This window comes from Anabas testudineus, chromosome 5, assembly GCF_900324465.2.
Source record: "Anabas testudineus chromosome 5, fAnaTes1.2, whole genome shotgun sequence".
Lineage (NCBI taxonomy): Eukaryota > Metazoa > Chordata > Actinopteri > Anabantiformes > Anabantidae > Anabas > Anabas testudineus.
This window is the reverse complement of record NC_046614.1, coordinates 6,946,569-7,199,594: the sequence shown is the minus strand read 5'-3', so window position 1 is coordinate 7,199,594 and position 253,026 is coordinate 6,946,569. Positions and strand designations below refer to the sequence as shown.

At 41.5% G+C, this 253,026-nt stretch overlaps 10 protein-coding genes, 1 long non-coding RNA gene, 6 other non-coding genes and 1 pseudogene across 25 annotated transcripts; 10 read left to right on the top strand and 8 right to left on the bottom strand.

Moving 5' to 3' along the window:
* Window positions 1-24,450: 24,450 nt before the first annotated feature.
* On the bottom strand, window positions 24,451-59,143 carry tafa4b (TAFA chemokine like family member 4b). The gene is given in 8 exon segments (XM_033325971.1): window positions 24,451-24,511; window positions 24,662-24,812; window positions 35,248-35,403; window positions 42,563-42,733; window positions 43,270-43,333; window positions 58,398-58,476; window positions 58,682-58,806; window positions 59,099-59,143. Coding segments are annotated over 8 exon segments (852 nt in total).
* Window positions 59,144-59,718: 575 nt separating this feature from the next.
* eogt (EGF domain-specific O-linked N-acetylglucosamine (GlcNAc) transferase) lies at window positions 59,719-75,367 on the bottom strand. Of its 2 annotated transcripts, none has more exons than XM_026349562.1 (16): window positions 75,309-75,367; window positions 73,926-74,175; window positions 73,290-73,390; window positions 73,016-73,124; window positions 71,969-72,063; window positions 71,779-71,883; window positions 70,801-70,907; window positions 69,946-70,049; window positions 68,848-68,940; window positions 67,750-67,821; window positions 66,854-66,940; window positions 62,714-62,782; window positions 62,328-62,389; window positions 62,034-62,153; window positions 61,169-61,271; window positions 59,719-60,920 (listed from the first exon to the last, which is right to left on the bottom strand). In XM_026349562.1, exons 2-16 carry the CDS (start codon window positions 74,124-74,126, stop codon window positions 60,774-60,776), a joined length of 1,575 nt encoding a protein of 524 aa, XP_026205347.1. In that variant the 5' UTR covers window positions 74,127-74,175; window positions 75,309-75,367; the 3' UTR covers window positions 59,719-60,773. The 2 variants fall into 2 exon arrangements, with proteins under 2 accessions (XP_026205347.1, XP_026205348.1); XM_026349563.1 differs by lacking the exon at window positions 75,309-75,367 and adding an exon at window positions 74,352-75,274.
* On the bottom strand, window positions 65,747-65,818 carry trnae-cuc. Its single transcript has one exon. It is a non-coding gene; the product is annotated as a tRNA-Glu (tRNA).
* trnae-cuc lies at window positions 71,605-71,676 on the top strand. Its single transcript has one exon. It is a non-coding gene; the product is annotated as a tRNA-Glu (tRNA).
* A 376-nt stretch (window positions 75,368-75,743) lies between the features above and the next one.
* On the bottom strand, window positions 75,744-84,374 carry tmf1 (TATA element modulatory factor 1). The gene is made up of 17 exons (XM_026348881.1): window positions 83,751-84,374; window positions 82,282-83,651; window positions 81,428-81,531; window positions 80,876-81,002; window positions 80,570-80,675; window positions 80,151-80,293; window positions 79,755-79,921; window positions 79,248-79,404; window positions 78,842-78,934; window positions 78,587-78,743; window positions 78,301-78,493; window positions 77,635-77,704; window positions 77,457-77,549; window positions 77,175-77,297; window positions 76,912-77,070; window positions 76,587-76,712; window positions 75,744-76,482 (listed from the first exon to the last, which is right to left on the bottom strand). Exons 1-17 carry the CDS (start codon window positions 83,884-83,886, stop codon window positions 76,342-76,344), a joined length of 3,465 nt encoding a protein of 1,154 aa, XP_026204666.1. The 5' UTR covers window positions 83,887-84,374; the 3' UTR covers window positions 75,744-76,341.
* On the bottom strand, window positions 77,931-78,003 carry trnar-acg. The gene has a single exon. It is a non-coding gene; the product is annotated as a tRNA-Arg (tRNA).
* Window positions 84,375-86,105: 1,731 nt separating the features above from the next.
* uba3 (ubiquitin-like modifier activating enzyme 3) lies at window positions 86,106-91,373 on the bottom strand. Of its 3 annotated transcripts, XM_026350145.1 has the most exons (18): window positions 91,343-91,362; window positions 91,183-91,221; window positions 90,460-90,580; window positions 90,273-90,353; window positions 90,095-90,177; window positions 89,915-89,995; window positions 89,590-89,633; window positions 89,142-89,206; window positions 88,838-88,993; window positions 88,626-88,728; window positions 88,211-88,324; window positions 87,909-87,962; window positions 87,505-87,541; window positions 87,321-87,402; window positions 87,127-87,227; window positions 86,913-86,976; window positions 86,709-86,763; window positions 86,106-86,611 (listed from the first exon to the last, which is right to left on the bottom strand). In XM_026350145.1, exons 1-18 carry the CDS (start codon window positions 91,360-91,362, stop codon window positions 86,523-86,525), a joined length of 1,389 nt encoding a protein of 462 aa, XP_026205930.1. In that variant the 3' UTR covers window positions 86,106-86,522. The 3 variants fall into 3 exon arrangements, with proteins under 3 accessions (XP_026205930.1, XP_026205931.1, XP_026205929.1); XM_026350146.1 differs by lacking the exon at window positions 91,183-91,221 and having other exon boundaries at window positions 91,343-91,373; XM_026350144.1 differs by lacking the exon at window positions 91,343-91,362 and having other exon boundaries at window positions 91,183-91,335.
* Window positions 91,374-109,140: 17,767 nt separating this feature from the next.
* fgd5a (FYVE, RhoGEF and PH domain containing 5a) lies at window positions 109,141-137,016 on the top strand. 2 transcript variants are annotated; one of them, XM_026347875.1, is made up of 21 exons: window positions 109,141-109,416; window positions 110,905-113,677; window positions 119,726-119,843; window positions 120,651-120,709; window positions 121,077-121,107; window positions 123,726-123,877; window positions 124,254-124,410; window positions 128,308-128,398; window positions 128,596-128,646; window positions 128,797-128,855; window positions 129,581-129,652; window positions 129,849-129,917; window positions 132,114-132,197; window positions 132,281-132,360; window positions 132,494-132,590; window positions 132,877-133,014; window positions 133,243-133,345; window positions 133,449-133,585; window positions 133,947-134,075; window positions 134,407-134,561; window positions 134,907-137,016. In XM_026347875.1, the coding sequence occupies exons 1-21, from the start codon at window positions 109,407-109,409 to the stop codon at window positions 134,941-134,943; spliced, it is 4,602 nt and encodes a 1,533-aa protein (XP_026203660.1). In that variant the 5' UTR covers window positions 109,141-109,406; the 3' UTR covers window positions 134,944-137,016. The 2 variants fall into 2 exon arrangements, with proteins under 2 accessions (XP_026203660.1, XP_026203662.1); XM_026347877.1 differs by having other exon boundaries at window positions 133,947-134,048; window positions 134,907-137,015.
* A 4,082-nt stretch (window positions 137,017-141,098) lies between these two features.
* Window positions 141,099-157,399, top strand: prkcdb (protein kinase C, delta b). Of its 2 annotated transcripts, none has more exons than XM_026347871.1 (17): window positions 141,099-141,317; window positions 148,435-148,565; window positions 148,752-149,027; window positions 151,047-151,227; window positions 152,213-152,244; window positions 152,342-152,427; window positions 152,762-152,891; window positions 153,050-153,150; window positions 153,247-153,331; window positions 153,494-153,609; window positions 154,187-154,360; window positions 154,530-154,621; window positions 154,766-154,828; window positions 154,952-155,090; window positions 155,364-155,552; window positions 155,738-155,866; window positions 156,022-157,399. In XM_026347871.1, exons 2-17 carry the CDS (start codon window positions 148,457-148,459, stop codon window positions 156,178-156,180), a joined length of 2,061 nt encoding a protein of 686 aa, XP_026203656.1. In that variant the 5' UTR covers window positions 141,099-141,317; window positions 148,435-148,456; the 3' UTR covers window positions 156,181-157,399. The 2 variants fall into 2 exon arrangements, with proteins under 2 accessions (XP_026203656.1, XP_026203655.1); XM_026347870.1 differs by having other exon boundaries at window positions 153,491-153,609; window positions 156,022-157,395.
* A 1,979-nt stretch (window positions 157,400-159,378) lies between these two features.
* On the top strand, window positions 159,379-174,584 carry sfmbt1 (Scm like with four mbt domains 1). Of its 2 annotated transcripts, none has more exons than XM_026347312.1 (21): window positions 159,379-159,464; window positions 162,493-162,548; window positions 162,652-162,746; window positions 163,218-163,461; window positions 164,103-164,191; window positions 164,939-165,191; window positions 166,250-166,347; window positions 166,528-166,629; window positions 166,910-167,069; window positions 167,279-167,361; window positions 168,000-168,126; window positions 169,127-169,240; window positions 169,402-169,444; window positions 169,547-169,611; window positions 169,714-169,853; window positions 170,237-170,346; window positions 170,681-170,856; window positions 171,476-171,654; window positions 171,783-172,007; window positions 172,479-172,607; window positions 172,797-174,584. In XM_026347312.1, exons 2-21 carry the CDS (start codon window positions 162,524-162,526, stop codon window positions 172,935-172,937), a joined length of 2,598 nt encoding a protein of 865 aa, XP_026203097.1. In that variant the 5' UTR covers window positions 159,379-159,464; window positions 162,493-162,523; the 3' UTR covers window positions 172,938-174,584. The 2 variants fall into 2 exon arrangements, with proteins under 2 accessions (XP_026203097.1, XP_026203096.1); XM_026347311.1 differs by having other exon boundaries at window positions 169,544-169,611.
* A 79-nt stretch (window positions 174,585-174,663) lies between these two features.
* Window positions 174,664-188,557, top strand: stimate (STIM activating enhance). Its single transcript, XM_026347313.1, is given in 10 exon segments — window positions 174,664-175,699; window positions 177,722-177,770; window positions 177,863-177,958; window positions 178,143-178,264; window positions 178,975-179,087; window positions 180,785-180,862; window positions 181,017-181,160; window positions 183,022-183,138; window positions 186,599-186,725; window positions 188,099-188,557. Coding segments are annotated over 10 exon segments (1,182 nt in total). The 5' UTR covers window positions 174,664-175,479; the 3' UTR covers window positions 188,215-188,557.
* Window positions 182,412-182,484, top strand: trnar-acg. Its single transcript has one exon. It is a non-coding gene; the product is annotated as a tRNA-Arg (tRNA).
* On the bottom strand, window positions 184,945-185,016 carry trnae-cuc. Its single transcript has one exon. It is a non-coding gene; the product is annotated as a tRNA-Glu (tRNA).
* On the bottom strand, window positions 187,414-187,485 carry trnae-cuc. Its single transcript has one exon. It is a non-coding gene; the product is annotated as a tRNA-Glu (tRNA).
* Window positions 188,558-189,477: 920 nt separating the features above from the next.
* Window positions 189,478-196,712, top strand: LOC113154414 (inter-alpha-trypsin inhibitor heavy chain H3). Of its 2 annotated transcripts, none has more exons than XM_026348610.1 (22): window positions 189,478-189,650; window positions 189,904-189,933; window positions 190,154-190,177; window positions 191,143-191,297; window positions 191,432-191,536; window positions 191,681-191,843; window positions 191,955-192,065; window positions 192,197-192,325; window positions 192,496-192,612; window positions 192,697-192,865; window positions 192,977-193,102; window positions 193,217-193,398; window positions 193,574-193,759; window positions 193,898-194,037; window positions 194,190-194,350; window positions 194,471-194,506; window positions 194,605-194,655; window positions 194,891-195,004; window positions 195,122-195,323; window positions 195,458-195,630; window positions 196,171-196,282; window positions 196,406-196,712. In XM_026348610.1, the coding sequence occupies exons 1-22, from the start codon at window positions 189,537-189,539 to the stop codon at window positions 196,542-196,544; spliced, it is 2,739 nt and encodes a 912-aa protein (XP_026204395.1). In that variant the 5' UTR covers window positions 189,478-189,536; the 3' UTR covers window positions 196,545-196,712. The 2 variants fall into 2 exon arrangements, with proteins under 2 accessions (XP_026204395.1, XP_026204393.1); XM_026348608.1 differs by having other exon boundaries at window positions 194,602-194,655.
* A 182-nt stretch (window positions 196,713-196,894) lies between these two features.
* Window positions 196,895-209,341, top strand: LOC113154416 (inter-alpha-trypsin inhibitor heavy chain H3-like). 2 transcript variants are annotated; one of them, XR_003298029.1, is made up of 18 exons: window positions 196,895-197,607; window positions 198,524-198,556; window positions 198,648-198,671; window positions 201,562-201,719; window positions 201,801-201,905; window positions 201,999-202,161; window positions 204,430-204,540; window positions 204,655-204,744; window positions 204,826-204,942; window positions 205,027-205,195; window positions 205,725-205,850; window positions 205,975-206,156; window positions 206,258-206,443; window positions 207,087-207,226; window positions 207,376-207,536; window positions 207,647-207,676; window positions 208,155-208,726; window positions 208,775-209,341. XR_003298029.1 is itself a non-coding variant. In XM_026348611.1 (17 exons), exons 1-17 carry the CDS (start codon window positions 197,500-197,502, stop codon window positions 208,325-208,327), a joined length of 2,076 nt encoding a protein of 691 aa, XP_026204396.1. In that variant the 5' UTR covers window positions 196,895-197,499; the 3' UTR covers window positions 208,328-209,341. The 2 variants fall into 2 exon arrangements, 1 of the variants encoding a protein (XP_026204396.1); XM_026348611.1 differs by having other exon boundaries at window positions 208,155-209,341.
* Window positions 209,342-215,806: 6,465 nt separating this feature from the next.
* On the top strand, window positions 215,807-225,207 carry LOC113154415 (annotated as a pseudogene).
* Window positions 225,208-228,647: 3,440 nt separating this feature from the next.
* LOC113155319 lies at window positions 228,648-251,182 on the top strand. The gene is made up of 4 exons (XR_003298120.1): window positions 228,648-228,746; window positions 228,831-228,907; window positions 248,863-248,953; window positions 250,893-251,182. It is a non-coding gene; the product is annotated as an uncharacterized LOC113155319 (long non-coding RNA).
* The last annotated feature ends 1,844 nt before the right edge of the window (window positions 251,183-253,026 follow it).

Genomic DNA, 253,026 nt, shown 5'->3' with positions numbered 1-253,026 from the left:
GGTATTATTAGAAGAGGCTCATTTACCACGAAAAGTAATGATATCAAACAGGGCCTAGGTTAAAGTAGATTATTAATTAGTCACTGGACATAATAAATATGAAATGTACATGTCATTATACACAGTATCAGAACCACCACAGCTAACAAGTTAATGAGAAATCGTGATGATTGGAAAGTTGACGCAAAGTAGCCCCGAGCTACACCTGTGCTTCATTGTAGGTTTGTAGAACTGAACAAGTGCAACACAGCAAAGGATATAGTGTAAAGTGAAACACACTAGTTTACTGCTGCAGTGCCATCGTCAGTAACAAATGAACACATATTCTGATGGGTACACAATACATCACTGTCCTAGTCCCATGACACTGCACCAGGGCCTGCCAACCACCAATCCACTCGTCAGCCAAATGACCTGCCAGTCCGTGATTGTCAGCAGCTGCCATAATGATAATGTATTTCTCCACTGCTTTACCGCTTTTCTCACCTTATTTCCTGTTTCAACCCAAAACGCAGCAAAGGGTAAAACAATGAGATCTGTCATGTTCTATGTGAGCAGCCAAGCGCTAACCAGGGCAGGTCCCGTCCCAGCACAGGCAGTGCCTCCTCACCGTCCGACCGACGTCAAAACACGCGTTCAATTGTTGGCCACTTGAGAACAAATGTCCACGAGCGGGATTGTACAAGAGAGGGACCAGATAGAGGGAGGATCACCCAATACTGTACATTATTCCAAGCCTTAGAGGGGCATTTAACCACACAGTGTATGGTTCTTTGAGTTTATATGCAAGAGTCATATTCTAATTCTGGTCAAAGTTGCATTGCGTTACCTTATATGCATGTTTTCTGAGTTTTCTGGTCAGTGAGTTTGATTCTCCAACACCATCTACCTAATTATCTATTTACCAGCTGGAAACGACCTCACCTTTTTATATGGTAGAAAATATTCCCCTGTGTTAATACATTAAGTACAGTAGCACAGATGTGTTCACATTTATGTCCAAAAATAGGAAAAGAAAAAAGAAATTATAACCAGGAACAGGGTGTTTTTTTTTTTTTTTTTTTTTTAGTCAAGGTCGGGTGAAATTTCATGTTGTCAGTCCAAGTTTGCATGGAGAGTTCACTACAGCAGCTTGGCCTTCAGGCTGCCTGCCAGAGACAAAGCACTGTGCCGTCAGTCCAAACCTGCCCACACAGTATGCTACAGTGAACTTACCTAAAAGTTTGGACGATGGAAAGGAAAACTAGAAAATTAGTCTTGCCTACACACTGACCAAAAAGTTTTGCCGTGTCTCTGGATTTATCCAGTTGATAATCCACCCTCTGTTGAGCTACCTGTGTTTCTTATTCACTTTTGTTCTGCGAATGCAAGAATATTTGAAGATATTATAATAGGTTTCATTGCTCTAACCAACAGTTCACCACAAACACTTTTACTCCAATGACTGGGATGGGTTCAGTTTGAACCCTGGCAATCTATAAGACAGCAGTAGTAAACATTAAGTGGACATTAGAGCCAATAATTGATACTGGATTAATGCACAAGTAAGAAGGCATAAAGAATTTGAAGAATGTGTGAACCAAATTTAGTACTTTTGGTCTTTCTTCATTACAGTAAACATATTTGGGTTTATGTACAGTATAAATGAAATGCTAAAGACATTTTGAGGTAAATATAGGCTCTTTTTATTACAACATATATTTTAAATAACTACAAGTGCTAATGGAATTTAAAAAGACCAAACAGAAAACTAAATACACAACAAAAATATAAAACTGGAAAATAAGCTCTGTGACAACATAGACCAATCAGTTTGAATCATAATACTGTGAAATTTGGCAAATTAATTTGAAACAAATATAATGTTTTCCACTTGAAAGAGTTTAGGGATCGACATTGATAATTCATAATGACAGAATAATTAGATGCTAAACATGGCGTTGGAGAGTTTCTTACAATTTGCTTCGCAAAAAGGATGTTTTTCATCAAAAATTCCAATTGCTACACTGGATCTGGAGCTATAAATTGTAATAACTGCCTACATTGCAGTGTTTAATGTATTGTTTGTTTCTCTTATTTATTTAATTTATGTGTAAATTCATTAACAGTGAAATAGAGAAAAATTGCTCTTAGCTGAATCCCTAATCTAGGTTAATGGTAAAGGTGATTATCTAATGGGTCTAGGATGGAACTGCTTTTACCAATTTCACCCTCAGCCAATGAGATGCCTCGTTCTCATAAATGCAAATTAGAGGCAGAAGGGCAAGCAGGGATTGTGAAGGACACAGTCTTTGGACCAGGAGGAGACAGAGCCACCCTAGAGAGCCAAGCATGCCTCATTTAGATTCCACACTATCATTTCACTTAGGCAAGTGAAATCTAAGTGCCATGCTTACAGTCTATACAGTGCCAAGAAACCAAGCAGGCGTTCCTTGTGTAAGCTTTATAGACAATTGTGTGTGACCTGTAGTAATTTTGCAAGTGTTGTTGAGAGTATCAAACCTGAATTTAAAGTGAATTACCATAATGTGCTATTCCAGCACAAACACATATAACTCACAGCAGCCTACACTGTTTAGTTGTCGTGTTTATCACTATAACCTAGCAACAACCACACACTCATACACAGATGCAAAAGGGCTGAATGGCTTCCTTTATCTTAGTAGCCAGTATAGCAAACCTAGCTGCTAGAATGCAATGTTAACATGGGCATGGTGCAGAAATCAATTTAGATGTTATTCCCGTGACAGTGCCTCGCTCTGACTGTCCAGAGTATTTCTATTTTGTATTACCTTCCTCACCTTGTTTTTCCCCAAGCTATCATCCCAAATAGAATGGTGTCTGTGTCTCAAGGCGATAGCCATTGATCCACATTGGAAGGGAGATACTACTGCCGGAGCCATCAACACAATGTATTTTATTTGAGAGGTACACATGAGCACAACAAAACAGGCAGACCATGCAAAAAAAAAAAAAGGTGCTGTAACTGTGTTAAAACCAAGTGCCTTGCATCAAAAATTACCCATGTCATCCAGTCATATTGCAGCACCTCTAAACACAACCTGCTACTCATTGAAATATGTCCACATGTATTAAAAACTAGTAGACCCTGCATAAAAATAATATATAGTCATAGTTTTGTAATACTACATGATGATTACAGAAAATGAAAAATAGCCCTGAAAACACACTGATGCATAAGAATATGCTGAACATCCAGGATGTCGACCAGGAGTACCCTTATGACTCTTCATCCCTGTATTAAGGAGAAGTAGCTGACGGTCCTCTGGGAAGATGTAGTCAACAAAGACCTCTCATTATTATCACCTGTAGTGCTGTTTTCTTTTCCAATAAACTCCGAGAAAACATTCAGTTCCTATTATTCAACTGCCTACAACAGCTTCTCTACTTATTTCAATCTACCGGCAGGGGTTAAAAAGTGTCTTTGGCAACCAAGTGACTTGTGTAGCTTGAGTGTTTTTCTGTGATAGCTTTTCTGTGAGCTGTCACAAAGTTCACTTTTCACTGTATATTTCCCTTCCTGGCAAACAGCAGATACAAGACAAATAGGCCTGTGTATACATAAGACCTGTAGGTGACATGATGCTGTCTTAATGCAAACTGACAGAGACACTGCAGCGTACAGGCAAGGTATTTCTTTCCCCACACCATTCATCACGAGTCACTGTCTCCACTATTAATCAGTGCTTAACACTGTTTCATTTAAACTGGAGTGGTTTAAACTGGAGTGGGAAATGCTTTTATTTACTTGCATAGTGTATAGTAGTATAGCATGTAAGTAATAGTAAAATAAACAATGCCCCATCTCACTGTGACCTAGTGATTGTGAGTGGAGTGCAGCTGGTGTAAGTGGTCAACTCTTACATTAGCAGCAATGTTGTTGAGGCGTTCTAGTACCTGTTTGTTTGAATGCAGCTCTTTGTGTTATGTGACACATTTTTCAGGAGGCTACAGCAGAGCTTTAATGCGTACAATCCAACCAGACAGAAACTGTGATCCTCCAGCACAGTAAACTACAAGCCCTAATGTGGATGTCCCCTGCCACCACTCTCATTTCATGTTACACTGGCAGTGCATTTTCCTTAAGCGCACAGAGCAAAACTATTTAAACTCTCTCCCCATATGAACAACTTAGTAAATTAATGCCTGGACTGCGTCATCGATTAAACAGCACAGTCCTTCTCCTGTGATTCATAGGCAGGGTGTGTGCACTCAGCCACATAATCTCTCTTTTTCATTTCAGCACCTCCAGAATTGCCTTCTAAACACAAATAATGACAGTGACAGCAAAGCTCTGCGAGCCTATCCACAAGCTCATATGAAATGTTTTGATCATTTGGCTGATTCGTAATTTTTTTTTTGCTGGCCAGAAGCTCAGTCAGATGCTGTATTTGTTTTACTGCATGCTAAATAGCAATATCTCATTATTGCCCTACAGTATGAGAGATAATGAAACTATACCCTTATGATAGTGTTGTACATTTAAGAACATAATATTTTATAATAGAACATAACCTGAAAGCCCAAAATAGATTTTAGTCTTTTTTACAACCAGCTACATGGCCTTTCACAACACACATTCAAGACATCACCTTGACTGCTTTTATCACCTATATATAACATAGGTAAAATATAATAATTCCTGTCCATAGCAAATGCAGAGACGTCACTTCCACCTAACTGTAATCCTAGATCAGATACCTGTCGTGCTCAGTTTCCTGGCCTCTCATGAGTTAGTTCCTAAAACCTCTAAAACTACCAACCATAAGATTATTGTACTTTTCTGTGTGCGTCTCCCTCTCTCTCCTGTGCAGTCTGTCCTTTTCCTACACGTTCATGGTGGATGGGAGGTCATATGGGTCAGGTCCTGTGTGTTGGCAGCACCTGAAAGTTACTCCACGTCCTCCCTGATCATATTCTGTTTGGTTCTTGTTGCTCTTCTGTCTGCTTTCCACTCACCTCAACTGGTCAAGGCAGATGGCCAGTTCTGCCTGTTGTTCTGTTATTGTCCCTATACTGTATTTAGTATATATATGAGTGTGTGTGTGTGTGTGTGTGTGTGTGTGTTGAATTATTTCAATTATTTCTCCCTATTCACGTCACTTCATACAAAAACAAATAACTCATGAATAATAAAACTTCACATGATGATGCAACAAAACCTTCATTTACATTTAGTTTTGGCTGACGCACATTTCTAAACTGACTTGCAAGGTACAAGGCAGAGGCAGGGTAAGCATAAGGAGGTCTTGTCTAAGGGACCCCACAGGAGGTAGTTTACAGCCATGATTATAACCGAGCTGCATGGAGGGTGGTGATGTTACCACTTTGCTATCTTTCAAGCCTGTTCCTGTTGCTTAACAAATCAAAGAACTGAATTTGAAGCCGTTTGAAAACCTTCCACCTGAACTTCTCCCTGTCTTTATTACATTAATCACACCCACCTACATTCAATGAAATCCTTTTAAATACCCATGGTTGCACAAATAATTTGTGTAGCCAGGTTGAAAGAGTTGGGAGTCAAAGGGGACATAATTAGATGGGATGATTCTGAAACCTAATACAAGATGTAATTAAGGAAATTAATAAGGTGTCAGCCCCCTTTCACTGGGTGCTCCGCCTGATGATTAATCACAGCCTGGGCTAATTTGATTTGTGACAAGGAAAGGGATGACTTGGTAAGTCAGTTAGGAGAGCCCAGCTCAACAGCATATGACATTAATAAAACATGAATAGTCGGTCGCTCAGAGAGAAACGAAAATCCACTTGTGATCCACATGAAGCGATCAGATTAAAGAAGTCTTTGGATAGATAGGCTTGTGACAAAGTCACTGACAGAGGAGTGACTGGAATTTAATCAGAGCCTCTGATGTTACATTACTGTTATCACTTCATAATTGGACTTTGCACATTTATAAAGCAATACGTCTTGACCAGAATACGCTCTTGTGGTGACAAGTTAAAAGCAAAACTACAATCCAAACATAACAAGACGATGAGAACCCCAATGTGTCAGATCGAAGCAGCGGAAGAGTGAAAGACGAGGACAGGGCATTAATCACTGAGACACTAGAGCCGAGGATGGGCGGTGCCGTCCTCTTTCAGGGACACCCAAAGCCTGCCCAGTGACTCAAGAGGTCACAAATCATGGCACATTCACAAGCATTGAGATTAAGTTTTTATAAAGGAGGGCTGGCCCCAGTCTATTGCTATGCTGTCATTGTAATATAACAGAGCTCAGCTCCTGCTCTCTCCAGGTGATGCTGAATGAAAAGCTGAGTGGAAGCAAGCAAACGGTATGTAATTCATTTCTCACATTGATTGGAAGTGAAGGGACAGCTAGGGGGAGTGAAAGTGTATATCGTTTGTTACTTTGTTTGCCCCTCCAGAGGTAGACAAAATAATAGAAAAATATGTATAATATAATGCAGTCCTACAGCTTTACATTAAATTCTATCTTGGTAATCTTGGTGTGCAGTATGTGTTCAATTTTGAGCTGCAGCTCCTCTTCCTTACAAATGTACACTGACAGATATTGAATCAATTTCCCCTTATCACAAATAGAGGCTTTCAAGTCTTAAACCCACCTTATCGTAATATTTGAGTTCATATTGAAGGGCCTGATGGTGTTAGATATAGCGTTACTCTAAATATTGTATATAGAAGAGCCTGTTTGTGTCCATCACCTGCATGCGCACGTGCAACTCCATTCACAGGTGCTGCATTAAGGCACGTAAATGTCATGAAGTGAACATGCGATAGCAGCACATGTATGGATGCGACTGCAACTGGAAAAAAAAATCAGTTTGCGGATAAATGCACATGTGCACACACACACACACACAAACATACACACACAAACAGACTCACACAAACACATTAATTCACTCTCTTCTCGAGGCCTTCAGAGTCCTCCCATTGTTTCCAAACAACTAGTCCTCCTCTCTGTTTAATCCCCCAGGTGGGTAGGCTTGACAGGGTCATGGCCTGACCTGGGAGTGTGCACATGGCAAACCAACCCTCCAAGGACTGAAGTGAGACCAGCCGCAGAATGAGAAATAGTCAACAGCCATTAGAAGTGAGTCCCACTAGACTCCGGTGACTTGACACTCTGTGCTCCGAATAAGCCCGGATGCTGCTAATTAACATATCATAAGGAGAAAGCATTATGTACAGCAACACCAGCTCTTTATCCATTTCATATATAGCATGTCATATATGTGTGGAGACGAGTCTAAGGTGCATTGAAATTGCATATTTAAAGGTATTCATTGAGAGGACATTTCTCAAGGTTGAATCGAAGCCTTTTTGTTAATCAGAGAATCAGAGAGTGTTCAAATAGAAACCTTTTTACCAAGTCACTGAGAAAGGAAATATTGACAAAAAACAAAAGATCATATAGGCACTGTGAGATGGAATTGGCATTTTACTCGATGTCTTACTTACTGGTGGCTTTAATAAATAGTAGAAGCTTTTCATCAGTTTATTTCAAGATAGAACATCAATTCTTCTCTCCTCTGGTTTTACAATATTATTATTTTCCCATAAAGCATTGCCACTATTAATGAATTTATTAGGTTTGATGAAGAACATACTCAAGTCTACTTTTACTCAGCAGGTTAATTGGGAACACAACACCACTGCATGGAGGATGTTCAATGGAACCAGGCAGATTAATTTATGGTTGCCTTGTCCTGTCAGTCAAAGAACTGTGTCTACAAGTGTCTTTGCATATTTTAAGAGTTAAGCTGCCGAGGAAAATGTTATTGTACAGTTAAATGTTGTGGCCTTGCAAAGCCAGACCACTTGTGTGAGTTCAGTTTCCACTAGAATGTGTAAGTCTGGAAAACATACTGTACCACTTAAGAGTGTTAAAGGATGTTTTGCTGGTGATTTACTATATTTTGCCACACTTTGGAAATCAAAAGCTTCATTTGCATCAACTGAAGCCTCAGTAGATGACTCCATAGCCCATTTCCTGTTTCAGTTTATTCATAAACTAACTTAATAGACGCTTGAGACGTGACGTCACAGTTATTTGTATATGATGTATTCCTAGCTTGAACACCGAATGCAAGGACTGATGCGCACTTATAATGCGGGATCTGTTTGTGTTAACGACTGTCTGAAAACAGTGTCATTCACCATTATGCACATAAATCCATGGCCTTCGCAGACCTCAGTGACAGAGGCAAAGGTGTGGGCTGGCTTTGACAGGCTAGAAATGACGGCAAGCGCAATGAAAAGTGAGATCGAGGCTATGAGAAAATGATGGGCATAATTAACTGTATTGACCAGACATGATGGTACATACAAGTCTGTATACACATTCTGCCCAAGAAATGGATGAAGCTGGAGGTGGAACAGGCCAAGCTGTCAGAAATACAACACACTGGATGTGAGTAGGTGTAAATAGCAGTCAGGCTATCTGGCTGAGTTGTGTCGTGCCCTGCCAGGTGTAATAGAGATGTGTATGCCCCACTGACAGTCAGTAGCTACCCAGCCAGGGTTGCTCATGAGGGGAATATTTACTTTAGTCTGAGGGAGATCTGCAGCATCAGTCAAGCATAGTCATACCTCCTAACATTTACCCTGAGCAAACGGCGAGATATGTCCCGTGAATGAAAGTCAATATATCTGTCGGCTGGGCAGACGGACTGGCAGACACATGGTCCGATCAGCGCAGTGTAATGGAGCACAAGATGTGCTGGCAGATCCTGAGACGTCAACATAAATAATGACCTCTAGTCGTTTTAGCAGTGAAGAGCTCTAACAGTTTAAATGAGGATGTAAGGGAGTGAAAATACACTTTACATTAGGATACATCTGCTTTACTTCAGTCACCGTGGGCAGCAGAGAAGCCTCATCATCAGAGGAGCCATAATTCAAAAAGAAAGCACCAAGTTTGAACCCTTTTGACAGTAAGCATCTTCCCTGCTGCTGCATTTCTACATCCATTGACTGTCTGCCGTCTGTGAGTGTGTTAAGGGTTTGAACGTGTCCGCCTGTGTCTATTTTTCCACTCTCCCAGATGTCAGACACCGGGGCTGCTTCTTGGCAGTCAATGCAGATGATGCCATTGACTCTTTGGTCACTGCCGCCAGCTGAAGCCCTTCACCAACACAGTGCTCTTCCTGGCAGCGGTTCCAGGTGTTGCCCTTTCTAACGTGTGCAAAAAAGTTCTCTCTCCAGCCAGATTGTGGATCATTACGCTGGTGATGTTGTCCAGGACAACGTTGTGCTGTGACCCTGCGAAGGACTGTGTTTGTTCCTCTCTGATCTGACATTGCCAGTAGTACACGTTGTATAGTAGAGTTTTCTTTTGCTTTTTTGGTTGTATTCCTCCCACAGTACAAGTTTTTTTGGGCTTGAAGTGGGGTCCTATTTTATTGTCATGCCTGTCTTCAGGCTATTTTAGATCCTTGTCTTGCCCGGCAATGTGTACAACCCAGACCGAAAGACAGGGAAAGGCCATCAGAGCACTCCCTGAATCCAAACAACACATTCTTAGCCAGAAAATGTTGCTTTATACTACAACCTGTATAATGTAACAGACCAAAGTAGTCTTATCCTCCTCTCACTATCAATGTTTGCCCATGATTTAACCACTGCAGTGTGTTTCTATCACAATGTGCACTTCTCTCAATCATTCTACAATGTGTAAAACTGTTAGATATACAGTAAGAATATTGCAGTTTGTATCCTTTCCAATACTACATCCTGCTGCTTATTGTTTTTTAAAGAGCTGTCTCAGACGTCTTGGCAACAGCAGTCTGTTTGACATTTCTTTAGAGGACTAAAAGGTAAACTTACATTGACATTTGAGTCTAATAATGCTTTCACTGCTTAGTTACTGTTTAGTGATAGTGTCACATACAGAAATAAATCACTGAAACAGCTTTGACAATCCAAAAGACAAATACAACACGCTGTGGCCCACATGTGAACACACAAAATACGAAATCAAATCTTGAAAGTAGGATAAACATAATAATTATAATTGAAACCACTAGTGTGTTACATACACGTTAAGGGCACGTCCTTTTTGTCTCTTTAATCCTTTTCACAGATGCCTGTATATTTAAGATGTTCATGCTGTTATTTCATGAATGTACATCATTCCTGATTGCAAGCAAATATGATCTTTTTTGTTTTTCAAATAAAGCCTCAAACTCTCTCAAGGACTCTTTATTTCCTACAGCTTACATCATATACAGTCACATGTCCCCCAACCCGCTGGAGGTTTACCCAAGGACAGTTGTGCACATGTTGACACCTGTCAGGGAAGCTGAGAACAGGGCAGACAGTCTGATCTCGTGGGATTTTCGCGCATTCACACTGCTGTGGATTACAATATTTCACCCAAGCAAAGGTGTGCAGGAGTAATAATGAGGAGATGGTTTATGACTTTCCCTGTGGACATCTTAAGCTATTACACCATCTAATGAGCAGTTGTAGTTCCCTTGATCATGGCCCAGGGTTTCCTGCACACTACATGCCAACCATAAAACAATCAATTAAAAAGGACCCTCCTCTCGTGGGTTTAAACTACACTAAGCTGGCTGCTGTGTGGTGGCAGAAACTTTAGTACTATTGTACTTACTTGAAATGATGTAAAACCAGTCTGTAAGGATTAGACGCTAAAATGTTTCCCTGTCGATGTTTCTTTGATTTCCTTTGATTTCCTTTTTTCTCTGTCTCTCTTCCAATTCACGACCCCTTTACATCTCCCATTTTACTTTGCATTGAAGCTAAACTTGATCAATATTGGGGCCACATTACTGAAGCACAAGTGTGTTATCTTTATTGTTACAGTCTACACCATGGAGTGGAGTGGGGCAAACAGCTAAATGAAACATTTCACAGATAATTTATTAAAGAATATTTTAGATATTTAAAATAAAAAAATAGCTAGATTACTGACCATTTTGATTTACTGTGTGCTGGAGTGAAACCAGAAACCATTGTGGAAGTGCTATTTAAAGAAGGGGAAAAATAAATATTTAATTAGTAAAATGTATACAGCCCATGTGATGCTCAAGGAACAACTGGACCATTGTTCACTGTGCAATTTGTGAGATAAATGGAATACGGAAATCAATTTCAAAGAAAGCAGCACAAAACGGAGAAAAATATTAGATCCCAAGAACAGCATAATCATGAAAATGCGTGGTTAATACAATACAAAATAATCATGTATATAAAAAATATACTACACTAGAGATAAAATCATAAGTCGTAAGCAAAGTTTAATCACAGTTTATCTTGTAAAGAATGACTCGCATCCCCGTGTACTGCATAGTGAAGAAAACATGGAATTAAACCTGAGAAAGGATATCAGATGTAACAGAGCTCTGTATCTTTGGAACAAAGTTGGATTCCACAACTTTCATGCAAAACAGGAAAGTTCTTAGTAGCAGACCCGAGTTTTCTAACTCTTTTGTCTCTCATTACAGAATTGCTGATGGTATCAACTCAGTAATAAGCTATTAGCTGATGATTGCGTACTCAACATTCCTTTTGTTAGAATAAGTGTATTAATTATTACAGATGTAATTATCAGCCCATTGTTGCTCTGTAATTAGGCTGTCACTAATGAATTTTACGAGCCTCACCACATCCAAAGCTAATTGATTCCTCTGATTTTCACTAACCTTTTTAACTGAAAACTTTGCCATTACCGTGACTGTGCAGACAATCGCTGTTCCCCATCTCTTGTGTGACTACGTAGTGGCAACAGTCTCCATTTTATTAGGAGCTCGGCTCCTGCATTCAGTGACCTAGAAACCATGCCAGGTAGCTCAACAGCCTGTTAGGCAGCTTTGTTTGAGCTGGCCTTGCAGCTCAATGTCACCATGACAAAGGTCACTGAAGGCTGTTTTTACCCCATTGGAAACACAAATCATCGTCGATGTCTGGAACAACACTCCCTTTGTATCACGCACGGCGCCTGCGACTTAATGTTACTGGTTGTGTTTAATCTGTTGTCTGCTGTGTGAGATTCTCATTCAGATTCTGCAACTCCACAATGGAGGTGATACAGACTTTACAGTCTGCTACGTGCTCCACTTTGTTGAGTGTGTGTGTGTGCAGGTTTCGGTGAGGATACTAGCTTCGATGGAGCCTCTCTGGATGAGCATAGTTCTTGTTAATGAGCCTGGCTATGGCCAGTTAGGGAAATGAAGCAGATGCTTAATTTTCTCTTTCTCCTCTCCTCGGTGGATTGGCTGACTTTGGGATATTACACCCAAATTAGCACTGTGAAGTGACAGTTTTTTTTTTTCTCTCATTAGCACAGTGTCAAGTGAGAATCAAAGCCTCTTCAAAATCCCCTCTCAGTTTTATCCACACATGAACAGCCTACTGAAACCAACAGTCATGTGACCTGTGCCATGAGGTGCGATTTATTCTGGAGCCTCTCCTTGCACATTTCTTCTACCTAGTTAACCTCTGTGTGTGCTGAATCTACAGCTCTAGCAGCCCTGCAGGGCCATGGCTCAGATATCCTTGTCATGTAACACCTAAAGACAGTCAAAGGTCAGGTAGTGGAGGAACAGAAGGGCCACAGATGGAGCTGCACCAACTGGCCCTGTTCTGCCCCAGTGCTGTCACATCAACACGTGCCAAGCCCCAACCATCCCACCACCTCACCCCCTGGGGGACCAGGCCACCATATTTGCACACTTGCACACCAGCAAGGACACACGCACTCCTGGCTACACATATGTAGATGCCTACTTTGCCACACACATGATGAGTAGAGTAATAAGGCAAAATGTGCATTTCAATCAGATTCTAAAACGTTTAAGAGCAGGTCTGCTGAGCGTGTCCACAATGACCCCCGACCAGTATGGTGAGCAAGAAGGGAGAGCAGGTGGTTGGGGTTGTTGAAAGCACAGCATCCTTGTCCTTCTTTCATATGTCAAGCCCCTGGCTTTCTGCCAGTCTTCAATAGACTCCATTACTACACCTGCATGAGGGCATTTCTGTGTGAGAAAAGGAAACACATTTATTTTAATTTGAGCCAACAACTTAAAGAGCTTTAGCATCAACACTGGACAAGTACAGTAGTGGAGAATGAACTGAAATAGATCTGGTAAGCTGATTTATTACTTTACACATACTTACCTGACGGGTGTATCATCAAATAAAGTCACATGATTGTAAAAAAAGTCCAAGAAATGTCCTTTTCTATGTAGCTGAATGAGGATAATTTGGTGAATTATGAATTAATAAATTACTTTGACTCCGGTCTATTCATTTGTTCATTCTTGAGTTCTGCTTTTGCATCACTTGCTCCTATTTTCTGTACCCTCACCATAAAGTGCTGCCAGAATAACACATCAACTGTTTCCACCATAACAAAAAGCATTAGCTGTAAAACACATTTGTTATAGCTGTGCGATTTAGAAATGGTTCCTCACTAGCTTGGAGGTTTCTGCTGTTTGCCTAATTCGAGCATAATTAGTCAGCTGTCAAAATGGTGGTCAGTCCAAAACATCTCTGAGGACATGGGGTCTCTGTACACAAGGTCCAGGATGTGACTGAATGATACATTACCGCTGGCCAGCTAACTGACATGGAGAGTGTCCCACACCCTCGTTTTGAAGTGTAGTGTGGTCTACATACGTCAAGTATATTTATCATTAGCCAAGGGCTTAAGCTGTACACAGGCCACATCATTGCCAAGTCTAATTACATTTGGGTCTAAGGTCTCAGTGCAGACAGACAAAGACACAAATACACACACTTGTCTAGTGCTAGAAACAGGGTGAGAGGAGGTAAACAAAGACTGCCTGGATTACACACAAAACTATGGTCAAAGTGGGTATTGGAGAATAGGAAAGTACACCACAAAGCAACTGATGCAAGTATTAAGTAATCCTAATTTTACTGTGAGCATGCAGATCTATGGTGTGTGTGTGTGTGTGTGTGTGTGTCAAGCTAGAGACTGTAGTGAAGTAGTGTGAAGTCAGTCAGGGAAACTGCTGAACACCTCAATTTGAAGCTCTCACATCACAGTGGCAGCGCTGACTGGAACCATCGACGATCTACTGTTTTAGCAGGTGATGCCAACCAAGAACCAGCAACGGGTTTGACAGGACCATGCTGTATAACGCCTTGGACTTTATCAGAGTGAAAGGTCTGGATAATGATCTGATGCACACTGATCAGCAGCGCCGTGCCCTGATTAACACTGACAGGTTGATGACAACAGCGTTGTGACAGCCAAAGCTGTGGCGAGAGAATATGTGAAAGAAAGGGCCCAAGGAGGGAGGTAGACACACAAAGACAGCGATGAGACAGAGAGAGGGGCAGGTCTGTAACGAGTAACGAGAATAGGTTCCACCCAAATCTGATATAGAAAAAAACTTAATCAATGAGAAGAAGTGATTGAGGGAGATGTTTATGTGGCAAACACAAATGTCTATTACAGCAGAAAACATAATCAATATGGCCTTTTAACAAGCCAGCTATCAAACAGTGAGACATTCCCCGGTGCTTGATAATGCCACCAAAATTATTTTTCCCCTCCATCGTCTCCGTTCTTTTTTTTTTTTTTCAGGCCCCTCTTCCCCTTTCTGTAACGCATACACCCTCGCTGCGACAATTTGTCATGCAATGGATATAATTGCAATAATGCAATTTGGTTTGGAGGCAGATTGAGAGAATAATTGGACTCAACCCCAACGAAGTGACAGGCTAATGATTTAGCATGGCCACTGGCTATTGTGAGAAGCGAGCGCTTTCAACACTACTGAGCTAATTTCCTCTGATGATGGTCTTAGTGCATTGTCTTTGTGTCAGCACAGAGGAGCGCATGGCCATGAGGCGGACAGCTATGTAGATGATGTAACCCACCCACCCAATGCCAAACAAACACATGTCTCTTGTCTGGGAGAAGCCACCCACTGTTCTCAGTAACTTCATGCACAAAATGAACCTCATTTGAAGTAAAGATAAAGCAAATCCCAGAGCCAGACAGAGTGCAAAAATATTCAGTCTCCCCAGACTCGTGAGCTCTGTAAGGGACCAAAGAGAGTTGGCAAAAGGAGGGGAATCATTAGCATGGCCATCATGGTTAATTGCAAAGTGTTACATTAAGGCCAGAGCAGGAGTTTGAATTACAGAAGCAGCTGCATGAAGAATGTGAATGTGTCTCACTTTGATATAGACATTATTCTGATGTCCTACTGTAAAATACTCCAGTAACAACGTCTGTGATGTATTCTGGTAAAAACAGACAACATACAGTCAAAGGACGTGACGGTACAGCTGCGCGGGTTTGTTCAAAGAGAAATTTGCATTTGAATAGAACAAGCGCCCAAGCACTCGCACAACAACAATAAGGCAGCATCTCCCGTTACCAGTGACCAATATTGAGAAATGTCACATCTTGATACCTCATCTCATCTGTTTGATGACGAGAATAATACTTCAAAATGTTTTTTTATGTTTCTGCAAAGTACAGCTCGGCCGAAACTAACCACAGATCAACGTGTTTCTCAGTCTGCGGACACGACGTGAATGTGAAGTGTGCAAAGTCAAAAGGAGGCTGAGAAACAGTGCGTGTCTGTGTCTGCGCGTATTTGCCCATTTGGCCGCGTACGCCTGAGTGTTTTTGTGTGTTGGCTAAGACGAAGAGCAGAGCTTAAAACCAAGCTGGTGAATTTATTGATATCAGCTCACTTTATGAGCCCCACAGCTGGCGAGATGAAAGGGTTACCACAGTATAGATAGTGTGTGTGTAAGAAAGAGGGAGGAGGAGGAGGAGGAGGAGGGTTACTGATGATTTTCATTCAGGTAAAGTGGGAAATCTCAAACACTTATATTAGTTGTTTACTGACATTTTGTGCCAGAAGCAGTGAAATGTTATTTTGCTATGACAGTGTTCTTCTCCCTACTTTTTCTGCTCCCTCAACAGTATCTCTCTATCCTCTTCCTGCTTGTCTGTTTTGTTTCTCTTCCCTCTTCTTGTGTAATTTGTCCTGCGTCTTTATTCTAGCATTTTCTTTCTTTCTTTCCTTTTTTCCTTCCTTTCTTTCTTTCTTGTTTTCTACATCCATCTGTTCTTTTATTTCTCTCTGGCTATGTTGTTATCATCCTCTGGCATGATGGCTTACCCACCATTTCACACAGAAAATCATTACAAAGGGAGAACATAAAGAGAAACTGGAAAGCAGTGGAGGCATACGGGAAGAAAATATACCTGCTGCACAAAGACTCACCGGGGCTGAGCGATGCAAGGGCTAAAGGAAAGAGAAAAGCATTTGTAAAGGTTAGCATCAGGAAAACCTTTCTCTCTCCCCCTGTTCACTCCCTCTCACTGAGAATCAATGCTCCAAAATCCCCCAAAGCCAGATCCTCTTACATGCTATCAATTATTCAACCTGCCTCTTTTCTATAACCACTCCTGTTTACAAGGACTAGCTGGCCAATTGTAAATGTTTGTGTGCCCACTGAGGCCCCATCACCTTCCAACCACACACGTTGATTACACAGTGATTTAGCTCCATCCTGCCATTCCCTGTCACCCCCATACTACTCACATCTGCGCTGACGGGGCATCTGTCAGGCTGGCATGGCCCTGAACATGCAGGGTAGCAAAGGATGAAAGATGCAAGTCACTGCCTGTGGAGTCGTCTGGTCTGAGGTCTGGCCGAGGGTACGGCATCTGGCTGCAAGTCCCAGCAGATGCGCAGCCACGTTCAGAGTGCCCAAAAAATCAGTGTCTGAATATCTGCCTACAGCACCACAAGGATAGGTGATGGACAGAAAATGTGAGTGCAGTTTCACAACTCGTGCATTTAGTACACAGTGGCAAGAAGTTGGGAAACACCTACACGGTTTGTTACACTGTCTGTCTTGTTGGTTTCATTAAAACGAATAGTTGTAAATTCATCAAAAACACAAAAATAAAAATCTCAGCATGTAAGAGGGCTTGTGCCACCTCTGGCCACCCTTCTGGCTCCGCCTCTAGCAGTGTGGCTTCAGTAGAAATATGAACAGACACCTACAGAAGGATGATATGTGAAAGATACAAAGGAAATACCAGTGGAACAGAGGTTTGCAAACAGATTGGGCAAGGATTTGACTCATGTGTTTTCTACAAGTACAACAACGTTGTAGAACTTGTGGGGTCAGCGTATGCGGTGATCTAACAGCTTCTGAAAGTTGCAGTGGAACTAATGGTTTCTGTGTGTTTGATCCTCCCTTGTTCTGTCTCATCACTCTCTCCATACCTCACCTGTCAGGGAAATTTATGAGGATGCTGTTTCTCCGCCCAAAGTAGCAGACAGGAGACACTTCCCCGGAAAACAAACCATTAATTTGGTAAATAAGGAAGGAGTTAGCACATTTAGATAATTAATTATGAATAATGCATGCATAATTCTTTGTTGTTGTCAATGACTTAAACATTAAAATACTAGTAGGCTGGCTACAGCTACTAGTGTTAGTTACTAGTATAGCTATAAATAATTGCTGTTTGTGTGGCAGTTAATACTGTAATGTCTAAGCCATTAATCTGCTGTTATATTCTGACATGTCAGAGAGCTCAATATATGATTGACACTAATACACTGTTACGACAAAGTACTGCAATTTCATCTAATTAGAAACAGGCTTTTAATAGCACTGTTTCCATATCATATTTTTTTAGCTAACCGCTACAGGCCAAGCACCGCACCATACATGTAATTATATACGAAGCAGTGACAGCACATACCACTTTCGTCCTGCATGCAGTGCAGCTCAACATGTCACATATAAGTTATATTGTACATATATGTGAGTCATCTGTAGCAAAAATTCAATGTCAGTTTTGTCGCACATGTGCACTGCATGCCACATAATACAATGGATATATTGTTTATTGAAATGTTTACTGCAGGACTCAATAGCTGTTGTGTATGTTATCTATCTACTGTGCATTCAGTCTTTGATTTTTTGCATGCCACAGCATAAGGGCAGACAAAATAAAATTTACACACAGATATGAATTGCTTACATTGCATCTAGGACTACAGCAAACACATACGTATGGTATCATACACATTTTTAAGTGTATAGTAAAGGTGCTCAATGCAATCTAGGGGCCACTTAATGTGCACGTCCTGGATCCTCGCACACATACACACACGCATGCACATGCACACCAGGAGCTCTTCTTTATCAGCGTTGCCCACATTGGCACCATCACATGCATTGGCAAGGCTGCCGGGCCGCAGCCATGCTAATGTAACTCGATAGTCTAACAAAGGCTCAGGTCAGTGGAGCCTCCAGTGGCTAATTGCTTCCGAGAGATAAGTGAGTTTGACGACGCAGCAAGGAACAGCTCAGCAAGAGAAAGCAGTGAGGGAAAAGCAGTTAATGAATCCCCCATTCACTCCACAGTCAATATCGGCCCGTCGCAGGCCTGCTGCAAAATGAATATTAAAAACACTTTGGATTGTTTGTCGCCTTTTCTCGCTTGTTTTCATTGACTTTTAAATGGCTATGTTGTGGTGTTTTACTCACATATTATACGCTAAGGTAAGAGAGTGGAGCTAATGCAATTAATCCCCATAGCATCACACGACAGCTAGCCAGCCAGTAAAACCATGTGACCATGTTGAACTATTCTAACACCCCACAACAGAACACTGAATAAAAGGCCACAGGCTGCATTGTGCTCTTGAGTGAGCTGAGTGATGATAAAAGACCAGAATACAATTATATGGGGTTTGAATAATGTATTTTTGAGAGCTTTTGTGCACACATCTGAGCACATTTGAGTAATTATGTCACACTTATTGGGCTTAAAGGATTTGATCTTTTGAAGGAGACATTTTGGTGTAGGTTGATTTGTTCCCACTGAAGTCATGGTGAGAAGACCAGTGATTGCCATCTGGCACTGATAACGCTGATCAGATCTTCTTCATCAGTTAATCTCTCTCTGACTTATATTAAATTTTAAATGGTTTAAAATGCTGAAGCACTCTTTTTTCCGCAGCTTACTCAAGTTGTCACACATCCCTCTCCCTCTGTCAGACTCACTTCATCTGAAGATTACCATTCTCACTGTACATGAATTCTGAATCTATATTTCCTGGATATGACTGGAGGCTAATACAAATTGGACTTGACAAAAGATGATGCATAAGCCAAGACAACGGTGTTTCATCCCTATATTTCTCTCTCTAGGTACTGATTGTGTAAATTGCCGACAAGTGTGATGATGGACTATTGGAGGCGTTTGGTTTGACGATGCAAGTAGCCTCTCGGGAGCCACCCAGGCTTGGCGCATAAACAAAGACATACTTAAAATACTCTTCACACACTCCTCCTCTCTCAAATACTATAGGTATACATCTTTATCATTGTTTTTTTCTTTTAGATAGATAGATCATTCTCCTGATTTCCATTCTCCCTCAAACTGCCTATTCTCTCTCATTAGCATGTTACAATGCATTCATTTCCTCCATGCTGTTTGTTTGCCATGGTTCTTGCCCTCTGTGCCTCACCAGTTGCTAACCCATGGAGAAGAGAGCAGCCAGTCTCTGTGGGATGTTTGAGAGGTTAGGCCCCTACTGACATGCGTCAGACACATTCCCTTCTAGTAAAAAAAAAAACAAGATTATTATTATTTTCTTCACTAAAGAATGCATCTGTAAGCAGAATTCATCCAGTGACAAATTTATTGCATTATTTTGAATCCAGCTGGTAACAAGAATGTTGGAAATGCTTGAGGTTTTTAAACAAAAAACAGACAATGTATGGCTCCATGGAAAGGTGCCTGCTAAATTTGCAAACTATGTACCATCTCATTAAAGGTGAATATGGTAATATAAAATCCCTCCAAGATACCTTGAGGCTGGGTTCAGTCATCTTCCTTCTCATATTGGCAAAGTCAAAAATGTGTGCATCTATTCTCCTGCAGGGCTGACTACATGTAAATGCATGTAGGGTGCACTTTGCAGATTTTATAGTAAAACAGCAATGACCTGAGAAGATCTGTGAATCTGTTTCTGGCAGGTCTGAGCAAAAGCTTAAACTGAAGGTAGAGCTGCAGCATTAAACCCCAGCCACCAGGGAGCAGCGTGGCACAAATTGTCCTCAAATATTGATTCTGCTGCAGAGAGCCATGTAGGACAGTGGGAGCAAGGCGCCAGGCTCATCTACAGAACACCAATCTCTGAGGGAGAGAAGGGAAGGGAGGGTAGGAAGGATGGCAAACAGATCCCTCACATGGTTTGTTGTTGCACAGCCCTAGAGACATTTTGTATTATATTGGCTGTAATCAAGGTTTCTTACTCCAAAGCACTCACATCAGTGTACGTGGATGGATGTGACTGGGTGGATGACTTGTACAAATTCTAAAAAATGTTTATGTGAAGATACAGTAGGTGTATTTGCTTGTCTGCACCATGTCCTCACTGTAACTGGACTATTGTGGCTGAGATGCTGCTCAAGGAAAGAGGGCATTGTGGTATGACTGGCCTAACTGCAGTGATGCACCGTAAGCCTAAAAATATTCCATGTCAGTGGTCCCGAGAGAAGCCCAGTGCTATCCAGGCCTCTCAGTAATGAGAGAATGGAGCTGCCTGCCACTGGTAGCCCTGCTGTCCCCCAGCTCCCTGTGGCTCAGAGCTCAGCACTGGAGCTGGAGAGGCAGCAGCTCAGCTCCCACAGATTTATCATAGCTCACCAAGCAGCATGTCTGAAAGCAGAGGCTCTCATTTGCAGAGGAGCAGCCCCCTGCGGGCTAACCCCTGGGCACACTGACCCAACACATTCACATATCAGAGAAGCAGAGAGATACAGTTTGAGAAAGACTTGCACTTGGGTGTGTGTCTATGAAAGAAAAAAATGGATTTGGAAATCATAAGAGCAAAAGGCTGCACAGAAGTACACACAGCCGAGAAATAAAGATATACTGTGTGAGACAGAGTGTGCAAAAACTATTTTAACTGTGCCATCTTTTTTATGCAATGTGACAGAAAAGAGAGGGAGGGGGGGGCACAAGAGAGGGACAGAGAGATTCAAGCAAAAGGGGAGTGTGAGGGAGAGAATGGACAGAGATAATTGAGAGATTTAAGATGGTTGTTTGTGGCGCTACGCTATTGTACTCAGTGCAGTAATGATTGAGCCCTGTAGGGACAAAAACATGTTTGCAAAGGGTTGTACTGCCATTATCTGTAGCAATTATTTCAGTATGTCTCACTGAAGCGTTGATGTGTGTGTGAGTTCGTGTGTCTGAGCACCGCATGTGTGTATGTGTGTGAGGCAATCAGCGGGCAAATATGCATACAAAAGAATACTGTTTCTCCCGGTAAAAGTAGTTAAAAAGACCTCTATTCATATAATTGTTTTGTATTTGCAGTGCTTTTAAACTTTAAGGACTTGAACATATATCAAGAGCGAAAGAACAAAGCATTTTCGATGAAGTGAAATAACAACGTAAAGACAACTCATCGTCCTTGTTTAAACATTTTATCGGCCTCCTCTTTAACAGTTAACATAAGAGATGTTACAGACTGAATATAACAGATCAAAGGCTTTGAAGGCTGCGCTTGGAAATGTGTCTGGGCAAAAATGAGACAGATGAATCACACTTTGCTAGTTCATATTGTACTAAGCTGCATGTAAGCAATGCTCAATAGTCGGAGCCATTTTTAACCAATAACTACCTTGAAATAATGGGGCGTGATACATATATATTCATCTACTTCAAGTGTCAGACATTTTACAAAATGCTCTCCTTCAATTCCATGTGACATCCACAGCGAAAGATGGAAGATATCTAGAAAAACAAAACATTCCCAAACGGTTTTCGACTAGTGCAAATATCTTACATGAATTTTTAATAAGTTGTTATGATCCTACGCTGCAATTCCTAATTGGAACTGCAAAATGACTCCAGCAAAACAGTTGTCGTGGTGGTGGCTTGACCCACAAGAGCAATTCGAAGCTAATTTGCTATTCACTAGTTACGAGCTTCTATCACTTCCATTACTCCAAAATTCATCTCCACTGTTTCTGGTATAAGCTCTACATATTGACAGCAGGTCTGGACTGTATCCAGCAGCACTCTAAGCACAGCTTTTAGTTCACGTCTCACATTCATCCACAAATGCTTTATTGAAATATATACTTTGAAATGCTTAATGAGTGTTTAAAGTCATCTATTTCTGAACAATCCGCACCTTCCATTTTTGGAAAACAAGGGTCCGCTTGTGTCCTGGGTGTCCATGACTACAGTCCATTGGTCTTAACAGCCAGCATAGTGCATATGCTGTGTGTACAGCTCCGTGTAGCCAAGTGTACATCGTTTGTGATGAGTACATTTTATCCCATTGTTTTGTGATGGATAGCCTGACAGCAGTCCTGTCCTTGATATTTTTTTCTCCGTCGTACAGTAAATATGTGTGAGTCATCCATCCTTTCCACAGGGAGAGTTTCAGGTTTCCTCGTGGCTCAGTGGCTCTCTTGCTATCGTGTGACCTAAAAAGGAAACAATACCACAGATAAGAGAATCAGTGTCACAGAGACATGTAATTACACGGAGTGACTCCGTGTCACGCTTCACACTCGCTGAATGAAAGTTTCCATTAGAAAGAGCCAATCAGGGTTCAGAGGAGAATATTCTAAATGAAACAATCTCCTCGATATTTCTGGGTGTACGTCCTTTCCGTTGGACTGAAAACATTTTGTTTGCAGTCAAGCTAACTGGCTGATTGCGGGGACTAACAGTGTCTTAACTGCTAGAGCTGGCTTTCACATGTCTCAAAGCTATAATGGTTTGTTTACACTTGGATGGTAAGTTGAAGGCATATAATTGGCTATGTAAAGAGCTGGTTTTCCATCAACAAGCCCATTCCCATATGTTAATACATACATTAGTGTAGACAATTACTTTTAGCTGTTATAATCCTGCAAATGTAATAAATCCTTTAACACAAAGCCGCATGTATGAAGTGGTACATGTGGAAATCTGTATCTCATGCTGCAGTGCCTTTGCTGCTCCTTGTTAAACACTGTTCTGCTGCAATCTATGCATCTTTCTACAGCACACCTACGCTGCGTGGGAGTGAAAGAGTGATGGACAGATGCAGATCGTCGTGGTGAAGTTGCTGAGATGGTGAAAGGAGGTCATGGGTAGAAAGAAAGATGCAGGATAAAAAAAAAAAAAGAGAGAAACGCAGAGAATGAGACAGAGTAAAGCTGTACAAGCAGTTGCCAGGGAATGGATGTCTCATTGCAACTATCTTTAGTGATATCTGCCATCAAGTCTCTAAGTAACTGCTCCCTGCTCCCAAAACACCTTGCAAATGCACAATTAATGTCCACTGATGCAGTGAGCCATTGCTTCCCCATCCCTCTCTCAGCTGATCAGGTGGTCAGATGGGTGGGAGAGATAAAACAGAGAGAAAGGGAGAGAACAAGAAGTAGAGAGATGGCAACATGCAACAGAATGGGGATAATTGCACCTATCAGTCCCAGAGTTGGTGTTAGGCCCAGGGTCATTAATTCCACTGCCTGTGACTGAGCCCATCGGTGCCTCTGTTCTCAGTCTATCCCACTCACCAATTTAATTATGACTCTTAATTGTAAAGCCTCTGTGGAAGGCCCCAGCCATAATGCATTCTAATGAATGCGACAGATGTTGTGCTGTTATGCCATCTCTCGAGCAATTACTCTTATGGCGCCTGCGCTGCTTCCCGCACAACTGTTTCTCTTTTTATATTTCACCTGTAAATAAACTGCACCTGCTCCTTCCCACGACACACACTCTGCCACATATAAGCACACAACCCAGTTGTCAGTCCTGCAAATTAACTTTCACACTTCAGCAGCTTACAAAGGCCCATAAAGGACCATCATTTAAATCAATTTATCTAATCTGAATAGCATTTACGTGTAGGATGTGTGGAGTACACCGTGTACTGAAGTCTTGTGTTGCCTCCATCATTTTCATTCTTGCCTGAGGAGATACAGTTAATTCTCACTGGGCAGTTTAATTGTTGATGTCATCTAGATTGTCGTTTTTTAACTCTTATTGATGATTGAAATTAGTGTTCAGATTTGATTACATTCATTTGTGGGCATGGACGTCCATACAACTTTTCTACACAAAATTATCTTTAATTAGCTTGGTAAATACAGTACTTCAGAGTTCTTAGTTTTCCTATGCCTACAGTCATATATAGTCATATACAGTAAGAAGGACAGCAATGTTTATCTAGACACTGAGTTCAAAGTTTATTTGTGAGACCATAATGGATGCATGATATCTCAGATTAACTTAATTAAATTAAAAGTCAGGTGTAGCTACATGAAATGTTAGTCAGGCTTAAAGATAGTCAACAATCATTCATTCTCTCTGTACATATTGGGCTTCTCAAGGGATCTCTTTTATGTAAACACATGCTTTATTATTGTTGTAAATTAGAAGATATCAAAGGCTCTGTCATAATTGGAGTTGCCTACATATGCATGTAGGTGACATCTGCATGCACAGAAGATAACACAGGCAAGAAATAGAAGGAAAAGAGCAGCTTGCACAAGGCAATATACTATAAAACAAACACACAGTGGATCAGTCACTAATTAAACTGATAGATGCTGAAGAGAAAGAAAGACAGGCTGGCACATGTACGTAAAGCACACAGGGATTCTTCTCACCTTGGTGGTTTTGACTTTGTTGCCCGTGCTGCAGGACCAACCAGTTAGGTCAGGCAGGACCTTACACTCCTCTCCGTCCATGCACGGATGCATGTGACACCACCACTTCTGAGCTACAATGGAGGCTGTGGTAGCAAATGGAAATGCAGGAGGAAAGAACAACAGTAGGTAACTGAGATTAAAATTTGATTAAGCATTGAATGAATGAGAAAAGAACAGAATAAACATATAAAGCACACTAACGTTATCAACTCTCTCAAACATGGTAACTATTAAAATTAACATTATACACACATAAATACCTATACTAAAACTTTAGTGCTATAAACTATTCTTTCATCATGACCAGAATGGGTTTAACACCATTTTTACGAGGTTAATGTCATGAACACTGTCCGTGGTGCTGATCCTGCTGCAGTCCCCACTGCAGGATCAGCACCACGGATAGCGCTTGTAAGAAACGCTGCAGCACTGTTCAAACCTACAGCGTCTGTGAGCACACGGGTGTTTTTCATCTGTAATGTGATTACTTTTTCACAGGAGCTAAAACGTATAGCTGTTACCTTTTTTTTTTTTTCATTTTAATCAGATTAATGTAATCCCTCAACATGGGATCTTACACCCTGTGTGGAATGGATAATTCTGGCATCCACCAGAGGAAAAAAAACTGGAGTAGAAAGAACAGAGGAAACACTGTGTGACACAAGATTTCACAGTCATGCTAAGACAGGAACAACTAAGAAAAGTCTGTGCTGTATATAACCAGTGTGATGTGGCCAACCTTTAATGCTACTGATATTCTAACAAGGCAGAGCTCGTTAAAAAAGATACTAATATCACCACTCCACAAAAAGAGTTTGTGTGTATTTTTACATTTATGCGGATGTGTCAGGCAATTTAGATTAATTTTAATGTTCTATTGTCTCTAGTATAATCAGCAAAACAAAAGGCACAGCTACAGGTAGTGGGCCAATAAGTATTATTCCTATTGCCTCATCCAAAGAGTAAGAACGGGATTATGATGAAGAATTGCTTTCAATTAAAACAGTCTGAGCTTGTGTATTTGAGAGAAGAGATGCTAATGTTTATGAGCTATTGTATGATTGTTGCTGCACTTAAATCCCTCTTTCAGACTCATGTCTCTTTTATTGCGTGCAATGTTATGAAATAACCGAGCATAAAAGGAGCATTGGAAATAGATTTTTAAAGGCTTGAATAAATCTCTCTAATTGTATCTTAATAAAAAAAACTACTTGCTGTATGTCTAGGGGAAATAAATGGTTAATCATCTTCAGAAGCCAGCCAAAGATCTACTGTACAGTCAATCTGATGTTAAAACCCAAAGTTTTCTAATGTCTTAGCAGCTGACACTCAAATCTTCTAGATCATCTGACCCACTGTCTAGACAGAAGACAGCTCAACAGCTGAGAATAACTCAATTCCCATTCTCCAGGCCCATCATCCATCCATCTTCCTGTCTCAAATGTGGATGCAGAGAGGGATAAAAGAGTGTAACCATTCCTCCAACTTCATTAAGTGTCCGGATTGATGGTGTTTAGAAAGAAATCTTGATCTCTGGTGACTACTGTTTCCAACAAAGGAAGGAGATGAGGTGGTATTGGCAGGAAAAATGGGCTTTCAACTGCATAATGCAAAAGAACATAAGAACATGAACAAATCCTCTCAAGCATCATGTAAGGAGAAAACACTGTGACTGAGAGGAAGAGAGGGAGGTAGACAGGGCTAAATAATAGGCGTTCACTAAGAAAACATCTTTGTAGTGAGGAAATGAGCAGCAAGGGGAATTGAGAGAGGCAGAGAAAGAAGGGTGTGGGAAGGAAAGAGGCCATTTGAGGCTGACTATCACTGAGTCCAACAGAGAAAAGAGCAGATTAAACAAAGAGAACAGACAGAAAGAGAGTAACGAACTGAAGCAGAGTGGAAAATAGGCAGCACAAATGGAACAACAGGGACAGGAAGACGTATACCGAGAAAAAGTAAGCCAATGCCAAGTTGCCAAGTCACCACAAAAAAATAAAAATAAAATAAAATAAAATTCTCACAGCCATCGCGGGACGTAATGTTGAACACACTGTTATGATGCATGAGCTCAGTGGCAGTAAGCGTTTCTAAAAACCAATGGCTGTGTAATGCTCGTTAATGTGGCCATTATGGTGTCGACAACGGTGCTTTGCACTGCGAGAGTGTTATTTAGAGCTAATGGGCATGGCCTGTGAGTACTATTATGGAGTTAGCGTTCCCTGCAGCTTATCTCACGCTTTACTCAGCGAGGGCGGGGCGGGCGTGACACGCGAGCCTGAATGTCAAGTCCCAAAATGAGCCGTGGTGGTGGGGGGGGGGGGCAGAGCGTGGCCTGTGATGTAACGGATGGTTGGGATGCACAGCACTTAAGAGACAGATCAACAGGTCAATGATGAAGAAGATTACAGAAGTACTTAGTGTGTGTGTGTGTGTGTGTGTGCGTGTGTGTGCGCAGTAGTTAACACTGAAATCATCACCTCCTCTGGGATCATATTTTTCCGTGCCCTGTGAGGCGGCCACAGCCAGCTTCCCTAGAGGTGCCGTGTTTTCTTTCTGCACGACTGCGTGTGAAAACGTAACATCCTGATTTTCCCACTGGATGAACCTACCTCGAGTTCATCATTAAAAAAGGAACAGTTCAACACTTAATATACTTGTTTCCCTCCCCGTCTAGAGCAACATTACTCTTAAGGATCACTAGAGCTTACTAATTAGCACACAATGCCATGCTATCTCGGTTTAATCTGTGTGAATACAACACCGTGTGCAAACAGCACATTATTGTATTATGGGGGATTAGTGTGTGATAGCCTATTTCTTGTGGTAACAGCTGGGACAGACAGAGCTATGCTACTGTAGCTATTTCTTCCAGTTGCTAGTCACCATCCCAAGCTAAGCTAACAAGCTACTGGCTCTAGCTTCATTCTGATTGTGCAGGCCAACATCCAACATCTCAGCTACATCCTTAGTTCATTAATTATACAAATAATTCAACACAAAGTCACACTGACCAAGTTTTGATGAGCAACAACTACTTGGAGTTATTAGGGGTATTATTACCCTTATCATTACCCTTAAAGTGATCAACCTAATTAGCTCTGGCCTCCCTTTTAAAGTTACACTGCAATATTCAATGAAAAGAGCAAATGTGAAAATGAACCAACGTCACGTTTTCAAAACAGAAGGAAGATGCATGTTCTCCAGGAAAAACCTCTCAGCCTACCTACTGTTGTTGTTACGTCAGTTCCATCAAGAGTCTAAATTTAAATTCATTAAAGGTGCACATGCTAATTAAAAAGGTTCACGGCGCATGCATACATTTCATCACTGTTACTGTGAGCTCATTACAATGAAATCTGCACTCAGGTCGCTTCCCCTTTTAAGTCCTGCCTGAAACTTTCAGCACGGGATCAGCTGAGGGCAAACGTCTAGACGGCGCTTTGCTCAAGGTGCAGGTGATTAGGCAGCACGAGGGACTGAGGCTATGCTATTCCCCAGGATCTCTGCCAGTCTCTGGGGTTTTTCTAAATAGGGTCTGCAGAGACCCGTGCTTTCGTGCTACGAGGCTGCTCCCAGCTCTGTCTCCCACTGATCAAAACACGTCAATCTAGCGCACATCTGACGAATGTCACTCATCGTTACGCCCGGCGCGGTTGTAGCGTTTCATTTTTGTTTGTGTGCAAGTATGTCAGCTGTATGAGCATTCCTACCAATCCAGCCTCTGTGTGTTTCCTTTTCCTCCTCCTGCACCGCCACCTGCATTGTCATTGTAATGTTTGTGACATCAAGTGGACAAATCTGAAACTGCAGCGTCTCTCCCCCACACGTTTACTCACTGATATGTAATTGTTCAGCACAAATAGAAGCATGTATTTTCAATTACTCCGCACCTTTTGTGAGCGCTGTGGCTGTATTTCTGGCCAATTAACAGTTCAGTTCCACCAGTTCCAGTCCCACATCTGTGGGCATTTAACAAGTGCTTCTTAGCAACCCCCCAAAGGATCAAATTCAATATTCAGTGTAGAATATACACGCTGTTCACCGAGGAAAGCTAAAACCAACTTAAATGAAAGTGGTATATATTATACTATATTAATGAGTACATTTGATCATTGAATGTACAGTGTACAATCTATTTTTAACACACTAAGGCAAGAGATGGGAGATCAGATGAGCCAACCTACTCTACCATCCAACAATGACATGAAAAATGTATTCCATGACATCAAATTTAACAAGTTACCAAGATCAAAGGGATTTCCTTCACCCTCTAACTCTTTTATCTAAAGTTATTCGAGTCACATGATAAAGAATAAAAGATGAGTCTTTGGTGTAAAAAATATTCAGTGACTACACGTCCCATTGTATCACTCAAACGTAGCCTGTTTGATGTGAAGCACAGCGTTAAATGCTATATGTGCACTCAGGCATGTGCCTGTCGGGAGTGTTTCCCCATTAATACTTTACAAAGGTGCACAGAATGTGTGTGTGTGTGTGTGTATGTGTGTGTGTATGTGTGTGTGTTTGCATGTGTGTGCATTTACATGTGTGCACATATAGATGCCTTTGTGTGTTTTGTGGGTGCAGTCACCACCATGCAGTGGATGTTCTGTAAAAGCTGTTGTGTGATCTTACTCCCAGGTCATTAATATTTAAAGGGAATATGATGCAGCTTCACACACACACACACACACAGACACATACACACATACACACACAAATGGACCCAAGAACCATGGACACCCTGAGGCATTGTAACTGTTCCACTCAGTGATCCTGGAGTGCAGAACTAGTTGGAGAGAGGCATCCATCTCTTTCTACAATGATTTACTAACACACTGTATCTGTGTTGCCCCAGCTCACACACCCATGCCAGCACACGCAGGTATGCATGACGAGAAAACACAAGTGGAAAGTGTGGTGGAAAAAGTGTGAAAAAAAAGATTATATACGGTGAACAGCTCCACACAAGCGCACAGACAGACAGACAGACACACACACACACACAAAGCATGACATTATTGAGCAGATATTATAGTAAAAAAAAAGCAGCAGGTTGATGTGTGCTGAAACTAAACTAGATTGCTTTCCGCAGTAATGAAACACAAAGTTTGTCTGTCACCATACCACACAGCAAACTAAATCCACTCAGCCACTGTTTTTATCAGATCTCTGTGCTCGCTATCTTTCTCCATGCCACCAAACACGCTTTAATGAGAGTGTCTGCAGAAAAGTCCTAGTTTACCGGGAACCCAGAGCATCCCAAGACACGCGCATACACAAAACATACAGAAGTGGAAAGTTTTAAAAAATGCTCATTGAGTAACTCAAGTATGCGTAAAATTCTAATTTGATCCCATTACTGTACTGTACATTTGTACTTTTTAGCCTTTAGTACATGTATCTTATGGTTAAAGACAAAGGCATGTAGTTTCAGTTAATATGACTTTAAAGGTTGAACCACCCAGCAGCACGTTGATGCTGTCATAATGAAAATCTCTACATTTTACACTCTGCTGCATTTTCATGCTAATAGATGCATAATATTTATGGAACATTTCAATACATGTTTTTCCACTGAGTATTTTATACACTGTTGAAAAGGGCATTTACATATGAGTGTGAGTAATTTGTAACTATTGCACAAATACACAATGACGAAGGAAGAATAACCCTGATGCAAGTTTGGTTTCTTTTTAGACACTGTTCATGGTTAGATTCATGTCTGAGAGTAGCACACAAGCCCATGCTACAACCAACTCTCTTCTAAGCATGAGCTTAACTAACCTTGGCAGAACCCCAACAGAGATTTTAAAAAACATCTTATTAATACTGACTGCTGCAGCAGTAAAACAAAAGGCTGGACACACATTTTGTCTTCACTAAGATGAGCTTGTTTGTCTCCAAATGTGAAATCTGTGGGACACAGACACTCAGGGCATTTCTCCAGGACAGAAGTCCTACAAATAGATTTCCATCTTTACCTGTATTTATTGACTTATACTATTTTACCTCTGAGAATGTGCATTCTAATTTAAACTTTTCCAAATTAATTGACTACTTAATATGTAATGTTAAATATATATATAATTCTAATAAAAAAAATGGTTTCATGACTATAATGAAAACACAATCCAGGTAAAATGTGTGAGTTTGCTTGAGAAGGGTTGTCTTGCCGCTAGTAATGGGACCTACTACTCTTCTTTCAGGCAGCATCAATAATGTAACTCCATTTACACTATGGCTTTTCTACAAAGGCTGGCTACTGAGAGGGGTTTGTCTCCTTCCATCAGTGCTCAATACTAAGAAGGTGAGAGGAGTGTGCAAAGAGGCGTGTGCGCGGTTGTGTGGTGGCATATGTGAGACATTGTTGGCTGAGATGAGATCTTTTGTAACTGTGAACTCAGGGGTCAAGCATGACTCATGAGATAAGTGCTACTGAGCGCTGGATTTGGAAGTGAGAGGTGGTGAAGCTCGGAGGAGAGATCTGAATAGGAAATTAGAAAAGCTCAGAACTGAGCTGTTTGTGTGTGTGTACGTGTGAGTGTGTATGTATGTGTGTGTATGTGTGTGTGTGTGTGTGTGTGTGCACTCTTAAAAAGAACGTCTCATTCAATGACTCAGTTATGCAGTCATTCTTAACAGTTTCTTAGCTTCTCATCAGCATCATTCCTTTCTTTGGCAAACTGTGGCAGGTTTTTGAAGTGAACAAACAAAAGCAAAGTATCAAGGCAATGAAACTGTTTGCAAGCTTTTTACGATTCCTTATTTATCCCTGCTTTCATTACAAAGTCATTCATCTTTGCTATGGTTGCCTGATTTTATCATTACCAAGTGATTGTTCCCATCTAGAAACTCATCAGAGAGGTTAAACAACAAATCTGCTATTTGTTGGGTGAAAACAGTGCTGAAATGAACTAGCAGGTAGGTTTGTGGCCACGAGTGAGTCATTTGAATGGGAAAAGCACCGTCTACTGGCCACATGCGGGAATAGCAAAGTTCTGGATGAAGGGTGACTGATGGGTGATGGGTGTTTGGACATACATATGTCACTAATCAAGCTAATACCTATGAAAATAAGCACAAATGAAAGCATGTGCATTACAGTGCAAATGAGACAGAAAAATCTATAATGGTTAATTAAGCCCAGTTTGCTGTTAAGGGCCCTGGAGACCCCAGAAAACATACTTAACACTGCTTAATCAGTTTGATACTTAAAGGCATTTCCTAATTATGCTTATAACCCTCATTTTTAACTGATTACATGTCTCAAAGTAATGATACATTACATTTCACTGCATGTTACACTGGTGCTCAGTACTGTTTACACAGTACTACCCTCCTAAATCCCAAATAAGTCTGTTGAGATTTCAGTTTACTCCTTTTTGAATTCTGTTTATTGAAGAGGGCTGAGCAGGTTAACCTCTTACTGACATTTTGTCAGATATAAAGAATATGTTCTTGTTCATGCATTCATTTGTATATTGCATTAAACATGCAACATGTGCTTTTTTTCTAAAATAATATTAGATAATAATTTGCAAATAATTTAAATAACTAAAATTTCCTTATGGCTAAGACTGTATTTTTTCACCTTTCAAGCTAAGTGAAGGATTACCACATCAGCATTTGTCTACTAATAATTAATAATAGGAATAAAAGATGCAAAATCAAATTGTAAAAATCTTGCATATGTTGTTTCTACACACAGCTGCGAGATGCATGAAAAAAAGCTGATGCCAACAGTAACACCAGTTAAATGTCTTAAGAGTAAAATTGGTCTGTATTTAACATATTCTTAAATATCTATTAAATATAATCGATATTGAGCATTTATTGCACTAGGAGGATGATTTCCAAATATTCTATTTTACAAGGGCATAAACAACCAAAAACTATGAAGAAAGTCCAAGTCAGAGAAAATGCAAGAATGTGCTTGCATGTGTGTGTGTGTGTGTGTGTGTGTGTGTGTGTGTGTGTGTGTGTGTGTGTACCAGTGGTGTGTTAGTGTGGAATCAGTTTGCACCCATCAGCTGACCCTAACAGTTTGAATAACCCGTGTGCTTCAAAAGTTCACTGTCTCTACTCATGTATGCCACAACTATGTGTTTTGCTCGGGTAGGGGGCTAATGCAGCGTGATTGGATCGAGTTGGCTGACACAGCGCGTGTGTTTGTGATCTCAGGAGACCATCTGCAGATGATAGGGGTCAGCGACACTGCTTGTTTCTTGCTGGGAAGGAGCTCTCGGAGCGGACAAACAGGTGGAACAAAGGTCTATGAAAGCCTGCAGCTTTCATCTGTTTATCATCCACACACACACACACACACACGCATGTTCACAGCACGGATAACCAGGGACAAACACATTTACGCATACATGTACAGCACATAACAGCTGTGTGTGTGGTCAAAAATCTTTGGAAAATGAATCTGCTCTATTTCTTTCTCTATCAAATATATTTTATGTGTATTACCGACTCAACATCCTGCCAGACTTAATGAGAGGATTTTATGATTTGATCATTTCCTCTCAAAAAGAAAATACTTTCTTTTCACCATCTGTTGGATATATATATATATATATATATATATATATGATGTGTGTGTGTGTGTGTGTGTCTGGATAGATATTAAGTGGAAAGCTGTACCAAATAAAATCAGGCAGTTACAACTGTACTTTAAATTTCCAGTCTTGAGGCTGAAGCAGTCCTGGCCCGACAGCTGTCATATATTTCTCCTTTTTTCATTCACAGGGGAATAAGGAAGGCAAGGAGACGCCGGTGGCTGAGCTTCTATTACCTGTATTAGTGGCTTTAACCTCTCATGTTACATGATCTCCTCAGGATATGATTGACCACTAGTGCTGGTGTAGCGGGGCAGAGACATACCGCTTGACTATTTACCTTCTCTTCAAGGGTGCTCTAGTGTACGTGTGGCATTTTGAAACATTAGTATTTGTTCATATTCACTCTGTCTCGCCCTTTGTGTGTTTCTTTTTTCTTTGGTTTGGCTAAGTAGGTTAGAAAGGCCAGGTGTCAGCATCGGCATTTCGTGCTCTCAGGTATTTGTCCTAGTAGATGGATCATCCCATTTGGATAATTTTAAAAATTCTACCTAGTAGCAACTGAAACTCTTTTACTTATGTTATTAACATTTCTAAATTAAATGTTTGTTTTAGGTGACATCTCGCCGTAGCAACCTTAATGATTCAGGATTATTAAAAACATTTTTAGCCTCTCTGGTTCTGACAAATTTCAGCAGTGTGTCATTCAGTCTTAAAACATTTTGTGCAAGCCAAGTGCTGTATAAAAATACTAAACCTCATCTTGATGTGTAGTCATGTTCCCCAACCTTTCCAAAGAGGTCCCACAAAATTGAACAGGCCCTACTGCAGAGATGTGTGAACTGCGAGTCAAGTGATGAATGTTTATTTCGAATTTGATGGGGCGGCTTTGGAAACACAGCATTTTGGTTTTGAACATCTTCTTGACTGTCGGTGCTGTGTAGTTTTAATGACGTGGTAGAACATGTTGGTATAGAACAAACAGTATATGTTAATGTGTAATCTAATTATCTTGTTAATTTATTACCCAGTATAATAAAGACTTACACTGGTGATCAACGAGCAGCTCCACTACAACCACTGGTGCAGCATAATTCCCTCACCTAAATACAAATTCATAGTTTTGTCTATAATTAATTTACAGTAAATACACTGCACGTCCAAAAAAAAAGCCATCACCTAGATTTAACTAAACAAATAGGTAAGAGCCTCTCATTGGATAATTACTGCAGGGATGATTATGTTTCAGCTGGCAACAAGTTATTTAACTGATGCAGTGAGTAGCTTCTAATTTCTTAAACAACCATGTCTGAAGACACATCCTGTGGTCGTGGAAAAGATGTTCATCTGTTTCAGAAGGATCAAATTATTGGCATGAATCAAGCAAAGAAAACATCTAAGGAGTTTGATGAAAATACTAAAACTGAAGATTTACCCTGTTTCAGAATAAAAGCACCCATCATACCTAGTGCCTACCGTAAAAGCCTGTGGGGGCAGTGTTATGATCGGGGTTTCTGCAGTTGCAAGTCTAAGTTCAGCAATGTTGTCCAAAGAATGAGGTCAGCTGACTACCTGAAAATACTGAATGACCAGGTTATTCCATCAAAGGACTTTTTCAAGATGTGCTGGAGAAGACTTTGCACAGTGGTCCGACTCTCCCATCATCAATTCAAGATCTTGGCAAAAAGTAATGCAACTCTGGACGAGAATAAATGTTGTGACAATACAGAACCTTATTAAAACGAAGCTACAGTGAATGTGTGATGTTGTCAAGGCTAAAGGAGGTCCAAAGAAATATTGGAGTGTGTGTAATTTAAGGGCAGTGTAATTTGCCTTTTACTGATTGTGTCTTTGAACACACTTCTTGTTGTATCTGTGTACACTGTGTACACAGATACATGAATATACTGTATAGATTCACACACACAAACACACAGGCCTGTGGCGTTTTTACCTTCCACACAGGAGGGTCTGGCTCTAGTGGTGCCCGCGACCTGCCCTGGGAAACAGGAACACTTGACGGTTTGAGAGCGCTCCTCAATCTTATTCTTATTACAGCAGCGATGGACGGCCACAACCTCACATGTCCCCTGCTTCACCTGGTATGAGACTGAGAGAGAGAGAGAGAGGAAGAGAGCGAGAGAAAGGAGAGGGGGGATTATTTGCTAGAAATTTGCAGCATTTAAACGTTGGCTTGTTTGTATTTCGAATGCACACACAAAAAAAAAAAATAGCTGAAATTCGAATAAATGTGTTGTGGAAATAATCAAATATACACCACAACAGCTTCTCTGTGGATTAAACAAATCTGCTGAATTATTTACTTTTGTAAAAACTCCTCAGTTTATTCCCGCCTCATACCCTTTGATTCACAAGTAAACACTCTTTTAGTGATACTTTTCTTTTATTCTCAGCCGAATGCCCTCATTAACTTCGTCACAGAGGCGGCTCTGTTGTTGTCACACAAAAAAAAAAAAAAAAATTAAAAAAAGGAAAAAGAAAAATAATAATTTATTCTGACTCCTTTCAGACAAAGTAAACCACTTGATCTGAGTAAACAAAGAACAGGCACACACATTTCATGAGTCTTGTGGTGGAGTGATACACTAATAGGATGCATTTAATTTACTATGGTGTCCTGGCCACATTGCTCCATCGTTGTGTGCGCGCCTGCAGATGGCTGTCCATGCGAACCTGTGCTCACATATACACGCCTTGTCGTGTTTTTTGTGTCCGTGCGTGTGTGTGTTTGCGTTGGCCTCCCTGCGTCTGTGTGTTTCCTGAAAGTCATTATTTATATGAGGATAATTGCTTCTTGCCTGACACCTCCAACACACAAACAGTGTCTAATCTCCCTTGATTATCTCCACACTTCCCTGGGGACCTTGGCGTGGTTAATTATAACATTCTCGTGACAGTAATGGAACAGAAGGGCACGCTATACTTAACGTCATTTTTAACCTAAAGCTTTGTGCCCTGAGGCAAAATATGTTGTTATGTGCGTGATGCTACGGGAAACAAAGCACTTGTTCGGTTTCTTCTGCTGAATTGAATCGTTTTGAAATTTCCCCCCGAAATGATCTACGCTCCTCTTGAGAGAATTGTGTTTAGCTAAGCAGATCAGCACCGTGTGCTAAAAGGAGCGTTCGTGTAGGTAGCAGTTTAATATCACTACACATCTGCCGCATGTACATGAGCAAGCTGTGAGGATTACATGTGAGTGGGCTTATGTTGTATGTTAAAGCTTAGAAGTGTGTTCTGCATACTGTCTCTGCTTATGTTAAACACACAAATCTCTCCGGAGGAAGGCTTTTAGTGGGGAAACTCGAGGAAGAAGGCGCCAACCGTAAGTGTTGGGTAAAATGTTTAGTAAATCTAATCTTTGCTTATGGCTTCTGAATGGATTCCAGCAGCCTTATCTTCACTCTCAAAGCTTGTTGTGCACTCCTGAGAGTCTCTGGCGCCGCTTCCTGAGCACAGCAAACCCTGCTGGTGACATTGCTACCTATAAGCCTCTTTACAGCCCTGAGAAAACCTTGGTTATACTGTACCATAAGCCCAGATTTCATTTATGTACGTGACTTTACCCAGACTCCAAAACTTTTCATGCTCAGCTGAATGAGCTTTGCAGGGAGACACAAAAGACACACACGGCCGCAAGACACACACACACACACACACACACACTCTGTAGAGGGTTCCATTTCTGCAGGCCATGGCCCCTCTCATCCTTTCTGATTTAAAGTTTGTTTGTTCTCTTCTCCAGAGAGCCCCATCAATGATCCCTGGCTCTCTGAGGGCGCCCCTCCGCTATCATCCCTCCACTTTCATTTCCCTCACTCCTCTGTCTCTGGCTCTCCTGAGGCTGGAGCAGCTGCCGAATTACCCCCACACACACACACACACACACACACACACACATATACAGATTATATCTACTGGGAGAAATCTTGAATAGAATGAAACCGAGCTGAACTCAATTGGAAAATGACTCTTAGTGCGGCTTTTATTAATAATCATAATTTAAACACTGAGACGGGGGGGGAAAAAAGTGGTGAATTTGTTTTACGCGTGCTCTCATTATAAATAGACGGCTCTGAAAATTAATTCCACTGTTAGCGTGGAGTGGTGGCCGGTCAAACGGCTCCCCCCCGTCGCAGAAACAGGCGGCTTGTTATTGAGAAAGAGAGCGAGAGGGTGCAAGTCATTCTGGAGAAGGAGAAGTGGTGTCACGGGCAGCAGAGCGAACAAAGAGAAACTCAACTCATCCTGGCATAATGAGGTCAGGAGGTTCACAGGTCTCCTCTCTTTATTGCTTACATCAGACCTGGACCGAAGCTGTATTTTAAAGTGTGATGCTTGGAAATAAGTGTGTGTGCATGTGTGTGAGAGCATTGTAGGATAAGCCCAATTTATATATGCACCCTTCTTGGGTGTGTCGTCATCTGATTAAAATCTTAATTAAGACTTTATTAAAATCTATCTATGTAAGAAGAGTCTACATTTGCACATTTGCTTTTACTGTTATTTAAAGAAGACACTTCAGGAGGTCCGCTGGTTTTTCTTGAGGCTGACAGTTGTAGTTTTAAGCGCTCCGTGTTATAAATATTTTAAAAGCTTTTTCTTTACAGCCAGGTCACAAGGACACTCAAAAACAACTTGAGTGTGTTTCTGACGCAGTTCTTTTGGAAGTGAACAAAATGTTTCTGAACTGTCATTGCATCCTTTCCATTAGCCTGATAAACTGGTGAAGGATTTTTACTTCAACTTGATTTATATCGTCCTAAAAAGATTTTGTAAATCATCTCCTGTAGATAAAGGAGACGGGGAAAAAAAAGTTTACCATCATTTTATTTTCTACTTTCCTGTGTCTGAGGCCAATTACCTTTGTGAGCGTGAGTGTTGGGAAGACCGCTTCTTTAGATCTGCGCAAACAAGTTTCTTTCAACATACTGTATATGTCACATCATATCTCAAAATATCGATTTCTTTCATCTCGGTGTTTACAAAAAATCTAATTTGTTACAGTGTCAGAATACACAAAGGTCTGTTTGCAGGTCTGTGCTCAGAAAAACTGTCTCCAGCCCAGTGGTGAGATGCCAACATTTCTAAGAGCTGTCAAAGGAATATGGGTGAAGAACAAACCAGGGTATGAGCTGTGATATTAATCTAATGGTTACGCTGGTGTTACATCAGTGTCACGTTGACCTTCACTGTGTTGTCTTTTTACTTGCTTTACTAATAGAATACGGTTTATCGTGCACTGTGGATAATGCTCTGAAATAGGTCAAAATATATGAATTAGGTGATGAATATGCACATTAATTGATACACACGTTTGTGAGCTTGTTAGATCCATGTACCCTTATTCATAGCAAACATAGATACTGTATCTCTAAAGGGGCAGTTACTGCTAATACTACTAATAACCAGGCGTTAGGAGTTTACTGTGAAAATCTGTTTAACATAAACAGAGAGAAATTAACTTAAAACCCAGCAAACCCCAGCTGCCCAGCAACAGGTGTTGTAATGTATGTTGTGATGATGTCAGTAACTGTAGTGCATCAAAACATCTCAACATTTTACAAGTTTTCAAATTGCAACAGAAATTAGTTGAGTATATATATCTTATAGAACGAACTGTTCAGAAACATTTGCTCAACTAAATAAGACATAGTCAACCTAAAACCCTTGATGATTTTCTGTGGGGTGAATTTTCAGTTCCAGGAGTAAAAAGAGTTAAGTCAATGTCTACAGTAGCTCAGTGTGGCCAAAACCCCTTGAGCCCTAAGGTCTCCCCAATTGAAGTCTGAGTCAAAGTCTCAGACTTCAGAAAATGGTCTAGCAAGCAGAAGCAACCTACTGTGGCTCAGAACCTCTCAATTTTGTCTTCTCTCCACTCGGCCCTGTTCAGAGCACTGCTGCTTAAAATTCATGTGTTGAGCAGCCGGCCTCCAGCCATATACACATAATAACAGTGTATCTAATGTCTCAGTGTTGGCTTTAAACCATTCTGTTATGGCCATCTTAATGTAATAGAGTCCATGCTGAGATGAAAAGACTTCTCAAGCATGGCTAAATGTTTCTATTCCCATGGCAGGCAAAAGGGGAGGTAGGCCGGTGAGGAGTGGCAACAGTAGCTGGGCAGCCAACAAACCGAGCTACCTTGAACTGATGGGTTAGCCAGGCGATTGATGTATTCTGACAGACACAGGCAAGCAGGAGCACTGTGCAATTCATCAAAAAGCTGTGTCTTTCCCCTGTCAATACCTGACAAGCATGTCCATCGCTATGAAAGGCCAGATACCTAGCAAATCTGTCGGAGGTGGCAAAGTCAGCGTCGAGAGGACATGCTGTACCTCAGTGTAAGAACACACTGGCACGTTTCAAAAGTGCACGATCAGTAGCGTGGAACAAGGTGAAACAGCGACATCAAACATTTTCCCCAAGTCCTCTCACTTGTTACGCCTTTTTTTTTTAATTATAACGCTTTCTGTGTTCTTTCTTCGTTTGTGATTTAAGCCCTGAGATCTCTCATTACTCTTCCTTCCCCTCTCCTGCTCTCCTCACTCGCTTCATCTCCTCCTCACCTTGGTTCATCAATTCTCTCCATGTGATTAACTGGTCCACATCTGGCTTTATGCTAATTATCGCATAAGGTCACTGATACAGCTGAGCAATAAATCTATTCCCACTAAAACTAGCTCACTGAGACTTTGCCAGCGCTGTTTTTTTTTTTTGAGGCGACATCTTGTAAACAGCCTTAGACAAGGACACACTGACACAGAGCCTTAGACAATGAGCACTGACACACAGATACACACAGATGTAGCGTGAGATGCGCCTATAACGAACTTGCTTACATTTAAAGAATATATATGACTGGTTCTGGTCTCATTTTATTTTAAGAAGTCAAAACATAATAAGTACTAAAGAAAAGGAGCACATGAGAAGAGAACACAGTCAGCGATTTTACCAACAAGTAAGTCTGATGTTTCAATAAGAAACAACAAAAATGATTGGAGTGTATAATTATTTTCGCCGGACGACGACAGCTCCTGGATTGCAATTTTCTACTGCGTGACCTAGTTATGGATAGCTCCTTGTAATTGTTACCACAGTACATGACTAAATGAATAACAATAAAGATCTAATGGATGTGTTAATGTGTTTGTTGCCACATTGTGCAGTAGGTTTAATCATTTTGTGTGCAGCTTTGTTCTGCCTCTGAAAATGGCTGTAACGAACACGTTAGATGATCATTTTAGTGTTGGATGTTTAATTTGTTAATTATTAACCTGTAAAAAGGGAAGATCTTCCTACACACGCTAAATAAATTATACTGTATTTATTTATTTCAGTTTGTTAGCTACCCTTAGCACAATGCCATGATCTGTAGGTTTGTGCTTTGCTCTCAGCTATATGTTCATCTATTGATCCTGGTGGGTCAAAATCGTATTTAAGCAACTGGGCTCACCTGGCCGGGCCATCCAGGATAAGCTTGTGTTATAAAGCAAATCAGAACCCGACATCAGGTATAGAAGATGTATAGACATAGTATATACATGTGGCATATAAGAAAAAACTTATCCTACAGTGCCTCACTGATACCTGTCAGTATATGACAAATCAATTCAGAACAGTATGAGCGCAGAGGGAGGATTTTTCCAGGACTGTTGTCATAGATTGTTGTTGTTCTCGCTTGGTGTGCCTGATAAGCTGCCAGTGTGCCAAATGTATTGTACATGTGCACTGTGACATAAATTGACATAAACTGGACGTAAACAGCGACACATGCCAGGTGGCTGCGCTGAGATTATATAGGCACAGCATCTGTTAGTGAGGAAAACATTTGGTGGCTCATGCTACATATTATATTCGCTTTATGGGAATGCTGCCAGATATTAAAAATAAACCACGTTTGTTTAAAGCGTCAGACGTGTCATGCCTGTCATTTACTCCATCTATTCCCTTTATAGACATGCTCATCATGGATTGCCTCTATGAGTTACGTAAGAGCACACTATGGGAGAGTAAGGTGTAGGATGCTCTGTATGTGTGGTTGAGCATTTTTTGACCTCTAGAGCCACCATGTGGTAGCAAATGGGACATCACCAGCAACAAATCCCACGTCTTGCCAACTAAAGAGCACTTAAGTAGAAAACACAGAGAACATATCTAGCAGTCATACAGCCAATTATTTTTCAGCTTCAAACCGCTGTGCGTGCGTCGTGTTGGTATTCACAGCCTACGAGGCCTAAGCTTCTACCAATTAGAGTAAACCCTCTAATGAAAAGCCCCAGTCAGTTTGGGAGCGAGTCATCTCGTTTCACGGCAGCAGTGAAGTAAGAAGGGGGCAGGTGACCATGCCGACCTTCACAATACACTGGGCCTGCAATTAGTAGTGTCCCTGCCGTAAGCAGGCTGCCTCCTCTACGTCAAAAAGAAAACTAATACCATCACTCACTGCACAGACTGGGTGCTGATAGCATTCCTGTGGCACATAAAGGTCACCTTGCAATACACAAGCAGTGAGAGCGAAGGAACCAAGAGATAATTAAGGAAATTGTCATAATTAGGTACAAGGAAGAGGTGACCTGAGAGGCTGTCGCCAACAAGCCCAGGCTCAAGATGCTGCGACTCAGCACAACTGTCCCTGTGGTCATACGCAGTGAAATACTAATAAGGTTGTGTTAGTCATTTTTTGGTTGGCGGGCGCCTGTCGACTTTTGAAAATTAAGGACAGAGAATAGATTGAGCTCATGGGTCTGAACGAAGTCGGCACTGACTGTGGTTTTCTTTTTAAGGAATGAGTGAAGTGGTGTTTTTGGTGAGGTGACTGCAGAGCTCTGCATATGAAAACAGACGCTGTCAATTATGTGCATGAGGATTAGAAGTCACGAGCAGACCTGGCATCTTTCACATGGGACATTTTTAAAGCGAAACCACTGAGAATCAGGCAGCTTGAGAGGAACAGCAGCCGCCCTGCAACCAATCTGAATAGATCAGATCACACCCACGCTGATCTATTTGTGTTGACAGCGGCTGACAGCTTAAGTGCCATTTGTATCTGTTCGGGCTTGATCATTCACACAGGGGTGTGTTTGCATCCCAGCCTAAAACGAGGCCTCGTCTAGATTACATTCTGTCATACTGAGGGACAGAGCAAATAGTCCCCACTCAGCCCCCTCCTCCAGAGCGGGGATGGCTCAGTCGGTGACAAGCTCGGAGAACATGTGTTGTACCTCTGTGGTGACAGTGTAATTAACCTCTCATGATGTTGGAAAGGGGGTTCAGTGCAAGACCTGGTGTACCTGTCGGTCCCCGATGGTTACGGTTGCCAGCAGACACTGGGTCAGCGCAGAGCATCACCAAGGCAACAAGGAAGGCCACCTGCAACGGCCAAGCTGACCTCCCCCACAGTTTCATCCTGAGGCACAGAGGAGAGAACGGGGCAAAGAGGGGTCAAAGGGGTAGAAGAAGGAGGGAGAGAGCATGAGAAGAGGTTTGAAGCCTCCTCGGTAAGAACAGCAGGAGACAGAACAGCTCAGCAAACAAAAATACAGCTTTATGAACAAGCCGAAACAACGAGACATGTGCCCTAGCCAAGGTCAAAGGTAAAAACAACAAGCATGAGAACAGAGTAGACCTGAGGAAAACTTTCTGCCAGCTCACACACACACACACAGATACTGTAGGCAGAGGAGTGGGTATAGCTAATTCCCCGGCTGTATCACTATTAAAGTATTACATTAGGATTAAGTCTTCCAATTTTCTTCTGGCAGAAGGCAATTATGAAAAAGTTGACTTTATGAGTCATGACAGGTTACAATAAGAGAAACTCAGCCCAGAAATAATGTGTGGTTTAAGACTACGTCTAAACATGATTAGAATAACCATTAGGTGCAACCTTAGATGTTTTATTTTTTCAGTTCACCATGTGCATGTATGTAGGACGTCATCTCACCCGTTCATCTCTTTCTTCTTTGATCTCACGTCCACTGAGTAGCTCCTCTATGGACAGGGGGTACAGGCCATGTCTCCACTCACTCACCCCTCAGCTCTCGGTCGCCCCCTCCGCCCCTGCTTCCTCTTTCTCCTGCTTCTCCTCTTCCTCGCCTCAAACACACGAAGGCCCTGGAGAGAGGAGGTACAAAGACGTTCGGTCAGAGAGGCCTGTCTGCCCTGGAGTTCCTCAGTGGCCTCCAATGGCATTGTATGAAGGACTAGCCACGCGCACAAACACACACACACACACACACAGACACATGCACCTATGCACACACGAAGAAGTAAAGATGTGAAGGCCTAGATTCTGTCAGATCCATTGTTTACAATAGGTTCACCTACCCCCAGGCTGAATGTGATCCCCATTCTAGACATCACACACACAGCTCTCCCCCTGTCTCTCTCACAAACTCTCAAAACACACACACACACACACACACACTCACTCTGTCATATACATACACACACACAATCAGTGTACACAACAAAGAAAAACTTAAACTGATTCCAAAATGGGTATACAGAAGGGAAAAAATGGCTGAATAGCCACGTAGCTAAAACATTCAAAAGCAATAAATCAGATGATCAAACAAACCACAAACACAAGTTGATGGCACTCACACATACAGACACACACACACACACATTACATTTGCACAGTGTTTGCAAGGTAAATTCAAACAGTGTCGGAGGACAGCGGGAGAGACTCTCCCTAATTACAGCTGAGTGACAGCCTCTGATGCGTGTGCACTTCTGCACACTCACACACTCAGAGTAAATTACCATCCCACCATAAGAGTGTGTCAACACACCTCTCTTTGCGAAGGGACTAACTCTGCAATCTAAATGAAAGACAACAGATTCACATTAATAACAAAATGTTCTCCCCTCCTCAAACCTTCATTATTCATCACGACTCATTGATATGCAGCTCAGTTTGCTGATATGCTCAGAAACTCCTTGGGAAGGTGTCAGCTCCAACCAAGCCTGATGCCTCCACTGAACAATTAGCATAGTGCCACTGCCCCCTAGTGGGGGAAAAACCACAACAACAGGCACAAATCAGTCAAAGAGCAAGAAGAGACACCACATGAAGAACAACTGCTAAGTTCTACGCACGAGTCAATGACAGTGAGGCAGAATTGATGGCTACTGTTTGTGACTGTTACACTACTAACAAGTTCAAGTAATGGTAAAAGACAGAGATGGGATCACACAGTGCAACAAGAGATGGTTAGATGACGAGGCAGCAGCAAATAAAAGACAAGATTATGGTCAGTAAATCTTAAGAGCAGTGGAGACATGAAAAATCAACAAATTAAACATGAAGTGGATAATTTTCTACAGTATGTTAGCAGGAGGAGAAGGAGGGGGTGTGTTTGAATGTGTGAGGGCCTCCTAACTCTGTGCACTGTTGTGCCCACACTGGCATGTACAGTATTTATACTGTGTATTTTAGATTTTAATTAGTGTATATATACTGTATATGTGTGTGTGTTTCATTCCAGTACAGTATGCAAGATGCTTGTGCTTTGTGTGTGTGTGTGTGTGTGTGTGTGTGTGGAGTGATTAGACATGCTGCATGGCAGCACAGTAGCCCATTTCTTATTCTCTTTTTAAAGGCTTGGGCCACGGCACACATTTTTTATCAGCTTTGTTCTCTGATACACTCATTAAAAGAGCACAATAGTGCACGAGCGCGTCTGTGTGTGTGCATATCTCCAGATGCAGCTCGGTCTCATTGGGACTTCGAGGACAAAACGTCCCATCAGTCAAAGCAATGCTGTCACCTCTGCTGGGTCTCACACACAGATTGTGGTATTATAACAGGATAATAAATAGGTAACAAAAAAAATAAAAAAAATACACAGCAATCTGCACTAATGCTCATGAAGACACAATCTCATACATTTTTATAAAGAACGTGCAGGTCACCGAAAAGTCGCAGGGGTCCCTGGGGGTATTATGTTGTAGGAAGCTGCAGGTGTGTGTGGGGCTCAGCTGGTTATTGAATTTAGCAGCAGGAAAGACACTCGCGTGTGCAAATAGTGCACAGACATGCTCGAGATGATCTAAGAACATCAAGTCTTGCTCTGATTACTCCTTCTACATTACCTTCTCCACTTTCCTCGCTCCCTCTCTGTGTCTCTGAAGGCTGAGGGGCTGATTTGTGTCATTTCTTGCAGTAATCACACAGGAGTGACACGGGGGCTCATTGACATGCAATGAGACAATCCCACCTCGGCCTCAAATATATCTGTGTGCCCTGCATCCAAACAGCATCATCTGGCAGCCGTCTCCGAACACACTTGCACCACCACCAACATACAAATAGACACGCCTCATCTGCAAAATTATGCTTGTACGTCTGGCACATACATGCACGCACGGTAGGAATAAAAAAGAAAACCATTTCTTTCCGACTGTTTGGCAGTCACACAGACTCTATACTGTAATTTGTCAGGACAGCGCCAGAGATTCCCGTTCAATAGAACTGAGCTTCTGTAAAGATTAGAAACCGCATCGTTACTTGATAACCTCAGTGTCACCTATTTAGTATGGAGCGGTGTTTGTCCCTGGGCTTTGTCTCTGGTTTATCTCTTCTTAAATGGATGTGTTATCACTCATTAGAATTAATTGCATTTCCTAAAGAGCCGTTTATCAGACTAGATTACAAAAACAGCAATGAGATATGGATCTGTAGAAGAGTTACATTAGATAGTCTCTACATCAAAATATGATTTATTTGGTCTTCCTAGCCACCTGAATGATGTCGGTCATTAGCTTGATTCATCCACTACTTAGGTCTACACCAAGGTTACTCAATAATATCGACCCAGTTATTATTGTATTTCTTATGGACATTCATGATGATCACAGCGATGATCTCAATGACCCATGACCTTTAAAACAGCATATGAACACGTCAAATAGTCCCCTTTACTAATATTTTGGTCGTTGTCATGGAAATCAATAGTATTTTGAATTTGGGTTTATTGGGTTTTTACTGCTGTGAAAGAAGAAAGAACAAAGTGAACAGGAGCATAATTCAATTAATATAAAAATGAAATGGGCACATTTGTACTCATGTTAGAATAAACTGTTTATATTAACCACAAGTCCCTCGTTCTTTTGTTTTTTATGAGGCATCAATATGCTGTTTGTCTGACCAACACTCCCACTGACACTGTAGGATGTGCTCACCGCTGTAAGTCTTTTGTCACTCGTGCCTGCTCTCACCCTGTAAATCTGTACGAAACTGATTTATTGGTTTGCAAATTAATTAGACCAGCAGTGGCCTTTATTCAAATATCAGACATTTAAGATTGTTACATTCTAGCAACCTGGTTATTTACTGACAATGACGCTTCTTCTAAACCTGTACATGTATTTGTAATTGGTCTATTTGCTTTTTTAGTTGAGCAATGCCTTTTACCATATATTTCTTCAAAACGAGTGTTGTGTTTAAACTGCAGCTGGGTCTAATAGTTAATACACTGGAAACTAGTGTGTTTATTTAGAATTTAAAAAACTTTTTACACAAATTCTGGAAAAGCGAGAGAACGAATTAGGGAAAGTAATTGTATCGATCAGGAATACAGGAAAATTAATGTCAGTACGAACATGGTTGGAAAACTAGAAAAGCAGAAAGGCTGAAGACCACATAAGAATCACTCCAGTATCAGTATCTCAGTATGCTGATTACTGAGCCCAGACACAGACAAAGCAGACAAAAAGCAAATCAGTGTAAAACAAAGTGTATCTCCCTAAGGCAGAAAGATATTGAAAATGAAACGGGCAAAAGCACAAAGCCCAATAGAATCTTATGTGAAGCGTTTCAGATTTCTGCCGATAAGCACAGTATTAACATTCAGTTAGGGTGTGTAATATTCTGCTTCTACGTATTTGTCTGCCTCTGAATCTAAACCATTACAGCGAGCTGCTCCTTGCCATTTCCTTTGGGTTCGCTGGGCAGATAGAAAGGCTGTGTGCCCCCACACAAAGGCACATTCTCACACCCAGTGACGCACAACAACTTAAATTAACACACCAGAGTATATTCAGAAGCCAGAGCTCCTCACGTTTTTATCCCCTCATGTTCAGCACGCTACCTTTTTTCTTGTTATTCCTTCTTTGACTGTTGCCCCTTATCGTACCCATGTCTCCAAACACGTGCGTGTCTTCTAATCATATCTCACCTGTGTTTCTGTTTTTTTTTCTTCACCTTGTAAATGAACACAGCACCACACACACGGTGGTGTATGACATTGTGCCTGTGTGTGTGTGATCTCCAGCGGGTGCTGGGTGTGTGTGTGTGTGTGAGAAATAGAATAGAACAGGAAGTGAGACTGAAGATTGCGACTGTGGTACTGGTTGGAGGCAGTGAGGTGGAAATTTAGGACAAAGTTAGTTAGACACATGACAGATGAACACATTTCATCAATGTGGAGTCAGACTATTGTAAAAACTATATGTAGGTTGTGAAATGTATTGTGTGATACGCACTGAACACATATTACTCATATACTGTCATATACATTTTATTAACACATGTACACACACTTGCTTATGGTTGTTTGGTTGCATCACAATGTTTAAAACGGTTTGACTAAAACTACACTGTGTTCCTGTGTGAAGTAATATTACTGCATATACAGCAAACAAAAGGTCAGAAGCCAAACTGAGAGACATATTGCTTCTATTACCTGACACACCTCCCTCCCAGTATCGTTCCTCCAATAAACCAACAACCAAATAAGTGGAGGATCCTCTGTTTGGTGAAACGACCAGGTGGGGAGAAAAAGAGAAGAGAGTGAAAGTCTGAATTCAGGACCATTACCTGGTGCTGGTATTGACTGCAGAGTTCAGAGAACGGCCTTGGCACTAAGGTACCATTACAGCTCAATTGATCGGCCTGCACTTAAATCCAAATCCCACCTTGTTGCACAAGCCATCGTCTCAGGATCCGGTGACCATGAAATATATGTGTGTGTGTGGAGCATGTGTGTGTGCGTGCGCGCATGTGTAAGAGGCTACAAAATGAATCTATTTTTGTGTCTTTGGTGTTTTCCAAGGTTGCTCTTTGTCTCCTCTCTCCTCCTTTTTTCTCCCCTTGTTTCCTTTTCCCCTCCACCATTTCTGTGGATAAAGGTCGGCAGCGATTCCATCGCACGTTTCATGTTTTGCAGCAGGTGATCGCTCACTCCAGGAACTCTGACCCACCTCTGCCGGTATCCACATACAGGTTATCTTTGATGGCCTGGTTTTGCTGACGGGACCTGTTACATTCACATATTGCTAGGAAGCTCTCATTAAAGTCTTTTAACAACCTCTCCCACTAAAGCGGAGGAGGGGAGAGCCAGATGTAGGCTGTTACTCTTTTTATGGAAGAGAAAAGCACAGACACTAACAGGCTAATAAACATTAGCTCACTATCACAACAAGTCTGTGGTCACGGCCCAGTCCCTGGTTTCCTCTATACAAGTTGGTCGTTTAAAACCCAGACAGCAGGCTGGGGCTGACATCAGAGCAACCCTCCTCAGAGCCACAGACAGACAGAGGCAAGGCCTCGGCAGTAAATCTGACACACTCTAATAAAGCAATAAAAGGCCATTAAAAGTCAGTGTCCCTCTGCACTGGAAGATGGATGGAAAGGCGGAAAGAAAAGGAGACACTTTGAGATGACTGTACACACCTACACACATTTCTTTGGATACTTCTCCTCCCCTCTCTGCTCGAGTCACACTAGGTATCTGCAATATCGATGCCTTTCGCCCGTTGTTGCTCCTCTTTTATTCTTTCTGGCTGCATCTCCCTTTGTGATAAAAACGTAAACGCTGTGATTTAGAGCGGTGAAACACAATCTTTGTGTACTTTTCTACTCACTCAATCAACTCTCGGTCTCCACTCCCTTCCAGCTCTAACATTTCCTGCTACAATGACTTCATACATGTAAAATACATAAACACACTTAGACCTTTAGTCACACTGTTATGCACAAATGCAAATGTGTCACCTGTAACATGGTACTAATAGCAATCTTAGTATTAGAATTGGAAGATTGCTAAATTTAATTTTTTTCATTACCTGCATTCTTGTAACAAGAGGAAACTATTTCCAGGTGATGGGAAGCTCTTCATTCCTTCCTTTCTTTATTTCTCATCTCTTAATTTTTTTCGCTGCAAACACATTTTCTTTTTCAACACTTCTTGTACTGTGCTTTTTTTCTTTTCTTTCCAGCCCACAGAAATGAAAGCTCAAGACAAGGACATGTATAGAGGGAAGAACCTGCGCATGGTAGGAGGGAGACAACACAACTCAGCCTAGTAATAAAACATTTAGTTTCTAGACAGCCAGTCACTGATCCTTGCTCCTCTCTGTACAAAGGCAAAGAAACAGACAGCGTGAGACGCAGCATATTGCCAAACCTGAGCAAACCCTTCCACTGTTGCCGCTGGTATCAATGGCGGACCAGAGCCAAAAAAAAAGCAGGCTAAGGCCCATACAGTAAGTCGCTCAGCAGCAGCAGCCATTCATTGTGCTTTGTGCCCAAATTATGAAAAATAAAAAAGCCTTGATGTGGTGACTGCTTTGATTTTCTTCGAGCTTCTGCATGTCTCTGGTTCTAGCTTCTCCTGTGGCACAGAGAAATGCTCCAGACAACTCTGCTCCTCATGACATTTTCAAACAATAGCTTTAAAGCCATGGATACACTGGTAAAGAAGCAGCTCTCCAATCTCTTTTGTTGTCTCTAAACATCCATATATGCACAGAAAGTCATATATGCAGACAAACCAACACCTTGATTATATCAGTCCTCTCTGCAGCTAATGACCAGCTTGCACGTAATTATATTAATTACCGTACGTGATATGCCTGCTAATTGGCCAGCCAGGGGAAAAAAGAGAGAGCTTGAGAGAAGTGCAAAAGAGACGAGGGGCAAACGGAAGAGAAAAGAAAAAGCCTACAGATGAAGGAGTTAGAGAGAGGGGGGCGACGGCAGAGAAGGAGGAAGAGAGGTTGGGAAAATAGAGTGAGTGAGAGTAGGGGAGAGAGACAAAGGCAAAGAGCGAGGAGAGAGAGAGGAAGGCTGATCAATTGTTCATTTTACAAAGTCACTGAGACGTGTCAGCAGTGTCAATAAGTGAATTAATTTGTCTGTGGGTCTCCAGAGCATGACACCATATCACTCTGTTCCCCCGAGACAAGCGCGGCCTCTAACCCTCTCACAGACAAACTGGCACACACACACTGTTCCACAGACGCATCATACATGGATCTCACAAATGAATATCCCGGCAAGAAAACATTTTCATACCCATGTACTCCTGCTTGTAGATTCATGGAATTTGACTTTCCATAATACCTCTCTTCCACACACACACACACACACACACACTCTAGAGCCTAATCATTACATCACTACAAGCCTGACCACAACTCCAACCATACACAAACATCTAGCCCAAATGTAATAGCTTTCATTGTGGGTGGCGCCTTATTTTTACCAGCAACGTGGTGAATCAGTGTGATCAGTACAAAACCACATATACAGTAAATGCACTGCATTCAACTGTTTCTGAAGGTTTCGTTTCACAGTTATTCAACATAGATTTGGTTAAATTGCCAAAAGCTTGTGTAAAATTTTCAAAACAATATTGACATGCCCCACAAAATGTAACAACACGGGAGCTTTTTCACAATCTCTTCCTGGAAATAAACTCACTAATTGTTTAAGTGAAATTTGAGAGAGACAGTTGTCCACATGGTCACAACATCGTTTGCGCAATAGCTCATGCAGAAGTTAAAATATGTCAGGCCTTAATGATATATTATATGTATTATAATGTGCGATTGAATAAATGCTGCATGTGACGACATCATAAGAGATATATGCAAGGGATGGCGACAGCACACATTGCCAGGGTGCCTTATGACAGGTATCCTGCGATTTCGTGCTGCTGTGCCGTACACACTTGTTGGCTATTTTGTTTCCACGATACATTTTGCTGAAACATTACCGTTCAAGAGGCTTTATTGTCCCACTGACATAACAAGTAAACATTTGGAGAAGCCTGATTTCATTTTGACAGTGTTGACGTGTTCATTGATGTGAGGACTTGTAAAACCTGGGCTAAAAGTTCTGGATTCATTTCTTGAAACAACACTTGCTTCGAGAAATGAGTCAAAGCTACTGGGAAAAACTGCAGCACAAATGGAAGATAATGCCATAAGATACGTGTAAATATGCTGACTGCAAATTGCAGTTAATGTGGAGTGACTACACACACACACACACACACACACACACACACAATAATGATTCATCCTCATTAGAGCAGCCATCCCCAAAGGAGGATCCTGTCCACTGGTGACGGTCATCAGTCAGCCACCAGGAGGAACCTTCAATCGCTGGCTGCCTGCTGCTTTCATTACAAAGCCATCACCTCCAGCACACACATATAAACTATGTGCACGGACGGAGATGTGCACAGTCACACTCGCTCCACTGACAGATTTCTCCTCAACCCTGACTACCCACACTCCTCTCTGCTGATGTCTTTTTATCACTCGTCCGTGAGTGCAGCCCTGGCTTCCTCTTCTTCACCTCTGTGTTGTGTTCTGCCTCCTCCTCCTCCTCTCCTGTCCCATCTTTTCACCACTGCTCCCTTACATTCTCTGCATCCCACGGGGTTAAACCCTCTCTCCCCCCCCCCGCCCCTCATGTGGCGCACTGTTATTCGAGGGCTGCTATGATGACCGCCCCGGGCTCAGCTCCAACCCCGCCGCTTCCTTGTCGTGGCTTCACATCAGACCCATGCTGCAGAGCATGCTGGGAGCTTTTCATAATCCCACAGACACACTAACACTCCCACACCCTCACACTGTCGCTCACAGTTACCAGCACATCTGCCAGCTGCCAGGGAGGAGCGAACAGGGGCTGTCTCTCATGGAGACGCACACACAGACAGACAGACACACAGACAAATACGTACACACACACACACACACACACACAAATGGAAGCAGCAGATTGCATCCAAGGTGATAGATAGCACACTGTGGGAAGGAACTGTGCCTGTTCAATTACAATCATTACTATCACTTAGGGAGATTTGTCATGGTCAAAGTGAGACTGAGCTGTGGAGAAAATCACCTTGAGGCCTGTGAATGGTCTTATTGGTTAGTGGTTTTTACAAAAAGGTTACTGTGTCCTCCCAACTCTGTCCACATTCGCTACAACTGATATTAAATAAAATTAATTACTCCAACCAGATGTTTAATAAAAAACAACAACAACAATCGCTAACTCTCAATCTGTTCTACTACCGCGTGGCTCCTGCGTCTTTCACAGAAGGAGGCCATGTGCCAGTGTGCTCTGCCAGTCAAAGCAGATCCTGTTAGATGGAATTAGAGAGAGTCTGGATGGTGTGATGGCGCCACACAGGAGACCAAGGCCTTGCTGTCACTGATTGACTGACAGAGGGGAGAATAGAGGACAAAGAACACACACAGCTGTGGAGCTCCAACAAGAGACCTCTACTGTCTGGACCAGCTGGTACCTACTTTTAAAAAATGATTGCCGTGTGCATGGACGTAAAGCCCGAAGTTACAATCATCATCCCATCTTCCACATGTTTGCTTAGACTCTGATTAAAATCTGCATAAAATATGGTGGAGAATTGTCTATTTTTTACATAAACAATCAACTTCTCAGTATTCTCTGGAGGGAAACCTACTAAACTACTGACAAATACTGCAACTACTCTATTCTGGTGTTAGTAAGCTCAGGTAAAGCTAAGCAAAGAAATAATATGTTTGAGTGAGTAAGCTGCAGCAAGTGAGACGAGCGATCTACTCTGAGCCACCGCACACCTTAAAGGAGGTATCACATTATAAATCTGGTTTGTTAGAACATCCGAACTCCACCTTTTCTCACCAGAGGTCATGACCTCTGTCCAGTTGTGGTTTTGTGGTCAAAACAAGAAAGAGATACACACCACGCACACTCTCATTGATCTAATATCCCTCCTTCCTCCGTAAGAGTCATGGATCTCCTGCTTGAGAGAAGACATCAGTCCCTGAGTGGATTTTCTCTGAGCCCGATTTCATGAGGAGAGAATTGGCGTTACAGTCGACTGCTTCTGCGTGACACCTATTCATGTTCTCTGACTCAATACGGACACAAACTGCCTGAGATGAAAAGTCCAGCACAGTGTCATTTACAAATGAGAGGCCTTCCTCCATCTTTCTGCCCATGACATGAAAGAATGCCTCTCCTCTCTTCTCCGCTCGTCTCTTTTCTCCTCACTTCCTCCTCCTCCTCCTCCTCCTCTCGGTTTGGGAAGTAGACATTCATCACAGTCAATCTGTTAATGCCAGTGTGTGTGTGGAGGTCATCTTTCGCGCTGCTGTCACCTCACCAGTCATACGTGCCTGATCCCCGCTTATTCATCAAGCACATCACCCGGAACGCCTTTTTCACACACACGCGCTGTCATCATGTTCATCATGTGAAAAGTTTTCTCTGTCTCACACGTGAACAAGCTCAAACAGATTTAAAAGATGCAGAGTTGCTTCTATTACACACACACACACACACACACACACACACACACACAATCTCTTCCCCTCACATCCACTCAGAAATATTTTCCTGTTTCTCCAGCTCATTTCTCTCGCCTCCCCTGCTCTCCCTGCTCTCCCTCGCTGTCGTCTGTCTCGTCTGCTTGGCTGTGTCCTCATGCACAATCCCAAATGTACACAGTCCATTCCCCCTCATTCCCAGTCAGTCATTCTGAACCCTCTGTGGGGTAAGCAGATAGGAAGCTATTGAAACATGCAGAGTCGGGCGGCCCTCCGAGGATATTGGTTATCCAACCACTGGCAGCTGCTAAAAGAGCACAGGGCTAAAGAGAGAGGGGTCCAGATAAGAAAAAAAAAAACTGTGGCGAGAAAGGGAGAAATGATCTGTTGTGTTAATTTGTGTGTGTATATGTGCATGTGTCTGTATCTGTGAAAAGTGCAGTGGGAGGGAGGTTGGCTGCGAATTCATAGAAGAGGGTGGGAGAAGGCAGCCGCTGCAGACAGGAAAAGCAGCACAACCAGGTGTGTGTGTGTGTGTGTGTGTGTGTGTGTGTGTGAGTGGAGAACAGCTGGGTGACAGAGGGTCAGGTTGAAGAGAGTAATCTCCACAGGATTAAGAGCGCTGCTCCTGTGTTAATGTGACTGTCAATGAGAATTAAGTCCCTGGACTCTCCAGCAGGCTCTCCTCTCCTCTCCCCTCTTCTCTCTCCTCTCCTGTCCACCCTGTCACACTAATGACACCACTTTCTGGGGAGTGCCAGTGCCACGCGCTAAAAAACAATGGGGAAATAATTACACTCTCTCAATACAGTACAAATTGCAGCGGCGAGCAGCGGGACAGCGAGAGATACAAGCAAAGAGGAAGGAGGGGGAGAGAGGAGACGGGCGAGGGAGGGATGGAGACAAGGATGACTAACAATTACAACACGATATGGGTTGGGTCTCATTACTTCGCCCATTAACATGCACCAAGTAATTTTCCCTTCTGAGTTTGTGTGTGCGCATGAGAGAGAGAGAGAGAGAGAGAGAGAGAGAACGGAAGATAGAGCGAGGAGGGAGAGAGTGTGTCCGTGCGTGTTGATGGCGTGCGTGTGCGCCCAATGGAGTGTGCCCATTAGGTTCTGCAACACACCTCCCTGCCTCTGTGCGCAATCTGAGAGCCCGGCGGCACCTCAATTTCCTTTCCCATATGCCTGAGCTCCGCGCGCGCTCTCCTCTCCATTCCCCGCCGATCACGATCCATGCAAAGCGATTAGAAGGCGCGTGGAAAGAGCGCGGTCAGCGGATCAGCCCCACAGATCACTCAATAGGTGCTACAGTAAGTGTGGAGCGCCGCATCAGTCTTACCTCAATCTCCCCTGCCCTCACGCACTACACGCACGGTCAGCCTGAATTGGCTCATCGCGAGTTCCATTTTTACGCATGGAAAATGACGCGCGGAGTTCATTTGGAGCTGAGGGAGCTGTTCGCTGCAAATCCCGCCGTCGTTTTTAGAAATCGTTCCAAAAGTGTGCGCGCCGCGCTCCGAGCCAACAACATTTAAGTTGCTTTTTCAGCTCGCCAGTCCTTCAGTGAGTCAGTCAGTCGCCACCCCTTCTCTCCGAGCTGCCCGATGTTACACATCACCACAGCAAACAGTCCACCCCTCTGACCCCATCCTCGTTTTATCAGCCTATTGACAGTGCGCCATGAAAAGACACAAGCAAACAAAACGAGAGTCGAATTGAATTTAAAAAAAGCACCTTACCCAAACCTAGAACCTGGACAGCATGATCACGGGGAGCAGTAAAGCATCCAGGTGAGACAGTGGAGCACTTGGAGCCACTTTCTGCTTCAACTCCACTGATTTTGTTTCCCACTAAACGGGGCAATCCTTTTCAGCCTTCTGTCCAGGTCCCGGGCACCCGCACATACACACACACACACACACACACTGGAGGAGGACTACTGCCACGACGGAGAACCGGCTCTCCGGAGCCGGGTTAGAAAACAGAGCTCGCGCAATAGCGACGTGGTCCAGTCTGCCATGTTCCCGCCGCGTCCCCTTGTCAAAGCCAGGTTGAGGAAGAAAGTCATCAAAAGTGCATAAATCCTGCAGAGAGACGCCGGGATGATGCTTTAGGTGAACACTCCACACAAGTTCATCTCCCTCTGCGCGCAACTATCACACAGAGGCGTTCCAGTCGCCGGAGAGATGCTGATGAAAGTGATGGTGTAGTGATGCAGGAGTGATAGTTGCGCTCCCGTCGCTCCTCCCGAGCACGGATCGATTGGACACGAGAAATGCGAAGCGAGCCCGTCTTCCCCATTCAGAACACGTGCAACAGCGCCCGCCCAGTTCACCAGCTCCCGAGTACCCCCCCCCCCCCCCCCCCCCGCCCTCTTCCTCACTGATGTCATGTAGTTTACAAGTAGCCTGTACTGTGTGGGTGGAGGGGACGAGGCGGCCAGTTCTGTACCTGTGTGTCCAAGGAGAGAGGAGAGACGTGCCAGCCATTCTTAAACTTAAGTCATTCGGTTTCACTTTGGTTGAACGTGTAATGCTAATAGTTATTATTAATAATGCTCAATGGTTGGTTGTAATTAATATTTGATTCCTAACATGTGATGTACAAATCTTAACGGGAACGTCTGAATGATGTGCAGCAGGGTAACATGCGCTTTGAGCCAACAGGTGGAGGGAGACGACGCACTGGTTAAGGTCCTGAATGTCTGCTTATTGACGTTTCTGATTGAAGCAGTCATACCGTGCTCCCTACTTCGTCAAGTCTTGAGTGTATGTTGAGTTGGGGGGAGTCTGACCACCGTCAGTGTTCTTGACTGACAGGTGCTACACTGCGCAGAGGCTGATGACCCTCCTCCTCCTCCTCCTCAGATAATAGACCACCTACAATTCGATCATGTTACAGGTGGTATCTGGTTATCAATACACGCTCCTCTATACGTGCTGATGGTGTAAATGTACTCCCCCCCCCCACGCCGAGATGTTAAACAGAAGTTAATCACCGCCGCTTCTCCGTTACGCATCAGGAGACAGCCTATCAATTATTCCATCCCTGGAATATTCTAGCGTGTTGATGGCTATTGATTGTCCTGCGCTGTATTTGCAGTCGTTAAGACTTAGAGGAGTTTGATGTCTGCTAACGACCCAGAGTGAGCTGCATCCGATACATTCACGTGTCTTCCTTGCTGGGCCACACGACGGGGCCGTGGTGTTTCTGCCTTCGAGTAGTTTAACTTATCTAAGCGCAAAAGGCGCCCAAGCACCGCGAAGCGTAATGAGTTTCAGGATGCCTGAGATGGAGCAATCTCAAGCATCTTAGTGTGGCGTTCATGGCCATTTTGACCGTTCTGCTACCCGAGTGAGAACAGTGCTGTGTGTTATTTTCAACCGATTAATCTAGGCTTGAATCTATTACAAATCGATCCGTCTGACTTTGAACTGAGAACAGATTAGACACTGATGTGGGTTTGCCAGGACTGAGATACATGCAGCTATTTAGTTGTAAGAGTCTGATAAAAACATTAAACCAAAGTAAAAAACATATATTGATATATATCCTAAATATCAGCACCATGGACAGGTCCAGACTGCCTTGTCACTGGGCTTTAGTTTGCTGCGCGCACTTTGTTGTCAAGCAGCTCATCCAGTTGCAGACAAACCAGATAAAAAGGGAGTTAGGCTGTGAAGAAACGCACGCAAGTTGATAAAAAAACAAAACAAAACATAATAAACAGCATCCAGTCTGCACTAGCTGTGTCTGCAGCACCGAACCTGTGTGCCACAGTGGGGATCAGAGGCCTTTTATCTTAAAGTGAAGCAGCTAATGGATGCAACAGCCCATAGCACTTATCTCATTTATCCTTCCTCGGAGAGGCCAGATAGCATCCGAGGAAAACCACATCATGTGACATAAACACTTGCTGGACTTTAATGTGTGGGGCTGAACTGGGCGAAATTTAATTTACTTCCCTTTTACTTCCCATTAAACTTCTAGCTGTTGTTAAAGAGCCATCCGTTCTCTCAGCATGCTTCACTGTATATATCCGCTTCAGCTTTCCTGTGTAAAGCAGACATGGCATGTTAAAGGCTGCAGATTTGCTCTTAAACTTTGCGGCATTGTGGGGAAAAAAAAGTAGGAATAGAAGCAGAGGGGCCTCCTGGAGTGTCATGTATCAGAGAGGATGGGTCATAGGATCTCCTTTGGGTTACTCCCCCAATAATCACTGCCCATTGGAGAAAAAAAAAAAAAACATGTGGACATAGCTTCAGGAATATTTCTTTCTCCTAAATCGATATTTCTGCATTAATCTCTCAAAAAAAAGGCGCCGTATTCCACTTTTCCTGTGGACGCCAGGAAAAGTGGTCAACGTAAGATGATCAGTCTGCGTTCAGGGGTGAGAAATGTTTTGTCTTTTGAGCTGAATCAGATCATGTTAATTTTCACCTTGCAAAAGCCCAGTGAGGAAAAAAAAAAAAAAAAAAAAGACTGTAAGAAAAAGCACTACCTGGTGTGAGACCACTGTGAGAACTGAGGACCAGCGAGGCTGCTCCAGAGCAGCTGGTAGCTGGAGGGGCACCTCACACCTGAAAAGCAAAGTGGTAAAAAAAAAACAGAAACGTGTGAATCAAAGCTCAGACGTCCATCTAATAACTTCACTCCAGTGATGAAGCATCAGCCTTTTTTCCGGCAGTGAACTCGAACCTTTTCTCTTTACAGCCTATAACCAGCATCAAGGGCGGCGGAGAGAAGCGATTCAACGTGTCTCAGGGAAAACACATCATTACTTACCGCAAGACGAAATAAGGCCACCCAAGGCCTGTGGCGGCGAATGCGGGGCCCTGTTTGTGGATGAGACCGTGCGCCTGCCGCACATGACGCTGCGCCCCCGCCGACAAGTGAAGCAAGTTTTGCGTCTGCAAACAGTCACAGCGCACAAAAAAAAAAAAAAAACCACAAGGTGCAGGTTTCACATTTATGGCTTCATGCATTTTGTTTTCCTCAAGCCACATGTGTGGTTCACCAGTGTGTTCTCCTCTGCTCAAATATCCAATTTTTGGATGCATCCAGGAGGCAGGCATTGCACAAAAAAACAAAAAAAAACAGGGCTCGGTCATCGATTTGGAGCAGCCATGAAGGTTAATGAGAACAGACATCTTGGTTCCTCTGCTTTTGATCCCCCTGCATAGAGATTCTTCATTTCTTTACGAGGTCACTGGCAGTAACCCGAGCAGGGCCATAAATAGTGTCCATCCCAGACAGGCCCGGTGTCTGTCAATACTCAGAAAGTTCAGACACGACATCCGCAAAGAGCGAGCTGGAGCACGATTGCTGACATGTAATTTTAACAAACACTGTCTTATGACCCAGTGGATATATTTGTGAATAAATTATCCTCATCCTCTACACTGTTGGAAGAAGTCTGTCAGGAGCGATCACACGTCGCAGGGTGAAGACCAGGCTTCATTTGTGGTGTTATACTGCCCCCGTGTGGTTAAGTCGGACCCCGTTAACTCAAGCGGTTTTTGAGGTCATGCAGATTTATTATGGTGACAGCAAAAAACTGAACTTGTGACCTCTTGCAAAGAGGCCTTTCCCTCCTTAGACCTGAACTCCCTAAAATAATGAAACCTACAGCAAAGAGCTGTCTGGCATCAGCAAGAACTGGCAAGACAGAGGCTTCAGTGTTTTCCCTCCAAGGTCAGACTTCAAAAGATGATTGATTAAATTAAGATGAATTAAATCTCTGTTGCCTAATATGACCAGCAAAGACAGGAAGACATGCTTCAGCAATTTTTAGAATTTTTTTTTTTTATTCAAAATATCACACAGCTTTTGAATATGAAATCATGTACAAGACTAGCAAAGCCCTGACAAAAAAGGTCTGAGTCAGTTCAACATGGTTTCATAGATAAATAAGACATCAAGCTCACGGAGGAGCTGAGAAACAAAAATGATCTTATGATCTCTCAAAATACTCATTTGCACTGAATCAATCTGCATGCAAAATACAAAAATAACCCAGTTCAAAAGGCTTTAGGAAAGGTAAGCAGCAGTCTCGTCATTTGAATATTTTGACAATTTCCTTTGGCAAAATTCAAATGAATTTAAATAAGAGAGGCGTCAGTATCAAAAAGATATCAAACCAACAAATCGAAGACAACCATGAAAGCTTAAAGGAAGGCGCAAATGTAAAACTTTAAAAAGTCTGTTAGTGTCGACATTCTTTATGTTTTGTGAAACAACGGAGTGTAGTGAAGGGAAACCTTCAGTCTTTTCATTCCTAGACTACTGTTTCCCTTATGGGCATAGCTTAAAACCACAAGTTCAAAATGTCAAACAAAATGCAAAAAGGTCTAAATCTGCAACTTTATGTGCAAATGATATTAGACTGGAGTGTGTGGGATGTGCTCACCAACTCTGCTGTGATTGTCAACAGCTCTGAAGAGGCTTGCATCAAGATGACGCTGATCAAACATGACAGGATGTCACATGTGAAGGGATGCCGTAACAGCTGCTCATTAGCTAACTCTGTTGCTGTGGAATGAAGTAGGAGCAACTGAGGTAATGAAGAAACATAGGACAGATCTTATCGCTCCATAGATGCTTAGACTGCGCACATCCTTTAACTTATTTGACGCTAATAGAGCTGGCAGAAGCTACTCGAACCTAAGTTGCCTGTCATAATGCTTTCACTCATCCAGACCTATAAATGCAACCGACAGGAGGTGACATACTATGTCACAGCCCTGGTGAATGAGGTAACCTATGAGGTAAAAAAAAAAAAACATCACTAAAAGTAACCTGCCTTGTCTTATGGTCACAACAAAAGGCAGGTGTGAGATCCCAGATGTTTGCCTCTGCCCCTCCACTCACGGAGACTCTAGAGTTCATCGTGAAGGGCTCGGCGCTGCCACTTGGGATGGTGCGTGACATAACTGGCTGCTTCCAGCACAAGCCGCATGAATTCCCTCACATCAAAAGAGTAGTTGGTAAACTTTGGATGGTCCCCAAGAGTGGGATGGTGACCCTAAAGAAAGTATCAGAGTAAAGTGCATACATTAAATAGAATAATAAATAAAAGTCATGGGGAAAAATAACCTAAAAGAATGTGTGTGTGTGTTGGAAGGTGGAGTCCATACATCCGGTGTGCTTTGTTTTGCACACATTTAATTGCACATAATTAAACGTGTGTGTGTATTTGTCTGAGACAGGCGAGAAGAATGGAAAAAACTTGTGTTGTGGGGAGTTAATGTTTGGTACGGGAGTTTCCCCTACCTTGTCCTGTGGGAACACTTTGTCCATTTTCTGCCAAGTCACGTATCGAATGCCCCGCAGCCGAGCCAAATCTCGATAGCAGCTCTCATCCTGACAATTATATCTGGGAGGGACAGATGCAGACACTTTATCTCTCGCTATTCTCTGTCTGCCTCACTTTCACTCTTTCTTGCTCCATTTCTCTCTCTCTCTCTCTCTACATACACTACATACACACTGTTGTTCTCGCTTTGTGTTACTAACCAAAATGCACACCAAACTCTCCTGCACATCCTTCTACACACACACACACACACACACACACACACACACACACACACACACACACACACACACACACACACACACACACACACACACACACACACACACTCTACAATCAATTGCTCTATCCAGGGTAGCCAGGTGTGATGAATGCCTGGTTAATTAGGCAGTATTTCACACTCATACACCAAGTGGCTCAGGGGCACTTTGGGCACAGCTCACTGCCAAGCCCACCTCTCTCTCTTTTTTCTTTCTGTCTACACACACACATTTTTGCATGGCAATCAGTGAGGACACTCATTGACATAATGTATTCCCTAGCCCCCTACTGTCACGTAGTCCATGCTAATCTAATTTTTAATTTATCACGTGCACAGCCTTACCCTAACCCTAACTTTAAACAAACCAAAACCTAATTCTAACCCTAACGCTAAAACCTAGCGTTAACCCCAAAAAACCCTTATTATTGTGAGAACCAGCTAAAATATCCACACTTTGTAAAAATGTCCTCAGTCCAATGGTTAAAAATTCAGGCTGGTCTCACAATGATAGCCATACAAACACACACACACGCACAAGCAGATAAAAAGGTGTCACTCACAGCTCAAAGATGACAGCCCAGTCAGGGAGGAAGAGAAGGTGTGTGAGACCTGCCCCGTGCATCCCTATAAAGATGTCAGAGTTGTGGGTGATCCTCAACTGCTCCAGGAAGGGAACATCCCTGAAAGACAGACAGGGAGTCACACATCACTCTTATTCATTGTGTGAACACTGTCATATTATGCAAAACACTGAACACTTTCTTTATTCTTCTACAGCCCTGTTACACCCCTGACTAGTGCTAAGCAGCTCCTCATAGCTCCTGCAGTAATGTGACGAGCACTCTATAACTCACTTGTATTTGTAGTCCACCACATTGACCTCCAGTAAAGGCACAGTCTTGAGGGCATTTACAAGCTGTAACAACAACAGAGGGACGTGTCCTCTGATCAATGAGAGAGCAAACAAATATGGGCAGTGGCCATATAAATCACAAGCCTTTTTTACACATACTGTTTATAGCAAATAAGATTTTAAATAGGCACTTAACAACAGCAGGCAGTAAATCAATGATGGAAAGGAGGGGCCGAGGGAGTGGGAAAGAGAAATAGACAAAAGAGAGAAAGATAAAAAGAGAAGAAAAGCAGCACAAGTAGCAGAACAGGGGTGGAGGGAGTATAACAAATGCAAGGAAGAAAGAGAGAGGCAATAAGGAGGGTGGGAAGGTGGAGCTGCACTTACCTCCACTTGGTTTAATATCTTTCTGTATTCTGTGCTGCGTGCCAGCAGGGTGACGCGAACACGCCCTTCCTGAAAACAGCAATGCATTTAATAATCAATCAGCCAAGCACAGAAAAGACTGGCCTGGGAAAACCTGATGCTCATGTAAATTATCTAAAGAGTTATATAGCACGGATGAGAGAATAAAGACGTTGAAATCACATTAAAAGTGTTTAGTTTTTACCTGGAAAAGAAGGTTTTCTTTTCTGATATGCTGTGATTAGTTTGTACAGTCCCTACAAATATGCTTGATTTTTCTATGTTCTACTACTGCCACCATGTGTTCTGAAAGAGTATTTACACCTAATTAAGACATCAACATTTGTAACTATATAGGAATAAATAATAACGCTACTGTTCTTAAATCAAAATACATTAAAATCTGCGTCATCTTCTGTACACACAAAATCCACCCAGACTACAAGCAGTAGGAATATATGTCTTCTGGACAGATTTAATTGACCATTTTCTTCTTAAAAACAATCTCACAAAGCGACAAAGTGCCATTCTGTCCAAGATCAGGCCAGATCAAAATTATGACGACGAGGAGCTAGTAGGAGAGGAGCGGTAGAGGCAGATGAATAGGACACAAAAGAGGAGAGCAGCAGTGCGAGTCTCTGGCTGTGCCATTAATCTAAGGATGAAAGGAGGAGCTGTGGAGAGGGTCAGGGCCGAGAAGACCTCTTATTCAGTAACCGGTCTGCTATCGCCAACAATGTCTCTCTGAAAAGCCTTTTAGCATATTTCCAGTGAAGGCCATGAATACCCAATGAGCTGCTCCACAGGAAGGGAGAAGTTATCGGCTTTGCTGGTCATAAAGATACAGTCAAGTACTTCAAACCCGGGATCATTAAACTTCTGTGAGGAGTTATAGATGTAGGAAATCAGTAAGGAGGTGAGCGCAGGGCTGTGTAAGTCTCAGTGTGTATGCATGTATTCTTTGAAGATAGCAGAGGGCTATACATACTGTGACAGGGATGAGCTCTTTCCCTGAATTTAACATAATGAGGAGATCGTGTGCAGTGAATTCTAGGTGTTGTGTCTGTCCATTATAGTACAGTAGAGTACTTTCTTTCTGATTCCATTCAGTAAACAATGTATTGTAATAATGTGATATTCACTTAGAAATGGCAAGGTAAGCCTGGTTACTGAAAGAAGTAAGCATGTTTTCACACTTCTCATCCAAAAAACGGGGTTTGACAGTAATTTTTGTTATGTATTTGGCTCACAAATCATTACAAAACCAGTCAGTAAAACTCAGTGATTGACTTTTGGAGGCCACAGCGTTATAGTATTAAACGTAGTCGGCTATAGTCTGCTGGCTGATTCAAAATAAACCATGTCGCTTCTTGTTGGTTGGCTGAGTTCGCTGACCTTGCTCCTCTTTTTGTCTCTAATGCCCTAACAGATATTCTATACATTTACTACTGAATTGATAATGGCAGTAGTATTATTTACACATAAAGATTAAATTCTGAATGTCAGCTACTTCTGTTGTATGTTTTGTATAATCACACTCAGAAAGTAAACAACAGGTTTGGAAAGTCTTGCACTTTAATGGTAATAATATTTATACAGCATAAATACGTGATGTATGATTAATAATGAATGATAATAATAATGACATACTTTATAGATCCATTTGGGGAAATAGTTGTTTGGACAGCTGCAGTAAATGACGGCACTAATAAATATGATCTCTCAGCATTGGCAAGTACCGTAGGTGATCCTAATAGGTTAAAAAAAGCTTTTTATTGAACCCCAATACAAAATACATAGTCCCTGACTGGGAACCAAAGCAGGCTGGTTAGAGCACTGAACCCTAACCACTAGACCACCAGGGATCTGGTCCCAAAACTCTTGTAATGACAACAGAAGCCTCACGCTTGTCTAAAAGCATAACAAGTTACACATTCAAATAAAGATCAGCATCGCTCATTATTTACAAGTACCATAAAGAGATTTTCATACTCAGAATTCAGTCCTGGCCAAATGGAGCTGTACAATACTAAAATACTGTAGTAAAACTAGAGCCGCAGAAACAGACAATGTAACCTGAGAAAAAAAATCATATTAAAAACACGTCACACAATATGCAAGCAGCCGAGCAACACCCTATGAAAATTAATGACTCTGGGCTATCATTCTCCTCACATGATCTCATTTAAGCCAGTTTCTCAAGGAACATAAATGCCTTTAGTAGTTTGAGCAGTTTTAATTATCTTAATACCGATACGATAAAAAAAACACAACTTATAGGGTGCAAGCTCATAGCCAATGGGTTTAATGCTCCAATCAGAAACCCCAGTGTTAGTCCAGTGACCATGGACGTTTGTTGTATGTCATCTTTTACCCTAACCCTAACTATGGGGCCACCAGGAAGCTGATTAGCTGTTAAAAATGCTTATAGGTATGTTTTTGATAAATTTTAAAGGTAATTATCTTGAACCAACATGGAACTATGTTACTGCTGACCATTTTCCACTGCAGTCACTTCAACTTGCAAGAACTGGTAACTTGAGATGGGTGATCTATTGCAGCAACAGGCAACAACCCGACCTTGATTTGTTTGTCAAATCTCTGTTGCCAGCTGCTTCTTTCACTCATGCTATTTTTGCACATACGGATTATAGGATAACAAGTCAACAAATGTGCAAGCAGTCTCTACTGATGTAATGCTCAGGTGTTGCTTTCACATAATATGTGTAATACTGTGTTATAATTCTCAGTATGTTAAACAATACATCTTATTGTCTATTGTGCTTCTTGTCTAGTACCATTACTTACTCATACCAGAGTCTTTTGTGGATAAACTGGACTTGAATGTAAACTACAATATCTGCTGCTTGGAATGGTACAGCAATGTAATCAAGCAAAGCAAAGTGCATTCAAAGTCAAAAAATTTGCTGAGTTTGTTAAAACTGCAAAGCGCTCATAACCTCAGTTGCATTTCTGAGTTGAGATTCAAAACCAACCTGGCCAAGTTAAAATATATTCCCTGACCGGGAATCGAACCCGGGCCGCGGCGGTGAGAGCGCCGAATCCTAACCACTAGACCACCAGGGATGTGGTAGATGCTTATTTTAGCCTTCTGGTGAAGATTATATGACTTATACTGTACAGAAACAGTTAACTTCTGTGGTGGCGGCAAAAATTGATCTCCAGCATTCTGTGATTTTGCTTTCTTGTCTATCTGATACCAATCATATCCCATTTACTTTGTCTGCCAGCAGGTCCCATTGCTCAGTGTGCTTGGGCTGGCAATCTCTTTCTCTTCCATGTCAAAGCTTGTCTGGTGGTGTTTGACAATGTTTTTTTTAATAGTAGACAACCAATTTATTTCTATCTTTTTCCAGTTTCCTCATCAGCTGGTATCAGATCAGATCAGTACTTTTGTTGTAAAAATATATAAAATAAAAATATATAAAATAAAAAATAAATAATAAATTCAATTCACATTTTATAGTTACCAGGTTTCTGGCCATGTCTGCCTAAAATCTGTGTTAATTTTTATTGACAGGAGAAGGAAAAAAAAACAAGAATAACCTGGCTGCAGGGACTTAATTTGCACTTATTGAAGCTTTAGGTTTGTTCTAAGAAGGAGGTCAAGTGATGTCTATGAATGACCATAGTACATTATGTAGCTGCTATATGAACATGTCATACAGACATGAGCTTATGTAAAGAACAATCCCAATAGTTTTACATGTTTAACCTATCTTACAGCAAGTGGATACACTTGATGAATTTCAAATGCAGTGATATCATTTCTTGCAAGTAGGCTGTGACAACTAACTTGCAGTTGCTTAAACATGAGATCTGTCACACCAAAATATTTGTGGTCTTGATTTGTTTGTCTGTGCAAGTTCCTCTGTTCAACCCTGCTATATGGGTACAACCATTAAAGAGTTTTTGCAGCTATATTACTTTTAGCATTCTGCACTTCAACACAGCTGACTGGGTTTGAATCGAAATTCAGGTTGGTTCCTATAGCCAAAACCAATACTAAATTGTATTGGATTAAGGTGTTTATGATGACATGTGTGACAAATGCAAAAATAACAGATGTTAATAGAATTTCTTAACAGACATTCTTCCTACCTTTGGCCCATCTTGACGGATGTTCAGCCGATGTAGGACATGTTGCGAGAATGCCCGAAAAATCCCTTCACTGTAGCAGTCTGATATCTACAAACACACCATAGAAGAACTGTCCATTTCACTCATGTGCAATTCAGTCCTTTAATTCAAAATACTGTATTGAAATCATCCCTTTGTTACTAGTTGTATATAATCATGCAATATTAACAATACTTTCTAGAATTCAGTATTTTTTTTTTCAGATTGCAAAACAATCGAAAGTAAACTGAATTTGGTCACACTAGTGCATTGCACTGGATTGGAATGAAGACTATGTGTAATGTAACACACTGCCCAAAACATCATTGGAGATCTGATGGCTGTAAACATAACCTTCTTATCAACCTGGAATGAATATCATATGAGCCTATGCATTTCTCAAGTCAGAGAATTTCTCATATACGCTGGCACTCCAGCTGTGAGTACATGAATATAAACATGACGTGTGCTGGAGGGGTAATCAAAAGAACTTGACGCTGACCTATCAATATTTCACACCTCAAGGCTGAAACCACAGGACACCAGCTATTTACACCGTATCATCTTTATAGTAATCTCCGGGGAATTATCATTTAAATAGCATAAGAATAAGCTGAGCTTCTGGATACAATGCATAAACATTTGACCTGAACTGAATGTTTATGAATAAACCGTGCATCACTGTGGGTGGTGTGAGTGGGGGTTGCAGTTAATAATTTCAAAAAAACAAAAAAACATTGAAAATTAAAACATATAAATGAAGTCAAGAACAACAACACAGTCTGCAATTTGTTTAGAGCAAATACATTTGTAAAGTAAATCTGGTTACAGGCTACACAAACAAAAACACACGCACACATACATGAACTGTAACTTACAAGGGGTGTGTTGTAGAAGAGGCCATATCTCATTCTTGGGAGAAGAGAGAAGAAGGCATCTTTGAAACACACCTATGGACACGTGAATAAAGTGTGAGTACAGCATGGTGCAAATACATTTGTCCATGTATAAAGTGCACAATGGTTTACATATGCACTGTAGATGCACGCATACTTATTTGACATATTTCAAAATAACTATGCAAATTGCTCAGTGCTGTGGTAGTTTTTAAACACTCACATCTTAGAGATCACTCAGGTGCTTAGGTGGGACATCAATTTACTTTAAATTGACTTCAACTATGTTACTGCTGATCATTTTCCACTGCAGTCACTTCAACTTGCAAGAACTGGTGACTTGAGATGGGTGATCTATTGCAGCAACAGGCAACAACCCGACCTTGATTTGTTTGTCAAATCTCTGTTGCCAGCTGCTTCTTTCACTCATGCTTTTTTTGCACATATGGATTATAGGATAATAAGTCAACAAATGTGCAAGCAGTCTCTACTGATGTAATGCTCAGGTGTCGCTTTCACATAATATGTGTAACACTGTGTTATAATTCTCAGTATGTTAAACAATACATCTTATTGTCTATTGTGCTTCTTGTCTAGTACCATTACTTACTCATACCAGAGTCTTTTGTGGATAAACTGGACTTGAATATAAACTAAAGTATCTGCTGCTTGGAATGGTACAGCAATGTAATCAAGAAAAAAGCAAAGTGTATTCAAAACCAGAATAGTAGCTGAGTTTGTTAAAACTGCAAAGCGCTCATAACCTCAGCTGCATTTCTGAGTTGAGATTCAAAACCAACCTGACCAAGTTAAAAGATATTCCCTGACTGGGAATCGAACACAGGCTGCAGCAGGGAGAGCGCCGAATCCTAACCACTAGACCACCAGGGATGTGATAGATGCTTATTTTAGCCTTCTGGTCAAGATCACATGACTTATACTGTATAGCAGCAGTTCACTTCTGTTGTGGCCGTCAATAATTGATCTCCAGCATTCTGTAATTTTGCTTTCTTGTCATTATGATGATCATCATCTATTCTAACCTAAATAGTCAGCAGAGCACACAGATGACATACTTACTCTTTTTGAGTCATAGTTCTTCAGGTGGATGATGTCATAATCTGAGAAGGCCCTCCATGTTTCACTGAACAGATCCCCATAACCATAAAAACTCTGGGGAAAAGACATAAAAAGAAGGGAACAACTGTTGGTTAAATTAATGTTACACTGAAATGAAAAACAATTAAAATCAACTATGGCCTGTAGCACTGCTGAAGTGAGTCATCTGTTTTCAGACTCTGCTGGGTGTATTTTCCTGAAGTTCAGGTTTCATACAAAAATCTGTTATCACAGTTATCTAAACAGCCTGTCCTTGTTGGTACTGCAGTGCACGGTTTGTGATGAAAGGTCACTGCTTTCCTTCTCCCTGGCAGTTTTCTCTCCCTCCCTTTTCTCTTTCTCTCTTTCCTCTTTCCCTCTGTGCACAGTAAAGAAACAATGGGCCGGATGAAGCTGTCTGTAAATCATTCTGTTTTTCAACTGTGTTGTCCCTTTATAGTCTTCATCGGGCACTCATGTCATTGATGTGTTGACAAAAAATGTGCAATAGCAACAGTGTAGTACATTAATACACAGCAGACAGACTACTGTTTTTGCTAGGGTTGTATTTAAAATAAAAAAACAAGGTTCATGTTTTTATTTTTTTGTTTCTCGTGGATATAAAAAGCTAAATATTTGTTCGATTCTTGTGTTTTATTGTTTTTTGTAGATTTATGTAGTGTCTCATGCATCAGCATTTTGTAAAACAAATGTGAAACTCTCACCATCTGAGCACAAATAAAGGATTTCATAAATGTGAATTTTTTTTCTTACGGAACTGGAAGAGAAAGTGACCAGTTCACTAGAGGCAGGCTACGCTGACAATCCTGTCTTATGTTTTAAGGTGTGACACAAGCACCTAAACATTTATCTTCTTTTGCTATACTCTGATATGAATTGTTGTGATTTATAAAGGTGATCAGTCTTAATATGAACAGCTTTGTTTCACTAACTGTACAGTATTTGATTTTGGCAGAATCAATTAATTAAGAAATGTCTAGTTTAGACGTTTAGACCCCCCCCCCCCAAAAAAAGAAATATTTAGATGCCACTATAGCATCAGATATATCAGATACCCACCGTGTCCCACATGATGATGTTGATATCTGAGCTGAAGGAGTTGTTAATGTGCTGGGAGATGTAAAGGTTGACAAAGTCACAGAAATGGTGGTACATGTTCACCCCTGTTAAGAAAAGCACACTTTGTCACAAATGATAAATGGAGGTTGTAACTTCTTGTATGGCATACATTTTTTACTGCATCACCAGAACATGACATTGCTTCAGTAAGCTGTATACTCTAGCAGTTAACAATATTTCACAACACTACATGACCATTAAGTATGAGTGGGGGTGAGAATTCTATTGCCTGTGCCTACCCTCTTTACTCAAAGTTATTATTAGCACTTATTTACCCACAACTTACAATATTTTCAACAGGTTCACCATGGCACACAACTATTTGTGACACATAAACAGATTATAATACTAATACGTGTAAATTAAAAAAAATGACACCTTCAAATGCCATGCTGGGTGAGATGGTTAGCTGACTAGGTAGCATAACAGTCTGGGAGAGGTGAACAGGAAACAGATAGAGGATGGCATAAGAGTGAAGATGCACCAGAAGAACTTCTCACCAAGACAACAGCTGTGTCTGCAGTTTGTAATTTTGTTGTTGTTGTTGTTGTTGTTGTTGTTTTGTTTTGCTTTGTTTTAAAAAAAATCAGAAGAAGATTATGAATACCTTGGTTTAAAGGATAACATTTTGTGTAATGATATTAAACTTGTTTCTTACTAGTGTAGCATACCGTCTGTGTACTTGCATAGAATAAGCTGAAAACTTATATAAAGGCCCAAAAATGCATAAAAAAGAATTATGGTGAACCACCAGAACCATACCGCCCCAAACTAAGTCATATAAATCTTAGTTACCTGCATCCAGCTTCATGAAAACAGTGGGTTTTTCAACGATGATGTCACAGTATCCATCCTCTATGGGATTGAAGTCCAGCTCTGTGTATGTCTGCAGCTCAGCATACCTAAAAAAACAGCACATCACATCATCTTCATTAAGGGGTGGTAGAGGCAACATACTGTATCGTGGAAACAACAAGCACTTTGATTTTTGATTGAGCAGTGAATTGATTTTTTTGAAATCTTCTGTAGGTAAGACTGGGTCATTTCTGACAGCTATAACATCAGTATGTTTTTTTTTTTCAGTTTTGTATATTACTGTAATTCAGTATACAGATTGATTGGTTAAAACAGTCAAATTAAAATAAACAATGGTTCAGTGTAAAAAAACAAAAAAAAAAACCAAAAGGGAAAACTTCCAAGCAAATACTTTTTACAGTCACAATAGATTACTCTACATGCCTTTGTGTCTTGTAATGACTGTCTGCAAGCTTTGCATCTTCCAGTATTTACATTGTTCTCCCTACAATGGAGGGGTAGCCAGTCTTAAAATAAACATGACAAATTCTGTAACTGCTACTTCTCCAGGCAGGCAATGACGACACTGAGCCGTACAAGACATTACTACAAACAGATGCAAATTATGTTCAGCTAAATTTGGGCCATGCAGTGCACAGTAAAGATTTTTGGTCTGGGAAGAATGCACAGCCTAGTGACGATCTGTGTTACTGCACCTATAACATCGGACAGCTGTCAGCCGAGCGTCAGCTGTGACACATGCTTTACAATACTGGGATTCAGTTTTCAGAAGGTACCAACAACTCCCTGGTGGTCTAGTGGTTAGGATTCGGCGCTCTCACCGCCGCGGCCCGGGTTCGATTCCCGGTCAGGGAACATATTTTTGGCCTCTTTAAAATGATAAACTGAATTTTCAAGTGAAAATAGTAAAGTTATGGACAAAAGCACTGAGTAAGCAAGTGTCATGTCATGTCTCACCAAGATTGCAAGGGGCTCTTGTGCTCTCCCTCTGCAGCAAGTGCTTGCTTGTTCAGCCTGCAGCAGCCACCAATCTCACCCCTCTGAATGAAATCCTCCTTATATCTGCAGCATAAACAAGTCTTTAGGCACTATCATTAGAGGAAATGTAATGATTTTCCACGTATATGTCACTTTCAACTTTACTAACCTCTCATGACTTCTCCGTGGCTCCCGCAAGTCCAGGTAAAGATTAGTTGCCTTACAAAATCTAGTGTGGCTACTGCATTTTAATGATGAGTCCCCCTGGAAAAGATTAAGATTAGAAATATTAAGTATACAACTACATTAATGACATTAATGATATGAGAGTAGGGCTGGGTGATGAAACAATAAAGACAACTATCACAAAATAACTCGATAGAACTTAAGGAAAGACATTCTCGATACAATGTCAATAAAACTCATTTCATTGCCGTTTTGACAGACAGCACAAAAAGTGAATGGTAATAAGAATAGTGCCATAAACCCTCAGGGGTCTGGAACAGAGTTACAGCCACATTCATTTATGTCAATTCACACAGCACAGAGCAGAGGAGTACAGTAGCAGCAGCAGCACACATGCTAATGTATGGGCTACTGCAGCCGTGCACACTGGTGAGAGGTGGGAGAGAGACAAATGTTAACAAAAACTTGAGGGACAGTGTTACTGAAGAAGCACCAACTGAAGCAGTGCCATTCTTAAGACTTTATAGCCCCAGACCCATGCATGTGCTGCTGGTCCCCCTAAAACAACCAGTGTGATACTTGCTTAACAACAGACTCTAGTGTGCACTTCACTTTCTCCAGCGATATGCAGTACAAAAAGTGATATCACAAAAACAATAGTTTTATTGCAAAAAACATAATATCAGTAAGTATGGTCGAAAAGTTGGATTTAAGTGGCTGATTTAATCTTATGATATTGTCACTGAAGAGAAAAGCGACTGAAATAGTGATTTAAATTATACTGGAAAGTATATAGACATCGACTGATGTGAAAAAGGTTAATAATACATAATTTTTCCATATCACCCGGCCCAGTGTGAGAGTGGTCTGCATACTATACTCTCTCTATACAACTGCGTTTGAACTGCAAATCATGTTCCGGCCTATTGTACGTGCACTCTGTTTAACATTGTGCCTGTGTCTACCTTTTGTTTCTTCCTGTTTACTCAGTAGGCCTGTGGGAACTGAGGAAATGAGTGAGAGAACTTACTGGCTTGCTGGCTTTGCACAGCGTTTTGAGTTCAGACAGGCGCTCCTTGACATAGCCAAAATCCGCCTGCTTCCAGAAAAGCTCCTGGGCTGCCTCCAGTGAATGAGCCCTGACAGATCAGAAATTTAGACAGAGCAGCAAAGCCAAAACTAGTAGTAGCATTTTGTAATCATTAGGAGCAGTTGACTGTTACTGGCTGGCTGCAGCAAGAATGTGAAAAGTAAATTGTGCAAACTGGATTGCAGTAAACTGCTAAAAAAGACAAAAGTAGTACCATCCAGAGTCCACCTTGTTACAGATTGGGTAGCTAAAACGTTTCCCTGGATCACAGTTCTTCTCATAACCCCAACAGGCAGATAGGTCCAGCAGTGCATCCTGTTTTAAAAACAAGTGTGAATACATATGTGTGTTGAGAGATATAGACAAGAAGAAGTATTGTGCAGAAGTTTGGCAGAGGTTTACCATCAAATTTCAAACTTTTTAAGACTATGATTGGAAAAACAAAAAAAATGACAAAGCGTGTGCTAAGACATATGAATTAATTAACAGGTTTTTTATTGCAATTATAAACTCCATACATCCATTGCTCTAATAGAACAAAACAGAATTTATAAAATAAATGTTGCTTACAGTTATATATCTAATATTCAGAAATATAAACATATAAATATGTGATATATAAACATCACTCAAAACTGAACTCAAATAAACAATGTGATGAAAACATCCTACCCCATGCTAAAACAATTGTGATGTTATTAATTATCATCTAATTTCAGGGATACTTGACAGTTAATTTCAAAGAGTTCTTTTCCTCATAGTACAAGGAAACTCAACTCTAAGAAACTAAGTACCATGCTGCAATGAAAAATGTTCAAACTGTGAAAATCTGACAGCATGCATAGCTTACTTTAAACGGGCAGAGTGGGTCCAGGCGGCATTGCTTGGCGACCCTCTTGTTGTTGTTGAGGAAATAGGGTACGTGCTGTGGTGGCAGGGAGATCCTGCTGTAGTTGAGCGGTGTTGGTGGTTTGTGGCTAGTGTTCGCAGCCTTCTCAGTGGTGACCACACTGGATGAAAACACTACGCCCAGCGCTACCAAGAGCAGCATAGTCAGAATTACACAGACATGTGAGATAGCTGCCTCTCTTCACAGCACTCTGTGAGAACAGGAGAGACAGAGGCACAGACTCAGACTTGAACACGGTACGCTTGGTTGAAAGCCTAACACCAAAGTATACAAGCATGTGTGCACAAGCAAGTTTGTGGGAATGTAGCTCCTGGCGGATATGAGCTCCTCTTAAGGAAAGGTCCTGTTGCAGGAAGTATAACTGACCTTTTTCCGTCTGTTGACTGAGAAATCATACTTGAGTCTGAAGAGGCGATGAAAACCTCTGGCTGGGGACCAAACAGTATTTACACACAGTCTATGTCCATGATCAGAACTTAGTTGTTAAAAAAAGTAAACATGGACAAAGTTTCCCAACTCATTTCACATATATAGGAAGTGTGAGTGATGTGGCTGGATAGGAACTAATACAACATAAAAAAAAAGAATGAAAACCTCAAGTAATTATCAGTTAAAAGGTAGTTAAAAGGTAACAAAGGGTGGTAACAGATCGCCAACTTCCAAAGGAGCAAAGTGAACCAGAGTTTGCTGTAGTGTTAGGCGAGGTGCCATCCTCTATTGTGCTGCGTTCAAACCACAGCTCGCTCCACAGCAAGTTTAATTTGGCGACATGCTCCACATCTCCTGGTGTTTGTCGCAGCTAATTGTCGTTAGGTTTGTTTTAACTGTTTATACAACGCTAAACCAAATGGGTGTTTCTCTCTGCAAGCCCTGATGAAGCTGTGTTAACGCTTTACCTCCCTGAGAGCTCCCAGCTAACCATCCTTTTAGCTAGCCGAGCGTCACTTCACATCGTTACTCTGACGTTGAGTTAACGTCGCAGCTCGACACAGCGGCGACTCGAACCGAGACACAAACTGGGAGATAAAGCTCTCCACCGAGGAGACGCAGGAGTAATAACGCATGTCTTACGGTTTTCTTTTACAGGAGGTAACTTATCATACATATTTAATGGCAGGCTAATGTTTGGAAAGTGCTGGCTAACATGTGACGACAGTTCGTAACAAAGCTAAGACCCTCGTTAATTGAACGTGTACTGATTTAGCGTTAGCACTGGAACAAATGTTCCACATGTCCGCGACAACAAAACTTACAACAGACACTAGGGTCGCCACCACTGGTGTGGACTACGTGGGGTTGCTGTGAGGGTGAGAGAGGTTTTACCTTTATGCACAGCCTGCTTTCCTCCAGATGGAAGCGATGATGCCGGTGGTCGCCATAACACCGGAAACCTTATACCGGCGTGTAATGGGCAGTGACGGCCGCCAGGTGGCGCCACGCCCCCTCGCTTTCTCTTAAGATGACTCATTTCAGGGATGAGTGTTGAAATCACAGCAACCTGTCTTTCAACCTTTTTTATATCCAAATGCAATGAGATGTGCTTAATAAAATGCCACAGCTGGTGAAATTCAGATATGTATGACATTTTCTTTAATAGTTCTTTATTTCCTTCAATAGATGATAATCCTGTGCACAGCTCATCCATTTATCAGGGTACTCAGCTGCATCAGTTTTGTTTATTTGAAGAGTTTTCTAAATGACATGTAGTGATAATGAGTGTGCAACGACAACTCTGACTTGAAATAAGAACTACAATAATTTTCACCACCCAAATAATCGTTTATTCATTTACATATTTATAGAGTTTAAAATCCACTTTTCAGGATTTCAATCACAGACTACTCTCAGGTCTACACCACATATTGTGATTTGTAAGGAGTTTAGAACAATACATACATTTCTCTGTACAATATTTTAATATATTTCATAACCCATTCTGAATATGCATACAGAAATAAACTAGGTTGGATTTGTATAGTGCAAGAAACCTTCACCATCTCTTACAGTTCTGTCTATACAATACGACGTTGGAAGTTCAATCATGAGAAATCATGTCTAAAGAAAAGTTTGTACTAGATCCCAAAGATTTCAAATGGACACGTGAATCACAAACTGTAGAAATCCTTCATCCTGATGAATAATTCACTGTATGCTACTAATAATCCCAACATTCCATTTAAATAAGGTTTATGGTAATTACTTAAAAGAAAATATTGGAAACAGACTTTTAAATCTTCTTGCGACACAGTGATTTAACTTAAATCCTCCTTTTTCTTTGTGAACACATGTGCGGCTAAGATGGTCGACTGATTTGTTTGTGAGTGTTTCAGAAGTAACACAGTGCAGTGAAAGCTGTTCATTTCTGGTTCTGCAGCAGTTCATCAATTTGGGTTTTGTACATGTTCTTCACATCTTCAAGGTCCAGTCTCAGTTCCTCTGCCTCTTCAGCCTTTTCTCCATACATCTGCAGGATGGTGTTGTGCCTTTGCTCCAAATCCTGAAATGCACAGTCACTCAAATTAGGACAACCTCTGCTGACAGCCGCAAGTTACAATTACACTGTTTATCTTAGAGTCTATTCTTAAGATTTATAGGCCTCACCTTTAGCTGAACTTTCAGCTTGGGGATCTCTTTTACTTTCTCCTCCATCTCATCGTTTTGATTGGTGAGTCGAACCAGCTCTTCTGCCATCACTGAGCGACTCCTCTCCAGACTTGAGATCTCAAGCTGCAATGCCAGAAGCAAAGACAGAGGGAATTTAAACCACTGGAAAAACTGTAGTCATTATTTGGTGGTGGACCCGACTCATTTGTCATACTTCTTTTAAACCCTTTTAGTCAATACTTTAGCGAGGTGCTGCTGACATTTAGCAGAACCATTGTATTAATAAATGAAGCTTTATGTGGATTTGTTCTGCTATGCTCACCTGGAGCTGCACTATCTCTCCTTCTCTGAGTTTGAGCTGAGACTGGAGGTTCTCTATGATGCTGGAACCTCCAGTCAGTCTGGCAGCTTCGTACAGGTTGGTCCCGCTCATCGACACAGACATCGTCATGGTGCCCAGCGAGTGGTCTAAAGAGTCATCCTAGAGAAGAATAAAGCAAGCTATGAAATCACTGATGCTACACAAATGTACAAGCTGAGCTTCATTTCTAGACATGACATTTTAACATTTATCACAGTATCCACCTGGGAAAGAATAGAGGTGTGCAGGCCAGCGTTATCCACCCCACTGATGGAACTGGAGCGGGACAGGGAGGGTGTAGAAGAAGCTGGGGGCTCTCCCACAGAGTAGGTCATAGCTTTGCGCTCCTGATTGTGTACAAAAATTTCAGATTATTAGAGGACAGAGTTAGTTAGTTACTGTAGCAGATAAAGTGAAAAAAATTATTTGTAATTCTTACTGACGAAATAGAGAATAAAAAAGTAATAAATAAAGTTTCATCGACAGTCTTCTAAATTATCTTAAACCTTTTCCTTGAGTGCCTCTTGTGCCAAGTAGCATTTCTTCTTCTCTTGCTCCACTTTCATCTTCTCCATCTCCAGTTGATTCGTCAGCAGCAGCTGATAAAAGCAGGAGAAAGATGCACAGATGAGGACGTTGTTTTATAGAGCCCGACAACAACAGTAGGAAAGTGCATTAGATTACCTTTTCCTTCTTGGCCTCCTCTAACATTCGGCTGTGTTCTCCTCTCAGATTTTCCAATTCGACGTGCTCCCTATATTGACAAACATATGAATAATAATAATCATCATTATTAAGGAATCACTGCAAACAATCAACAGTATTGAAGATTTTGATTTATTTGAATACATCTCCAAAGAGCTCATAATGACTAACTATAAGTGTGAAATACAATGACAGTTCTCTATGAGCGTTACCACTAAAGAAGGTTACACAAACAGCCACGAGATTTATAAATCAAGTTAAATTGAAAAAAATTTCGAGCCAGCCAGGAGTCGAACCTAGAATCTTCTGATCCGTAGTCAGACGCGTTATCCATTGCGCCACTGGCCCAGTTCAATGAAGGGGCCTTCTCACAAAAGATGATCCTGTGGCACAAAGGCTGTGTGCATATGCATGACTGGTCCCTTCAGGAGCGACACCCCTCCCCCCCCACCCTCTTCATTCTTTCCAACAACTAACTTTTTGATGGTCTAGCTCTAGCTCTTATCATGAGTTCAGTCAGAGAAACATGCTACTTAATGTTTCTGAAAAATAGTAACCATGCACATCTGTTTAGACATACGCATTACCTGATCTATCCAACCTGACAAATCTAAAAGACTCACTCAACTCTGTGTAATGTGTTACCTGCTGCTCTCATCCTCAAGTTTCTCTTTTTTGCTCTTCTCAGCCTCCAGTTGTGCCAGACATCTGGCTTTTTCCTGGCGGAGCAAGGAATTCTGGGACTCCAGAGATACCAGCTGGGATTTGATGGACAGTAGTTCTTCTGTTGCCGCACGCTCCTTCTCCACAGCAACAGCCAGCTGGGCCTGTGCGTCGGCTGTACAAAAGCAGTGCAAAAAGAACATTTACCAACACTGTACAGAGCAGTGGTTTGCTGATTGTTTCACACACACATAACTTTGCCTCTTACCAAGCCTGTCAGAGATGTTCTTCTCCAGTTTTTCCCAGGTTGCCGTTTGTCCACCCAGTGAGGCCTGTAAGTTTTCGATCTGTCGCAGAAGGGGCCTGGATGCTGAGGTGACACTCTGACTGAGCTCCTGGTTTCTAGTCTCTGCCTCTTGAAGCCTCTGCAAAAGGAAAAACATTGTGGTATTTGAACAATTTCTGCATTTGACTCTCATCAAAAAGAATTAGCTTCGTTGAAGAATCAAGAATATCATGTCACCTGTTGCAGCTCACTGATCTCCTCTCTCAAATAATCTTCTTTCCTTGCCTGCTGTTGCTCAGCTCGTTGCAGAGCCAGCCTTAGGTCAGCAACCTGTACACAACATTTGAAAGAGTTAATAGATGATGTCCTTTGTGAAAGAGTAATTTATTGATTTAGCATGTCCTACTGTTTGACACTGTCAAACTCATGACATATAGGATCACAATTGATGCAGTGGAAATGCAGACATGATCTTTTTTTCCACATTTTTTTCTCTCTTTCTTTCTTTATTCATGTCTCACAAGGCAGCAGTCACATTATACCCAGAGTTTGTTCAGCTGCCAGGAGGTGCAGCTGTACAGAGTCTGGACACCGTGAAAAAATTAACTAATGCAAACTGCTGCAACTACAGAAGCAGATTTACCTGGTTGGCTAGGGCCTCCTGTTGCATCCTGGACTCTTCCTGGACTTTCTCAAGTGCTAAGCTCAGCTGCTCCTTGGCTTGTGTTTCCCTGCTTAGAGCTGCTTCTTCAACCTCACTGGCTCTGCTGGCATTCACCTTGTGGAGTTCTGCTATTTCTCTGACAACAGATATGTCAAAGAAGCATTAACATCATACCCATATTACAGTGTATTTGAAATAAAACCATGTATAGCAGCTACTTATATACTTAATCAGTTCATTTCTCAAATTACTTTCTATTCACGTAAAACTAGGGGCATTTTAGAAGCCCTCAATTTCACTGCTTTATTTTTAAATCCAATAATTTGTAGGATCACAAAATAAATATGTACCCTTCCAAATTCTGTGCTGTATATTTGTTAACCATGATATACAATAATAAACTGTTGAGAACAATATAATACAACAAGCTTGCGAGGTTATATTTAGAAACGTGTTGTATTAACAGTAGGGTGTGTCAGCATTTACTTATAAGAGTTGTCCAAAGCAGCCTGGAGGCTTCTGTTTTTCTCCTGCAGCTCGTCAAAGTCTGACTGTAGCCTGCTCAATTCCTTCTCCTGCCGCTCAACCACAGTGTTCAGCTTCTTGATATTTTCCCGGTGCTGTTTCTCAACCTCCTCTTTCCCATCTAGTACCTAACAGATAAAACATGAACACTTATAAGTTGTCTAGTCAGAATATTAAGTCTTTAACAAATAAAGGGATTACATTAAAGAATGAAGGCAAACCAATAATATATGCATGGATACACAATATGTAAAGACCTTAAACTCTACTCTTGCTCTGAAGCAGCTGAGCAACATGACATCAGGGCCATTTCCTTTTTTAACAGGAAAACCCATTAACACTGTACTGGATCCAGACCTGCTGCAGGTGCCTGAGCTCCTCTTCCTGTTCCTTGATTTTCTTCTGTTGCTTGATGATCTTTGCATCACTGTCCTTCTCCTTCACCCGCAGCTTCTTGATTATGTTGCTGTGCTGCAGCTGCTGCTTGGACAACTTTTCACCTAGTGAAGTAATATAAATGAATACCTACTTACATAAAGTATATAAAATGTGATTCTGAAACAACTCAGTATGTCTGAGCAGTGTTTTAAATAACAAGGTATTAAAGCTAGGCAGGAACATGCGCTTAGTACTTGAGCCACTGTTTTGTGAAGACAAATTGTGCTGTAGTAGAAGCCGGCTTTTAAGAAGGAGCTTCTTAAATATATGGCGTATTTCAAGAGCGACTATGAGGATTGGTGGAGGTGGAGAAGAATCATCTACTACGCAAATCTCACCTTCTTCCAGCAGACCTCTGATCTGCTCCTCTTTCTCTTTGATGATCTCCATTGTATCACTCGAATTAAGTCTTGTAGAAAGCTCTTCCCTCAAACCTTTTATTTCCTGAAGCCAAAAAAAAACAATGTCAAACATTTGACACAGACCATTTGTACATGTTTGATTTTGGATTTGAGAATCAACTTCAGTATAACTTTAAAAACTGCTTTTGTAGCTCTTGGAGATCTTTACTTATGTGTATATTCCAACGTTACTTTTTTAAGAGATGGGAGGATGCGTAGAGAGATACTTAATATGTGAGTTACCTTCTTGGCTATGTCTCTTTCTTTGCAGGCCAGCTGGGCCTTCCTCTCTGCATCAGCTATGCGCTGAGTGAACTCATCCTTTAGGGACTGAACAGTTGAGCTCTCCTCCTTCAGGCCTATCACCTCACTAAAAGATGAACAGACTCATTAGAATAAGAGCTAATTATCCAAATCTATATAGCCTCAAGGCCAATCTTTTATAAGATTTGCACAAAATATCTCCTGCTTCTTATTTTAAGTATCAAGGAGACTTAATGAAAATGTCTTTAGATTTTAGTAGTATTTCTGTGTTGTAGCTTTAATAATTACAAGTCCATAAAGGTAAACATATGTCTACTTAAAGCTTTTAGTAGTAAAGCTTTAAGTTTTAGTCTTTACTGTCCGTTTTTCATAATAATCGTAATCCTATTTTTAAAAATATACTAGTTAAATATGTAGTGTGTTTCATGACCCATATTACAATGAAAACTTTAGCCTTTTTATCAACACAACTTCCCTATCAAGATTATTTACAGTGCCTTTGTGAAAATAATTCATGCGTCATCTACTCACTCTCTGAGATTGTCACACTCTTCTTCCAGCCTGGCCTTGTCTTTGCTGACTGCAAGAAGCTGAGACTCTCTCTTCTCAAGGCGGCCTGACAGTTCATCAATAACCTACAACAAGTCCACAACATTTTTTGTGTTTGCAACAGCAGTTACACGGAAAGAAACAATACACTGTGTGAATTTTACAATTGCTAAATTCTCATAACAAAATACTAGGACTGACAGGGGAAATACTGATATATCCATGAAAGACACTGCTCTGACTATACCATATGCTGAGCGGTAAAAAACTAAATATTCTAATGGCATGATAAAAGCTATGGAAATCATGTGTTTAAATTATAACATTACAGCAAAGTTATGTACTTCTGTTTTGCATTCTAATGCTATGTAAATGTGAGGATGTGGAAAATTGATATTTTTTTAAATGTGGCTTTATAATTACTGCAGAGTTAGTTGCGAACATATTTTCCACGCAATTGCTTCTGTTACTCATATTTACTTGAACTACTGGGAATAGGGTGGGTACTCTGTAAACACACACAGTGATGTCTCCCTATACTTGTGAGGACACTCACAGACATAATGCATTCCATGGCCTCTAACCATAATCCCAAAAATTTCATCTAAATGCCTAAATCTAACCCTTCCTATCCAATCATATCCAAAATATAAATCTAACCTTAATCCTAATTCTACACCCTAGTCTAAACCCTCAAAATGCTAAAATGTCCTCACAAAATGTCCTTTCGAGAATTTGAACAAAATTTGCAATTTATAACATCTACTACCCATATTTGTTTACCAAAGTGTGGTGGCAACAATATACACTGCAGACAGAGCATTTTCAGCTGTTACCTTTTGAAGCTCCAATATCTGAACTGTTGAGACACTTTTCATCTCTTCTGTGATTGGTGGAGTGATCTGGTCTTCAGCATTGCAGGGATCAGACAGTGTGACATTAACCTCAGATTCCTGTCCCTGTTCTGTCAACTCCTCTGGCTGCTCGCTATTCACAGGTGTTGCACTCCGACCACTCTCCTCCATCTCATCCAGCGACTGCTCCCTCATTATTTCAGGAAATCCCTCTTCCTCCTCTCCTGCCTTCTCCACTACTTCCTCTTCTTGTTTTTGACACACAGCTGATGATACTGTCAGGGGAGCAGGACCTGCAGTGACAGAAGCTAATGTCCGACTGCCAGGTATCTCATCATCTGAATTAACCTCACTGACACTCCGGCTATCCAGTGACTGCACACTGAATGAATCAATGCGTTCAAATGCATCCGAGGAAGAGCCACAGCTCTCTGTAAGCTTGGGGTAGTCCTCTAGTCGGGGGAAATCCCCACAAGTGGAGGCGGTGAGAAGCTGGAAGGAGCCCTGCATTAAGTGAAGGCCAGATTTTCCCTCCCCAGTTTCTTGTCTTGAGCTGGCTGAGCTCTCACTCAACACACTTTCATGGTCAAGCACTTCAATGTCACTGGTCGTAGAGGTTCCTGAAGAGAAAGCACTGACTGGAGGAGAGGGGGTATCATTTTGACGGTCCTCAACCTTAGAGTCTTTATGCTCTAGTAGAATGTCCTTAGAGGACGGGGAGAGTAAAGGATCAGGAGTAGAGCTCTTAGGTTCAGAAGTGAGAGCACAAGGTTTAGAGGAATCTGTAGTATCATGCTCAGTCTGGTGTTCTGATGGAGCATGTGACTGCTCTGTTTTTGAGTCTACTGTAACTGTTAAGCCAACATCTGTTTTTACACTGCTCATTTTGCCATCAGGATCACAAGGAAGATCAGTGGAAGAAGAAACAGGTGAAACTGGCTGCAGGAGTATAGTGTCTGCATAAGGTGCTGATTGTGAGGAATCAGAGTTAACAAGTTGGCCATCAGAAGCTGGCTGATCCTCATGATTCATATCAGAAGGTGCCAATATTTGAGTATCCGCATCCTTTTGGGTTACAGCTTCTTTGTTATTCTGCTCCTTCTCCTGCTGCCGCCTCTGGGATTTGGTAGGGGGTACAGAGACTACCTGGGTTTTAGTGACTCCTTGTACATCTCCAGATGATAGAAAGGCACTGAAAAAGCTTTCCGATTCATCTACAACTGTGCGAGTGACAGGAGTAGTTATGGCCTCAGAGGAAGGAGAAGGAGCTGTCACCTTTTCCTCAGGGGGTGCTTCCCACTGCGTCATCCCCCACCCTCCACTTAATGACAACTTTCCAGGTAATGTAACATCTGAAAAGAAATATTCAGTCAGTTTTTTTTCGTATTTGTTGCAGTGATCAAAATGTTGCATATGGCAACAACAGCTGTAACCACCCTAGCACTACTTACCATTGTAGGGCATTACAGTTGTGTCACCCCACTGGTCCTCTTCCTTGATGTCCAGAACTCGGTCGATTGACTTTTGAGCTGTTGTCAGAGCTTGTTTAGCGAAGGTGGACAGATGAGATGCATTAAACCAACTCATTTTGACTATTAAGCTAGCTAGCTATCACCAAGTTCAGAAAATATCACACGGATATTACAGCGTGTTTGGCGTTCGTACACAATGCATAGTCACTTTATCTGCATTTTCGTTGTCAACTGTAACTTGGGAGAAACAGTATTTCGCAATTTAAAAAGTAGTTTTGTCCTGAACAGCCTTGTTGACAGCTAGCTACCACCTAGCTAGTTAGCAGGGTTGTTAGTTAGCGCATAACGCTGGTCAGAAGGCAGAGCACTGAGCCCAGATACAGTTAAAGCTCGCAAACTGGCCAGTTGCCACTCAAAATCATATAATCTCTACAGGTTATTCATGTAAAAATACAGATATCTATAGCACCACATCAGGAACGCTCCAACTATTGTCAAAGCCAATTATTTCCAGTAGATAATCCAATGTTATTTCGAGTCCGTTCCTCGGCCGTCATCGTTTGTTTTGGTAGCTCTCAACTTCTAGCCCAGCTAGCATTAGCCTGCTCGCTACTTCCTTTCCACGTAGCACAATGACGTCATGATCCGGTCTGACAAAGGCCTACAGTATAAGGAAGTCCCTGACTCTGTTGGTCCAGCAGAGCAAAATCCTCCAAAACCTGCACTCACTACCGCTCAAAGGTTTAGGATCACTTAGATTTTTATTGCTTTCCAAGGAAACATGAATTTAGCCTGAATAGCAAATATAGCAAAAGAACAGGACATGTGAGAATGAGTTAGAAATAATGATTTTCATGGAAATGATGAATATGTTCTTCTAACCTTTCCTTTATCAAAAAAACACATTTTGCACCAATTACAGTCTACCAGACCTTAGGTATATAGCTGTCCATTTTGATAGCTTTCCTTCCTCGAGGTCTCCCATCTCCTATTTTACCTCCTCCAAAGCACCCCCAGACCATCACACTGCCTCCACCAGGCTTGGCTAAAGGTATTACACAGTTGGAGCGTCTTATCATTTGTTCTGCGTCTTACAAATGTTCTTCTGTTTGATCCGAAGACCTCAAACGTGGACTCATTTGTAGACAACACTTTCTTCCAGTCTTCCAGTGTCCAATGTCTGTGCTCTTTTGCCCATCCCAGTCTTATGTTTATTTTTTTGGCCAGTCAGAGATATGGCTTTTTCTTGGAAACTCTGGCATGAAGTCCAACATCCTGAAGTCTCCTCTACACTTGTGTTTGACATGTACTATTTAGTGCATCTGCCAGTTGAAGTCCTCTGAGGCGTCTTTGTCTTAAACTACATACCCTCAGATATTTATCTTCTTGCACAGTTTTGCGTCAGGGCCTTCCACTTCTTTTTCTGTCCCTGTTAGAGCCAGTTTGTGAGTAGTTAACAGTTAACAATGATTTACGTTTCCTCACAATCTCTAGCATTAAGTAGCCTTCCTTTCTAAGGACAACAAAAGACTGACAGATCTCTAATAAAGTTCTTTCTTTCTTGCTATTGGTACCTATCTGAACCTGTAAACAAACAATTACTGAGGATCAGATACTAAACTAACCTAAAGAATGCCATCCTCTCTTGTTTGCAGTACAACTGCTCTCAGCTGAGCAACACAATTGCAAAATGGTTTTCTCATAATCAGTTAGCATTATAAAATGATTAACTGGAATTAGCAGCCATACCAGGAGATTGATGCAGAGGACTGATAATTGCTAATAATAGGACTCTATGCAAAAATGTAGAAATCCCATTGATGTTGTGAAATGGATAAAATTGTTTGTGAATTGCATAAAATGTGTTTTTCTTTGGAAAACAAAGACATTTGCAAGTGACCCCAAACTTTTGAGCAGTAGTGTATGTGCATGCTTTATTTTAACTAACCATTTAGTTAAAAGCTCTGTTGCTTCACATCAAGTCTCTAGGACCCTGACCTTATTTTATGTTGCCATAATTTTCCATGTTTGAAAGGTTGTAGAGCCAATCGGGGCATTTAGAGCATTTAAATTGTACTTCAACTTCAATAAAGAATTTAAGGTGGTGGTTTGTATTGAAAATAACTTCTACATTCTCTGGAAATAAGTATCCTCTGAAAATATTTTGACACTAGTCTGAACACTGAAACGTGTAGACAAACAGCTTCCGAATCAAAATTAAACAGATATCAATCCTACATATTAAACTTGCTGAATAATATTTAATTCCCTCAATCTCACTGTACATAAAGAAAACACAAACTGTGCTTTGTAAAAAAAAAACCCAAAACAATATTTTATTCCAGTTCACTTCATTATCAGTGTCTGTTAATTACCACTTCAGTGGTTACTGCAACTATAAAAAACAGTTGGAATAAATATAAATCCAAATTATTGAAAACCAGAACAAATACAGAACAATCTTTTTCAAAGTAACGATTCTTTGTCTCTTTTTCGTAGTGCAGATAGCATATTAATGCAGAAATCTTTACAATATATCACCAAAACATGACAAGGATTTAGCTATGATTTGGCTTTTCAGTGCAAAACATCAACTTTAGTCAATTTGTACATTAAAAATGAAATTACTAGTTATTTATACTTTGAGTGGAAACACTGTAAACGTCTAGTTTTTAGGCCATTTAAAATGTGTCATAGTTGGCCAAGAAACAACAATGACATCAACTGGTTGTGAGAGTGCTTGGGTTTGTCCTATGAGGTAAAGCAAAGTCTGAACAACATGGTCTGGGGTGTGGTGACATCAGCGACGGCCAGCTCTTGTCTGTCAGTTAGGCCTAGCTCTGGAAAACACATGTTCACAACAAAACTGAGTCAGCATATTGGATGAATACACTGTATTCATACATATACATGTTTAATACAAAAAAAGCACCTCACCCTTCAGAGTTTTGGACAGATTTGGCCGTGTCCTCTGTTCAATTGATGCAACAGACTGTAAAACAAAACACCACTGAAAGCTCAAACTAAAACTGCGCCAAATTACTTCAGGGCACACCTCATATTACCACAAAAACATCAGACTTACATTACCATGTGAGTAAACTGAAAATACAGAACAGTATGAAACCAGGGGTTAACTACCTGCAAATATAATGTCTTGTTCTTTCCTTCTACTGCTGCTGTTATAGCAGGTGATTTCATTTGTCTGAAAAAACAAGTCAGAGTTGAAAACAATACATAGTGTGTACACCTGCAAATGAACCATGAGAACACAGTATGATTGTAAGTAGAACGTAAGTGTGTTAGTTAAAGTGTAGTAACTAATAATAAATTCTAATGAGAAACACAAACTTACAGAGAGGCACTCTCAGTCAGGTAGTCCAACACCTCCTGGAGTTTGGAAGATGGAGAAAAGTGCAAGTCCACAGGTACCTGGCTGCAGGCTGAACAGTTTTCCTGTGACAGTGGTGACCATAACTATGCGTTATTCAAAATGCGTAGTGATCACTTTAGTAAACATGAACCAGAAGATTAAATCTGGGGACAAACCTTCCTTTCTGCCTCAAAAGTGTAAGTGTAGAGGCCGTCGACATCATTGAAGACCATGTAGTTATTTAGAGGTATATAGGCACTGAAGATGGAAAACGTATCATGATACATCGTGAAAGGCATGTGCAGTTTATACAGAAAAAGATCACTGTGCATATGGCTAGACCAGAGCCTGCAAACTTACCTTGATGCTATTTTGAAAACTTCAGTTGCACAAGCAGCTGGTTCAAATAAAACATAGAAAAACAGTTAAGTCCATGTCCATGTTTCAGTTTACGGGAAGTCAGTACAGCAATGTAATATTTGGCATGAAATACACACGCCTCTATTAAAAAACAACTCCAATTCCAAAAAGGTCGGGACACTGTTGTGTAAAATCTACATAAATACAAAATGCAATCATTTGCTAATCTCATAAAACATACTCTTCATAATAGTACTTAGACATATCATATTAAATGTTTCGTCTGAGAAAATGTACCGTACCATTTTAAGAAAAAAATAAGGTAATTTGTAATTGATAGCAGCCACACAGGCACATAGAGGCAACAAAAGGCTGAAAAAGTAGGTGGTACTAATGTTACTTACCAGCGATGACAGCATTTGTAGAAGCTACAGCTGGGATTATCCTCTTAACAACACCTGCAGCATTTACATAGCATACAAACAAGGTGTGTTTAAAGCTATAGAAATCTGATGAGCAGTGTTCACATCAATATTGTACGTAAGCCTGCATTCTTCACTCTATTTCAAACATGCTTCCCAAATAATTCAGAAAGCAGCAGCCTGATGAGTTTTATGGGTTTTGCTTGGGTTGTTCTCCAAGCTGAGCTGCATACTGTAAGTGGTAGCATTGCTCTGCTAATGACAAGTGTGCTTTTCATACTCACCCTGGGTTAATCTGTATGTGACTCCTCTTATGTTGAACTCTGCTGCCCTCTCCAGAGACTTCTGGTAAACCCACTGGATGTGCTCTGGGTCATCTCCATCCAAGGCAACACAGTCTAATCCACACACACACACACACAAACATAAAAAATAACGTTTTTAAAGTCGCACTGTAAGGTTTTTATGGTTGTTCGCAATAAATACATGAAAGATCAGAATTTCTTTTGTGTTATTACTTTAAGCACATTATATTTGTTAATACCCTTGACTCTGATGAAGCTTAGATCACATTTTATTACAAATTAATGCAGAAAACCATAAAAACAAAAGGGTATAGCTTCATACTTTTACTCTCACTTTACTTTATGATGATTCAAAATGTCAGGGACTGTTAACAGAAAAAGTTGGATTTCCTACCTCCAAATGGTGACACTTTGGGCCACAGCAGCACCCGGACATACTCAATACAATGTTCTGGCAAACGAGGCATAGAGGCTATTGTGCACATGGGGAAGTTGATCTTCAAAGACAAGAATTTTAGAAAAATCACCAACTCATCATTAAATGTTTCTGTTTGAACGGGGTCGTGCCTTTAGAGAAAATTATTATTAGAAAAAATGCCACCTTACCTGAGGAGGATAAAGCTCAAGGGTACAGTCAATGCAGGCGCTCATGCCAGGGAGAATGACTCTAGCATTGCCTTTAAAGCCTTCTGTCCCACCATCAATTAAGGGAATGATAGAGCCTGTGTCCAAGACACCATCCTCATACACCAGCAAAGACAGCTGCAAAAAAAAACAACACACAGGTGTAGCAAAAGAAATGCACAACAAGTAATAGTTTACTCAAAGAATAATTTAGTCCAGACAGCTGACAAATGTAAGGAGAAATGAAAACTGCAACAAAGAATACAGAGAAAGAGGATTAACTTACCAGCATACCATTCATCCACCTCCTAGCAACAACAGAGTCCAGTCCACAGACAATTATATGGAATTCTAGATGAAAACACAGAGATCAATACATTCAATTGTAATTTTACTCTGTTTACAACACAGTCAAACAGGTAGTAGTGTAACAAAAGCTGGAAATGTAGAGCTAAAAAATGTATCCCAATGTAATTTAACAGATATTATCTGTAAGCACTGCTGAGCAGGAATCTATCATTTTGACGGAGCTCTGTATTCGGTATTTTGCAAAATAACAAGCAGTTTTTAGAATTTATTGCCTCCGGTACCCTCTACAATGTTTTTCAGTCTTCTGTTCCCAAGTAGTTTATTCTCAGCATAAGAAACTGTGAGTACCTGGCTATTGAGCCTCACTTCTACCAACCATTGGCAGCATTAGGGAGTGGGGAATTAAAAGTCATAAGCATACTTACGTTTGTAGAATGTTTCATCTAAATCCTGAATTTTCTTAAAATGTCTGCACAAAGCATTCAGGAGAAGTTAATGAAGAACTCACTTTCAGAAATGACATCCACTGTTTATCTACACATTGTATTATGTTGAGATGAGGTGCATGCATTTGCATTTTTGTTGTCAAACCTTTACAGTGTAAATAATTAACTTATATAATATGGCAGGACAATATTGTTGTTCAAAAACATTTATGAATGTTTAACAACTGCATTATTACCTAGCACACAGCATCTTTCAACAACTTTTGAATCACCAATACGCAATGTCTTACTTTCAAAAGGATACGGGACTACACGGCATCCAGGTATTCGGCTGTTTATAAAATCAGCTGCAACGTCTGCCTTGGGTCGACCTACATCTTTTGGCCTGGTCAACAGAATTTAATACAAATAAATAATCACTCGATTCATACAATACATTGCCCAATAATACTGATCAATAGGATGACAAAGAATGCACACTGACCTGAAGAGGAACTGTCGATTCAGGTTAGAAACATCAATGGTGTCCATGTCAACTACATGTATACTGCGAAAGCCTGATAAAGCCTGAGCCAAGAACAAAACCAAGAAAACTAAGTGTTAACCAATAATTGAAACTTTAATTATACCGTTAAAATAGTCATAATAAAAAGGGATTATACCAGGTCTTTCAGCAGCTCACATCCCAGACCACCAGCACCGATGACCAGGATTTTGCAGGTTTCTAACATAAACTGAATTGACTGTGATAAGAAACGAAAAACATGTAACGCACCCATATAGCAAGCTATGGCAAGATCACCCATCAAGCGATTGATTAATTGTGGTGTGAGTGTAGCTGATTGTTACCTCTGTGCTAGGCTCAAAATCAGGGTGCGTGAATGGCCCTGATCTTTCCAGAAACTTTTTAATATGGTTCCATCGTCCCTCCCACTCACAGGTGCTTCCATCGCCTCCATCCACCACCATCCTGAAGACAATAATATGTCACTTAAGATTTATGAGCAGCAGTATCTCTGACAGTCTCAGAGTAAATCAGATCTAATGGCAAGCATGATAGTGTACAGTTTGATATCACACAAAACGGCTAAGCCTTCTGAGATCATGCGTAAGCTTTCATTAGTTACGACCTAAACTCGTTAATGTGACTAAGTGTAGTATTTACAGTTCCCAGCATGTCATGCAATAATAAACCACGTGTCTGTTGTAACGTTTGTTGTTTAACCCTGTCCAAGAAAATACAAAGGTGTTTTTTCAGACCCTGTGTTATTTAGTGTGATCAACTCTTTTGCCTGGACAGCTCCTGGTAGCTAGACGAGGTGAGCAGCGAACATGTCAACAGTAACAAGATACCGCACAGACCTCAGACTTTGCTTAGAGGTCAGTGAGACCATAAATATGTACTGTATATACTTGTTAGCTACTCACGCTTGGCTAGCCAGTATTTTGTCCTTAGATTAACTATTACTATATCGTTGTTTACAGAGTACTGAGTTAGCTTCCTCAGCTAGCTAACGTTAACCTTCTTCCTGTCCTCAAACCTTCCGCCAGTTCTACCAATTCATTACTAACTTCTCAGCCAGCTCCACTACTCTCCTTCTTTTCTTCTCCCTAAAAAGAGAGAACAAAAGAAGGTTCATTCATGCTGTACTGTCGTAGGTTAAAGGGATCTGAAAGCATCTATCGGGCAGTTAATGACTGTCTCTTGCTTGTTTCTTCGGCAGCTACTTACGGCTCATCCATATCCGCCATGTTTAGATACTTATCTAACTCCCTTCAAGTGCCCAGTCTGGCAGTAGTAAAAACAAGTATCCCAGCCAACAATACCAAATACTGCGTAGGTCAAAGGTAGGTTCAGACACAGTTGGAATTAGAGACATATTGAGCTACTGTGCTGTGCACGTAGGCCCCAACATGTAAAAGGCTGATGAGTTACAGTATATTGGCGTTAGCGACACTGTTTTCACTTAGTTTCTAAATTTCCAGTTGTTCTGAAGGCAACACTGGTAAACGTGCGACGCAAAGAAAGACAAAACCCCTGCGATCACTCCACAGCTCCAACAGGGGGCAGCGTTTTATTTCTGTAGGGCTTCAGACGCACAGCAGGCCACAGGCTCCTGTGTGCACAACCAGTGTGGACCACATCAAACTGTATTTCTGTCACAAATATTCATGGCCCCGGAGAGTATTTAGTGCAGCTGTAAAGAGAGTTAAATGAATAATTCACTCTCTTCGTGGAGTAATGACTTGATAATTGCACTGCGGTGCATGGATCAGCATTACACTGTAGTATTTATCTGTAAAACTAGTTAAGAGTCGAGGATAGACAGCAAGAGAGAAAATGGCTCGTTTGAGTCAAATGAACCTGTTGCAAGAGGAGAAATGAATCAAACCTGCCTGGGACTGGACCATCTATGCATCAAATGGCATAAAAACAGATGATGTTACAGATGTACCTGCTTTCGCTGTGAATCACTGCATAAGACGCTTAGCGTGAATAAGACATGAAATTGAGATCACGTTATTAAGTTTAACGACTACACGGAGGGCACCTCCTGCAAGTCTCTGATTTTCTACATTGTGCTAATGAATCTCAGTGTTTAATCTCTCATTACAGAATGATTAATAATCCTTTGATAGGCTCCTAAGCATTTTAATAGACATGCCTGTGGGCATAAGAACATAATAAATCCATCTGTCCACACCGCGTCTTTGCAGAGGTCACCAAAGATCTAGCTAATGTAAGCACTGATAGCCTGATACTCTCAAATTATTTCATGTTGATATTGTGTGTGTGTGTGTGTGTGTGTGTGTGTGTGTAGTAGGACCTAGAGCTTTTTTTTTCCTAGAGTTTCAGTGATTTGAATGGTTTGATGAAGCTTCAAGACATTTTTTCAGGTTTTTAATGAGATGTTCCAAATGACAGCCCCTGAAAACTGATAACTAAAAATAACTGCTGCGTCCATGTCCTTCATAGCTGACTGCCTGCCACCTCAGTCCCTCCTCTCTCTCTCTCTCTCTCTTTCTATTGGTTCGGTCAGTCTCGTCTTCCTCGTGCATTTAACCTCAGCTCTGCTCTCGTGTTAAACAGCAGAGTGATTTGTTGAAAACAAAATGGTCATGGGCACTTCAGCAGGTATCATTTTACCCAGATCTCTATGTTGAATCAGTGTCTTCTTTACTGGTTTTTGCCTCATTTTAATGATCTTTTAAGGCATCACATGAAGTTGAATGTGCACTGGATCTTAAGTAGGGCAGCAAAGGACTAGAAGTCAAACATCTTCGAGTGCTGACACATTTTTATAGATTTCAGTGAAATGCCATCTGTCATTCCCCCACCTTAAGCAGGGACTTTCTGAATGTCACTACCGTGTTTTTGAGGTGACCCAGCTCCGTGCCATCCATCACAGCCGACTACAGTAAACGCATCCAAGCAGAGATTGAGGAGTACAGAGTGGAATGGACCATTGCTTGAAAAACTTGGTCATATCAGGCCATCATTCATGTGACAGAAGAACAATTTTAATTATTTCAAGTCAATTAAATTTTATTTATGTAGCGCCAATTTACAACAGAAGCCATCTCAAGGCACTTTACAGTGTAAGGGTTTAAACCTTACAAATAATAACAGAATTACACACTGAATTATATAGAAAACCCAACAACTCCACCTGAGCAGCACTGGGCAACAGTGGAGAGGAAAATCTCCATTTAACGGAAGAAGCTCAGTGTATTTCAGTGTATGACCTCTCTTGCTTATTCCAGTCAGAACTCTGGCTGCAGCATTTTGGATTAACTGGAGGCTTTTTAAGGAGTTATTGAGACATCCTATTAATGATGAATCACAATAGTCCAGTCTGGAAATAATGAATGCATGGGCTAGTTTTTCAGCATCTCTATCAAAAAGGATGCTTCTAATTTTAGAAATATTCCTCAGGTGGAAGAAGACAGTTCTAGACATTTCTTTCATGTATGATGTAAAGGAGATATCCTGGTCAAAGATAACTCAGAGATCCCTCACAATATTACTTGAGTCTTCTAGGGTAACAGTGTAATTAGATAGTATTTATAGAGATCAGCATAGATTTTAGCATCAAACAAAATAACTTCTGTCTTCTGAATTAGAGGACATCCAGGCCTTTCTGTCTTTTAAGCATGCAACTTCTTTTTCATGGATTTTAGGAATAAAAAGCAGACTGGATATTGGTTAGTTTCACTGCGGCAACCTCAAAAGCCTGTGGTACGTAGCCTGTCAGCATGATCTGTGGGAAAGAAGCAGTCTAAGTACAAGTGAGGTCTTACAAATGAATTTAGAACATGCTGTCTGATAATTTTTTTCTCTAACAGTTATCCAGAAGTTCTTGTTGTCTCCTTGCACGTTTCCTTTATACACATTGACATGGGAATGAGGGTTTGTCAGCTTTATTGCGCCATAAATCTCCCTATCCATTTGCAATTTGATGGCTTTCTGTCAGGACGTCCAAAGTGGTGCTGATTGTGCTAATGATAATGTGTCACAGCGATGTGTCCCATGTTAAGCCAAGAGCAGGGCTGCCAGCCACAAGATGAGGAGACACTACAGGATGATGTTGTGTTGCGCTGTGCGCAAGTGATTGATGACTCTCTCTGTTGTAGTGCTTTGATTAAGACGCCAGTGATTTATCGTCGCCTCTCACAATGTAATTAGACTCTGTATATATACTCACCAAAACAGTGCTGTCTTGTTATATGATCCCAATGTGTGTGTGTGTGTGTGTGTGTGTGTGTGTGAGGTGTTATCTTACTGCATTTTTACATCATATTGCTTTCTAAAGTCTGTCTGAACAGATTCCAAGGAAATCACACCCTATTTTGTCTTTTTTTTTTTTTTGTATTAAAGCAGGAAATGTGTTGAATGTGAGATTTTATTAAATTATTTAATGTGTGATAGATGTGTTTACATTTAACTGAAATTGCCTAGAGTGGATTCAGGTTCACTTCGAAGGAGCATATCAGGGCTGTGGGTTTTGGTTTGTACTGGTCTCCTTAGTCTGACAGAAGGAGCGGAAACAAAATAAGATAGCAGAAACCATGAGGGCTACAGAGTCAATCTAAAGTTCCTTCCTCTGATAACTGGGGGAAAATAAATATTTCTTTTCCCAACCAAATATAAGTTTCATAATTCTGCTTCTAACGCATGTTATTCTTATTTACCTTTGAGTAAAAATAATGAACAACTTACATTTTGTGGTGACTATAAATAATAAACAATAGGTCAGCATTGTCACAGCCATTTGTTGTTCCAACATCGCCAAGGTGTTCAATAACACAATCCATCTTCCTAATGTGAGGGGTGTGGCGTCATCGCTGGTTTGCACTCTGTTCTTCCTGTTTCTGATGGGCAGAGCCCCACAGACAATTTGTGCTCAACACTTCCTTGCTTACAGAGGTGGAGGACTTATCACGGCCTTGTGGCACATAGTTTTTTCCTAAGATGGAGGGAAGAATGGAGGAAGAGCTCAGATCTTGGACAGAGATCATTTTAACACAGTTACTTTGAAATTGTATTACATATGAATTTTTATTTTTTGTACTATGTTCTGACATTCAGTACCTGCAGCTATGATTCAAAGTAGACACAATTGTTTATGTAAGACTTTGGCTATATAGATTTTAGGTACAGATTGCACCTGGCTATCTCCTGCTTGGATTTCATGTGCTGTGTGCTATGTTGTGCATGTGCTATTTTTCCTTAATCCAGTCTTAGTCTATTTTACTAATGTGAATCAGTGTAATATCAACACTGATATGTTCCTTCTATCAGACCTTTCACTTTTGGGAGAGGCTAGTGTCTCTGTGTCTTTCAAGGACAGTAGAGGAATTGCTTGTGGGAGAACCTTAAGACAGCAGAACAGAAATTTCCCTCCAGCTTTTCAACAGCGTTTATTCCTGCTTGCACTTCCTATTTCCTGTCCTCCTCAGCATGCTTCCTGCTCTGCTATTCCTACTGTTTCTTCATCACTATTGTCCCCTCCTTGCTGAAAAGAGACATTGTGCATTGTGGAGAAACATCCAGTCTGTCATCAGTCACACAAGAATTTCCTCACAGGAGAAAAACACAGCTTGAAGTATGTGTGTGTGTGTGTGGTAAAGAACACATACTCCAATGTTCAGATTTTTTTTATCCACGAAGGATGCTGTACCTGACAGAGAAGTTATGTATCAAAAAGGAAGCTCCCTTTCTGCTAAGATTTATTGTGTTGTGTGTTTTATCCAGGAGCATCAGAAGACTACAGCAGTGTGCACTGTGGAAGTATAATGCCAAGGTGCACTGAGGCAGCAGCACTCTGTCATCAAATACCCCTACGGTCACCTCAAGCTCAAGCTTCTGTTGCTGTTCGGCAATAATGATCACATTCATAACTGGAAAAATGTCCCTTTTTTATTTCTTGCCCATGACAGAGTCTTTGGTGGAGTAATTGGGATTTTAATCTTGCATCAAAAGTTAAACCTCCCATTAATCTGGTATAATACTCTGGTTTGATGAAGTTGAAAAAGGACTCACTGTTGATTTGGTCACTAAACCAACATCGCTTTCGAAATTCTCTCTGACATTTTTATTTGGGATCTTTTTCAATTCACTTCAATTCCATATATTTATTCATGCAGCAGTAACAGTTGAAAGTAGCCGGTTACTAAAGATAGTTTGATCTGATCTATGCTGATTGAAGGTTAAATATCTTTGAGCAGTTTAGTTGGGGTGAGGTCTAAGATTAATTGTTTGAATTAGCTCAGCAGAAGCAGTCTAAGTAAGAATAAAGTCTGATAAATAAATATAGAGGTGTTGTAAAAATCAAGTTGCAGTCACACCGGTTAAGACATTACATGTTCTACACCTTGCCATACCACATAAACAGCCGTGATTTACGATAGAGAAGCTGCTTTGTTTGGTTTGTGCTGCTCCCACCCGAAGGTTTAACCCCCAAAGGAGTTCCTTAGCTCTGTATTTTATGTTCTCCTCTTTCCTCTACAGAGCATAGGGCAGGGTGGAGCTTTAGGAAGTGGGGTATATCCTTCCTCTTCAGCGAGAACATGACTGAGGAGAGAGACTGGAGGCTTGGATGCCTGGAGCTCAGATACCACTTGCAATTTGCAGCTCATCGCCTCAGGCGTTTGCAAATAATATGAGTTTATATGAAACAGTCACAGGAGATAGAGCATCCTGAAATCTTTCACTGTCCTCACTGAGATAATACACAGCAGTCAGTCTGGCAACACGACAGCTGATAAATTGCTTTTAATGTTTGCAGTGTGAAAGTGACACCTAAAGGAAACTTAGTTTTTCTGCAGCTTCATTGCAGTAATATATATCAAAATAGGTTTCGCTTCTTAGCCAGTTTAATTAAATGTTCCATTAACTGAAACAGTAAGTCTTTTTATATGCACTCAAGATGCAATTCATAAAACGTACTATACTACCTAATGAAAAGAGTGGTAATATTTGCATACATTTTTACTTAGATTTACACAGAGCAGCATCCTTTTTATCAGAATTATTGCGATTGTTAGCAAATGTTAACAACAGAGCTGCACAATATCACTCATGCTGACACTTGGCATCGCACATGAATAAATCATAAGACTATTCACTTTTTAATTTTCTTCTCATCTCTCTCTTCTATCATTGCTTTCACTACATTATAAGCAAAATTACAATATAATGTGACCATAGCCTTGTTAAACTTCTTTGAGTGGTGGAGATACAGTGATGAAGTCTGTCTGAATTATTTAATCAATTTAATATTATGCAAATCATAATTTAAAAGAATAAAATTCCAATAATGAGATAAAAACGCATCTTTTAAAGAACCTCAGTTGGATTCAGTATTAAAGTGAAACATAGAAAAGAAGTTATATGAAACTAGTACATTCAACAGAAAGTTGTTAACTCCTACTATTACACTTTTTTCATGTCACTGATTCCCTTTAAAGACATAACACTGGATCCCACTGAGCAGATACAAGCTATTTGCCAGCAGTTTCCTCTCCAATCCTGCCATGATGAATTCGTTAGAGCACACCTAAAATGAGATCATGATCACGATGGTGGTGTTCATCAGCCGCTGTGGGCCACTCGATGAGGTAATCGTCGCAGAAACGCAGAGACACCTACGCATTCACATTTAACACTTGAACGTGTATGTTGCACACATCCTATTTCTCAACCCGGGTCAGCTGGGGCCTCATTCACACCAAAGGATTACTCTCACTTGTTTGCACTCTCTCTCCCCTCTCTCTCTCGCTCCTGCTTGGAGTGATGACTCTGTCGTATGTCACTGTCTCCCAGCATCACCCTGAGTGATTGCCAGTCCTGACACGCACTTGCTTGTACCACTAACCCACCCAAATGCCCAGGAAATTAAATGCTCTGTCGAGGTAATAAAGAGAGTAAATCCTGGTTGTGTTCTCTGCTAACGGCGGGGGTGTTTTGGGGGCAGGTATTATCATATTAAGCCCAAGCTGAGGGGATCACAGCCCAGGACTCCCACATTACACCTCATCTGGTGAGGATTTACTGCCTTTCCAAAAACAGCTTGCCGACAGCTGTAGTTTCTGCTTTGTGTGGGTCGGGTGCCAGACAGTTCATTTTGGAGGACAAACATTCGGAGTCACAGTTTAAAGAAACAGTTCCATACATTTTATTCTAACTTCCTGAATTTGAGGAAAGCCCTTCTATACTTTTATAGCCACATGGCACGTTGGTTGTAGTGGATTTTATGTATATATGGGCTATGGTTTAATATGGTTATGTTCAAAGCAACTGCTTTTTCACATAACCGAAGCGCACTTAAATTCATATATGTTATTTAAAATGATTCTTTCTCCTGTCAGATTGTCTATTTACTTAGAGATGCACATACAGGTTTATATACATCATAGATTATTACTTTCCTAATTCCAGTATAGCAGAATGACCAGTTTGCCCAGTAACTGCAACAAACATGATAAAACCCTCCATTTTGAAGAGATTTTCCCTCGCGATAACAGCTGTCGAGGAACAGATTAATAATAAAGAAGAAATGAGATTATGCTGAGTCGTTAAGTTTATAACTCTCCGTAGGAGTAGATAATGGTTCTGGTAGTGATCATATCTGTTGGCAGAAAGTCAGCAGAGTGCTTATTACAAATGGCATCCATGAAATCTTTAAACACTCAGAGCTGGATACTTTTCTTTTTACTGAATTGCAAAGTCAGTTTATGATGCACAGCAGCTGTTTGTCTCTTATAAGGGAAAGTAGTAAAGGGGAAAATAGTAGCAACACACATGAAACTTAAAAGCAGAGTCAGATAAAAAAAAACATCTATGCTTTAGATTACAATAAAACCAGATCCGCTTGATTACAACATTAACGACTGATCATGTCTTTTAGTGTCATCCTTTAAAATAATTCAGATATAATATGTTGGCGATCTCACCTGTTATGTGCATCGAAAGCTCACTGAGTCAAACACTGTAACAGTCTCCCTCCAGGTGTCTGTTTTATTTCCACAACCAACTTTTTGTGCACACAAGTGTAGAGAAATTGTACTTTTTTGATACACACACAACTGCATTGATGTCAGTGCAGTTGCTCAGTGAACAGCCCAGGGCGAGCCATCAGCTGGTTTGTTGATCTATCTATTTGCATTTTGCACTTTGTTTTCCTTCAGTCAATGGACCTGAGCATTTTTATAGAGAAGTAATCTATTGGCACAGCAGGAGAGCAACGGTTGTCATTAGCATACATTGTAAAAAAAAATAAAATTGTGTATTACCTTGGAATATCTAAAAAATATTTTATTTCCAAATGTTTCAGAAGGTGTTCGTTGGGGCCCATAATCAAATTTTACAGAGCTTTACAGGTTAATCCATCCATGTCCTCTAGGATGGGCATTTAATAGACGTTCTACATACAGAGCAGACAGAGACACAAATGGTAAATTTACACCATGAAGACTAAGAATGACAGTGAAGAGAGTACACACAGCAGAAGGGCTGAAAGCAATTTGTGCTTCATCACTGATTTCTCCATGAACCGTCACACACAACCCACAGTCAGATATCTATAAAGTGCTCAATCACAGTTGTCAAGATGAGGATTTAGCATGTGGGATGTTGATGGAGGATCAATACAACGCTATCAAGTCATCCTCTCGCTGCTAATAAACACAAGCCCTTTATGATGTTCACAGACAAACCAAATCCAACACACACCGACATCAAGTACAGACGTTTGCTATTTTATCTCTTGGGACGTGCAGTTGCCCACCTTCATCCAGCCATGAAATAGAACAATGGTGTGATATGAAATAATCAGTCAAATATGAGCACTTGTTCTAAAGCTATATTTATGTAATGTGAATACAAGGGTTGGGGTTGCTGAAATACATAGACCCTTTAAGCTACTGTTTCATAAAAGCCATAAATTTGTTTCTCATATGCCTCCCATGGTAGTACTGAGGTTGAAAAATGACACCATGTCCTACAAGGAAAGTGATACAGTCTTAAATGGGGGTTTAAAGGAAAACATTTTTTATTGTGGTCTTGTAATTTTCATATTGCCTTAAACCAGTAAGCAGAGAAGAAAGCTTTCCAGGATGGTTTTATAAAGTATACAGTGTATAATGTCCTCTCTGATGGGAGGACAGTGTTGCCTGTGGGTCCAGTCTCAGGTGGATCAACATAAGCAAGGCCAGTCTCATGATACAAAGCCCACAGCCATATACTACAGCTCTACCGCAACTATACAAAAAAAAAACATCACTCTCTTTTTTCCTTAAATAGCTGAGAAAAGGTGAGAGACAGAAAAAAAAACTGTAGCAATTAAAATCAGAAAAGAAGAGCAAAAGAGAAAGTTGCTAAGGGGGGCAGAACATAAATCAAAGCCGTGTATTTTGCAAAGTGGAAGATGAAAAAAAAAAAACTATCGGAGGGAGAAGGCGCCATCTGTTTCTGTGGATAAAGCCGTACTGAACACTTGCATTTAAACACATGCTCGACCGATCACACATACATTAGCGCACTATGTGCTGAGGTGCGATGTTGCTGTGAAAGGCTTGCGGCTCACAGGAGGTGAGATTTACACCCTGTGTGGAAGACTGCACCTCAGCAGTGGAAGCTCCTATAGTGAGCTTTAAAACCTTACAATGGGCTGGACTGAAATGAAAATGTGTACAAATGTGACATAGCATCAGTTCAACCTTTTGGCCAATGACTAAATGTCTGCAACACATATGGCACCTTCTTTGGCCTCAGCGTTACATGTTAGCATATTGATATGATCATTCATCCAAAAGCTGCTGGCTCTTCATTCTCAGACTCCGCCCCAAATGTTCTCTCATCCCATGTCATTAAAGGCACTGTGTTCAGTGTTGGCCGTGTAATGCCAGAGGATAATCATATTTAAACTCAATGCAGTTTGTCATTATAATGTGAAGCCACTGAGCAGCGAGTCAGTTTAATCTGCAGCCAGTCACTCAACAATTTTTGGAGTGCTGTCACAGAGCCCCTATACATCTGCTGCAGGTTTCCAACATGTAAAATCGTGATCCGGGCTTATTTGATGACAAAGTGTAAACTAAATGTTGACATGATGTATTATAGCCTGCCAAATCCCCCCCCCCCCCCCCCCTCACCTCTACCCCCACGCAACGTGATTGAAGAGCTGTAACAACATTCACCAAGTGCCAGAAGTGAAAGTCAATGACGTTTAGTGTATTTGTGCGTTTTGATTCATTGTTAGGAATTGCCTTTCCAGTACGCCTGTCCTCGCCACTTAGAGAGATACTGTGGCTGTTGGCGCTTGCAACCATAATCATATTAGTGTTTGGCTCTGCCCTCGTGGCTCTGTCCCATTATAATTCCACGCAGTAATGGATGCACATCAGAGATGAGATCGTGACAGCTTTGTCCTCTGCAGGTTAGGACGTAGGTCCCAGTTGCTCAAAACAAAATCTGTTCCGTAAACGTGAGGTCTTCACACCACTCTGATGAACATTTCTGTTAATGTGCTCTCCTGTTGTACTGAGTTGGTGAAGCACCTAAGGAGACTGTGTCTGTCTTCTAATTTATGCTTTGCTTCCCTGACAGTCTCTGTAGGGAGTTCGGTGGCACTGCTGTTAACTTCCTGCTATCTATCTGACTGAGACATCTCCTGTTCCATCTCAGTGGCTACCTAAAGCTTCATTTCCCTGCCTGTCACTGTCCGCAGCGCTCAGCGTCTGCCACAAGGACGCACAGTTTGATAAAAGCCACTCCGCCACATATTACATCTCATTTTACTGACAGTAGTTGTGTACTGTGCCTATGCTGCAAAACTCAAACAGACCTCACCCCTTGACCTCACCTTATGAAAGTAATGAAAAGTGCAGCAGCGGGTGAATGTAGGCCACCTCCCCACGTGCACGCACACACACTTGCGCAGAAGGGGAAAAATGCTGAAAGGTGTTGTTACTAAAGGGAACAGGGGTTTGTTTAGCACAATAAGCATGTGTCCATCCTGAGGAAAACAGGAATTCAATAGTGAGGTTTGCCCCCAGGAAGATATCACCCACTTTATGGCCTGTTTAAGTCTGTGTTAGCACAAAGTTTGTAATGGAGGTCATAAAATGTGCATACTGCTTGAAGGTACAAATTCCTCACAGTGGGCACCTATAGCTGCAACAGTGAAGAGAGCACTGTACTTGCTTGTACTGTCTGAATGTTATTTTTGTCTGCTTCATGTTCATATATACTTTAACAGCTGACAAAAAATATTTCATTTTTGACCGGGAATGCTTCTATTGATGAAAAACATGCAACCACTCTGCCTTGTAACACTGACAGAACATTCACCAAGGTTAAATAGTTTTAATGTGGCATACAGCAGCAATATCTGAATACATTTACTTAATCCAGTCAGCCCTGGATATGCTTGCCATGGCTCGGATATTTGAGTTAAATTTGGCTTCACTGCAGGGGAACCAAACTCAATCGAATATAACATGACAAATATGAATCCTCCAGATTATTTTGTCTGGGGGTCCGACAATAACCACACCCGAGCATCACCTCCAGGAGCCTCTTAACCTCATTACAGAAAAATGAAAAAAACACATAGTAGATATTTGTGAACACATACGGTCATATAAAATATAAACAAATGTCTCAACCTCACACACTCAACATTTAAAAGGACACTTCCTCTACAGCAATATGTCTTTATTACCTACTTAAACTTAAAAGGGCTCCATCACCTGACATTTAAATCTTGGTTACTGCGCTGGCGCGACAGTGCTGAATTCATAAACCAATACGACTCAGCGGAGCCAAGACCCTCAAGAAAATGAGTGTGGGTATTACGGACAATGGTCGCTGGGTCAATGAGGGGTGAGGAGAGAATGTGAGTCCCAAGAGACAGAGCGAGAGGGATTTTCACTTCACCAAATAATGACAACTCAGGCAATATCAGCAAGCCGACGTGTTACGATGACAGTAACGATCGGTTGTGGTTCATTGTATCAAAGTTGACCCTTTTGACCCCTGGGTTGCCATGGAAACACATCGTCCCCACAGAAGTGATAGCTGCTGTTTGACATCAGGCGACACAGTGTTGACAGTGAGACTCGTCACCTGGGGCAGATATTGCTTATAGATAACGTTATTTTAAGTGTCCTCTCTCACTTGTGTTTCCCGCACAGAGAGAGAGACACACACACACACACACACACACACACAAAAAGCTCTCTACGCAGCTTTTGCAGTATCACCCATTTAACCACACCACTAGATTGTATCAGTGTTGTGACCTATGCATTGTTGTCATGATAAATCACATGATCAAACATACATGCTGAAGCATATTCCACGCTTTGGTGATTTTGCAGCTTCCACAAAGGAAAATTGACCAAGCTGTTTGTGCTGATGTGAGTAGAAAACACTCCAGTTAGTTTATGAAGTATCCGATCCCCGCCACAGCCCTGAGGCTCACTGTTCACGAGAATACACGGCTAAACCCACCTCAGCACAATATTTGACCAGAGACAGGACACTAGACTGTTCGGGCAAAGTCAAATAAGCTACGTCCTGTCGTCACAGTATCCTATAGGGTCACCTTGTGAACACAGAATGGAGATCAATGTTCTCCAGGGAACATATTGTCCTGCCAATGGAAAATCCACAATGAGCTGAAGTTGAGCATCAGCTGGTGCAGCGAGGAAGATTACAGCAACACTCAGCCAGTGCATATAGATAAGAGAGCATTAAATCTCCTAATGATTCAAATTGATCAAGTATACATCTGGTGATACTGCATACTACTCTACTCTTTGTTTCTCTTTTGTTCCTCTTATTTTATTGGCAATAATTACCATTAAACACCACTATCAATTATATCTTGCTAACACATTGTTTTTGTAGCATGTCCCTCTAATATATATTAATCTGCAGCTGAAATTAGTCCTCAACAAATGCCCTATTTACTCCTGTTTAGATATCATTTGCTAGAAACAATACTCAAATTTATGGTTTGAGTCTCACTTCAACAGCACGTGCTGCAAGACATTGCAAACACTCATCTGAGTGTAAAATACATGTGGCCAATGAGATAAAAGGACAGTAAGAGTATTACAAAGATTATTATCCTGAAATCTGCATTATTTTAATACAGATCTCTCATTTCCTGTCCATCAGGACACCATCTTGATTAGAAAGGACTTAATTATTCCAAAACAATAGCCTGGTGGAGTCACAAAAGGGAGATTGTGGCTGTTAGGGCTGTTGGGTTTGTTCTATCAGACAGCTCGAAGGGAGGAAGTCCTCTGTCTGAGCCGCCAGGCCTGGCTGTTTTTTGGGCGGGGAGAGAGGGGGTCGTGGGGATAAGAGACCGCCCTGTTATCTTTGTGTAAAAGGTCACACAGGTCTGGCGGAAGAAGCAAAAGCAACAACCATCTGTGTTTTCCACACACTCCGGTGCAGCTATCTAGACCAATGAGAGCTGGGCTGAGTGAACACACACATACAAACGCACACAGACATCACATCGCTCACTCATATCTGTGCACACGGGCAGCGCGATAAAAGACGCATTGTCACAAGATGTTGGAAAACCCCCAGATATGTTTTCCCTTCTTGATGTGATGTTTGCATTTAAGCATCATTGTTTTTGTTTTACCCCCGCTCAGAATGAGAAGTACATATTTATCAGAGATAAATAATTGACTTATGTTTTGTGCTGATAATGTGCAGAATGTTGGAAAATGGAAATGGAAAAACATTCAGGGGCAATAATTCAATGTGAGTGCAACTCTGATATATCACAAACTAACACAAAAAAAATGGTTTGACTCTATAAATGCATTCTAAGTAACGACAAACATATTTGAGTGTTGTATATTGGTTTAAATGACATCATTTATTCTGTTGCATGCTGTTACATAAGTCATACAGTCATACAATGTGCTCACACCTTCAGATAGAACTTTGCGTGAGACTGTGTAAAAGCTCTGCCAAAGACGTGTGTTGCACTAAGCACAGGCTCCTTTGGCTGAGAAATGTGAAAACACTCACAGGAAGAGTAAATTGTGGCTTGGGATTTTTTTCATGACCCTATTGTTTTCCCTCCAGATCCTTCAGCGCTGCACGCAGTCCGAATGGTGGTGGTGGTGTGCAGCACATACACATGCTTTACTGTCGCTCATATGCAGTGTAGGCATTTACACCACACGCATGCATTAGCATCTTACACAAATGCACAAAGCAGATCCCTGTGCAGACGACTCAAGTTATATTGCCACATAGGACTGTTTAAACTAAAGTGATGAACAGGTGATGTACATACTGCAGAAATGAGGGACATATTCAATACGGTAAGAAGCTACAGAGGAGGAGACCACGCCACTTCTCTTAAACCTGTGACGTCCAAATTCAGTGTATAATATTTTGGCTACTTTATATTTGGAAAGGACATAAACGATTGTCTTTTTTATACAATGACTTGATCATTTTATTCTGAACCAGTAAATCATTGTTTTTACAGCGCTGCTTGGAGGATTGTTTCTGTAGCAATAGAGACAAAGAATAACAAATTCATCTGTTATCAGAGTTTGACCTACTCTCTGGGCTTTAGGGTAATTAATGCCTAAGTGACAGCTATTGTGCTTTTGCCATGGCCTTTTACTACAGAGTAATATTGTGTTGTCTTTTGGTAATGGAGCGGCACTGCCACTTTATCTGAGAGCAGGCTAGACTAAAAAAAAAAAAAAACAACACTGCTACAATTACAAGTTAATACGACCTAATAAGGGCCTGATACACCGATCGTTATTGGGATAGGTTCCTTTCAAAAGTGCTTACACATGGGAGAAATCAACCTTGTGATGACTGCAGCACTATAACAATAACATAACATTTGAATTTAATGTAATGTAATAATTACAATCATAAAGGCTACTTACATTGGCCTGAATCACTGTGTCCTGTGGGGAATTAAACCTGTATTCTTCTGATGAATTGCTGACGTCTGTGATTCACCTGTTTATTGCAAGAGTGTGTGTGTGTGTGTGTGTGTGTATGCAAAGGTAGTCACTAGTGGCGATGAGAGGGGGTTGTAGTTTTATATTGATGGGAGTATGCAATATAAACTGCTGACAACAGGGTTTTCCTTATTTTTCTCAGGTTACACAAAACTATTTTTATGCACAAAGACACCTGCCTGTCTTAATGCCAACAGTTGATGTGGTTCTGTTTAATAATACACGGTACACTTAATGCATTGTGATCTATCAAAAACAACCAAACTCTATTAAACCTAAATTCATCTCTGCACTCTCCAGCTTTCTGACATTTTAATAAATCCTTTTGTTCTGTCATATACATAATGTCTGCTCTGACATTTTTAAAATCAGAATCCGAAGCTCACGGAAAAGAACGTGTCTCGGAGGACTGTTACAATCCTTACTGGTTGTGCACAGCTGGGAGTCAATAAAACTTGTCAATAATGATTCGATCCATTACAGAAGTCAAATGCTTTGCCATCCAATTACAGAGGTGTTCGGGTCGCTTTAAAGAGTGAATGACCGCTGCTTGATTGTACTTGACTATCACATATATCAATACCTGAATTTAATACACTACAGCTAGTTTTAATTACGACATGATTAAGTGGCCTTTGTTCCTAGAAATTAATCCTCTACCAACATCAACTACCGAGATGCATTAATCTGTCACACTGTGCCATAATGGGGCAAAAATCAACACATGTGCTTTCGAGTAATGAGCTGCATTAATGTGTGATGTCACACAGCTTTACTCTCAGAGGGAAATAGAAAGACGGAGCACATCCATTTAGTTCAGTGTCCAGTCACTGGCAAAGCAGGTGTTATGGATTGCCTCAGCTCTGGGAACGAGTTGCTGACCCCTTTCCTTGATCCCTTTCCTGTTTGGCGTTGTGTATGCAGCCGAGCGGAGGAGAGATAGAGCCGGGTTGGTCCCTGCTACTGTGTCATGTTTTTCCTCATATCTCCATTCCCCTTTTCTCTTCCAGTCAAGTCATGTTCCAGGTGGGGTGGCAGAGCGCAGGACGCAGCTCCAGGCAGTCCAGGAAATTTGTCTTCTCCGTCCAAAAAACATGTTTTGACCGTTTATGACACATCTGGAGGGTTATTTACACCTAAAGCCATTCTTTTCTGCAGCCACATGACACAATACTCTTGACAGTTTCTATTTGCACACCCTGCAATAGCAAAACATATTTTGCACAAATGAAACAAACAAAAAAAAAGGTCACATGAAGCAATTGTGAGTGGAACACTCTCAGGAGAGGCACATTGGCACTGCCAAAAGACCAGAGCGGAGCTATCTTTAGTTATCCAATTCAAAAACAAAAGGTTACTTTATGGCAGCTATAAATGTGCTACTACTGACACATTAAAACTGTCTTGGCTTCAACACTCCATAATGGCTATTACTGTACCACATTGTAGCAAGTGTAAGCAAAACAACTGAGTCACATTGATGTAATTGTTTTGGTGTTTTTTTGTTTTTTTTTTATTATAGTATTTTGCAAAACACATTACTCAGCAGCCCCTTTACACAAATAAGCAGTTCATTTACTGCATCTTCAAAACAAAGTGTTAGTGCATCATTAATAGCCTCTTTAGCAATATGCTTAATAATTCAGAAATATGTTACTACGTGCACCAGAATTTTCATTCTTTACTGAGACGATAATGCAAGTGCAAAGATAATACCATGAGCAATTTCTAACCACCACCTTGCATCTGCAGCAGAACCTAATCCTTCTTGCACCAAACCATCTGGAATGGGAATTTCGCTGTGCATATAATGCATGGGTCTGTATGCCACTGCAGCAGACAGGACCAGAGCCCCTGTAGCGATACAGCACAGCTGATTCATACATTGTGTTTTGACCACTTTATCACCACCTACTTCAACTCTCATGTAAAAAAAAAATCCCTGAGGTCTGCTTCTTTGTTTGACCTTCAACTGTGTGCAAGAGTAGGAAAAAAGGTAAGGTATTCCCATTCCAATGCATGGGCGTTTAACCAGCACAGGGAACTGTCAAATCAAAGGCTCCAAGCGGGCAGCGATCCCAGCCTCCCCCTGTGATGCACAAGGTGTCTCTGTCCTTGAAAGCCCACCGAATCCCAGGCTGGAGTTCGTCAGAGCTCGTCTGTTCCTAGAACCATCATGCTTTACGCAGAGCCGGTCAATCAGCTCTGTTAGAGGTTACCTAAGGGGTTAACATTGCCAACCTTCCCCATTTGTTGCTAAGGAAGTGTTGCCTGTTGTGCAGGAAACAGGGAGAGCAGTTTCCTGTTATGAGGAGAGGTTTTTAAAGGGTTGCATTCATTCAATCATGCAACAGATGCTGGGCCAGGAAGCCCAGCCAATAGCAGAAGCTGTAGTGTCCTAGAGAAACTGTTTTTGGAAACTGCTTTTAGGAACCTTTCTATGCACTGTTCTGGTCCAGGAAATAATCCATGTGCAAAACATGTTGAGGAAAACAGTCAGACGAATCTGTGCTTGATTTCTCAGAATAATCCTCCATATATGATGTGTCATGTGACAGTTCAGCAGCTTATGCAGTTGTGTATGTCTTAACTTTCCAATAGTTTGAGGGAATAATAGTATTTGTATGTGTATAAAAAAAAACTGTAGCTGCAGATGTAAAGCTCTCCCCCAGCGCATTAAAACACTGCAAATGAACTGTGGCTTATATTTAGGGTTCAAATCTTTGAGCCATCTTTCAACAATTGAAAAATGGCTTTGAGCTTATTCAACTCTTTTCTAGTCTGCTGCCTGTAGAATATGGCACCGACATACACATCTGACACAAAGGTAACCAGATGTTGATTTAGTCACCCACTGATTCTCCCTGCGCAAAACCTGCAGTAACTGAGATAAACATTGCATTCTGCATTGAAAAGTGATTTTGGTTCGCGCCGTGCATTAGTCCTGCCTCAGGAAGCGCCAAGCAGCACCTCCCGTTTCCACAGAGGAGCGCACCACTATACTGTAGCATCATCACTGGAGATGTACGCCGGCTGAGAGCTCTGCTGCTGCTCACTCCACAAGCACAGGGGTCCTCCTCGAAAGTAGACTTCGACTGGAGAAAAACCCAAAAAGGGAATGTTCTGCAACTGCTCCTGCGCAACTTGATTTCCCAGCAATGTGTTTGCATTTGGATTAAGCGTCCACGTCGTTTGGAGAGGAGACGGTCCGCGTAAAGGGAAACATGAGGAGAACTGTCGGTTCCCGTGGATGATGATGTCCCACAATGAACGCAGGTTGGTTGGGAATCTTTGTTGTTCACGTCGAGTGTGAAGACACTAAACTTTAAACGTTTTAAAGAGATCAAAGTGACCGTGCGTGTGTTTATATGGGAGGATGGGGGCAGTTGGTTAATTAATTTAATATAGTGTTTATTGTTTATTTACCAATGCACCTTTGCGCACTGCTTGAAACGACTTGTTCCACAGGTACAAAGAAGAATCATATCAACAGAAATGCTTTTCTATTCTTTTTCCCATAACAACACTTCTACAGGGAGAGTCACAGTTACAGAATTTGGTTTACGGAAGTGTTTTGAATGCATATTTAAGGATCAACGTGAGTCTCAGTGAAGTTGCTTTAAGTGGGTTACAGTCAGTGTTAATGAAGACCTGCAGTTTTATACAGGGAACTATGTCTCGCAGGTGCAGTGTCCTGTGTGTGAATTATCTCCCCAATGTAATAATAAAATGTTTTTATTATTATTATTATTATTTTTATTTATTTATTTTGAGGTAAAACATTTTCAACAAAAACCTTAATTTCATAATAATTTCATAAATCCAATTTTAGTCTAACATTTTGTTACTCAGGTTGTAAAAGATTGAGAGGTGACATTTCAGAGAGGTGACATTTCATTATGAGGAAAATGAAATCATATCCTGTATGTTGGGCACAGCCAAGGTTCCAGTGTCTATCTCTTCCTTTGTTTTTCAAACATTTGTTTTAATTGAATTCTTGTTGCATAATTCATATCCTGTTGTTTGCAATGGGGTGCTTCGTCAGACTGGGACCCTTGTTTTCTCCCAGTTTTATTGTTCTTTGAGGCACTCAAAAGACGTGTGTGTGTGTGTGTGTGTGTGTTGTGTGAGTACTTTTCATGAGAATTGAGGAAGAATGGCGAGAAGGAAGTCCATTTGTTTTTGTGAAAATGTGTACTCTTGGAGAGGTTCATGGAGGAGTGATGGGGGAGCCGTGCTGTAAGTATCCTTCTCCCATGGATATCCTGTGTGGTGTTTTTCAAGCAGGTTCTGAACTGGTTAATGAACCTGCAATATTTCAAAGAAACGTGGAAAAGGGATAAGAAATGACAGTTTCTCCCACATTTAGACTCAGGCTTTCAGAGAAAGAAAAGAGAAAGAGAGAACACGCTCAGAGATAGCCAGAGTGCACGCAGGGTTTAATAGGATGTGCGTCAGGGCAGGTACTAAATAACAGGAAGAGACAAGGGGTGTGCACACACCAAGTATGGGACTGTTTAATGACAGTTCTAAAATTTCGTAAGCTGTGTTGTTTAATTTTTTAAAATCTTTTTTAAACTTCACCAACTTTCCTCCTGATAATATCGCTGCAGCGTTCTGTATGTCACTGGCTACTATACAGGACTAGGGTTCCTCTTTGTGTTCTACAAAGCCAGAGGGCCCACATGTTTATTCTTGGGGTGGTGTGTAAACAGTAAAAATAAAAATAACAGCATTTCATTACCTTTTCCTGTTTTTGTACAGATTTTCAAAACCCACTGCAAGTCCCTCAGCCAAAGGTCCGCAGTCACCTGACCATCAAAGTGCAGTCCAAGCTGATGTCCAGGTCTTGTCCCCCAGTGCGTGGTCCAAAACCTCCTGTTGCTCCCAAGCCGAGGCCCTTGTATAAGCCTCAAACACAGGGGGAGCCGTGCCCCCTCAGTAACGGAGGCGTGTCTCACACTGATGGGGAAACTGAAGATCTCCATGACATGGCTGAGGGAAATCAGGACAAAGAGGAGAAAAGTGAGTCAGAAGATGGGGTCAACAACAATGGCACAGGAAACAGTAACAATGACGACATGGTAGAGGGACAAACTGAGGAGGAAAAAGAAGCAGACATATTAGATAAAGATGGCGATATAGACAGCATTGGCTCTGATGAGACAATAAAAGGAGATGTTGCTGTCGACACTACTGAAGATGAAAACACTGACCAGCTTGAAGGTGGCAATCACAATGATAATGAGATTACGTCAACGCCTTCACCTCTTCCGACTGAAACAGAGGATGGAGCAGGTGCGGAGGTGGAAGAAGAGGAACAGAGTGTTGAAGAAAAGACTGATATAGTTTGTGATCCTAAGGGACACTCAGATGAACATATAGATGAACAAAACCTTGATCAAACACCTTCACTCAGTCAGAGTGACAGGGATAGTGAAACTGGACTTCATGAAGCAGACAGCGAACAAAGTGAAGACTGTTTGCACTCTGACTTACCCACAGATGAGAATCAGCTGGAAGAAGAGGGATTTGCATTTGGATTTAGCGTGCTTCCAACTGTGGCCGAGGAGTATCTTTACGATGTGATTGGCCCCACAGATGATGCTAGTGATACATGTGAGTCATGTGACCCAGCTGAAACAGGGGATGCAGAGGTATGGCAACCAGAACGGGCCACTAAGGACATTTCTGGCTGTTTTAGATTCACATCCAGCACTGAGGACGTGTTTGGGCCTTATTCAGTCATAGAAGCTGTTCCAGGAGATATGACTGGCACTGCTGACCCAGAGTGGAGTCTGGATGACACTGATGACAAACCTTCACATGAACAGCAAACAGAAGATGCTTCTAACCAGGAACCTTACTATGTGTCATCCGATGATGTGGACAAGCTAGAGGATAAGCAAGCCCTCTCAGAACAGGGAGAGATTGAGGAGAACATGGAGCAGTCAAATCAGCACAAAGACAAAGCAAAGGATTGCGAGTCAGCGGATGAGTATGCAGACATTGATGAATCAATCCGCCTCAAAGAAGACGACTGCGAGCAGCTGGAGTGTGTCTCATCAGAGGATTATGTCGAGATAGGTGAAGAAGACGAAGAGGAAGAGACAGAAAAGAAACATATCAAAGGAAAAAGTGCAAAAGAGAGAACAGCTAAACGAGAGCAGGCCTTTAACAGCCAAAGAAGAAGCTGTCAGCCACGTCTGAGGTTGTGCAATATCACTGTGCCAGCAGACCTAGACCTGGGTCGCACCCCCGAGCTCACCAACAGGGTGGTGTTCGCCCATACGACTGAGGCCTTTGAAGAAGACATAGAGGAACTAGATTGCCATATTGTGCCTTACTATGAAGACACAGACTCAGACAACGAAGAGCATATATACGAAGAGGCGGGCTTTGACTCAGAAGGGGAAAACTTTGTCACAGTGGATAGAAAAACTATTGTGACACGGTCACGCTCTTACTCTGGGAAAGTTCCAGGTTATGTCCCAGAGACAGTACCAGAGGAGACAGGGACAGAGTATCAGACTCATGACTACTGCACAGTGGCCTTGGATAAGAACAATGAACCTCACATCCATTCACAGCAGCCTGGTGTCAACTGTCTGATCCCGTCTATGAAGTCTCGTCGTTTCTTGTTGTATTCTCGCTCTGCAGAAGGTCCAGAATTATCCTTGAGTACCACAGCAGAGATTGACCAGTCTCTAAAGGATGAGATCAGGATAAGGAGGAAAGATGATAACCTCTCACTCCCGTGTGTCATAACTTCTTCTGGAAGTTTCTCCCAGCGTAGCCATCAATCGTCCAGTGGGGTTTCTACGCCAACATCTCTGGTGGACATCCCACCACCCTTTGAGCTGGCATACATTACTAAAAGACCCGTCACCAAGAGTTCCCCATCACTCCTGATTCAGCATGAAACCAGTGACATTCCTAAGAAGAAGAAATCTTCCTTCAAGCGCTTTCTGGCACTCAAATTCAAGAGGAAGGCCGATACCAAAGGCTTTAGCGATGGAAGTGTCCGCTCCTCACGTTCTTCCTCTGAATCCAGCCACCATGGCCCAGTAAGAGTCATAGAGCTTGATCGTAGAAGCACCGGCAGCTCTCCTCAGCTCCAGTCGCACAAGGTGAATCCCCAACAACGTCCTTCAGACTTGCCATCATCCTTCATCCTCTACAAAGACCACCAGAGAGGTAAAGGTGACCCCAAAGCTTATGGCAGGGGTGTCTCCAGAGTGGAGTCCTTTGAAGAGCGTTCTCGGCGCTCTGTCATGCCTCTGCCCGTGACCAAACCCCGCTCCATCTCCTTCCCCAGTGCAGATACATCAGACTATGAAAACATCCCAGCCATGAACTCAGATTACGAGAACATCCAGATTCCTGGTAGACCCACCAGATCCCACACTGTTACAGAGTTTTTTGAGGATCTAAACCGCACAACAGTAGCCTCTAATGAGAATGATGGCTATGTGGACATGAACAGTTTCCCTGGGATTGACACCAAACCCCAGACACCGAAAGCAGACACTGAAAGGTATAGTAAACGTTTGTTTAAATTTAAATGGTTTTGTACCATCACAGGTAAACTCTTATGGGCAGATTCACAGATAGTTATAGAAACACAGATGTCACTCTACATTACACCTGTCTCTGAAATAAATGCTTTCAAATTACAGTGGCAAACTCAAAGGAACCATACGCACAACAATGACATTTTGTTTGTGAGCACTGATCTCTGATACTCTCGATGATACTCTGACTTAATCGTGAAAAGGTTTCAGTGGAAGGTCTTTCTACTAAAGAAATAGTGCTAGAGTTCCCTTAAATGTAGCTTTAAACCTTGTGCATGGCGCAACCCTGTCTCTTGATTATTACATTCCTATGCAGCTAAACTGAAACTACACTCTTTATAGCAAATGTAATAATCATGTTCTAATACAGGGTATTTTGTGAACAAATGAAGCAATACATTTATTTACAGAATACGATTTGTAAGAAGGTAGTTGGGATGGATGGAGGGCTTATAACATTAATTCCTAACAAGCCGCAGACCAGAGTTCTATTCAAAAAATACTTGTATTATGGACATTTATGTGATGTGTGAACATATTTGCGACTTGATGTTTACGTTAATTGTGAACATACGGCAATTATGTTTATAAAACTTTGTTGCAATTACGCTCCTCACAAAAACACATTTCCTATTGCAGTCTAGTAGTATGCAGTCTAATTTTTAGGAGACAGGGTTGCCATGAATTGTTTCCAGAAATCCACTGCTTTAAATAATTGACTCCAATTGGGTCTAATCAGTCTTCTTAGTCAATCAGATAATTAGTCAGTTCACACATTTCAGAATTAATTTAGATGTCCTTTACATACATTGCTGCTCTATGGAATTGTTGAAAATGTTTATTACTGGAACAACTTTAGCTGTAATGAGTTGAATTAAACCTAACCACTCACAAGAGCCCTTCAACAGCTAACGGATATTCTCATACTGTATCTTTCATGACCACAGAGCACCTGGCTGAGTAGAATTGGATCTCCCTCTTGTAGCGAATTGTTCAATGAGAGATGAGCAGCCTGCTGTGTCAGGCGTAGCTGGCTTCGGTAAGATAGACAATACATGTGGGAGGGGTTACGCTTGTTTTTCATTTGGTAGATTTAGAGGTCACATCTGGTGCTGCTAGTTCCTTTGCAAGTCTCAGGTGATAGAACGGGTAACGGGTTATTCAAATCAGAGAAAGATATTATGGTCTGCAATTAGAAGTGAAGAAATGTGGGGGAGTTGAATTTCACACAAGGAGGTGGAGAAGGATGGGAAAAGGGTGAACGAGTGAGGGGAGGGGAGGTGTTAAATGAAGGAGCAGGAGAGTAAGAAAACAAAGAGTATAGCAATAAAATAAGGTAAAGGGGGAGGGGGAAGTAAGAACAGGAGGAAAGGAGCAGGAGCACTTCTTCTGTAATTGCTCTCATGTACTTGACACTTATGGTTAAGTTTAGGAGGGCTTTTATTAAAGTAGCTCTCTCCCATGTGGACCTCTTACGCTGGACCCTTGAGGGGCCGCAGGATTTAGTGCAGTGTGTGATAAAGTGAGGAATCATTGTGGTCAGAGGGTGGCAAATTACCCCAGTCTGTACCACACCTTCAGCCTCTCTGGGCCGCAGTCTTCTCTCAGTCCTAATAAAATTGATGTGTGATGGTCAGAGAGATGGGCCATTACCAACAGCTCCCTTACAGACTTCAGGTAATCCTTGGGCAAAATGTTGCTACAGCTTCTTTTAATTCATGTTAATGTTTTTGTTTATAAGTCACACACAGTGAACTGTTTTTTATTTCACCAATTTAATGAGAAGATTGTGCCTTTCAGAAGAATTTTTCCGAGGTAACAGCTTAGCTTAGCTTGTAGTTCACTGATATGCAGCTGTTAGTTAACCGCTCCTTGAGACGTTCTCTGCAGCACGCTGTTTATTTCCAGTGTACTTTACACATTAAACGTATTTTTACATAAGAAAGCCTTCCATTTCCTAGACAATAGTCCCTCAGTTAGTGCTTTTTTTCCTCCCAGTGATGTTATTGATGTGGCTTATTGTCTGCTGGAGGTCTCACACTGCTCACAATGATGCAAAGAACCTATCTGTCCTGTCACCTCACCTTCACCACAGTCCCCCTAGAGATACTTCTGTTGCCAAAGCCTGTCTTTAGTGTGACTTTACAACAAGAGTTTATGTTTATTTGTGTGTGAGTATATATATATATATATATATATATATATATATATATATATATATATATATATATATATATATATATGTGTGTTTGTGCAAATGTGTACCCACAACGTTAGTTATGTAGTCAGCATAGGTTTTTGTCCCTGCCTTTGTGTGCACATCTTGCACTAAACTCAACTTAACATTGTTGCAATCTCAGGCTGCCTCGCTGTGGATGTCAGTGATTTATTAAGAACACATTGAACAGTCAATGTGGTTAAAGTGCCACAGAGAAGAAAGTGGATTTTTGTGGTGAAGAAAATGACTGAATCGCCCCAGAGCACTGCCCACAAAAGGACAGTGCCCACAGTAGCAGACAAGCATTTTAAGGAGAACTTAAAAAGCTGCTGTGCCACAGGCTTGGCTTGTTTCCACTTGCATGATTAATTTATAGCACCATTCAGACACTACTTCAACACAAATATTTAGGCTAAGCAAAGAGACGTGTTCATTAGCAAGATAACATATAATGGAAAAAGAAAAGGCATGATTCATTCCAAGCCTAAAGTCTATGTCTGTGTGTGTGTGTGTGTGTGTGTGTGTGTGTGTGTGTGTGTGTATACATGTGTATGCACAATAAATTGCAACTATGTGCTGCTTTATCAAAGATTAGAAGCTCCTGCTGAGCTTGCTGTCTCAGCAGCATTGTCCTTGCCAGGTAGCTGTACAGCAACAAATGTGTGTTAAAAAACACATTTTGCCATAAAAAAAAAAAAAAAGCCCAGGATTTGTGACTGTGCTCTACACAGAGACCATTAAGTGTTCTTTATGTCAACATAAAGTAATTCCAGGTAGACTTACAACAGTAATGCAGATGTCTTGTTGTCCCTGTATATAGTGTAAACAGTTCTAATAATGTTGCTGTATGTTCAGGAAGATACTGCTAATGCGTGCAGATATTTTACTTCTCTAGCTTCCCCTTGCATCATTTTCATTTGAAACTGTTCTGCATGAACCTCTCCAGCGTGATGACAAAGCCCTGCAGTGGCCTCTAAAACAGCTTCTCCACCCACTGTTATGTTAGTGTTGAGTAGTGATGAGGGAGCCATGTTAAGTACATTGTTGAACTGGGTGGTGGCTGTGTGGCGAGGTGGTGGACAGGGTGTGTCTCTGGCTAGTCAGGCTTAGTGCCAGGCACTCTGAGGCCATTGCCAGGTCGTCCCCAGGGAGGAAATGTCCAGCCTAGGAGCTTCCCACCACCCTGTTTACAGGAAATGCAGGACGAGGGCAGAGAAGTGGAGACAGGGGAGGACAGATATGACGGGGGAAGAAAAGGGAGGAAGGGGGTCACTGTGATGGGGTGGAGGTTTCCAGACTCTTCCTTGAACAACAAGATGAGGTGTGGTCCCATCAGGAATGCTAGTTCTGTTGTTCTTGTTCCTCCAGTTTGTCCGAAATGCCTCCAGGCTCTCACTTGAAAGTTCGTTTCTGATACTGGTGGTGGTTTCGAGGACAAATGAACTGAAAAGAGACGAGCAGGAGTTATTACACCGCTACATGTCTATGCCTGAGTCAGAGGCTGGGAGGATTATTAATATCCAAAGTCGTCTCCCAGTGCATGTCAGCAGAAGTCGGAGCGTCAGCATCTTCACAAATCACTTCATCACACACTGTCACAAGTGCAGCAGCACAACAGCTACAGCCTACATGTAATCATCATCATTAGAAAGAGCAAACAATTTGAAACCGCTTCCAGTCTTTTAATCTCCCCATCAGTTTCCCAATTTTCTATAGTTAGCAGGCTAATGAACCTATTCAGCTGCTCTTTTTTTTGCAATGGTGCCATTACAAGAGGGAAAAGGCCTGTCTGATTGCACATAATACGTATTTGAATACTCAATGTTTAGCTCAATTGAATTACATATTACAAGCATCATCAAATTCACAGAAGATTGGCTGAATTTGTCATTGTGTCTCCTGTGTGTTTGACACAGTAGATTTAACTTTGCCATGATAAAAGTCGTTGGAGTTGCCTGGCATAATAGCATTGCCTTAATGGTCTTATCAAAGGGCTTTTTGTATTAAAAAATATTATTACAGTAGTATTACCCACACACTACTGTACATCCTCATCATGAAGTCTCTGATAATGCAAGAACCAGGCACTTGTTAACCTGTGAGTCTGCCACACATACATCTTCCAGTAAATAATAGCTTGAAGCCTCAGTGTGGGAGACGTTGTAGATATATTGTTTGAAAGTCATGAGATTCTACCTTTGGCGTAGATTGTCTGTCTCTGACTGAGAATTTTAGGGAACGTCTTTGCCAGGTTGCTCAATCAATATGATTCACAGAGTCATCTCCCACATTAACATGTGTTTTGGAGCATATGTCAACAAAGTTCTGACATGTTATTTGAAAATATAACTTCTAAATGTTGTGTGAAATGAAGCTTTAAAAGAGCTAATTTGGGAACGTACTGTGTGAAATATGGGCTAAACGGATACTGAGATATAACATCAAGCACAAGCAACTTAAAAATAAATAATGTCTTTCCAAGACATAATTTAACGCTTTTTCTTGATGTCAATGTCAAGGTGAGAATCCTCCACACAAAGTTCCTCTTGGACATATGTAGTAATTCCCTGCACTCTGGGACAATAAATCATAGTTTAAGAATAAGTTCAAAGAAGACCCATCCCTCCAGTTTTCTTTCCTTCCCAGCATCACCCAGAATCAGGTTGACCTGTCTACTCTGAGGTCAACCATGAGTAATGGCCTGTAGGTGCTTTCTTCAGCCCACCCAATAGGTCTGATGCATGTGTGTGTGTGTGTAGTGTGTGTAGTGTGCTCCTCATGAAGTATGAGTATATCTGAATGGACACGAAGTCCACCAGGTATCTCTGTTAACCCTTGGTCTTCTAATTGCAGTGTAGTCTCTCTGCACACTCAGGACTTGTCAGGACAAACATTTGTTTTAACGCCGTCTGTTTTTATCCATGTAAAGCGAAATTGAAATCTGTTTTTTAAGAGTCAGATCTAATTTAAGTATCAAATTTATGCCATTTTGAACACATTTAGTGGTTAGGTTATCCTGGAAAAAACAGATATAACATGTGCATTTAAAAAGAAAAGTGACCAACTTCCTGTTAAATATCAAACAAATTATTTAATTCTATAAGTTAGTTTAACTTGATATCATTCTGAATACTCCACAGAGTGGAACCTGGATAAAAAAATCAAATTGTCCCTCTTCTAGTGCATTTGTGCACGGTTTGCTCCACTGCACAGTAGCTTTTGCTGTGCTTGTTATCCGGTTATCATAGTAGCAATATGAAATGTATCTAACATACTGAGTGGGTCTTAATGGGCCAGAGGACATTAGCAATTACCACAGGTAACTTTAAGAGGGATTACATATGAAATGACGTACAGAGGAGCCCCCGCAGATACAGGTGCACACAAAAGGATTATCAGTGCACATACACAACTGTGCCATCTGTGAGAAGAGTCAATCATGAAAGGGATTAAAGTGTGCCTCTGGAGGATTCCATGTGAGTAGTGGAAATGTTCAGAGAGACACACAGGAAAAGGAAAAAAACATATATTTACACTTGGGACTTGGAATATTGCTCAGTGTTTTGAGACTATACTGCAAAAATAGTATGCGATGCAATGGCTTTTCACTGTAAATGTGCTATTTTCCTTGAACCTTCCTTGCATCCCCCACTGAAAATATTCAGTGTATTTCCTTATGTTTAAGAACATTGCTTTTAAACACCTGTTACAGTGTAGATCCTGTTATACCATTAAATATTTATATCTGTGGCGTTTTACGCTGTATTCATACTGTGGTTTCTTCCCTTGGCAGTGCCTACACTGAGCCTTTCCCAATGAACTCGAACTCTACTGGGCTGTCAGCGGACGAGGACCATGGCCGCACCTCAGAGGAGGAAGAGGGTGTGGCAGAGCAGAGTTACGATCGACAGGTGATATATGAGACGCAGAAACAAATGAAATAGATAAGAACAATAGCAGGAGAGCATCAAATGTTCTGGATTGGGCACTACTGTATGAAAATTTCTCTGTGATCCACTGCTGTACCAGCTAAGATGTATCAAATCAAATTTCCCACACTTCTGGACAGTAGAAGGCAGCCATTTTACAGTAGCTCAGAGATGGACCCCACCCCGTCCTGCTGCTGCTGCCACAATAATATCAGGACCCTTCTCCCAACATGGGACAAACATTTCCTTGTTTTCTTCTTCTTCAAAGAAAAAAAAAACATAAATTAAATAAAAAACCGAAAGGAAGAGGGCCGGAGAGAACAGTGTCATTTAATGGAAGTGTGTTTTGGTTTTATTTAAAGGAAATGAGGATAAGTGCACCTTTCATGGAGTATTTGTGAAATGCCCCACATAGGAAAAAATAACACTGACAAAGCACAGGAGCTTTGCTGCAATTGCCCTAAATGGCTTCACTGTTATGTTTTAGGATGTTTTGAGACCCTGTGATTAGCCTCTAAATCAATGGGCAGCATTGTTGTCATCACACACACACAACCTCTCATACATAATGTATCTGAATTTAGGAGTCCAGCATGTGGGAGAGTCTCGTGTCTATGCTGCACAGTAATGAAATAATCAGTCTTATTTTGACAGCAGAAATCTAAATAATAATTTTCTTTTTTGCCAGTCATCTTGGCTGATGCATAGATGTTCCTATTAATGTTTGAAAGCCTTGAAACATTAGTTTTGTTCATTCATCTCCTGCTGTTCTCCCCCGCTGTCACGCAGATTGATGGGCGATCCCGAGCGTTCTACGTTGCCAAAGAGCTCGTTGACTCCGAGAGACAGTGAGTATCTGCACACGCGGATTTCCCTGTTGTCACTGTCGGCAAAACACAAGCAAGCCGCATCCAAATCTGATCTTTTGTTTTCTCCCATTCTTTCCCACTGTATCTCTCCCACTCCAGAGCTACTTCATTAAGCGGCATGCAGTGCTGCTGACAGCCAATTACACAAGTGTCTTGTGAAACGTATTGAATGCACCAGCCTTGCCCTTGCCCCGCTTCGTACTCAACCATTCCTCTGATGTAGTTTTCTCATCATGCCCAACTTAAATAATTTAAGAAGTTTTTATAGAAAGATTAGCATTGCTGTGTATGGTTATACATTCTTTTTCATTGTTTCATTAAATCCGTTGTATCTCTTTTGTTGCAGACATGTCAGTGCTCTCCAGAACCTTCAAGAGGTAGGACAACCTATGCTGCCACGCTATGGATGTGTCACATTAACTTTAAATGTCTCCTGCTCCTATTAAATGCTCTTGAAAACCTGCTGATAGCATCATATCCTTTGTGTCTGCCCCCTAGTCTCTGTCTCCATCTTCTCCTCCTGCCCCCGTTGAAAGGCTCTGCTCAGGTTTATCAATGTTGTTGCAGCAAGGTCTACTTCCTGGTCCTGACAAATGTGACATGTACTCTGGTGTGGTCAGTTGTAAGATGACGCAGTATACACACACCAGGCGCTCTTACTCATGCTGTCCTTGTATCCTTACTCAACTGATACTGTATGTGTAGATATGCAAGCAGCCCGGCTGGCAATCTGCCACCGAAATGTCACAAAAATGCTGCTGGGGCCTTTTATATTTGTTATAGTAGATGTATTGTATGTAGATTTACTAGTCTAGTCAAAGCAGGACAGAGAGTATAAAGATGAGCGTTTAGAGACTGACCTTGCATCACAGCTAACTATTGTCATCTATTTCCATCATTTTTCTCACAGTGCCTCTCAAAACAAGACAAAGAAAGGACTTTACATCTTTCAAATTGTGGACTTCATCTGAACACTTATTTCATTTTGTTTAAAAAGGAAAAAAACACCTTTTCAAGAGTAGTGTGGACAAATTGCTATTAAGGTGATGGGTGCCAGACAGCTAGAGACATCGAACCCAGAGAAGCCCATCACTCACCCTGTACTGTGTAACCTTGAATAAGGTCATAACCAGAATTTCTAATGTGTGCCCCCCTCAGCATAATTTATGAAGCCCGCTGTGAGTACGAAAGCAACAGCTTTATTTAATGTGCAATTTAATGCTATTAAACAGAAACTAATGCAAATATTATACAATGGACCTCTCTAATGATCATAAATCTGCAATCTCATCATGATGCTCAATTATACTAATTAGTCGCTGCCAAACTGCAGACAGAAACATGTGCTGCAAGTCAATATGGGCACCAGTGCTTAAAAAGTGACATTTTGACAGTCATTTCAAGTGAAGGCGGGACTATTTTTTAGTGTAAATGATCTGTGCTCACAAAAAAAACCCACACAGAGTAGCCTTGGCCTGGGCTCGTCCTCAGTGACACCTAATTGAATCGTCTCACCACCTTTAAAAGGTGACACTAAAGGTTTTTTCATCACACTGATGCATTATGCACATGCACAGTGTTAGGTTCTTATTATTCTGCATTTGCAAGATGTCGAGATGTTGGTTACTGTTTGATGCAGACCAGTTCGTAATTAGCATGAAAGCGAGTAATTCAGCTGGGAAACACTCCCGTGGCACAACATGCACAAACACACAGTTTGGGGGGAAAAGCAGGAGAGTGTTAAGTGAGAGGCACACATGAACCATTGTTCCATTGTTTGATAAGGAATAGCAAGAATACAAAGAATTTCCAGACACTGTCTCCACATAGGAAGGGAGGCTGTGCTCCTCCTCTAAAGGACTTTCCCTGTAATAGCTTCAGCATATGAGGACCAGAGTCATTATTTTTTCTTGTTTGTAGCCTGTGACCTCTGAACAGACTCTGTGTGCTGAGTTATGACTGCACATGACTGGCTGCCCAACCAACTGCTTAACATTTTTTCATAGCCTGCCTAACGTGAGAAAAATAGGGATAAGGTGGAGAGTAAAGCTCCTCTCGTTCATGCGGCTGCATGAGGCGTGTGTGTGTAACTTGGGAGACAGAGTCGAGCAAAGCCGTTAAAGTAGCCGCTCTACTCCCTGGTAGACATGATGAATGTTAACTCAAACACAATCGATTGCGCATGATGAACAGCATGTTCTGGAGCACCCAGTGTCACCACATTATCTCGGGTCCAACTGGGACATCTCTATTTGTTTTATGTCCGTGCTTTACTCAGAACTGAAATAGATGGGCTCCCTTGTCCCTCACAGACACAGAGAGGTTTTATATGTGATGCCAGCTCATGATTTGCCCATTGGAAAAGCTGAGATCTTTTAAAGCAAATCAACACCTATTAATGATTCACATACTTTCGCATTTTTTGTCTTCCTTGCTAAGTAGATAAATAACCTCCTCCCCGATTTTATACTCCCATGTGCAATAACTCTTCATATTAGTCCTCTTAGTCTCTGACACTGCAGTTATTAATGCCTGCTGTACATGTTTTATGTGTGCCGAATGGACTTCAATGGCCCTAAAAACTCTTGAATTTTCAGATTCTCCTATACAGAGAAATGAAAAGGGAGGACTACGTACAAAGCAGCATTGTGTCATTGAGTAGCAAGGTCATTATGCAACAACACCTGGTGTGTAACTCCTGTACAAGCAGTGCCGCCTTTCCTGAATGCCTGGACAGAGCCCAAAGTAATGAGGTGATATGAAGGGAGGGTGGCAGGAAGGATGTTTAGGAGGATCTGACCGTCCTTCCTTCCAGTTTTCTCCCCCTCTTCATTCCTCATTCCCCTGTGTCTTTCATTTCTCCTACTCATCTCCGCCCCCCTCCTTTCATTCTCATAACCATCTCTTCAATTTCTTTTCCCTCATCATTCAGCCCTACAGCGGTTCCTCTTAAAAAAGGTGTCACCACAAATCCTGTCTTCCCTGTCTTCTGTAGGACTTCAGGTCAGCAGTGGCTGAGGCAGTGGGTGATGAAGGCGAGCCAGTGCTGGAGGAGCAGAGGTTAGGGGAAATATTGGGGGTGCTCCCACAGGTCTACAGCCTCCACAGCAGCATCCTCACTGAGTTGGAGGAACGCATTAGTCAGTGGTAAGGGCACAACTCACCGTAGTGATAAGGTCTTCTACAGTACAGTTGATGCTAAGTTTTCTTCTAATTTAATAATGTGCTTTATTTTCACAAATGTAGCCACAATAAATTCACATGAAGTATTACAGCTATGTCCGACTGCTACAAGGCTGAATACCAACTAAGTGCATGGATTCTGTTCTGTAGCTGATTTAGCAAAAACTCATTACTGGAGCTTTCAGTTCAGTTCAGTGACTAATATTGGCTCAGTTCAAAGGCACATGCCAAATTTACTTTATCTAACTGTGTAAGAGTTTTCCTTTTGGTCATATATGGGAATTATACATTAAGTGTTTAAAGAGAATGTATGTAAACTTTGATTTTCTTCCTTTTGAAGGGAGGAGAACCCAAGAGTGGTAGACGTGATTCTGTCTCGTCGAGAGGACTTTGGTGTCTTTGAGACCTACATCTCAGAGTATGATCGTAGCATGTCCTTATTGGAGGAGAGCTGCAGGAACAACTTGGCTTTTGCCAGCATCGTTAAGAAATTTGAGGTAAAGCACTGGACAGGCACACAAGACCCCCTATCGGATGTTGGAGTTGTGGTTTCTGTATTTAACTCTTTCCTACCAATAAAACCATATCAATACATACCAATTAATAGGTCCTACGTACAGGCTCAGTGCTGATGTTTTTGGAGGTAAAGTAAAACCTTTTGGGTGTTTCATGAAGCAGAGATGAAATTTCTCTGGCACCCACTGAGCAGCTCTCAACTTACATTTTAGTCACCTAGCATCCACAGGGAGATAAAGGCCGTTCTCACCCCCCCCCCCCCCCCCTCCCCCATCCCGCTCCTCTCCACGGGACTGACCTTTCTATCATGGTCATGCTCACATATTTTATACCCACTCAACACCAAATAGGGCCTATTCATTCTTTGTCCAGCATGAATCTCTTCATCCTTGAAGCTCCCTGGAGAGCAGAGAAGTGGGCTTTGGGTGAAGAAATCAAAATTCAGTCAAGGATCTTTTTTAACAATGTTGCGATGGTCCAAAAATTGTGTTCCTGGTTCTCCTAATCACTGCTTTCTCCTCACATTGAGTAGGAATGTGCAAAGTCCAAACCTTTAGGAAGACAACTGATTATTTTTCACATTTATTCCTCTCCACGTTTATAGAAGCGGTTCACTGCTTTCAGAGTTAAAATCACTGTGTAGCAGCAGCACCTTGGTCACACTGTATAGAAAATAGATGAACTGAACATTATTTAGTTGTTGTTTTGTCATTTAGCTTCATTTCTTTTGGGTGGGTTAACACAAAAGGGTTAAAATCATTTCACAGGATTCTGTTTATGTTGAAGTCTGGGTTAACAAAGTGACTCATTCAACTCACTGCCTTTTCTACCTAAATTTACTCATTACCAGCTCCACGCTGTACTCTGACTTGCTGTGAGTGGCCGACACAATGGTTCCAGGCGTTTCTGGTTTGATAAGAAAAGCGAATGGACAAGGCACCAACTGTCTCCACTCATGAATATTCAGCAGCAGCTGCCCCTTCCAAGAAAAACTTTGACTCTGCCAGACTTTAGTGGCACTAATGCAAATGGAAGCGAGTGGAGGTGAAAGTTGAAGACTCTAAACCATTGCCACATTCAGCAAACACTGATGTTTAGCATCTTAGAGCATGTTTTCACACTGCTTGTGTCACACTGCCTATGTCAGCCTGGGATTTAGCCCTCGATAATCTTCAATATCAAAGTCAATAATGTTCTATGTTCTTATATTTTTAATAATTTTAGTCTAAAACTTGTCCTACCATTCAGAAACTGTAGTTCCTTCGACACCAGTAGGATGAGAGAAAATACATTATTCATTATGTAGCATTCCCATTGGTTGGTGTGAAATGAACACACCTCCAGTCGATCAGAGTAAGTTCTCATGCATAATGCAAATTCTACATTAATAGCTTCCGAAACAGCCAGCTGGAGGATAGAGGGGAATATGGGATGTTAGGAAATATGTATTTAGAAAAAACTTTGGGTGAATACAATGACGCAGATATTTCTATACTATACTCAATATTCATGAAGGTTTGAGTCAGAGGGGTTATAATATCAGCTCTCTAGGTAGACATCTGTGCTTTTTCTCCCATCATTAACCACTACTTCCTACATGCAGTGCAATAATATTATTCTGTCTAGGGACACAACATGCTCTAGTGTATGCGAGCACAGCCTTGGGAGTCGCATAGTGTGTGTGACCCCCTCTGTAATGAGGGAGAAGTAGGGCCGAGGGAGAGCAAAGGCAAACGTACAGGTCACAGGATACACTGTGCCTAGTAATAAGAGCGACAAGCGTCATTTATCATGCGTTGGCTGTGTGACATGATACTTCATTACAATAACCCTCACGGGTTAATTGTTACACACATGCGACTCTCTAGCTTAAACCTCAATTCTCTCAACACTTCTCTTTAATCTCTCTTTCCACCCTCCTGTTCCTCCACCTTTATTGCTACAACCCAAAGTCTAGCAGTATAAGTGGTAGTAATTTCATTGTGGATGTGGTGATGACAGTGATGAAGTAGCCACAGACCCTGATCAGATCAAAGCTAGACCTTTACAGGATTAAAGCCTCCTCTCCACAGCCATTTACCGCACCATCTATAAACACCAGCCAACACAGTGCGGTGCGTGCGTCTGTGTGTGTGTGCGTCCCCTGTGAGTGAGTGAGTGTGTTTTTGCACCTCTGTGAATTTGTGTCTGATTTTTTCGCGGTGGCATGTCCATACACAAATTGTGTGGATCTCGTGAAACTAGTTTCATGAAATCTCTTTCCAGAGCACACCAGCTTGGCTTTATATTCATGTCATGGCCTGAGTTTGTGTAAAAGCCTGTGTGTTTTCTCTTGTGCAAGAATCCCAGGAGGGCAGGAGGAGGCTGTGTAGCAGGTGGACAGAGAGCGATACAGGGAGAGAGCGATGGAGCGAATTCCTTGTAAAGGCAGCTGGGCAATGAGGCAGACAGAAGCTAATTAGAGAAGCAGACTCCTTTACAAGTCCCCAATTAGATCAGTTGTGTGTGTGTGCAGGCAGCAAATCAGCTGGCCACGTCTGAAAGGTGTGTTCGCTTACATGTGTGTGTATGTGTTTATATCGCTGCATGAGGCATGACACGTTCCCTCCACTCTCCTCCTCCATTTGGCTCGATCTCCCAAACAAACCACACGCTAATTACCATCACTAGAAAGCCACTTCCTCTGAACAAATGTCAATTGGATGACAATTTACAAGCAACACTTGAGGCGCTCAAACGGTCAGAAGCCAAGCCGGTTTAAAAATGGAGAGCTGGTTATTATTGAACTTGATGTATGGTGATCAGGAGATAGGAAGACGCAAGCTGAAAGACAGGAAGTGAAAGTCAAACAAAGGTTGTGCCCGAGGACCCATGTGAAGAAATGAGGAAAAGAAGGAAAAAGTAAATGAGTATTTGTGAAGGCTTGCTCATTAAAAGCTTCAGATTGGTGTGTGTTGCATCCAGTCTTCTTCAGGCCTAATCAGTGCTATCTCATCACCCGTCGAAGGTCTGTGTGTGTCTGTTTGTTTGTGTGGAGGATGCATCAATGATACGTCTGTGTGTGTGTGTGTGTGTGTGTGTGTGTCCTAGATGAGATGAATTGGGTGTGTGTCTATATGGGTTTTTTGTGTAGTGCAGTGCAATAAGATGAAGATGCTGTTTCCCGCAGGCTGCTATCTGTGCCTCTCTAATGAAAGATAGGACTTCATTGGATTAGAAAAGACTGGGAGTGTGTGTGTGTGTGTGTGTGTGTGTGCCCAATGCCCCCATTGCTCCTCTAACGCTCAGGGCATAAATACCTGTCAGAGGCAATTAGATCTTGATTGATTTTTTAAAGCTTCCTTTGATTTTGCCAATTTTTGTCCCCTTTCACCTGCAAATGACTGTTCTGAGAAGAAGAATAGGAGTTGTTCGGGGGGGGGTTATTTGGAGAAATCTCTACTGAAGGTCAGCCTGTCCGACAGTTTTCCCCTTGGTCACCTGTGACATTGGGGAACCTTGGATGACCCAGAGCACTGAATTGTTTAGGTTCCTCCCATTTAAAAGACACAGAGCTGTGGTTTTGTGGTGGGTTCAGGGACACAGATGGGACATATGTCTGAGCATAGTGATGAGACAGATTTTTTTATTTTTGCAACAATCATATTCAGAAGATATGATCAATGTCCATGGTGCACATATTTCAACACTTATAAAATCCATGTTGTATAGGATCTCTACAGATCTCTCATTCTGATGTGTGCACTGTACATTTGGGCTCATGCTATTCAAATATTTGTTACATATTTATAAAAGTTACATGCCGCCTTTAAAATATCTGTCTTACAAACCACTGTTAAAAGTCTAACTATTGCTGGTGTGCGTGTTTGTGTGCACAGACACGGGCCCCAGAAGAAGCTGAGATCCCACTCAAACACCAGCTGCTGCAGGTCATAGTGAGAGTACTTCAGTACCGAATGCTACTCACAGGTAACACACAATTACATTCAGTACTTTGAAATAGAGAGTCAGGGTGAACTTTTGATGAACTGTGGCCATTGTGGGTGATTTGCATTGCATTTGTGGAGTACACACTGGTTTTAAAAATCACAGTTAACAGTTAAGGAAGAAGGCTGAAAAACTGTCACTTTTTTAAATGAATGTTAATGTATGTATTGTATCTCCAGATTACCTGAACAACCTCTCTCCCGACTCTAAAGAGTACGAGGACACGCAAGGTAAGAGTTCAGCATGGAGCCTGCGCTCCCATACACACTGCAGCTGCTCGACATGTATCAGGGCCTAGTTGTTGACTCACAGCCACCGAGTGTCTTTACTGAATTGGTTGCGCATAAATCTCTCTCTTTCTTTCTTTGTTTGTGTTGCAGCTGCCTTGGTGATCGTCTCTGAGGTGGCGGACCAGGCCAATGACAATCTGAAGCAGGGGGTGAGTTTAGTCTGGATAAACCCCATGTGTTTACATTCAGACTGTTAAGCTCCACTTGCGTTTGACATATTCACAACCCTGCCCTGCTGTTATTGGGACTCGTCTTTATGTTCTGCTCGCCAATGAAAGAGCAATTTTCAAACGGAGCTCAAGCGCGAAGACATTAGACAGCCGACGTGTTCCTACGTATGGATCCTTCTTCTAAGCGATATGCCGGAGTGAAGGAGAGGCCCATTCCTCTTTGGTGTCGGCCTTCGCAGCTTGTTGGTTAACGCAAGGGGCGAGGAAAAGTGATGGCATCACAAAGTTGGAGATGTATCATTACAAAGAGAGAGATAGCAGAATATAATAGCTGTTCGTGACTTAAGTACTCTGCTCCTCAAACATGAGCATTTCATGGAGATAATTCACAAGCCATCCCCCCGCTCTGTAGCCTCTCAGGATCCCCTGTGCCTCACTTTGGCTCGCCTCCTCCGATTGTCACGTTTTTTTGTTTTTTTCTCTGCACATGCACTGACACACACACACACACACAGGCTGACAGCCAGTGTAACACAGGCCCGTTCTATCTCTGTCCTCCACTATTCAGTTTGCGATATCACATCCTTTTCCTCCTACCTCCCTTTCATTCACTTACAAACAGAAACAATTTCATTCTCTGTCCCCCTCTTCCATCCATCAGTGGATAATCTCCCTCCATCTCTGTGCTCTTTGCTCTCCCATAGGAGAACTTGCTGCGCCTTGTCCACATAGAATACAGCGTGAAAGGCAAGAGGGACCTTCTGAAGCCTGGAAGGGTGAGCACCATGTAGACCTGTCTGGAAGAATAATCAGTTTCACTGTCACACATTGTTCTCTAATGACATCTGAATGCTTCAGTATTTGTTGTCTTTTATAGGATTTAAAAAAGCACAAAGTTAATATAAGCTACAATTAGACGACTTAACTAATGCCTTACTTATGCTTTTCTCTCTATTTTGTTTTATTCGGCAGATGTTTGTCAAAGAGGGAACGCTCATGAAGGTCTCAAGGAAAAGCAGGCAGCCACGACACCTGTTTCTGGTAATATTTGTTCTTCTGCTGTATGACTCGAACTTCATCACATCAGGCACAGTGTGAGATTGTAAAGCTAGTTAGTGTTTTATGCTTAATTAGACATTTTGCTGCCAGTTAGAGAAGAAGACCCCTACAATTATCTTATCTGTTACAAATGTAGTTTAGTTTAGCAGTACTACTACTACAATGCTGAATGTTTTATTAAGTTCAGCCTCAGATTATCTGCCGTCTTTGGAAACTTTGGGATCTTCACTACAGTAGAGCATGAGCAATATATGGATAGACACTTGGTGTTTATAATGGCCAAGACTCTGACAGCCTCTTTCTTATGTGGCTCAGTCATTGTTACACCAGTTATTTGAGCCAACAGTGATTCAGCCAGCAGAGCACAGCAGTAGAAAACACCGGCCACATTAGTGAAACAGGGATGAATCCAAAGCTAGCATGACCTGTAAAAATGTATGAATGTTGGGCGGAGGTCGGTCTGCGAGGTAGGTGAGGTCGGGGAGGAGAGCGGCATGAGGCCAAGGCTGTTAGACCTCCACAAAGCACCACACCCAACCAGCAAGGGCCTCCCTCTCCACTCTTCTCCTCTCCTCCCCTCTCAGGACTTGTTTTCCAGGGCCCAACTTCCTTACAGGATGTTTGGTGTGGGTCACTGGATGCTGGCTTCCTGTGTATTGGGAGGGAACTGACAGCAAAGTGAAGGCCAGACACTGTGTAGAATGCAGGGAGGAGGGGGTGGAGGACGAGGGGGTGGTGGTGTTATACAAACACGTAGCGTGAAATAGAGAAGTCCACTCCATTGTTTCTGGTGCAGTCAGTGGTGTCTCATGATGTGAATTATGCTTGTGCCACATACAGAGACCTATTAATCCAGATAGATTACAGGATGAAGTTATGGTGTTTTTTTCAGTTCCAATAAACAGGATTGCTGTTGAGCGATAGCTGAAGAGGGTTGGAGGCTGATATAGCGACTCGCTCCTGTGAGATGGACGGCTTCAGTGGGTCAGGTGTTATTTATGGGCTTTTAAGAGAAGAGAGTCAGAACAGCAGTGAACATGAAAGCCATCACTCAGCACAGAGACAAAGTGAAGATTCAACCATGTCAGAAGCCCGGGCTCAAAGAAGAAGATACAGAAAGCTGCTAGTGGAAAGGGAAGATGAGGAGGAGGCATGTGAAGGTGAAGGGTTAGAGGGCGAGATGAAATGCCACTGTCAAAAAAGTAAATGTCTGAGGTGCCAAGATGTCAAGTATGCGAATGTTGCGTCTTATCTGGGAAAGTTGTTTTTGAAGTCTGTTAACTTGGCACTCATTCGGGTTTGTGTGGAAGGAATCTTTGAACAAATGAGCAGCCCAGGGTGGAGCAGACGAACTGCAGTGGCTGCAACCCAGAGGTCGCAGGCAGGGCTCATGCTTGGCTATCATGCACTGTTTTGTCTAGCGCGCCCCAGCCAATGATCCCCTTAGCTGCAGCTGTTTGTGTTTGTTGTTGTGGTGAAGGTGGCCGGTTCCACCCAGTCCTGGTTCTCAGAGAAGCCTGAGAAGACTGGGAGGGCGAGGGGAGGCCTGGAGCCCGGAGCAGGGTGGAGAATTCCTGGATGCTGCCTTTACAGCCCCAGCGGATGTTTAGAGCACACATTAGGTGTGACCGAATTCTGTCATTTCTTTTGTGTGGGAATAAATGAAATACTTCTCATAACACAATGGAATGTCTGTATGTTCACGGGATCACAATACGTTTAGTCTGACAAGCAAATAAACACTTTCTTTACAGTAATGCCAGATTTTGTTGTGGGCATACATGGGAATTTTGTGCTGACGGGACAAACAGACATGTACTGTATGAGTGGTGTGAAAGGAAACACAATCTATGTAGCTGAGGCCAGAAAGTTGCCTTAAAATAAGAAAACAATGAGATGGGTGCTGCAATTTAGACATTTCTCCTAAGGTAACACTACCACCTGGTGGTGATGGGCGTGTTACATTTTGAATACTACAGATGGGGATTTATGTTTCTTAGTAACAAAAAACTAAGATAGTTAATAACTCATTATTCTTTATAATTTATAATTTATAATCTTAGTACTGCCGATGTACGCATGTCTTTCTATGGAGCTCTTTTTGTAGTTGTGTCTTTAATAAAGTTTAATTAATTTTGAATATTGACTCTTATTTCCCCTTTCTGTGTTCTTCACTAGATGAATGATATAATGCTGTACACCTACCCTCAGCAGGATGGGAAGTACAGGCTTAAGAACACACTCTCTCTGTCTGGGATGAAGGTGAGTTGACTTTTCCCATCGCTCGTGTCCCGCTTCTCAGTGCACAATGTTTTTTGACACTTTTTTTCCTTTTGTGCACACAGGTGAGCAAACCTGTCCTGGACAATGTCCTGAACTGTCTTAGGATCGAAGTGTCTGATATCACCATTACACTCTCTGCCAGGTGAGCAACTCACAGTTTTGCTTTGTTTACTGGCACAAGACTCATTTAATCCTGTTAGACTCCTGTCTAGATGTTAAGTTTACAGCTTTTTCAAGGCATCAAACAGTCATTTTCTGTGTGCTCATTTGTTCAGCTCGGTTGGAGAACGGGAGGACTGGTTCCACACACTAAGTCGAGCCATAGCGGACCATGCCGCAGGACTGTGTACATTTGGTGAACCCTGCAGTGAGGTAAGAAAAACTGTTTTTAATGTTACACTCTGTGACAATAAGACTCTTTGTTTAATAAGAAATCATATCTTGTTTCACTATATGAAGTAAAGCAAGACTCTTACAATGTAGATAATCATAACTTTATAAATACACTCTATAAACTCTATAAAATACAAAATCCTCTTGATTAACACAAAAATAATAAATGTAATATCTCTACAGTGCCTATTTTTTTCTCAGTGTTTTCACAGATGATAAATGATGTTTCTAACATTTCAGCATCATCTCTATCTTGTCCACTCAGGCCCGTGAGAAGTTGTGGATGGCCCTTGGGGAAGCTGCTCCAGTACTAGTGCCAGTTTCTCATGTGATGATGTGTATGAACTGTACCTCTGACTTCAGCCTCACACTCAGACGACACCACTGCAACGCCTGTGGCAAGGTGCGATACAAGGCACAAGTTTTATGAGACTGTTAACTGTACTCCGCCTTTCTTTAATATTGCACTTTTGACGAGAATGTTTACTCTAAATTGAAAGTATCAATGTCAGATGAAAGTTTGTTAATACTCTTGACTTATATGAAGATCAACAAGTTAATGCAGAAAACGCAAAAGGTTCACATACTTTTTCTTGCCACTGTATCTATATGTGTATCTGTCCCTTACTAGGTGGTGTGCCGTGCATGTTCAAGGAACAGATACCCACTGAAGTACCTCAAAGACAGGGTGGCCAAAGTGTGTGACCACTGCTATGCTGAGCTTAGAAAAAGAGGTGAATCTTAGCTCTCTGTGTGTAAAGTGCCTCGCAGGCGCAGGAGTATGCTTGGTGTGTTTCTTCATTTTTAACTTTGTGCTAACTGTGTGTGTGTCTGTAGGTGGCAGTGTGTCAGGAGCGTGCGGTAACTCCAGCCCTAGGACTCACCGGGCCAGTCGTCCACTCTCTGCTGTCTTCCAGAGTCTGCAGCCCCCAAGTCTGTGGAAGAGCAGGAAGAGCAGCTCCCCTCTTAACCAGGTGGCGTACACTGTTTCAATTCCAACACGCATTTGACAAGCTTCTAGACATGTCACCCTACCTGCCCGGTTTAGTTTCATTGAACAAATATGTGTAGCGATGTATAGAAATAGATGTTCCCAGAGCGAGAATCGAACTTAGGTTGCTGTGACAATAGTGAAGTCTGAACCACTAGACTGAACATGTTAACATATCTTCCTATCTTTAGGCATTAGACAAAATAATAGGAATGTAATGCACTCCTTAGCGTACACTAAAAAACAGATTTGGGATTGTAATGTTTACACGTTAGACCTCAGTAACTCCACGTATTGTATGTTTGACTAGTTCTGTGTGTCGAATGTATCGTGAATTTCACCAGGTGACGCTTGGCGTAGAGGGCTCCACCATGAGCGGCAGCCTGCAGCGCCGGAAGAAGAGCAAGAGGAAGTGGAAACGGCTCTGGTTCCTCCTCAAAGACAAGGTGCTCTACACCTTCACAGCCCGTGAGGTGAGGGGGCACAGAGTCTCCCACACCAGCCCCAAAACACTCCACACTCTCAATATCAGCACATAAGCAATTCCTCGCAGACTTTGTCTATTCTTCTTCTTCACTTCTGGCCAATATATTTTACACATTTCAGCCTTTTCCTCCTTGACAAAACACTTTACGTTACTAATGACGGGATTCTCTGTGCTCTCTCTTCTTTCAACAGCTGAGTGTTGCACCGCTCTCTTCTTCTTGAAGCACGAAATACATGTACACTTATTCCAGCTGACAGCGAAATGGATACTTTTAACTTGCAGGGTTGTGTGTGATGTCTTTACTCTGGTTTCCTCAGGATAAAGTGGCTTCAGAGAGTCTACCTCTGCAGGGTTTCACCGTCAAACTGACTGAGAGACCAGAGGGAGAGGAAAACAGCAATGTGTTCCATCTTTACCACAAGAAGACCCTGTACTACACCTTCAGAGCTGATGACCAACATACAGCACGCAGGTGAGCACTGATGTTAACGTCACAGTTTTTGGAAAGTACAAGTACTATATTAAAATCATACTCGCGTAGACCAGGAATCAACCACAGGTCACAGAGTCAGAGCACCTGTGTTAATCTCCATAGAGCATTTTCTTCACTCTATCATATGATTTGTATTCCTTATTAAACCGCTCCTAAATTAACACTGATCACACCAAAATATTACTGTTTCATTTCCAATAGGACTCATATCTCCTCTATAAACCTATAAAAATATATATATATTTATTAGTATTATTAGTTCAATATCAGTCAGGATATACTGAAGCCTATCAGCGTGTCATGTCCCTGTTCCTTGTGTTTCAGATGGGTTAATGCGATGGAGGAGGCTACTGTTTTATAGCACCTGCTCAGTTAAATAAACAGCTGACCTGCTGTCTGTGACTGCGAGGACTCCTCTATGGAGCACAACAAAGCTACCTGCTGCATCTGAACTCAGACTACGAGTAGAAAAGAAGATTTCATCACGTCTGGGTTGTTGTAGAGTATTACATGACAATGTAATCACCAGTGGGATCTTAGACAAGGCTGCCACCCAGTGGTAGGGGGAGAAATCTGAAGGCTGCTGCTATGTGAAGAAATGGAAACCCTCCACTTGGAGATCACTGGAGCAGCTTTGATACATCTATTGTTTTACCTTAAAGCCCGAGAAAGAACATTTAGCATCCTCAGTTTCATCTTTTTACACAAAACATCACGTGAAAGTCTGCAACATTTTCCGCTTTGCTCCGCAACCTTCCCAAGTTTCGCTGCTGTTCTGCAGGAGAATGTCTCATCGCATCATTTCAAATCACTTTGCCAAAATATCCAAAACAGTCTCCATTGCTCCACAGTCCATAGGATAAATATTTGGTATTTGGTATTATCAATATATATTGTGAAGTATACACTGCAGATACTGAAGTGAGTTATACGATCTATATGTATAGGAAAGATGTTCCATGTTCTAAGTAAGGGGTCATTTTAATCATCACATGTACACTTGTACATTTAATTTCGTGTGGCATCTTATTCTTCTTATTATATCTATGAAGCGATGGCATGGCCCTCTGCATGACAACCATTCAACAGTATTTCTATAATGGTGATCACTTTGAGATACTTTTTTTTTTGCAACAGTAGATTTTCAGAGTTTGTGCCATTTGATTTCTGCCAGTTGAATGCAACGCAGTTTGCAGCTGATGATGAATGTGCCTGAACTGGAATTGTACTCTTTTGTTTTTATGTTATCGCAGTACTGTACAACTATCATTTCTCCAGAAGAGACCTTGATAACATTTGTTTTTTAAAACTACAATTATATCCTAGTATTTTGAACAGTTACGTTACAGTACAGTAACATAAGAATATAGTATTGTGTCATTTTATGAATACCTTTTTAAATGCTGTATATACACTGCTGGATATATTTACACTTTAACCACTTGGACTTAATGGAAACTGCTAAAAAAAAAACAGGCCAGTCCCACTACTACCAGTATCTAATCTAGTGTTAGTGTCATCTGAGCAGCTCATGTTTTCAGCACTAGGGAAGACACTGGAGTTTCATATTTTCTACTTTTAACATAATGAGACATGCATAGTTTATCTAAAATAATCCACCCACTGTAAAGGCATGATCTGCTCCATTCAGAATGCAGCTGTCCTACATTTGATCCTGCTCACACATTTTTTCAACAAGTACTGTTCAGCTTTTCTACCTGTTTCTTAGGGGCCACACCTAATGTGCTATCACGGATTGCACCTCTTGCTTATAGTACATTGTACATTTTTATGTATATAGATACATATAAAATAAAGGACTTTAAAAAGTTAACTTGATGTACTTGTGGCCCATTCTTATGTGTCTTATTGTTCACAGCAAGTTATGAAACAAAAAGTAGACACATGCACATTTCAAGACAGCAGCCCGTGTATACATGTAAATACTATACAGGGAAATGTTGCTTGTCTTGTTTGTATCATTAATTTCTAGTTCTTTTTATTCCCCTTTTTTTCCTATTTTTACTTGCAACACCTTTAAACAATGCACTTGATCTAGGCAATTATAAGCCTCACAGTAAACAGTACTTATTTAAGGGGTTGTTTGTTTTCATTGCAAGTTTGTATGGGTGTTTTGTATGAGGTCTGTATCCCCTGTTGGTGGTAAATACTGGTTTGTGGTAAGATTCATGTGTGTATCTAAGATTTGTTGTCAACACAGTTTAGTCTATGACTATTTGAACCAGCAGAGGGCGGCAATATATCATGCCATACAGATCTCATTCATAGAGAATATTCCCATGACTGTAAGAAGGGAGTTTCTCTTAAATGTTTCTGTTTATTCATCATTACACAATTTACACTGGAGATATTTACAGTTCAAATATTAATTAGGTCCAACCAACCATCAAAAAAAAAAGTTGAATTTAAACTGACATAGTAGATTTATCTGTGTGTGTCATTTATTAAAGGTTGTGGGACGTGTTGTACCCGTTTGTGCTCATTTTTGCATGCGTAGTTTATGTACAGTAAATCCGCTCAAATATCTAAAGTAAACTAATAAAATTAAATAATAAAAAATGTATAATGAAAACAAACGGGGGAAAGAGGGAGACAACAACAGAGTCATTTTTTACAAACTATTGTGGTCTTCTACCAGGAACCCTTTTGTGGTACAGACACTTTTTTATATGCCATTATTTTTGTCTATGAATCACCTAAGCGAAGGTGTTTCAGATGAATCTAACCGCAGCGTTGTTAAATATAACAACAGCAGTGGCACCCATCACACTAAATCTCAAAATCTATATATTTCCATTCGCTGCCATTAAACACCATGATCAGCACTTCTGTTTTTTTCACTGCCCAGGCCAGGCTGCAGGGCACTGTAATAGGAGCTCTGTCCAATAAGTTAATTAGTTATACCAAACTGTTCCATGGTGCCAAAACAACCAAGTCAGACAGCAGTGGACCGTGACCAGGAAAGCAGTGGCTCACATAAATATTTAAAGACAAAGAAACAGCACAAAACATTTTGGCCTAATTCTTTTTTAGTAGCTGCAATATTAATGATTGCAAGTTAACCAGAGCAGGTCCATTATGGACGCTTCCCGAAAAATCGAAAAAGGATTCGACTTTATCCTACTGCTTTTTATATATTTGGTCTTATGATGGGTCGAACCTGGCATTAGATTTGATGATTAACAGTTTTACACAGCTGCCCATACAGATAATAAGGAAGGAATGGAACCAAGATTGGACAGTGGTCCTGAGTAAAAGATCATCCACTCAGATGAGTAAAGATGAAGTGATTGTGTGTCAGTCAGAAAATAGGCACAACAGCAGATTGGGGTTGCTCTAGATACACTATCCCAAGAGTATCAATGACCTAATACTTGCTGGAAGACAGAGAGAGACAATCGTCCTCTGAGCGACTGAAAGTTAAAGATACCTTTTATATGTTTTGTCTTGATGGCAGCGCAAGCTCTGTCACACACACACACAAACACACTCAGTCACCAGGGAACCTTAGCTGCAGAAAGTGATTAAGTAACCGCCTGGATGTTTGAATCAATAGCTTTCAGTTTCTGCAGTGTCTCCAAAATGTAAGAAAAGGACCTCTAAAAATAGTGAAAGGACAGTTTCTCCTTCTACACACTGGAAACGTTTCAAATCCTCACCCAGGATGCCAATAATCAGCCAGAAATTCACTGGAGTGCAGGCACAGAGGCTCTGAATCAAACGGAGGAAACTCAGATTCATCTGGAAAAATGACCTGTGTTTAAGTTGTGTTTCATAATAAGACACTGATAAGTACTGTGTGATAAGACGTCTCACACAGAGGACATCTTTCCATGGCGTAATCTCAGAATCCACTTCCAGTAAAAGACACCTGATTGAACTTTGAGCTAATTTTTAGGAAGAGGAAGTGTTCCCGAAGTGTTCTCTTCACTAGACTTTTAATGCAAGCATTAAAAGCGTGTGTGTGTGTGTGTGTGTGTGTGTGTGTGTGTGTTATCTGCTTTGGTGGCTGACACAACAGTTTAGGCCAGACACAACACCAGCACTTGTGGATGTACCCTTAGCGTTTTGAAAGCAGCCTGAGAGGAAAGTCACTTCAACAGCAGCTGAAACAGGAAAGAAAATTCATGCTGTGCTTAGAGATAACCCTCTAACACAACGTTTAACCAACTTTGTGCATGTGTGCGGGATCAGGCGAGCTTATTTCAGTGTAAAAACGGGCCTGGTTTACCTCAAGGCCCTCTGAAAGAAGCAAGAGTTGAACTTCTTGTTGCCTACAAAGGCTCCGTTCCCAGCAGTGAAACATGAAAAAAGACGTAAAAGAAAGAGATGAGGAGAATGTGTCAGGCAAAAAAAAAAAAAAAAAAACAGAAATGAGGGCAGATAGAGAGAGGCAGATTTAGTCTGTCGTGTCTCTTGATGAAAGGACCATTTCTCTCCTTTTTTAAGGATTGTTTTTTTATTCCTCCCTCCCTCAGTCTGTTCCTCTCATTACTCACGCTGATGTTTGCCCTGGCATTGGCAGAAAAGGCCGTCCAAACAGGAACTGTCTGGGTCCCCTGCCCAGATACTAGTCTAATTCACAGAGCAGATATGAAGGCAGTAGTTTCATGTGGCAAATGTGTTGTGTCATGCTATTAGTGTTCTTACAGTGAAATTACATAACCTTCAGAGCCAGGTCCTCAGTCTAGAAGTCTCCCAGTCGATAGTGCTGTCTGTAATTTTAACTTTTACACTACAAGGGGTCTTTTTTTGTTTGTTTGTTTTCCTGCTGCCTCGGGTGTGAAATCAACTCTATCACCTTCATGTAACATCAGCAAACTGTGCACCCCTTTGACCTACATTTCTTCATTCGGAGGGTGATGGTGCTCAAGTTGAGGAGAAAAACCTTAGTTCCCCATGTGACGCGGTTCCTGTTGAACCTGAACGCTTGACCAAATGGCATTAACACAGCAAACACACCTGACGTCAGCCGGGAAAGCCAGAGGCAGGTTTTATTTACAGGGAGGCGCCGGCAGAGGTGACATGTGATAGTTGTGATGGATGGAATCTTTTGGAATTTTTTTTTTTTTTTTTACAGCCACTAATGCAGCATGAGGTCATCAGTGAAGATAGGAAGTCTTCCAAGCAGAAAATAAAAGTAATGGGAAAAAAAAATCATTGTGTTAAAGACTTTTTTAGGCGACTTTGCTGAACCCACTGTTAACATGAGGAATTTGGAAAGTAGTGAGGATGTAATACTAGTAATATTACTGAACTGAAATATTGACTGGGCTGCAAATGGGGGTTCTCGGTCCCAGCTCTGTCCAAGTTGTGAAGAGGTTTCTGAAGTCAGACCTCTGTCCTGATGACTAACCCCGTGGTCTCACTCAGTAATCTATTGCATACGTCATCTTTTCATTCTTCTGAGAGCTAAAAATAGTCTTTTAGGAGCTGATGGAGATTGTCTAAAATGACACATCTATTCTCTGTTGTCTACAGTTTTGGTGGGTGGGGGCTGATGACTCAGCACCACGTGTGTGTGTGTGTGTGTGTGTGTGTGTGTGTGTGCTTTGTGCAGGAGGAGGAGGAGGAGCAGGAGTGTGGAGGTGCTGTGGGCAGGGCCAGTATGGAAATCCAAGGCTGTTTGGATCCGTCATGAAACTGTGCTCTTTCTAAACCTGTGTAGCCTGCAGCACGTGTGTGACAGATGGAAACACACAGAGAGAGAGAGAGAGAGAGAGAGAAACCAGATGAGTTGTGTATTAAAACACACACAAAGCTCGCTGCTTTCACTGCCACCTTCACATCTTATACTGCAGGTAGAGGCTGCTGGAACACATGAGCACAGATTTATAAAACAGCGAGATGTGCTTGTTTTGCTTTTTCACTTTATGTTGTTGTCTGATCACCTGCACAGACACTTCAGATCAGATCAAGGTGTTGCAGGATAAACTGAGAAACGCAGGGTGACTTCCAGTGCGGTGGCTGGGAGAGGCCCAGTGTCAGGTTTCCAGTGTTGTCAGTCTGGTCCTGCAGGCCGTTTGAAACAGGCTCCAAGCTGCTCAACAGTAACCTCCTGTTCATTTTCTTTTTCTTTTTTTTAAACTTGACTTGTGTGTTTAGTGCACATACTGCAGAGCCATATAGTCCCACTGGTGTGACTGTGTGTGTGTGTGTGTGTGTGTGTGTGTGTGTGTGGGAATTCACCTGGTTGACGTCACACTCCCAGCGCCTCGCGCGGCGCGCTGTTATAGAGCGGCGGAGCGCAGCGGGGCGCGCGCACACACACACAGAGACACACACAGAGACACACACACAGAGAGAGAGAGACAGAGAGAGAGACAGAGAGAGAGACAGAGAGAGAGAGAGAGAGACAGAGAGAGAGACAGAGAGAGAGAGAGACAGAGAGAGAGAGACAGAGAGAGAGACAGAGAGAGAGACAGAGAGAGAGAGACAGAGAGAGAGAGAGAGAGAGAGAGAGAGAGAGAGAGAGAGAGAGAGAGAGAGAGAGAGAGAGAGAGAGAGAGAGAGAGAGACAGAGAGAGAGACAGAGAGAGAGACAGAGAGAGAGACAGAGAGAGAGACAGAGAGAGAGACAGAGAGCGCTAACAGCAGCCGACTGAACACTTCCTTAAACACCACGTAAGATTATTTTTTTCTCAAGTCGAGCCTCGAGCGGTTCAAACAGCAAACTCGCCGCAAACAGGACACCGGGCTGCTCTGCGGAGGAGGGTAGGTCGACGTTTGTGGTTTGTTTGTTTGATGTTTGTTTGTTTGATGTTTGTTGTGGAGACTTACACTTGTTCGAAGTGGCACAAAGCTGAGCTCGGTGTGTGACAGCTGCCTCACTCTGCTTGCTCTGGCTGCTCTTACGGCAAACCCCAGCAGACATCAGTAGTACTAGTAGCACTACTACTACTACTACTACTACTACTACTACTACTACTGCTACTTGTAATATGAATTTGAGTCGCTGATGCTCCGTCGTCGTGTTTCACCTGTAGTTACCTAAGTTCATTCAAGCCACGTTTCTGTGTCTGCACGTCCGCTTAATATGACAAAACCCATTTATTACATTGATCCACATCGTCCAGTAGACAAATGCATCAAGGCACCATCAAATGCTGTATCTGTAGATGTAGCCGTCTTAATTACACATTATCTCCTTTGCTTTTGTCCTGTTTCTCTATTTAAAGGGGCCATTCCTTAAATAAAGTAGCATGAAGGCTGTATAAATAAAGCTCTTGGTGACAAAGGGTGACAAAACGTGTAGTTGAAGGTGTTTTGACCCCTTAAGCGCATTTTAGGTAAATCATATAGGGTATTTCTTAGTGATACTACAGCTACATTAAACAAAACAACCCTTCCAGTTCCTCCACTTCACCGACTTTTACATCACACATTGAGCTGTACTTAAGTCATTTCTTGATGTACAGAGCTGGATGTCATTGTGCTGGACTTCACGTCCATTAAATCCCATGTTCAGTCCTTTTTGTTTCTGCTCTGGTGGACAGAAAGCTGCCAGTGTCATGACCATTAGAAAGACAACACAGGTGATGCACAGCAGCTCACCGGGTGCATTGCGGTCTAACTTGAACCGGAGCCGGTTTTCATTGTTCAGCTGAGTCAGCCAGCCTGAGGAGATCATTCCCTGGGTGCATTGAGGTTTAGTAACTAAAATAGCAATTAGTCATTGTCCTTTACTAACATGTTGGTGGTTTTTTGTTGCCATAAAAACAATGCTAGCCCCGAGTTTCACGTGTGGCCTGTTTGCTAATTGCTGACGTTACCTGGAAAAGGTAAGGAAGGACCACATTGGAGTTATGTGATGACATTGTTTAGTTTAAGGGAAGTTTCTGTGTAAAGATTGCCAAACGTTCTTGTGGCTGCAAACTAGACGATGACACCAAACACATTACCCTCTTTTGAAATATTCCACCTATTGCGTGCAGAGAGGTCTTGTGTCACAGGCTATAACACAACCCTGTGTTCCTGTTATTGTCTTGTGGAGGCCGCGCAGCTCTGTGAGCACAGGTAACACTATCTGCCTGCATCTGCCTGCAGTTATTGGTGTGTCAATATTGGCCTGCGGCATCATGGGCTGCTTGCAGGACATGACTGGGACTTCACCATCCCTTGATGGTGCAAGATATTCATCACAGCCTATACAGTGCCATTTCAACAATGTTAGTGTATTTGTTTGCATGACTAATTGTTCAATTATTTTAATAATGATGTAATTTTCCTCACGAGAACACCCGCTCTTTTGCATAATTGCACACCTTCGTAAAAATCAGCAGTGGCTTGGCTCTTCTTGCTCAGACTCTATTTTGTCTGATTTAACTGAGGCTTTGTGAACTGTGAGCGGTGCAGAAATGGACACCGCTCCTAATGCATGCGGTGAGAAGACACACACACACACACACAGACACACAGCAGCAGGTTTTCAATATGGGCTGGAATAGCAGGTTTGACATCATGCCACAGCGCTCAGTGACACACAAGAATAGAAGAGAAAAGAAAATCACATGAGGTTATCTCCCACGCTGATATTCGCTGTAAGTCTTTAGAGGAGCAGCTTGTATTGATTCGGTCAGATGTCACATCAAGGCCAAAATGAAATAACAGTCAGTATTACTGGATTAAATGTATCATGACACCCATTCATCTGACTCTGACCTTGAACCTGCAGTGTTACCTCTGGTCTCATTCTTCACACTTCTTCAGACTCGCTCAACTTTTCTTTCCTTTCCCACTTTGACCTGATCACTGCGTGTATGTGTGAGCATGACAGACGGAGAAAGAAAGAGCCCGAGCATTTAGCATCACAGAAAGACACTTATGTGCGTGTTTTTATACCTTTTTTCTTTTTTGTCTGAACTGTAGGTGTTTGTCTGCAGCATTGAACGCTGCTTGTTGACATAACCTTTGTGTGTGTGTGTGTGTGTGTGTGTGTGTGTGTGTGTGTGTGTGTGTGTGTGTGTGTGTGTGTGTGTGTGTATGGTTGGGTAAGGGGTGTTGGACATTAACCTTGGGTAGTGGAAGAAAAGAAGGCTTTCATTCTTTCAAGCCAGTCTCTCGCTGAAATTCATTAAAGGCTGCTTTGTTCAAGGTTATTAATGTGCGTGTGTGTGTGTGTGCACGCCCAAATACAATTATGTGGTTTTGAGACAGTGTTAATGCGGTAATAATATGTGCAACACGCCTTAGTGAAGGAACTGTGGATTAAGGAAACTTTTGAGGCCACTATACAGATTTATTTGTATGTCAAAATGGGAGAGAAGAAGAAAAACACATTAATAACTGGGCTCAAAAATGTACCCGCATGTTATTACCTTCACCAAGAAGGTTATGTTTTTGTCTTATATGTCCCCTAGTATTTGTACACATCGCTGTCATTCCCACAGTCAGATTTTCAACCATTTAAAAAGTTTGCAAAACACTTTTTAACCACACATATGAAGTTATCTTTTCTTAGCATGTCTATCTTAACGTGTCACGATTTTAAATCACCAAGTCTCAGTGGTCTTGAGTCTGACTCACTTGAAACTGTGTGCAGTTCATAAAACTTACAGGATTCTGCTCACAGTTTAAATTGCAGTGTGGAGGGACAGTTAATCACTAAGTGCAGTTTCATGATATAGTACATGTTTACACACATAACCACACCCCAGATTATTAGCTTTAGGCCCGACTGTGGCCTGGCCGACTTGAACCGTGGTTTCATTCTAATCGTGTTGTCTGTTTGTTCAGTTCTAATTTGTTAGGCCACCGACTGACCCAGTTCTATCCAGTCAGACTGTTCTGGGTCTGTTGTGTACATGAAGTCTTTCACTTAGTCTTGTGAGGTCATCTTACTCTGTCTTTGTCAGTGACAGGAATGGCAGCACAGGCTCTTGAAGTAAGTGTAGAGTGAACACAGTTTGATGACAGCAAAACCATTTAGTCTCATTCTCCACCTGAAAAAAAAAAAACAAGTGTTGTGTTTACACATTGTATTCTTTGACATTTTTCCAGATATTGCTTTAAGAATGAAGCATAGATTAAAGGAGTATGTCAAACACTTCATTTTATTGCTTGACACTACCTTCAAGTGAGCCAGCAACATCCAAACCTAATGCATTCTCACAGTGGTTGGCCTGATCTCAACCGACAGCTCTGTTTTAGTGATGTTAGGTAACTTCGAAGTTGTTATGACATGCATTTGGTTATGTTTGTAAGGCTGAATATGCTTTATTTAGCATCCTGTCAGTCCAGATTTCACGATCTTTTATCACAGAGGCAGAATTAATGTCCAAATATCACAAACGCCTTTCACTAATCCATTTCTTAGCAGTCAGATACCTGCTAATTCCTGTAGTATGTAAAAAGACGTATGCCAGTATATTCAGCCACTCAATTCGAATGGTTACTCAGTCATTAGATAATACCTGTACAGCTGGCCTTTCATACCAGAGTGAGTTTAATGAGTTCTCTTTTCCACAGCAGGTATTTGAATTCGTCATAGCAGGAAAGCACAGGTGTTACTAATAGAATAAAGAATCTAAGAATCTATTCAGGCCGCTTAGTGAACCATAAAAAATTGACATTTAATGCTGAGTCAGTAGATTTTAAACATTAGTATTGAAACTTGGCCATTTAAACATACAGTACATACCATTGTACTTAACAACAGTAATAAGGGCTGCATTCCATTTAGCTGACACTGTTTCAAGGTTCTTGGGCTGTGCGACTCCAGACACTTATGGTAACTGAGCCGTCATTATAGTTGTCATTTACATCTCTGTGTCTCATGCTATGACATGACAAAATGTCTACTTACGAAATGGTCTGTCGCACATGTTCAGGCCTATTGATTTGAATGCCTTGCTTTGCGTTTGTTGCGCTGCCTAGCAGTAGTAGTACAAAGTCCACAAATGCGCTTCAGTCAGAGGGTATTTGGACATAGGACATACTAAATAAAGGTTTAACAACTACTGTGGCGCTAAAGTGCACCCTCATTTATAATTTGAAGCAGTTTAGATTCACAGGAGCACAGAGGCGGATACTGTATATCCCTCTTAGTCTACATCCTTTAGATATCAGCAGGTGCAGTAGCAGGGTTTTTGGGTGTCTCTGGGGCAGGTTGGACGTCATGTAACTGACATCAAATCCAGATCTCCTTGTCATTTCTTTGTGCTTTGCTGTGTTGTTCTCAAATTGAAATTCCTTTCAAAAAATAACTTGACACCGTTAAACCAATACATACGTACAATATATGCCAACACTCTTTCAGTGCTTGCTCTTTTTCATGTAAATAAATGTTCCTGTTTGGCAAAGGGGTGGCCTAACAGTTTGAGTTAGGGTAAGCCAATGCAGCATTTATATATGTTTGAACACAATTCTTTGTCCTTTTTCTGCAGGCTTCACAGCAGCAAACAAACAGGAAGAATTTCCCTAAAATAATAAAAATAATATGTCATCCATTTGTATTATGTGTATTTCGACTCTGGTCAAATATAAGTTGCCAATGTTAGTTGCCATTAATAACACAAAAGACTTGCATAACCTAGCTCTAAGGCTCACTAAGATTATTTTGTTTGTTTAGATCGATGAAAGACTGGTACACAGAAGCTCCCCAACCTGCAAGACCTGCTCCATCACTTCTTTTACTTAATTTACATCTTCACTATGTTAGTGCATACCAAACCTTTGACATTTTTGCATTTACCACTAAGTGCAGCTAAGCACTACTTTATTGTCTATCGCAGACAATCTCATATCTCTGCCTTCATTATTGTGTTGTGTTCAGTTTGGCTGGGAAAGATTAGTTTAACCACGTTACCTGGATCAGGTGTGGTCAGCCAATCAGAAAAACAAGCTGGGCTGTGGCTCTCAAGGACCAGGTTTAGACACCCCTACCTTAGACACCCTCAGATCTGACATGATGGACAACGGGAATTTTCACATCATGTCACGTGGCATTTAATTGCCTATTCTAGTAACCTTTGTCTTGCTGTTGTCACATTTTCCGCATACCGTGCCTTCTTCCACCTAGCATTTAATTTTTGTATTCCTTTGTATTGTACTAACTTTGCACATACACTACACCAGGCAGTCAATCCAGTTTTACATTTACTGGTACTTGGAAATCCATGAGTGTAACTAAATAGCTGCTTGAGGCCACACACGCAAATGAACACCATCTATCTTGCTGGGATTTTACTTCACTGTGGCAAAATGTAGTGAAAGAACATCTGGAGTGTCATTTTATTGTATGTCCACTGAACTTCCAGAACCCACTTCCAATGTGTTGTCTATCTTTTTTACTTTCTCTCTCCCTTTTCCTCTACCCACCCTGTCCCCAGTTGCATGTGCTCATTTTTTCCACTCTCTCTGGGGAAATGAAGCTCTCTTTCCTCCATAGCACTGTCTGTGTACAGTATGTGTACATACCTGAGTGGTATGTAAAGTAGAGAGAAACCTGGCATATGGCTGTAAAGTTATATGCTTTTACGTACGTGCTTTTCTAGTTGTCAAACTTCATTATTAGTAGTGTTTTTGTTTGTGTCTGTGTCTTAATGGAACAAGAGACTAAAGCTACAAGAAAGTCAATCGCCCACTAAAAATGATGTGTAGATACTTTTGGAGGGATTCTGTGGGATTGTATTGATACTTTGGGAATTAGGATCTAGGCTAAAATGCCCTCTGGGTCCTGCTAGTCTGTGACGTAGAATCAATGTGACTCTTTTGTGTAAAAAAGCGTTGATAACATAAAAGGTTCAGTGAGGGTGTGTTAGTGCAGTTCCTTTACACAACATGACGCCTGACTGGCGCCCCCCTATGTTTTTACCCTGTGTAATCTCTGTTATTACAAGGCCCCGCGGAGGGAAATGTCACTAGTTTCAGCTTTTGTTTTCACAGTAGCACAGTTTACTATTAAAGTACACTCTTTTACTAAACACTGTGTTGTGGCAGGTACTACAAAGCCTGCCACATGTGTGTTTTGTGGTTGTATGTATTTATATAGATGAACTGAATGTAGTTATTTATTAATTTGAAATGTAGATAATTGTACCTTTTGAATATCTTTTCTTGTTCTGCCACACTATTTTGTAACTGTATAGCTATTGTATTGAGGTGTATATAACTCAAACACCACAGGAAAAACCTTAAGAGGAAGTATGTGAAACACATGGAAAGCAGTGCTGAACAAATCTGCCAGTGGAGCAATTCAGCTTTAATGAAGCAAGTGGGCAGACGCTTCTTGTGTTTTCTGTTTCAGTTTTCTTCTTTTGAAATGAAGTGCAGAAGTTAATTTTCACTTCACTCTTAGGAAATTGAGATTTTCAAGTGTGAGAAATAAGGTATTTGTTTCAACAAATAAAAACAAATGCAGTGCTTAGAATGCAGTAAAGTGATCAGTGAGCAGGTGAGCATAAATCAAACTGAAGACAACAAAAAGTAGCAAAGAGACGTCACTACTTTTCTTTAACCTCTGTTTGTCTTTTGTCCTAATACTGGGACTTTCTGTTCGTCTTGGAAATTTGATCCTTCACATTTTCTGTTTCTTGCTGTCTCATTGCCTCATCTTGCTCTCATGTGCACAGTTAAGGATTACCAGTCTGTTCCATCTTCCCTCATTACTTAAAGGTAGTTTCCAAAGTTATATCGAGAGTTGGAAACTTCTACTTCCTCTGTAGTTTGCATCTGAGAGCACTGCTAACCACAGACTCTCTTCCTTCTTGTTTTAAGTGCAGAACTTGAGCAATGCAAGTACCACATAAAAGTGCACTAGGTTATGTGTGACAGTCTTCATTTTATGATATTTTATTCTATAATTTCTGTTTTGTTTTTTGTTTTTTTGTAGGAGGCTTAGATGAGTGGTCACCATGGCTCCTTTCCTCCGTATCGCCTTCAACGCATATGACACAGGTGCTCTGGGTCCTCTGCCTGAACCTCTCATCTGTGCCATCAAGATGAAGGAGTCTGTGAACACAGGTATGTACAGACTTATGCAAACATAATTTCTCTAGATGAGAATGGCACTGTGAGTAGGGAAACCAGATCTCTTGAGTTGAAGTGCTTTGAAAGTCATGTCCATAAGTCCAAAATACCATCTTCAGCCATTCGTGCCCTGAAAATGAAAAGCTTCTTCCAAATGATGATCTTAATGTTCTTTCACAGAGCGAGGCAAGACCTTGGTCCAGAGGAAGCCAACCATGTTTCCAGCCTGGAAGTCTCCTTTTGATGCTCACATCTATGAGGGACGTGTCATAGAAGTGGTCCTCATGCAGAGCGCTGACGAGCCATTGGCCAAGGCCACAGTAGGCGTGTCTGTACTGGCAGAACGCTGTAAGAAGTCCAAAAACAGTAGTGGACATGCTGAGTTCTGGATTGACCTGCAACCTACAGGAAAGGTCCAGATGGCTGTACAGTTCTTCCTAGAGGACGGTGACGCAGGTAACTAACTTTAAAGATCCTGAAAGTTTAGTTTGATATCTTTACTATTTCTCTGTAACATCGAATATGCATAACTAAATAATCAGAGGTCAAAGGTGAAGTTCAGCAGAAACATAGGTAAGGAATATCTACTGAGTTCAACACAGATAATTTGCTTCATTAGGAATCTGTGTGCCCAAGAATTAGATTTCATTGACAGTGTCCTTAGGGGACAGTCAGTGTTAAGACTGTAACGTGTATGAGCCAGCAGTTCATAAAGTTATTATACAGTAATTTATAAAACATATCACCTCCGTCTCTGTCTTCAGACTCTATCCAAACATGATCCTTTCTTCTCTACTGTCAACAAGAACAAGAATAAAAACAGTATCAGAGGTCAATCCCACCCCCACTCTCAAATCTGCTGGACGATAGAGGATCTCGCAGTTTTGTGATACTTCAGTTAGATTGAAGACTGAGGCAAAGAGCAGTAAGCGGGTCAACCTGTTTCACATACACAAAGATTAGAAAATGTCTGTGTGACTGCATCTTGAAGTAAACAACCCCAGGGCTGTACAAACAGTCAAACCTGAGATATCTGTGTGGTCTTGTTGGATGTCATCACTTAAAGAGGAAAATATCTGACAGAGGACAGTTTGCAAGCCAGTGTGCCCCCCCCCTCTATTTCTCATGTGGGCCTGCAGAAAACGACCGCAGTGCTGATGTGTAATGCCCTCTTCTGGCAGAATGAATCCTTCATCTGCGGATACATTCCCTTACAGACATTTTGCACGTTGCTCTTCTGTCTACACACAACCACAACTTTCTGTCGCAGCACTTCCTGAGGCGTGTGCCGCTATCATCCTCTGGAACCAACTGCCTTCCAATAAACTCCAGTTGTCAAGGGTTAATCTGCATGCATGTGACATATCTTTCACTGAGCTTGTCAGGTGACTAGAGGTGTGGCCAGTGTGCTCTAACAAGTCTTCAAGGTCACGTAGGCATTTAACCTTTAGACTAGCTGAACGTTGAAAAATAAATCATCGGTGTGTGTATATATATATAATGCTATATATAAGATGCCCCCTGCATCTATATATATATGTATATATGTTTTTAGACATATAAATGTTATTAGTGGAAAATTGTTAAACGGCCTGACTACAAAATTACTATTGCGCTGATTATTAGTCTTTATGAAACAATTCTAGGTTCACAGCTAAGCAGCAGTAGTGACTGGCAAATGCTGTATTCTGCTATCAACTGAGAACCCCCAGACCAATCTATGGTTTCTATGGCAGTCACTGTCAGCATGGAGGGGCCTGGGCGAGATTTACAAATGGATCCTGTGCAGGGGGAGTTTCTGTGTGGGAATAGAGTAGTCTGGGTTCACTGTTCAGAGTCGGACAGGGTCATGAGAGGGAGGTGCCCCTGCTGTTATGAAAGCGCTCCCCTCTTGATCAGCTCCCTCCTACGCACTCCACAGGTTTCCTGAAAAGCAGCACGGAGTATTTTTAGGCATGTGCGAGCAGTCGTCAATGCTGTTTGACTTTTCTGTCTTTCCCTCACTCCCACTTTCTTGGCTCGGCTCACTGAAGTGCTGTCCAAATACAAACATCTGTCAGTAGAATGGAAGAGAGGAGATTAGTTTATCTCCCTCACCTCACTACTCTTTCTAACTTACCTTGTCTATCAGTTGTCTCCTTTAAGCAGCTCTTTTCTTTCCATCCTTCCTATCCCACTCTCCCTATCTCTTCCAGACTTTCTGCCCTCTTTGTTTACCTCCGTCACGCCTCTTCACACCTCACCCTAACTTGCGTTAGCCACTTTTCCAAGAGAGCGTTTTTCTGTGTTTGTTGTCTGTTTACCATTAGTGCCTGTTGTAACCAACATGACTGTTTGCATAAATACAACTTAACTATTTTAGCTGGTGAATGGTTGAAAAATAGATTCGGAAACCTCTTTGATAAACTAGTTTGCCCTGTACTCATTTCAATAGAGGTTCAGTAGTTTGATTTGTAAATTGACCTGTTCCCTCAGCGTCAGTGAAGTCATCAGTGAAGTCATCAGTGAAGGTTTTTCCTGAGGATGGAGCCATGACCCTCAACAGGAGGAGAGGAGCCTTCAAGCAGCCCAGGGTTCACTTCATCAAGAATCACGAATTCACTGCCACCTTCTTCGGCCAGCCCACCTTCTGCTCTGTCTGCAGAGAATTCCTCTGGTGAGATCCCAAACTCTGTTTTTGCTCTGTGACAGCTGTCACTAATATATCACTCACTGTGATGTTTGTGTACCTCAGCTGGTTAGCATCTCAAATACTACTTTCACTTTGATCTTCAGCATGTCTGTAGTTCACAGGGAAACTGTTGCAATCATTTCTAATGCTATTATCCAGAAGCAGCTAATGTGCTGTTCTATTTGTTTTTCTATGTTGTTACTGCAGTCAGCTTTTCATTTTTATTAGGCGCAGGTTTTATAATTCCAGACTAGTTGTGCTGACACCTACTGTATATTCTCCGGGTACCACATGGGACAAAAACAGTAGTTGTCCAATAAGAAGAGTCCAGACCCTCGAGTGTTTTTCAAAAGACCAATTAGCAGCGTTTCGAGTTCTCTAACCAGAGCAGTCTTAGCAGTGGCAAAAGCAACAGCAGGGTTGCTACTGTGAGAGTGACTCACTGCCTATGGAAATCCCACAAGGACGTTTTGTTGTGTTCCAGTAATGGGAGCAGGTCTAACCTGTCTTCAGAACTCCAGTTTGTGTGTGTGTGTGTGTGTGTGTGTGTGTGTGTGTGTGTGTGTGTGTGTGTGTGTGTGTGTGTGTGTGTGTGTGTGTGTGTGTGTGTGTGTGTGTGTGTGGAAAATATTTCTTTCAATTGTGCTGATAACACTTAAAAATCCCCTGAGTCACTGCCTTGCCATACCTCGTAAGAGTTGTTCTTGACTTGCGTAATATTCGCAAAAGTTTGCAGCTGTAGTTTGGTAGCTCCTGCTTAAAGTAGACAACAAACCTTTTTATACTACTTATCATTGCATACGAATTATAATCAAATAAAGTCATCCTGGGTAATAGTTAATAATAATAACAATAATAATAATAATATTCATGTATTATCAGCAGTCACAATGGATTCGTTATAGAAAATGTGGGTGTTTTGATGTTGTACATTACGGCTATTTAATTCCAGTTCTTTTCTCTCTTGTAGGGGACTCAACAAGCAGGGCTACAAATGCAGACGTGAGTGTTTTGTTTAACTGTAATCTGAATTTATGTTAATTATTTATTTTTATCCCTTTGTGTTCTCACACTGTTTTTAATCATTTATTTTATCCAGAATGCAATGCAGCGATCCACAAGAAATGCATCGAAAAAATCATTGGCAGGTGCACTGGAACAGCAGCCAACAGTCGAGAGACTATGGTACGCACGGTTTATGTTCACCAGCATTTGCAAAATGTTAGCTTTTATTACTTTTCCGAGTGATGGATCAGTAATGACTCTGAATTCTCTTGTGCTTTTTTTTGTAGTTTATTTAAATAATATGATTTTCGCAAAACATTGTAAATTGTTCTTCAATTAGATCCCTAGTTCTTCGGTGCAGCTAAACACAGATCCAACTAGTTTACGTACAGACAGCATCAATATTAACTTTGAAATTAAAATCAATGGATAAGTATTGGTTGTGGATTCTAGTCAGCAAATGCACGATCCCCCACTAAGCTGTGTGTGTTAATGGACCTCTGTGTGTTTGTAGTTCCAGAAAGAGCGCTTCAATATTGATATGCCGCATCGCTTCAAGTACTATAACTACAAGAGCCCCACGTTCTGTGACCACTGTGGCAGCCTGCTGTGGGGTCTCTACAGACAGGGCCTTAAATGTGAAGGTGAGCACAATAAGTTCATTAGTTTTCTTTGTACTTGTACTGTGTCAAATGTTAGACCTGCTTTTCTGCTGCTTTTTTTTTTTGGCATTATGTAAATAACTCTGACTCTTTTCTCTTTTCTTGTGTTCCTTTTCTCCACTTTTCAAACCTCTGACCAGAGTGTAGCATGAACGTACATAGTTACTGTCAGAAAAAAGTGGCCAATCTGTGTGGAATCAACCAGAAACTACTGTCAGAGGCTCTGTCTCAAGTCAGCCAGGTTCGCTCATTAACAGACGGTTAATTTTTATTCGTGTGAACATTTTATGTGGATGTACAGTGTCAAGAGGGTTTTACAATTTTTTTTTCTCTATAGAAATCTCTGAAGAAGGGTGATAACTCCAATGATGCAGATATTGGTGTTTACCAAGACATCCAAAGTGCAACAGTAGACCCTAGTGGTAAGATTGGTTCATGACACACACTGTTGTGCAAAATTGTTAACAAGTCTTTAACTTAATTTACTCACTATAATCTTAATTCTATAATGTCATTGCATATATCTTTGCTTTCAGGTTTGCATGTTCATTTACTCTGTGTGTGCTCTGTGTGTTTTAAAGCAGGTGGCACTAGTAAGGGTTTGAGCCCAGTCCCAGCCACACCTACAGTTCCCCGGGTACGCCTCACCATGAACCACCTGGTGTTCCACAAAGTGCTGGGAAAGGGCAGCTTTGGCAAGGTACTTCCCATGATCCCCAGATAGTGTGATCTTTCTAAAATTAACCTGGTCGTGTCAACACAGAAATCAATAACACTGCACAAACTTGTTTGTGTCCATGATATTATAGCATACAATGGAAAAAGTTGCATGCATCTTGAAATTGTCCACATCTGAAGCCAACTTTGTAGCTGTAGGAAGGCGTGGAAACAGTCCAAATCAGTGTTAGTATTTCAAAACCTTTTGAAGTGGCATTAATAAGAACATAACAGAAATCTCTGAAGAGTAAATATATTCAGGAGGTGGATGCTGACATTATCCTTCCTTAAACAGTATTTGATTTGATAAGTTACTACCACCTCGGCTGTAGCCTCAATACATAAAGAATGCTTTGTTATTCATCCATCGCCGTCAGTGTAAGGTAACATTTGACAAATAAAGTCCTCAATGAGATAAATTAACACCGAGCATGTGTCGAAAAGAGGAAATATAGTGGAACTTCCTCACTTATCATTTGACTTAGTTCTGATGTTTTTATACTCCATTAATGCTGGGATCACAGTGAAGAGGTGCTTACTCTCTGGCACTGATACTCCAGGTTCTGCTGGCAGAGCTGAAGGGCCAGGGTCAATACTTTGCTGTGAAGGTTCTGAAGAAGGACGTAGTTCTCATGGATGACGACGTGGAGTGTACCATGGTGGAGAAGAGAGTGCTGGCCCTTGCATGGGAGAACCCCTTCCTCACACACCTCTACTCCACTTTCCAGTCAAAAGTAAGTGCACACGTACTGATCAATTCTACCTGTAAACGCAGAGATTCAAAAGAATCAAGCAGGGCTGAAGCAGTAAGAGCAACAATTCACAGTACCACACTACCAGCCCCCCTTATCTGAATCTATTCTTTCTTTCACACACGCATCCTGTTGCAATTGTTTTGTACAGGAGCACCTCTTCTTTGTAATGGAGTACTTGAATGGAGGCGACTTGATGTTCCACATCCAAGACAAAGGCCGCTTCGATCTCAACAGAGCTGTGTGAGTACACTGGGAGACTGTGTAAACAGCTGTAAGAGATGCTGTGATTGTTATATTCCACAGTGGAGGACATGTAATTATAGTTCTTAATCACAGTAAATCACAGAAAAAAAACATGTTTGATTGTTGTTTTGCACATTTCAGATTCTATGCAGCTGAGATAATAGTGGGACTACAGTTTCTCCACTCAAAAGGAATTATCTACAGGTAAGACCCACATATACACTGGTATCTGCTTTCCTTATATATCCCTACTATACTGTACATCAATTAGAACGTATCGTAGTGGAGCAACACAGACCTTTTGTTTCTTTCTGTGTCTATCTGCAGAGATCTGAAGCTGGACAATGTCATGCTGGACAAGGATGGACACATAAAGATCGCTGACTTTGGCATGTGTAAGGAGAAGGTGTTTGGAGAGGCCAGGGCCTCCACATTTTGTGGGACACCAGACTATATTGCTCCAGAGGTATGTTTCAGAGCCTGGTTGCTTGCAAATGTTGTAGTTTCTTACTATATGTCTCCATCAAAAGCTTTAGAACCAATTCTGTTTAATACGATGATCATGTTAAAATATGAATATTCAGCAACTACATCTAATCCTTTGTCTCACTGTGTGCTACATATCCCCCCCTAGTGGCAAGAGAGAACACTAAACTGGTTTCATGTACTAGTCTTTTTAAAATGTCTTAATGTTCTCCTCCCTTGTTTCTAATGTATCTTGTTTAATGTGTCATCTCAGATCCTCCTAGGACAGAAGTACACCTTTTCAGTGGACTGGTGGTCGTTTGGTGTGCTAGTGTACGAGATGCTGATAGGTCAGTCGCCTTTCCAAGGTGATGATGAGGACGAGCTGTTTGAATCCATCAGGACAGACGTCCCTCACTACCCTCGGTGGATCACCAAGGAGTCCAAGAGTCTGCTGGAACTGGTGAATAATTAACATTATTAAACAAATTCTGTTCCTTGCAGGCTAATACAGAATTTATATCCATATCCACAGTACACAGAATGGACATCATAGCATGTGTTTCTCTTTTCCATAATATATTAATACAGTGAGTTGTTTTGTGTTGTTTGTGTACTGAGATTAGTTGTCTCCTGCATTTATTTCAGCTGTTTGAGCGAGATCCCACTCGCAGGTTAGGTGTAGTTGGAGACATCCGCACGCACCAATTCTTCAAAAGCATCAACTGGCCAGCGCTAGAGAGGAGAGAAGTGGAGCCTCCTTTCAAACCAAAAGTGGTAAGAACCTTTTTTTTTTTTTTCCTGAACAAACGATTTTGTAAGAGTAGATCATGAAAGTAAATAGAATTGTATACTGTTCATATGCGTTAGCATTTTCTTCCGCATCCTCTGTTACCTTCATCTTATTGAAATCCCTCACCTTTACCACACAGAAATCCCCCAATGACTGCAGCAACTTTGACCGAGAGTTTCTGAATGAGAAGCCACGCCTCTCCCACGCTGACAAAAATCTCATCGACTCCATGGACCAGTCAGCGTTTGCTGGGTTTTCCTTCGTCAACCCAACACTGGAAAAAATGATAATCAAATGAAAAGACCAAATGTCTGCCCAGGGAACATGGTCTTAGCACAGCACTTGAAAAATAGGGCTCCTGCCCTACTTCCTTTATCTTCACTTGATCTTAAGTTCAACTGGATGATAACAAAAACATAAAAAGACTTGCCTGACTATGACTTCTTTAGTTCCTCCGTCAGAGGTTCAGATAAAATTGTGGCAGAGTGTTTGCTGGCATCTAAAGCAATAAATCCAATATTAGCTGTCAAACTGTATAGGTGTATAAAAGAGAATAAAGCTCCAGGAAATTAAGGGAGATTCATAAGAAACCAGTGTTACTATAAATCATCAGCGGTTCTTCATCTGGCTTCTTACATATTTTCAATCTGTACGAATCATTGAATGTCCTGTATTTAGAATTTTTTTAATTTGTGGGTTCAAGCATGACATCCTCATATAGTTTTACAAGTATGTGTACCCAACATCACATATGCAGGTCTAGAGAGTTCCCTAGTATGTACGATTTTCATTCCCACTTGGTGCTTTTCCTACTCTACAGCACCGACTACGTCCGGTCTCTGTGTGTGTCTGCGTTTTACCACATGCATACAGGTGTGAGGGTGTGTACAGGTATTTTCTCATATGCAAATGGTGCTAATTTACTCTGACATTGTTTTGGGAATTAATCCTCAGTTGATCCAATCATCATAAAGAGATTTTGAATATAACGGTGTGGGGACTTTAAAATCATCTGAATTGAAGACAGGTTATTGTAGAGCTGAATCCTTTTTCTCCCTCGCTGAATGTACATGTCATTGCAAAGCCTTGAGTCTGGCATTGTCTCAGAGAGATAATCTGTATGGCATAGTCTTCTTGTCTTTTATCTGCCTTTGGTGTCAAACATCATGCTATACATCATACTAAATTATCATGCATTCAATCATTCATTACATATTAATTTGGGCTGATATTACTGGAAAGAATCGCAGCCATGGTGTGGTACTGTACCTGTGTATCTCTGTGTTGAAGGAAGTTATTTTCAGTGGAAGGGAGGGGCATTTTACTGTAAGCGTATGTCTTTGAAACAAGCTCTATTACTTGAATGTAGGAATTTTTAACAAGGAAAAAAATATGAATGTGTATATAAAAGTTAACGTGTATGTAAGCATGAGCTGTGTATGGGTGTCCTTTTTTTTTTTACTGTCCTCATCTTTTACATCTGATTATAAATAAATATACCATGAACTCAAAATCCAGGTGAGCTGTGTCCACTTGAATTATTTGCATTTCATTTACCTTTGCTGTTTTATCCTATGCCTGCAGTCTGTCACAAGGCTTCATATGTATGTGTTAGTGGTCAATCTTATAGTAAAAGCTGACACGCCATATAGGATCCAGTGCTGATCACTGGATTCCTGCTATCGTGGAATTGGCCTGTGAGTATATGGTGCCCATATTGGCTACTGTTATAGCGTCTGCAGTGTTAGTGCCTCATCAGAATATGTAAGGAGTCCAGTGTGAAGGCATCAAAACGCTCCACAGGGATTTTTTTGAGTGTGGCACAAAGACCTGTCAGGCTTTACTGCCATCTAGCGGTCAGGTGATATAATTGCACATTGTACGTTTGGAGGCATTCCTGCAGTGCGCAGCGCACGGCTTATGACCTGTCCTCGTCCTCGTCCTCTGTCCCCAGCAATAATCCACCGTCTGTTGCAGGATGTGGACACTGACCAGATATCAACAAAGAGGGCAAAAAAACAGCAACCTGCACTGAGAGATGAGCCCAGTGCAGTGCTAAAGTTGTAGACCATCTAACAATAAAAAAATAAAAATAACCAGAAATAATTGTCAGATTACTTGACATGATACAGAAAGCAAAAAAAAACAAAACAAAACAAAAACTAGTTTTCTGCCGGTGGGGTGTGTTTATTTTGCCTACAGTAGTCGGTGTGAGCGCCTCATAGAGACAGAACCTCTGCACTTAAATAAAATGACTGAACGAAATTGGAAGTGAATGCCTTCCCCCGCTTTTGGATTTATTCACGGCTCTCTGATTGTTTCCACTGTTCACACAGCATCCGGTCGCTTTTTGATAGCCAACATTTATTATACTGCTTCCACCTTAACGAATGCAAAACGGGATTTTTGTTTCCTTTTGTTATAATAGGCAGCCGAAGGGTTGGTCTATTGTGGAGGATTATCTGAGGCAGTAGCCTATATATGGTCCAAGTGAGCGGCACAGCCTCTTTCTGACAGCGGATTAGGCTTGAGGACTCTTAGAAACGCTTTCCAAAACGAGAAACACTCTTGTTTTACGAACAAAGCGCATTCTTAACACACAATAATTGGACTTTGATCATTGCACTCACAGTGTCAACGCATATTTCTAGCAGTTTCTCCCGCCCTCCCCACCACCACCAACAAAAAAAAACCCGACTTGCAATCCCTGTGCAGCAGAAGTACCGAACCACCAGTGACATGTCATTTTTTTCTCCAGTCAGTATGACTGAGCGTTCATGAGGTTTATTTAAAAGTACGGACCAATTCCGCCGTTCGTGGCTCATCGTGTGGTATTTAATATACTTAACAAATATTACACTGAAGGGCAATAAAACAACTCGAGGTCATCTCCAATAACACAGTGCATGTGCAACTTCATTATATAACGAATTGCTTTGTTTCGTGGCAAAATAAAAACACCCCACTTATCGAAAGTGGGTCGATTATATGTGCAATTAATTCCAGCTCAACCATTAACTAAGTGTTGATTCCGCTGGGGATAAAAAAAAAAAAAAAAAAAGCCTTCAACGACTGATCAGGTTCACCCTTCCTCTTTATAGGAATTAATTCAAACAGGAGGCGTTCTGTGTTTTATTTCCCCTTTTTTTTTTTTTTTTTTTTTTTCGCGTGTTACGGATATCAGTCTTGCTTCTGGTTGTGTGATATTTTATTGTGTGTGTGTGTGTGTGAAGATGGAAGTCAGTGTGATGTAGCCGGGCTCAGAGGCATATAGGCGGCAGAACATGCGCAGTGGCCATTTGTGCCATATTGGAATGAGGTCGTGAACGAGAACTGCGTCAAGCTAGCGGGACGCAGCCGGAGCGACGCCGGAAGTATCGCGATGGTCTCACCGACACAAAAGCCGCCCTCTGTTGCTGGGGCGACCGTTGTCACGCCCGCGCCTGTGGTCATTTTATTGTGAAACGTCCGACCGGAGCTACGGAGCTAGCCGCGTCGATTCCCGTTAGCTTAACACTGCTGCGAACGAGCAGGCGGAGAGGAACGGCATCTAAAAAACCGACTTGGAAAAACTACTTAGCGGTAAGGGGCGAATTTTGCGACTAAATATTCACGTGCTCTGTGTTGTTTGTTGCTAATTTCTAACGGTGTTTCATATCGCGGCGGCGCGTCCGTCTTTTTTCCCGTCTCTCAAAAAGACGAGTCGGGTTCGGTCGAGTGTAAGCGCCCTATTGCTCGGCAGCCTGCTCTTATGCTCAAGCCGTGACGTTCAGTAACTTGACTCGGACACAGGCGATTTTACCCTGTGTCCAGTGAGTCCCACACGGCCGGCATACACACAGGGTCCCAGGTTTATTTTTTAGGCAGCAATTTGACAATTTTCCTAATCGGTATGAGACATGTTCTCCTCAGTGTGAAAGTTAGACCGTCGGCGCTGTAGTCTCTCTCCCTCTCTCTCTCTCTCTCTCTCTCTCTCTGCGAAGCCATTGCGTTAATGGCCCATCTCTGTTTGTGAATGCTGCGGCTCAGTCTGCACAAGCAGTGCAATCTCAAGCTAGTTGCACTTCAGGGATTGTGTGGCAATTTCCGGCGATTTGCCCTTGAATAACTCCGTATATTTGTAATGTCGTAGCCTTACATAATAAAGGTTGCACGACCTCAGTCGAGAGGTGGTTTCTGGGCAGCTCGCAGGCTCCAGAAACTCATTTGTTTAGAAAAGCTATTCATCTGACGAGCAGGACGATGCACAGAAGCCCGTCGTTTGGTTGTCATCTTCCACGTTGACTTATAGCAACCCATTTTTCTCCTCCTGGCTCTTAACTTCCCTATTGTGCAACTTGAGTTGTCCGCTGGCAGCGCTGCTCCCGTTGACGTGCCGCTATGCAAATGGCAACGAGCAGCATTAGTGCAAGTCAATGGAGCAATTGAATGAAAATAGCCTTATTATTTAAGCGTGCTGTGCGAATCATACGTGGACTTTTTTTTTTTTTTGTTACACAGTGCTGCTTGGTCTCACGTTTAAAAGCAGGTTGAGCAGAGCTCCATGCATTGAGCAGACCGGCCCTTATTTGTTGGGTTTGTGTGCAACCCTTTGTATGCAAAAAAAAAAAAAATGTACACATCCATGTCTTTGAGGTATTTAAAGTTATTTAAATCACCTTGGCGTTTGTTAGGAGTCCTAGAAACCTGATGGCACCCTTCACTGCATTGTATAGTAACTTGTCAATTTTATGATCTAATTTGAGTGGCATAGAGTTTACATCTACTTTATTTGCCAACTCTTTTAAGGATCATTTACACAACTAGTCACAAAATCATAGATTTTAGGCTATGATTTCTGCCTCCACGAGTTCTAATAATATCATAAACAAATTCTTCAAAATAACCTAGATATAGAATACGTTACTGTATATTAGTGTTGCCACTAACGGTACAATAAACTCATTTTACGCTACATTACAGCTCATATAGTAAAATCTTCTACTGGTGATGAGCAGATGCCTGTAAATGGTGCTGGGGGAAATGTTTCACCAGCTAATTTCATTTTATTGAAGGCTGACTTTGATTGTATTTCCTCGATACACTGTGTGTGAGTGAGTATTTTGTCAGATTGTGTTTCCCGCCCAGGGACCTCAGAGGTTCAGGAAGGCTTGTTTAGAAATGCTCAACCGCATGCTAAGTGCAGATGAGAATATGGTTCAGTAAGTGCTCGTAAAGAGGCTGTAGTGTGGCTCTCGGTTGTTTGAGTGCTTGTGTGTGTGTGGGTGTGCACATATTTGGCCCTTTCTCTTTCAGGTTCAGTCAGAGTGTTGGGTTTTGCAGAAAGGCACAGGAGGACTGCCACTAGCTGTGGACCACACAGACCTCTTACTATGTGAAATAGGGGAAGTTGACTTTCTTCCTGTGTTGGTCTGCTAAGTTAAGTGCTGCACAAACCTACAGCTAAGTCAGAGAACATATGAACAGCTTTCGTTAGACGTTTGGAAAGATACTGGTCAGGAATTGTACAATCAGTATAGCACAGATATTACTCAAATGGATACTGTGTTCTATGTCTTTTAGAAGTATTGTTTCAGTTTCATTTTCTTTAAACAGCATAAGAAGGGTTTATAGACAGAGATAAAGTCACAGGAACTTCTAGAAATAAAAATATCAAAAGTAGAAACATAAAGTAATTTTTTTTTTCGGGATGTCATCGATGAGTCAAGATGTATGAATGTCAGCGTCAGTTGTCAGATCATAGTCTCTAAACTTTACCTCTGTATTTCTGTGTCCACTGCTCTTTTCCACTCTTATGTGAGGAGCATGACCTCCAGTGACAATGAGGCCCTCTGGTGTATGTGTGTGTGTTGGAGGGAGGGGGAGAAAGACAGCGAGAGTCTGGTGCAGGGTCGTGGGGTGAAAGGTGACAGCGATCCCAACGGAGCACGGGGTCGCGGTGGCAGTACGGTGGTCGGGAGGGGGTGGTTTTTGATGGCGGGCCTGGTTTTAATAGAGATGTCAGACTTGACAAAGACGGGCTTGACAGGCCAACTGAATGGATCTCCGTGGACAGAACAGCTACCTTCAACATCCCATACACTGCTTTCTCCACTGTTGTCACGCCCAGCTCTCCCTTCTTTCTCATTCATGTCCTCTCTCCTGTTGTATTAACTTATTTTATCTGCTTTTCACAATGCTGTGGGTCAGTTTGATGTATCAAAGCCTTATGTGTGTTCGCATTAACATTCAAGGCGCCATTTGAAATCGGGATGGGAAAATGGGAAAAGACTGTCTTTTTAAAAAGATGGGCCCCAATGAGTTTCACAAGTAGAGGTGAGACTGGATAATATTAGCATAGTTGAATATTTCTTGGTGATCACATACCATCTGGTGTGTTACTTAGGTAGTAGCCTGTGCTGCCCTACTGAATGGCAAAGATGAAGCATGTAATTTTTGATTTTTATTCACGGTTTGTCCTTTTAATGTTGATTGAGTCCAGGAACAGAAACAGTGAGGAAGGCGTTTAGTTGAAACCGTTTCATTTCCATCTTTTCTTCCCTCTGTTGCCAGAGTTTGTACCAGTGCTTATTCATTTACTATAAAAATCCTCCTCTGTTCCTCCTCATAGCTCCTCGTCTTGGCCTTGTGGGGGCATCAACATGAGTCAGGAGTCACTGGAGTCTGGTAAGAAGTACTCTGCGAACAGCTGGGTGAAATGAGTAAGATAAAATGTTGGAAAGCATGTGGGAAATGCGAAATGACTTGTGTGTTTATGCATGTGTTCCAGATGGAGACTCGGCTCAGGATCAGTGTGACTTCAACTGGGATGACTACCTGGAGGAGACTGGAACCGTGTCTGTGCCTCATCACGCCTTCAAACATGTGGGTGCTGAAGACAACGCTCACAGCTAGCACATGCCTCTGGATGGGCTTGTATCAGCTATTCATAATCTGTTACTGAGCTTCTGTGTTTTGACTTTTCTAATTGTTTATTCAATCTGAAAGCATGACTCAAATGTGTGTAATGTGTCTACAAGTGAAGCCTCTAGTAATGATTTAGTTGAGTACTGAAACTGCTACAGGTATAACAGCATGTAGTAGTAGCTTGTCATAAAGCATGCAGTAGCATCACTAACATCTTCAGCTGTAAGAAACACGTATCTCTACATAACAGTTTGAACATTTGACACTTACCTACAAACTGACAGATGGGCTCAGTTAGAAAAGAATCACCTTTCAGTCTGTCTTTTGTTTTGAACATTTAGTTGTGTAGCAGCTGCAGAACACACTGTGAATTAACTGCAATTGTGCAAACTAAGTTAATGATTCGATGTCTCTCTCTCTCTCTCTCAGGTGGACCAGGGCCTGCAGACGGGACTGACTCCAGGCATGAAGCTGGAGGTGTGTGTGCGCTCTGAAGCTGACAATCCCTACTGGGTGGCTAATATAATAACCACATGTGGCCAGCTGCTGCTGCTGCGGTATGAAGGATACCAAGATGACCGACGAGCTGACTTCTGGTGCGACATAATGACGGCAGACCTCCACCCACTGGGCTGGAGCCGGCAGAATGGCAAAACCATGAAAGCCCCTGAGGGTGAGAGCTCATTTACCACAACTTAGTTCCTCAACTTCAGTGTTTTTTTTTTGTTTGTTTTGTTTTTTATCATTTTCTGAGAGCATAAGGGACACTGTAGTTAAACTGTAGATGGGCAGATTCTGCAGTGGAGAGTGCACAAGGTGTTTTTGTACCATGTTTCCAGAACAATATGTAATGATGGAGCTCAGCACATTTCTTCTTTTTATTAAGAATAATGGGGAATGAAGTATGTTTCTGTTTTGCTGATATGCATCCTGGGTTTCTTGCCTGATTTTCTAGGTTCATCAAAATAGTTTTGTCTGGAAGGTGGACAAGTTCTTTACTGTTTTTAAATTTAAGTGCTAAAGCGATTTCATTGTTTTGTCTTGTGTAGATTTTTTATTATTGCTGCCCAAATAAGCACTTGACAAATAGAGTATGTTAACTTGTTAAAACAAAGAAATGTTACAGAATACCAGAGTAGCTGAATGTGGTGTACACAGAAAGTCCTGTGCTAGGATCATTAGTTACATATAATGAGTCCTTGTAATTTAGCTGGATCTTATAACTGAGAACTCAGAGTGGGATGTGTTGGATTCTGAGACTAGCTGTTTGTTGGGTTAATAAGCTAAACATTTTTTGTGTGTGATCCAACTCAGGTGTACGTGAGAAGCACCAGGACTGGGAGGCCCTGCTGGAAAAGGCCCTGGCTGAGGAGTGCAGCGCGCCTGCCAACCTGCTGGAATTGGTAAGGCAGGGGAACGAAGCAGATGCCCTGCTCACGCCCAGGGGTGGGGCATTAGCTTCTGTTTTTCTGTCAAGTGTCTCTCTGTGCCAAGAACTGTCTCCTGTATCGGTGCTGACTTGGTGAGGCAGTGAAGGAGAAAGTTAGACCTTCCCCGTTATTAATTGATGAAGCAAATTCAGTAAATAAACACAACTGACAATACATCAAGTTGAGAGTTTTTAAACCCTCAGCTGATCTGATTAGTCAACAGTTGCACTGTACAATAGTATTGTTTTACTGTTGTTACTGTTTATTGTCTTTATAGTGTGGACTTTAATCTTCATTAAACGTAAAACAATTAGTGTTTATGATGTCCATTTTAAAATGGCAAAATGATGTACCATTTCAACAGTATGTTGAAATAAATGTAAACCTAATTAAGATTTTTAAGATCTTTTATTAAGTCTTGCATATAAAGCCTGTATGAACATCCAGAGTCTACAGAAAACAAGGTTGTGAGCTTTTGTTTACAACACCACGGCTTTGCTGCTGAAAGCAAATTCACTGTAGGAACAGCCTGTGAAATTCTTCAGAGCCATTAGTTAGCTTTCAGTGACTGTGCTTCAGTTCTGCCACTTAGTCATGCAGCACATTCTCTCCCAGTACAAATTCCTTGCCTTGCCTAGGCGTGTGTTCATTTGTGTTTGTGTAAGTGTGTGTTTGTGCTATCAGCTTCTCATTTACCACCCCTCACCACTCCTCCCTCAGCCCCAGCGCGGTAGAGACCCAGTGGAGCTCCTGTGCGCAGGCTGCTATGTGGAGCTCCAGGACAGTGTTGACCCAGGCCTGGCCTGGGCTGCTGAGGTGGAGGAGAATGTTGGAGGGAGGCTGAAACTGCGTCTGATAGGCACAGAGGGCCTCCCTGACACACCTGCTACCCTCTGGCTTTTTTACCTCCACCCACGCCTCCACCCACCTGGGTGGGCAAAAGAGCATGGCTGCACCCTCAAGCCTCCCTCAGGTCAGTGGCACTGACCTTTCCATTTTGAAATAAAGGAAGGAAAGGATGTTTACATCTATAGGTTTACTATCAAAGCATCATATGTAAAAGTTTGTGATGAATAAATACAAAAAAAATCCCCTAGCAGTCATGTCATCACAGTATAAACCCATTATTACACTTTGTTATTTATATAGCAGTTTGAACACATTATCATTAGAAAAAAGTTGTAATCTCATTTCTGTTTGCTCACTCAGATCTGCCATGTTTTTCATTTGTCACATTACTTGACTTATGAGCATATTCCAATACTTTGACAAGTGCACAATGATGAAATTATAACAGACTAAAATTTAAAATGTGATGGTATCCCACTAGACCTTGAAATTGATTTTCCATGCAGGATCAGATCGCTCATTGTTTTCAGGGCCAAAATCTGTTACTCTCACACTTTTGAAGTGGATAAAGTTTAATATGTAAGATGTAAGAAACACCGGAGGCTGTATCTCTCTCCTGACACAGCCAATCTACCTTCTGGTGCTACTACAGCTAAAGCCTTGTTGTACCAGACATTTATTGCTGAAACTGTGGGTTTTTTAAGTCAGTAACAAAATGCAGTGAGCAGTAAAATTGGTTTGTAATTATGTTACTTATGTAACTTATAATTTTTTGTTTCATAAAATTACAGGGGATATATAATGCATTTTTATGTTTAATGTGAAAGGCAGTAGCCAAACTTCAGCCTATCAGCATATCAGCTTATTTTTAAGCTGTCTCTGACCTAGTGTCCTGTGATAAGAACTTTTGTGGTTGCGAAATTGAGCAGAACATTGATTTTTTTTTTTTTTTAGCTTATTTAATTAGTTGCTGGTCTTGCATGCACACTAAACCCTGGCATACAGATTGAGTTCAATGAAATAAGAATGTGTGCAGAGTAGAATTTAATCAGATCTATGTTGTACCATTTTTCACCAGGTAAGTGTCAAATCATTTCTGTGATGACTAAATGCTGCTCCGTTCATCACAAGGTCAGGTTTTTTTTCTTCAGCAGCTCATTTGTGTGGTTCTGCTTGTTTCAGATCTGTTGGCGCTGCGGAGTGAGGTGGAGTGGGAAGAGGTGAGACAAAGGATCAGTGACCTGCCTCAGGATGAAGCTCTGACTGCAGAGTTCAGTAAGGTAGTGCCAGCTGTGCTCTTATTTATCCATCCTGACACAGACATTTCTCTATTTACATACAAGTTAAGATTTGACAGTCACGCATTAAGCAAAAAGTTGCAAAATTCTCCTTCTCAACGGGGGCTGAAATATTTCTAGCTTTTGAAAATGATGCCATGCACATCTGTGTTTGTTTTTAAGGACCAGCCTGACATCGCAGCTCATTGTTTCAAGGAAGGGATGAAACTGGAGGCTGTTGACCCTGCTGCTCCTATTTCCATCAGGCCTGCCACTGTCACCAAGGTAACAGACTTTCCCATCAAATCTGTCTCTGATATGCTGCAATTTTTTCTCCTGTTTTCTGTTTAATGGTCTTAATAGTTTATACATTCTGTCTTCATTACAAAATGGTTTTCATTTAGTTCTTTTGCAGAGAAGATATAATCATTAACCACTCACATCTTCCTGACTTTACAATTAGCTTGACACAGTCTTATGTGTGACTCACAGAACAGTGAAAGCGTCACAGCTATCAACTTACAATGTCTAGAAAAGTCACAAAATAAAGACCTGTCTTTTTCAGGTGTACAATGAGCAGTACTTCCTGGTGACGATGGATGACCTTTGTGGTATTGAGGAGTCTGATGGTGCTGGGCAGGCCTTTCTGTGCCACAGAGACAGTCCAGGGATCTTCCCTGCTCAGTGGAGCCTCAAAAATGGGCTCCCTCTCAGCCCTCCACCAGGTCTGCTTTGTTATAAGTGTTGTTCACTTATAATTTTCTAACCATTTACCCATATTTTCAGTTATCCATAATATCACAAAGTAAGAATTAAAAGTGATTAGATCACTCATGCTCTCTCTCCTTGGTTTTATGTTTCTCTGTTTTCCTGCCTTTGCTTTTCTCTTTTTGTCCATTCTTTGTTCCCTCTTTCTTCATTTCATCATGTTCAGGCTACCAGGGTCCAGACTTTGACTGGGCAGATTACCTGAAACAGTGTGAGGCAGAGGCTGCTCCTCAGCATTGCTTCCCAGATGTAAGTCTGTTTTTAGGCTTCAGTGTGAAGCGGTGTCCTGTCCCAGGCATGCATGCACATATGCACATATGTACGTTAACATGGCCATATATATAATGCAGTGGCCATATACATTTAATATTCAACAAGTAATCTCTGTTGCATTATATTCAAGCAGGAGTGCAGGCTACTAAAGCCAGTAAACAAAACCTTTACTGCTTTAGTTTTTGTGTGTGATCTATTATATGAGATTGAAACAGATAATTAACAATTAAAATTGCTTGATACGTGGATATTTCATACACAATAATCAGGTTTAGTGGTGGAATTGTTACAGCAGACTGTATTTGCAATCATTAAGCTTTATGCTTTGAAAAAAATATGTTAGGCACTGCAATCACATGCATTAAGAAGTATTTTTACAGTAACATTTGCCTATCATACAAGACAAACATATGAAATCAAACGTTACCTATTTGACTGACACATTCATCAAATGCTGTTTGTTGGACCAGGTCTCTCTACAGTGTGATTGACTTTAAACAGCTAGCCTACTGTGCCTTTTCTCTCCTTTATCACTGACCAAGTGGCGATTTCACACAGACACTGTGAAATGGCTCTCACAAGAGTGTTTTTTTTTCTCTCTCTTTACCTGCTAGGAGCAGTGTGACCACAGCTTTAAAGAGGGCATGAAACTGGAGGCTGTCAACCCACTGTCACCTGAGAACATTCACGTGGCGGCAGTTGCCAGGGTCAAAGGGCAATACATTTGGCTGAGCCTGGAAGGTGAGATGAGACACTGAAAGAATTTGTTGATTTTAGCAAAGCGAAATAGAAAATCAATAAATTCTCAGATAAGTGTTTATTTATTTAAGCACAGTGATGATCACTTGTAGCACATTAAACTATGTATACTGACAGAAGAATTTCTTTATATCTTCTGTTTTTATTGACATACTATTGATTATTGTATATCACTGCTTTGGAGATTATACCTAAGCTATTTTCACATATGCACTCTGGACTATCAAGATCAGGTCTGGACATTGTGTGGAGTTGTGCGTTCACACATGAAGCACACAGCAGGAGAAGGTCCGGCTGACATACGTTCCCACTCAGAGAAATAGTCACTTTGATTTCGGGGAAGGGTGGTGGTCACTGTGTAGACATGCAGGAGGAATGACGGGAAGAGTAAAAGTACACAGCAGAACTCAGTTGTCTGGAGATGTTCAGGTTGTCAGTGCATGTGTGAAAGCAGCAGAAATGCAATACATCACACCATCACACACTACATCTTAACATTATGCTATATTTCAACAGCTAAAAAGGGGCTAGCACAACTTAAAGAAATGATTATTAAGAGTTGTAGTAATCAGATTTGATTGACAGCAGCATCTGACTGGCTACATGCATCATTTAATTTTTACCTGACTAAGAAAATCTTTTTGGTAACTAAGCGTTTAACTAAGCATCAGAGTTGAAAGAACTTCTGAACTATCCTTATAAACCTGATTTTCAAATTAACATTTGCATGTATTTGGTGTTTTTCAATATACAATCTTGCTATTTATATTGTATAAAATCTAAGGGTATGTGTTGTCTTTGCGCATCTTGTATATTTTAGAAAAACACGAAATGATAAAGATGTGAGGAGTAATGATGCTTTCTAGTTGCTCTAGCTGAATATTTCATCTGTGCCACTGTAAGAATGTAATGGCATCTTCGCTGCTGCAGGCTGTATACTGGAAATCATTTCCTAATAGCTGTGTTTGTGTATTTTCCCCAGGACTGAAGCAGCCCATGCCAGAGCTGATAGTTCATGTGGACTCCCTCAACATCTTTCCTGTCAGCTGGTGTGAGACAAATGGCTATCCACTTGTGTACCCCATCAAGCCCTCAGGTATACAAGACTCAAACTCTCCCGGACTACACACCTCAGCTTTAATGGGACTATTACAAATGCTCTGATAAACATAATAGATTTTTTTACCCTGACATGTAAATTACTGACATAATGTAATGATGTGACTGGGCACACATTAGTCTTTCCTTCCTTTTCAGTTGAGAAAGAGAGGAAAATTGCTGTGGTGCAGCCAGAGAAACAGTAAGTATGGGGGAAGGGGGAAATGCTTTATTGGGATAAACAGATAAAATGCAAAAACACCCAACTTGACATCTTCTTCAATATCTATCTAACTAACAGCAGAAGTTCACCTAAGTCTTCATCACCTGACACTGTCAAGCAGCAGTTGGCCAACCAGTCAGAGACAGGTGAGTGTGACGTCTCAGATCTCATTGAAGGGTACCGATATGTGATCAACTCATGATCTTTGTAGCTTGTGGATGTTCCATCATTTGTATCTCATTTTGCAGGGCCGGGGAACGGGAAGTACTGCTGTCCTAAGATCTACTTCAACCACCGCTGTTTCTCAGGGCCTTACCTTAACAAGGGACGCATCGCAGAGCTGCCCCAGTTCATCGGCCCTGGAAACTGTGTCCTCGTGCTCAAAGAGGTGAGAAAGTTTTTTTTTAACTGCTTGTTGTATGAATAACACAAAAAACCTTCACCTCTGTTGTTTAACACAGACATGATGGTTGATGGTGATATGTTTGGCATTTTATAGCAGACAGCTTTAGCTCTATTTTCAGTGCAAGGAGAGCTCTTCTGCTGCTTTGTGTGGTAAATCTGTGTCTTTTCTACCTTCAGGAAATCTTATCAGTTAACCAGAGTCACACAATGTAGGGCCAATAAAGACTGGTAATTTAGTGACATGAGTCTAGTACCAAAGTGAATAAGTTGACTAACATTAAAAGGCTGTCATTAAAGGATATAGGACCTAACCCAAACGGCAGATAATCCATAACCTCTGAATTACTATGCATATGTTGTATCAAGGTATTGACCCTGCTGATAAACTCTGCATACAAGCCCAGCCGTGTTCTGAGAGAGCTGCAGCTGGACCAGGAGAGCCGCTGGCAAGGCCATGGAGAGACACTCAAAGCCAAGTGAGGGGAACCACCATTTAATCCTGAGCTCAAAATTCTCTGCTCTTTAGAAATCTGCAGGAATAGTACAAGTGTTCACAGCTGGCCTATTTCAGGACACATTTAAAGGTTTAAAATTGTACTTGAATGTACAAGTGGAAATAAATCTTTGCGTAATGGAACCTAGTGTACAGATATTTATTTCCACTTGTTCCACAAGCTGATACTACATTAAATGCCTTTAGAGTTTAGTTTAGACCTTTTGGATCACACAGGAATATAATAGGAGTTTAAGTGAGTGGGAAGAGTTAGTACATTTGTCCTTTTGTTTTAAAAACACTTTGTCTCATGTTAGGTACAAAGGAAAGAGTTACCGGGCCACTGTGGAAATTGTCCGCACTGCAGACCGTGTAGCAGACTTCTGCAGGAAAACCTGTATCAAGTTAGAGTGCTGCCCGAACCTGTTTGGACCTCGCATGGTTCTGGAACGCTGCTCGGAGAACTGCTCTGTCCTCACCAAGACAAAATACAGTAAGTGGTTTACAGAACTACAGACGGCTGATAATAGCTAATGACGACAATTATTAGTACTTTAGAAATCATTATACTTGTTTGTCACTAATGACCTTAATTTTAAGCATTATTCAAACTTGCTCCCATTTGGGTATAAAGCTCATTCATTCTCCATTTTCAGATGTATTCAGTTATTTTTTTGTTGCTAATGAATAGAAATGATCAGTGAGTACATAAATGTTCCCTTCATGAAATTGGAAAATCAAGAGAGAGAGGGAAAAAAAAACAAAACACAGAAGCACTAATCAGGTATGTTTTACAGAAAATGTGTTAGAATTGTGACAATTCTTTTACCACAAAGTCACTACTACTTTACTACAAATTGTTGGGGTTAAGAAATTATTGCAATTTGATTGCAACAAACAAATAACTATTCCTTCTCTTCAATCTCTCAATTCAGCTAGTATGTACTATAAACAGACATACTGTAACACTGTATATGTAAAGGCTTTCCCTGTAGTGGATATATGCATAGTTAATGAGGCTCCATTTCACTTTTCCATCTGTCAGTAACATTAAGGTCCTTCAGACATGCCAGATGCGACATTACATAGTAAGCCTGTTGTCTTGTTACCAGCATATTATTATGGAAAGAAGAAGAGTAAACGTGTTGGCCGTCCACCTGGAGGCCACTCCAACCTGGAGGGTGGAGTGAAGAGAAGAGGAAGGAGGAGGAAGAGGAGGAAGCAGCTCTTTGTGCATAAGAAGAGACGCTCATCAGCCTCAGTGGACAACACACCTGCCGGGTCTCCACAGGTAACACACAGACACACAAGCTTGCTTCTTTAAGCATGATACTAAACTTGTTATTATTGCAAAACTCTCAATGATAAATTCTTCTTGACACCTTATGTGAATCTGTGTGTGTCTTTCTTGTCCCACAGGGAAGCGGAGAGGAAGAAGATCTGGATGAAGATGACTCCTTGAGTGAAGACTCGGGTTCTGAGCTCCAAGACGATCTCCAGGATGATTCTGAACAATCAGTCGGGAAGTCACAGCCCACCACGCCATCTCCATCCCCACCAGCAACACCCAGGCCAACCCGCCGGCGCCGGAAACCCTGCTCACCTTCTTTCTCAGACGATGAGAACCACCCACCTTCACCTAAGGTTATTATTATTAAGGTTATTAACTTAAAAAGACTTAGTTGCTCTCAAAATATTTATATTGTAGCATCTCTCTCTCTCTCTCTCTCTCATTCATTCATTTTCTATATAGATAGATATTTATGTTTCCCATTGATACATTTTTAATGAATGTTCTAAAAAAAACACAGCTTGTAAAACATTTTTGCTCTTGTTTTGCACTTCTTGCATAAAATATAACTGGGCTTGTGTTAAATGGTGTTTATGTCCCATTATCCTCCTTCATGAAAATAAAATGCCCTGTTTCACTGACCTTGAATTTCTCTAAAGAAGTTATGAGGAAATCAACAAGAATCAATACTTCTTTTATGAAATGTTAAGGTCTGATACCTCAGCATCAGTAGTAAAAAGGGTAAAATGAGATGTGAGATTTTCACTTTAGCTGAGCAATATCTCCAAGTCTCTGTCTGACTTACCCTGTCTGTGTGTTTATAGACCTCAAAGACTGAGCCTCCTCAGAAGTTGTGCTTAGACACTAGCCCCCTGGAGTGGAGCGTTACAGATGTGGTTCGCTTTATCAGGACCACTGACTGTGCACCACTTGCGAGGATTTTCTTGGATCAAGTAAGAAATACATACAGATTTAATGACTATTCAGGATGAGCGCTCCCTCCTCTCTGCTTCATTAAGTGCATTATCAACACTTGCATTGTACCAGTGCTCACACATGAAAACATTTAGCTACACACAAGTGAACCAAGAAACTTTTATATATAGAAACAATATCTGATTTAAAAACGTGTGTGTTTGCAGGAAATTGATGGACAGGCACTGCTCTTGCTCAACCTCCCGACAGTGCAGGAGTGCATGGACCTGAAACTGGGGCCGGCCATTAAGCTGTGCCACCACATCGAGAGGGTCAAGCTGGCATTTTATCAACAGTTTGCTACGTAGCTGATGGAGAAGGAACCGGGACATTCGGTTTTGTGTATTAATCCTGTGGAGAAAAAAAAAAAAAAAAACACTGTATTTTCCCATTTTGACTTTTTTTAAACACTGGACATACTTTAGAATACTGCACATATCACATTGTGTCTGTAAAGCATAAGATGGACAAAGCAACATTTCCTGATCCTTGGGGGTAAAAAATTGCTAAAGCAGCGACATTGGGTCAAGAAACAGTTCAGGTACTCTTCAGAAAAGGTTCTGGGAAGGACTGAAAGAGTAAGAATTCACGGCACTGTGATGCCAGGAAATACGTTTTAAAGGTTTTATCAATTCCAGGTGGTTTTGACTTCAAACTAATTCATCATCAAGGACTTGTGTTTAAGTTGAAAGAGGTTGGTTTCTAGCCATGTTCTAATAAGACCTTTTAACTTTCTTGGGTCTTCTGATTGCCTTAGATTCTCCTCTTTTATTTCTTCATTTATGAGGAAGTGGGAGTATGAATGCTACAACTCCATCGGTCTGTTGTCCATTTATGACTTCCAACCTGGCTTGGTCTAAAAAGGAATTCAGCTGATTCATAACTTTTATTTATCATATTAAGCTCTTGAATATTTTGTATCTGCTGGTCAACATTTGCACATTTGCTCACATCTGTTGGAGTTACAAATAAGGTGCACTAGTTTTTAATCTGGTGTTTTCACATTGAAGTCTCATTTCATTTAAAAGATAAATTCTTAAACATTTTTAGTGCAAATACGAAAAAAAGTAAAGGATACGAACTATTTAATAATTTCAAGGTGTATCTTAAAGTATTGGAAGCTTATGTATTATATCTTAGTTTGTACAGAGATTTGGTGCATTAATTACGCAAAGAAAGAAATGTGCACAGATGAAATAAGTTACTGCTAATACAGACAGTAGATTTTAATTAACCATGAATTGTTGCAGGCAGTGAGAACACATTTATACTGCATAAACACCATTTGCAAATGTTAACCACCTGAATTAATATACAATCTGTTTAACAACAAATGTAAAAGGGGCCTTCGTCTCAAGAGATCAGATTGCTTTCTTGTTTAAGCTACAGTATGTAAGAACAGTTTACAGGATTCTGTAATTTAAGCACAAGTGAAACAACGTACTGTATAGTGGTGTGCATTTATGACGGTGCATGTTTGTATATAGTGTATATATTCAAATATCTTCTAGTGTAACAGGGTCATTAGAAAGAAAATATATTCAGCTATTCTGCATAAGCAAGGAGCAAATGCTCTAAACAGTATATTTGCACAGAATACATTTTTGCTATGGGGAGCGTGGTTAAAACAAATTCAAGCTACAGTTGATTATTTGAGCCATTTTATATCATTGCTTAGTGAATTTTAGCTGTTAACTTAATTGGACAGTTTTTAAGGAAGATGTGTTGAAACTGCATTTGTAAATCAGTTTTACTCTTTTTACCTGTTCCTTTAGTGTGGTTTACTGTGATGTGCTTCATTTCAAACTAACCTCTGTGGGTTATTTGTTTACTCATTTGCTTGTAGTTACAGCTGTACTCAAAGCGGTGGAATACACTTTTATTCCATCAGAGAAAATTATGAAGGCCATTTAAAAAAAACAAAAAACACTGCAATAAAGACGGTGAACAACGAATTATATATGGCAATTTGGTGTTTGTCCTACATATCCCAGCATGCAGTCTGTCATTACGCAGGTCACATGACACCACGTCTGTCAACATGAGTGGGCAATGCTGTGCAGGGAAGCAGCTGGATGTACGCGAGCCGTGACCTGTAATTCATATTAATTTTATTTGGTACAGAATAGTTTTACTTTTGTTGAAGTTAACATCTGTAGCGACAAAACCCGCACACGTTGTTTTCCAATATATGAGGAACGTTTGCCTGTTTGCTAGCTAGCATTAGCTTAATGGAACTGACTAGTTAGCTTGGGTGCTAGCTACCACTGGGTAGGGTCAGGATAGCATTTCAGTCTGCATCTTTTTTCCAAAACTATAGACGTTGTCTGTCGGTAAAAATTAACTTCGGACAGATTACCCTACGTACACTGTACGACTTGTTTAAGATGTTGTTTCACCGGTTTGTCTGAGTAGCCCACCTCTATGGATTATGTTTAGCTGGAGTTCATTAATGTTAGCTTGCACATTAGAAGATTCCAGGTCGAGCCAGGATATGTGTTTTTCTGCTGCACGAACATAACAAACCTGACATTGCCTTTTAATGTTGCAGCTAGGTCAAAGTGTATAACGTTAGAGGAGTCTGAAACTGCGTCGTGCATCATTGCAACTTCTAACCCTTGTGAGCGAGCTGCTTTAATGTCAAAACAGCTATGGCTTCGTGCACATCTAAAGCAGGAGAATGAGTGCGCAGAGGAGAGGATGCCATCATCTTCCACCGAAGGCTGTCCTGCTTAATATATCGATTAGCTGACCAACACCCGTCGGAGAGCACCGGGAAGCCCTTAGGAGTCTGTGTGAAAAGCTACTGCACTGACTTTATTAGTTCGTCTCATCCAGCTCTTCTGCCCCATGGCTGCTGTTAGTGGGGTCAGCATGTTGTCCCAGCTCGGAGACGCGGCACTCTCAGGTCCAGGAGGAGCAGGGGTGCCCGCCGTGTCCAACACGTCGCTGTCTTCCACCCCGACGTCAGGTACTGACAACCGGGGGTGCAAGAACGGCGCCTTAATGGGCTCGTTTGGGATTTTCCTGCAAGGACTTCTAGCCGTGATGGCTTTCAGCACGCTAATGTGTGAGTATGGTCAGTCAGGTATCGTATGTCAGATATCTGACACCGCCTGCTGATGTAACTGTGCAATTATCCAGTAGCATCACTTGCTTAATCAAATGCGATATTGATCACAGCTCCAGAACAGAGATGAACAACAGTGAGATAAAAGGTTTTCTGTCACTTGTAAAACCTCATCCAGGCATCCCTTCATTCAGTTCAGTCCAACACCACACCCGGTAACTTGTTGATGATAATCAGAACAACAAAGTGTTCTGATCATAAAAACATCTGCTGACTGTCAGCACTTCCCTGTTCTTCCTGATGTGCTACATAATATCTGCCCTGTCCACCTCTGGTCAAAACTTAATCTTGATAATTCCTCATAGGAAACTATTCTGTTTTCACAGTGGGGTTTTGTTTTGCAGGAAGCAGTCAGAGTTAGTTTTTTAAATGACATTAGGGGAGTAATGGCCAGTGAAAGAAGTGCTGCTTATCTAGATAAGTTCACTGGGATTGTGATGAGAGGCTGCAGCTCCAATTCAGCTGTGTTATACTGTTACACAGACAAAAAAAATCGGTCTCAGTGTTGCTTTAGAAGAGAACATTGGACAAGTTATACTAAAAGGTATACAGCCTTAGGCGATTCTTACTCATATGCTAGAATTGCTTCACAGTAAAAGGTTAATTTCACAGACTTAGTAGATACAGTTACATTTCACAGACTTAGTAGATGCAACACAGATTTTCACAGTTCTTGCTTACTTTCTCTCTGTAAATCACGCTTATGTGCTTTCTCGTCTCTGGCTGATGTGACTTTATACTGCAGGGCAGCCTCCTTCTATTTTAAAAGACAGGAAAACACTGGGAGAGGAGGAAAAAATCACACTCAGGATTCAGCTATGGTTCCATACAGTCAGTATCTGGCACCGCACTGACAGCTGTGTGACCTAATGAGAGCAGCCTTCCTTCTGTGTCCCAGCAGCCTTGCAGCAGTGAGGAATGTTCAGCATTTAGGAGCTTTTGTTTCTCAAGGCAGCTCTCTGAGCACAAGGAGTAGGCCGAAGTCTCTGCCTGTGTTCACGTTCAACCCAGATGGACGTAGGGTGTGTTTAGTCTGAAGTCACACTTGCCTAGAGCAGAAACTGAGCTCATAGTTTAACCCTCAGGAAATCTTTGGGCAACGCTACAGCATCGCTTAGAGAGGTGTGATTGTCCAGATTAGGTTCGAGAGCATCCAACTATGCATCAGTGCATGTGGCTCCATATCTGACTGACATAACATTGAATCTCTGCTGTCATGAAAAACAGAGTAGTGGGGGTGTCATGGAAAACAAGCCACTATTGTGACAAACAGCAAGAGCTCTATTTGCATTGGACATTTCAGTTCGTTCAGTGATGAGCCTTCTTGCGTAAAACCCAACAGAGTTCTTTACACTCAGGGATTAATTAAAGTGGGGAGAAACCCCATTACTTACACATCCCATACAGAGATCCAGATATGTTCATGTTACCTGGGGAATATTGGTTTGCACACGGTAGTACACTGTAGACCGTTTCCCTGCAATGTAAGGTAAAAGACCTTCTTTGTGTGTAGTTTGCTTGTGGATGAATAGCTTACTCTCCATCACTTTTTTTTAGTACCCTATTTATTTACTCGGACAGGCAAACACGAAAGAACAAGGACCTTATCTACTTCTTAAAAGATGACCTGCCCTGATAATAACTGGATTGGAATAATAGTTTCACAACTGCAGCATATGATGCTAGGCCAGGGTTGGTCTGTGCCAGTATTTCTGCTTTAACAACATATTGCACTTGCTCATATCTGGTTCCTCAACAACAAGCTAAACCACAAATTTAGCATGTGTCATGCACTGCATAGAAACTCATAGGTCATTTAAGATAATAAATGTGTCACTTAGATTTAAATTTGGACTAAAGAAGTAATCTTCTATAAGATACACTGACTGTCCATTTAACAGCTCACATGAAGGTTGTATCATAGCTAAATGATTTTATTGTGTATACTTGTGTCCACCACAGTGAAACGTTTCAGGGAGCCCAAACATGAGAGGAGGCCCTGGAGGATCTGGTAAGGCAGCTGAGTCCATTTAAATTCATTTCTGCAAAGGTATCAAATAAATCCTGCCTCTGAGGCTCGTTAACTGTCCTGTCTCTCTGCAGGTTCCTGGACACCTCAAAACAGGCCATAGGGATGTTGTTCATTCACTTTGCTAACGTCTACTTGTCAGGCCTCACAGAAGAGGATCCCTGCTCATTGTGAGTCACTGATATAAATGACTGTTCTCAGAGTTACGTGATTCTCTATGTTACTGATACCTTATTAGGAAACTCTGTTAAAGTTAGCATTACTAATCCTTGTAGAGTGTTGAATTGTAGCTATTCCACCATCCTTTAGGAAAGCTCTGACTGTTAATTCACGTGACATTCACTTCTCTCCCAGATACCTCATCAACTTTCTGTTAGACGCTTCTCTGGGCATGTTGCTCATCTATGCTGGTGTGAGAGTGGTTAGTGCAATTGTGGAGTGGAGACAATGGGACTCTCTGCGTTTCGGAGAATACGGTGAGGACCATGGGTGCATCCTAACTACTGTAATTGCTTCCACATTTCAGTCACCTCTTACTTTTCCGTCACATCTTAGTCCCTTCCACTAGGAGGAGTAGGGATACAAGGAATAGATGTGAGGAGAGGAAACTAGGAAATAGGTTTTTCATATTATATGTTCATATTCACATATATTGTACAATGTATATAGAAAGTATTCGTGATGAATGAAGAAGTTTTTCTTCTTAAATGTGGATCTGAAAACAAATATTGATTAGTTCTTTTATGTGTCTAATTTATTATAAAAATTTGGTGCATATGGTGTCAGGTCAATCCAATGATATTCAGCATTCAGTCACTTGCATTTTTCTAATAGTTTGTTAGACTTCTCTGAACAAAGGTCTTGAGTATCCTTAAGTATCAACTTTCAGGTTGAACAAGGACCAATAAAAAAAAGGGAACTGGAACCTGCCCCATGTGTTAATGGTGAAATGGGAGCACATTCCTAAAAATTCTGAAATGCCCAGTGGAGGGCAGCAACTGTCCACACCACTGTAATCCACTCCATCTTACATTGCCAGTTTGTTCTTAGCTTGACACAAGAGCAGAGTTTGTCTATCACGAATGCAGTGAAGAATGGTAATCATCTGTGCTGCAGATTTGAATTACTAAAATATATTTCTTACAATTGTTTGTCGTCTCTTTTTCCTCTGTGTGTGTGTGTGTAGGAGAACCAGTGCAGTGCACAGCGTGGTTGGGCCAGTGTATCCTCTACATCCTCATAATGATGTTTGAAAAAGTCCTTATCATGCCGGTCCTGCTTATGCCCCAGTGGAAAAAGGTCAGATTAAAATAATAAATATTTGAAAAGTGAGCAGGTGAAATAAGTGCCCATTAATTCCATATTTATCATTTCTAATTCAGCATGAATTCCCAATAATTGAAAGGCAAGCATTGCTCTCCAGAGCTGTGATTAACTTGCTTTCTGACTTAAGCAGATAGTATGTGGGCTAAAGAATTTTTAACACAGAGAAGCCCTGCCTGTCTCTCACTTGCCTTTATTTGTTTCACTTAAAAATGGATGGGTTTTGTGTTAGCTCCCTAAAGATACAGGTTTAATCAACAAAGAGAACTGTAGGAGTGCCTTTCTAAATTGATTTCAAGTCAAACTTTGTGGGTTTGGACATCATCCACCTCTCAGCTACAACATGTAGAGGGTCCAGCTCCACCCCCAGAACAGAGCCAGGCCTCCTGATCAGTTTGACCAGTCTGTTAGTGTCTGCCACCTTCACGTTGCGGCACCAGCAGACCACAGCATAGAAGCCTTAGTTCTTTGTTCAGTCCTACACACTACAAACACTACATCCTACACCTGCGAAGTCATCAGAAAACTTCTAAGGATGGCAGGACTCTGAGTTGTACCTGAAGTCTAAGGTGTACTGGGGGAAGAGAAATGGAGACAGAACCTATTTATGGAATCTATAGAAAATATTATTAAATTTATTGTTCCGGTCCATAGTCCCCTCAGTCACCTGGCTACTGGACCAGTGATGGTCATCATGTCCCTCCACACCTCCCTGGTGTTGTTATGTTAAAGGCTTTGTTCTAGTTTCCTCCTGTAAGCCTCCTTCCCCTCCCTGATCCTGACAGATGGCAGTCTCTGGACCCTCCTCGCTCCCCCCCCTGTTACTTGCCTTCTTTTTTCATTCAGGATAGCTTTGATGTCTTGAGTGACCCAGGGCTTGTTGTTGGGAAAGCATTGAATAGTTTCCGTGGGCACATGGGTGTCCACATAGTATTTGATGTAGTCTGATGCAGTCTGTCAGTCTGGCCCCCTCTGTCCACCTCTTTATGGTTTTAATGGTGGCAGGCTGCCTTGAACCAAAGGTGTGCATTGTGGAAGGTGATGTACGAAGTTGTGATCTGACTTTCCCAGAGGGGGGAGGGCAGTGGAGCTGTAGGCATCTTTAACATTTGCATATATCAGGTCCAGTGTCCTCTCCCCGCTGGTGGGACAGCTCACAAACTGGGTAAATGTAGGAAGTGTCTTGGTGAGGGTGGCGTAGTTAAAGTCTCCAGAGATCATAAAGAAGGCGTCAGGGTGTCTGGTCTGCCGACTGGAGGTGACCGTCTGAATGACGTCACACACAGCAGTGACGTTAGTGGATGGAGGAAGGTAAACGATTAATGTGGTGTTTGAAAACTCTCTGGGCAAATAATATGGATGGAGTCCCTCAGCCAGCAGTTCAATGAAAACTGGAAACCGTCTGTATTGACACTTGAGTCTGGGATAGCATCATGCAGCCACGTCTCTGTGAAACACATCAGGCTACATTCATCTTTTGAGATTTTCTCTTATTTCCTTTCTGATGATGATTGGTACAGTATGTTCTGGCAAATTCTGTTGATTTCCACCGGACTCTCCTTCCATTTAAAGAAATGATATCACATTTGAAAGGCGAGGTGTGCTGTCTGTGGTGCTGTGTGTGCTTATGTCTGCTCTTGTGTGTTTGTTGTGTGTGTTTATTGGTGTTGCAGCTGGCTCTCCTCAACCACATAAAGAACCCTGACCTGGAGCTGGCCATCGCCATGCTCATCGTTCCGTTCTTCGTCAATGTAAGTCTGCTGTTCAAATGTGTTTTCTGTGGACACTGATTTTATAGCCCAAGCCATACTAATCCCACATATGTTGTGGTTACATACGTTGGCTATCGTCTTGTTCCACATGATGAAACATCTTTCCCTACAGTGTTCTGTGTGCTTCCTTTAGGCCCTCATGTTCTGGGTGGTAGATAATTTCCTAATGAAGAAGCACAGAACAAAAGCAAAGTTGGAGGAGAGAGAGGAAGACTCACGGGGGAACAGCAAGGTGCGCTACAGAAGAGCTCTGTCCCATGACGACTCGGAGTCAGAGGCAAGTCTCACTGTAGGAACGTTAGGCATCGCAAGAGATGACTAGCTATACATTGTCAGTTTTTATTAATAAAACATGCTTACGGTAATTGAAGCTGCATTAATATCCATTGGCGTTAAATTACATGCAGCTCCTCCCTTCTCTTTCTTCACTCTCTTCTGATTTGAAACTCTGTCTCACTATGAGTTGTTTTTGTCTCATATTCAGCAGCTACACTTTGTATTTTTAGTGCAATAATTTAATTAATGTTGTGGGTTTTGAATTTCAGATGAAGTGCAGAATTCAGTTCTTTGAAAACCTGCATTTCACAAAATCTGGTTGACAGTTAACAGATGAGGGTGTTTGACTTTGTCACTTTTGACAGTTTGTTTATTTATTTTTTGTATTAATTGAAGCTTGTCGTCCATTCCTGACTGTTGAGTCTGCTGTTGTATACCGACAGGTGGTGCTCATTCTCTCTGCAGCTTTGTTCATAAACACTGTGTCTTCCCCTCGATGGATGGACTTCAAAAACGAACTTTCACCCAACTTTGTTAGGTTTATTCTTTGAATGTTTTCTTCTGGATTGAGATGCAGTTCAAGTAACAAAAATGAACTCAAGGTACATCAGAGTTGTACTTAAGTACAGAGTATGAGTAAATGTACTTACTTTCCACCAGTTGGTATTTGAAGATTATCATGCACAGTTCTCCATGATTAGACATTCGTGCCTTGTCTACTTGTTGGAGTTGGCAGCTGCTGGTAATGAATGAATCTACTCATTTGCTACAAGTGTTGATGATTAATAATTCCACCATGCTTCACTTCCCTTTTAACTGCCGTTGAACAGGCTGTTAAACATGTGATATTGTTTTTCTTCCTGTTGTTGGATAATGCGGCACAGATGAAAAGTGAGGATCAGATAGAAAGTCAAATGGAAGTAATCAGGTATGCAGGTTTTGGTTTTTGGCTGCTGAGCTGTCCTTTTCTACCCAGTGGCAGTTTGAGCAACAGTGTTCATTTTGCAACGTGTTAATAAGTATTTACAGAACAGAGAAGTGTAAAGCTGCTCTGCATTGCATTTGATTGTCTGAATTGCGACAGAAGTGCAGACAAAAACTAGCCTCATGTTTTGTTTCACTTCCTGTTTGCATGCTGCAGCTACCCTCAGAGAGCATGCTTTCAGCACTGCTCTAAGCTGTGGGGGGGGGGGATGGGCTGAGCTCTGCTGAAGCACATGTATTGGTTTCAGCAGCAGCATACTGGCATGGTGGGCCAGTGGCGCAATGGATAACGCGTCTGACTACGGATCAGAAGATTCTAGGTTCGACTCCTGGCTGGCTCGTCTAGCTTTTTTATAACCCAAAAGAAGTCATTGATTTATATCTGACTGAAAACCTGCAGTAGCTGCTGTTAACTATCTAGTTAGCTAACATTTTATGTTTTAGTGTGAAGAATGTTCCTGTATACAGAGACACAGTTTAGTAGAGACATCAAGTATGATTTTTTTTATGTATAAAGTGTTTTCTTATTGCACATTTAGTGCACATGAGGGTTAGTCATAGAATGTCTGAGTGATTTTGATCGAGTGGTGTAGATTCACATGGACCAAGATATAAAAACAATATCATGACCTTCCTGTGGGTAAAAATGCTAAAGAAAGTTGATTTACTTTAAAGGAACAGTCCACCACTTTTAAATGTGAAGCTAGATGTGCCTGTGATTCATCCAAGCTTTAATATACCTAAACAGAAAATGCAAAGAAAGATATGTCAGTTTATCAGTTTGTGAGAGACTATAGTTCTGTATGGATTCATAGTTTTACTATGAACCTGTGTCCCATATATGCTACTCAATCCCGTCTCTCTGTCTTGTTTCTTAGATCCTTTTCTCAGCGGATGATGAAATGGATGAGTCAGATGAGGACGACATTCGTCGGCTCACAGGACTAAAGGCGGTTAAAAAGAAAAAGCTTCGCATGGGCATCACTGTTTGACCTGTATGTCTAGCTGAGTTGCTGCGATCACATTTCCTCTGGTAGCTCTTCACCACACAGACCCACATACATTTCCTGTAACCTTACAGATCAACCTTGGGAGGACGCAATCTTTTCAAACATAGGATGGACTCTGATGACAGAAGTGGACTGTAGTTGGCTTCCCTTTACTGTTGCCTTCTGGAGAAATTCTGCATAAACTCTGTCTATTCTGGATTTATATTTAACACACTGGGAGATATGTTTGCAGTTAATGAGGTACTTGGGATCACTGTTGCATTTTGATATAGCATTCCTTGGTGAATGTTATACTAAAGACACTTTTTGGGGAAAAGAATTCTACCATGAACAAACGTTATACTGTTAAATCCTATATGTGAGTGTAAAAAGAAAAAAATGATAACACTGGTTTAATACTGTTTGGAATACAGTGGCTGTGTGTATGTAATTGTGATGTTGTGGTCCAGGATCAGCTCAGTTGGACAAATCCGAAAGGCCACAACAGAACCAAACATCACGCAAACAATACTGTCCAAAGAGTTGGTTACATTTCATGTTATAACATGTCACTGAAAGTGATTGTATTCCAAACTTTATCCTTTTGTTTTCTTATGTAGATGTACCACCATGGCCTGTGGTGTGTGTGTGTGTGTGTGTGTGTGTATATGAGTGCGTGTGTGTGTGCGCGTCAGTGTTTGAATGACCAACTTTAACACCTTGCAGCACAGTTACACACGTTACTACTGTATTGTATTTAATGTTATAGGTGTCAGGGGAAGCACACTGACGCTTGCAGCGACCTCCTTTTCTCACCTTTTTAGCTTTTCAATTCATAGGACTGAAAGTACAACACTGCACCAACTTTCAAAATATCAGCTCAGCCAGTCTGTAGGCACAAAATTGCAGTTTGTCTTTGCCCACGATGTGCTCCGACTGTGTTCTTTGTCTTTGGCGGTCTTTTGTCTCTTTTTAAATTGCTGTTGTTTTTTTGTGTTAATATACGTCGTACATTTTAAGTGTTATTTTCAGGCCAAAAAGGTGACTATGCTTGTTCCTCAAGTGTTCTTTATTCCTTCACTTCAACAGGGAGAGTTGATATGGGAACCATTTCTTGCACAATTTCCCATTTATCAGAGCTTTCATCTTTCCTTTTTGTGTTTTGTGGGACTTTTCTGTTATAATAATGTGCCTGAGTGAAATTACCAGCAGGTGTTTTGTTTGTTTTATTTTGTCTTCTGTGTTTTTTTTACCCAGAGCTCAAAAACTTCAGGCGTGTGACAGCATTCAGCAGGCTCTGATGTTAAGAATGTGACATGTATAGACCTCTAAACTGTTAAGTGACTGTGCACCAGTTGAGAGAAGGTGTGTGTGTGTGTGTGTGTGTGTGTGTTTTTTAATGTGTGTGCATGCCACTTTATATATACAGTACAACTGTATGTACGGGCCTGTGCTGGATGCATGTGTGCATAGTTTGTGTGTCTGGCGGTTCTCTGTCAAGTAAACGAAGGGTGATGTGGGCAGTGATGAGTGCTGGTCATGGTTTCACGATGATGTGTTTGGTATACTGGCAAGGAATAAAACACAGCATTTTAACGGAAAGCAAAGGGCAGATTCTTGCAGCAGTCGTTGTAATGCTCTCCTCAGTCAGAACAAAAAGGGGTTTCATATTTTGGACAGTGATACTACTAGATGAGTAAAAAGACAAGTGATGGAGATAAATTAAAATTATAAATGCATTTCCAATAAAGGATGTAATATGCTAAATCTTGCAACGATGTGTGTCTATGATGAAGAAAATCACAAAACAAGTTCCCTGACCGGGAATCGAACCCGGGCCGCGGCGGTGAGAGCGCCGAATCCTAACCACTAGACCACCAGGGAGCGTGGTGGAGCGGGCAGAGCCGCCCGAACAAGTGGCTCCAGACGATTATTTTACGAAGATATTAATTGTCATAAAAGATTGTAGCCCTGTCACAAACACACCGTAGATACATGAAGGTGCTGTTGCAATTACTGTGGACAGAACAGATCCGGGTCACACTGAGCTGCTGCACCTTGATGACATTACTACAGGAACTACACAGGAACACATTTAGCGTCGACAGTCATGATCATCCTTGAAGCTGGTAAAAATACATCACATACGCACTTACGTCAATTTTCCATTTACAACTTGAACGTGCGTGCTGTGATGTCACCCTCTGTGTGACATAAGCCTATCATTTGAGGTGTTTTCTTGTCCCCCATCACCCCCTGCTTTATAAAAGTGCGCTGTGAGAACATTATTTTATTGTGATGGATGATAAAACTGGACATCTGAACACATTCAGTAGGTATAATTACACACACTTGAGATGGGAGACTGAGTGTTTTTCATTACTTCAAATGTGTCACCTTAGTGATGTTGGTAAGATTATCTTGGCACTGTGATGTTCAAGAAAAAATGAGTGGTGAGTCAGTTTGTCCATCATTGCTCGGGTTAACGCCTCAGTCTTCGGATGTGATGCCAAGTTTTATGACCACTATTGCCTAATCTGTTTGCTTGCATGTTCTAACCTAAATACAGTAACCCAGTCATTAAGAGGATCAAGTAACACAAAAAACACCAAATGTAGACAAAAGAATACCTCAAGGGGAGTTTCACTTAAAATGCAAGTTAAATCAATAAAATACCAGCTAAATTACACTTCTACAGAGGCTGCCAAATGATTTAAAGAGAAATAAATACATATATAAATATACAAATGTAGAAATATATAAATGATATTAATTAATGTGTTTATATGTCAACATTTATTGATTTACTTGGTCATTTGCTAATTCAATTGGTTGTCCTAACCCCAGGCTAAAGTAGGATGTGTTTGTTTTTGTCATTTTTCATCCTCCATACAAACACTCTTTATCCAAATTTAGACCTTTATGGGCAAAAATATTTAAAAAATTTATTAGACAGTTTCTTAACAATCTGACAACACTTTTTAAAAGATCAAATCAATGTGTGGCTGTGTTCAAGCAGAGAGACCTCTGCTGTAGGGAGGAGGCAGACAGCTACTCGTGTTGTGGTCTGAATTATCAGCTGTTGACCTGTAAGCTTATCGTAAGAGATGGAAGTCCCATTCCAGCTGTTCCATCCCTCACGTCACACCTAATAATACACACTGACAACAGGCGGAGTGAAGGTAGGGGGTATGACTGACTCACTGAGACTCACTGAGACTCACTGAGACCAGGACTATATATAATGTCCAGCTTGCTGGGAGACAAAGACACACACTAGAATAACAACCAGTGGACAGAGTGTCTGTGGAAACGAGACACTAACTTCAATCACTATGTCACAGGTAGGTTTTATAATGTCAAATATGTTGTTTTAATTGTTTATAGAACTCGAACACAGAACTTAAGGCATGACTGTAATTTAATTTTTATCGCCTGTATCTTTCATGTACTTCTTTCTGTACAGCAGCCAGGTGAAGTGAAGAAGAAGAAGAGACCTCCAGTGAAGGAGGAGGATTTGAAAGGGGCTCGTAGTAAATTGGGACTGAAGGGTGAGGTCAAGAGTAAAACCTATGAGGTCATGATGGAGTGTGGTGAGTAAACTCTTAAATGAATATTACTTTCCTACACGTAAACACAAGGCAAGCGACATTAAACCATGTGACATATTAATACTAATGTCTGTAAAGACATTTTATTTTTCTGTTCTTCTAAATGTAATCCATATCCACTGAAACACTGTTTTCTTTATTCCTGCTTGGCCTGTAGGCCTTGAATGTCTTCTACTGAATAGTAGATAATTAACTATCTCACTTCACTGGCTAAATGAAGAAGCTCAAACTAACACTGTGAGTAATACGATATGGATTTGTGACTGTATCAGTATGCTGTGCTATTTGGCCTCTTCTATGGAGGACAAATAGGCCCTAAATCAATTCATAAATGTACACAGAAATTAAAAGATATATATTTTACTATTTACTACTATTTACTATATTTATATTTTTGGATAATATTTTAATTATTGTATTAAATGACAAATGAATCAATCTAAACTTAGAAATAAATAAATACTTGAATTAAGCCAGTCCGGCAGGGAGATTTAAGTAGACGTAAGTGTAATTTAATAATAAAATGTAGTGACCTGTAGCTAAACTACCAACCCTAGTTTCAACTACACAGCTTGACCTGTATATGATACATATGTAGATTATAAATAAACTGTACATTCAGATCTATTTTCTACACATTCATTTCATTAAAGTTTCATTAAAAAATTAGTTCCCTGACCGGGAATCGAACCCGGGCCGCGGCGGTGAGAGCGCCGAATCCTAACCACTAGACCACCAGGGACACAGTGTCTTGTGTAGCAGGGCATTATTTTTGAAATGAGGATAGCTAAACTCCAGGTTGTAGTCTGTCCTTAGCTGGTGTTCTCACTGCCTCTTTTTATAGGTTGCATCAAGTTGACCTTTGCTCATTCCTGTTTTACTGAAAAGCCTGTGACCCCTCGGAATCAGGGTCAGCATGGTTACTGATTGATGGCTTCGGTCTAAGTGCAGATTTGTGACATAGATCTACACATGATACCATTTCGGTATCAATAACAGTAAATAGTACAGTTCACAGGTGTTGCCAGATTATTAGGGCAAATTAAAAAGGAAACCAAAAGAGACTTATTTTTGCAGCATTACACAGTACGATACTATTCATTAACACACTTCAAGTCCATTCTTGCCCGTATTAAAGTTGATCCTTTCTTAATTAACTTGTCATTGAGTCGCTCGAACATGCCCTTTGAAATGGGTCTGTACAAATATCATCTTAAACAGGTTTATATTTATGTGACCCCATCTGTTCCCAACTAGGAGTCCTCACACACATCCCCATTTAGAATAGTGATTAGTTATTAGGGAGGATTAGTCACCTGGTGTAAGGAGACATATTTTTGTCTGTCTGTTTTCAGAGCGTATGGGTAAAGTGGCTCCATCTGTGTTCAGTGGCGTGAGGATGGGGACAGAGACGGCCCTGGACAAGCCTGCTGCTGCCAAAGCTCCTGGAGGCAGCGTGTTCAGCAAGTAGATAGCGGTGAGGGAACACACGATCCAGTGTTTCCTTTTAGTGAGTTGGAGGCATGGCTGAACATTAAGGATTCCAAAGTGTGTTTTACTTTAACGCTTTAAATGAAAAGTTTGTGGACTTTAAGAGAGGAAATAGACTAATGTGTGTGGGTGTGGGTAGTGTGTCTTGACATTGCTGCCATGTAAGCAGTCATTGTACTTTGCTGTTTGCGCAGTGCACCACACTTGGCTTAGATTTGGTTATGTAGCTGATGATTAGCTGATGAGTTATTGACTTATTTGTTTTGTTTATCATCATTTTTGTACCTGTCCACCTGTCCTAAATAAATTATTTCCCCCCTCTACCCAAAATGAATGGGTTTTGTTTGTATGTCTGTGATGATTCTCAGTCATCCAGGTGAAGGCAACTGAACTTTCTTCTTGTTCTTCTTGTACATGGAAGAAGTGAACTAACTAAATCAAATTCACCAGGTATTTACCAATGACTCACCAAATGGAGGACAGATTGCAGCCCTGTGTGTTTACTTATAAACAGTGTTTGTTCACCAGAGAGGCAGAAGTACAAATACACAACCACGTTAAAGTAAATCTACATTTGTGGAGCAACTGATCAGCATCAACTGGTCAACATGTTTTTCTGTGCAATGAACATTGATTTTCAAAAGAAACCTTGTAGTCAAGTTTATTTATTTTAGTCCAGGATCACATCCCAGTGGTCAGATTTATTGACCATGCACCATGCCAGCTGGCCAAATCTACTGTGGCACTAACCAGGTTTTTTGTTGGATATATTTATATATTTTTTTTAAATCACACAAGAGACAGTCTGATTTTCTTACAGTAGTCCACTGTTTGTTCCCCAGTGGGACAAACGTGTGAAGCTGCATATACTGATGAATCCGGTGTTGGTGAAGGAATGAAAAAGTTAATAGTTTCCTGCGTGACATAATGTACTGAAGTTGGATTAAGGATTATCTCCTCCACTAAATAAGAACTTCTGTGTTACTAATGTGTGATTTATGATATTTTTCCACCACAAATGAAGCTCTGTGTCTGTGAGACTCGTTAAGTTGCCAACATATAATGACGTGTAAGTTTAGTATCAGTCCCACAAACATTCACACCCTTGCATTTTTAGCACAGGTCTATTCCTTTAGCACATTCTGGTCACTGAGCTCAGGTCTTACAGTAAGCACACACACAGACACAAACACCCACACACTCACTCACTCACACACACACACACACACCTTTTGGTCCCTCCCTCTGGACAGAGACTGTTTTCCTCAGTGAAGTCCGTCAGTGTTCAGTGGAAGTTTGGTCATGTCTGGACTGCTGGGCGTTCGACTGCTGCTGCTGTGGGGCTGCGCCTGCTTCTGGCTTTCCAGCCTGGCTCAGGCAGCTCTGATCATCTCTGGAAACCATGGAGCTCAACAGGTAACTTCACACGCTGACCATTTTGTGCTCAGATTTGAATTTGAAATCCAATTCCTGAAGTCTGAGTTTAGTTTTGCTAACTTTTCTTGTAGCTGGGTTTCTTATGATTCATCTCTTGTGATCTTTGTTTGTTTGTATCTCTCTTTATGTATATGTGTGACGCTGAACATGTCAATCTCACAACCTGGTTGCAGACTCTAAAAGACTGTGTTCTAGCACCATGCTGATTCACCCTGCTTTATTTGTATTTCAGGAGACAAGAGGAGCTGCCAGATCACTGCAGGTATTTGGCATAAACTGCATTCACAGACAGTCAGTATCTCTGTGTCACAGTGAAAATATCTTGTTAACGAAGAATTTTTCAGATTATACGAGGTATTGCTTCTTGTTAAATATCAGTATATGAACTTAATTTATTTTTTCAAGTAATGTGCACTGATAATATAAAGCAACAGTTGTCAGCTTTGTATAGTTACATTTTCATTTTCCCCCTTTTTCTTTAGAAAAGAAGTACAAACGAGGCCAAGGTAAGAAGGAATCTCAATGCTTTTATGATGAGACATATTGAACTTGACAGGCCGTCACTGTCATTCACTTTCAGGCTGTGCAGCCAACAAATAAAGGAAGAGGTCAATAGACATGCAGAGAAATATGAATTGAAATATAGGTGGGAATAACAGAGAAAACTGTTTTTAAATATCTTCACGATCACTGCGCAGAAAATCCAGCACCCAGGCTGATTCATCACAACACTCCCAGAGTGGAGTCAGTGACATAATGTCTCTATATAATGTCATAATGACATTTTTTTAATGCTGTTGAAATTTACTTTGGCACCGATTATGACGGCACAGCATTAGTTATTACAGTCATTCACTGAAAAGCGTTGTTGTAGAGGGAGTGCTTGTTATGAGATGTGTGTGATATTGATTATTCTTGCTGTCTTTCCATCTCTGAGATAACCTAACGGGGGTGATAGGGGTAAAGCCAACAAGACAGATTTTAATTCAACCCGGTCTTGAAAACAGAGCACACGGGGAACAAACTAGGTGGTGAAAAACAAAGTAACAAACAAAATAGAAACTCACAAACCCGAAATAGAAAAGTAACAACAACAGCAAACTCACAAGCGGCGAAAACAAAGTCCAGAAAACTAAGGGCAAGGTCCAGTGTGTAGCAAAGTGGTGGATACAAGTAACAGTCCATGTACAAACAAACTGACCATGTGCAACAATCTGTGTGCAAACAATCAACGTACACACTAAGCATGTACAACAATCTAGCAAGGAAACTAGACTGAGGGGAACTATGGAGCAAAGGTGAACACAGGGGAAACAGATCCATAGTTAGGGTGCTGAAGAGTGGAGAGTGATGGTGGTCCAAACATGTAGAGCAGAGCCACAGCTGAACACAGGGGGGAGACAGAAACACCACCAGCTGAACGGGGACGATGCAGGAGCTGTGACAGTCTCATCCTCTTGCTCTGTCTCAGGTGGAGGTGTACAGCATGACGGTGGACAGCACGGTGACGTCTCGTTTCGCCCACACCGTCATGACCTCCAAGGCTCTGAACAAAGCAAACTCCTCCCAGGAAATCTTCTTCGAAGTGGAGCTGCCCAAGACGGCGTTCATCACCAACTTCAGCATGTGAGCCTGTCCTCACTCCTTATTTCTCTCTGTCCACATCCCACTTGCTGTTTGGCCGACCATCAGTGTGGCTCTAAAGCTGATTTGGATAAATGTTATTTCATCACGTTCTTCTCCATCTTTGTTTCTCACAGGGTCATCGAAGGTCAAGTGTATGTTGGGGAGGTGAAGGAGAAAGAAAAAGCTAAGAAACAGTATGAGAAGGCTGTTTCCTCTGGACAGACGGCTGGACTGGTCAAGTGAGACAAGATGAAAAATATAAATATATTATATATGTATATATAAACACAGCAAATGCCCATTCAGAGCATTTACTGTTCCTACATTGTCAATTTATCACATTGACTTCAGCAGCTGTTTGTTCTGTCCATGTTTTATTAAAGGGCCTCTGGGAGGACGATGGAGAAGTTTTCAGTTTCTGTCAACATCGCAGCCAAAAGTAACGTCACCTTCATTCTGACCTACGAGGAGCTTCTTCAGAGGAAATTTGGCAAATATGAGATTCAGACTCGAGTTAAACCCAAACTGCCAGTTCAGGACTTCCATGTACGTCCGGGTTTGCGTTTCAGTCCTGCTTTACTGTGTTTTCCCTTATACAAAAATGAGCATTAACTTACAAATGAACTCTGTCTCTGTGGACGCGTCCTGCGGTGACAGATTGTGACAAACATCTATGAGCCACAGGGCATTGCCTTTGTAGACGCCCACGCCAACTTCCTCTCCAACGAGCTGCTCCCTCTGGTGGAGAAAACTGTCACAGACAAAAAGGTGGGCTTCAACTCTGTAGAGGTGTGATAAGACTCCAAGACTCCAGACTTTCCAACAGAATTCAAAATAATTTATGATTCACTTGCTATTCTTCACATAAGATAAACTCAATGTATGTTGCCCCTTGTCAGGCACACATCTCTTTCTCACCAACCATCGAGCAGCAGAGGAAGTGTCCAGGGTGCGACGCAACACAGATTGATGGAGATTTTATCATCAAGTATGACGTGAACCGGGCAGAGACGCTTGGGGACATTCAGGTGAAGAACAATTATGATGACACACTGACATGCTGTCAAAGATCACTGCACTCAGTGTTTCCTGAGATTTCAATTAGGCTTAAAAAGCAAATCAACACAGACTCACACTCAGTTTCACTACTCAGCATTATGTGCATTATTACTCTTATGTGTGATTCTCTTCTCCTCAGATTGTGAATGGATACTTTGTCCACTTCTTTGCTCCCCCTGACCTGCCCAGAGTCCCAAAGAATGTGGTGTTTGTGATTGATAGAAGTGGATCGATGTCTGGAAGAAAAATGGAGCAGGTGAGAGACAGTTGGAATTAAACACTGTGAATTCATGATTTCCACATTAGCACATTGCATCTCTGACCTTACAACTCTCTGTAGACAAGAGAGGCATTACTGTCCATCCTCAAAGAACTCCACGAGGAGGACTACTTTGCCCTCATCCAGTTTGATTCTGAAATCGACTCCTGGAAGGAGTCACTTACCAAAGCTACCAAGGAAAATGTGGATGAAGCCATGGTCTTTGTCAACAGAATCTCTGCAAGAGGAGGTGAAAAGAGAAAAACCAATGACCCTACACGTTACATGAAATGTAGTCTTCACTCCTTAAACAAGCTACTGTAAAATGCATTTTACAGTTTGTTTCATGTTTTCCTCCTAGTAACAAATATCAACGATGCAGTGTTGAGAGGTGTGAACATGCTGCTCACCGACCGGCAGCAGAAGAGACTCCATGAGAGGAGCGTTGATATGATCATTTTACTGACTGATGGAATGCCGAATTCTGGTGAGCGTGCGCGTGGACTGCACAGTGTACTGTGTTTTTGTGTGGGGACACAGTTTAGCAGCGTGTTTCACATTTAACATTAAAAGTTTGCTTGTTGTATTTGTGGGTTTGAAGGCGTGTCTGCCCCTCACCTGATCCAGGAGAATGTGCGATCTGCCATCGGAGGAAAAATGTCTTTGTTCTGTCTCGGTTTTGGAGATTATGTGGATTACTCCTTCCTGGATGTGATGAGCAAAGAAAACAAGGGGTTGGCCCGGAGAATATATGAAGCTTCAGATGCAACTCTTCAACTCCAGGTAGAGGATTTAAGCTACAATTCAGGACCTGTGCTGGGATTAAATAATGCCACCTATTTTATTTCAATCTACTATTATCTCATTGCTGTTTTTGATAAAACAAACAAAAAAAATTAGATTTTGTACAGTACAGTAAAGTGTTTATTACAATGTATGTATGCATTTGTTATTCTAGGGTTTCTATGAGGAGGTGTCCAGTCCTCTACTTTCTGAGGTGGACCTGCGTTATCCTGACAATGCAGTGGACTTCCTGACCACCAACCACTTCGCCCAGTTGTTTAATGGGTCAGAAATTGTGGTGGCTGGCCGACTGAAGGACGAGCAACTGGACAACTTCATGGTGGAAGTTTTCGGCCAGGGGGTGAGAGGAAGAAAAGACATTTTTAGAGATAAGCTGATGGGGCAGTATAATTACATGTGGCTTTTATGACTCTGGTTTGTGGACATTCAAGATTTAAAAAAAACTTAATTGATCATCTTTATTTTCCATCCAATGTAGTTAGAGGATGATTTCAAAGTGCAGGGCCAGGCCAGTCCTCAGGATTGGAATGTGATGTACCCAGATGACGAGTACATTTTCGGGGATTTCACAGAGCGTCTGTGGGCGTACCTTACCATCCAGCAGCTACTGGAGAAGAGGTAAGTTTGATTCATTTCATAAAAGCTGAGACTTGACTTGCATGAACATCGTTCAACTCTTTAGTCTCTTAATCTTGTAATACTCATTTCTAGATTCTATTCTGTGATGCTCTTAATGCCGCGGTCATGTTGCATATTTTCCTTGCTCACAGCAAAAGTGGTGCCCCAGATGAGAAAGCTAACGCTACAGCCAAAGCGCTGGACATGTCTCTGCTATACAGCTTTGTCACCCCTCTCACCTCCATGGTAGTTACTAAACCAGAAACTGAGGATGGAACAGACAGTCCTCTTATTGCAGATAAGCTCACTGAGGGTAAGGAAGGAGTGACTCACTTTTACCTGAGCATTTAAAAGTGATACTGAACCTGCAAATCTAAATGTGGCTACGGTGAAACTTACCAGTGGTCTGCTTTTGTCTGTCTCATTTTAACAGAGCAAAGACAACAGGCAGATAGACTGGGTACGACAGGTGAGACGGAGTGATTTTGTTTTGATTTAAAAACATAGATGGAGTTGATTCAATTCCCTGCTCGGATTTTTATTGTCCCCCCATCTTTCACACAGCAGTCTCTCACAGTTATCGAGCGCAAGCCTTATACCCTCAACCCTCATATTTTGGTAAGTTCATTTTTATTATTAGTACATGCTACATGGCTCAGTCCGTCAGTCACCTAGACTTTTCATATAGGCTAAATCAGCAGACTAGAGAGAAATGACAGAAACTCTGCTACCTCTGAAACTAACAAACAAATTTCAAACAGCCCTTACTTATTCAGTAGATCTCCTGTCCTAGTTTGGTGCTTGTCCAAACAATTCATTCTATTCATTTCTGTCATTGGACTGTCCCCTGCAGTGGATGGAGATCCTCATTTCATAATAGAACTCCCTGAAAAAAATGACTCTCTGTGTTTCAATATCAACAATAGACCAGGAACCATTTTCAACCTGGTCAGGGATCCCAAATCAGGTCAGTTCTGATTTATGATTATCATTTGGTTTACCCATGACACAATCCTGATGTTGTTTAGACTTTTACAAATGTACTTCTTTATTTATGATTTAAATAACTCACACTTCTTCTCAGGTATTTTGGTCAACGGTCAGGTAATTGGAGAGAAAAAAATTTCACCCAATGGTGAAGTCAAAACCTACTTTTGGCGCTTTGGTATTGTCCACAAGACCCTGGGGGTGAGGCTGGAGGTGAGCACTAAGGATATCTCAGTGTTCCAGGATGGCAAATGGGTCAAGCTGCTGTGGTCTGATACAGCTTCTGTAAAAGGACCCAAGTGAGTGGCTTCACTGATACATTTTAGTCTCCTTTAGATAAAGAGAAGTAGTTTTCAATATGAGTAGTGTAACTTGTCACATCCAGTTCAGGATGAATCATTATCATCACTCCCTCCCCTTCTAACTCCCACAGCGTGGATCTTCTAGTGACCAAAGATCGCAGCCTAACAGTAACTCTAAAGGATTCAGTCAAGTTTGTGATACTGCTGCACAAAGTGTGGGAGAAGCACCCGTACCACCGGGACTACTTGGGTTTCTACACACTGGACAGACACCTCCTGTCCAACTCTGTTCATGGCCTGCTAGGTACAACATGACACACTTAACAAAATGTAAGGAGCATGGTTTAAGGTTTATAGCAGGGCTAAAGGTAGCATGGATTTCTTTCAACAATTTATAGTGGCCAGACCGTCCACAGACCGGTTTCTAGAATATCGGTCTAAAAATAAGTCAAATAATCAACACAGAGTTGTCAGTTCAACAGCAGAAACTCCAGCACACTCAGTGGATGTGATTTAGTAGTGGTACATAAACAAATTTGTTAAATTAAGCTGGTTAGAAACCACCTGATAAATCTAATATATTATAGTGTTGTTCAGCGTTTCCTAGCTGTGTGAAACCAGCAACTGATATTTCACACGTTCGCTGTGAGAACTGTATATGATGATAATATGTAGGATGATTTGTCTGAATTAGTTATCAGTCTTCACACAGTGCCATACAGACATTACAATATAATATATTACCTAATTTCATGTGTCATTATTTGTGCGGACACAAAGGTCCAGAATGATTATCCTGTTTTATAAAAAAGAAAATTCAATTTAATGGTTGGTCATCATCCAGGTCAGTTCTACCATGGGATTGAATATGAGGTGACAAACCTGCGTCCAGGAGCAGTCCCAGAGAAACCAGATGCCACCATGTATGTGAAAGGACACGAGCTCAATGTGACCAGGTACACATACCTCACTGATAAGTATGAAAAGTTTGCAGGTGACTTTTGTCCTAAATGAACAAAATGTTGTATGTGTCCTTCATATCATTTGGTCCATGTGATGTTTCTGGTCTCGGTCCACAGAGGCTGGCAGAGAGACTTCAGAAGGGATGTGAAGAATGGAGAAAATGTTCCCTGCTGGTTCATTCATTATAATGGGACAGGCCTCATCGATGGAGATGCAACAGACTACATTGTGTCTGGACTTTTTAAAACTGTTTAAAAACCAAAGAAATCTTCAGAACAATAAACACAAAAAAACATCTTGAAATTAGACCAAAACTGCTCTGTTGACATGTACCTGTAGACCACAAGCTTCACTATCAGTGATTCTGCTGGAATTTTATTAATGGGAATAAAGTCTATCTCAATAGAGTCATACATACTGTAAGATCGTGCCTCAGTGATTATTGTATTAAAATGTGTGAGACACAGTTATTAAGACAGACTCAGTTTTTCACTGTGTATGTGTTGTATGACTCACATTATGAGATATGTTAGTGTTTATCGTGTCTCACTTTGGTTATTTCTAAATATGTGTCTGACAATAACTAATAACTTGTGTGAGGAGTCGGACTTGTCCTGTTTTTACTGTGAGGAGCTGATAGGATGTAAAGTAGTGTTCAAATTGTTATCAAGCATTTGGTGGTTTACACTATGTCATAATACAACAACTGTCTCAGTTGTTTAATGTACCCCCCTCCCATACTCAAGCAGATATGGCAAGCTGTTTTAACGTTTAAGAGTTTTAAACTGAATATCCATCCATCCCTCACATTTAGGATATCTAAAATGGCAATTTGACTAGTTGAAATAATAATGCAAAGAGGCAAAATTGTAATTCAAGATATGTGCAAGTGCATTCTGATCAGTAAGAATCACATTTGAATCTACACTTACATTTTTACTAGCCACAATTCTTTTGCAGATATCACAACTGCGGTCATTAATGCCACTTCGCCAATTTAGCATTTTTCCGACTGAAACAGTTCACATTACAGATATCTGCAATGTGAATCATGTCTACCTTGTATATGTTAAATCTGCTTGCAATATGCAGATGGATGAAAACAACACGAGCGACAGTGGGTTGTGTACCACTTTAAGAGTAATCCACACGTCATAAACACTCTCTTTATCACTCACTGTAGAGGGAGAGGCACCGTTGTTTTCCAGGCATGTCTGTGTTGAGGGGACTCCTGCTCCTGTGGCTTTCTGCCTGTATCTGGCTTCCAGTTCGGGCTCATGATGCTCTGGTCATTTCCAAGAGAAATGCTCTAACACAGGTATGAAAATAAAAACATACTTATGTGCATTCGCACTTCAAATGGATGACTTTTTCTAACAATAACTTTTTAGGTTTCAACAGAAACCATGTGGATGAGGAACTACTGAAGCCAAATGTTGCGGTTGTGTAAAGTACGTTTCTGGTGTAAACCACAGCGTTTTTGTGGTTCACAGCAGAACATATTTTTTTTGCACAACACTTTGAATCACAGTCAGATTGGTATCTGATGTTCTTGTGTGACAATGCCAATACAGGAGTTAGTTAAACATTGGACTAAAAAGACATTACTGCTTTGTTAAAGAGCAAAATAGCAAGTGGTAATAGCAAGGGTATCATTTGTGTCATGATTTGCATGTAAAGAATTCAAAGTAGAACTTGTAAAAGTACTACTTTAACAAGAAGTTTTTTTCTACTGCACTAAACTGCAATAGACCAGAATACAACACTCCTCCAAGATACAATGCACTTTAACCAAGACCAAGCTGTTATGGAGACAACTGCTCTGCCAATCTGTGCAATTTGCAGGTTGCTTCTTTCACTACTCGCTTTCACTTTCAGTATCTCTTACAACTCATAATTAGTTTTGTTCTCAGTAATGTTTACCAAGCCGCCTGCTGCTGCCTGTTTATTCCTGTCAGCCCGTTATCGGTGTGACCACATAATTCCCACAGATCTGCTGATTTCTGTGTCATGTTTCTGGGCTTGTTACAGCAAAGCTTGCTTAATATTCTTGAAAAACCTGAGCTCAAAGACAATTAAATGAAGAGGCAAACTTAATACCACACTAATTACTTATAATAAACCTATAATACTTAATGCCTCGTGGTAAATGTTAAGATAGCAGCATTTGGTGTACATCTCTTTCCAATTGTGTATTTTTGAATATGTATGGATTTCTTTCTGTTGTGCTGCAGGAGACTGGAGCTGTGGGCACCAGGGCAATGAAGGTACTCTTATCAACAAAAATATACACTAGAAAAGTTATGTCTAATTTGAACTGAACTAAACTGAGTGCTTATGTCACTTTCTTTTCCACAGAAGAGAAGCACAAATTCTGTAGAAGTAAGGAACAACATTTTATATCAATAAATTATAAAAATGAAAAATCACCTAGATAATTTATACCAAACTGTTTCTGAAACATGGATACAAAATTTGGTTAAGCCAATGGTCACGGCTTAACAGGCCTCCATCTAACAGTAGTGTTTGCGAAATACAGTCATCTGCCCCCAGTTTTCTCTGTGTCTATTGTTATGTAATTAAAATGAGGAATGTGTTGTTTCTTGTTCTTTTTCAGCATTTGATTTTTTTTGTGTATGTGTGTTTACAAGAAAGTGACCTTCTTTTGTTTTGGGAGATGAATCATGTTGGAAAATTTCTCTTCACATCTGATCCAAAGTGCAGTGACCATAACAGGGTGCCTGTCTCTTGGCCATGGTCTTACTTAACTGTTATTCAACATGATGTTAGATTCTATGTGGTTCTAATTTATTGATGTTGATACTCTATGCCAGGGGTATTCAACTAAAATTGTAAGAGGTCCGGTTACACAATATTTTTTACAAGCAAAGGTCCAGAAGATTATAATGTCTAAGTATTTACTGCAACATATTATCAAGTAGCCTGCATGTAATCAATACTTGACTGTCAAATCAAATTAATTCAGTACAATTCAAAAACCTTTTGACTAATTTATTGTTATGTAACATCAAACTGAGCATGTGGCTCCAGATCCTGGTGGACTGGTCATACTGGGCTCTGAGACTAGCAACTTTCTGTGATCGCACTTCAGATTTGAGTGGGTACGTGTGTTCAAAACCTTTGTGTTTTGTCTCATAATGCCGGTTACATTGGCTCTTTTAATAAGAGCCACAGTTTCTGAACATAGCAGACACTGGTTTATATAGTCACTGTCCCCTCTTCTCTTTTTGGACATTTCTATATTTATCTCTTCCTCTTTAAGTCTCACCATCCTTTTATCAACTCTTACCTCTTATCTCTCTCCTCTCTGTCGTCTGTCTCTCTCTCCTCTCTGTCGTCTGTCTCTCTCCTCTCTGTCGTCTGTCTCTCTCTCCTCTCTGTCGTCTGTCTCTCTCCTCTCTGTCGTCTGTATCTCTCCTCTCTGTCGTCTGTCTCTCTCTCCTCTCTGTCCTGTATCTCTCCTCTCTGTCGTCTGTCTCTCTCTCCTCTCTGTCGTCTGTCTCTCTCCTCTCTGTCGTCTGTCTCTCTCCTCTCTGTCGTCTGTCTCTCTCCCTCTGTCGTCTGTCTCTCTCTCTCTGTTGTCTGTCTCTCTCTCCTCTCTGTCGTCTGTCTCTCTCTCCTCTCTGTCGTCTGTATCTCTCTCCTCTCTGTCGTCTGTCTCTCTCTCCTCCGTCTGTCTGTCTCTCTCCCTCTGTCGTCTGTATCTCTCCTCTCTGTCGTCTGTCTCTCTCCTCTGTCGTCTGTCTCTCTCTCTCTGTCGTCTGTCTCTCTGTCCTCTCTGTCGTCTGTCTCTCTGTCCTCTCTGTCGTCTGTCTCTCTGTCCTCTCTGTCGTCTGTCTCTCTCCTCTCTGTCGTCTGTCTCTCTCTCCTCTCTGTCGTCTGTATCTCTCCTCTCGTCGTCTGTATCTCCTCTCTGTCGTCTGTCTCTCTCCTCTTTGTCGTCTGTCTCTCTGTCGTCTGTCTCTCTCCTCTCTGTCGTCTGTATCTCTCCTCTCTGTCGTCTGTCTCTCCTCTCTGTCGTCTGTCTCTCTCTCCTCTCTGTCGTCTGTATCTCTCTCCTCTCTGTCGTCTGTATCTCTCTCCTCTGTCGTCTGTATCTCTCCTCTCTGTCGTCTGTATCTCTCTCCTTCGTCGTCTGTATCTCTCCTCTCTGTCGTCTGTATCTCTCCCCTCTGTCGTCTGTATCTCTCTCTCTGTGTCTTCTCTCTCTCTGTCGTCTGTTCTCTCCTCTCTGTCGTCTGTATCTCTCCTCTCTGTCGTCTGTATCTCTCCTCTCTGTCGTCTGTCTCTCCTCTCTGTCGTCTGTATCTCTCTCCTCTCTGTCGTCTGTATCTCTCCTCTCTGTCGTCTGTATCTCTCTCCTCTCTGTCGTCTGTCTCCTCTCTCTGTCGTCTGTATCTCTCCTCTCGTCGTCTGTCTCTCTCTCCTCTCTGTCGTCTGTCTCTCTCTCCTCTCTGTCGTCTGTATCTCTCCTCTCTGTCGTCTGTCTCTCTCTGTCCTCTCTGTCCTCTCTGTCGTCTCTCTCCTCTCTGTCGTCTGTATCTCTCCTCTCTGTCGTCTGTCTCTCTGTCCTCTCTGTCGTCTGTATCTCTCTCCTCTCTGTCGTCTGTCTCTCTCTCCTCTCTGTCGTCTGTCTCTCTGTCCTCTCTGTCGTCTGTATCTCTCCTCTCTGTCGTCTGTCTCTCTCTCCTCTCTGTCGTCTGTCTCTCTCCTCTCTGTCGTCTGTATCTCTCCTCTCTGTCGTCTGTCTCTCTCTCCTCTCTGTCGTCTGTCTCTCTCCTCTCTGTCGTCTGTATCTCTCCTCTCTGTCGTCTGTATCTCTCTCCTCTCTGTCGTCTGTCTCTCTCTCCTCTCTGTCGTCTGTCTCTCTCCTCTCTGTCGTCTGTCTCTCTCTCCTCTCTGTCGTCTGTATCTCTCCTCTCTCCAACTTTCTCTCATCTACTGTTGAGTCGCTAATTTTCCCGCCTGTGATCCACAGAATCGATTGGCTAAGTGAAGTCACGTGGGATGGCTTCACTCCCATTCAACTTGCCAATGCGTTCTCGCGTCCACTAAATAACTACCGTAACTATCTCAATAGCTGCGCCCTTTAAAATTATGTTGTCCCGCTAGATATGAAATCAAAACGTTTGGTTTGGTCTGTAGCTCCGGGTCCGTGTGGGACAGCTTCTGGGTCCGGATCCGGACCGCGGTCCGCGTTGTTAGTGACCCCTGCTCTATGCTTAGTTTCCCTTTGTGTCCATCCTTTAAGATGGTGGAGGTGCAAAGTATTAAAGTCCTCTGCACAGTGACGTCTCGTTTCGCCCACACCGTCATGACCTCCAAGGCTCTGAACAAAGCAAAGTCCTCCCAGGAAATCTTCTTCGAAGTGGAGCTGCCCAAGACTGCGTTCATCACCAACTTCACCATGTCAGTCAAAACCCAGTATTTTATGAGAGTGAGCATTGATCATACTTTTGTCTAATGTTGACTCTTGTCTTTGCATCAAAGGGAAATAGATGGTCAGGTACATAATGGAGAAGTAAAGGAGAAAGAGAATGCCAAGCAAGAGTATGACCAGGCTGTTTCCACTGGACAGACAGCTGGACTGGTCAAGTATATTACACTGGAAAAATATGACAGTATGGTTTAAACACATGGTGCTGGTGATGGTGTGAATGTCACAGTGATACATGTTCATCATTGCAGGGCTTCTGGAAGAAAGATGGAGACCTTTTCAGTGTCTGTCAGCATCGCAGCCAAAAGCAGCGTAACCTTCATTCTGATCTACGAGGAGCTTCTTCAGAGGAAACAAGGCCAATATGAGCTTTTAACTCGAGTTAAACCCAAACAACCTGTGCAAGATTTCCAGGTTCAACACACTTTATTTATCGATGTGAAAAAACTAATCTGACAATGATGACACTTTACATCACAATGAATCTACATAGGGATGTAATGCCACATAACATAATAATAAGTATATTTACTCAGGTGCTATACTTCCTGTACATGTGAATTTGACACTGTACTATACTACCTTTCAGAGGGAAGTATTACACTTTTTACTTCACTACCTATATGAGAGCTATAGTTCTTAGTAACTTTACAGATTTTTACTGTAAAATGTGATTTTCTAATTCACTTGAAGCTGTAATTATCTGACAAAAGAAGGTTTTCACTATTAACTGTTAGGGTTACAACCCCACCCTGGCTCAAGTAGGACACAACGGACTACGATTGCTTGAAAAAAGTTTTATTTTAAGAGTTCTAAGTCTTGAGTCTCACTCGAGTTAGTGACGGAAAATAACAGGGGAATTAGTTAACTGGGCAGAATAGCACTCATTGTTAAATGACAATTTTTTGGCTTTCACAAAAAAGTGTTTCTAAAGCAGCCTTTTCTATGTACATGTTGAATATGCTCAGTCTCAGATTTGAAGAGAATCAGGATGTCATCTAAGAAGACAAAGATAAATTTGTTTATCGTGTTTTGTGTTTATCGTAAAAAGATGGTTGCTCCTTCTACTAACTTTTAAAGTGGACAAATCAATGGAAACGGGTTCTTAATGGTAATTTGATTTAGACCGCAGAAATTATTGCATGGCCAGAGCCCTCCATCTTTCTTACCAGCTAAAAAGAAACTGCTGGGGAGCAGGATTGGTGGATGAGCCAATACCCGATCCAGGCATTTTTTCATGCCCTCTCTCACCAGTGTGGACAGGGAATGGAGACGGCCACGTAGTGGAGTGGTGAACAGAAGGAGGTTGACAGTCATATGTCATGTGAGGTGGTAAGGAAGTGCCCTTGGCTTTGTTGAACAAATACTCCTCAGGCACCTTAGACAGGTCTGGACAGGACTCCAGCATGTCAGTAACAGAATCCAGGGAGAGAGAGGCTGCAGCTTGGAGATGGGTAGTTAAACAGGGGACCAGCCCAGAATACCCGGTACACAATTCAGTGTGTGGTATGTTTTAGAAGTCAAGTGGCTCCAAGAACCATGGAGAGCTGGGGGGATCTGACCACATGAAAAGAAATTGTTTTATGGTGGTTTTCGATAGACATGTTAACAGGTATAGTGCACCTGGAAGGTGCAGGTATAAATTGAGTGATTCAAAGCAGTTACCTGGATGGGAGGCCACAGGTCTTCCGTCTGGTCCTCGTTGATGAATTCTGCATCTGCTCCAGAGTCAATGAATGCAGATAGACAATGAGGCAGGAAGCTTTAACAGCTTAGTGTGGCCCCTGGTGCACTGTTGCCTCATCTTTTGCTTGACAGTGGGTGACTCACGCCCTGCTCCTCCTCAGTACAGGCATCCCAAAAATTCAGACTAAGCTTCTCTGGGGACAGGTGGGTTCGGTCAATTTGCATTAGTTAGGCAGGTAACAGTGAGTTCTTTGAATTGTTAGGTCAATCTGTCTAGGGAAATGGCAAGGGCTGTTAACTGGGTCTCATATTTTGATAAGGCTACCTCTAGTCATCCTTCCAGTCACGTCAGTCCTCTGAGCTCATGGTCAGGGTTCAGCTAGATTGTACTGTTAAGGCCGACACCCAGACCAGTGACAAGGAGGAGTCGACAGACTGTGATTGGTTAAAAACAAGCTTTATTTTAAGAGCCTTGGGTGTTGTGACGGAGCTCCAGGGAATGGGAACAGCAGGGGTGGATCCAGGCAGGTTCAGGGTCTACAAGAGAATCAGAGTAGCAGAAGATAACAGGAGGATTAACAGGGAGAGGGAGAGGCACAGACAGAGAGCAGCAATTAAATCATAAGTGGACAATACAGGAAGTCAGAGCTTAGATCTTGACAGTTTACACCAAACAATTCATTGTATAAGCAAATGTTCAATTTGCAATGTGCTGCATCTCTGACCACTTTACGTATTTATATAAACCAAATGATGAATCAAACAATCAGGAAATTAGCCCATAATAAAAAATAATAATTGGTTACAGTTGAGCTGTACCTGAGCCAAACTGAAAACGAAAATACTAATTACTAGAATATGAATATAGGGTAATAATAATCTAACAATACAACATATAACACTGTAATAATCACAGAAACCATTTTTCTGCATTGATTCCTGTTAATTTACATATATTTCCTGACTCAGTATTATTTTGTCTGTTTGTGGAAACAGATTGTGACATACATCTACGAGCCTCAGGGGATTTCTTTTGTTGAGGTCAAAAAAACTTTCCAAACCAATGACCTGCTCCCCAAGCTGAAGAAAACTGTTAGTGACACAAAGGTGAGGACAGCATTTTTGTTTTTTTTCTTATGCACCTCATGAGAACCTAGTGATGCATACATTATCTGTCAAATACTGTTAATTGTAATGAGTCTCTCTGTCTCTGTCTCGCAGGCATTCATCTCTTTCTCACCAACATCTGTAGATGGAGAATTCATCATAAATTATGATGTGAAACGAACAGAGATTCTGGGTGAAGTTCAGGTCAGCTTACAACTAGAACTTTGCAGCAGCACATAAGAACCACATTTTATTCCTAATCAGATCCTTTTTCTCCCCCTTCAGATTGTGAATGGATACTTCGTTCACTTCTTTGCTCCCCCTGACCTGCCCAGAGTCCCAAAGAATGTGGTGTTTGTGATTGATAGAAGTGGATCAATGGCTGGAGAAAAGATTCAGCAGGTGAGAGACTTGTGTAGAGGTGATCTCTACACAGTAATTGTATGTGCTGTACGTCTTCAAATGTAACACTGTGAATCTTTGCAGACCCGGGACGCATTGGCCTCCATTCTGAAAGACCTCTACGAGGAAGACCACTTTGCTCTGATAATGTTTGATAGCAACATTGTGACCTGGAAGAACTCTCTCAGCAAAGCAACGAAGGAAAACGTTGACAAAGCCACTGTCTCAGTCCAGCAACTAAGCACTGGAGGAGGTAAAAGAAGTGGCACTACATTTAATTCCAAATGTTTTGTTCAAGCTCCTGATTATCTGCAAATAGTTTTTTTTACACACACACACACACACACACACATATATATATATATATATATATATATATAAAATAATGGTATATTGTATGTGTATCAGCCTTTATTCAGTCCACTCTATATTCAATCAATAGGGTAGAAAAATAGTAAAAGGCAGCTGTCAATAAATTGTATGCACCATCCGAACTATAGAAAAAGAAAGTAAATCCAAAAGGCATTTGCGGGCCACACCCCAATAATTAGTTACTGTGCTCCCTGAACCACAGGCCCAGCATTTGACAGTGTTTTTAAAAATAATTAAAGCATCATCGCACCATAACATTTGGTGCCTCCACAGCAAAATGTGAAAATAGATTCTTTAATAAGCTAATCTAAGTTAATCTGGTCTTGAACCTCTCAAGTGAAAGAAAACATCTAACACATCTATATTTTATGATAGAACTTTCCATGTGAAACTATGTCATTGCTTTTTAGCCACCAATATCAATGATGCTTTACTGGGGGGAGTGAGCATGCTGGTCAGAGAGAGACAAGATCAGAAGCTTCTAGAGAGAAGTGCAGATATGATTATTTTACTGACTGATGGGATGCCAAACCAAGGTGAGCCGTCTTAATTTGATATTTTATTCTTGAAGGTCATAGGTCACCATCAAGTATATTTACAATAGTAGTATATTAAAGTGTTTTCCAGTCTCATACATGATATGTGCATTAACGCATGCAGGGGAAACTGACTTTGCAAAGATCCAGGAGAACGTGCGTTCTGCCAGTGGAGGGAAGATGTCTATGTTTTGCCTTGGATTTGGAAATGATGTGGATTACGCCTTCCTGAATGTCCTCTGCAGACACAACAAAGGACTGGCGCGCAGAATTTTTGAGGGTTCAGATGCAGCTTCTCAACTCAAGGTAGAGTAAAAATCGAACTGATTTGTAGCAAGTGGAATATCTATGCAAGTTTGCTTTTGCACCTCAAAAGGAATTAGGTCAGCCCTCTGTTGTTCTTCCAGGATTTCTACAAAGAAGTGTCCATTCCTCTGCTCTTGGAGGTGGACCTGCGTTATCCTCAAAGTGCAGTGGACTTCTTGACCAACAACCACTACAGTCAGTTGTTTAACGGCTCTGAGATTGTGGTGGCTGGTCAACTGAGAAACAACGATAGGGATTACTTCTTGGTGGAAGTGTTTGCCTACGGGGTGAGGAGTAGACAGTAATTGCAACAGTTGTGACATGAATAAGATAGCATGTCTTCAGTGTGGTGAATAAACACAATATGCACTCATTTTTGCATAAGACAGTTCCCGATGCCATTTGCCAATTCATTTTGTAAATATTGTACGTTCGTAGTCTCCCTAGAATAAATCCTACTGATTGATACCTTCACTTTTCATCAAACTTCATAACTTGGTCAAATTTCTATTTGCCTTATAAAAATTGCTGACATTGCTGATGATAACATTAAATGTAAATGTAAATGGGCTGTACTTACTGAATATAGCGCTTTTCTACCTAACTTGTACTCAACGCGCTTTACACTGCATCTCTTTTACCCATTCGCACGCACAAGCACACACACACTCACACACCAAATGGCAGAGCTGCCATGTCGCTGACCTGACTCACTGGGGGGGCAACTTGGGGTTCAGTATCTTGCCCAAGGACCCTTTGACATGTGACATGTAGCATGCTCTACCTATTGAGCCACAGCCACCCCACACATTAATCTCAGCACTGTGCAGCCTTACACAGCCAAAGCTGTAGACACTTGTCACTAAATAATACTACTAATATCGTCTCCTGTTGGTAATATCCAAAATGAAATCCCTCCACTTCCTCCAGCCTGACAAGGACTTCAGGATGCATGGAGAGGTCACTGTGGCAGACTGGGGTGTGGTCTACCCCAAACAGAAGTTCAACTTTGGGGATTTCACAGAGCGATTATGGGCCTACCTTACCATCCAGCAGCTATTGGAAAAGAGGTCAGTTCACCTGCTGTATCTCTACCAAGATCTGAAACTGTAACAGATCACTCTAAGAAACTGTTCCAATAATTATATTGTGCACTTTTATTGCGCATATTAACTAATTTTAACTAATTTAATCTCTCTCTTTTTTTTAAACCTTGCAGTGACATAGGCACTCAGCAGGAGAGAGACAGTATATCAGCCAGGGCTCTGAACATATCCATGCGGTACAGCTTTGTGACCCCGCTCACCTCCATGGTTGTCACCAAGCCTGAAACTGAGGAAGGAGCCCACAACTTTCTCCTTGCTGATAAACTGACTGAAGGTAAGGGGAATATGATCAGTTTTCTTTAACTGGTTAAGATGCTGTTTCTTCCGTTTGTGCATAATGTTATGTTACACCACCCACATCCATCTAATGGTCCTGTTTTACAGACCAGCGACAGGAGGAAGAGAAAGACAATGGTAGGAAACTCTTTTAATTGATTTGCATGACGTTCCGATACTGTACTCTGAACTTCCATGATACTGATGTTAATGACTTGTTGGCTTGCTGGGACTAATGTCATAGCTGTATATGGCATGCTAAAACTAACAATAATTAGCCATTATAAAAACAAACCTGATATATATCTGAGTTTGACTGTTACCTGTACACATTTTCTGAGAGGGAGTGTTTGTAGAAGTATCTAGATCCTTTACTTAAGCTAAATTACTAATACCATTGAAAATACTCCAAAACAAGTGTGTGACAAATGTCCTGCATTTAAAATGTTACTTAAGTAAAAATTAAAAAAAGGCAATATACTGGCCCCAGTGATTGATTATTTGTTTATACTTAGTCATAGTTCAGAATTATTATCTGGTAAAGATCTGGTGATAGTTTCAACTTTTATTTATTTATTATTTTAATTTTAACTTTTATTCTCTATCATTACACTAGGGTTTGAATATGACATACCACCGCATGACCACCGCAGCATCCCCAGCTATTATGAATATGAATATTATGACACCTTCTCCTGCTCACCTGCTGTTCATCAGTTCATCACCCACCTGTGCATATATACTGGTCTGTTATTGTCCATTCTCCATGCAATTGTTTGTGTACCATAGACTTCCAGTTTTACCTACATTGTGTTGCCTCATGCCGATCATTGACAGCTTGATTTGCCTCAGCCTCTGTCTATTCTCTTTGCTCGACCAAAACTGTTATGTTAGAAGCTTGATTTAGTGACTACAACTCTACAAATGTAGTGGAGTAGAGGTATAAGTAGCATAAAACGTATGCACTCAAGTACAAATACTTGTACAATACTTTTGAAGAACAGACCAGATCTTTCTCCTCCCTTAATGACAGCACATTTAAGAATTATCATATCATGAAACTCAAAGAAGACAACATCAGACTGCTGTACACTGGGGAAATGTTTCATGGTGGATAAATTGGTAATGTGATCCAGGGAATTCTAGGGAGTTAAATGTAGCTAAAACCAAGAATGTGTGTATTTTTAGGTGCCATGTACAACGTTCTGGTACTTGGCCAGACTGCAAAGAGTGGAGTCCTTTAAATACTTTGATACCATAACTGAGTAACTTTTTAAATGTAAACAAACTGTACAAGAAAATCCAGCAGTGTCTTTTTGTCTGAGACAGTTGACAAAGTTTCACATTGACCCAACTCTGTTACAACTGAATTGTCTTATATTAAAATTGTCATTTTTGTTTGGCTGTTGGTTTGATTCTCTTAAAAACATCAGTTGTTAGACACAAAGTTGTCATCAGAGTTGGCAGTATTATCATTGTTTGTGTGACCTCCATGAAAGACTGTCCTGTCAGTCAGCCGTCTTGTGTCCATTCAGAATTGCATGTCTTGCCTTCTTGTTCACTTTTCAGACCAGCTCTAGCCAGAACCAACAGATATAAATGGTTTTACTTATATTCCTGCCATTACTAGGGTAAATCCAAAGAGGATAAGGTATATCATTTGTATTAGCTTGCATTCCTCATTGGAACCGCTTTTAAACTGTATTGTTTTATCATTTTTGTGTGTTTGATGCTGACTTGTTTTGTCTGTGCTCTGCTGCACAAATCATATGTGGATAATAAAAGTTTTATATATAAACCAAATTGAGTAAAAAATACTTTGTTACACCTCTTCTATTTCGGTATCACTTATCAAAATCTATGAGTTTGTGGCAACTTTTAGTCAAGATTTGTCCATGTAGTTGGATTTTTACAGATGATTCGACTCCTAGAAGCAGAAAAGCACAGATGCTGTGAAAACTACTAATGGCTAGCTCTGATCCACAGCATGTCCCAGCCCAACAGGCCCTGCTCTGACTCTAATGTCTGCAGTTTTGCTTTTGCTTTCAAAAGAACATAGACAACATTTCCACTAGGTTTCATTAAGGTATTAGCCAGTGTTTTACTGATGTGTTGAATTGAAGCAAGAGAAATAAAAACTGAAAAGGGCCAAATTATTTGCACCCATGTCATTTTTTGCAACAACAACCTGAGCAGTGTCAGACCCTTAAACATTTCAGTGTGTAACCCACAAAATTCTCATTGATGCATTTTATGATGGAGCTAAAACTGAATGTGAGGACGTTGCTGCTCAGCTCACGGCTGTAACGCTCACTGCAAATCACAATGTCATCCGCAAACATCATTGTCCAGGGAGATTCCTGTCTGACCTCATTGGTCAGCCTGTCCATCAGCATAGCAAACAAGAAGGGACTCAGAGCTGATCCTTGGTGTAGTCCCACCTCCACCTTGAACTCCTTTGTCTGACCTACAGCACATCTCACCACCGTCATACTTCTCTCATACATGTCCTGAACTACTCTGATGTACTTCTCTGCCTCTCCCGACGACCTCATACAGTACCACAGCTCCTCCCTCGGCACCCTGTCATAGGCCTTCTCTAAATCTACAAAGACACAATGCAGCTCCTTCTGACCATCTCTGTACTTTTCCATCAACCTTCTCAAAGCAAAAATGGCATCAGTGGTGCTCTTACGGGGCATGAAACCATACTGCTGCTTCATTGTGTGGCTCATCAACTTTATTCCTCTGTAGTTGCTGCAGTTCTGCGTGTCACCCTTGTTCTTAAAGATCGGAACCAGAACGCTTCTCCTCCATTCCTCAGGCATCTTCTCACTCTCTAGAATCCTATTGAACAAACTGGTTAGAAACTCCACTGCTGTCTCTCCTAAGCACTTCCACACCTCCACAGGTACGTCATCAGGACCAACAGCCTTTCCACTCTTCATCCTTTTCAGAGCCTTCCTAACCTCATCCTTTCCAATCTCTGCTACTTCCTGCTCCACAACATCCACATCTTCCTCCCTTCGTTTCCTGTTATTTTCCTCGTTCATCAGCTCCTCAAAATACTCATTTCATCTTTTCTGCACACTCTCCTGGGTTGTTAGTACCTTTCCATCTCTGTCCTTAATCACCCTTACCTGTTGCACATCCTTCCCATCTCTATCTCTCTGTCTGGCTAGCCTGTACAAGTCCTTCTCTCCTTCCTTTGTGTCTAACCTGTCATACAGCTCATCGTAAGCTTTCTGTTTGGCCTTTGCCACCTCCCTCTTCACTCTACGCTGCGCTTCCTTGTACTCTTGTCTACTTTCCTCAGTCCTTTCTACATCCCACTTCCTTTTAGCCAACTCTTCCTCTGGACGCATTCCTGTACTTCCTCATTCCACCACCAAGTGTCTTTACCTTCTTTCCTCTTTCCAGATGACACACCTAGCACCTTCCTACCTGTTTCCCTGATAACTTCTGCTGTGGTTTCCCAGTCATCTGGAAGCTCATCCTGACCACCCAGAACCTGTCTAAACTTCTGCCTGAATTCCTCAAAAGTTTCTTCATTCTTTAGCTTCCACCACTTGGTCTTCTTTTCAGTCTTCCCTCTCTTCTTCTTCCTGACCTCCAGAGTCATCTTACACACCACCATGCGGTGCTGTCTGGCTACACTCTCTCCTACCACCACTTTGCAGTCACTAACCTCTCTCAAATGACCTCGTCTACATAGGATGTAGTCCACCTGTGTACTCCTACCTCCACTTCTGTATGTCACTCTGTGTTCCTCTCTCTTCTGGAAGTAGGTGTTGACTACAGCCATTTCCATCCTCTTAGCAAAGTCCACCACCATCTGTCCTTCCAGATTCCTTTCCTTTACACCAAACCTGCCCATCACCTCCTCATCACCTCTGTTGCCCTCACCAACATGCCCATTAAACCCTGCTCCAACAAAAACTCTCTCTCCTCTGGGGATACTCTCTATGCCAGGGGTATTCAACTAAAATTGTAAGAGGTCCGGTTACACAATATTTTTTACAAGCAAAGGTCCAGAAAATTATAATGTCTAAGTATTTACTGCAACATATTATCAAGTAGCCTGCATGTAATCAATACTTGACTGTCAAATCAAATTAATTCAGTACAATTCAAAAACCTTTTGACTAATTTATTGTTATGTAACATCAAACTGAGCATGTGGCTCCAGATCCTGGTGGACTGGTCATACTGGGCTCTGAGACTAGCAACTTTCTGTGATCGCACTTCAGATTTGAGTGGGTACGTGTGTTCAAAACCTTTGTGTTTTGTCTCATAATGCCGGTGACATTGGCTCTTTTAATAAGAGCCACAGTTTCTGAACATAGCAGACACTGGTTTATATAGTCACTGTCCCCTCTTCTCTTTTTGGACATTTCTATATTTATCTCTTCCTCTTTAAGTCTCACCATCCTTTTATCAACTCTTACCTCTTATCTCTCTCCTCTCTGTCGTCTGTCTCTCTCTCCTCTCTGTCGTCTGTCTCTCTCCTCTCTGTCGTCTGTCTCTCTCTCCTCTCTGTCGTCTGTATCTCTCTCCTCTCTGTCGTCTGTCTCTCTCCTCTCTGTCGTCTGTATCTCTCCTCTCTGTCATCTGTATCTCTCTCTCTGTCCTCTGTATCTCTCCTCTCTGTCGTCTGTCTCTCCTCTCTGTCGTCTGTCTCTCTCTCCTCTCTGTCGTCTGTCTCTCTCCTCTCTGTCGTCTGTCTCTCTCCTCTCTGTCGTCTGTATCTCTCCTCTCTGTCGTCTGTCTCTCTCCTCTCTGTCGTCTGTCTCTCTCTCCTCTCTGTCGTCTGTCTCTCTCCTCTCTGTCGTCTGTCTCTTCCTCTCTGTCGTCTGTCTCTCTCTCCTCTCTGTCGTCTGTATCTCTCTCCTCTCTGTCGTCTGTCTCTCTCCTCTGTCGTCTGTATCTCTCCTCTCTGTCGTCTGTATCTCTCCTCTCTGTCCTCTGTATCTCTCCTCTCTGTCGTCTGTCTCTCTCCTCTCTGTCGTCTGTTCTCTCTCCTCTCTGTCGTCTGTCTCTTCCTCTCTGTCGTCTGTCTCTCTCCTCTCTGTCGTCTGTATCTCTCTCCTCTCTGTCGTCTGTCTCTCTCCTCTCTGTCGTCTGTCTCTCTCCTCTCTGTCGTCTGTATCTCTCTCCTCTCTGTCGTCTGTCTCTCTCTCCTCTCTGTCGTCTGTATCTCTCTCCTCTCTGTCGTCTGTATCTCTCCTCTCTGTCGTCTGTCTCTCTCTCCTCTCTGTCGTCTGTCTCTCTCCTCTCTGTCGTCTGTATCTCTCCTCTCTGTCGTCTGTCTCTCTCCTCTCTGTCGTGTGTCTCTCTCTCTCTGTCGTCTGTATCTCTCTCCTCTCTGTCGTCTGTCTCTTCCTCTCTGTCGTCTGTCTCTCTCTCCTCTCTGTCGTCTGTATCTCTCCTCTCTGTCGTCTGTCTCTCTCCTCTGTCGTCTGTCTCTCTCCTCTCTGTCGTCTGTATCTCTCCTCTCTGTCGTCTGTATCTCTCTCCTCTCTGTCGTCTGTATCTCTCTCCTCTCTGTCGTCTGTCTCTCTCTCCTCTCTGTCGTCTGTATCTCTCCTCTCTGTCGTCTGTCTCTCTCTCTCTCTGTCGTCTGTCTCTCTCTCCTCTCTGTCGTCTGTATCTCTCCTCTCTGTCGTCTGTCTCTCTCCTCTCTGTCGTCTGTATCCTCTCTCTCTGTCGTCTGTCTCTCTCCTCTCTGTCGTCTGTATCTCTCCTCTCTGTCGTCTGTATCTCTCTCCTCTCTGTCGTCTGTCTCTCCTCTCTGTCGTCTGTATCTCTCCTCTCTGTCGTCTGTCTCTCTCCTCTCTGTCGTCTGTATCTCTCCTCTCTGTCGTCTGTATCTCTCCTCTCTGTCGTCTGTCTCTCTCTCCTCTCTGTCGTCTGTCTCTCTCTCCTCTCTGTCGTCTGTATCTCTCCTCTCTGTCGTCTGTATCTCTCCTCTCTGTCGTCTGTATCTCTCCTCTCTGTCGTCTGTCTCTCTCTCCTCTCTGTCGTCTGTCTCTCTCTCCTCTCTGTCGTCTGTATCTCTCCTCTCTGTCGTCTGTCTCTCTCTCCTCTCTGTCGTCTGTATCTCTCCTCTCTGTCGTCTGTCTCTCTCTCCTCTCTGTCGTCTGTCTCTCTCTCCTCTCTGTCGTCTGTATCTCTCCTCTCTGTCGTCTGTCTCTCTCTCCTCTCTGTCGTCTGTCTCTCTCTCCTCTCTGTCGTCTGTATCTCTCTCCTCTCTGTCGTCTGTCTCTCTCTCCTCTCTGTCGTCTGTATCTCTCCTCTCTGTCGTCTGTCTCTCTCCTCTCTGTCGTCTGTCTCTCTCCTCTCTGTCGTCTGTCTCTCTCTCCTCTCTGTCGTCTGTCTCTCTCCTCTCTGTCGTCTGTATCTCTCTCCTCTCTGTCGTCTGTCTCTCTCTCCTCTCTGTCGTCTGTCTCTCTCTCCTCTCTGTCGTCTGTATCTCTCCTCTCTGTCGTCTGTCTCTCTCTCCTCTCTGTCGTCTGTATCTCTCCTCTCTGTCGTCTGTCTCTCTCCTCTCTGTCGTCTGTCTCTCTCTCCTCTCTGTCGTCTGTATCTCTCCTCTCTGTCGTCTGTCTCTCTCTCCTCTCTGTCGTCTGTCTCTCTCCTCTCTGTCGTCTGTCTCTCTCTCCTCTCTGTCGTCTGTATCTCTCCTCTCTGTCGTCTGTATCTCTCCTCTCTGTCGTCTGTATCTCTCCTCTCTGTCGTCTGTCTCTCTCTCCTCTCTGTCGTCTGTCTCTCTCCTCTCTGTCGTCTGTCTCTCTCCTCTCTGTCGTCTGTATCTCTCTCCTCTCTGTCGTCTGTATCTCTCCTCTCTGTCGTCTGTCTCTCTCTCCTCTCTGTCGTCTGTCTCTCTCCTCTCTGTCGTCTGTATCTCTCCTCTCTGTCGTCTGTATCTCTCCTCTCTGTCGTCTGTATCTCTCCTCTCTGTCGTCTGTATCTCTCCTCTCTGTCGTCTGTATCTCTCCTCTCTGTCGTCTGTCTCTCTCTCCTCTCTGTCGTCTGTATCTCTCCTCTCTGTCGTCTGTCTCTCTCCTCTCTGTCGTCTGTCTCTCTCTCCTCTCTGTCGTCTGTCTCTCTCTCCTCTCTGTCGTCTGTATCTCTCCTCTCTGTCGTCTGTATCTCTCCTCTCTGTCGTCTGTATCTCTCTCCTCTCTGTCGTCTGTCTCTCTCTCCTCTCTGTCGTCTGTCTCTCTCTCCTCTCTGTCGTCTGTCTCTCTCCTCTCTGTCGTCTGTATCTCTCCTCTCTGTCGTCTGTATCTCTCCTCTCTGTCGTCTGTCTCTCTCCTCTCTGTCGTCTGTCTCTCTCCTCTCTGTCGTCTGTATCTCTCCTCTCTGTCGTCTGTATCTCTCTCCTCTCTGTCGTCTGTCTCTCTCCTCTCTGTCGTCTGTCTCTCTCCTCTCTGTCGTCTGTATCTCTCCTCTCTGTCGTCTGTATCTCTCTCCTCTCTGTCGTCTGTCTCTCTCCTCTCTGTCGTCTGTCTCTCTCCTCTCTGTCGTCTGTCTCTCTCCTCTCTGTCGTCTGTCTCTCTCCTCTCTGTCGTCTGTCTCTCTCTCCTCTCTGTCGTCTGTCTCTCTCCTCTCTGTCGTCTGTCTATCTCTCCTCTCTGTCGTCTGTATCTCTCTCCTCTCTGTCGTCTGTCTCTCTCCTCTCTGTCGTCTGTATCTCTCCTCTCTCCAACTTTCTCTCATCTACTGTTGAGTCGCTAATTTTCCCGCCTGTGATCCACAGAATCGATTGGCTAAGTGAAGTCACGTGGGATGGCTTCACTCCCATTCAACTGGCCAATGCGTTCTCGCGTCCACTAAATAACTACCGTAACTATCTCAATAGCTGCGCCCTTTAAAATTATGTTGTCCCGCTAGATATGAAATCAAAACGTTTGGTTTGGTCTGTAGCTCCGGGTCCGTGTGGGACAGCTTCTGGGTCCGGATCCGGACCGCGGTCCGCGTTGTTAGTGACCCCTGCTCTAGAACATTGTTCACAAACTCCCCCTTCAGGATCACTCCTACCCCGTTTCTCTTCCTATCCACACCATGGTAGAACAGTTTGTATCCTCCTCCAATGCTACGTGCCTTGCTGCCCTTCCACCTTGTCTCCTGCACACACAGAACATCTACCCTCCTTCTCTCCATCATGTCTGCCACATCTCTGCCTTTCCCTGTCATTGTGCCAACGTTAAGAGTCCCTATTGTCAAACCTATGCTCCTTCCTTTTCCTTTTTATCAGAATTGCTGTCATTAATGCCACTTCGCCAATTTAGCATTTTTCCGACTGAAACAGTTCACATTACAGATATCTGCAATGTGAATCATGTCTACCTTGTATATGTTAAATCTGCTTGCAATATGCAGATGGATGAAAACAACACGAGCGACAGTGGGTGGTGTACCACTTTAAGAGTTATCCACACGTCATAAACACTCTCTTTATCACTCACTGTAGAGGGAGAGGCACCGTTGTTTTCCAGGCATGTCTGTGTTGAGGGGACTCCTGCTCCTGTGGCTTTCTGCCTGTATCTGGCTTCCAGTTCGGGCTCATGATGCTCTGGTCATTTCCAAGAGAAATGCTCTAACACAGGTATGAAAATAAAAACATACTTATGTGCATTCACACTTCAAATGGATGACTTTTTCTAACAATAACTTTTTAGGTTTCAACAGAAACCATGTGGATGAGGAACTACTGAAGCCAAATGTTGCTGTTGTGTAAAGTTCCTTTCTGGTGTAAACCACAGCGTTTTTGTGGTTCACAGCAGAACATTTTTTTTTTTGCACAACACTTTGAATCACAGTCAGATTGGTATCTGATGTTCTTGTGTGACAATGCCAATACAGGAGTTAGTTAAACATTGGACTAAAATGACATTACTGCTTTGTTAAAGAGCAAAATAGCAAGTGGTAATAGCAAGGGTATCATTTGTGTCACAACTTGCATGTAAAGAATTCAAAGTAGAACTTGTAAAAGTACTACTTTAACAAGAAGTTTTTTTCTACTGCACTAAACTGCAATAGACCAGAATACAACACTCCTCCAAGATACAATGCACTTTAACCAAGACCAAGCTGTTATGGAGACAACTGCTCTGCCAATCTGTGCAATTTGCAGGTTGCTTCTTTCACTACTCGCTTTCACTTTCAGTATCTTTTTTTTTATTTTATATTTTTTTTTTGCTTCCCTAGTTTTTTACTTGCTGCCTCAGGCTGAACTTCAATAATTGTGCACGTTGCTTTCCTGGCAGCCTTTATACTTTCCCAGAGGCTGAATTGCCACTCCAGTTTGACAGATTCTCAGTGATGCCGCCTGCTGCTGCCTGTTTATTCCTGTCAGCCCGTTAGCGGTGTGACTACATAATTCCCACAGATCTGCTGATTTCCGTGTCATGTTTCTGGGCTTGTTACAGCAAAGCTTGCTTAATATTCTTGAAAAACCTGAACTCAAAGACAGTTAAATGAAGAGGCAAAATGATAGCCACACTAATTACAGTACTTAATATATATATAATAAACACATTTTAATGCCTCGTGGTAAATGTTAAGATAGCAGCATTTGGTGTACATGTCTTTCCAATTGTGTATTTTTGAATATTTATGTATTTCTTTCTGTTGTGCTGCAGGAGACTGGAGCTGTGGGCACCAGGGCAATGAAGGTACTCTTACCAACAAAAATATACACTAGAAAAGTTATGTCTAATTTGAACTGAACTAAACTGAGTGCTTTTGTCACTTTCTTTTCCACAGAAGAGAAGCACAAATTCTGTAGAAGTAAGGAACAACATTTTATATCAATAAATTATAAAAATGAAAAATCACCTAGATAATTTATACCAAACTGTTTCTGAAACATGGATACATGGATAGTCCATGGTCACGACTTAACAGGCCTCCATCTAACAGTAGTGTTTGCGAAATACAGTCATCTGCCCCCAGTTTTGTGTCTATTGTTATGTAATTAAAATGAGGGATGCGTTGTTTCTTGTTTTTTTTTCAGCATTTGATTTTTTTTGTGTATGTGTGTTTACAAGAAAGTGACCTGTTTTTGTTTTGGGAGATGAATCATTTAGAAAAGTTTCTCTTTACATCTGATCCAAAGTGCAGTGACCATAACAGGCTGCCTGTCCCTTGGCCATGGTCTTACTTAACTGTTATTCAACGTGATGTTAGATTCTATGTGGTTCTAATTTATTGATGTTGATACTCTAGACATATCTTACTGAGCAAATATGCTTAGTTTCCCTTTGTGTCCATCCTTTAAGATGGTGGAGGTGCAAAGTATTACAGTCCTCTGCACAGTGACGTCTCGTTTCGCCCACACCGTCATGACCTCCAAGGCTCTGAACAAAGCAAAGTCCTCCCAGGAAATCTTCTTCGAAGTGGAGCTGCCCAAGACTGCGTTCATCACCAACTTCACCATGTCAGTCAAAACCCAGTATTTTATGAGAGTGAGCATTGATCATACTTTTGTCTAATGTTGACTCTTGTCTTTGCATCAAAGGGAAATAGATGGTCAGGTACATAATGGAGAAGTAAAGGAGAAAGAGAATGCCAAGCAAGAGTATGACCAGGCTGTTTTCACTGGACAGACAGCTGGACTGGTCAAGTATATTACACTGGAAAAATATGACAGTATGGTTTAAACACATGGTGCTGGTGATGGTGTGAATGTCACAGTGATACATGTTCATCATTGCAGGGCTTCTGGAAGAAAGATGGAGACCTTTTCAGTGTCTGTCAGCATCGCAGCCAAAAGCAGCGTAACCTTCATTCTGATCTACGAGGAGCTTCTTCAGAGGAAACAAGGCCAATATGAGCTTTTAACTCGAGTTAAACCCAAACAACCTGTGCAAGATTTCCAGGTTCAACACACTTACTACTTCCTGTACATGTGAATTTGACACTGTTCTATACTACCTTTCAGAGGGAAGTATTACACTTTTTACTTCACTACCTATATGAGAGCTATAGTTCTTAGTAACTTTACAGATTTTTACTATAAAATGTGTTTTGTTAATTCACATGAAGCTGTAATCATCTGACAAAAGATGTTACGAACAGACAGCTAACAAGCAGACCCAGTAGCAGAATAACAAACGGAGTGAGATTTCCCAATAAGTAAGATCCAAATACTCCTCCGGCACCTTAGACAGGTCTGGACAGGACTCCAGTACAGCAATAACAGAATCCAGGTAGAGAGAGGCTGCAGCTTGGAGACGGGTAGTTAGACAGGGGACCAGCCCAGTATACCCGGTTCACAATTCAATGTGTGGACTATGTTTAGAAGTCAAGTGGCTCCAAGAACAAGAGGCGGCTAGAGGGATCTGTGACAGTTTACACTAACCAATTTATTGTATAAGTAAACTTTCAATTTGCAATGTGCTGCAAAAGTGTAGCTCCACACACTTGAGTGTGTGCCTGCGGAATGTGTGACAGGCCTGCCAGCAGTAGAGATCAGTTACCTGTTGAAAATGTAAAGATCATAAGAAAGAGAAGAATCAGACAACAGCCGTCACAGACTGCACAGCAGCTGAAGTCTTAGTCACATGCAAAACTGCATCAATTAGTAACCTCAGTTACAGAACTATGATAAAGTGTAATTAAAGGAAAGGTGATATACAGTAACAGAGTGGTAAATATTCCTCTGTCCCAACTTTTGAGTGTGTTTCACAAATCAAACTCTAAATTTGCCTAAGTTTACAAAGAAAAAGTAAACCAGTTGTAAAGGTTCAAACAAATCAACAACTCACGTTTTGTTAATCTGGATAATTTGATGCCATCTCTGACCACTTGATATATTTGTATAAACCAAATGATGAACCAAATGATGAACCATACAATCAGGAAATTGATTGAAAGTGATTACAGTTAAAATAAGCTGTACCTGAGCCAAACTGAAAACGAAAATTATTAATTACTAGAATATGACTATACCGTAATAATAATCTAACAATACAACATATAACACTGTAATAATCACAGAAACCCTTTTTCTGCATTGATTCCTGTTAATTTACGTATATTTTCCTGACTCAGTATTATTTTGTCTGTTTGTGGTAACAGATTGTGACATACATCTATGAGCCTCAGGGGATTTCTTTTGTTGACGTCAAAACGACTTTCCAAACCAATGACCTGCTCCCCAAGGTGCAGAAAACTGTCAGTGACACAAAGGTGAAGACAGCATTTTTGTTTTTCTTCTTATGTACCTCATGAGAACCTAGTGATACATACATTATCTGTCAAATACTGTTTATTGTAATGAGTCTCTCTGTCTCTGTCTCGCAGGCATTCATCTCTTTCTCACCAACATCTGCAGATGGAGAATTCATCATAAATTATGATGTGAAACGAACAGAGATTCTGGGTGAAGTTCAGGTCAGCTTACAACTAGGACTTCACAGCAGCACATAAGAACCACATTTTATTCCTAATCACATCCTTTTTTCCCCTTCAGATTGTGAATGGATACTTCGTTCACTTCTTTGCTCCCCCTGACCTGCCCAGGGTCCCAAAGAATGTGGTGTTTGTGATTGATAAAAGTGGATCAATGGATGGAAGAAAGATTCAGCAGGTGAGAGACTTGTGTAGAGGTAAGCTCTATACAGTAAGCATGTGTACTGTACGTCTTCAAATGCAAAACTGTGAATCTTTGCAGACCCAGGACGCATTGGCCTCCATTCTGAAAGACCTCTACGAGGAAGACCACTTTGCTCTGATAATGTTTGATAGCAACATTGTGACCTGGAAGAACTCTCTCACCAAAGCAACGAAGGAAAACATTGACGAAGCCACTGTGTCAGTCCAGCAACTAAGCACTGGAGGAGGTAAAAGAAATGGCACTACATTTAATTCCAAATGCTTTGTTCAAGCTCCTGATTATCTACAAATTGTTTTTTACATATATATTTAATAATAGTATACTGTATGTATATCAGCCTTTATTCAGTCCATTCTCTATTCTATCAATAAGGTAGAAAAGTAGTAAAAGACAGCTGTCAACAAGTTGTATGCACCAATTTTTAGGGTTCAGGTTGAAGAACAGTGGTTTAGTTTAGCATAAAGACATCTTTTTCTCATAGTGAGGTTGTCAGGCAACATATGGAGTTCAGGAATTCACTGTCACTGCCATGGCCAAGAAATGATTGCAGTCATAATCCCACATAAAACCACAAACTTTTTTATAAGCTATAATGCATTCACATTAGTGAGCTTTTGCTTTTTTAGGTGCAACAACTTATTAACAGGGTCAGGCTAAGTGATTCCCTGTAGGGGCCTGATTTACCAAAGCCTTGCCTGTACTTAAAAACCTAACAATCAAAGGATATCACTTGATCATTGATGGAAATGAAATGGATGGAAATGAATCATCTACCTACAGTGGACTGAATTCAAAGACTGAATTTATGCTGAAAAGCAAAGTGATACCGTTCTCTACAGCTCCTCCAGACCCTTTCACCAGCTTTTACGTGTGCTCAGGGTGAACATACTCTCATCTGTGAAAAGCACAGGGTGCCAGTGGTGGACCTGCAAATTCTGGTGCTCCATCCGAGCTCCATGGTTCTGTGCAGTGAGCACAGGGCCCACTAGAGGTTGTCAGGCCACTCTCATCGAGTCTGTTTCTAATTGATCGGAGACATTCACACCAGCAGCCTGCTGGAGGAGAATTTGTAGTGCTGTGGCAGTGCTCATCCTGTTCCTCCTTGCAATTTCATTAATACCAAAGCAGCAGAAACTGGAACAACCCCCTGTGCTACTTAACTGACCAGAATAATATCCCAGAAGTTTAACTGACTTGATGCTGAATGCTGTTGAGCAAACTACAGGCCACAGCATTATGGAGGGCATTTGCGGAACACACCCCAATAATTAGTTACTGTGCACCCTGAACCACAGGCCCAGCATTTGGCAGTAACTTTTTAAATAATTAAAGCATCATGGCACCTTAACATTTGGTGCCTCCACAGCAAAATGTGAAAATGAATTCTTTAATAAGCTAAGCTAACTAAGCTAATCTAAAAAAGCTTTTTTCCAGAACACACATCTATATTTTATGATAGAACTTTCCATGTGAAACTATGTCATTGCTTTTTAGCCACCAATATCAATGATGCTTTACTGGGGGGAGTGAGCATGCTGGTCAGAGAGAGACAAGATCAGAAGCTTCTAGAGAGGAGTGCAGATATGATTATTTTACTGACTGATGGGATGCCAAACCAAGGTGAGTAATTTGATATTTTATTCTTGAAGGTCATAGGTCACCATCAAGTATAGCTAAAATAGTAGTACATTAAAGTATAGCAAATAGTCAGTGATTAATTAAAAAATAAAAGCTTTTTTTCACTGTAAATAAATATAGTTGTGTCAGAGAGAGTTTAAAAGATAGATGCTGACAAACTACTAGAGTTTTATTCCAGTCTCATACATGATATGTGCATTAACGCATGCAGGGGAAACTAACCTCGCAAAGATCCAGGAGAACGTGCGTTCTGCCAGTGGAGGGAAGATGACTATGTTTTGCCTTGGATTTGGAAATGATGTGGATTACGCCTTCCTGGATGTCCTCTGCAGACACAACAAAGGACTGGCGCGCAGAATTTTTGAGGGTTCAGATGCAGCTTCTCAACTCAAGGTAGAGTAAAAATCAAACTGATTTGTAGCAAGTGGAATATCTATGCAAGTTTGCTTTTGCACCTCAAAAGGAATTAGGTCAGCCCTCTGTTGTTCTTCCAGGATTTCTACAAAGAAGTGTCCATTCCTCTGCTCTTGGAGGTGGACCTGCGTTATCCTCAAAGTGCAGTGGACTTCTTGACCAACAACCACTACAGTCAGTTGTTTAACGGCTCTGAGATTGTGGTGGCTGGTCAACTGAGAAACAACGATAGGGATAACTTCTTGGTGGAAGTGTTTGCCTACGGGGTGAGGAGTAGACAGTAATTGCAACAGTTGTGACATGAATAAGATAGCATGTCTTGAGTGTGGTGAATAAACACAGTATGTACTAATTTTTGCATAAGACAGTTCCCGATGCCATTTGCCAATAAATTTTGTAAATATTGTACGTTCGTAGTCTCCCTAGAATAAATCCTACTGATTGATACCTTCACTTTTCATCAAATTTTATAATTTGGTCAAATTTCTATTTGCCTTAAAAAAATTGCTGACATTGCTTATGATAACATTAAATGTAAATGTAAATGGTCTGTACTTACTGAATATAGCGCTTTTCTACCTAACTGGTACTCAAAGTGCTTTACACTGCATCTCATTTACCCATTCGCACACACAAGCACGCACACACTCACACACCAATGGCAGGGTATCTTGCCCAAGGACCCTTTGACATGTGACATGTAGCATGCTCTACCTATTGAGCCACAGCCACCCCACACATTAATCTCAGCACTGTGCAGCCTTATACAGCCAAAGCTGTAGACACTTGTCACTAAATAATACTACTAATATCGTCTCCTGTTGGTAATATCCAAAATGAAATCCCTCCACTTCCTCCAGCCTGACAAGGACTTCAGGATGCATGGAGAGGTCACTGTGGCAGACTGGGGCGTGGTCTACCCCAAACAGAAGCTTCAACTTTGGGGATTTCACAGAGCGATTATGGGCCTACCTCACCATCCAGCAGCTATTGGAAAAGAGGTCAGTTCACCTGCTGTATCTCTACCAAGATCTGAAACTGTAACAGATCACTCTAAGAAACTGTTCCAATAATTATATTGTGCACTTTTATTGCGCATATTAACTAATTTTAACTAATTTGATCTCTCTCTCTTTTTTTTAAACCTTGCAGTGACATAGGCACTCAGCAGGAGAGAGACAGTATATCAGCCAGGGCTCTGAACATATCCATGCGGTACAGCTTTGTCACCCCGCTCACCTCCATGGTTGTCACCAAGCCTGAAACTGAGGAAGGAGACCACAACTTTCTCCTTGCTAATAAACTGACTGAAGGTAAGAGGAATGTGATCAGTTTTCTTTAACTGGTTAAGATGCTGTTTCTTCTGTTTGTGCATAATGTTATGTTACACTTATGTTACACCACCCACATCCATCTAATGGTCCTGTTTTACAGACCAGCGACAGGAGGAAGAGAAAGGCAATGGTAGGAAACTCTTTTAATTGAATTACATGACGTACTCGATACTGTACTCTGAACTTCCATGATACTGATGTTAATGTAAATATGACTTGTTGGCTTGCTGGGACTAATGTCATAGCTGTACATGGCATGCCATGTGGTAAACTTTCCTAAATTTACACTTCTAGTCTAATTGTCACTCAAGTCTTCTATTAAAATATTGTATTGCTAATACTTAGAAGACATTACCCAAGATCCAGCAATGTGTTTTCCTTTTTCGCTAAAATGAAATTATCACATTTAAATGAAAGGCTATCATATTATCAAACTAACAATAATTACCCATTATAAAAACAAACCTGATATATATCTGAGTTTGACTGTTACCTGTACAAATTTTTCAAGATGGAGTGTTCGTAGAAGTATCTAGATCCTTTACTTAAGCTAAATTACTAATACCATTGAAAATACTCCAAAACAAGTGTGTGACAAATGTCCTGCATTTAAATGTTACTTAAGTAAAAATAAAACAAGACAATATACTGGCCCCAGTGATTGATTATCTGTTTATACTTATTCATAGTTCAGAATTATTATCTGGTAAAGATCTGGTGCTAGTTTCAACTTTTATTTATTCATTATTTTAATTTTAACTTTTATTCTCTGTCATTACAATAGGGTTTAAATATAACAGGGCCCCGCATCGCCACCGCGGCATGTCCAGATCTTATGAAGCTATGATATATCATAACGCCTTCTCCTGCTCACCTGCTGTTCATCAGTTCATCACCCACCTGTGCCTATGTACTGGTCTGTTATTGTCCATTCTCCATACAATTGTTTGTGTACCATAGACTTCCAGTTTTACCTACATTGTGTTGCCTCATGCCAATCATTGACAGCTTGATTTGCCTCAGCCTCTGTCTATGCTCTTTGCTCGACCAAGACTGTTATGTTAGAAGCTTGATTTAGTGACTACAACTCTACAAATGTAGTGGAGTAGAGGTATAAAGTAGCATAAAACGTATGCACTCAAGTACAAATACTTGTACAATACTTTGGAAGATCAGACCAGATCTTTCTCCTCCCTTAATGACAGCACATTTAAGAATTATCATATCATGAAACTCAAAGAAGACAACATCAGACTGCTGTACACTGAGGAAATGTTTCATGGTGGATAAATTGGTAATGTGATCCAGGGAATTCTTTTAAAAGTTGAATGTAGCTAAAACCAAGAATGTGTGTATTTTTAGTCCTTTAAATACTTTGATACCATAACTGAGTAACTTTTTAAATGTAAACAAACTGTACAAGAAAATCCAGCAGTGTCTTTTTGTCTAGGACAGTTATAAATGGCTTTACTTATATTCCTGCCATTACTATGATAAATCCAAAGAAGATAAGGTATATCATTTGTATTAGCTTGCATTCCTCATTGGAACCGCTTTTAAACTGTATTGTTTTATCATTTTTGTGTGTTTGATGCTGACTTGTTTTGTCTGTGCTCTGCTGCACAAATCATTTGGGGATAATAAAAGTTTTATCAATAAACCAAATTGAGTAAAAAATACTTTGTTACACCTCTTCTGTTTCGGTACATTCTTGTAAGGGTTCACATTCAGGTAAGCAAACAAGTTTTCGATACATGTATACATGTATCACTTATCAAAATCTATGAGTTTGTGGCAACTTTTAGTCAAGATTTGTCCATGTTGTTGGATTTTTACAGATGATTCGACTCCTCGCAGCAGAAAAAGCACAGATGCTGTGAAAACTACTAATGGCTAGCTCTGATCCACAGCGTGTCCCAGCCCAACAGGCCCTGCTCTGACTCTAATGTCTGCAGTTTTGCTTTTGCTTTCAAAAGAACATAGACAACATTTCCACTAGGTTTCATTAAGGTATTAGCCAGTGTTTTACTGATGTGTTGAATTGAAGCAAGAGAAATAAAAACTGACATGGGCCAAATTTTTGCACCCATGTCATTTTTTTTGCAACAACAACCTGAGCAGTGTCAGACCCTTAAACATTTCAGTGTGTAACCCACAAAATTCTCATTGATGCATTTTCTGATGGAGCTAAAACTGAATGTGAGGACGTTGCTGCTCAGCTCACGGCTGTAACGCTACACTTTGACCACAGGTGGCAGCACTGAGCTCGTTCCGCTCAGTTAAAGAAGATGCTGCAACAAAACCTGAAGTTTGACGAGCTACAAAGGTGAGATTTGTGCTGGACTGGGTGTATTTACTTTTCTTTTTACAGACGAATAGACTACAAGGGTACCAACATATGACTGTGACAAATACACCCTGGCTAAACTTATTAAAAAGCGTTTGACTACCGCCCGCAACAAGCTAGTGGTTATTAAGTTTGAAGTTTAAGCTAACCATAATGTGTCCTTTCTTTTGGGGTAACCGCCTCATATTTAGGTTACACGACACTATATAATCATCTTTTTGGGTTTTAAAGGTCAGTAAAATGTTGACAGGTGCCTCACCTGAGGACCGAGGTCAAACAGGAGACACGAAGCTGTCGAGTACACATGTGGAGGGAGGTACACCATGTTTCAGGATGTTCTGCAGAGCTTAATAATTAGCCACATGTTAATTAGCTCCCCTGTTACATGTTGCTTTATTGTAGAGCTGTAAAGTGTGCAGTCATCTAAACCCATGTACACAGCTACAGACCCATCAGTCATGTATTAAGCTGGGCAGAGGTGCAGCTCTGTTTTAAGGATCATTTTCATTTCTATTGCAGTCCAGGATTATAATAGATGTCAAAGCTTTATGATCTAACCTAATGCCTTATCCCATATAACCTCTTTTCTTTCCAGTCACTTGGCTCTTTGGAATCCGCCTGTGTCATTTGTTGTTCATGAACAATTTTAGCTTAAGCTGCCAACAACAGACTCCCAGTAGCTGTTCAGAGATAGACATTGCTCTCTCTGACTCTTTGACGAGAGCCCACAACATTTTCAGTTCAGTCCCCCGAGTGGTCTTTCTGTCATCTTTTACAGTGCATCCAGAAAGTATGTTACAGCCTTAATCTAAAATGGTTTAAATGCACTAATTTCCTCAACATTCTACAAAAAATACCCCATAATGATAATAATAATGATTCGATGTCTCAGTGACAGTGTATCAGTCTGCACTATAACAGGACCTTGAAATTAAAAAAGATAAATTCAGCCATCGTTCATTTCATTATTTATATCTGTGTTTTTAAAAGTCTTCTGTGTCTTCATCACTTTTCAGTAGTCTCGTTTCACCTGTTTATTAGAAAAATACACCTTTGTTGTTTTTATTAGTCCAAAGAGAGCAGCTTAAGTAATTCTCCGCTTAGCTCTGTGCTTTTTTTTAACCTAAGCAGAGATCAAATGGAGGTAAATTAGAAAAACCCATGACGTGTATGTGGAGTCATCATTTTAGAACAATAAAGATGTAAATAATGAGCTTTATATTATTCTTTTTTAATGCTGTTTTTAACTTCACTGTCTACTTGTAAGTACAGACGTGGACACATTTATTGGCACCCTTCCCTTAAAGAAAGAAAAACGCACAAAGGTGAAATAAAACTGACAAAAGTAATAAATAAATAACGATTTGCTACAAATTAACTCATGAAAACCAGACATTGCTTTTGAGTTGTGGTTCAACAGATGTTTTTTAAAAAAAAAACTAACTAATGAAACTGTCCTGGACAAAAATGATTCTCTTAATTTAATATTTTGAGGCTGCTCACTGCAACAAAGGGACTTCTGCACCTGTTGACAGGTATTCTGGTCCACTCCTCGTGAATTAGATCAGGACTCATAGAAGGCCACTTCAAAATAGTCCAGTTGTTCTTAGCCATTCTCAGGTGTTTTAGCTGTGTTTTAGTTCATTATCCTGTTGGAGGACTATTACCATAACCAAGCGTCCTCCGTGTTTCACAGTAGGGTTAGGGTTAGGGTTGCGTCTGGCCCTCTAAGTATCATTTCCAAAAAGTACCACTTTTGTCTCGTCGCTCCAAAGGACATTCTCCCAGAACCTTTGTGGTTTGTCAGTATGTGTTTTCTCTCTTATTTTATAATTTGACAGTGGAGTCTTCCTCAGTCATCTTCCAATAAGTCCACTTTGGCTCAATCAGGGACTGATGATGTGATGTGACACTAATAGACCTTGACCTTGGATTTTACCTCCAATCTCTTTGGAATTTATTCTGGGTTCTTTAGTTAACATTTGTATTTTCTGTCTCTTCAATTTGTCATCAACTGTCCTCTTGTGGCCACATCCAGGAAGGTTAGCTACAGTCCTGTGGACCTTAAACTTCTGAATAATATGTGCAGCTGTAGTCACAGGAACGTCAAGCTGCTTGGAGATGGTCTTACAGCCTTTACCTTTAACACGTCTCTTATCATTTATTTTCTAATCTCCTGAGACAACTTTCTTTAGCTTTCTGAGGTCCATGTAAAGTGTGATACACACCAATATACTAAACATCACAGCGACCACTTTTCACCTTTTAAATAGGCAGACTGACTGATTACAAGTTTGAAGACACCTGTGATGCTAATTACAGGACCTTTGTGGGTTATTCTGTCTTTAAGTGAAGGGTGTAATAATTTCGTCCACGTCTGTATGTCAAGTTCAGTGTGTTCAGTCCTTTAATATGGCCTGTCGTGACTGTCAGAACACGGTTTATATATAGCATATCCAGATTTCCCCTTTGTAGTGAGCCTAATATATGTGTGTGTGGATACACGTGTGACCTGCCTGTACTGTAGCAAATCACCAGCTCATATTACATGTAAATCCAGGGCAAGTGTGTTGACCCCAGTCATGTCGGAAGTTCAGAAGTTGAGAGGGATTTTCTTAGGGGGATCTTTGCAAAGTGTCTGCCTGTGTGTGTCTGTCTCTTTGTATGTTTGTGTTAGTGTATGCTTTGCTGATTAACACCAGATGTGCTGGGCTGAGGGTGTAAGCAATAGGATTAGAGGGCCCCTGCGTACTCCATTCAGCCCTGGTTGCAGAAAATGCTCAAGTGACTTCTTCACACATGGCTGACATTAATATTTTTGCTGTTGATCCCCCAGATTTGAAACATCAGGTCAGTAAGAGCTACAAGAAGTTTAATAAGGCGGATGTGCAACTGACATAGGGAGTTAATGTAGATCTCCTTCTGCTCCACTAGAGGGCGGGAGAGAGCTGTGAAACATCTGCAGTGACTCTAAATCCAGGTCCTGCACTAAGGATTGACCACTATAGGAGGTGAGGTTGTTTCATTCTTCCTATGGGTTTTTTACAGTTCCAGTTTCATTGGGTTCTATGTGAGGTAAAGAAAACCTCACATAAAAAAATTAAAAAAATAATTATTTAGGTTTCAGAGCATAGAGTGACATTATTAGACCAAATGGATATTGTCCAATAATGTCAGCAGTTGGCAACTAGAGACATTTATTTAACAATCATGCCGAAGAAAACAGTTTTCCTTTATATATGTTATTGTTGTTTAAATATGATTTGAACAATTACTCAGACAATAAAAGTGGTGATAATTTACTGTTGGAACCCCGGTCGATTAGTTCAAATCCCGGCTGTGGCCTGACTCAAGTAGGAGTCCTCAGGCTAGACCTGCTTACGCTTACTCTGCCTTGTAAGTCGCTTTGGATAAAAAGCATCTGCCAAATGACTAAATGTGAATACGTTCTGCAAGAAGGCTTCTTATCACCAGTGACATATAGAAATGTTTAAAATGTTTTTTGTCAAAAGTAAAATTTCTAAAGTAATGTTAAGGTTTCAAACTGTTGTCCCAGATAGACTTTTCTTGAAAACTTGAAATGCAAAACTGTCTGCTCTCCAACAGCAGTGCTGTGACATGTTTGTCTGAATGTTTTTCACAAGTATTAATTCATAACACTCCTACTATTTGGACCGCACTTTTTAAAACCATGGCCTCCGTCCTCACCTCTTAAGCCTTCTCCCTTCCCCCGTTCGTCTCTTTACCTTTTGTCCCTGTGTGAATATTTCACATTACTGATGCCGCTGGTGCGTGATGCGAGGGACTGAGCACTCATTGTGTGCACACAGTGTGGGTGCAGCGGTATGCGACTCCTCGGCGTGTGGTGTGTCGTGACAGGCGTGTGGCCGCTGACGCCAGCCAGCCGCCTGCATGTCTGTCTGTCTTTCTGTTCAGTTACACCTGACTGCCCCCCCCCCAACACTCACACACGTAGAAACGCTCCTATATACAGTGCAGCACTAGACATGGTGCCCAAATGTTAAATTAGGTGTCACTTGTCCTTCACCACTGCCTACTCATCCCTTCAGTACAGGAGCTTGACACGAGGCCTCAGTGTTGTCTTGATGTTTTGCTGATTTACTGTGAATGGATGGTTAAACACTTGCATTATTTAAATGCAATTGTACAACCACTCAATTGATCAATATTTTTAGCAAGAATATTGAATTTATACTGTTGCTTTTTCAGCACATACAGTCATATTGGAATACACCACAGAGTTGCATTGCAGCATTTAACTTATATTGACAGTGCATTATTACATTTCGTGGATTTAAAATGTGCTGTGTAGGTCGGTCCTTTAATGCAGTGAAAGCCAGGTGATATTGCAGCGCACTGTGGTGTAATCCTTGGTATTTAGTGTGTGCTGCCGAGGTGAAAAGTTGAACCTGGTGTTGACCTTCTCTTGAGAGAGAGCTTAGCTCTGAAGTCAGGCACAGGCCAAAGGCAGAGGGAGGATATTCTCAAGTTCCTCCTTCCCTTCCTCACGTGCACCACTCCTCTCCATGTCCACGCTCCACTCCTACACGGAAACAATTAGCATCTATGATAAGATTTAGTACATATTTCAATCGTTTTATCTCATCTGATTTGTTTGTTTGCTTTTCCATCATGACGAAAGTCTTGTGTCCTCTTGTCACGGCGCTGTTAATCACAATTACATCTCATCTAGGTGCAAGGAGTTGGAGAGAAAAAGAAGGAATGAGACTGAGAGGGGCCTAAAGTTTACCACTGTAGGGAGTTGAATTCCAGATGGAGAGATAATGAAGAAAACAAGCAAACAATTATACAAAAATAGACAAAGTAGGGGAAAGCTGGAGCAGACTGACAGACGACAGGAATGATGTTTGGCGCAAACTAGAATCTCGTTTTTTCTTTGTGCTCCCATGAGGCTGACAAGTATGCATTAAATAAGAGAAGAGGTTTGTGTTTAATTAATACATGCAAAGGTTGGATATCTGTGATCATCACCCTCAACCCACAACCCTCACAATCAGAACAAATGCTTTAGAAATATGCTCTTGATTAAACTTTGAATTAGTGTACAATATGTTTTGGCCCCTGAATTGAACTTGAATCTTGAAAGTGAACTTGTTCAGGGTGTGTGTTTTATTTACAGGGTGTGTGTGTGTGTGTGCGCACTTTATTTAGCACTTTTTGTTGTTACTCTGCTGCGTTTGTCTGCTTCAGAGACAGACAGCTTTAACTACTGTGTAGGATTTACACATCTTATCGTGCATGGTATCATATACCTCAGACTTACTGATCCACAGTCTATTTTGCGAAAGCAACATGACTCCGAATTCAAAACCAAAACTAAGTCTGACATTCTTCCAGTCCAGTGGAGCAGGAGAATACATGGCCTAAAGATATGATCCCGACAGTAGATGCTGAATCGTTCTGCACTCTGTTCTCCATCTGTTTTAGTTTTAGAGTGGTTGTGATAACCTCAGCCTCACCCCTGATTGGTCTAATCTCACCCTCATCTTCACTTTCTGGTCAGCTGACAGGAGGCTGCGCTGCAATTGGTGGGCGCACTGCTCAGGAAGGAGAATTTGTTTAGCATTGTGTTGGGGTAACTGTTAGCCAGTAAGACGTTTAGTCTGCTGCTTAAACCAGAGCAAAGCCTCAAAACCTAGAAACAAAAGGAATGTTTAGGGTGAGAATTCAAGTAGCCAAACATGTTGGCTTTCCCAGGCAGCAGCCTACCAAATAATCCTACAAACAAACAATATAACCTGAAGTCCTGCAGTGCTTCCAGTTATAGTTGTAACATCAGTAAAGTTGAACTTACCCTTGTCTTTATCCAGTCAGTGCTGAACTCCAAGTCAAAGAGTGATTATGTTCAGTGTATTCATGTAAATGCGTGTGACTTTATCTTTGAACTCACAATGGAAGGATACTGTAAGATGGAGTTATTATACCTCGAGCGTTCCCAAAGTTATGTAAGGGACAGGAGAGGCTGCTGTCCAGTGTAGTAGCTGCTTCAGGCGTTCTGTTTCTGCCTGGACCAAAGCCCCCCTCCCGCTTTAATTCAGGCAGATTAGATCAGAGAACCACTCTGTTTGTTTGTTTTGATTTGGGAGGGGCAAGGCTCCTGAGGGATACCCCTCTCCTGTCTGTCTCAACTACCACTCTGCTGTCCCTCCTCAGGATTCCCCCTCAGGGTACATGTGGCTGGAACCCCTCTGACCTCTCTGTCACCCCTTCCTAACCCATGTTAGCCAAGGCATGCTGGGAACAAAAAGCAGGGGAAGAGTCTGCTGTGCCTTAGTGTCCACTGAACGAAATCACAACCAGACATGTTCAACCGCCTCTCCTAGGCCATGCCACCCAAGTAGGCAGCCCCTCTAGGCCCTGGCCAGCCCTACAAGAGGTTCATCCCAATGTGTTGACCTCTCTCTTATCTGTTTGTGGGTCTGAGATGTTGTCTCATGCCCAGTAGTTCTGCAAGTGCAAAGTTTTAGCTAGGTGAAAAGGTCAGCTGAATGTCGATCTTATTCTTTTGTGTGTTTTTATATAATTATGTAAAAACATGGCATCAACATTTAGCTTTAAATGTAGGACTTACCAGTAAGGACAGAGATCGAATTTTATTCTATTTGGTTTTGATATTGCAAATTCATTACTAGCCTGAGTAGAGATCCAAATATTTCATTTAAAGTAGTTAGCATGGTATCTTGTTCAAATGTTTTTTTTACTACTGTTTGCACTGTTGTGGCTGCAGCAAAACATACTTTTACCATGTCTCTGCCCTTCCCTGTGTCTGTCTGTGCAGGCATGATATACACCACCAACCATGGGTGTACACCTTCACATGTATGCACACACACACACACACCCTCTGCTGACCTCTTCTTCATCTCCCACAAGGCCTTGGGGTTAGGCAGCCTGGCACCAGACAGTTATTCAAACCCTCAGGCAGCTTCACAACAGGTCAGAGACAAAACTAGAGAAAGCTGGAGTAAGAGGTGGTGAAAGAGAGGGAGAAAGAGCAGCTGATTATTGACTGATTAACTGGTGTCTTAACTTCAGATTGATGTGCACAACTACTTTTGATTAGAAAGTACTTTATTAAAGCGAAGTTTCTCAATAATATTCATCTACGTTTGCATCATTTGCATTTCCCACAGATAGTTGAGCATTGTTTGTCAAAGTTGCATCGAAAAGTCCTTTAAAAAAATCTAAATAAAATTTAAAGTCTAAGAAGTGAATTTGCTTCTTTGACTTTAATTATTTCCTTTGTAGATTCTTTTTCTCAGTCTTTAAACCTATCCCTTTAAAATAGAACAATATGTTATTCAGTCTTAAATTAATTTAGTGTTTTATTATGTTTCATGTAATTTTAATCCCATGAAACAGGAAATAAAAGCAGTGGGATGCTGTGATTGGATTAAAAGTCGTCTTTGTAAACATTGTGACCCATGTCTTTGACACGCCTCCTTTCTCCTCTTGAAGAAAGTCTGTTCATAACAGGAACGCCAAGAGATGAAGGTCTCTTTTTAAAAGAGGACATGGGATGGGGAAGTAGACTTTGGAGTCTTTGTTAGACATGTGAGTCTGTTTTTGTGTGTGTGTGTGTGTGTTGGTTTTGTTCTTTTAAATCCTCCTTGGTTTGTGTTTGTCTCCAAGCTCTGCTTTGAGCGATTAGGGACCAGGGTTTAAACAGCTCGGGTGAATGAAGACATAATTTCAGCCCTTTATTATAGCTTTGAATAGTCTCCCTTTATATTAATAAATGACACTGGTTTGAATTTTAGAAATATTGAAGGTTTTCTCTTCAGAGAGAAATAGCCCAAAGTGTTGGTAGAATTTACTTTCACATTCGACTTGATGCTGCTTTGTTCTTTATAGGATGTGAGCATATTGTATTGGACAAGTGATGTCAGTAAACCATGCCACCAGAGATGAGCCATATCACAAGAGGCATCACTAGAAATCTGAGTTGTGCCATTAGACAGAGAGAAAGGCAGTATCTTGAGAGAGAGAGAGAAAAAGAGGGGAGACACAGAACGGATTGTTCCACAACAGACTAACAGACCTTTTAGCCTTATCTTCCTGAGCTACTCTTACAGAAAACCAAGTAGAGAAGGGGAAAGAATTCCTGGCTCTTTCTCTCCCTCCCATTTCCCATTCTCTCTTTCTTCTGTCTGCCTCTTCTTCCCTCTTCATTTCTTCTTCTTCTTTTGTGGATCAGTCTTTACCCAGCATTTCTTAAAATCCTCTTAACTCTTGCACTCTTCCATTGTCCCCTCTCCTCAGTATCTTACCTTGATGTTTTAATATCTTGTTTCTCTCCTCACTCGCCACTATCTTATCGGGCTTCTACACTTTGGGCCACTCTCAGAGCAAGCTCACTGCTCCAACACATTGTTAACAGGTAGATTTGCAGCAGCCGTTTTTTGTTAGCAATACAGTCTGTGAATGGCGTATGTTTGAGGAGCGGTGCCATACACAGACAAGCCCAGTTGCCTTTGCAAGAACATCTTATTTGCATTTGTTTACATGTGCCACTCTCTGCACATTTGGATTTGCTGCATGTCATGATGTTTTGATGCAGCTCCTTGCCCAGATCCTAATGCACGCAGACACACACACAAACGCAACAGTATTTGGTTGTGATGACACCATGAGTCGTCCCTCTACTCCCTCTCTGACAGAATGAAATGGATGGATAATTAGATATCAAAGGGAGGCAGGCAGGGTGTGGTGAGGCGCACGGGCCCCTACGATGGTAAAGCACTTATTAATGAGATAGGCCTTATCTGCTCTCCTCCCAGGAATTCTGCCTTTGATCGGCCCCGACTCCGGACTTAATACATTTTTGATTGATAGGCCAGGATGACAGAGAGAGGCGGCGTGGATGGGGTAGGCTGGTGGAGGGGAATGTGTATGTGCATATAAAAGCAGGGGGGCAATGCTGAGACTGTAATGATTCCTTTCACATGATTAAGTAACTTATGACATGAGGGCTTTACTACTGGGGAGGATACATTACAATAAGCTTACACAACTTGGGATTGTTTGCGTGGTAAATAAATCTCAGTTACATACTGTATAAATGAACACACACGCAGCTCCACATTCCTCTGCCCACACAGATATAAATTCACAAAGACATCCGAAACAGACAGGCCTATTCAGTCACCTTAACCCCAACTATAACTCACACACAGGGGCACCAGAAAATCTTTTTCCTAAGACAGAGCAGGCGAGGGGCAGGCCTGTGCAGGGCGACTGAGATAAGACCCTATCCCCGTCTAGAGATGAGTTATAGCCCACCCAGGAGGATGTGGCTAGCAGGGACCCACCCGAAGACGCCGGTCTGCTCAGTGGGATTGGTAGGGTTGGTGTACTTGCATTAGTCAGGCAGCGATTGACCTCATGGCCAGAGATAACAGAGCCACTCTCAAAAACACCTTGACCAGAGGGAGGAGAGGCAATACCGAATCAGTGAGCCTGCACGCACGCACACACACGCACACACACACACACACTCACACACACACACACACACACACACACACACTCACTCTCTCTTTCTCAAAACTCCACACACATCAAACACCTCCACCTTCACTCCCCCTCTCCACCCAACAAGAGGTGAGTGAGCGTAACCATTACAGCGCAGTGTCACCTTGTTATGACTCTCTGTCACTGTGAGGCGTCAGGTAAATTAAAGAAGCTATAACTGCTGCTCCGTCAGTGCCCCCCCATCCCCCCATTTATTACAGTGCCAACAGGCGAGAGGGATAGAACCCCCCATCAAGCAGACAGATCGATCAATGTGACAGGCACATTTCAGGTCGCCAAATCAATCACACTAACAAAGGCAAGTGAAAGAAGACATGTTTGTAGAAAAATTTTCAGAGCACAACAGCTCTGTTTGTGTCATTTCTATAAAAACACTATTAATAAAACATCATAAAAGCAAAAGCAAGAAAACAAATCATACAGCAGCGATGCTAGGTAAAAATCTCCTGGCAAACACTGTGGCAGATAAATGAGGTCTTGCAGCACAGTGACTGTAATTGTTACAATTTTTGCCTCTTTGTGTTAGTGGTGTGGAAGGTGCTGTTTTAGCTGCCATAAGCAGATTTTAAAGTCACGTTGAAGTATTTATTTAATATACAGACCCAGCTTTAATGCTGGACGCAGCATGAGAGCGTGGCTCCATGAGAAACCTGATGAAACAGGCAGTGCTGAACAGAGATGGGGTGGGAAGCGAGACAGCACGAGGAGGGGATTAGATGATAAGAGTGGGAAGAACTGATAGAGTGTACGAAACCGTGTAGAGAAAGAAAATGATTAAAAACAGCAATCACCCGTCGGAGACTGATAAACCAACCAGTCGTTAATTGGAAGCGTGCAACTCGTGGGGATATGGTTGGATTAGGTTCACTTCTTCCCTTTTCTCTTTGTCTCTTCCTCGTCCCCTAAACTCTTTCTTCTCCTTCTTCCTCTGTGGACTTAATGTCTGAGAGACGCGTTTCATTATCAACACTTACAATTATTACAATTAGTGTAGTATATTTTTCTCCTACCAAGAGAGAGAAATTGACACTTTCAGAGCACTTCCGGTGCTACTGTACATCTGGAAACTTGGAAAGACAAAATGCCATTTGTTAGAGAGGAAAATGAAAAAGGAAGCGAGTCAGAGATGGAGAGACAAAATGCAGTGAGGTAGTAGCTATTTTTGAGTGATGCAGGCCTTTGGAGTGTATAAGGAGATGTGAGATGGGTGGTGGTCCATAAACAAAGGGCTGACAGCCCACCCATCACCCCGGCAGGTCTGGCTTGTGCTGCCTAGATAAAGCAGGGCTGCTGCCTCCTGTATCAACACCATCCATCATCCATCTTTGCCTGCCTGCCTCCCGCACATCAGCCCTCTCACTCCCCACACCTGCCCTTTTACCAGCTGTGTGTGCCCCCGAGGCCTTTCACAGAACTTTGAATACAACCACAACTATCTGCATTTGTGTTTTCCCTCATTTTAATTTGCCTTAGTTTGTGAACTTTTCCTGTTTATGCTACTGATCATTCATGTTTCAGTCCACTGTTAGTGAATTATGCATCACAAACTTAACTTTCAGAGCATTATCATTGATATTCCTAGTTCTGTGTCCAAGTTATCTGTTGCTACTCGTTTTTAGCTTGCAGCAAAGTCGACAGACACTGATTAGTGAAATGAAAAGGCTAAAGAACTACTTGTCAAATCAGACAAAACAGAGGATTGACTGAGCTTTGGCAAAATAGCATTTTTACTAAACTAGTCTGACAAAATATTAAACCACGATTTAAGAAATTTTAGCCCCCACAAAATGACCCTTCAGGCCACCATTGTTCCCTCGTCAATTTTGGTTTTGTGTGAGCATCTCCTTCCTTTCTTTGTTGCTCGCTAGGAATGGAAATTATGCAAATGGAGATGGACCACTAAAGGAAAAATGTTGACATCTCCCATCCTTGCTGCCCCCTAAATACACACCCACGCACCATGCACACACCATTCAGTGAGCTCTCTTTTGGCCCAGTTTGTTCGGTCTGTCTCTTTTGGCTGTCTCTCAAACATACTTTAACAATTGCAGCCATATTCCCCGCGCCTCATCCTTTCTTCTATCCATTCTGGCCCACTTGAGTCATGCTGGACAGGTGCTGAGACAGGAAGACAGAATGCTGTCATCCATTGTAACAAACAATATTGGGTTATCTAACTTTAAAACAAAGAGAACAGAGGTAGTGAAAGTTGTTGTGTTTGAGGAAAAATGTGCTTTGATGAGCTCCCTTTATCAATACCACCTCTCCATATTCCCCCACTTTAAATGCTGTGTGGTAGTACACAATGAGTGACACTTTTTGCTTCAAAGACATTGAATTTAGTGATGGTTTGGTGCAGAGGAAACTTTTGAGATGCAGTTTTTAAAAATTTCTTTTTTGCCTCTTTCAGTTCCACCAATCACAGGGGAATTAAGAAATGGAGTAGAGACCTGGAGACTGGGCAGAGCAGGATAACTGGGGAAATGGCTCAACAAGAGCATGAATTAAAATGAATAAAAGCCAAGAAATTGAAAAATGGTCTATCACTTGTGTAGCATAATGAACAAAGTGCAGATATCACTGTCTTTCTGTGCCGGGGGGCTACAGGCTCTATGTTCTCACACTAGTAGAGCAAATGAGAGCCAGAAACATAATGATTGTCCATTAGTCTATCCCTAAACTCTGCTTCCTGTTGTAGCTTTAGGGAAGCAGAGTTGCTGTGCTGTGGGAACTCATCACGTGACCACCATTTCAGTACCCCCAGACTGCCCTAATGGGCCCAGAAACAACTCCCCGTGTATCCGCTGAGAGTTGAGCACTGGGTTTGGGTTCACCCAGAGGTTTAAAGGCTGTCTATGAGTCTGGAACCAGACTAAACTACAGTACAGACCAAAATACAAAATAGGTGAAATTATAGGAAATCAGCATCTTTATAAAGGCCATGAAACACTATAATATATTGTAATACTGTAAATGTAGAATATATTTAATATTACTATTTGTAAAATCGACAGTTTCATATTGTTTCTCTGTAATGCACTTCATAGCCTAACAGGGCTGCTATTGGTTATTTTTATATCGGCAGCTCATTTTGTAGTGTAATTTTTAGTTGTTATTGAAATTATCCATTATTAACTTTGATATTATATTATAACTTATTAAAATGTCCGAGCAACGGTTGTATTGTGCTGTGTTGTCACTTTTTCTTTTGTAATCCAGGAAATCTTTATTTTACACTTTCACTTTACTTATTAAAACCTTTTTCAGTTGAATTTCTAGATAAATCCTTTACTATACATCATGATACAAACAGCTTTTATTATGCAAAATGGCGAGTAACATAATATGTACGATGATAAAGATTTTTATCCCTGTTGTCTGTACCAAGGGAAGCTGCCTTTTTTTGTTTGCACAACAAGTGTGTTAACTCATCTTGTGTCTGTCAAGGGAAGTTGTGTTGAGTTACTTCCTCTCATAGACTTGACAAATGAGCTCATAACTTCATACCCATGCCTCTAATGATGATGATCTTCAGTCACGCGTGGCCCCAGAAAGAGCGCATCGAGTTTAAGACCCCTGCACTCACCATCGCCTCCATTAACCCCTGTGACTCAGCTGTTGACACTAACCCCACCCCAACTTAATGTCCACACATCAAACAACCATGATCGACACTCTTCGTATGCGTGCTTGGACTGACGTGATCGGATGTGACATAAGCAGAGCCCGAGTAGACAAGTGTGTGTGTGTGAGAGGGAGAGAGAGAGAGAGAGAGAGAGAGAAAGGAAAAGGGCTTTGTGATATAACTGCTGAGGAGCGTGATGTGTTGGAGGTCATGTGAACCACCGCTGGCACTCTGAGTAACCTACAGCAGGGCTATCTCGACATGACCCGGAAGTAGTCGGGTCATGTGTGAGGGCAAAAGGCTCGTCTATGTTGACAGCAACCTTTCCAATCTATACACAACTCTCACTCCTCAACCTCCTGGGAACCGCACTCCCTTGCTGCTTGATTTTAAAGCACACTGTCCGCACAGGAAGAGACATGTTGACCGGCCAAAGCATAGAGAGCCAATTGTTGGTAGTAAGGAAATCAAGGAGTCACTCTCTAGAGGTGTGAGCTGAGAGTAAAGTTCTGTGGTGGACTAATCAAAACCACATTTTGATGTATGTCACAGATGATATCCCCTTCTGGTTTACAGTTTTATCCCAGACAGAGAAAGGTGTCCCTGGCCTGTAACCACATTGATCAGTGCTTGAGGGTCTAAGAATAGAGGGTTGGAAAAAGGGAGGTGATGGGTGGAGGACGGGTTGACGTTAAAGTCACAGAGTTCAAGTTGCATGTTAAACAAACAGCAGGGACTTTTGAATGGCTGGAGCCTGAGCTTTGTACAAGTTAAGTAAATTAGTGTAAATTTCCAGAAGTAACCTAATTTAGCGAGAAAACAAATGGTGGAATTTTAATTGAGCACAATAGCAGACAACTCACCAGAGAGAACGGAGAAAATGAAGTGAGACTGATGGAAAGACTAATGGTTTGTGTAGGTTGCTGCCACAGCAATTATCACTGGCCTTTACTTTGTTTGAAAGGGAAGAGTAAACTCAGTAAAACAATATTGTGAAGTGGAGATCACAAAGAAGAGTGCAGTACCTCATTGTTTGAGTACTATTTTCTTATAGTACTGTTTTTTGAAGCTGTGGGTGACGGTGGTTTAAACATTTCTGTATATTCTGTATATGTGATTATTAATTATGAAGGTCATTATGTCATACAAAGCCATTCTTAAATTACCGTGGCCTATGTTAGTAAAAAGCAGGCAGACATCAGCTGAATCACATGTGAAGATTTGCTGATTAATTAAAGTGTTACTTATTTTGAGAAACAGTTTTGCGTTAAGTGACATTTTCCCTTTTCTTTGGCATGTTCACATTTCATTTAATTGAAATTAATACATAATTACATAAATTGTTAGGTCCTCATTAGTATTCAGTTGACCTGGATAGGTGCATTTGCTATTGTAATGATAGTTAATTTGATCTTTCTCTTTTCTACATCTACATCAGTAACAGTTTTATTCAAGAGAAAGTTAAATTGCAAGTGGTATAATTTTTTTCTTACTATAAAAAAAATGGTTCAATGAATTAAAATATTAGGCTAAAAGCTTAATAAATCATGTTACTAATGTGTATGTCATGTTTTTAAACCATAGTTAGACAACTTAAATGCTACATGTGTGTGTTTAGAGTAGTCTTCTTTTTTTTATTTCCTTGATATTATGAAAGGAGAAGCCTTATTTAAACAAATCCCCTGCATGCCAGTTACAAAGCCTTTTAGCAAGGTCAGAACAGCTCAACTTGTTAGTGTGTCCACATCTCTGTGCAGCACGAGTGTGTGCGTGCATGAGCTCTAATGTGTATTTTAATGTTTTAACATATGCAACCCCTTACAAACAGTGTTTTATGCAAACAGTGGCAGAGCTCCCATCAGATAAGACTCCAGAACAGGAGAAGGAGACTGGGTTGTGAGGCAGAGAGGGGTGGAGGAGAGAGAGAGAGAGAAAGAGGAAGAAAGAGTGAGGGGTTAAAGTCGAGGCAGTGTGAGAAATGAGCACAAACCACTGTCGCTAGGAAAGTAGTATCTCCTCTGTGCAGTTTGAGACAGCTCAATAAATAGCAATGCATTTGTTTTATTTGACCTTTCCACATTTTAGCATAAGATTCCTGTGACCTTGTTTCAGTGTTTTTGCTGCAACTTAAGCAGCAACTTTAAAAAGCAAAGATGTTTTACACAAAAAACATGGAACCACAATGAACTGAATTTTGGGCGCAGTACAGAAAGAGGACCATGTGACCATAGCCCTTCACACTCTTTTTAGTTCGGTTTTATTTTATCCTGCGTGTGGAGCTGTAGAGGTAGTATCAGCTGCCCACTGCAGTCCAGAGTGTATCTGGGTTTTAGGTGTTTTTTGACGTAATCTGCTGTGCGTGCATGTGTATCTGATGTTAAGACACTGCATGGTGTTTGTCGCTTTATCATTGCTAATGTAATCTCTTGCTCCCCTCTACTTCCACTACCAACACAACATAAAAGACCGCTGCCCCATAGAAAGAAATATAACACAGCAGCTTAGCCTAGTTGCTCTAGCCCTCTGTCTCTCTGTCTTCTATCTCTCTATCTTTATTCAGCTCACTCTCCTTATTCCTCCGCATAGGAGAGAAAAATGTCTCCAGTCCCCTCTGAGTTTTCCCGTGTGTCTTGCCTTCCATTTTAACTTTCTCAGCATTTCTCTTCTCTATATTATGATTTTCCTCTGTTTTTGAAGATTGGGGAAGCACTGTGGTGTTGACTGAACTATGTCTCTGCCCTAGATCAGCTAAATCTCTCATTTTGAACACCCCCCGCCAATTTCTGTCACTCTGGGAGACAAATGTGCATCGCTGAGTTCATTCCCCCCTCTCCCTGTGCCCACTGGCTCCCTGAAACTCAGTTCCTTTTGCCTTTGAAGTGCTGCGTGCAGAATGGAGATTCTTTGCATGGTAAATTCGCCCAGTTGCCCGCAGCGTATCCATTACACAAGTTTAAAGAATGCTTCGGAGTCGTTTTGGAAGGGCCCTTTTTTCTCACTTCACAACCAATTTCTCTGTGTTTTGAACTTTGGTAGTCATGAGCCATGTAATCTTTAAATTGGGCCCTTTCTTCCAAGCTTGCGCTCCACCATCGAGCAGCGTTTGATGTGCAATTATTTTGCTCATTACAAGTTAATTTTATTGTTATAGTTTGCAAATGTTTCTCGGGGTCATGATGTTAAAAGTTTCTGAAGAAGTAAGAAAGACGGAGAATTAGCGAGTCGAGCATACGTCATAGCGGTGTGCGGAGCACATTCGAGATGCCAAAGCTGGCTATCTCTCTGCTCACTTTCAAGCCTTTAAGAAACAACCTGCTGGGTGGTTTGAATAGCTAAAGAGAAGCTGATCTGGGATTTAGTGTGGAAAATGGATCCAAGGCCCTTTATCTGCTGTAAAAGGTTGGGAAAATGGAGATTTCTCGTGTTTGTTAGAACAGAGCCATAATCTCTTCCATAGAGAAATCTTAGCAGTATGGGAATCATATGTCCCATTTATTTAGCCTTTTGTCCCCATTCTTTCTCCGTACACATCTTGGCAACCTGGTATATGCATGTTTAGTGACACGCTGTTGAAATGAGAAGGGAGGGACGGTGAAGGGGAAAATCTTTTTTTCAGAAATACCGGATTTGAGTGGTTTGCTAATTTCATATAGAAGAGGATCAGCACATTAATTATATCTGGCTCATGAACAAAGCAGTTATTTGGTAGCTGCTAAATGTCATTGTAGCAGCTTGGCACTACAAGTCTGAACATCATATAAACATGCCGCTAAGCATTAAATTTATGTCACTGAATTATGCTGTCATGCTTTTTTCATTTTATTTCAATAGCTGCTAAACCCATTGATGGAAATAAGATTGAATTTTACAGTGGCATTTTATTTGTGTATAATTGAATTTTATGATGGTAGAAATACAGTTTTAATACCGTTTTGCCTTTCTTGTCTTAAATAAAGACAGCTGGTTTAGTTTTAATGCTGTTTTATGTTTGATCCGGTCACCCTAACTCAAATAAATGTATAATTAGCCTTCAGTTTGTTTGTAGGCTCTCCTTTTCATTTCTCTTTCTTTTGCCTCTCTTTCATTTCTCCCCGTCTCATGGCAAAGGCAAATTCTATTGGACTATGTTCTTTAATGCCATCAACGCAAAATAAACTTTTGTTGAACAATAGCTACTGGCAAAGTGCCTCCACAAATAAAGCAGAGCCAACAGGTTCAAAGGCAATGCATCACTCAGCTTCTGACTCTTCATTATTCATCCTTCTGTCTTTACCTCTCATCCTCTATTCTCCTCTATGTGCGCGCGTCTATGTGTTTTCTTTGTGGCTCTTTGTCTGTTAAACTGCTACATGGTCTGGATACTGAGGCTTATTAGCTGTTGAGTTTAATTAAAAAAGGCCATTCATATGAAAATGGGAGTCAGATAGCGATTGCTGTCCCCAGCAGCTTCCTCCTGTTACTTTTAATTAGACACCCACTTGATTGACATCAAGCCTACTGGCTGGCTGAAGCCTAGTGTGTGCATGTGTGTAAGTGAGACAGAGAGTGAGTGCTTATTTATGGCCATCACTGTACGTATGGTCAGTGTGTGCAGGCATTTTCTACACAAACATATACACAACAGTGCACAGCTACCGGCGCTAAGGTCATTAAAGCATTACAGCAGCAGACTGTACATCAAAGTTCACTTTGTCGTCATGAGGTAATTATCTGCACAGTAGCACAGAGGCCGGCTGCCCACCTTGTCACTCACGTCCGCCAGGTCACGTTGAACAATGAACAGTAACCTTGTGATTATGAACAGGGTCTGCAGTGTTACTGTGTTCAGTCACACCAGCACCACCCACTATGCTGATGGAAAAGGTGATGAGCTACTTTTCTCTGTTTGTCCTCTCTTTCCTCACTTGCTCTCTCTCTCTCTCTCTCTCTCTCTTCTGTTTCTGTAAGGAAGTGGCCCTTTTCATCTGTTTTCAGCGCACGCTCCAGCTCTCGCTACCTTATTATTATACTGTCAGCACGTGCCTGGCTGATAGATGTTCCTCTCAACTGTTTACTACAAGCAGATGATTTAACTAAAGCACTCTGCTCAACTTGACCTCTTCTCTTCTTCTAAAACAAGATGACTTCATCTGTTGTTTACAACAACTCTATTTTATGGGAGCAGGCAGAGGAATAAGCTAGCTATATGGTTGATGGGGTAGCATGTGTGTATTTTAAGATGAAGTTGTGAGTGTGTGTGTGTGTGTGTGTGTGTGTGTGTTGTGTGGAAATTGAGGAGGTCAGTGGATGTGTGCAACATTTTCTCAGATCTCTGTTATTACTGGACAGATTGAGTGGAGTGCACACTCCTTTTGTGCAGCTTTTCCAAACACAACAGATCTTGTGTGTTTAGGGTAATGGTGCACTGATACCTTCAGTGGCTCCAGCTCAATGTTGCCCAAAGAAGCAGCCTGTTTCATGTTAAGGGCTAAATAAGGCCCACCGCCACGTAGTCTCGAGCAGAAATGGCCCATCAGAAGTCACTGCTCTGTAAAGTTGTGTTTCTTTCCCCGTGTTTTGTTTTGATTTTCCTGACGTTTGGAAATGATTTGGGAGAAGGGCCTGATGGCGGCAGGGATACCAGAGCGAGACGTGCACTGTGGACCTTAAATGTTGTTCCAATTACCGCCTTCATTATGGGTTTGTCATCTGCTGTTTAGATGCACAGTGGCCCGCATTTCATGCTGTGGCAGCAGAGTCAGCCTGTTGTTTTTATTCATGGAGCTCGATATCCGCTGGAGGCTAATGCAGCACAGTGTGGAAGGAGTCACCAATAGGGGGCACTCCAAATAGAAATGTGAATACATTTAAACAACTAAAGTTGGACAAAGTGAAGTGGTTTTGAGAGTCGGTTCCTTAACCATTGGTTTTGGCCTCTCTGCAGAGTGTTACAATTAACACCCTAATAATCATCATGTTGTAAAAATAGTGTATGGATAGTATTAGCCCTTTATATAATCCGTCTGTGAAATACAAAAAATATGTGATGTTTGGTTTTGCCTCAGTATGAGCTCTATGTAAAGGTCCACAGGCTTCTCTGTTTTGTTACTCTGTTACACAGTGTTCTCTCCTTCCTCTCAGACAGATTAAATCACTTGTGTTACTCGGAAATGCTCCAAGCAATAAGGCAGGATGGAGCACGTACAAAAGAGCCTAACATCATTTGAAAGAGCAAGACAGAGAGTGAGACAGAGGGGAGTGTGTTGATGTAACATATCATTGTGGTGATTCTCCTGAGTTAACACCATTAGCCAACGAGTGCACGAGTCCAGCTGTCTCCCTGAGCTGCTGAGGTGACTTACCTGGGCTGACTTACCTGGCCTCCCAATGCCCCCCAGGATACAGTGTTTCAGCCAGGCCCCGTGTCCTCCCCTCTCCACAGCACTTAGCAGTGATTAACCCCGGATTCGGCCGGCCCACCTGCCATCTGACTACCATTATAGCCCAGCTTATCTGCCTCTCCATCTCCCCACAATTGGGCCGGGGCCTGGGCTAGGCTGGGGGATTGGACTGGGGAAGGCTGCCTGCTCTGTTTAATAATAAATCATTAGCTAAATACTTTTGTCCATTTGTGTCATGTTACATGTACTTCAATTTTCTGCTCTGTCTCTGTCCATCACCCCCCTCCTGCTCTTTTTCTTCCCCTCTTGTCACCACGGTCATCTGCTGCCACCATTCATTCACAGTCACTGCCACTGTCTGTTCACCAGACATGTCCTGTCTCCAGTTTTTTCCTCCCTTTCTTTCTCTGTCTTTAAAAGTCCAGACCAACTCAACTCATTCATACCAATACAAAGGTCAATCATTTTTCTTTGCATAAGCATCCATATAAATGGACGTGTCCTATGATCTTAAAGTGTGACATTTAGTGTTTAAGATGTTTAAGATGTTTTTTTCCACTGAGTTTATCACCACATTATGCTGCATGTTAATCCAAACAGACTTTTATTCACCACTGTACATTTCCTTTTGTTCCCACAGAGGTACAATGATACTTTCACAACACACACACACACACACACACACACATGTGCCTCACACCAACATAAGCAGCCTGGACAGCGAGGAGGAGATAAGTTTTTGTTCATCTAACTTGTATAAAGTGATTATGGACATACTGAGCCCTCCATATTTAGACTTCTTGACGCCCCCTCCTCAGTCACCCCCTGGTCTGACTGTTGTAATCTAATTTCCCGCTGACAGAAGCCATGGAGATCCTTGGGTCACGGTGAAAGTCCCTCCAGCCCACCACCCCTCACCCCACCCTGCACCCTCACACTCTAACTAAAAAGTCGCCATGCAACAGACAGCACACATTAGATCTGTCTGCCACTATGCCGGCTAAACCACACGATTCATAACCCTGCACTGCTTCAGTAATCGGGGAGAGATTAGAGTAAGAGATGGCAGAAATAAATTGCATTTATCCCTGTATCCACTTTTTGTTGTTGTCCTATCATTGAACTGCACCTTACAATACCTGTCAGAGTCCACATCAGAATAAAAGATTAACTAAATTTTGCATATGATTTTAAACCTGTCCGAGATCATTTAGAAGGAGAGAAAGGGGGGTGAAGAAAGCGTGGAAGGATGTCTGCCAGGTTAGAGCTGAGAGAGGAGGCCACACCTGGAGGTGTCGCGCTCTTGTTGACCCGTGTTGTGTAACAAACCTGACTCTCCCTCAGTTCCACTATACATCAGTCTCCCTGTCAACACTTGCATATGGCCTCCACTGCTGCTGTTATCTGCAGAGCGTCACATGACTGAGGGATAGTTTTGTCAATGGAGAGCAGTTGGGCTCTTTAACTTGATTTGCCTGTTGAGAGATTATTCTCAGTCTTTTGACTGTCACAGGAAAATGCTGTTGTCAAAATCTGACATACACAACTAGCATGAAATGTTTATTTCCTGTGTGTTAACCTGTGATACGGCCTTCAAAACCTCAGGCTGGTGTTGATTTTTTTTTTTTTTTTTGCTTTCTGTCTTTAGTGAAAAATTTCTTTTTTCTGACTTGTGTGTTGATGCTATATTTTCATCCAGCATCTTGTGTTGTGTGTGTCTCTCTCTCTCCCTCCCTCTATTCTCCAGGCCGTAGCCAGTAGCTGATAGGCATCTCCTCTGGAGTCTTCTGTAGTCTGCCCCAGCTTCAGACAAAGTGCCTCCATCAGAACATTGAGGCTCCCTGGGAACTTAGCAGCAGACCCCCTGGCCCCGACACCAGTCTGTGTGTGTGGATATGTGTAGCTTCCACAATATGTAGGCCACAGTATGAATGTCTGGTTTATTCTGAGTGTTCATTTGGATGCAGTGCTCCATACTATTACTGACTATTCATTATATATGTTTGTATTCATGCGGTTCTGTTGCCGTCCATGTGAGGAAGCCATATCAAGATTGCATATTTTTAAAGCTCTGATACACTGAAGCACACTTGTGCAAAAGTACACACACATACATATAGCACACACACTTCGTAAGTCATGCTCTAACTTCAAATCTGCATTCGGCATCAAGGAACACTTGGGAACGCTTGACTTTTTGACTTTCATCATAGCTAGAAAGAGAGGAACCAAATGGACAAAACCCAAAGCAGGAAATCAGAAGAAGTACTTTTATCAGGGGCCCAGTGTTCAGGACCTGACACACACACACACACACATATTCCTCCTGTACCTGACCCCAATGTGACCCCCAAAACTTTCCAACATTTAAAAAAGCAGTCAAGGAGCTTATTCTCCCATTGTAATGTGTGTGTGTGTGTGTGTGTGTGTGTGTGTGTGTGTGTGTGTGTGTGTGTGTGCATGTGCGTGTGCGCGCGCATGTGTGCATGCATTCCTCTTATCGTCACCATCACTTGACAAGAAGAATTATATAATTGCAGTCTGTGATCTCATTTTCCTCAAAGAGCATTTTGAAGTTCCCTTTCCTCTTTTACTCTTTTTGTTTCCTGTGTGTCCCACTTGTTTTAATGTTAAAATGACTCACGTTAAATCGCCCGGGTCTCCCCCACCTCGTTATGCCATTCTGCACCGCATTAGCTTTCTGCTCACTGTTGTGGAAACTTTAAAGGTTTAAAGGGCATGCACTCCGATCTAAAAAATACATGATGAACGAATAAAGGAATTTACCCTCTGTTAGTAAGCACTAGTAAAGAAGTGAAAAAATAATACAGAAGTTACTGATAGCTCAGTTGATGTCCCTCTAGTATTTTTTTCATACTACATATCATTGTTATTGTATTTGTTATGGTGATAGAAAATGATAGGAACATGGTTTGATTCGTGGTTTTTTAGATTTGCAATTTTAAATACAGGCGTTGTCATAAATTAAGTTTAAAATGACATATTTATACAAATCTATTTAACAGCCTTTTTTTCCCCCCATTACTCATTTTCTTTAAATATTTTTCCCAAAAGATTCTGTGGAGGTAGTTAGTCATATTATTAAAATCCTAAATTCAAATCATGGTGATGACAAACCATTTCAAATGTTATTTTCTAAAAATAGACTTAAGTGGTGTAAATGCTAGATTTGACCCATGAGGTTTCCAATTTTCTGTTTCTGTTCCTCTTTTGCCATGATTTCACTACTGGTTGGCCATCACTAATTAACTATTTAATGACTTTGTACTTTGATTGTACTATCAATACTATATGTACAGACACACTGAACACAAACCTGATGTTTGTTTCTTATTTAATTCCATGTAACTCTCTGTCTCTGCAGCTGCAGTCCCATTGATAATCAATAGAGGGCAGAAGTGATCTGCACAGGCCTATTTGTACATGAAGTAGGACAGAGACCGACTGTTTATAAGGTATGTATACAAACGTGTGCATGTGCAGCCATGTTGGTGTGCATGTGTTCATCTCCCTTTCTGTTTAGGTTTTGCTACTTTAAGCCACTGAAGAATGTCTGTATATCGCTGGTGCAGTTGTTTTCCCTGACAAATTTTGAACATCCTGCAGCAAACAATATTAACCTTTAATCATATTATAATAGAAAAATGATGTAAAATGAATATTAAGACCATATGGAACTGTAATTGGGATTGTTGAGCCACAGCAAGTTAGTGTAAATTAATTAATTAATAAATAGCCTTTATTAAAAAGTCTCTTTGGGCATATTGTGGCAGTATTACATTGATTTTAATTGAAGAGTTGACTAATACTGTCCCCTCTGTACTGTGTCATTCCTCTTGTGACATCTTGTGTTCAGAAACTTCAAGCTGTATGTAATTTGTTAAAGGTAACGCTTCTGACTAGCACATTGATGATGTCTCTCCTTTCTTTAACAACTTAAAGAAATAAAAAATGCATCTATAAATTAAATGTCTCTGAATGTTTGGGAGAGTTAAAGAGCTGCGCTTCCCTCCTTTGGTTTGGTGGCTTTATTGTCACACTGGCCTTATCTCCGATTGACACCTCTGGAAAAGTCCCGAGAGAGGGACAGATTTGCTGCAGGATTAAACTAATTTACCAGATGATTGAATGTGGGTCCAAAGCCACTCTTTGGAAAAAATGCAGAAGGGGCTCATGGCCACCCCTCAAGTAGCTATGATACATGAATGGCTTGGCAGTCGTGCTTACTGTGTGTGTGGGGGGGGGGGGGTGCTGTGATGTATATCTGCTTTATTTCGTCTTCACTCATAAGATGGGCTGATTTGAAGGTGCTTTCTGCACAATTCATGTCATGTTGTAGCTCTGTGGTGGTGGACTATTTTTTTAATAGTACTTCAAAATGCTGTTGCAGTGTTAAGTTTCGGAGATGTTCATTTAAAAGGAGGCAGCCTGACATCCAAACCAGTCGCCATCTCTGGATTTACAGCATTAGCAGCAGACATGAATCATCATCGGGATATAGACTACATGGAGACGGGGAGAGATGGCTTTGCGTCTGACAGTTAGGGAGAAGGGGGCTACTCTTTAAGACTTCACAGACACAGAACATCTTTTCAACACTTGTGCAGCTCGTAAACTCTGCATTTTGTTCACGTTCTTTACGGTCCCCCAAATATGTAAAAATATGGCAACATTCTCAGTGTGTCCAAACCAATTTATGCCTGAGGGATGTTTCTTAATTGGAACACATTCAAGAGAACACTTACATGCTCCCGAGTGGTGCACAAAATATTACATTAATTAACATGCAAAACAGTCCCGCTTGGCTCCTGCACACACACACATACACGCTCACAATACGGGCACTCAAAAAGATTGCAGCAACAGCACAAAACAGTCGTAGGCCAAAGGGAAATAAGGGCAAAGAATAGGAAGGAAATTTGTTCGAAAAAATTAGGCTGTAAGGCTGCTGAAGATCTTATTACATAGGCTGAAGATAGAGATCTCAGGAATAATACTTAGAACATGCTGCCCTTTTAATTAAGCAGTAATATCTGCAGAGAGGGGTGGAGAGCAAAATATCTCTGTTTCTGTCTTCATCTTCCACGCTCACTCTCTTCCATATCATGGTTCCCAATCTTTACCCTCTGCTCCTCTCTCGCTCCCAATAATCTCCTATGAAAGGGTAGGGCTGAGGTGTGGGATGGGGGAGGAACAGGGGATACACTCCTATTTGAAGTGAGTGTCTTCTTTAAGGCCTTACACGTGTTTCTGTGTTTCGGCCTCACCGGGGCTTTCTGAATACCCCGCCAATGGCCCTGAGGCTCTCACTTTGAGGTGTCTTAAGTGTGTATGTGTGGAGCTGACATGCATGTATCCACTGTTAAAACACACAAACTCTGCTCCCAACCGTAGGTGCAGACCACCTCTGAAGGCGGTGTGCAGCACATGGGCACCTTTCTACTAGTGTATTAGCACTGAGGCCCAGCCCTAGTGTGCCCTCAGGCTGTGGGGCCGTCATCTTGTGGCTGCAATGCCTCGTGTGAATGTGGGATAGGAACCACTTGTCCAAACAGGGTCATCCAGTCTGGTGGGGTCTGAATATCAGAATCTCTCACCATGGGGCAGCTATCAGGGACAGTGCCCCGGCGTCAGGACCCCGGACCTCATTAAGTTTAGTCGCCAAAATGTTTTGATGTCAAACTCAACAATATTAAAGTGTTCTTTGTTTAACCTACTGTGGTCACAGTAATTGTCACCTGATATAAGTTGTAAGTTGTGTTAAAGAAAAGTGTAAAATTACTGTGTCTCTGCTGAGAGTGAATCACTGATGTAGTATTACAGTATATCTCTGTGGTAGTAAATACAGTGTAGGTGAGCTGAATGCCTGCTTGTTCTACTGCGTTACTGTTCATAGATATAAAGCCTTTAATCCTCTGAGTATGCTATTTAATCTAGTGGCTGAGTGATGCCTCTGTGCACTTCCAATTGTACGACATGTAGCACATAAAGCCTTTATTCAGATGTGTTAACCATGCTCTGTGCTCCATACAAGTGCAAATCGAGTTAACACTCTCTGTTAGGCTGTGTCTACACACTCTGTGCCTGTGTCATTGCTCTGCTCACGCTGGCAACGGGGCTCATTCTGTAATTCTGCGCACACACGCACTCTGCACACACAGGAGCACCAAAAGGCCACATGTTAATCAGCTGTGAGTTAAACTTGTAGCAGAGAAAAGACAACAGATCAGCTCAATTAACACAAAAAAGAAAGTGCTCCCTACGCACACACAGTCACACACACGCACAGCCATAGCCATTGCACCTGCAGCTGAAGGGGCATTGTTCCAACAGTCCCCTCCTCTCTCTCTCTCTCTCTCACTCTCTGCCCCTCTCTTACCCTCTGTCTCTCTCTCTTTCTCTCTCTCTCTCTAGAGGAAAGCTGTTTTGTGGCTGCTCTTTTCTCTTTTCTCTGGGCCTTGGCCTTTCCACAGAGCACCCCTCCTTCCTCCCTTTTCGCTAGGTCGCTACTCTCTTTCAGAGGTGCAGGGCGCCCCTCGCCTGCTTCACTGCAAACACAGCTGACAGAGGGCTGCTCACGTGCCGCTCCACAGGGCCCCAAAATCCCTTTGAGTGTGTGTACAAGTGTGTGAGTTTTAAGGAGAAAGTGGGGGTTTGTATGCTGTGGAGGATCCGCGCTATTCATCCTATTTCTCTTGATGCTGCGGATGTCCGTCCGCTTTCAATTGTCTAGTTGGATTGTTTGCTAAACAAACCTATATCAAGTAATTTAATCTTATCTGTGTAAGAGTTGCAAGAGTTTAAGTAGGTCTTTCTTTTTGCTACGAGCATTTTAGTACACTTTTCTCTTTAAATGTGATAACTTTATTACATTGGTGGTCATTAAGATTCATAGTGTTATATGCAGAAAAGTAGCAGCATCTGATGCTGGGTGTATTTCTGTTTCAGCACCTCATAGATGACTTAAAACTGATAGATGTGAAATAGAATAAATGACTGATATCAGGAGGTTATTATTGACCTGTTCATTCTAAGAAAGTATGTTTCATCTCCACTCCTCTTAGAAAATCATTCTGTCCTTGACTCTAATGCCGTTTTGCATTGCTCTCCTCTTTGGCTCCCTGTCCCATTTGTCACAGCAGCCTGTATTGCTCATTCTCACTGATCATCCTATCACAGTGCTATTTTTCATATTTCTCATATCCGCTCCCCTTATCTCTCTTCTAGCGCCTGGGCCAGACACGCAAAGGTAATACTGGCACCCAGTACGTGCACAGAATTTGGTGAGCAAAGATCACAGCGGTGTGAAATACATATAGATTTCATATGTTATTCTGTGTGTGCTTGTAATAGCATCAGGCTTATCCCATTTCCAATAACTCAAGAGATAACATGGAAGTACATAGTTTTGATCAATGAGAAAGTGGAATTCTTAGCAGGCCCTCGAATATGAATTTACTCAGCACACTCAAATTAGGACCATGGCAATGGCAACCATAGTTATTTGTATTATCAGTTATTTGAGTAC

Bases quoted from the DNA above. Each gene is read 5' to 3' on its own strand.
- fgd5a (XM_026347875.1), top strand. The intron at 129,653-129,848 runs GTGAGCACCATG...TTTATTCGGCAG, and splicing joins ACCTTCTGAAGCCTGGAAGG to ATGTTTGTCAAAGAGGGAAC. The intron at 132,591-132,876 runs GTAAGAAAAACT...TTGTCCACTCAG, and splicing joins TTGGTGAACCCTGCAGTGAG to GCCCGTGAGAAGTTGTGGAT.
- LOC113154416 (XM_026348611.1), top strand. From the start codon at position 197,500: ATGTCTGTGTTGAGGGGACTCCTGCTCCTGTGGCTTTCTGCCTGTATC. The intron at 198,672-201,561 runs GTAAGGAACAAC...CCATCCTTTAAG, and splicing joins GAAGCACAAATTCTGTAGAA to ATGGTGGAGGTGCAAAGTAT. The intron at 206,157-206,257 runs GTAGAGTAAAAA...TTGTTCTTCCAG, and splicing joins ATGCAGCTTCTCAACTCAAG to GATTTCTACAAAGAAGTGTC.
- tmf1 (XM_026348881.1), bottom strand. From the start codon at position 83,886: ATGAGTTGGTTTAATGCATCTCATCTGTCCACCTTCGCTAAACAAGCT. The intron at 78,744-78,841 runs GTGACATGATAT...TTCCTTTTGCAG, and splicing joins AGATCAGTGAGCTGCAACAG to AGGCTTCAAGAGGCAGAGAC. The intron at 77,550-77,634 runs GTAATCTAATGC...TGCTTTTATCAG, and splicing joins AGGAGGCCAAGAAGGAAAAG to CTGCTGCTGACGAATCAACT.
- eogt (XM_026349562.1), bottom strand. From the start codon at position 74,126: ATGCTGCTCTTGGTAGCGCTGGGCGTAGTGTTTTCATCCAGTGTGGTC. The intron at 62,154-62,327 runs GTGAGTTATAGA...TCTGTCTTTCAG, and splicing joins GTGGTGGACTACAAATACAA to GGATGTTCCCTTCCTGGAGC. The intron at 60,921-61,168 runs GTAGGGGAAACT...TACTTTCTTTAG, and splicing joins AAGTGTTCCCACAGGACAAG to GGTCACCATCCCACTCTTGG.
- uba3 (XM_026350144.1), bottom strand. From the start codon at position 91,250: ATGAACCTTCTTTTGTTCTCTCTTTTTAGGGAGAAGAAAAGAAGGAGA. The intron at 88,729-88,837 runs GTAAGGTGGCAT...TTGTCTTTGAAG, and splicing joins TTGAGCTTTATCCTCCTCAG to ATCAACTTCCCCATGTGCAC. The intron at 88,325-88,625 runs GTAGGAAATCCA...TGTGTGGATTAG, and splicing joins CAAAGTGTCACCATTTGGAG to ACTGTGTTGCCTTGGATGGA.
- LOC113154414 (XM_026348608.1), top strand. From the start codon at position 189,537: ATGTCTGGACTGCTGGGCGTTCGACTGCTGCTGCTGTGGGGCTGCGCC. The intron at 190,178-191,142 runs GTAAGAAGGAAT...GCTCTGTCTCAG, and splicing joins GAAGTACAAACGAGGCCAAG to GTGGAGGTGTACAGCATGAC. The intron at 193,103-193,216 runs GTGAGCGTGCGC...GTGGGTTTGAAG, and splicing joins TGATGGAATGCCGAATTCTG to GCGTGTCTGCCCCTCACCTG.
- sfmbt1 (XM_026347311.1), top strand. From the start codon at position 162,524: ATGAGTCAGGAGTCACTGGAGTCTG. The intron at 162,747-163,217 runs GTGGGTGCTGAA...TCTCTCTCTCAG, and splicing joins CTCATCACGCCTTCAAACAT to GTGGACCAGGGCCTGCAGAC. The intron at 170,347-170,680 runs GTGAGGGGAACC...GTCTCATGTTAG, and splicing joins GGAGAGACACTCAAAGCCAA to GTACAAAGGAAAGAGTTACC.
- prkcdb (XM_026347870.1), top strand. From the start codon at position 148,457: ATGGCTCCTTTCCTCCGTATCGCCTTCAACGCATATGACACAGGTGCT. The intron at 153,610-154,186 runs GTACTTCCCATG...CTGATACTCCAG, and splicing joins GAAAGGGCAGCTTTGGCAAG to GTTCTGCTGGCAGAGCTGAA. The intron at 154,829-154,951 runs GTAAGACCCACA...GTCTATCTGCAG, and splicing joins TCAAAAGGAATTATCTACAG to AGATCTGAAGCTGGACAATG.